Below are 288,358 nucleotides of genomic sequence, written 5' to 3'. Positions count from 1 at the left end.
TGAGTTTCAATCTTGTTGTGTGAAATTATGCTACATGTAATTTATATAGTAATAAATTTTCTTTTATGAAAATCTCCTTTAAGGAATCCATTTTTATACCACTTCGTACTTCTCACCTTCTCTCATATACACTTTCAAAATGTAGCATGTTAGTAAGTTAGGAACATCTTAAACATCTGGACTAGTCTACTTTGACAAGTCTATGTTGTAGAGATGTGCTGGCCAATGCAGGAGTCACTAGCCACATGTGGCCACTTTAAGTTAATTAAAGTTAAAACTCAGTTTCTCGGTTGCATTAGGTACCTTTCAAGTGTTCAATGTGGCTAGTGGCTCCTGATTGGCAGTGCAGATACAGAACGTTGTCATCTTCAAAGAAAGTCCTGTTGACACCACTATTTCACAGAGATATGCTATTAGTCTCATTCTTGGGGCATATTTTTCTTCTTGGGACATGGTTATCTTACGTGACTGGTGAATAGTGGAAATATATATCTGAAATGTGTGTTACAGTTACCACATAGAACAAATCCAGTTTTGCTTCAACATTCTCTACCTTGTCTTAACCTCTCAGTCTCTGTCAGGAAAGTTCATCTGACCACCCAGAGGGTGCAGAACATTGTGCTTTAAGGATGAAACCAAAATAAAACCTTAGAAAATTTAAAATATAAAGTACAAAGATTTGGTTAAAATATCCCTCCCCTAACTCACACACATACACACACACAAATGTAAATATCAATAAAAATTCAAGGTCTCCAAAGTTATTTGTGGATTTTGTTTAAATTTTAATAGCATTTAATCGCAAGCTTTGGATATTTCTCTTCTTGCTGTCTAAAAGTGCCCTCATGGAATTGTTTAGAACTGGCTACTATATTTAGCACAAAAATTTAATTGAATAATTGTATATAATGCCCCAAACAAGTATACTTGGAATGTAATTACCAAGATTAATTTTGGTAATTAGTTGCAGCTATTTCTGCTACGTCAAGGAATCTTTTGCTCAAGTGACAACATAAGATATTCATGTAAAGATGGTGATACTAGATTACTGGCATCAACTGTAGGCCCAGAGTTAGGAAATAACCCCAAATGCAGGAACCTCTCAGGCAGATATCAGTGTGTGACTCACTGTAAAGGTGAAAATCTAAAATCTGGTGAAGATACAGAATCAAATCCAAGAATGCCCTGCATCTGTAAGAGTAAACAGAGAGGTCACATTGACTAGCTTTTCCCATTCAGTGCTGTACCAGTATACCATCGCTAACCGCTAGTATAATGGATTCCTAAGGGCTCCTTTATTTTTGTTTAGGTCAGTGGTTCCCAAGCTTATGAATCAACTAGAGAACTTGTTAAAATGCAGATTCCTGAGTTTATCCTCAGAGATTCTGATTCATTGGGTCAGGGTTGGTGTTTTGAAAAATGCCCCATGTCATTGGATTCAGATATTCCATGAACCACTCTTTGAAAAGCAGTACTCAAAGTCTCCTTTTCTTCATAGTTTCTCTAATCTAAATTTTTAAGTATTTCTTGCAATGGATAAGAACGTGAGTTAGAGAATTAGGCATGGTGGGTAAGAATCTTACGTCTCTATTTAATCTTATTAACCTTGGACAAATTACTTACACTTTTTAATATTGAGTTTATTTATCCTCAATATTGCTATAATTGCTCTTGCCATTCCCACCTATCTTCAGCAGCCATCATCAGTCTAGAAACATGCACACAGTTTCTATTATGAATCCTACTTGTGGCAGAAGAATTTCTTCCAGGCAGCTGTGTAGCATCTGTTGGATTTATAACACAGCAACCACTAGAGTCACAGAAGTATTTTCTTCCTTTATATAGCTTTAGAATTGTTACTGTTTTCTCTTTTGCTCTCTTGTCTCTTTTTTTCTCCTTTCATTCCTTCCTCTATCTCTTCTTTCCTTCTTTCCTTCCTTCCTTCCTGATAGCTCTAATTCTGATGTTTGTTCTTAAGATTATAATTTCTCCCAAATCCCCAAAATATCATAAAAAATGTTTACACAATCTGTTAGATTCAAAGGAAATATTTTATTTCCAGAGTTTCTCAAGGGCCCATATTCTAACTCTGGGTTCATTAAACTAGGGTCATTTTATTAACACACATATTTAAAGATTTCTTAAAGTTGATATTCCCTGTCTTCTACTCATAGTGATGACCTTTCTGATAGTCACTTGAAAAGAAAACTATCCCAAGTTCTAGAATGCAGCTCACAAACATTGTGTCTGCATCACCTGATGTATTTTTTTTTTTTAAAGATTTTATTTTTTCCTTTTTCTCCCCAAAGCCCCCCCGGTACATAGTTGTGTATTCTTCGTTGCGGGTTCTTCTAGTTGTGGCATGTGGGACGCTGCCTCAGCGTGGTCTGATGAGCAGTGCCATGTCCGCGCCCAGGATTCGAACTAACGAAACACTGGGCCGCCTGCAGCAGAGCGCGCGAACTTAACCACTCGGCCGCGGGGCCAGCCCTCACCTGATGTATTTTTAAGCACTACATCTATAACGTTAGTTTTTATTCAAGGTATGTGCTATAAAATTGGTCTGGGTTTTGTTTGTTTGTTTTTCTGAGGAAGATTGGCCCTGAGCTAACATCTGTGCCCATCTTCCTCTATTTTACGTGTGGGATGTCTTCCAATGTATGGCTTGTTAAGTGATGAATAGGACCATGCCCAGGATCTGAACCAGCAAACCCGGGGCCCCCAAAGCAGAGTTCACGAACTTAACTGCTACACCACCAGGCCAGCCCTTGGTCTGTTTTTTATTTATTGAAAAATGTTTTCATGTTATTTTTGCTTTGGTCCAACAGTTAAATCATTTTTTTTTTCCATTTGTGTATGGGTTGATGTGCCAGAATACTGAGTAATTCAGCTAAACCTCATCCCAGGAAATTGATTCACTAGAGAAAATGGAAGAGAGAGGTAATATAAATAGCACTGCATGGTTGATACTCTTGTGGTTCTCTTTCCATTGATATCATCAGCACACAACCACAAAGTTCTACTCTGTCAAAGCTGTGTGCCATGGTGTGTTCTTCCTGCGTGTGCTCACGTGTGTGTGGGTCACATAAATACACTACCAAAATAATAACAGTTCCTCTAATTGGATTCCACCTGAAAGAGTGGTTTTAGGCCAACCAACTCATAATCAGTTATTCTATCTCCTGTAAAAGCAGGGGGAATCACTGGGAAAACTGCTAACCAGAACTGATGTGCAATGTGTTCATCACCAAATTTTTCATATGCTAAATAACTAGCTTGATAAGAAAAAACCCAGAACCCTGTGTCCTGATCTGAAGAAACTAATAACCTCTTAAATCCATGTTGAAACTTATTTTTTTCATGAATTGTGTTGACATTCATTTATTCATTATTTCATTTTTTTATTCAACAAATTTGAATGTTTTAAGTGCCAGTAAAAGATGATTGAAACAAAAGCCCTGCTCTTTGGAGGTTCACAGTCCAGTCCAAGAGACAGACTAGTAGACTTAAAATGCATGTAAGGAGAAACAGCATGAAGCCCAGAGTGTAATGTGGATTTCAGACATCCTGATAATCAATTTCTCATGCGAGGCACTTCTGCACCACTGGGCCTTTGCTCAACCTGAACTCAACCTCTGCAACCACCTTCCTGGTCTTCCTGGACTCATGGAATGGATGAATTTAAACTTGTTCTTTGACAGCTAGTTCAAATATGACACTTTCTCTGTGTCCTTCTTTCATCTTCCTTCCTTTATCAGAGTCTTCACGCTACCCACAACTTTGCCTCCAGACCAAATCGATTGTTTCCTTCTCTGAGTTCCCCAAACACTCAAAGCACACCTATGCATAGCAGTCACTCCATTTTATTATGGTTGTGGCTTATGTTTATTTCTCTGGTTAGAAGATGACCTTCTGGAAAGAAGAAACCAGCCACTCTCTGTCCTTGCAGAGCATCTGGTCCACTGTGCGTCCTCAAAACTATGTCCTGGCTTGTATTGACTCAAACAGGAGGAAAGCCATAGACCATGGGCTGCTATGAACCCTCTACACCAGCCCTGGCACCACCTGCCTTCTTGTCCTCCTAAAGTACTGCACACTGATTTTGCAAGAAGAATAATAACAGATAGCCCTCTTGTGGATAAGCATGAGATGAACCAATTCCTGTTTTTGTGAAAGATTGATCAGTCTTCTTAATCAGACACACATGGCATTTTGCCTGCCACTATCCTGGGACTGTCCTCCTTCGTGTTTCAGCGCTGACCCCTCACAGGAGCACTGGGGCATCACGCCATGAGGCTTGTGTCTATTAGTTTGGTGGGTCTCTGAACTGTCAGGCAAATGGAATGTTTTGACCACATGGACATTTTCTGTGCTTTGGCCAGGAAACTCTCGACAGCTGTGATGCTGCAAAAGCAGGAACTTTGGTGGTGATTAACAACTTCAGTCTGTTAATCAATGCAGTGCACGAAGTCCCATGCATTTTTAAACCCAGCCCAACCAGGGCTTTGTGTTATAAATCATCTGAAATTAAATTGAAGTAAATACCAGATTTAAATAGAGAACCCATCCACTGGACCAAAGTACCCCTAAAGTACAGCATGACTGTGTTCTGACGCCTCACCTCAGGATCATCACTTCCTCTTTCAGGTTATTTATAATGCAATACAAGAAAAAGTATTTTTTCCTTGGCTTTAAGTCCTCTCTTTTCCCTTTGGAATACAGTAGTCCCCCTTATGTGTGAGGAATACGTTTCAAGACCCCCAGTGGATGCCTGAAAGCACAGTTAGTACCCAATTCTATCTGCACTATGTTTTATCCTATACAGACATGCCTATGATAAAGTTCAATTTATAAACTAGGCACAGTAAGAGATTAACGACAATAATAAAATAAAACAATTATAGTGATATACTGTAACAACATACTGATAACTGAGAAGGCTACTAAGAGACATAGGGGCGGGTAGAGGTAGGTAGCTCACACCATGTAGATATACTGGACAACGGGAGGATTCACGTCTCGGTGAGATGGGATGGAACAGTTCGAGATTTCATCATGCTGATTAAAATGGTGCACAGTTTAAAACTTATGAATTGTTTATTTCTGGAATTTTCCATTTAATATTTTCTGACTGGGGTTGATCTTGGGTAACTGCAATCATGGAAAGGGAACTCTTGAATAAGAGGAGACTACTGTATCTCATCTTTTTACACTATGGGGAAAAACATGGTTAAAAGATTAAATTTTAACTTACAAATTCTGGGTATGGTTCAGTGTGAAAAAGAAAATCACTCCCCATTTTGGGCAATAAGATGAATCTGAAGTCTGTCACATGTTTAATTGTCTCCTAGGAGACCCAAGCATAAATCATCACCATGGCAACCACTTGGGTCCTCTTTGCCTGAAATCATTAGCATGGATAATCAGCTTGGGTTTGTTTTGGGAGAGGAAAGACTCTAAATACGTGGCCAAGCCTCACAAACTACAACAGAAATTGTGTACCCGAGGGTGAACTGTGGGATGTAGTGACTCCAAGTCTCACTCTGGCATCACAGGTGGGAAATCTCCTGGGCCGTGCTCTTAAAACACCCTGTGCACCTGAGAACAGATGAGAACAGTCACAGAAATGCAACAGCACCCAGAAGAGACAGTAGGTAACCAGCCATTCCAGGAGAGAGACTCCCCCTCCAAAAGCCAGGCTTTGGGAAGATGCCCACCCAGAGGCAGCTATTCCTTTGTTTGCCTTGTCTGACTTGTCCCCCTCTCTCAGTGCTTCCAAAGGAGGGCAGCCCTGGGAAGGGGAGGGGCCCACCACCATGCAGCAACACTCTAGAGCTGGCTACGAAGAAAAGAACACGCGATGTTCTGTTTTTCAGGTAGATTTGCTGAAACTCATTTGCTACATCATAACAACAAAAATTACCACCCAAACAATTCTAATAATTATGTTAATTGCAGCTACTGTTTACTGAATCCATCTCTCTCTAGAGCTGGGCATATTCTAGGCATTCTAGCTGTTCTCTCACCAGCCTGGGGAGACGGGGAATGGGGCTATGTCCCAGACCTACCCTCCACCCTGTTTCAGTGGCTGCAATGCTTGCAGCACACCCAGCTGTGTGGAGGGAATGGTAATGATGTTGAGGAGATATTCTGAAGATTATTCCTTGTGTGAATAGTGAGACATGCAGTGGCAGTATTGCCTGGTGAACCACTCCTGGGCGCTGGTTTGGTAAAGGCTGGAAGATAAACAGGAAAGGGAAGAAATGGTTTGAAAAGATAAATGTCGGAGTATTGGTCATTGTGTAGCAGGCAGGCACATAATATTCTCTTTAGATTTGGAGCAGTTGTCTTTCAGGTTTTATACATACTACCAGGAAACATGCTTTCTGCATCTGTTTTCATTCATGTGATTTTGGATGCTGTTGGATTTAAACATATTTCTAACCTTTTCATAGCTTATTTATTCAGTAAAGACTTAGTATGTCTTCCATTTTTCTTGGACTCCTAAGAGCACTCTTCTAGATGTACAGGATGATGCTCTTTGAGAATTCAGAAGTAAAGTCATACTAGAGAAAAGATGAAGTGTTTCTTTATTTTGAAGATAACCTAGGGATCACAGTAAACAATAAAGGCAAGATGAAAGGTTCTGCCATTACAGGACCAATTGCCAAGGAGTGCATAGATGTGTGGCCCAGGATTACATCAAATGCTGGCAGCATTGCATGATTCTTCAGTGTCTTTGTAAAACAAACAATCAAAAAAACTCATTAACGAGAGAATTCAGATGTTTCCTTCTCTTCTGTGACGCTTTCCAGACTTCACAGCCATCTCCACTCACCACCAGCCACTGTGTGTCTGTGACGTTCAGTGTGCATGACTTTCACTTACCCAGACCTGACTTCTTGGAAGTTAATTGTGCATGTAACTGCTTTCCCAACTGGCTTGGGAACTCATTGTGGGAAATATCTGTATGTGATTCCTCTTCATGTACTCCTTTCATTCATCCATCCATTTATCCATTCATCCATCAAAAAATGTTTATCAAGCATGTAAGTGCTCAACGCTGAAAGATACTGGTGGGCTCCCTGGGAGAGAGGCAATAAAGTCAAGGAACAAAGGACACAGAGCAGCTGGCTGGGCTGCACGGAGTCCAGCATGTGCTCTGAGGAAGAACCTGGGAGCAGGATGTCTGCTGCAGCCAGAGTGTCAATGAGAGCCACCCTGAGGACAGCAAGTGTTAAGCCCTGCAAAGAGACAAGAGAAAAAAGCAAAGCATCTAGTTTAAGAGAAGAGTGAGTGCAAAGGCCTGGGTGACAAACGGGTGGGATTGTTCTAGAAACTGGGGACAGGTCGACATGGTGGAGGTTAGTGTGAGACAGTGCAGACGGGATCCAGATCATGAGGCTGATAAGGAGCTTTGTCTTCACTCTGGTGAAATGGAGAGCCAGAGAAGGGTGTGGAGCAGGAGGTCACCATAACATTTATATTTAGAATAGGGTCATTCTAACATTTTTGAAGAGGCTAGAGGGAGGCGAGAATAGAACCTATTCCAAAAAGATGGTCATGGTGTAACCGTGGTTGTGCCAGGCTGCCAGAGCTCCTTGCCTCAGAACAGCTATAATAAGTCCTCAGGGACTGGGAGAGAATGGTTAGAACTCAAGAGAAAATGATGGCATTGCACCAACTGCCTCAAGTTTCTGGCTTTGGGGCTATATCCGAAATGAGAAAGAATATGACAGATCAGAGATGTCCAACTGGTGTGCCTGTGCAAACTCGTGCTGCAAATTGGTGGCAAGCGTGCCCGCAACTCCTAAGGAGGCTGGATGGAATCTTGGGCTGCTGGAGCCCCAGCCTGAGCCATCAAGCCACAGGACCCTCCTCTGTCACCCCAGTGTGCTTGACAAATAATATCACCTCCTGCGTCTGTCATGATGTAAAAGGGTCGGGAGATACAGCATGGAGCTGTACCTCCCAAAGAGGGTTCCTTAGAGGTCTGTGCCTGGAAGGTGATCTTAGGGGAGTAAGAGGCTTCTGTGAGCAAATCAGCCCAGGAACATTGGGTAGAATGCTGCACATTGCATCTTACATTCACCTATAATGCACTAGCATCTTAGAGATGCAGGGAACCCTTAATTAAAGGCCTTTTCCCAACTTTCATTAAACCAAACTTTCTCAGACATATTGGACCTTGGGGTCAACTTTATTTATGACATAATAACATAGTAATTTCCATAGTGTGCACATTACAAAATACCATTATAAATTTTCCCAGGGGAACTGAGATGGATAGAGGACTTTTGAAGGAACAGAATAGAGAGCATTGAAAAGCAGAAACAAAATCAGTGCAAAAATAAATGAAACAACTAGAATGAATGTTTATATAAAATACATATAAACAGATCCACAAAATAGTACACATTTATTCTCTTAACCATTGGGAGGTAAGTAGGTCAAGAATTATGATGCACAATTTTTGAGAGGACATGAAAGCTCAGTAAAGAACTGGTTTGCCTGGGGTGAGGTTTCTAGTAAGAGAAGATAAGCCTTGAATCTGATTCCAAACCCAAGGCTCTTCCTCTCCAGCAGACAGCGTCCACAGGCTAGTGAAGTATGTAAGGATATCTTAGAAAACTGGCAGAAAGAACATTGGACAGGTTCCTTGAAGAACTTGGGAAATAACTCCATCAATAAAATGGGATTCAACTCAGCACAGATCATAAGTGCCATCTGCTTGACGAGTGTTTCATTTATTCATTTGAGGTGGTGGTCACCAAGTGAAGTCATAGCGCGTAGATGATTTGATTGAAACAACTAGAAGTAATCATTATTATCCTCAAAGGCAGCTAGAATGGAGATTTTCACTAGCAGGATCTTGATCCATCTCAATTTTGAAGCTATCCTGTCTCTACTATTAAAATGCCAATAGTAGAAAAAATTACTGGCTTTCTTACACATAAACCTCACACATGTAATAGGGATCCACAGGGATGAAGTATCCACAGACACTTCTGGCTGTTGAAGAGCTAGTTAGGAAAACAGCCAGTAATCAGACATAATTTGTTGTTAGGATGGGACATCTCCTAACGAAAATTCACTGAGTGATTTGCCTAGGGTGAAATAACCCAAAATGAACTATCCTTGAAATTCAGAGAGCTCAAAGTTGGAAAAGAACTCATCAAGTACCTAAATAGGTGAAACCAAGTTATTTTGATGTTCGTGTACACAGATTCTAAATGGAAATGTATAAACAGTATATAACAATAAACGCAATAAAATACATGTTCTATTTAACTCAAAGGCTGGATATCATGTTTTAGGAGCCTAGGGTATGAGAGCTACATCTAAGAAGGGGTATTATGACTATAGAAAGCATTTTTTCAGACAAAAATTATATGTCCTTGGTTTCAAACTGCCACATTCCACCTGCCTAGTAGACTCTTGACTTTTTCTCCTCTAAACATACCCAGTGTTCTCCTGTATTATCCTCATAACTATCAATTTAGTGTTTCCCATCCCTTCTAACCTTTCATCACTGATGGAGACCTTTAGTTTAGAAACTGCTATATCAGTTACTCTTAATCTGCATTTCGTCTACTTGCTTTGGAACAACATTTGTCTCATCCAATTCTTGTGTCCTGAACTTTTTCTGCCTATTCGCTTATTCACTCCTGAAATTTCCCTTGTTCTAATCAGAAATTTGGTTCTTCAAAGCATCCTTCCTTCCATGTCACTTCTTCCTCTTGCGTTCATGGGTGACCAACATGGTCCTATATGGGTGTGTTCCTTTTCTGCAAAGTACTCTCAACTCCTGACAAATGGACATGCACAACAACAGATGTTGCTATGTTTGACACACATTCAGATGGGAAAATCTTTCCGTGATACAGAGAAAGCTTTAGGGATATCAGCAGATGCAAGAGTGAAGTCCAACCTGAGGAAAATTGAACACGATGGAAAAAAATACACAATTCTGAACTTACAGATGCTCACTGAGGTGTACAGGGCTCAGTCTGAATGTGCTGACGGGATAGTGTGGCTCAGCTGTGCAGAAGGGAAACATCCCCACCCTCAGTGACAATATTTGGTTGCTGTGTGCCTTACACATCATGGCAAATGTGGAGGAAGAGACGGGGAGAACGCGTTGCTTGAAAGAGTATGTTTTGCTAGTTCTCTGAATTGGTCCTTTCCAGCAGTGCGGAGTGGCAAACAATGGGGTAGGTGGCCGAAGGGGGTAGTTTTCCTAAAGAAGAAGAAAAACCTGATCTTGTTACTCATCTAACTCTCCCTGCTTCGCCATGCCATTCCCTATAGTGGATTGTGTCTGATGAATTCACCATTAAACTGCTAACTACAACCGCTACATTGACTATCAAGTTAACACTTTCCACACCATAAAATCCACATGAAAATCTTTGACCTACAAGTATTTAGCATTTGCTTGGTGGCCAATGTAAATCTCAGCCCAAAAGATAATCTCTCAGAATGTCAGCAGCAAGATGTTGGGGAAGGTTATGATAAAAATGTTGCATCAAATGGAGGTTTCACAATAAAATAGAAAACATTCAGAGATACCGCTTTATACAATGAATGCTAAATAATAATGTTCTAATTTAAATTCATTTATCAGATAATCAAGAAGAATACCCACATCATTTACAAAAGGAATGCATAGAAGTCACTTCCTCAATTATTTCATGTCCGATGCTCTTGTGTTCACCTGTGTATAAACGGTGTCTCATTTATATACCATTATATGGGTACCACTATGTGCCTTGCACATCTCTTACACTGTCATCACCATAGTAACTAATGTACTTTAATGACAGCAAAGCACAGGGAGACTAGAATAAAGTAATAAAAGTAAAAGGGATAAAGTATATTAGGTTGAATAAATACCAAACTAAAACTATTCTTATGTGAAGTGCTATTGATTTTATTAATATAGATTTTTAAAGACATGTCAAATTCATGTTTTAGCTGCCTATCAATAATACCACTATTGAACCATCAAGATATCACTTCTATTTTTTCTTTAGGATCCAAATTTCCAATTTAATAACCATTCTTATTTATTTTCTAAAATGGAGTAACCACAAATTAGGAATATGTCCTTCATTTGGTCCCATTTATTTTCCACACGCAGACTTAAAATGAAGTCAAACACAATTCTAATATTGTTATATAATCAAATTTATCTGTCTGGCAGTTCCAGAGTCTGGGTCAATTTTTAAGTGATGGCATAAAAATGGAGGTAAAACTTAGTTTCAGCAAAGTAAATAACAGAAAGGTATTAAAGCAGTTGAAATGGGCTGCCTGCAGAAGAATGAAATAAGTCAGAATAAAACAAAAGGAGAAAAAGATGTAAGAAGAGAGAGCAATGGAGAGAAGTGTCCAAATGCTTTCCATCATGTTGACTTGAGCCAGCTCAGACATCACTCCCTGAGGACCTGTTGCATGACAGGCACTTTACGAGATGCTCCCAGGAGGCACAGAAGGTAGCAAAGGCAGCCTACAGGTGCCCTGCATTTCATAGATATAATGCCAGGATAAAAGAATCAGGCAGATCTACAAGATTTTCTTAGCACTGAACACTGTATTCAAAGGACTACTAGAGACAAGACTTGTCAGTGTGTTTCAATTTCCACTTTTTAATTCCAGAGTTGATGGCAAAATTCTCAGTTTTGAAAGGATGAAGAAAGAACAAAGGAATAGCTTTCCTTATTCTCCATTCCTCCTGACAGCATCACCAGAGTTTCTAACTACATAACAATAATAACAATGGTTTACTGAACATTTAAAATATGCCAGGAACAATGCCAAGGCTTCATAAGCATTGTCTTATTTTATCTTCAAAATGACCATGAGAAGGAAGTATGATACTTCCTGTTTTCAAATGAGGAAACCAAAAGACCCCAGTCCAACTGGGCTCTAACCACTGTGCCCAATGCAAATATACATCCTAGCTTTTCAGGTTCCAGATACCTCTGCTCTAGAATAATGTGGCACAGTAGAAAGTGCTAGTGAGTAGAAAACATCACTTGCTGTAACCCTGAAAATTTTATTGAATGCCTCTGAACCTATTTTCATGTATAATTGGGAGAAATAATAATGTATACCTAGTTGAGTACATTTCAATAAGACTTAAACAAAATATTGTTTGCGAAAGCACCGAGCCCATATGTGCTCAGCAAAGGCTCCTTTCCTTCTGGTGTAGGACAGTCTCCACTCTGCCTCAGCAAGTGCCTTGTGGTCACTGAACTCTGCCCCACGTCCAAGTAATATAATCTGAAAATCCCTTCTCCGGCCACAGCAATGCTTGTCAACACTTCCTCAAATCCACGCCTCACTCTCCTTGGCAAGAGCCTCCCACCAGCATTGCTGTGACCTGTGCTCCTCTCCCTGACTTCACGGGCTTCACCTCAGCATGGCCCCCTACGAATCAGCTCAACAGCATAGATGCTTCTTTAGGTTTTGCCTCTGTGTCATGGGTTCCCTCTCAAATTAAAATGTTGTAGTGCTTCTCAGAACGCAGGGGCCTTCAGAGTCACCTAGAGTGCTGGTTAAAAACGCAGACCTCCAAGCTCAAGCCCAGATTTCATCAAACCAGGTCTTTGGATATAGGACCGAGAATCTGAATTTTAACAAGGTTCACCAAATGAGTGTTAGATTCGTAAAAGTATAGGAAAAAACAACAATCACCCTAAAATCAAGAAACTTGAATTCATTTTCTAGAGTCAGACGTTAAAGAAGTTAATAGAAATTTCTGGAGATTGTATTGCATTGTTATGCAGATGTTGTACTGTGATATTAAGAATCATAATTATGATGATGTAAACTGTAAAAACAAATAATCGTAGTGATCCTTTTTATTGTACCAGAGATTTATAAAATAAACAGAAAGTAGGTTTAATGTGGAGATTACCAGATAATAGGGTCAGCTGAAAAGAAATTCTATCAAATCTTTCCCAAGCTTCTCCTCTGGAGAGAAAGAGAGAGAACTACTGTAGAATTCTGTCTCCTAAAACGTCTGACAGATCTACAGTGGGTTGTCTCACAAGATACAGAAAATCTGTTTTCAAACAGACATCAATATGAACAGGAGGCCTTCAGACCCATCAAATAAAGGGAATTTCTCTTCACACCAGATGAGATAATTCTACACTCCTGGATTTAGTTGTTATGCCTTTCAAATTTTATTATAAAAATGTTCAAATATACAAATGAGTTGAAAGAAGAATATAATGAACACCAAAGTACTCTTCATCTAGATTCAACACATTAACACCCTACCACATTTGCTTTCTTTCTAAATACATATGCATGTGTTGTGTGTTTTGAATCATTTGAAATTATGTTGTGTGTATTACAGCACTTGAGCTCTAAATATATCTTAGATGTAAGAATGTTATTCTCTAAAATTGTTTAATATACATTCCATGTTCAAATTTTATAAATTGTATTCAACATTTATTTATAATTATTATTTCCCCTAATTCCCAGAAAGGAACCAATGAGAGGCCATGCATTGCATCTATCTGTTAAGCCTCTTTAGCCTTTTTATAACCTAGAGTCTAGAACAGCCCTGACATATATCCTGACCTTGACTTTCCAAAGAGGCCAGGACGATTTTCTTGCGCAATGTTCCACATTCTGGATTTGCCTGACTGATTCTTCATGGTGTCACTTAATATGTCCCTTTCTCCTTTATTTTTCCTGTAAACTCTAAATTATGTCTAGAGATGTGATATTTCTGGATTAAACATTTTGGAAAAAGTACTACACAGGTGACGTGAGGTACTTCCTATGGTGTTAAGTGAAGAAATGCATAATGTCAGCTTCCCACCACAGATTTCGCTAACGGTGCTCATTTAGCTCAGGTGGTGACTGCTTGATCTTTCAACATTAACAATGCGTTTCCCCATTTGAAATCTGTAAGGATTTGGAGAGGTTACAATTTGTCACCATTAGATACCCTGCTCCCCCAAAATCTTTCATGTAACAATTTCAGCATCATTGATAAATCTTGCCAGAACCAGTTATTACGTTTGGATTTCCAGAATGACTACTTTCACATTCTATTATTTTTGCATTTACTGGGTAACGTTCTTTTATGAGGAGCTTTCATTATTTATCTTTCTTTTTTTTGGCATATCATTCTGAATTCATGAATTTTTATTTATTGAGAGTGTGTTTTAGTTGTTATGGCTGTGTAAAATATTATCCCAATGGATAAACAAAATGTGGTATATACATACAATGGAATATTATTCAGCCTTAAAAAGGAAGGGAATTCTTTTTTTATTTTATTTTATTTCAGTAATATGGGATTATAGCATTATATAGGTTTCAGACGTACATCAAAATATATTTCGAATTCTGTGTAGACTACATCATGTTTACCACCCAAAAACTAATTATAGTCCGTCACCTCACATGTGAGCCTAATCACCCCTTTTGCCCTTCCCCCTCCACCTTCCTCTATGGTAATCACCAATCCAATCTCCATTGCTATGTGTTTGTTTGCCGTTGATTTTATCTTCTACTTATGAGTGAGATCATACAGTATTTGACTCTCTCCCTCTGGCTTATTTCACTTAGCACAATACCCTCAAGGTCCATCCATGTTGTCACAAATGGCCGGATTTCATCATTTCTTATGGCTGAGTAGTGTTCCATTGTGTATAAATACCACATCATCTTTATCCATTCAACCCTTCATGGGCACCTAGGTTGCTTCCAAGTCTTGGCTATTGTGAATAAGGCTGCGATGTAGGGGTGCATGTATCTTTGTGCATTTGTGTTTTCAAGTTCTTTGGATAAATACCCAGCAGTGGAATAGCTGGATTATACGGTAGATCTATTCTTAATTTTCTGAGGATACTCCATACTGCTTTCCATAGTGGGTGCACCAGTTTGCACTCCCACCAGCAGTGTACAAGGGTTCCCTTCTCTCCACACCCTCTCCAACACTTGTTGTTTCCTGTCCTGTTAATTATAGCCAGTCTGACCGGAGTGAGGTGACATCTCATTGTAGTTTTTTTTTTTTTTCCAAGTAAGATTAGCCCTGAGCTAACTACTGCCAATCCTCCTCTTTTTACTGAGGAAGCCTGGCCCTGAGTTAACATCCCTGCCTACTTTCCTCTGCTTTATAAGTGGGATGCCTACCACAGCATGGCGTGCCAAGAGGTGCCATGTCCACACCTGGGATCTGAACTGGCGAACCCCAGGCCACCGAGAAGCGGAACGTGGGAACTTAACCACTGTGCCACCGGGCCGGCTCCTCTCATTGTAGCTTTGATTTGTGTTTCCCTGATAGCTAATAATGTTGAGCATCTTTTCATATGCCTATTGGCCATCCATATATCTTTCAATAAATCTCTGTTCAGATATTTTGCACATTTTTTAATTCAGTTTTGGTCTTTTTGTTGTTGAGATGTATGAGCTCTTTATATATTTTGGATATTAACCCCTTATCTGATATATGGTTTGCAAATATCTTCTCCCAGTTGTTAGGTTATCTTTTCATTTTGTCAATGGTTTCCTTTGCTGTGTAGAAGCTTTTTAGTTTGATGTAGTCCCATTTGTTCATTTTTTTTCTTTTGTTTCTCTTGCCTGGTCAGACATGGTACTTGAAAATATGCTGCTCAGACCAATGTAAAAGAGTGTACTGCCTATGTTTTCTTCTAGAAGTTTCATGGTTTCGCATCTTTCATTCAAGTCTTTAATCCATTTTGAGTTGATTTTTGTGCATGGTGTAAGATAATGGTCTATTTTTCATTCTTTTCATGTGGCTGTCCGGTTTTCCCAACACCATTTATTGAAGAGACTCTCCCTTCTCCATTGTATGCTCTTGCCTCCCTTGTGGAAAATTAGCTGTCCGTAATGTGTGGGTTCATTTCTGGGCTCTCGATTCTCTTCCACTGATCTGTGTGTCTGTTTTTGTGCCAGTACCATGCTGTTTTGGTTACTTTGGCTTTGTAGTATATTTTGAAATCGGGGAGTGTGATACCTCCAGCTTTGTTCTTTTTCTCAGGAATCCTTTGGCTATTCAGGGGTTTTTGTTGTTCCATATAAATTTTAAGAATCTTTGTTCTATTTCTGTGAAAAATGTTGTTGGAACTTTGATAGGGATTGTGTTGAATCTATAGATTCCTTTAGGAAGTATAGACATTCTAACAATGTTAATTCTTCCAATCCAAGAGCATGGAGTATCTTTCCATTTCTTTGTGTCTTCTTCGATTTCTTTCAACATTTCATAGTTTTTGTTATAGTTTATCAGTATATCTTTCACCTCTTTGGTTAATTTTATTCCTAAGTCATTTATTCTTTTGTTGAAATTGTAAACGAGATTGTATTCTTCATTTCTCTTTCTGCTCCTTTGTTGTTAGCATATAGAAACACAACCGAATTTTGTATGTTGACTTTGTATCCTGCAACTTGACTGTATTCATTTATTATTTCTAAAAGTTTCTTAGTGCATTCTTTAGGATTTTCTATATATAAAATCATGTCGTCTGCAAACAGTGACAGTTTCATTTCTTCTTTTCCAATATGGATCCCTTTTATTTCTTTTTCTTGCCTGGTTGCTCTGGCTAGGACTTCCCATACTATTTTAAATAAGAGTGGTAAAAGTGGGCATCCTTGTCTGGTTCCTGTTATTAGAGGGATAGTTTTCAGTTTTTCTCCATTTAGAATGATATTTGCCGTGGGTTTGTCATAGATGGCCTTTATTATGTTGAGGTATTTTCCTTCTATACCAATTTTATTCATAGTTTTTATCATAAATGGATGCTGTATCTTGTCAAATGCTTTCTCTGCATCTATTGAGATGATCGTGTGATCTTTATACTTCATTTTGTTAATGTGGTGTATCACGTTGATAGATTTGTGGATGTTGAACCATCCCTGCATCCCTGGAGTGAAACCCACTTGATCATGATGTATGATCTTTTTAATGTATTGTTGTATTTGATTTGCTAGTATTTTGTTGAGGATTTTTGCATCAATGTTTATCAGTGATATTGGCCTGAAATTTTCTTTTTTTGTGTTGTCATTGTCTGGTTTTGGGATCAGGATAATGCTGGCTTCGTAGAATGAGTTAGGAAGCCTCCCCTCCTCTTCAGTTTTTTGGAAGAGTTTGAGAAGGATAGGGATTAAGTCTTCTTTGAATGTTTGGTAGAATTCACCAGGGAAGCCATCTGGTCCTAGACTTATTTTCTGTGAGGTTTTTGATTGCTGTTTCAACCTCCTTACTGGTGATTGGTCTATTCAAATTCTCTTCTTTTTCTTCATCCAGTTTTGGAAGGTTGCATGTTTCTAAGATTTTATTTCTTCTGCATTATCCAATTTGTTGGCATATAGCTTTTCATAGTATTCCCTTATTATATTTTGTATATTTGAGGTGTCCGTTGTAATTTCTTCTCTTCCATTTCTGATTTTATTTATTTCAGTCTTCTTTCTTTTTTTCTTGGTGAGTCTACCTAAGGGTTTGTCAATTTTGTTTATCTTTTCAAAGAACCAGCTCTTGGTTTCATTAATTTTTTGTATTGTGTTTTAGTCTCTATTTCATTTATTTCTGCTCTAATTTTTATTATTTCCTTCCTTCTGCTGATTTGGGGCTTTGTTTGTTCTTCTTTTTCCAGCACCCTTATGCGCGCTGTTAGAGTGTTTATTTGGAATTTTTCTTCTTTGTTGAGGTAGGCCTGAATTTCTATAAACTTCCCTCTTAGAACCGCTTCGCTGTATCCCATAGGTTTTGGCATGTCATATTATCATTTTCATTTGTCTCCAGGAATTTTTTGATTTCTCCTTTCATTTCTTCATTGACCCAATCGTTGTTAAAAAGGAGGGAAATTCTGACACATGCTACAACATGGATGAAACTTGAGCACACTGTATGAAGTCAAATAAAGCAGGCACAAAAGTACAAATACTGTATGAGTCCACTTATATGAAATACCTCAAGCTGTCACATTCGTAGAGACAGAGAGCAGAATGGTGGCTGCCAGGAACTGGGAAGAGTGAGAAATGGGGAGTTATTATTTAATGGGTACAGAGTCTTAGTTTGAAGAGTTTGAAGATGAAAGAGTTCTGGAAATGGATGGCAGAGATGGTTGCACAACAGAGTGAATGTACTTAATGCCCCTGAACTGTGCACTTAAAAATTGTTAAAATGGGAAGTTTTATGTTAGGCCATATTTTACCACAATTTTTAAAAAATAACAAAAATAAACAAATGAAAATTATCTCAAAATATAGTGGCATGCAGCAACCATTGATTGTGCTGAGTGATTCTGTGGGTAAGGAATTGGAACAGAGCACAGCAGGGCTGGTTCGTCTCATTTGAAAAATGGGAACTGAAATGGTCTGAAGGCTCATTTGCTCACATTGATTGTTGATCCTGACTGTTGGCTGGGGCCTCAGTTCCTCTCGGGAAGATCCTCTCCATGTGGTCTCTCTGCACGTGCTAGTTTTGGTTTCCTCACAGTATGCCATCAAGGGCAAACATTAGGAGAGAAAGAGAGAGAGGCAGACAATTCATCCTCTTGATGACTTAGCCTCGGAAGTCACAGAGGATGCTGTGTTTGCCCTTCTTTGCAGGTTGGAATAGTCACAAACACAGATCTGGATTCAAAGGGCAGAAGCATAGACCTTTCATCTCAGTAGGAGGACTTTCATTCACCTTGTAATAAGAGCCTAGAGCACATGGGTCTACATACATACCTTGATTTCCAGTTCTACATGATGTCTCAGACTCATTTTATTCTTTTTCTGCCTCAATCGGGACTCAGCATTTCTCAAAGGAGGACTTGTTCCTTTTGTGTGAGAAATCTAGATACTGTGTATGTTCGTTGTTACTGCAGTGACATTGCTTCTATGCCTTTCAGTGGGTAAAGCTAGGAAATATTTAAAAAACAAACGAATGTGAAGTCATACTGGTATTTCCAATTAAAATTTAATATCATACAACTTTTTTCTTACCTTCTTCATTTTTTTTTTTTGAGGAAGATTAGCGCTGAGCTAACATCTGCTGCCAATCCTCCTCTTTTTGCTGAGGAAGACTGGCCCTGAGCTAACATCTATGCTCATCTTCCTCTACTTTATATGTGGGACACCTACCACAGCATGGCTTGCTGAGCGGTTCCATGTCCGCACCTGGGATCCGAACCAACGAATGCCCGGCCACTGAAGCGGAATGTGTGAACTTAACCACTGAACCACCGGGCTGGCTCCCCTTCTTCATTTTTTTTAAATCTTACATTAAAATATTGATTCCTGGGGCCAGCTCTGTGGCATAGTAGTTAAGTTTGGTGCACTCTGCCTCTGCCACCTGGGTTTGTGGGTTCGGATCCTGAGCACAGACCTACACCACTTGTCAGCCATGCTGAGGCAGCAACCCACATACAAAGTGGAAGAAGATTGGCATGGATGTTAAATCAGGGCTAAACTTCCTCAAGCAAAAAAAAAAAAATAACAACCAAAGAAGAGGATTGGCAACAGATGTTGGTTCAAGACTAATCATCCTCAGCAAAAAAAAAAAAAAAGTTCATAATAATGGTAAAATATTTATTTATATGCTTTATCCTACAATATTCATTAAAAATTTAAACTACAACACCAATATTATTATTGATAATAACATTCCTGAGTGAACTTTAAAATTTATTTTTAGTTTTCATTGTCTTTAGAATATACCTTGTTAAATATATCCAATCAGAGAACTCTATTAAGAACTACTTAAAATAATATTTCTCTATGTCTTTAAGTTATCAATTTGATATAAATTTGGATTTATTTGCTTCTGTTTGTGTTCAATATCAGGGCTTATTTTTTCTTTCTGATTTAAATTATTAGAGATTTTATATATGTAAGATGAGTATATATACACAAACATATGCACACATATACATAGATAAAAAGTCAAAATTATCTTTAAAGGTATTCTCAGAGATGTCTCTCTTCCATCTCTACCTCCCCACTCTATAGTTAATTGTTGTCTTTTGTTTCTTCCTATTTTTCCTATAGTCTCTCTTTTTTCTTATGAAATAACAAGTGCATACAATTTACTAGTTTACACTTTTCCTTGACCTGTAAGAATACACTGAGATGGCAATATCCCCAAATGGAGGAACCCTGCCCCAGGTTCACATTGCCCCTAGCAGCACTGGTCTTTGCAGGAACTTTGCATCCAGCTTGTGGTGTCCCTGCTGTGAGATTTCAGAGCTTGTTACTGCAGCATGCCCCATCTTCTCCTGCCTCCTCTCCATTCCCACTGCCACTGAGGTTACACTATAGGAACATTCATAACATAGTGCTTCTCACGTAGTACCTCCTCTGCTCAAACCCTTTCAGTGACATGGTTAAATTTCTCAATGTTTCTTTTCTGGACTATTGAACTAGCTTCCTAACAAGTCTTGATTCTTATTCTTCTACATATTGGTATAACCTAGACACCACCTTTATTTCCCAAACATAAGTATACTGAAGAACTTTCTTCCTCCCCAATACCATTTTCATAGTGTTATGACTCCACAATTATGTATACATACTCTTCTCTGCTACCAGCTATCTCTCCCAATTCTTGCCATCCACCCATCCCCTTGTTGCTCTCACTTATTCACTGAACGTGTGAGCCTTTGGTCTATCACCTTCCTTTCCATTCACAGTGATGCTATCATCCTGGACACTTTCACCATTCTTATGGATGACCCATCACAAACCTAGCCTCTTTATTCCTTGACCTCCACATCCTAATCACTTTTAATTTTTCCTCCATTACCCAATTCCTTACAAGGAGGCACTAAAAATCATGATCAAAAATTTGAAATAGCATAGCTATTAACCCAAGTATTTCTTGGGGTCTTTTTATACAACCAATAAAATGCATATTGTTTATACGTCCACTCAGTATATGTAATAAATTCCTTATGTTGATTTGAATACATGACAGGTAAAATTTTGTTGTTGTTCTTTATGATGGTCCGCTCACATCTAGGGAGACCTGATCTGGAGAACATGATTGGCTGATTTATTCAGAGCCAATTAAGCATACTTAAGAGTATCAACTAATGGTGGATTTATGCAATCTTGGAGACAGATGCTTCCATAATGCTTTGCATGAAATAGGGAGAGAATTTGAAAAGGAAGGGGACCAATATGGAAAGGAGGAGTCAGGGTGCTTATGGGTTGAGCACTGAAGCAGGAAAGAAAGGCAGAGTAGACATGGTAGCCATGTCAGCAGCATGTATGTAATGTCATGCAATTTTGCAGTGTAATCCTTCTTCTATGTCATGCAACACAGTCTTCATTAATTTTTTCATCTTTCAGTAATGCTCTCATAGGAAAGGAGTTTTGTTTTGGAAGAGCTCCATGAACAGAACTACAGGATAGTTGACATGTGGATTATGAACCTTAACAGAGTTTACAATATCTATTAATAGGAAAAAAAGCCATTAATTAATTAAGGAACCCCAAAGGAGCACCAAATCACCAGTCCTGCCATGGGGCACACACCTGTCTAGATGACCTAGCTGCTTGCCCAATGGCACCTCTGGAACCTCTTTGGTAGAAAACAACTTCCAAATTCAGTAGACATCTTTTGCTTCTTACTTTTATTAGCTCTTGGTGACATGTGATACTGGAGTTCACACCCTCTTTTTGAAATATTATTTCCTCTGGGCTTCCTTAAAGTTACTTTATCAGTCCCAGGTCCAGGTAAGAAAACAGATATTCAAGAAGAAGGAAGAAATTCAAGAATTTCAAGAAGAAAATAAGATTTAAATCCAGGAAATTAGTTGTTTATCAAAAATCACTGGATGAACTAGAAGAGCAGGAATCAGTAGGTTTCCCTTGGGATGTAGAGTTGAGGGAATATCACCAAGGCAATGATCTAGAGGTCAGGAAGGTGCATCTGCCATGCCCGTGTCCGCCACACCTGCACCCTCCACGCCTGCCTCTCAGCACATACAAAGCTGGTGACTTCACACTGGAATGCTGAGTCCAACCACCATAACTGCCCCCAACACTCCTGACTTCACAGCTTGTTCGCCAGCAGCAGGAGGAAGATGGCCTCTGCTCCCTGCAACCATCCACATCCTGCACTGGTGCATCTAACTGGAAGAAACTAATTGTCATCTCCATCCTTAGTTGCATGGGCATCTGGGAAATGTTGTTTTGTTTTGCAGCTTTTGCTTTGCCAACTTCTCACTGAGGTAGGGGTAGAAGTGTCAGTGCATTGCATCTACCCAGCTCCTGTTGGTAGATTTTCTCCTGCCTCCGTGACCACACTGGTCCCTCCGGAGTTGGTTCTTCACAGGTGCCCCAGGCCCTCATCTCATGAACCACATACTTATTTGGAGGATCTTATTCCCTTCTTGTTTTCAACTTCCATTTGTTTGCTAATGAGTCTCAAGCCTATGTTGCCAGCCTTCTCCCTTGAAGGTCTCACTCACATTCTCCTCTAGGATGTTCTGATAGGCTCAGTGTGTTGAGAACTAACAGATCACATGCCCTCAGTGAGATGTACCTTCTCCTTTGTTCCCTAAGTCAGGCCACACCCCTATCACTTATCCAGTTGCAAAGGCAGGAACCTGGATTCAGTCTCTGATTTCTTCTTCCCATTCAGGCTCAGATCCCAATTATGTTCAAGTCCTACCAATTTCACTCCCAGCAATCTATGAAAACCATTCCACCTCACTGAATTGGTCCCTGGATACTTTCCAGACCATAGCCAATGTCTGAAATGCAGAGCTCATACAACATCACTTTTCTGCTTAAAACCAATGCTCCCTAAAATGAAGTGCAAAACTTTTGCTATGGCTTAATTTGCCCTTCAGTATCTGGCTCTTGTTCACCTTCCAAGACACGTTCTCACTTCTCTTCCATCACATTCCACCTTAGTCTTACTATCTTCAGCTCTACAAATGCACCAAGATTTCTCTCACCAACACCTTTTCAAATCATGCCCAGCTTTCCCCACTTCGCCCACCTCTTTCCTGACATCCTTGGGCGTCAGCTTAGTCGTTCTGGAGCTGACAAATCTGAATAGGTGATGCTTTTATATCCTCCAGGAACCTGGCACCTGTGTCTCTATCATCTGGGGACTTGAAACTCATGGAGAGCAGAAACAGTGCTATATTGTTCAGAAAGCCTGATCCACAAGAAACTTCCCCTGAAATGAATGGCAGTTCTCCAAGTCTGTTAATGGCCCATGATTTCTCACAAGTTAAACGCCATATTCCAGGTCCTCCATGCCATAACAACAGCTCAACCTGCAGCCTCATCTCTCTGCTTTGCAGCTTCCCTCTGCTGCTAAGACCTTGCACTTTTCTCTGATGACTGAGCATATACCAGAGCTCTCCATGTCTATGTATTTGCTGATACAAACTTTCTCCTTGGATTTCCTGCCTCCTCCTTTCAGGATACCAGGACCCTTAATACTCAAGAACTGCTCCAAATGAATCTTCTCTGCTTGATCTTCCGTCATCTGCTTAATAGGATTTGGGCCCCCTCTGCATTTGAATCACTCTGCACTTTACCTTCCCTTCCTTGGAAAACACACTGTGCTCTACCCTCTCACCTTCTTTTGGATTGAAAGTCGACAAATTTCTGTGTTTCATGGAGTAAATGGTCAACTGAGCTGCTTAGTGAAAACTAAAAATTATTCCCTTGAAATACCCTAAAAGGAATAAAATCTCGTCTTCTTGTAACTATTATAGACCAATTCATACTGGCTCTGTTGTATCAATAACAAAATATCAATGCTATCTCGCAGGGGCAAAAAGAAAAACTGGCAGTCATGGAGATGGAGCATGCTCAGAAGACGGAAACCCTGTCCTCAGATGATCTCAAGGCACCTAGGAAGCAAAAGTTTCCTAACTACAGAACTCAATGTGATGTGAAAGTGGTGTAGGGAACTTAATAAGAAGCAAAGGGGTCCCTTGATTTGTAGCATACCAGACTTATAAGACCCCTACACTCCCACTATCCAATCAGATTTTGCCAAGCTGGCATTTTGCATAACCACTCCCATTCCCAACTCCTTTAAAGTCTGGCCCCACTTCAGCTCAGGGAGACAGATTTGAGCCCTGCCTCCTGTCTCCTTGCTGGTCAACCTTGCAGTAAAGCTCTTTCTTCTCTCAAAAGCTGGTTCCAGAGTACTGGCTTCTTTGTGCATCAGGTAGTGATTCCTTGATTGGTAACATTCTGAGTATTGAAGAACAAAAGACATATGGATAAAGACACAAAACTCCAACAGCCTCCTTAAAACTAGACTAATTCATGTGATGTCATGGGAGACACATTCCTCTGTACCTACTGATGTGGAGAGAAGCCTCTAGTTTCACCCTAGAGATTGATTTTACCATTTTACAATTAGAGTAACTTCAAAAGAATGCCAAAAAAGTACTGCACAACATTAGACTTTTCCACTGAAAGAAATCTGTACTGATAATCAGAGAAACAAGAAAAGAAAAACCCTGCTATATTTGTATTTATTGAAAGGAGACCAGGTGCAATTAGTGAAAAAGTCAAAATGTGGATTAGTTAAATGCAAGAATACCAACCAGCAGCTTATACTGCAAACTCATTAGAGCCCTGTCAGAGGGATTGACTGTCATTTCTTCCTTACAGCCTTCAGATCAGGGAAGAATATGATTATCCCCATTTTACAGGTAAAGAAACTGAGGCTTGTGGAGGCTAAGCACTTGTCCAAAACTAACAGTCAGGAACCTGAAGAATCTGGATTCCTACCTGGATTTGCCTCAATCTTTACCATTCTGCTGTACTTTAAGACTAGTCCTGTAATTAATATAGAGTGCAAAGGATAGGGAAATTCCTTGGGAGGGTTACCTTAATGAGTAGATGGGAATGATTTGTAATTAACACATCAACAATCTCTAGGTAAATTAGTGCTTCCCTATACAGAAGGAGCTTTAAAAAATGAGTTAGGTAGGGCTCCACCAAGCTGCATGAGGGTGGGAGCCCCTCCTGACACATCTGTTTACACGGATGGGTGCCCTTGATGCATCCTGATATTGGAGAAGTTAACTGGGGAGGCTGTGGATCACCTGCATTGGAAAGTGGGAGTCCAGCCCCCACAACTCAGAAGGGTTACTTATCCTGTCTCCATGGCATTTTTTTTTATCTAAAAAGCAGGGATAATGAGAGTCTTTGCTTCTTGGGGTTGACAGGAACATGAAAGGAGTTAACACTCACATATAGTATAGTTTCCATAAATGCCACTTTTCATCACTACTGCTAGTCATCCTATACAGGTTGTTCAACAGGTTTTGTTCCCTCTCCAAAGCCCCAGTGCATGGTTGTATATCCTAGTTGTAAGTTGTTCTAGTTTTTCCATGTAAGACACTGCCACAGCGTGACAACTGACAGACAGGTGGTGTAACTCTGTGACCAGGAAGCAAACCTGGGCAGCTGAAGTGTTGAGTCCCAAACTTTAACCACTAGTCCATCAGGGCTGGCTCCAGATGTTTTTAATTTAGGGATTGCTATGGGCTGCACGTTTGCGTTCCCCCAAAATTCATATGTTGAAATCTTAATCCCCACTGTGATGATAGTTAGGTCATGAAGGTGAAACCCTCATGATGGGATTATTCCCCTTATAACAAAAGATAGAAAAAGAGTGTGCCTCCTCTCTCTGCTTTCTGCCATGTGAGCTTACAAAAAGAAGATGGCCATCTGCAAACCAAGGAGCGGGCCTTCACCAGACATCAGATCTGCCAACATCTTAATCTTGGACTTCCCAGCCCCCAGGACTATGAGAAATAAATATTTGTTGTTTAAGCCACCAAGTCTATGATGTATTTATTATAACTGTCCAAACTGACTAATATAGGAATTAAGGGGAGGAAGACAAGAAGGGAGAGAAGGAATGAAATGGAAGAACAAAACATATAGAAATCAGTTCTTTCTAGGAAGATTTTAATTTCACTCTGAAAAGTCTATTCTGTAGAACTCAAATGGCTTATTCTGCTGGATCTCCTAAAGGAATCCTTCTCTTTTCAGGACATTATCAGGGCAACTCAGGTTTCCAAGGGCCGTGCCGAGGGGCAGCTCTCCACAATGAGGTCAGTGGGCAGCCACTGGAGAAATCTTGAAAAGGGGCTCGTGCTGACCTTTAATGCATCTCTAAGACCTCCAGCACCACTTCTGGATCATTATCAGACTTTACATTGGCACCAAAGCTGTGTAATCTGGGTAACAATAACCTTAAGACAAAACTCAACATCCTGGGGACAATGCCAGTGATCAGGGCACTGTAATTGCTATAATTAAAAGCAAATCAAACACTGCAGCAAAAGTAGGTCAGTGATCTCCTTGGTGCAGTCTTGATGAGAGTGGAAAGCAAAATTTTTTTAAAAAATTAAAGGTAAACAAGTTTCCATGACACTTGGGGAAGACATTGGTTGAGATTCTGCATGGGTGTGTCTCAGAGCACTGCTGGATATTAAAAGGTAACCTCATCAGTGCAGTGATGGCACAATTTCTGGAACTGTGGAATCCCAGAGCATAGGGGATGTTTCATTCCAGTTCCTACTCGATGCCGTCTTTGTTTAAGTAACAAACACATTGATCCAAAGGCAAGCTCACCCTTTCCTTATATGTGGACAATTCCCTTTGATCAGGAAGAGTGGTGATCTTTTTTCTCTAGTTGTTTCATCTACAAAAGCTCGTACCGGGTATGTGATAGGTCATCATAAAATCCTGACTATGCACATACAAGTTTATATACAACAAATAAATCACCAAGCTGAAGCTGGGGCCACCAGGTCATGAGTTCAAGAGGCCACTGGGGAAATATGCTCTTATTTTAGAGTACTTTTCTGTGACTTCTCTTTTAGGTGGACAGTTTGTGCAATGGTTAGATGTGGGATTTGTAAACAGATGGGGTTGGAATCCCATCTCCACTCCTCTCTACCTAACTGAACTTGGGCAAATTCTTTATTTCCTGAGGTCTTGAGTTCCCTCTTTATAGAATGAGTACAATGATAATATGTTGAATGAGGTAATATACATAAAGTACTTGAGACATTGGCATCCAAGAAATGGAAACTGTTTCAGATATTTACTCACACTTCCTAGGGATGCTTCTTGAGTTCTAATTTTTCCTACCTGTGCAAGCTCAGCTGAGCACAAGTTGCAGGAATAAGAAGAGCCTGCTCTGCTTGAAACAAGAAAATTTTAAAAAATAGCTTCTTTACCATCACTATTGCTGCGAGGTATTAAGGAAAAGAAAACCAGAGTCAAGTTGTTGCCATGCCAGCAAACAACAGACGTGTCACGAGAATACACCCATGTGTTTTCCAAAGGCTCAGACACAACTGGGGCTGGTGGTGAATTCCTCGGCCCTCCGCCTGACTGTGTGGTAAAGATGTTTTTGTTGAAAGTGAATTCCTCCTGGAGGAGTAAGTTACTTTGTAGTGAGAGTCAAATGCCCCTCTTTCCATATCTACTGAAGCTTTTTTGCTTGATTTTCTACCTCATCCTGATAATTTACAATAAAGGGAACCCTTTTTCCTTGGTTGTGGAGGGACAGAGGCTCAGGAGTTTCCGGAGCTCATTTGGTGATAAGAGGGGAGAAAACAATCAAGAGCATGTTAAATATCCCAAAAGGAGATAATTTTGCAAAGATAATTACTAGATGGGTGTTCCTGGTGCTTCACTGAACCTTTGTCTTCAAAGCTCTGATTGCATTCTTCAAGTTTAGGATGTGCTAAGTTTAGAGAGCTCTGGAGAGGGGCCAGGGCCTAGAGTCAGAGCCTTAATCTTGTCCATGGGTGAGGCCTGGGCAGGGAGGAAGGGCCAGCCTCTGTCCCTCAACAGATGATGTGTTGAAACTCTTCAGTGGCTTTTCTCTTGAATATAATACCATCAAAAAGAGTTTCCTTTTATGGACAATACTGTCAGGTTTTCAATTTTACTTCAAGCCTTATCTACTAACATCAAACAATATTTTGAGGAAAGAATTCCCAGAATGTGTCTATTTTGGTAACATTTCTTACCATGGGGACCAATTCCTCAGGGCCAAATCTATATGCTCCCTTTTCATTTCAGGATTGTCTCGGCCTAGGTTCCCCACAAGTAGACCCTAATAATTGGATTCATGAGGTATTGAGGAAGTGTTCCCACAAGAAACCATAAGGAAGTAGGGGAAGCAGAACTGGGGAGGGGAAAGAACGAACAAAAGATGCAAGTTCAGACAAAGCCCCAGCCCAAGGCTGATCCCGCAGCAAGCTTTGGAGCAAGAGTTACACCCAGACTTGTCTCCACATGGCGGAGAGCTGGGCTGTGGTGTTCCCTACACCAGGGATGGTTGGGAAAGACTGCCTAGGGGAGGTAAATTCCCAAGTGTCCCCAGCTCTCTGCACTGAAGTTGAGGGGGCTCCAGAACCCTCTGGCTGGTAACTCGTCTGAGGACCTGCAGGTGCTAGGCCTAGAAGCAGAAAAACAAAGAGCCTTGGAGAGGAGTGCCCTGAACCTTGGGCTGCTACATTGAGCAAGTACAGTTATAGGAGGAATATTCCATGGGATTTATATATATTAAAAAATGACTTGCTTTTGGGGCCGGCCCGGTGGCACAGCGGTTAAGTTCACATGTTCTGATTCAGCAGCCCGGGGTTCACCGATTCGGATCCTGGGTGCAAATATGGAACCACTTGGCAAGCCATGCTGTGGCAGGTGTCACACATATAAAAAGTAGAGGAAGATGGGCACGGATGTTAGCTCAGGGCCAGTCTTCCTCAGCAAAAAGAGAAGGATTGGCAGCAGATGTTACCTCTGCACTAATCTTCCTCAAAAAAAAAAAAAAATGACTTGCTTTGATCTGAAAGTCACATTTAACTGCTTCCTGTGTTATGCCTGGTGGCCCTGATGGAAAGAGTCGAGGGGTCTGGGACGGCTCTCTGTGCTCTGACATCATGTGTTCAGAGCCACACTGTACACCAGGACTGTGGTCCTTCAGGTCATGCTCTTACCCAGTACACGCACATCCTTCTGCACTACAGTCTTCACAAAATGAGATCCCTCTCTTGTTCAAAAACGTGTCACGAAAGGGCATCAAACACTTCTTAAGGCAGCCTGTTTCTTTAGGAACAATTATGGCAGCTAGAAAACTTCCTTACTGGTCTCCATAGTTCTAATTTGGAAAGGCAAGTCTAATCCCCTGTCCACATTATAAACTTCTGTGGTATTTGTGGCTGTTATGTTTTGCTCTGTTTCAGGCTAGAAACCCTGAATTCCATCCAACGTTGTTAAATTACCCTGCTTATCCAAGGTTCCAGACAGCACCTTGGGTGTGAGTATTCCCAAGATCCATGGGAACAGGGACCTTATCTGCCTTGGTCACTGAGGTGTCCCCTCTTGGAGTAGTGAGTAGGTGCTGAGTAAATGTTTTCTGTAGAACCAAAGCAGAGCCCCCCTTTGTTAATGTCCCTCTCTGCAGTCATTGTCCTTACGTAAAACTTACATTGAATTACGTTGACATGAATAATTAAAGAAAGGGAAGCATTAACACTTTTTCTTGAATTGAATTGAGTTTCATTATAAAAGCATGCCCTGGCTTCCTATCTTTGCCCCAATCTCTTTCTCTTTTGGAAGCTTTTGCTCATAAATATAACCTGCCTTTCCACAGAACCACCAAAGATTCCCCGGGATCTTCCATTTAAAATTGAACTTGCCAAGTTCTAAATGACACTCCTTCCAAAACTACAATTTAGGGATGTTGTACCAGAATTAAATAGGAAAGCAGCTATTTGTTCTGTTTTGCCACAAGACACTGAACGTGGTCACTGTACAGCAAAATCACTACAGAGCATCCAGATGAAAAAGGGAAAATATCCTCCAACAATCTGGACTTTTTAATTTAACATTTCATTTTGAAAATAGATTCACAGGAATTTGAAAAATAACAAAGAGAGGTCCTGTATATCTTTCACCCCATTTTTTTCCCTAACTGCATTTTACGTATCAATAATAGAATGTTAACACAGAGAGAGGCAGGAGTGCCTCATTAGTGCTAGGCAGGGATGAGGGGCCAGTCTCTCCACTAGGGAGCTAACCCTGGGGTGGGGTGGGGCTGCAGTTTTCTGTAGTATTTGGATGGAGTTTTTGTCTAGAAATTTTTTGTCCTGCTAGGCTGCCTCTTTCTTGACCCTTTGACCAGAGGGAACAGACTCGGCTTTGAGCTTTTCTTGTCTGTGCTCATTGGCATTTCTGGGTTACTGGCTTCTCCCGAATGCAGTCCAGGATATGGAAGGTAAAAAGAAAACCAAACAACTCAGTGAGGTGGCATTCCACGGTCCCGAGGTCCCTAGTAGGCTGCGTTTTCCGTCCACCTTTCCAAGTCTCATGTTTGCTGTATAGATAATGTCCAGGGATGGAATTTTATCTGCTCTTCATGGGATCCATGGATGAGTGTGTTTACTCCATCCTGTCCTGAAAACAGAAGTCTCCCAGACTGTTTTTTTCTACACTTACATGCTTCATTTCTCCAGGAAGGTAAATCTTTTCTGTCTTTTTCACATGTACTCCATCAAATAGAGTTCAATGTCAAACAAAGCTGAAAAACAAAGGCAGTTTTAAAATAACGAGGTGTTAGCTATTGTAGCCAATAATAACTTTATTATTTTAAATAAGAAAAGATGATGAGGCCATCCCTGCTGAAACACAGGGTCCACAGCATACATCTTGACATGCCACTTCTTCTTCAATTCCCTGGGTATTTGTGTTTAATATGAATATAGTAAGCATCGAGGATATTCCTCTCGATGGAACTAGGAAGACCTAATGAAATGGGAAGGTTCTAGACAGGCTCACTTATGTTGTCATGGTTGATGTGGGCTCAGTGAGCCAAGGAGTCTAAAGAAAGATTTCATGGACTCTCAAGGTCTGGTCATAGTGCTCTTTTATTCAGAGAATAGTGTGCAATAGCATGGGGACAGGACCTGTGGGCAGTCAGAGCTGCTGCAAACATGGGTTGAGGGTAGGGCTAAATTTTAGGCATAGGTATGTGAGTTATCTCTTTACAAGACAAAGAAAGAATATGTAAAAAAGTAGTTAAAATGGTATCAGTGCAGGTGAGTTCTGGTTATTGTGTGGCCATATAACTTTAGATAAGAATCAGACCGGATTAAGTCAGGATGTCCTATGCTTCCCAGAGGACATTGATGGTGGGGGGAGTCAGCCACATGAGGTTACCAGACAAGCACAATAAACAATACTTAAGCCCTTGTCATCCCCATTAAGAGTTTCTAGAGATAAGGTTATCCCCCCTTCCTCCTGTTGCAGAGAAGGAGACACCCCCACAGATGGAGACTTCCTTCACAAATGCAAATGTCTCTCATCAAAGGGCAAGCAAATTCCACTCCTCAGAGCCTCCTTCCCATCTGCAGTTCTTAAAAGTAACCAGCCCAAAATAATCCTCATCATAAACTCCCTGAACCCATTTGGCCCTGAAATCTTTTGGGGATATGAACGATGGTCAGTCTTCTGTAACTACTTCCAGCTGTACAAGGTCATAGAGCTGTCCCTAAATGGGGCCATAAGTACAGGTAGGAAGTTCAGCAGACTGGAAGGCTGTGCCTGTGGAGTCCAAGGCTGACAAGGTATACAGAGCCTCTGGAGACAAGAGAATCATTTGACAACAGGTGGTCTAGGAGGTGAAACTTTGTTGACATGTGGAAGACAAACAATGAAATAGACAACAAATTATAATAAGAAATACAAGCAATATGATTAACCCAATGAATAAGGTTTTGATAGTAGTCCAGAAACCTGGTCCTGACCAAGAGTTCAACAAATCATTTAGAGATAGGGTAAGGTCAGACATGGATTTAATTTGGTGGCTCATATCAGACAGGAAGCCAGAAATATTTTGATGGTAGTCAAGAATATAGACACAACGTTCGGTTTTTCTAATGGCACAAGTGCCCCCCTGTGCTACTGTCAAGATATCCAGTACTGTTCGGTTTTGGAGGACTGACTTACGCATTTGGGATACTTCTAGATCAAGCAGCAAAAGGCTATGTTGTGTATCATTTGATGCATTCATAGTAAATTTTTTTAGGGCTTCCATGTGCCAGATGACACCTTCGATTCCTAATTGGGGAAGGAAAATTGAGGCAAGGTGGTCATACCAGTGGAAGACAGAGCAGGTCCAGCACTTTTGCAGGTTGGATAGGTTAGCAGGAAGAGATATAGTAAATTTAGTTCTACCTTACATCCAGACAAAGCCTAGGGTGCATCATCCAATCCATCCAGGTGGTAGCCAAGGCCATAAATTGGAGCCACATAACCACTGAGTGCCATTAGGGGCTAACCAATGTGTGCTGGGCCGTCTATCCCAGTCAGTCCCAAACCAATCAGTATTTTTTAAGGCTATGATATGAGAACACATATAATGGAGAATTTGTCCCATAGGTAAGATGCTATTAGGCCACATATCACAGGTGTGATTGATTTGTTCCCAACATAGAGTGGCCTTTTGACTGAGTTGACGACTAGCAGGAGTGAGCCAAATATATTTGTCCCAAATTTGATATAGTCCATCCTGTATGTATCGATAGGTTGGGGACTTTACCTTTGGAACTTGTTGTTTATGATCCACCTGTGACAAGGCAAATCTAGTTAGCATTTGGGCAGTAGTGTTGAAGGGAAAGGTTTGATTGTGGCCAGGGAACTCCCAGGTGTCAGAGATGGATGGCCACAAGGAGACATTATGATTAGTAGTAGATGAATCTTGTAAAAGAGAAGAGCTAGAAATGTATTGTGTAGTGAAGAGAAGAATTGCATGCCAATCGGTACACTGGAGGGGAGAGACCCACCAGGGGAGGCCAGAAGCACTAGACAGAAGCAAGAGTCCACAAGCCCAACACGTGGTTTGGTTCTGGAGCTCAGCATAATGTTGAGCCCATTTTAAAAGAGAATTGTCTGTCATTACAAAAGAAGATAAGAGGAAAATAGTCAAGATAGGGTTCATTTTGTTCTAAAAAGTAGTTTTAAATCACCGGTTTGTTCACAAGAGTAGTCCGGTTGAACAGCAGGATCTGGATGAGCTTTGTCCTGAAAAGAAGTCAAGTTTTATTCAGGAAATATGAGTCTAAGAAGTATGATCTTTTAATTTCACAGCCGTGGGGGTACTTAGAATGACTTGATAAGGTCCTTTCCATTTTGAGCTTAACCCATCGGAATGTGTTTTCCAATTTTTTAAATATACCATATCTCCAGGATTCACCTGGCATGGTATATTGGCAGACAATGGTCCTGGCTTAGGTAAATGATTATCAACATAGTCATTTAGTTCCTTTCGTATTAGACCAGCCTCAATGGAATATCGACATAGTTGGTGGTAATGAGTCCAATACTCTATCGGTGGATAGAAAGGGCCTTCCATACAGGATTTCAAAAGGGCTTAACCCTAAACTGTTCTTAGGGGCAGTTCTCATCCGTAAGAGGCCAATAGGTAAGAATGTAATCCAAGTTTCCTGAGTCTCGAGACTTAATTTGCAGAGATGTCATTTTAGAGTATGATTTGCCTTCTCCACTTTCCCAGAGGATTGTGGATGCCAAGCCAAATGCAAATAGTACTTAATTTGTAAAGCTGAAGAGACCTGTTGCGTTATTTGAGCTATGAAAGAGGGATGATTATCACTCTCTGAGGTCTCGGGCAAGCCAAAGTGTGGGATAATCTGCCTTAAAAGGGCCTTTGTTACTTCGATTGCCCATTCACCTCGACAAGGGAAGACCTCAATCCAGCCTGTAAAGGTATCCACAAATACCAAAAGATATTTATAGCCATGACATGGAGGCATTTGGGTAAAATCCAGTTGCCAATCTTCCCCCGGATAAGTACCCCATCGTTGTATAGGCCCTAGCTGTTCCCTCTGGATTTACTTGACCACAAGTGGCACATGAGTGGCAGACCTGTCTAATGGTGGCATGGAAAGTATGGCCATCGAAGGATTTAGAAAGTAGCTGAGTCAATGATTATTTGCCAAAATGGGTAGCCTGATGAATTCCATTAACTAATTTCCATTGAAAGCTTTTAGGTATGAAAATTTTTTCCTGGTCATTAATTAGCAGGGACTGTTTTGTTTCCTGGCTATATCCCTTTTCTTGAGCCAGGATTATTTCTTGATTTGTATAAATAGGACGAATAAGGCCTAAAACAGGGGGAATGGGGAGTAAGCTTAAAAGATTACTTTGTTTAGCTGCCCATTTAGCTTCCCGGTCAGCAAAGTTATTACCCTTGCTCTCAAGGGATAAATCCTTCTGATGTCCCCAGCAATGGACCACAGCCACTTGCTTTGGAAGAAGCACAGAGTTTGAAAGAGCCAAAATCTCTGCTCCATGTTTGATAGGAGAGTTCTTTGTATTGAGTAAATCCCTTTCCTTCCATACTACCCCATGTGCATGTAGGACCGAGAAGGCATATTTTGAGTCAGTGTAAATATTAATAACCATATCCTTCGCCAGGTGAAGGGCTCAGATAAGAGTGATGAGTTCAGCCTTTTGGGCAGATGTATTGGCTGGAAGGGCTTGTGCCTCAATGAGGTGCAAGGCATTTACTATGGCATAGCCTGCCTTGCGTATGCCCTGTTCTATGAAGCTACTGCCATCTATAAACCAGGTGTCTTCCGCATTCTATATGGGGGAATCCAGCAGATCAGGCCTGCTAGAGTACATTTGTTCTATAACTTCAGAGCATGTATGCTCCAAATCCTGGACTGGGTAGTCAGGACTGGGCATAAGGTCTGCTGGATTAATTGTTTGACAAACTTTAAGAATGATATCAGGGGTGTCTAAGAGGATGGCCTGATGTTTAGTTAGACATCCTCCAGTCATCCACTGATGTCCCTTAGTTTGTAACATGGCTTTTACCCGATGAGGAGTCATGACTGTTAAAGGTTGTCCCATGGTTAATTTAGAGGCCTCCTCAACTAACAGAGCTGTAGCTGCTACAGCCCTTAAGGAGGCTGGCCATCCCAAAGCCACCGAATCTAGAGTCTTTGAGAAATATCCATCAATTTGGGTCTCTGGGCCTTGTCTTTGGGTGAGGGTACCAAGGGCCTGGCCCTTCTTTTCAGTAACATAAAGAGTAAAAGGCTTGTTGACATTAGGCAGAGCCAGAGCTGGGGCGGAAGACAATTGCTGTTGAATCGACCGAACGTCCTTGTCTTCCTTTTATGTCCAGTCCAGAGGTTCCGTATCAGATCCTCTGGTTGCTTCATATAAAGGATTACCTATTAATCTGAACTGAGGAAGCCATAAACGACAGAATCCTGCCATACCCAGGAAAGTGCGAAGTTGTTTTTTTGTCTTTGGTGGTCCAAGTTCGAGGATAGCCTTTTTCCTATTTATAGATAGTGCCCGGTGTCCTTGGCTTGAATCATAGCCCAAATAGGACACCTGCTGTTGTGAAATTTGTGTCTTCTGTGGTGACACGCGATATCCCTGTTGGGAAAGAAATTAAGGACAAGGATAGTATTGTGGTGAGAATTCTCCTTTGTGGGACTACAAATAAGAATATCATCAACATATTGTATTAAACCACCGACAGGGAGTTGGACATCCCACAGATCCTTGCCTAGGGCCCTTCCAAACAAATGGGGGCTATCCCAAAAACCTTGAGGGAGGACTGTCCACGTCAACTGGATAGGAAGAGCTTCATCAGGAAACTTCCGTTCAAAGGCGAATAAAGGTTGGGAAGTTTCATCCAGAGGAATACAAAAGAAAGCATCCTTTAAGTCCAGGACTGTAAACCAATTAGAGTTTTCTGGGATCTGGGAATGTATAGTATATGGGTTAGGCACGATGGGGTGTATAGGAAGAATGGCCTCATTAATTACACAGAGGTCCTGGACCAAATGATAATCTCCATTTGGCTTATTTACAGGAAAGATAGGAGTATTATAGGGAGATTGACATCGTTTAAGGAGGCCATGACTGAGGAATTTTCATATAAGGGGTTGTAATCCTTCAACTGCCTCTGGCTTTAAAGGGTATTTCTTCTTATGGGGTAGAAGAGAAGAGTCCTGCAGGTTAATAGAGACTGGCTGTGCTATTATAGCTCTTCCTGGAAGGGAGTAGTCCCAAACCTGGGGATCAACCGCTTCCCATATATGGTTTGGAATATTAGAGGGAATCTGGGAAACAGCAGAGCTTGGAGAGAGAGCAGAAAACAAGCCGTCCTCCTCACATGTTAGAATAAATTGGATTCCTAAATTTTTCATTAAGTCTCCCCCTATAGTGGAGTAGGACAAGTAGGTAGGACTAGGAAAATATGGGAAAACACCTGAGTCCGATATTGGCAAGATAAAGGAAGAGTTTGGTAACAAAACTTAGAGTCGCCCTCTATTCTGACAATTTTTTGATGGGACTTACAAGTTGGGCCAGAGTAGCAAACAAGTACAGAGTAAGTAGCTCCTGTATCAGTAAGAAAATTTATTTGCTTACCTTCCACATCCGGGGTAACCCGGGGCTCAGTCTGTTCGATGGTGATGGGAGCTGAACTGGCCTCTGGGCCCCTTCATGGGGAGTCCTCAGGATCACATCTCCAGGCAGGGCAGTGTGTTCTTGGCCCCTCCTCACCCTGGAGGCAAGGACAATCATGCTTCCAGTGTCCCTCTAGCTTGTGGAGAGGACAAGGCCCAGGAGGAAGATCCTTTCTTGGGCACTTTTTGCTCCAGTGTCCAGATTGACGGCAAACATAACAAAGGGACTTACCCAGACCTCCGGCATTGGTAGTTTGAGACTTGGGCCCGTGGTTAGCCTGTTTCTCTGGCATGTATGCAATGGCAGCTGCTAAAATGTGAGCCTGTGCCTTACCCTGTAATTTTGCCTTTCTGTCCTTATCCTGTTTAAGAGTTAAGTCCTGATCATTAAACACCTGAGTAGCAACCTCCAAAAGTCTCTGTACAGGTGTTTGAGGACCCAAGGCCAATTTAGCCAATTTCTGGCCTATGTCTGGGGCAGATTGACTAACGAAGCGCATGTTTTGAATAGTAATCCCTTCTGGAGAAGTAGGGTCTAGATTAGTGTATTTTTGAATAGCTTCGGCTAATCTCCCTCGAAAAAGGGAAGGATTTTCATCTGTTTCCTGGGTTATTTCACGGAGTTTGTCAAAATTGACTGGCTTTATAAATCCCTTCTTCATTCCCTCTATTAAACAAGTAACCATGTGATTCTGTTGCCCTCATCTTCTTCATCCCTATAATCCCATTTGGGGTCTGTATCTGGCACTGCAGTGCCTCTTACTGCATATTTATGTCTGTCTCTAGTATGTAAATCACCTGCAAATTCACATTCTGCCCCCCAAATACGATTTCTTTCATCTGTAGTGCAGCAATGAGTAAGAATAATATAAATATCCTGCCACATCAATTCAAACATCATTATGAGCTGTTGAAAGCCATCAATAAATTGGGAAGGATTTTCTGAATATCTACCCAGTTGTGTCTTAAGTTGAGCCATATCAGACATTGAAAATGGCACATGGACTCGAATGGTCCCCATTTCCCCGTTTGCTACCTTGCGGAGAGGGAAATGTCCAGGATTATAAGAGGTCCCACTCCTCATATGACCTGCAGGACTTATGGGGATTGAGGACTCAATTTTAAATTCCTTCTCATAGGGAGGGGGTATTCTGGTCTTTGAGTCCTTAGGGGAGGTTAATTTGGCAGGAGCTGCAGGGGCCTTAGGAATAGGTCTAACAAAGCAGTCACCATCTAATATATCAGGTGTAGGTTTTTCTACCTTAGTTGGGGAAGCTAGACACATGTGACAAACTGCTCTGAGTTCAGGATCTTGATATAGGGCCATGAATGCTTGAATACAAGGAATTTCAGACCATTTTCCCAGGTGGCGGCACAATAAGTCTAGTTGAAAAATAGCATTAAAATTTAGGCTGCCATTCATGGCCTATTTTTCCTCATTCAGATTACATTGAGGTCAAACAGTATTACAGTAAAAGATAAGTCTCTTTTTCTTTAGATCTTGTAGATGAAATTTTGCCCAGTTATTTAAAAGGCAACTCAAAGGTGAGTCCTTAGGAATGGAATTAGAAGCTCCCATGGTCCTAAGAAGCAAAAAGACAAAAGAAGAGAGATGAAAGAAAAGAGTCCATTACCTTGAAAAATCCCCCTGAACCTAGGGCAGCATCCTACCCATTGTTCTTCCTCTGGGGTTCCTATAGCAAGGAGTGATGGGGACGTCCCCCGGCATTGCATCCCTTGTATATCTTCCCTATTATGCCTGGCAGTAATAGGTGCCTGGTGAATTGTCCCCGAGATAAAAGGATAGAGAAAAACAGTGAGGAATTTTCCACCGGTCTGGGGGACATTCTACCCAATTGCATCCTGGAGCCATTCTCCCAAGAAGGGCTTCCTATACTCAAACAAATGTTAGAGTTTGGCACTTTCCTTGAACCAGAGTCCCATTTGGGACTTTCCCGCTGTTCAGAGTGTGGTCAGGAGCCATAGGGAGGAATCCCAACCCAGCCTTAGGAAAAGAAACCTGCCATGGGAGTCTTGGAGATTGGTGACCATCCTAATGACTTAAGTGGTCAACCTGCGCCCATGTAAAATTTATATATTAGAGATAGAGTCAGGAAGGAATGGATTAATTCATTCTTCATCACCCTGAGGCTTAAGGTACTGATTCTCTTCAAGCTGAATGCCATGATTTGCCCCATAGAGTAGCCATGGGCAACAAACGTGGATTCATACAGCTGTCTGAGAAGGTTCCTGCTGGAGAAGTGAATTTAGATCCATCCTTGAAAAAGAGAAAGGCACAAGGAAAAGAGGGCACTTATCAGAACTTAAGCTCACAAGCCAATGAAGCAAAATCCCCATATGGGCCACCAGAAGAAATGATGCGAGCTCAGCAAGCCAAGGAGTTGAAAGAAAGGTTCCTTGGGCTTTCAAGGTCTGGCAGCAGTGCTCCTTTATTTAAAGAATACCATGAGGACAGGACCCATGGTCAGTGAAGAGCTGCTGCAAACATGGGTTGAGGGTAGGGCTAAATTTAAGGGATAGGTATGTGAGTTATCTCTTTACAAGACAAAGGAAAGAATATGTAAAAAAAAGTCGTTAAAGTGGTATCAGTGCAGGTGGGGTCTTGTTATTGGATGGCCCTATAACTTTAGATAAGAATCAGACTGGATTAAGTCAGGATGTCCTATGCTTTCCAGAGGACATTGGTGGTGGGGTGAGTCAGGTATGTGAGGTTACCAGACAAGCACAATAAACAAGACTTACATCCTTGCTGTCCCCATTAAGAGTTTCTAGAGATAAGGTCATCCCCCTTCCTCCTGGTGCAGAGAGGGAGACACCCCCACAGATGGAGACTTCCTTCACAAATGCAAATGTCTCTCATCAAAGGGCAAGCAGATTCCACTCTTCAGAGCCTCCTTCCAGTCTGCAGTTCTTAAAAGTAACCAGCCCAAAATAATCCTCATCAATGCTGAGAGTAGAAGGACGGTGAAGAGTGTTTATGAATGCCTTGAATCTTTTACAAAACCAGTCTATGATGCTGGCTTCTCGTTCTCCTGCTTTCTACTACTTGTGAGTCCCTATGCAGATATCCAGAATAGGTAGAGGACAACATCCCACATGAACCTATATTACGAATTTCACTTTCTACCAAGTAGTGATGATTCCTATAAGTTTGTTTGAAATAAGTAAATCCTTTCAACTTATACAGCAATTAAAAAATAAATGATTTTTCAGTGTAATGATTGATTCAGATGAGGATCAATGAATGCCCAAGCCATTAGAGGAATGGTAGTTGAGAAACAGGATTATTTGCAAGGTACCAAAGAGTCCCTGCAGAGTACTTGCTGATGGCAAAAGGACAATGTGTCTTCATGGTGGAGAACACGCTAGCCACCACTAGGACAACTGGGTGTTATATGCTCCCTGATGAGATGAGATGTGAGCACACAGCATCACCCATGAAACATTCTTGCCAAAAGTTTGCCCTGAATCCAAAAAAATCATCTATATCTATCTTTCAGTTGAGAGAAAATGTAAGGAATGGAGGGACATGTTAAATATCCAACAAGGAAAACTAAGCTACAAATCCAGAATGTTGGGCACTGTACAAGGCAACTAACCCAGACTTTTCAAAAATAAAGATCATAGGGGCAAAAAGGCACGGACAATTCTAGATAAGAAAAGATTATAGGTTCATAAAACACTGATGTAATGAGTAAATTTTGAATGAATGCTGATTGGGGGAAAATATTCTAAAAGACATTTTGGGGTCAATGGGCAAAATTCAATATGACCCATCACTTAGATAATACTAAAAAGTTATCATTAATTTTCACAATATCATTACCACTATATCATTGATGGTATTGCAATTAAGTAGGAGAATATCCTTATTAGTAGGAGACATGTGCTGAAATATTTATTGTTGAAGAGATGTCATGTCTTACATTCAAATGGTTTAAATATAAAACATGTCAAAAATATTAACGATTGTTAAATCTGCTTGGAGCAGGGGTTCAGCAAACTATGGCCCAACTGCCTGTTTGTATCCATGATGTAAGAATGGATTTCACCTTTTTCAATGCTTGAGAAAAAGTGGAAAGAAGCATAGCATTTTCTGGTTTGTGAAAATTATGAAATTCAAATTTCAATATCCATAAATAAAGCTTTATTAGAACATAGCCATGCTCATTCATTTATTCATACTGTCTATGGCTGTCTATTGCTCTACAGTAGCTGAGCTGAGTAGTTAAGATGGAGACTGACTCACAAAGTCTGAAATGTTTAATAGTAGCCTTTTACAGAAAACGTTTACCATTGCCAACACCTGACTTGGAAGATATGCTGAGGTTTTTTATATAATTATTTCAACTTTCCTGTACATTTCAAATTTTCCATAATAAAAAAACTCAGCTTTATGATCAACACGTATAGTCGCCAAGGAATATATATATATTATAGATAGGTGTGTATATATATATTTGGTGAGGAAAATTGGCCCTGAGCTAACATCTGTTGCCAATCTTCCTCTTTTTGCTTGAAGAAGATTGGCCGTGAGCTAACATCTGTGCCAATCCTCCTCTATTTTGCATGTGGCATGCTGCCACAGCATGGTTTGATGGGTGGCGTGTAGATCCGCACCCAGGATCCGAACTCATGAACCCCAGGCCATCGGAGTGGAGCACAACCTTAACCACTATATAGCCAATCTAACCCCCCAAAACATATTTTTTTTTACAAACATATTAAAGGTAGAGAAATTGAAGTTCAGAGAAGATGAGTTAAGTGATTTTCCCAATGTCCCCCTACAGTTAATGATGGAGATAAGCCTAGATGTGCAGACCTCTGACTCTCGGCCATTCCTATCAATAGCTCCTGATAAAACAATTTTTAAAGTATGTGTTTTTCTTAGTTAAGGTCTTTTAAAACATATTCTGGCCATAAAAGTGTTTAATAAACTTGCTTCTTCACTGCTCAAAAAAAATGCTTTTCTGCAGGTTTTGTTATTTGTAAGAATCACACACTTCAATTGATAATGCCCTCTACCACAAAGTTATACAGAGATCAATTTAAAAATCAGTTATAATATGTTCACATCTTGCTGCTGGGACTGCATGGTATTGGAATCACTTTGAAAAGCAGCTTAGCATCATGCAATAAAGTCACATAGCCCAAAACACATCAAATTCATTTCTCAAGTAATTCTTAAAAGTCATAGTGAAAAAGCAGAGTACACTCCACTGTCTGCCACTAAAGATATTGATAGGTAAATTGTGGCATATCCACACAGTTAAAATGAATTACTAGATTTAAATGTATAACATAGATAAATCTCAAAAACATAAAGCTGAGTTTTAAAAGACAAGTATCAGAATACAATTTATAGTATGAAACCATTACTATGGGTTACTTATAGATAGGTGTGTATCTATATCTACATATCTGTATCTATGTAAGAAGTATAAATACACAAGAATGCACGATAATGAATACTGCTGGAGACAAAGGGAGGAATTAGACCTGAGGAGGGAAAAGCAGAGACAGGAGGATTATAAATATATCTGTAATGAGATTATTGTTGGATCTGTTTAAATCTTGTCAAAATGTTGACAATTTTTCCTTTTGGGTGGTGAGTCCATGAGTTTCTGACCTTATTCTGTTTACTTTTCTGTAATGTTTTATTGAAAAGAAAAGAAGACTTCGAGACTGCTTCCCTAGGCAATCTTCTCTGTTGAGTACTCCCCAAGGAGTCCTCTCTCTCTCCAAGTCCTATTACTTTGCTTACCTTATGACACTTGGGATCTGGGGGGCAAAGTTTCCCACTCTTACTAACCCAGAGCACTCCATCATCTCTTGGTGTTTTGTCTAATCCCTGCTTACACCTTCAATCATTATTCCTTTGGTTAAATTCTCCTAAAATTGCCCAATTTTGAGACAGAAATACACCAGGGATGTACAAATTCACCACTGTTATTTATTACTTTTTCTGAACGTTCTAATCAAAGCAATTTCATAAGAGAAATAAGTGACATGAAAATATTGAAAGTTTATGAAAAATTATCATTATTTACAGATGATATGATTACATATTTGTAGAACTAAAGAGAATAAGGTACAGCAGTGGAAAAAATAAAACAGTTTACTAAGTGGACTTATTAGGAAGTTATATACAAAATTAATAATTATAGACAAAGACAACCAGTAAAAGTTAATGGAAGGGGAGAGGGAGGGATGAGTAGGCAGAGCACAGGGGATTTTTAGGGCAGTGACACTATTCTGTATGATACTATAATGGTGGACATATATCATCACACATTTGTCCAAACAACACCAACAGTGAGCCCTAAGGTAAACTATGGAATCTGGATGGAAATCACGTATCAACGTAGGTTCATCGATTGTAACAAATGTACTGCTTGTGCAGGATGTCAATAATGGGGGAAGATGTGTATATGTAGGGCAAGGAGTGTATGGGAAATCTCTGTACCTTCCTTTCAATTTTGCTTTGAACCTAAAAGTGCTCTGAAATATAAAGTTTATTAAAATATTTTTAAAAATAAAGAAACTTGCTAGATAAAAATTATACAAACTCTCATGTACTTTTTCATGTAAATTCTTGGAGGATCTGGGGAAAAAACTTTATATTACTGTTCTGTAAATGAAGATATTTTATTTCAAACATCAAAAAAAAGCTGATGGAAAAAAGCGTATAAACAAGGACTTGACTAACAAGAATCACAGAGGACTTCACTCATAATTTTAAAAAATAAATCAAATTACAATGAGTTTTCGGTTCCTACTGAAATGGAATGAGCTCTCTATGGCTTCTTTCTCCCTGTAATTAAACCAATATTTCTGATAAAATACAATAAGTAACTACCTGAGGACTTTGTCACTTACGTAAACAAAGCAGGGGGATTGTGGAAATGAGTTAAAACATGAGTAGCAACCCATATAGGGATGAGGTTCCAATATTGTTTTCTTCTCATGGCTTTGAAGGGAAGTGAGCCCTGGATGTGGAGTCATATGTCAATTAAGGAAGCTAAAACTCTGATAAAAACTCCACCGTTTTGTCCAGAGGAATCATGAAAAGCATTCCTTGTGGTCTGAAGATGATAGAAGTGGCCCGTGTGTGTGTGTGTGTTTAGTTTATTTCTTTTCTTCCATAGCTTTGCCCCAAGAGCAGGTCCCAGTCTTGGAGCAATAGCTGCAGCAATGGTAAGAGTACCTGAAATTTCTCTGGCCAGAAGAACCAGGAACATTTCAGAGCAGAGGGGAAAAATCCTTCAGAGCAGACAGCTGGAGAAGGAGACAGCTTAATTTTGTGTATGAGCCAACATCTCCCTGAGTTCATCCCTAAGCTGCGGAGGTGCAAGGCAGACCCAAACCAGCACAGCAAAGTCTTGGAAACCAAACTAAGATTTAAATCATCACCTATGTCTCCAACAAATCCCTTAGCGACACATGTGCAGAACAGATCCAAAGCCGTGGAACAAAAGGTTTGAAACTAATCTAATATTGAAATCAGCACTCACATAAAGCAGGACAGAACCTGGAGTCTGACCCTGTCCAGGTTGATTGGCTGCTACAAAGAAAATATTAACACTTCCCAGTGGATTTGAACAGGACTAAGAGTCTACAAAACATAATATTCAAAGACTTTAAAGCAGCAAATGTAACTAAGTCAATGAGGCAAAGCTACAACTGAAATAGATGGAAAGAAGTTATCAGCAGAGAAATGAAAACTGAAAGAGAAGGAAATGATAATTTAAGAACTTAAAAATACAATATTTGTAATAAATACAAATAAAATAAAAATATAATAAAATAAAAATATTTGCAATATAAAATTAACTAGATGGGCTCAAAAGCTCAACAGAAGGAACTGAGGAAAGAACCAATGAACTTGCAGAGTGGTCAGGGTAAATTATCAATCTGAAGAAAAGAGAGAAAAAAAGTTGAAAAATAAATAGAACTTTGGCAAAATGCTATTTATGTGGGAAAATATTAACGTTACATTTGTTTAACATTCACATCACTGCAGTTCCAGCAAAAGAAGAGAAAAAAATTGGTGAAGAAAAAAATTGTATTGATAATTTCCAAAAACTTTCTCAAACTAATGAAATTCTTAAACTTACATATTCAGGAGCTTGATGAATCTCAAATAAGGTAAATTTAATGAAAATTATGCCCAAACACATAATAATCAAATTTCTCAAAAGCAAATATAAAGAAAAAAACATGAAAATAGCTAGAGGATAAAGAAGACACACAGGGGAATAATGATACAAATTACCACAGATTTCTCATCAGAAAACATGCAGACCTTATTCACTATAGCCAAGACACAGAGATAACCTAGGTGTCTACTAATGGATGAACAGATAAAGAAAAAACAAACATATATATATACACACACATACGCATATATATGTGTGTGCACATATATATATATGCATCTATTATAATAGAATATTATGCAGCCATAAAAAAGAAGGAAATCCTGCTATTTATGACAATATAGATGGACCTTGAGGGCATTTTGCTAAGTGAAATGAGTCAGACAGAGAAAGACAAATATTATATGATCTCACTTATATGTAGAATCTTAAAAAAAATGAGTTCATAGAAACAGAGAGTAGATTGGTGGTTGCCACGAGAGGGCATGTTGGGGACTGAGTGACGGTGGTCAAAGTACACAAGCTTCCAGTTATAAGATGAATAATTTCTGAAGATGTAACATACAGCATAGTGACTATAGTTAATAATAAGGTATTGTATACTTGAAAGTTGCTAAGAGAGAAGATCTTAAAATTCTCCCCACAAAAAACAAAAAAGGTAAGCATATGAGGTGATGGGTGTGTTAACTAACCATATTATGGTAATTTTTTCTCAATGTATATGTATATCCGATCATCATGTTGTACACCTTGAACTTACACAATGTTATATCTCAATAAAGCTGGTTGTGGGGGGCAATATGCAGGCCAGAAGACAGTGGAACATGATCTTTAAAGTACTGAAAGAAAAGGACTCTTAACCCAGAATTTTATATGCAGAAAAAGTATCCCTCAAGACTGAAGGAAAAGTAAATACATCTTCAGTTGAAGAAATTAAGAGAATTTGTCACCTGCAGAATTTCTTTAAAAGACACACTTCAGGATAAAAGGAAGTTAGAAGGAAATTTGTAATTTAAGGAATGAAGGAAGACCTTCAGAAATGTTAACTACTTGGAAAAATATAAAAGACTGCTTTTGACTTTTAAAATTCTTTAAAATATATAAGACTATTGAAAGCAAAACTTACTACATTGGATGGTGGTATTTCTACGTGTGTTGTTCTACTGCATAGGAAAACCATAACACAAGTGAAGGGAGTATACATGGCAAATATGGTGGTGAGGCTTCTGTTTTTACCTGTTGTGAAAACATGAGCTCTAAAGAAACTAAAAGGTTGTGAATGCATATTATAATCCCTAGAGTCATCATTAAAAAGAATAAAACTAAAAAATATATCCAAAAAATAGACAAAGCAAATGACACACTAAAATATATTGAAATAATCCATAGGAAGGCAGTAAAGCTGGAATGGCAGAACAAAAAGCAGAGAGGCCATATAGGAAACAAATTAAAAAATGGTAGAACAAAGTTTGACAATATCAATAATTCTATTACATGTAAATGATCCAAACATCTTTATTAAAAGAGACAATTATAAGACTATTTAGATTTTTTAAAAATGACAACTATCTACTGTTTATAAGAAACTCACTTTAAATGTAGAAAGAATAAACCATGACCAAGTAAGATTTATAGGAGGAATGTGAGGCTGGTTCAACATTCAGAATGTAATTCACCATATCAGCTGAATACAGAAGAAAAAGACATGATCATCTTAATAGATGAAAAATATCTTTCAACAAAATCCAATATCCATTCATGATAAACCACTCAGCACACTAGGAACAGAAGGGGACTTGTTCAACCTGAGTGAGGGCATCAGTGAAAAACCGATAGCTAACAACATACTTACAGTGAAAGATTGCATGCTTTCCCCTAAGATCAGAAACTACTCAAGGAGACTCACTTACTGAAGGTTCTCGTAAGTGCAATGAGGCAAGAAAAGAAATAAAAAGCACATAGATTGGAAAGGAAGGAATAAAAATGTCACTTTTCACAAATGATATAATTGTCTACATAAAAATTGTCAGAAATCTGTAAAAAAAATGATACTAGAACTAATAAGTTAGTTTAGTATAGTTACAGGAAAATAAGGTCATATACAAAAATCAGTTAGATTCCTACCTACTAGACATGAAGAACTGAAAATTAAAATTTTAAAAGGACCACTTACCTTCGCACTCCAAATACGAAATAGGTATGTAACAAAATATGTGAAGATATGTATGCTGAGAACTATAAAACATTCATTTAATTAAGTTAATTAAGTAATTAATTAAGTAAAAACCAAAGAAGACAAATAAATGAAGATATAGCAGATTCACCTCTTGGAAGATGTTTCTGAAAATGAATCTATACATTCAATGCAGTCTATAGCAATATACAATATTATAACATACCAATATTAAATTTATGTGGAAAGTAAAAAGAACTAGAATATCCAAAACAATTCTGCAAACAAAGAATTTTTGAAGGAGTCTCACTAACTCATCTAAAAACTTGCCTAAAAGCTACATTAATCAAGAATGGTACCAGCAAAATGATAGATATAAAGAACAAGGAAATATAATAATAGAGTCCAGAAATAGATCCACATATAAATATACACTCAATGATTTTTTATAGAAGGGAAGAAGTTAGACTTCTCAAAAACTGGTCCTAAAACAATTGGACGTCTATACGCAAAAACAAAACAACACACACACACACACATATATACACACACACACTTACAAACAACATTCATTCATAATTTACTACTTCGGGTCGCATGCTAAAATTACAGACCAGAGACCTAAAGTTAAAATGTAAACCTATGAAGCATCAAGAAGAAAGCATAGAAAAAAATCTTTGTGACTTTGGGGTAGGCAATGATTCCTTAGCTATAATACCAAAAACATAATCCATTAAAAATAAACTGATAAATTAGAGATTCCAAAATTTAAAAAATTTCTGCTCCACAACACACACCGTTAAGAGAATAAAAATAGGGGCCAGCCCCGTTGCAGAGTGGTTAACTTTGCATGCTCCACTACGGTGGCCCAGGGTTTCTCTGGTTCGGATCCTGGGCGCGGACATGGCACCACTCATCGGGCCACATTGAGGTGGCATCCCATGTACTACAACTAGAAGAACCCACAACTAAAATATACAACTATATATTGTGGGGATTTGGGGAGAAAAAGCAGAAAGAAAAAAAAGAAGAAGATTGGCAACAGTTGTTAGCTCAGGTGCCAATCTTTAAAAAAAAATAGAACTTGAAAAGAAAAGAGAGAATAAAAATATAAAAATACAAACTACAGACTAGGAGACCATATTTGCAAAACACATATGACAAAGAAGTTGTATCCAGAATATACAAACAACTGCCAGGACCAAATAAGAAAACCAACAGCCCAATAACAAACAAGAAAAGGAATTGCACAGCCACTTCACCAAAGAAGATATGTGGATGGCATATAAGAACATGAAAAGATGCTCAGTATCATATTCGGGCAATGCAAATTAAATCACAATGAAATACTACTACTACGTATGTAATAAAATGGCATAAATAAATAAGTAAATAGCTTGTGGATAGGAGAGGTATTTGTGCAATATTTTTGGAGATCAATTTGGTGAAAGCTATCAAAAATTTAATGAACATAATCTTAGATACAATAGTTTTACTTTTGAGAATTAATTTCCGTGGCTCTAAGCAAACATGTATAAGTATGCCCACTTAATATATATACATGCATGAATGTTTTATATCCATTAAAATATGAAAAGAATCCATAAGAGATTGTTAACTATAGCTATCACTAAAGAATATGATGAGAAATTTGGGGTGGAAAAGGAAACACTTTTTAATTTATGCTCTTCTCTAACATGACTTCTTTCAAATTTTTACCATATGTTTGCATTTCTTCTATAACTAAAAACCTAAACAACTGAGGTGGATGCAAATTCATATGCAGTGGAATAGGCAGGATGGGTCATCAGTATTTGGCAAGTTCAAGACATGCTTTTGGAGAACTGTAGTCCAGTAAATTGCATTGCACCATCTGTTTTTGGCTCCCCATCAAATGGAATGTGGCACCTAAAAATAGAGTCTCCGTTTAACAAGTGTAATTTCATCACCTAAAGCTATGTTCTTTATGTCATTGTGTCAGCGTAACATAGTCTCGCCCCCATAGTCTGAAGCTGAGTTCTCCCCAATGAGTATTATAATGACATACTTTATTGTCCACCCCTATTTCAGCTGTTTATAACTTATTGAAGAAAAAAATCTCTGCTGTGTATTCTCTCTTCTTCATTTCTTTGGATATGGTGATTACTGAAGTTTGCTCAGGCAAGATAACAAATATGGTCCTTATCCACCACGTTCTGGGTCTCTACCACATTACTCCAGTTCAGGGCCTCATGAACTGTTGCCTGGATTATTGCAATGGACTTAAAAACTGGTCTCTGAAACTTCAATACTCCAATACATCCCTCAAACCTGTAGTCCATATGGCACCCAGAGGGAGCTTTCTAAAGCATAATTATAGCCATGGTACTCCTGCCTAAACTCCATCAGCACCTCCCTGTTCCCATTAGACAAGATCTTGTCACCTTAGGATGACTCCAGCCTCATAACGCATCATCACATGCCCCATGATATATGTGCCAGTCATGCAGAAATTTCCAGCCACAATACACCCCATGGCAAGAGGCACCTTCCTCTCTCTTTTGCCTCTACCCACTCCCTTCAGCTCCTACTGTTCTTTGTCAGATGCCTTTCTCAACCTAACTACCAGAGCTAAAAGTCCCTCCTAGTGGTTTATCACCCTCTGGTTTTATCTAACCAAGGTACACCTGTATCATCCAATTACATGCCTGACCTCCCAAATACTGTGTAACTTCCATTGCAGGTAGCCTACCTGATTCATCATTCTATCTGCTATGCATAGCACAAAGTCTAGAACAGTCAATATTCTAAAAATGATTGCTTAACTGAATAAGCTAGCAGAGAAAACATCTTCATGTTGATGCTCAGTTGCCTAGAAGTCATTAGGATGATGGCTATATGAATCATCTTATTTCAATCAATAGAAACACAGGTAGCCATTAATCAACTGTTTCTTTTCACACACATTTCACTTTTTTAGAGCAAGAAGCAAATGAAAACAAGTTGGACTTTGGACAAAAGTTTTTACTTCATCAAAAGACAATTCCATGGGTATGTCTCCAGTCAATGTATAATTCAGAGAGATCTTGTCAAGATGATGGCATAGGGAGACTCTGAACTCACTTCCTCCCACAGACATAACCAGGTTACAACTATTCTTGGAAAAATTACCCAGGAGAGAAAACTGAAAGCTGGATAAAAAGAACTCCCACAATAAGGGACAGTCCCGACTGATGAGGAAGAGGCAGAAATTCCTTGTGGAGAGAAAAATGCCACCTTTGCCTGTGGCAGAGCTTCACTCACTCAGATGGCAGCCACCCTAAGGTATATAGCCCTCCCTGGAGAAGTGGGGACCTTAGCAGAGGCACATTACCGCTATAAGCATCCTTCAGACTCAGCAAAACTGAGACAAATGTCCTACTATCTGGCTTCACTGGCTATTAACTGCAATGGGGAATACTCCTAGAAAAGCTACAGTCCAAAAGCTGAAAAAACCTGGTTCTTAAATGGCCCATGCACAAATTCACCTATCTCAGAGAGCAACCTAAAATCACCAAAAAGAAAGATGCACAGTCCTTTAATGAAAAAAGACGCACCTGGTAGGCTCTGGGTGAATCTCAGCGAGAGGCAAGACCTCTTCAGAGACTGAGACGTTGGTGGCAGTCATTGTTGTGACCTAGTACAGGCATGCTGACACAGATGCTGGCAGATGCCATTGAAGTTCTTTCCCTGGCCAGATAGCCCAGGGGTCTGCTACATTCAGTAGAGTGCAGATTTAATCGAGTTTATCCAGAGTACAGCTCACCCTAGGGATTGGCCCCACCCAACAGCAAGCTATCAGGCTACCTGTCGACCTGCATAGACTGGTTGCCTTGATCCTCTAAAGGCAGGCAAGTGTGTCCGCCTCTGTGGGGCAGGGCATGTTGGAGGACTAGGTGAACTGTGAGGGACGTTGGTGGAGAAGTAGGGGCCTCTGCAGTGGGGTGACTGTGTCTGATCCAGGGGGTTGGGAAGTGTGCATGGACTAGGGATCTGCTGACAGTGTGTGTGGGCCTGTAGGGGTGGGGCTTATCAGTAGTGGAAGACCTGTGCTTCACGAACAGACACAGAGAGCATGGGCCCCACCTTCCAAAGCTTGAGACAATTAGGTACTCCCATACCTAGGGCCAGCCCCATTCAGCTGCAATGCTAAGAGAGCTGACAACAGCCTTGCAGGCCTAAGGCCTACAGCAACTGTAAGCCCCTGAGCCTAGCAACCAGCTACATTGAGTACCTACTCAATTAACAGGAAAACTGCAACAGGAGTGTGCTATTGGGCCTTGTAGCCAACAGTGCTGGGGCTCCCCAAACCCGATTTACAAACAACCAGCCAGGGAGGGAAAGACTAGATTCCCTAGGTAACTGCAATAAGAGCAACCTTGCCACAACAGAAGGACAAAAGTAGCCCCCATGGAGGTAACTCCTGGATCATTTGGACTGGTGACTAGAGGGAAGCACACTGCTGGGCCTCAAAAGGCATCTCTTACATAAGGTCACTTCTCCAAGATCAGGAGACATAGCTGACTCATCTAATACATAGAAATAAGCACAGAGAAAGAGGCATAATGAGGAGACAAAGGAATACTTTCCAAGAGAGGGAACAAGACAAAACCCCAGAATAAGAACTAAATGAAACAGAATTAAGCAATCTACCTGACAAAGATTTCAAACAAAAACTCATAAGGACGCTCACTGATATTGGGAGAATGCTGGATGAACACAGTGAGAACATCAACAAAGAACTGGAAAATATAAAAAGAACAAAAATACTGGAAATGAAAAATTCACTAGAGAGCCTCAATAGCAGAGTAGATGATACAGAAGAACATATTAACGAGCTGGAAGAAAGACTATAGGAAATCACCCAAACAGAACAGATGAAAGAAAAAAGAATTAGACAGATTGAGAACAGTCTAAGGGAACTCTGGGACAATATCGAATGCACTACCATTCATATTATAGGTGTCCCAGAAGGAGAAGAGAGATACAAAAGGGCAGAGAATCTATTTGAAGAAATAATAGCTGAAAACTTTCCTAACCTAAGGAAGGAAACAGACATCCAAGTGCAGGAAGCACAGAGAGCACCAAACAAGATGAACACCAAGAGGCCCACACCAAGACAGATTATAATTAAAATGTGCAAAATTAAAGAGAATGAGAGAATCCTAAAAGTGGCAAGAGAAAGGCAACAAGTGACATACAAAGGAAAACCCATAAGGCTAATGGTGGACTTCTCAGCCCAAACCCTTCAGGTTAGAAGAGAATGGCATGATGTATTTAAAGTCCTGAAAGGAAAAAATCCACAGCCAAGAATACTTTATCCAGCAAGGTTATCATTCAGAATGAAAGGAGAGATAAAGAGCTTCCCAGACAAGCACAAATTAAAGGAGTATATCACAAAGAAATCAGTTCTACAAGAAATGCCGAAGGGACTTATTTAAGTGGGAAAGAGAAGACCACAATTAGGGATAATAAAATTATCAAAGAAAGAAACACAACCAGCAGGCAATAAAATCACTAGTAAAGGCAAAAATACAGTAACAGTAGCAGATCAACAACCTATGAAGATAATATGTAGGGTAAAAGGCGAAAGTCCTAAAATTACCTGTTTCAATGATAAGAGGGTAATGGATAGACAAACACAAAGCAAGAGATTAGATATGATTTAAAAAACATAAAATTTTGGAGGAGAGTAAAAGACCAGAGCTTTTAGAAAGAGGTTAGGCTAAAGAGACTATCCACTCAATGTAGATTACTATATACATAGAATATTATATAGGAACCTCATGTTAATCACAAACCATAAACATATAATAAGTAAACAAATAAGAGGAAATAAATCAAACATATTACTAAAGAAAACTATCAAACCACAAGGGAAGAGAGCAAGGGAAGAATAAAGGAACAGAGAAGAACTACTAAAACACTGAGAAATAAAAGTAACAGAATGGCAAGAAATAGAGTTTTATCAATAGCTACTTTAAATGTCAATGGGCTAAATGCTCCAGTCAAAACTCATAGGGTGGCCGATTGGATAAAAAAAAACAAGCCCATATATATGCTGCCTACAAGAAACACATTTCATACCTAAAGACACTCACAATCTGAAAGTGAAAGGATGGAAAAGATACTCCATGCAAATGGCAAGGGAAAGAAAGTGGGGGCAGCAATACTTATATCTGACATAATAAACTTTAAAACAAAATCTGCAACAAGAAGCAAAGAAGGGCACTACATAATGATAAAGGGAAGAATTCAACAAGAAGATATAACACTTGTAAATATCTATGCACCCAACATAGGAGCATCTAAATATATAAAGCAATTATTAACAGACATAAAAGAAGAAATAGACAGTAACACAATAAGAGTAGGGGACTTTAACAATCCACTTAGACCAATCATCCAAACAGAAGATCAATAAGGAAATACTGGCCTTAAACAACACATTTGACCAGATGGACTTAGTGGATATATATGGAACATTCCATTCAAAAACCACAGAATATACATTCTTTTCAAGTGCACATGGAACATTCTCCCAGATTGATCCCATATTAGGCCAAAAAACAAGACTCAATAAATTTAAGAAGATTGAAATAATACCATACATCTTTTCTGACCACAAAGGTATGAAACTAGAAATCAACTACAGGAAGAAAAGCCACAAAAACCAAAAACAGAAAAGGACAACACAGAAAAGAAAATTATAGGCCAATATCACTGATGAACATCAATGCAAAAATCCTCAACAAAATGCTAGCAAATCAAATACAACAATCCAATAAAAAGATCATCCATCATGATTAACTGGGTTTCATTCCAGGGATGCAGGGATGGTTCAACATCCACAAATCTATCAATGTGATACACCACATTAACACTTACATCAATGGATAGATCATCCAAACAGAAGATCAATAACAAAACTTTGGCCTTAAACAACACATTAGAACAGATGGACTTAGCAGACATACATACACCACTCCATCCAAAACCACAGAATATACATTCTTTTCAGATGCACATGGAACATTCTCCAGGATTGATCACATATTAGGTCATAAAACAACCCTCAATAAATTCAAGAACATTGAAATCATACCAAGCATATTTTCTGACCACAAAAGTATGAAATTAGATATCAACTATAGGAAGAAAATCAGAAAAGCCACAAGAATGAGGAGATTAAACAAAATGCTACAGAACAATGATTGGGTCAATGAAGAAATCAAAGAATACCTAGAGACAAGTGAAAATGAACATATGACAGGCCAAAATCTATGGGATACAGCAAAAGTGGTTCTAAGAGGGAAGCTTATAGCAATTCAGGCCTACCACAACAACAACAACAAAATCCCAAATGAATAAATCAATCAGTGCACCTAAAGGAACTGGAAAAAGAAGAAGAAACAAAGCCCCAAATCAGCAGAAGGAAGGAAACAATACAAGTCAGAGCAGAAACAGACAAAATAGAGACTAATTAAACAATGGGAAAAATCAATGAAACAAAGAGCTGGTTCTTTGAAACCTTTAGCTAGACAAAAATTTAGCTAGATTCACCAAGAAGTAAGACAGAAGCCTCAAATCAATAAAACCAGAAACAAAAGAGGAGAAATTACAATGGACACCTCAGAAATACAAAAGATTATAAGAGAATACTATGAAAAGCTATATGCCACAAATTGGATGATCTAGAAGAAATGGATAAATTCTTAGAATCATACAACCTTCCAAAACTGGATCAAGAAAAAGAAGAGAATTTGAATAGACCAGTCACCAGTAAGAAGATTGAAATAGTAATCAAAAACCACCTAAAAAATAAAATTCCACAACCAGATGGCTTTCCTGGTGAATTCTACCAAACATTCAAAGAAGACTTAATCCCTATCCTTCTAAAACTCTTCCAAAAAACTGAAGGGTAGGGGAGACTTCATAATTCATTCTATGAAGCCAACATTATCCTGATACCAAAACCAGACAAGGACAACCCAAAAAAAAGAAAATTACAGGCCAATATCACTTAGGAACATCGATGCAAAAATCCTCAACAAAATACTAGCAAGTCAAATACAACAATACATTAAAAAGATCATACATCATGATCAAGTGGGTGTTATTCCAAGGATGCAGGGATGGTTCCACATCTGCAAATCAATCAAGATGATACACCACATTAACAAAATGAAGAATAAAAATCACATGATCATCTCAATAGATGCAGAGAAAGCATTTGACAGGATACAGCATCCATTTATGATAAAAACTATGAATAAAATGGGTATAGAAGGAAAATACCTCAACATAATAAAGGCCATCTATGACAAACCCACAGCTAATATCATTCTCAATGGAGAAAAACTGAAAGCTATCCCTCTAAGAACAGGAACCAGACAAGGATGCCCACTTTCACCACTCTTATTTAACATAGTATTGGAAGTCCTAGCCAGAGCAACCAGGCAAGAAAAAGAAATAAAAGGGATCCACATTGGAAAAGAAGAAGTGAAACTGTCACTCTTTTCAGACAACATGATTTCATATATAGAAAACCCCAAAGAATCTACTGAAAAACTTTTAGATATGATAAATGTATGCAATTATGTTGCAGGATACAAAATCAACATACAAAAATCAGTTGAGTTTCTATACACTAACAATGAAGTAGCAGAGATAGAAATTACAATAGCATTTACAATAGCAACAAAAAGATTAAAATAGCTAGGAATAAACTTTTAACCAAAGAGGTGAAAGATCTGTACACTGAAAATTATAAAACATTCTTGAAAGAAATTGAGGAAGACATAAAGAAACAGAAAGATATTCCATGCTCTTGGATTGCAAGAATTAACATAGTTAAAATGTCCATACTTCCTAAAGCAATCTATAGATTCAGTGCAACCCCTATCAAAATTCCAACAGCATTTTTCACATAAATAGAAGAAAGAATCCTAAAATTTATATGGAACAACTAAAGACCCTGAATAGCCAAAGAAATCTGAGGAAAAAGCACAAAGCTGGAGGTATCACACTCCCTGATTTCAAAATATACTACAAAGCCATAGTAACCAAAACAGTATGGTACGGGCACAAAAATCGACATACAGATAAATGGAACAGAATCCAGAGTCCAAAAATAAACCCACATATATATGTACAGCTAATTTTCCACAAGGGAGCCAAGAGTATAAAACGGAGAAAGAAGAGTCTCTTCAACAAATGGTGTTGGGAAAACTGGACAGCCACATGGAAAAGAATGAAAGGAGACCATTATCTTACAGCATGCACAAAAATCAACTCAAAATGGATTAAAGACTTGAATGTAAAACCTGAAACCATGAAACTTCTAGAAGAAAACATAGGCAGCACACCTTGGACCTAGGCCTTAGCAGCATATTTTCAAGTACCATGTCTGACCAGGCAAGGGAAAGAAAAGAAAAAATAAACAAATGGGACTACATCAAACTAAGAAGCTTCTCCACAGCAAAGGAAACCATCAACAAAATGAAAAGAGAACCTAACAACTGGGAGAAGATATTTGCAAACCATATATCACATAGGGGTTAATATCCTAAATATGCAAAGAACTCATACATCTCAAGAAGAAAACCAACAACCCAATTGAAAAATGGGCAAAAGATTTGAACAGAGATTTCTCCAAAGAATATATACGGATGGCCAACAGGCACATGAAAAGTGTTCAACATCATTAACTATCAGGGAAATGCAAATCAAAACTACAATGAAATATCACCTCAGTCCAGTCAGAATGCCTATAATTAACAAGACAGGAAACAACGAGTGTTGGAGAGGATGTGGAGAGAAGAGAATCCTTGTACACTGCTGGTAGGAGTGCAAACTGGTGCAGTCACTATGGAAGAGTATGGAGATTCCTCAGAAAATTAAGAATAGATCTACCATATGATTCAGCTGTTCCACTGCTGGGTATTATCCAAAGAACTCAAAAACACTAATGCATAAAGACACATGCACCCCTATGTTCATCGCAGCATTATTCACAATAGCCAAGACTTGGAAGCAACCTAGAGGCCCATCAAGGGACGAATGGATAAAGAAGATGTGGTATTTATACACAATGGCATACTACTCAGCCATTAGAAATGATGAAATCCGGCCATTTGTGACAACATGGATGGACCTTGAGGGTATTATGTGAAGTGAAATAAGTCAGAGGGAGAAAGTCAAATACCATATGATCTCACTCATAAGTAGAAGATAAAAACAACGACAATTAAACACATAGCAACAGAGATTGGATTGGCGGTTACCAGAGGGGAAGTGGGTAGGGAGGTGGGCGAAAGGGGTGATTAGGCACACGTGTGTAGTGATGGATTATAATTAGTCTTTGGGTGGTGAACGTGATGTAATCTACACAGAATTCAAAATATATTATGATGTATGCCTGAAAGTTATATAATGTTATAATCCAATATTACTACAATAAAAAAATAAAAATAAATTTTTAAAAAATGTACAATTCTTCTGCTTCTGGAGCAGTTGTCATAAAAAAATCTCCTAGGTTTTACTCACCTGTCAGTTATGCCTCCTTGCTTTGTTTTATGTCTTTTACTGGTGGCTTTTTAATGTGTAATGTAATTACACAATGTCTCAGATGAAACTTGAAATAGTTGGTGTTAGTGAAGTCTCAACCAGCCACCAAGGTATACTAGTCAATCATGGTGAGGATTGTCAGTCAGTTGCTGAATTGAGGTGTGTGGGGCAGGGGAAAATGATGATCCAGGATGTCTACATGCAGATGGGAATGACAGGGATCCCTGTTGGTCTTTTCAAAAAAAAAAAAAACTAATAACAAAGAAAAAAATCCAAAAGTTCAGAGGGTTGTGAAAGTTGCCAGACTGAGATTATCCCCCTCTTATATCCAGCTGGTGAGATTAGAGAGGTAACCATCCCCCTATATGATGGCCAGATGTCAGGAACATTGAGATGGTCACTTCCTGTGCACTGTCTTTTGGTGTTACTCTCCTGGTTCCACAGAGTAGTGCATTGAAGTGCATTGAACAGAGGGACGTAAGGAGTTTGCTCAAGGAACCCAGATAACCAGTGCAAGAGCCAGCCTCAAGCTCAGCCCTGAGTCGCCCCTGAGAGGCCCCTGTCCCTCATCTGCCCAGTCAGATGATATCAGATGTGAGGGGTGAAGGAGAGTGCCAGCACACCGTAGACATCAGAAGTACAAACTGACTATATGCTGTGCCCTTTCTCTTAGACTAGGATTTAGCCACTTTTCAGAGAGTATGACATCTCATTCTCCTGCCAGGGAAAGGCGGCAGCTATGGCGTGAAGCCCCCACCCACTCTTCACCCACACACTTTCCCACTCCAGCTGTGGGCGACCTTTGTTCACAGGTGGCATCCTGGGATCTACCCTGTGCTGGCTCAGCATCAAGTCTGTTCTGTTGCAAGGTCCACTACAAACTCTCTCCCTTGTTTCTGGGAAGGTTCATGGGAGCTCATGCTCTGAGAGGAGCAGAGTGTACCTTGTTCACTAGTTCGCCCTTAGCTTGTCGCTGGTGGAGAGCCAAGACTCTCCCTCAAGGATCTCACTGGCTGACGTACACAGGAAGCTGCAGCAGCCACAGAGGGAATGGAATACACAGTACTTCTGCTCAGCAGTTTCTATTCCATGTTGCTGAGACTGTCCCTTTGTTTCTCTCTCTTAACTGCAGGACGTTCTACAGAGTCGAGAGGCAACAGAGAAGCAGATGTCAAGGGTCAGTGTTTCCTCGACGCACTGAATGTTTTGAAAACTCATGCACCTTATTTATCATGAAGTATTTCTGGTCTTCTTAAAGTAAAGAGATGCTATTATTAAAACCCCCTTTAGGCCACTGGATTTTCTCCACATCAATTTATAAAGGCTTGTCTATAAAACAATCTGTGGCATATGCTCTGTGCAGTACGGTTCGGCTATCTGAATTTAAGAGCAACGTACCAGAGGTCCCAAACCTTTGTGTGTTCTGACCCATATTCCCTTATATTCAGTGTCACTGTTGGTGACAATTGTTGGATGCTATGAGGCTACCAGTGCTTGTTAACAGCAATTCCAGGCATTTACAAGGCCTCTTCTGTTTTACATGCATAATTTTTATTTAATGGTCATGGGAGCCCAGTAGAGTAGATATTAAGGTGCCCCTTTTAACAGTGGGGAAGGGGAGGTCCCAGGTGTCTGAGAAACCTGGGCAAGCATACAGTCCATAAAAAGAATGAGGTGACGATTATTCCCTCTGCCCTGATGTCACAGGCAGTGAAGTGAGGGCAGCATCTGAGATCCTGATTTCATTCTCCAGGAGGTCAAGGAAGGCTCCAGGTGCCCCACTTCCTGCCAAAGCATGCAGCTCCTTGAGCTTTACTGAGAAGATCTACATGCTGCGCAGTATGCTGTCTAGGAATGTAGGGAGGAAACACTGCAAACTCTTAGGAAGTTCTTCCAGGTTCATGGGAACCCTCCTTCTAACGGCACTCCAGAAAGTCAGCCTTGATGTTCATGTATCTGTGTGTACATATCAACCTTGGTATGTTTACCTATAGAGAAGGGAAGAAAAAAGACTTAAAATGCATTATTAATAATTAAAGTCGAAACATGCCATAACAACCAAGAGCATTACAGTTATGCTGGCCTTAACATCCTGCTGAGCAGGAGAGGGGATTCCATCCTTTAACCACTGACTGCACCGGCTGTCATCATTTCCTGTCACCGCTGTAATTATACCTCTGCATACCGAGGTCGCATATACTGTGTGCATCTGTCTGGAGGAAGAGCAGTGCATGTTGGAGGAGGGCCTTCTCACGTCACCTTGGAGTATCTCTGAGCTCTCTCCTCCTTCCTAAGTACCAATTAAGGGTGTTATTCAGCCCCAAGTCGGGGTGGAGTTGACTTTCTCTGAGTCAGTTTTCTCCTGTCTCATTCTGCTGCTGAAAAGTTAAATACACAGGCCATAGTGTAGCCTTTAAAGATAATGTATCATCTGGTTTTTCTTCTGCTTCTTATCCCCAGAGATTTCATGAGGCATGAGCACACCGGAGGGCGACTAGTGCATTGCAGACCAGCATGTGTTGCCTGAGGTCCCCAGAGGACAAGCCTGTGTGAAAGAACATGACCCTCCTCCCCTGAGAACAAGCATCCTGATAAAAGAAGGAGGACGGAGGGCCCAATGGGGTGCAGTAGGTGGGAGGTGCTGAGCTCCCTACAGGAATGTCTCCGTGTCATCCCTTGGAAAGAAATAGTGTGAATCAGCTTCATCAGGACTCAGAATCAAGGGTTGGCTCTCTTCTCTCCAACTGGGCTGACAGAAGTGTCTCTGTGCCTTTCTGCCAAAGTGCTGTCTCTTGCCTAAGAGCTAAGTTTGGTCATTATAACCTTCTGTTCATGTGCCAAAGGATTCATAAGTGCTTGGAATACAATGAGGGAAACAAGATTTAGACATGACCAAAAAAAATGGTTTTGAGATTGTAGCTGTCAGGAAACTCAGTATGAGTCAGGCATGAAAGTATGTTGCCTTCTCTCCCCTCAGCCCCCCAAATAGCTTAAGAGACTTTAGGTGGCAGTTAAACTTATTTAGAATAACTTTAATGCACGCTGACCAGACAATACCAGGAAAACAGCATCCTGAGTGGGAGGCATGTGCCAGGAAGGAGATGGGCTTCCTGGAACAGCCGCAGGAAACAACCAGGTTTGATAAGCTTGAAGGCAGTGAGACAACTGCCACTTTGTTCAGCCCACTGGCTTTCAAATATGTTTGAACTTACACTTAGAATACAGACTTTATGACAAACCAATCTAGATCCTGTTTTTTTTCATCACAAACAATCAGAAAACCTAATCATACTTGTTCCATTTTCCCATGAGGCAATCCAGAGAGGAGGGAAGCTGCCGCTTTAAATGGGGCATCCACTCCCAGCTGGACTCGGGCCTCCGCACCTGGCCTGTGTCTCTCCAGGACTGAGGCTGCAGTCAGTTATCAATTACCCTCAGATTTAGGCTGACACTTGTCTTCAGGCGGAAAGATATTTCTCTGCCTTCATGTCCATCAAAGCGGCAAAATTAAAGATTTCTAAGAGTAAGGGAAGAATATTTCCATATGTTTAATGCAAACACCTGGCCCACTTCACTCCTTTATTTCACTTGCTTGAATTCTATAAACTAAATGTTTGGCCTCAAAGCCATTTTGCCTGAGAAATGGCTGAAGGATCTAGAAATGATTAACCCAGCAGAGAAAAGACTTGAGCATGCATGATGGTGAGTTTTAATATGTGCAAGATTGTCCCAGAGGAGAAATATTGGACTTGACCTACGGGGCCTTTTGAAACTGACCCTGGTAGATAGAGAAAGGCTTCAGCTCAGTATAAAGAAATTAGCACTACCAGAATTTTCCAGGTATAGAATGGTTGTTGGAGATTGTAGTGAGCCAATACTACAGTTAGGTAGTATTGAGGCATCAGAGGGTAACCCCAGATAGAAAGACCAGGATGCAGATTGAACAACTAAGTGTGCAGTTATACGTGGCCAGAGTTGCTCACCTGGGTCGATGCAGTCTGGACAACTTTGTAGATGGGCTCCAAGGGCCCATGCATCCTATGATTTGTCTGCAAATGGGGAAATATGATTCGAAAAATAAGAAAGTTTATAAACTTGGATCCTTACAAATCGCTGAGAGTCCCAACCTTCTCCATATTCCATAAAGTCCTGATATTTTCCACTGCCTTATGAGGGCTTTCCATAGCATCTCATAAAGCATTCAAACACCTGCTTCACTGCAATTGCATTGACTGACTGTGGCCACACAGCCCAGCTTAGAGCCTCGCAGTAGCTCAGTAATGAGAAGGGTAATGGGGTGTCTGTGTTGGTGTGAGGAGTTTATTTGTGCTTGTTTCACATAGGTCCTTAAGACACATGAAGAGAAACAAAACCAATGTTTCCAGGTGCCTGCCATCCATACAGCTTAATTTGGGCACAAGGCATTAGAGCAGCAAAATGTTCAGAGATGTGAAAACTGTGTGACTCCATACATTGAGGTCTTTTCATTGGAAGGCAATACCATCCTATTATTACATTAGTATTCAAGTGGAATTTTTAACTTATCCATTCTCTTAAAACTCAGAGATTAACCTTGCTATTAGTGATGATGAAATTGGGAGGGAATACCAACTTCCAATAATGACAGGCTACATAACAGGCTTCTCTATCCCCTGTGAGCAACCAGAAGAATGGGACTAAGTATATTATTTTAAATCTATTTCAAGACATAGAGAGCAAACAAGACAATGAAAAAGAATACAACCAAGATCCTACAGAAGAACACAAGCTTGAGAAGGAAGCCCTCTCCCCAGGGACATCTGTCCAGAGCCCACCAAAGTGGGTTATGATAAACCACTTGAAGTTTAGTTTAGAACTCCAAAGAATAACAACTTAGGTCTATTAAAGCAAAAACAATAACATTGTAATATTGGAATTATAATGTATTTGGTAGTAAAAGATATGAAAACAGCACAAAGGATGGGGATGAGGAGAGGTCAATTGATTTAAACTGCTGTGAATGAAGTGGGAAGTGGCATAACATTGACTGTAAACAGATTTTTATAAGTTTATAGTGCATAGTATTAGCCTGAAGGCAACTACTAAAAAATGATAAAAGGAGAAATAATTAAGAGGTAAATTATAATGAAGAGGCTGACTCCATTTTTGATACTTGACTGCCAATGTCTTTTAAGCCTCACTCATCCTTTTCCCTTCCATCCCACAACTGGATAAGCTGATAAAAGAACCAGGGTGCTCCCTCCCATGGTGGTTGGAGGGGTAGTTCAGTCTCCAGAAGCCCCTAGCCATTTTTGGACCACTTTAGGATGCTGCCCTGCTCTCCTAAAAAAGCCTCATTATGAGAGCATTGTCATACCCTCTTGGTGTGTGTGACATCATCAGTCTCAGTATCTAAACCAAATTTGTAGTGGGGGGGCCCAACTCATCTCTAGAGTGACCACTAGCACCGATGAAAAAAATATAATGAAATACAAAAAATGGAGATAAAATAAATATATATGATACAAAAAAAATTGAAGAGCTTTGTTACTGGCATGTTTATCTAAGAAAATAGAAAAAATGGAATGTCAAAAAATACTCAAAAAGGAAGCAGGAAAGAAGAAAAATGAATTAATTTGACAGAAAAATAGTAAACAAGTAATAAAATGGTATATCTAAATACAAATATTTTTTCCTTTTTTTTTTTTTTTGCTTAAGAAGATTAGCCCTGAGCTAACATCTGTGCCAATCTTCCTCCACTGTACATGTGGGTCTCTGTCACAGCATGGTTGAGGTGTGGTATAAGTCTACTCCTAGGACCCGAACCCATGAACCATGGGCCACTGAGGCAGAGCACACCAAACTTAACCACTATGCCATGGGCCAGCCCCGAAGTCTATTTTTAAATTGACTAAATACTTTCATCAAACATAAAAGATTTTTAGACTAGGAAAAATTTAAAAACTATGTACTAGTTGCAAGAATTCTACCTAAGATGTAAAAATAAGGAAGGATGGAAAGTAAAAACAGAGCACCTGAGGTCAAATTTTATATCAGGAAGATGTGTCAATTCTAGATTTAAAGAAACCTTACAGTTTTAAAATGAATAAAAAAAGATTAACAGAATTACAAGAAAAATTATCAACTCCACAGTAGTGGGAGATTCTGACGTGCCACTCTGTAAAGGACAAAAAAAATTGCATTAAGAAAAGTCCAACGACAGTAAGGATATAAAAGATTTGAACAACAATGATTTAATTGACATATATGGAACCCTGTACTCAATAACCAATGACTCAGAGTACATATGCTTTCCATGCACTCATAGAATATTTAGCAAAATTGAATATACACTGTACCATAAAGGAGAGCTCTACTAATTTAAAACTTAAAACATACAGAATAGTTTTCTGACCATAGTGCAACTGAACTAAAAATCAATTACGTATGTAACTAGAAAATCCACATATGGAAGTTAAAAATATGCTTCCAAAAATATGTGAGTCCAAGAAGAAATCCCAGAAAAATCTAGAAAACAATTTGAAATGAATTTTAGGAATAAAACTATATATCAAAACGTGAGATACAGAGCAAAATTTATAGAAAAGAAGAAAGGCTGTAAACTAATGAGCCCATCACAAGAAGTTTAAAAAGAACAGCAAATTTAGCTCAAAAGGAAAAAGGATGGAAGTAATAAAGATAAATGCAAAAATCAACGAATTAAAAAACAAATGTGCAATAGAAAAGACTAAGCAACATAAAATTTAATTCTTGGAAAGACTAAAAAGATTAATAAATCTCAGGTGAGACTTACCAAGAAAAACTGTAGCAGGAGAGATAAAAAAGAGATCATCACAAAGATCATTATGATTTTTAAAATGAGGGCATCACAAGGATATTACAAACATCATAGGAGGAGACTATAATAATACTAATGCCAGTATGTTTGAAAATTTAGATGAAATAGCCAAACAATAGAAAAATACAACTGACAATAGAAAATGTGGAATCCTACAATTATTAGAGAAACTGAAGCTGTAATTACAAATCTTCCCACAAAGAAAACTCCAGGCCCAGCTGATTTTACCAGTGAATTCTGTCACAAATTTAAGGAATAAAACCCACCAATCTTGCTTAATTCTTTCATGGACTAGAAAAAAATAGATTAAGTACTCTGCAACCTGTTTTATATACAGCCAGCCTGACTTTTATTCCAAAATCTGACAAGGGCAAAAGAAAATTAGTAGAAAAGAAAATTATAGGTCCAACTCTCATAAATTTAGCTGCAAAAATTATAAACAAAATAATAGCAGATAGAATCTGACACTACACGTAAAGGGTAATTTCTCACAACTGAGTTTTTTATTCCAGGGGCACAAGATTTATTTAAAACAAGTGACTGATTTAAAATCAATCATTCTAATTTACCACATAACAGAATGAAAGAAAAATTGCATAGCTATTTCAATAGTTGTAGGGAAAAGTATGATAAAATCTAACACCCATTACTATATAATCTCTTAGTCAAGTACGAACAGAAGAAAACTCCTTTAATTTGATGAAGAGCGTTTGAGATTGGGAATAAGACAAGAAATGCCTCTTCTCCTGACTGCCATTCAATACATCTGAGAAGTTCTACCAATTCAACAGGTCAATCAAGGGAAAGAAAGAAAAATTAAAAGAGTTAGAAAAGAAGAGATAAAACAATCATCTCATTTGCAGGTTTGATTATACTTGTAGAAAATCCAAAGAAATTTACAGATAAATTATTGATTAATAAGTGAGTTTAGCAAGTTTGCTAATCTAAGGTTGATAGAAAAAAATCAACTAAAATTCTATATACCACCAACAAACCACTAAAAAGCAAAATTTTACAATATGATACAATTTACAATGATAACAAAAATTTTAAAACCTAGGAATAAATCTAATGTGCAAGATCCCGACAGAAAAAAATAGGAAATATTGTAAAAATAGACCAGAAAAGATCTAAATAATGAGGCTTATGCAGAGTTAGTGGAATGGAAGTCTCAATGTTGTGAAGATGTAAATTCTCCCCAAATTGATTATAAAGTCAATTCCATTCTAATCAAACACCATCAAGCTTTTTTGTTGGGGAGGACTTGACAAAATTTCTTTATATATGGAAATACAAAGGGCTCAGATTAGCCAAGACTCTATTAAAGAACAAGGACAAGTTGAAGATTTTATTCCATGAATATCAAGACTTACAATAAACCTACAGTAATTACAATAGTATTATTGACATAAGAATTATGAAGAGACTAACAGAAGAGGAAGTTGAGAAATAGAGTCACATGTATGTGTATAATTAATTTCTGATTAATTTGGTACCAAAATAATAAAAAAACATTATTTTCAATGAATGCCTGAGGTCAGTTGAACATACATAAGAAAAAAAATTTGACCCTAAATTGTGGGCTGAACTGTGTCCCTCCAAATTTATACGTTGAAGTCTTGACCCTCAGTATCTCCAAATGTGAGTATATTTGAAGATAAGGTCTTTAAAGAGGTGATTAAGTTAAAATGAGGACTTTAGGCTGGGCATAAATTCAATATGACTGCTGTCCTTATAAGAAGAGGAAATTTAGACACAGACACACGCAGAGGGAAGCCCATGGGAAGACATAGGGAAAAGAAGGCCATCTATAAACTAAGGAGAGAGTCCGCAGAAGAAACCAACTCTGCTGACACACGTGATCTTGGACTTCCAGACTCCAGAACTGTGAGAAAATAATTGTCTATTGTTTACGTCACCCACTCTGTGGTACTTCGTTATGGCAGCCCTAGAAAATTAGTACACTCTATATCTTTCACAAAAATCAACTCTGGGTGGATTGCTGATCTAAAACCAAAAAACAAAGCTTCTAGAAGACACTATGGATAATATTTTTATGACATCAGAGTATTAAATGTTTTACGTCACAGAAAGCACTAACCATAAAGGAAAAATTGATAAGTTGGACTTTATTACAATATGAAGTTCAGTTCAACAAAAGATGTCAGTAAGAGTGCTAAACAGCAAGACACAGAATGGGAGAACATCTTAGCAAAACACATAACAAACAAAAAAGGCTTGTATACAGTATGAATAAAGAATGCTTACAAATCATTAAGAAAAACACAGCTTAATAGAAAAATTAGCAAAAAAAACCTCAGGCACTTTGTAAGAGAATATCCAAGGGTATTAAGCTGCTATACCAAAATACCATAGATTGGGTGGCTTAAAAATCAGACATTTATTTCTCACAGTTATAGAGGCTGGGAAGGTCAGGATCAAGGTGCCAGCTAATTCAGTTTCCTGTTAGAGCCCTCTTACTCACTTGCAGACAGCTGCTCTCTCAATGGGTCCTCACACGACAGAGAGAGAGAGAGCTCTAGTCTCTCCTCCTTTTCTTATAAGGGCACTAATCTAACTATTGGCGACTGCCTCTCATGACCTGATCTAAATGTAATTACCTCTCAAAGGCTCACTTCCAAATGCCATCACATTGAGGATTACGGTTTCAACTTATGAATTTTAGCGGGACACAAGCATCCAGTCCATAACACTAAGGGTTGATAAACATGTGAATGGGTGCTCACCTTCATTAACTATAAGGAAATGCAAATTAAAACCACCATGTGATACCACCACCAGCCCACCAGAATGGCTGACGTTTACAAGACTGACAGTATCAAGTGTTGGTTAGGAGGTGAAACAATGGAATTCTTGTATGCTGCTGGTGAGAGTGTATCTTGTACAACTGCTTGGGTAAACAGTTTCATATATTACCTATTTTGGTTGGAAAATGCATATCCTATGACCAAGCAATGCTAGTCCTATGTATATGCTCACTAGGAGTGGGCTTATGCACAGGAAAAAATGAGTATACAGGAACATCCATAGCAGCACGTTCATGATAACCCCAAACTGTGAACAACCTATAAGTCCTTCAACATAAGATCGGCTCAATCAATGGTGGAATATATATACAGGAGAATACATAGCAATGAAAATGAATGAAATGTAGTGACACTCGACATGGATGAATATCACAAGCATAATATTGTTGAGTGAAAGAAGTAAGACACAAAATAATACGTACTGTATGACTCGTTCTATAAAGTTCAAAAACAGGAAAAAGTTAATTCTAATGTTAGAATTCAGGATAGAGGTCACCTTTGGTGGGAAGAGGGCACAAGAGAGGCTTCTGGTGTGCTGACAACATTCTTTTTCTTAATCTTAATGGCTCATTTTTAAATGATTTATTGAACTCTTCACTTATGTCTTTACACACATCACTTAAAATTGAGGGGGGTCAGGCTGGCATTTGATTAAGCGTCTACTATAGGCTTACGTTTTGTTAGATGCTTTCCTTGAAACTCCTTTGATCCTTTCAGCATTGTCATTCCTATTTTGCAAAGGAGAACACTGAGTTTCAGGGTGGTTAAGTATATTATGTGCTATCTATGAAAATTAGAAGTAGAGCAAAATTGGATTTCTTTTCCAGTGTATACTGCTACAACTCAGTAATGAATATAACCTTATTCTCACCCCATCTACCTGAGCTTTGCTTTTTTTGAGGAAGACTATTTAAATAATTAAGTACACATCATAATATTTTGTAGGTCACATCAACATAGACCTAGACATCTACATTTATACATACATGTATATTTATACACGTATATATGTATATTTATACACATTGACATATATGTGAAAAACAAGGTCCAGTTATTTGAAAAGGTGACCTAATATTAAACATTTGGATATTGATATTGAGAACACAAATTATTATAAAAGTGCAAATTACTTTTCCCTTTTTCACCAGATGGTAAGTTGATGGAATCATTGGGAGAAATGGATTATTCTTTCTCTGTCCATGGTTTATCAGATGGATTTAGGAAAATCTCTTTGGCTCCCTGTACTTTAATGTCTTTATTTCAAAAAGACACACTCACAACAATGTGTGCACTGTTGTGAGAAGAACATTGGAGTGTGGGTACAAGAAGACTTTATTAAAGCATTGAACTCTACAGAAATGGAAACACCCAATAGAAGTCATGGCATGCCTTTTATAAGGACCCACACATCGCGTATGTTCTATACAAAAGCAATCTTCAACAAACTGAAATTTGTAACAGTTTGAAAGATAAATGAGTTCTCAGAAAGGAAAGAGAAATGAAACTGTCTTCCTTCACTCCATCTTCTAAATGAGAACATGTACATCTGTGTCTTCATCTACTCAGTCCAGAGTTTGAGTATGTCATGTAGGTCTTAGGGAGGAGAAAGGGGTAAGAACCTAAAACATTCTGTTTCTGAGTTCAAGTTCCTAAATGGAACTGAGTTACAGACACTGCAGCTGGAGAAGAGTTGACAAGGCCTATAACGTTAAGCACCTGTTAGGCACTTGGGGGTCGTGTGGTTCATTTAATTCTCCCCAAAATGGGAAGGAGGGTATTGTTGACTTCATTTCAGAGAGGAGGAAACTGGGATTCAGAGATTAAGTAATTCGTCCATGAGTAGATAGCAGTGAATGACACACTTGGCATTTGAACTCAGTTCTTCTGATTCCTATTTCTGATGTTTTCATAAAGAACTTTAGAAAAATCATTTATAATGTTCAGAAATAGATCCAGAGAAGACAAACTGCTTTTACAAGGTCATTCTGGAAATGCATTCACATCAAACAACTCAGAAAGTCTTCCTGAGTTCTGCATGTGCAAAATTCTGTACTCAATAATCACAGAATACAGATCAAAAATAATAATAATAATAGGGGCTGGCCCCGTGGCCAAGTGGTTAAGTTCGCGTGCTCCGCTACAGGCAGCCCAGTGTTCCATTGGTTCGAATCCTGGGCGCAGACATGGCACTGCTCATCAAACCACACTGAGGACCCACAATGAAGAATATACAACTATGTACCAGGGGCTTTGGGGAGAAAAAGGAAAAAAAAATTTTTAAATCTTAAAAAAATAATAATTAATAATTATAATAAGGGGTTGCCTGGAGTGTCTGTATCTCTCTCCACAACCTAGTGCCCCAGGACCCTTCCTGCTCATGACATCTAATTTATGGAAGCCTGGGCACATTTGTGGATTTGTACTCAGCAATTCTTCCTCAAACCAAAGATACAATTTAAATTCTGGGCCTGGTTTAAGCCATCTGATATTGGAGGATTGCATGAGATTTGGAGAAATCAGTAAAAGTAGTTATTGCCCCAAATCTCAGAAATATTAATTAAATTACCAAACATCTTAAAACAAATTCCTGTCCTATAAGAAAAGGAGACTGGCTCACCATTGACCCTCTGAGACAATCCACAGATTTAACTTAATGAATTTACATTCTTCCCATGTCCAGGCCAAGTTTCCACTTGAAAATTATTCTGTGAGTTAAGATCTTACTTAGCTCCAAAAAGGTCCCTAAAAATAGCTTCACACATTTATTATAGACTTCCTTTTCAAGAAAATGTTAAAAACTCATTCTAACAGAATCTTCAAAAAATCACTTAACTTTGTTAAAATTTTTCTGGATTAATCTTGAAAAATACTTAGATGTAATTAACAAATATAATAGATGTAATACTTTATTTAGGAGAAATAAAACCATATTTCCCTATGTGCAGTAAACAATTTTCCCCTCCAATCATTAGTTAATATGGATTTCCTCAGTAGAACTGCTTTTTCTTCGTTTTCTTAGTTCAACGTTAGCAACTAACGGGGGATGCACATTTAATCCTCCAAGTACATTGGAGGTTAGAGACTGATATTAGGCCAAATTAATTATGTTTTTCACTGACATTTGTTAAGTGTCATGTGCGAAACATGACTTTCAGAATGCATGGATGTTTGAGTTAGAGTAATGAACATTGCAGAGTCTCATGTGTAGTCTGACAAGGTGATGGCTTTGATTCCACTAACAGTATTCATAACAAGTATAGTAGATTCCAGTTAAAATAGGAGATGTGTCTGGTAAACCATGAGGCTATAATCTTGATGTTCCTGCTGTTTTCTTAACTATAGAATCCAACTAATTGGTATCCCATGGGCCAGCCATAAGCCCAATTAACAGAGTGAGATAAATTAATGCTTGCATTAAGCTGACGAGGTCCCTATGAGACTTGGGAAATACCAGCCCTTCAAGGAAGAGAGCAAATGACTTCTTTGTAGATATCTGAAAGGGGATTTCATAAGCCTTTACTAGTTGACCTGTGGGAATTTACTAGCATTTGTATACATGGGGGTACTTGCTCCTGTAATTTGTGTTGGAAAATTCCACCAACTTTCCAGAAAACACCTCCAAGGACACTTTTTTGGCTAAGATAAGTCCCCAACCACCTTTTCTTTCTCACTGCAGGGCACTGTTTAACTTGCTTTTTTCTTCTCTGCACCTGTGACTACCCACTCTATTCCTGGGGATAGTTTTTTCTTTAAAGACTTGAGCCCATCTGGAATATAATCTTCCCATTACTGTTTTCCTTCTCTTCTAAAAACAAGCATATTTTTACTTGAACTAAGTCTTAAAGTGAATCAAGGAGAGGAAAATAAAATAACAGAAACTTTGAAAAGTTAGAAAGGATACCCAAATCTATAGAATCCTTAGATCCTCCATCTCCAAACTACAGTCCTGACTCTGTTCTTAGGTGGTAATTGGATTTCTTTTCTCCCCTTTTCCCTCCTTACCCGTTTCTCTCCTTCTCTTCTAATGCCCCTTTCTGCCACATTCCATCAATATGTTGGAGGGTTAGATTGAGGTAATTCTGTTTATGTCAACATAACCATCATGTATTTATCAGAGTCAGCTTCAAAAGGCTTCATTGTCCTCCAAATGCAAAACTTTCAAAAATAGAAACATTTCCGTCAACAATTCTGATGCAAGTCCAGTCCAGCTACTTAAATAGGAGAACCCATGTGCTCTGATTTCAGAATGATTCTCACAGAGCCTGTGCCCCAAACTATCATGCAGCAAGACTGTCACTTTATTTCTTGGGTTCTTAAAAGCTTTTTTGAACTTGAAATATAAATTACCCCAGGAGAGTTTATGCCATATGCTTTTAGAGGGAAGCGAGGAAAATGGAAACCTATAAGTGCTCTGTACATTCCACCCCTAGTCCCAAAATGTTCCTCCCCAAACTCAGATTTTCACATGAGTATGCCATCTGTCAACCATTCTGATTAATTTGGCCAGCAGATTCTGGGACCAAAGCCATTTGATTTGTTTCATACAGTATTTAATTAAGGCTACTACTAATAGGCTCCAAGTAGCAGGTTGAGGCCAACCTCAATTATTCCCTCTGCCCCAAAGTCCCAGATTCAGCCAACTTCGAATTAGTCCTAGAGTCATAGTATTTTTAAAATAGTCACGATTTAGTCTAAGGTCAGACTATTACCTATTACAATCCACTCAAGGAAGTTTAGATTGACTTTCTGATCTTTGGTGTCATTGTCAATAATTACCTGAGCAATAGATGGATCACAAAAAAGCCCCCATTTCCAGTGAGGCAACATTCCATAATCCACATACAAACACAGAAGCCAAAGGAGCACAGGCCCTTCCAGTTTGGGATTCATTACCACCATTATGTTAATGTGGTTAAGTCACATGGGCTGTGTCCCTGAGTAGCTGCAGCCTTCATCGCCACACATGGCATATATCAAGGCCACTTGGACATCCAGAGAAGCATATACATCTGTATCAGTCAGATTGAAGTAGCGTTGTTGGGTCTATGGATCTTTACATGTTCACAGCCAAGAGCTGTAGTTGATGGCATTAGACATAGCAGGATCAGGACCAGCCATGTCCAAAAGAGTTTATATGTTTTCATAGTACATGGATGGGATCACAAACCCAGCAGCCGGTCAGATTGTCAGCTGCAGCTGCTGTTTGACTCAGCCATTGCTGCTGGATCTAGGGCACAAAGAGAGCATTAATTGCCGTCACCACCCTCCTTGTAACTTCCAGGGTCTAAGATGTTCTCTCCCCATGTGACAGGGCCCTTTCTTTTCCTATACCACCGCAACATTGGAGTGTCGCATCCAATTCCTATTTTATCTTTTTTCCAGTCATACCCTGCTTGGCTAGACCTTTTGTCTAGAAAGATGAGAACAGAATCCTCACATTTCAAAATATCTCACTATAACTTTGTATAGTATGTAAATTCCACTTGTTTTGTTCTGGTCATCACCAAGGAAGCAATTGAGAGGAAATGATCCTTTTCTGGGGACAGCTGCATCCAATAACCGAACTGCCTTACTAAAGTGTGGAGACCTGGAGGAGGTGAGGGAGCTAGAGTCAGGAATCTTTCTGAGTCTATTTTTTAGGAAGCCATTCTAGTGCTCCTCAGGATCAGATGTGTGTGGATGGTAGGAAGCATCGAATATCTATTAAACATTTTGACCATTGGCCCACTGCTGGGTGGCCTTTGTGACAAAAGATACATCATTGTCAGACTGGAAAAAGTCCAGAAAGCTGAAAGCGTGACAGCTTAGTTTCAAGAGCCACAGTGAGGTAGCCGGAGTTGGCTGACTGGATGGGAACAACACTGTTAGCCAGAGTTTCTCAAGCTCATTACTACTGCCTTTCCAGGCCAGACTTATTTGTGGGAGTGAGGGTGGGGAGCAGGGGCAGGCACTGCGCCTGTGTTACAGTGTGTTCACACTGCCTATGCGTTGTAGGGTGTTGACATTGACTGTGTGTTATAGGGTGTTTATCAGCATCTTTGGCCTCTATTCACCAGATGCCAGCTGTACCTCTCCTTGATTTGTAAGAACCCAAAATGGCTCCAGACAGTGCCAAATGTTTTCTGAGGGACAAAATCACCCCCGTTGAGAACTACTTCTATAATCTGAAAGCCTGTCACAATGGAGAGTTATCACTGATAGCCCTGAAGAATGGTCACCAAGGCAACAAAGTCAGTCAGTCAGGAGTGGGCCTGACTGACAAGACCAGAAGACCAAATCTTGGCTGGAGCTGCAGGCATAGCATGCAGTGGTAGCTTCTGCATCAGAAACTATCTTTTACTTGGTGCCCTACCTGTGACAATGGCGACTTGGGCGGAGTGGGCTTGACCAGAAGCTTGGATTCAATCGGTCTCATCAGAAAAAGGGCATGTATCATCAACATGAGTGACTCAGATCATCTGGTCGGCAGCCCTGATTCATTTCCACAGTTCAAGACCCTCACAAAGAGGTGTCTTTCATCTACAACCTGTAGTTTTCTAAGTAGCAGACCAAACCACTAGGCCATTGACAACAGTCCAAGTGTCTGTAAAAACATAACAGACTTCATCAAGGGAGTGCTGGCCACAGCTATGAGAATAGCCTTGACCTCTACCCACTGGACAGAGTGACCAGGTCCACTTTCGGTCCTGCAGAGCTGGTACTGTGATGCAGCCACCACAGCAGCCACATCACCAGCTTAGCCAAAGAAGCATCAGTGAACCAACTCAGGCACTTAGAGGACTCTGCATCGAGGGCCCCGCTGAGCTAGTGCCTTTGCTTCAGGCAGCAGAGTGGGGGACAGTTTCTCCAAAAATGGACAGCTGCCACTCCAATATGGAAAATGATGTGATGCCATGGTCAGGCCAGCTGCTCTTGCACACACCATTTCCACTCAGCCAGCTGGACCCTCTAGTGCTGCAAATACTGTCTGCGTACCATAGGAGGCCAATAAGATGCTGGGCCTCCTCTGTGGTGTGCAGGGATGAAGGACAGTTTTTTCCTTGATCTTCAGAGAAACTGAACTTTGTGAATCTGCTCATATAGTCCCAAGAAGTTTTATTTGGCAAGCAGACCCCTGACTTCTGTTGGGGTTTATCAGCCAGCCCAGCTGGCAGACGTGTGATTGTACTGTGGTCAGGACCTGGGGGACTTGTCACTTGACATTGGGACAGGGCTTCTGAGTTTTCAACCAGCAGGACATCAGCTACGGAGTGAACACTTGGCACTTCAGTGGGTAGGACCCTCACTGATGGCGAAGGGGGCATTTGTTCCACTAGCACATTCTCTACTTGCTGCTCTGCCCCCAGTGAGAGGAAGGGGGAACCTCCTGCACTGAGTGGAAATCTCACTTAAAATTCACTTCCTCAATGTTATTTAGGAAAAATTCTCTGGACACAATCACCGAGTTTCAAGACTTTGTATACCTAGCCCTTTCCTACTGTTTCTATTGTCATTCAAAATAGGAAAATGTTTTGTTCCATTTTCTCACTTTCTTAGATTTGTCCATAATATGCTCCACCACTAGTCTCCCCCGTCAGTCTCCATGTGTCTCAAGACATTGGGGCTGGTAATTTGCATCTCAGTCTTTTTTATTTAGCTAGTCTTACTAAAACACACAAGTGGTGAAGCTGGTGTCTTCAGCACACGCCTTCTTAGGAACTGCTGTGATAAGGGCAGCAGAGAGAAGAGCATGTTACAGGCACTAAAAGGCTTCTAAGTGCTTCTTATGCTCTCTCTCAATTCCATCATCCTCTGTTTGATGGAGGAAACCTCTTTCCTTTAAGCAGAAATTTCCCTTCTCCTAACACGAATTATTAGCAACTAACCATGGCTGCACAATTTTATTCTTCTCACTGAGATGGCCTGCAGCAATCAGGTCACAGAGATTCAGTTAAAACATATTTAATTAAAATATTCCCGTAATGGATTTCAAAGTGAACTTGTGTTATTAAATGAACAAAATATTGTAAACTTGGCATTAGGCAAGAAGGTATAAAAGAGACTTCCTGACAGAGCATTCTAGGATACCGGGTCGCATCTTCAGCAGATCAAACACCATCCCTGCCTTCCCCTGGAGTCTATGGAGAAGTGTTCCAATGACCATTTTTAAATTTTCTTTAGATACTAGGAGCCTACTAATATATTTCACCTGCTTTTGGAAATCCTGGTCTTAAAGGACTACTGTTATAACAACAGTTATGTAATTAAAACAACATGATATAAAGACTGTCAATTACAGGTTCTTGTTGCTTGTTGAGAAAAGCTGAGATATTTTTCAAACATTGGAAAATTGGACTGGAAAATATCTTGAACTTACATCCCTTACTGCTTTATGTCATCCTGCAGAGAAGGCAAACCTCAATTCTTGTGCTCCACGGGTGGGTAGGAGAGGGAAAGGGCAAAAGGTAGCAATGTGGTTTTGAATGCTAGTTCTGATCTTTCAAAAATTACAGTGGAAATTGCTCACAGGCTAACTTCAGTTTCCTTATATGAATAATGCTTTTGATGCATTTGGCGTAGTATGGGAATGTTGGTTACTCCGTGTTCGTTGTTATATTGATTCATTCATTCTTCTATTCATTGGACGAATGTTAGACAATTTGACACAGCACTATGCTACAGGTACCAAGCTAACCACACAATCTCCTATTACTATCCTTGAGGAAATCATGGTCATTTTGAGGAAGGAAATTACCAATGAGCTGTCTGTAATATTACTGGAATTTTTGGGATATAACTAAGATCCAAACACCATTAGTATACAGGAGGTCACAGCATCTCCCTAGGAGACACCCAGGCCCGTACTACCATTGGGCCAACTTAACAAGGCAGCCAACATAAGGGCCTGTGCTACGGGCACTTGCCCACTTCACTTTACAAGGCTCTGAGAGCCTCAAACAGGATGACAATTCCTGTGAATTCATAATATTATTTTGAGCTCTTAATATTTATATATCACTAATCAAAATCCGAATCATTATTCAAATGACACAATAAAGATAACATAAATAGATTGAATTGGGGGTTTCTTAATAAATGGAGGGAATTTAGTTGGATAAAAATCTTTCAAAACAGGTGTCTAAGAAGGAGGGAAGGAAAGATATTTTTAAAGGACTCTAGCTTAGCTACACCGACATCGGGCATTACTGGTTGCAGTTCTTTTTTGAATGCAAACACGTAGTATGTGTGATGCTATTTCTGGAGGTTGTTACCGATGGTTGTAAAATTCAGTCTGATGAAGACTCAGTAGATAGCAGACTTGCACAGTCCTTATCTTGGTTGTCCCAAGATGGAAAGGTAGGCTGAGTTGCAGCATTTACTGTCCCTCCTCTGGCATCTGACATCCCAAATGGCTCAGGTTTCCTTTCACATTTGTTAGTTTACTACTTGAGCAGATGTTTTCTGAGCATATTCTCTGTGTCAGGATTGTCACTAGCACTGAGGACACAGATATAAAAGATGCAGGAGTACCTGAACCGACAATGGATCATTTGAGTGCAGAGTGGTGAGGAGGTTAAGGCTTTTAGATGAGCCAGACACAGGAAGGACCAGAAGGACCCCCCTGGACCAGAGGGGATGAGGTAACTGCTGAGAAAGGAGAGGAAAGTGTTCTCTGCAAGAGATGGCACAAATTCCTTCAGGAAATTGCCAGAAAAGACAGCAAGGCAAAAGGAAAAGTTCATAGGCCTGGGGTTTGATCCCAGGTTAGAATTCTGCCTCCACTACACCAGGGCAAGCGTGTGACTTTGGACAAATTACTTAGGCCTTCTGAAGTTCAGTTTCCTTCTCTGAAATGCCCAGATCATAGTAGTAGCTCCAAGGGTATTTGTAAGGGTTGTTACATGATAGAATATGGTGAATTGGTAACTGGTAGCTATCATCACTCTTTCAGTCCTGCTGGAACAAAGTGTGAGCAAAGTGGAGTAGAAGACAAGGCTGAAACGGAGAGAACAAGGGCCTTTCTATGGGTTTTATTTTGCTGCAATGGCAGGGCCACTGCAGAAATTCAAGCATAAAAGAGATGCCATCTGTGTTTTAGGAAATTAATCTGACATTAACGTGGAGAACAATTTTAAGAGCAAGACTAAGTCAGAGACTTAAGTTAGAAATCTATCCCCGTGTTGGCGGGAAGTCACCTATGTCTGAATGGAAGCAATAGGATGGTGGTGGAAAGAGAGGGATGGAGTGATCCTCTTGAGGAAGAGATTGTCAGAGTTCCATGAAACACTTGATGTAGAATATTAGGGCAGAGCAAAGTGTGGAGAGAGAGATGGGAGGGAAAGATGGAGAGAGAGTGGAGGAGGAAAAGAGATCAGTAAGGTAGAACGTGAAAGGCACCCATTAGATTTAGAAGTAAGGGGTCAGATAGTGAACTTGGATAAAGCAGTTTCATGTGCCTGTTAAGTGATCACAACTTCTCTCAAATAGCGTATACAGTACTATATGGCTAACTATATTTTACTTCTCTCTCCAGTTAACTCTAACAATGTAGAGTCAATATTCAAGCAAATTCAAACCCTCCACAGACCACAAATATGCCCTGGACACCCATATGTTTCACCCTCAGTTCTTACTGAATAAATTGTCCAAAATGTAAAGTGAATGTTTTTTAGTTGCTCATAGTATTTAATTGCCCACAATTAATGATCATAGAAATGAAATTTTTCAAATTTATCAACTAAATCAGCAAACATTTTGAACTGTTTTATTATTTAGGTTCTCACTAAATTACATTCCTGGTGATGGGATTCAGAACATGCTATGCCAAAATATGGTGCACTGGCATTTAAATACTGTAAGCTAAAGGAGTGGTAGGACTCTCTGACCTCCCCCTTCTCCACTGAAGAAGGTCATAAGACCCTCATGTGAGAGGTGCCCTCCTCATACATGGAAAAAAAGAGCATCCTTGTCTGAAAGGCATCCTAACAAACAGGACTTCCTTAGCGTCCCCCAGCTGACTACCATCAGCTCATACACTTTTGTCTCATCATGGTTTTTCCATGACTTTCCACTCTTTGTCAAACCTAGTATAAAAACGCTCAGGCTTATGGGCCAGTCTGGTGGCATAGTGGTTTAAGTTAGCACTAGCCTCTGCTTCCTTGGCCTGGGGTTCAAAGGCCCAGATCCCAGATGCGGACATATGCACTGCTCATCAAGCCATGCTGTGGCAGCATCCCACATACAAAATAGAGGGCGATTGCCACAGACGTTAGCTCAGCCAGAATCTTCCTCAAATGAAAAGAAGAGGATTGGCAACAGACGTTAGCTCAGGGACAGTTTTGCTCCCACACACACACACAAAATGCTCAGGCTTAATCCTTTGTTCAGGTCTTCATTTTCTTATGAAGACTCTCATGTCATGTAAAACTTAAATAAATTTATGCACTTTTCTCCTGTTAATCTGTCCTTGTCAGTTTAATTTTCAAACCCAGCCAGGGATCCTATAGGGTCAAGGAAAAGGTTTTCCTCCCCTAGAATAGTAAAGATCAGATTTTTTTTTAAATGGGAATATTTTCTTGCTCAATAATTCATCAATGCTTCTATCTAGAACAATGTGGCAAAAATGGCAGCAATTATTTAGAGAGGTTAAAAATAATTGAAAAGTATTTTCAGGGCCAATCCCATGGCATGGTAGTTAAGTTTGGTACACTTGGCTTCGGATCCCAGCTGCGGACCTACACCACTCATCAGCCATGCTGTGGCAGTGACCCACATACAGAATGGAGGAAGATGGGCACAGATGTCAGCACAGGCCTAATCTTCCTCATGCAAAAAAAGAGGAAGATTGACAACAGATGTTAAATCAGGGCTATTCTTCCTCAGCAAAAAATATATAATATATATTTTTATATATATTTTTATATATATTTTATATACATATAAATGTTTTATATATATTTTTATATAGATATATATTTGCAGCCTAGGGTTTGGTTGTGCCTAATATCATTGGAGCAAGAAGAAAAGGGGGCATTAATAGATGTTTACTGTGATCATGTGTTAAAAATGTAATTAAATCAGTACTATGATAGAAAAAAGAAATTCCAAAGCTGCTTCTCTGTAAGTTATGTGGAGATAATCATTTACTAGTTTAACAACTTCTTCGTATGTCCAAAGCAATGAAATTAATATATTTTGAACAAAATTTAAATAATTTCTAAAAATCACTTTCAAATTCCTTTCTTTTAGACTTGAAATAATGTTTACACAAAATTTATTCAATCAGCATATTCAGAAGTAACTTATTCCCTTTAGTTTCTTGTTGAAATGTCATTAAAATATGCATACTAGCAGTTTATAAGTTTACTATGGAATATAATTTTTTTTCATATTTCAATATTACTACTATAATAGTAAAAGGAAGCATAAGTCATTATCCTAAAGGAATAAATGGCAAACATTAATGTAACGTCTAGGAAGAAAGTACTATCTTTTCAAATCTAAAAGAAATTAGTATCATGTGCTATTTACTAATTATATGCTGTAAGCAGCAAGTATTTTCTGATCTGCATATGCAAAACAGTGATACATTTATTTTGTGTTATTTGCTGTGTCAATGTATTTATAAAGAGAATTTAAGGACTATAAGATGAATTATTTTATTTAACTTTTGAAAAGGAAACACTGTAACATAAATTAAGACTATGCAACAGGGTTGATCTACTTAGAGTAATCATCTCTCTATTCCTCTGTACTTTCTTGGCACAGGCCCTTTGCATATGCTCTTCCTGTTGTCTAGAACACTGTTCCTACATTCCTGCCTTCATACTAAACCCAACCCTGTTCCCTTTTCTGAATGTGTATATATACCCAAGAAGTAGAAGGATATACACAGTTGTGCCCACTATATCATTGCTAGCGCCGCAGGGGGCGTCTGTGTGCTCTCCACAATCATGATCTTCTCTCTCCTTCCACAGGTCACCGTTACCCTGATTTTGTGATAAGTGCTTCTCTGTGCTTCTGCTTGTAACTTTACCAACTATGTTTGCATCCCTATACCCATCATCCAGTTCTGCCTGTTTGGGGAACTTTGTATGGATTGCGAGGATAAAAGTGCTATTTTGCACCTAGCTTCTCTCCCTGAATACTGAAATCCGTCCTTGTTATTGTGCTTAGCTGCATTTTATTCATTTCTGTTGATGTATAATATTTCATTACATGGATATATCACAATTCATTTATTTATTTTTACTTGTGAAAGATATTCAGGCCTCTTGTCTTGTTTCTGGTTTGGGGTTACTTCGAGCACACTGCTGTGAAGGTTCTTGTACACGTATGCTGGTGTATGCATGCAATTTCTCTGAGACACACCCCTAAAAGAGGGACTGCTTGGCATGGGGGTGCCCATCTTAACCTGATAGATGATGCTAAGCTACCTTCCCAAGCCACAGTCCTAGTTTGCATTCTCACAAGCACTGCAAGAATTCCAATTGATCCACTTTCTCACCAACTCGTGGTATTTTCAGATTTTTTGAACTTTTGCCAATGGGCTTATATATGCAATGGTACTGTACCATGGTTTGAATTTGAATTTTTTTCTTAGTAATAAAAATAAGAGTCCCTTTCCTTATGTTTATTGGTCACTTGGATTTCCTCATTGGTAGAGTATCTCTTCTTGCCTTTTGCTCATTTTTTCCAGCTGGTCTTTTTCCTATTGATACGTAGGCGGCCTTTAGTCCTTTGTTGCTAATATCTTCTTCCCCTCAGTGCCTTGTCTTTCATTCTTCTAATGGTATTTATTTTTTTAAATAGGAGTTTATTGTAATGTAGTCAAAGTTTTCAATGTTTTATTTTATGTTTACTACTGTTTGTGTTCTGATAAGATATGTTTTGTATAATAAAAGGGAAAAAAGAGGTTCTCCTGTATTGTCTTCTAAGCCTTTATAGCTTAGTTTGTAAATGTACATTTAAGTGTACATTATTTCTTGAATTGATTTTCTTACATGGTGTGAGATAAGAGATAGTTAATATTTTTTTTCCGCATAGATACTAAACGCCCCAACATCACCAATTTGTTGGTGTCAGCTCTGTTATATATCAAGCATCAATATACACACATTAAGTAGCAATCTATGCAGTTTCTGCACTCTCTATCCTGTGCCTGTGGTCTATATGTCTATCCCTGACCTTAAGCCAAGCTATTGCATTTACCATAGCTTTATTATCCATGCTGATAGCGGGAAACGCAAGTCCTCTCCCCTTGTTTGTCATTTGTTATTCTAGGGCTTCTGCATTTTGATATGAATTTTAAAAACAATTTATCAAATTCTACAAGACACCTGCTCAGATTTTGACTGAGATTCGTATTGACATCTTTACCCTGTGGAATCTTCCAATCAATATGCCTGCTGTATAACTCCATGTATCTAGATCTCTCTAATGTGTCAAAACAAAGTTACTTTCCTTTTTCTGTAGAAGTCTTGCATATCTTTAGTTAGATTCATTACTAGGTATATGATTTTTTAATGCTACTGAAGTGTGACAGACTATGCCACCCCAAAACATGCCACTTAGGGATAAGGCACTTGAAAACAACCAGTGCAAGAGGGGCCCCTTGGTCTCCCCTTCCTTCCTGAAAGCAGGAGACAAACCCCCTGTGAAAGACACCCTCCCTGTACTGGCAGGAAAGAAACTTTCTCATCACCAGAGCTGAGGAGTCCAGGCCGACAGAACTTTGTGCCTTGTTGAAATAACTCTTGCCTTCCTTTAGCCTCCCCGTATAATTTAGTTACTTTTCCATAATTGCTTCTCTTTGTTCAACCTGTTGTATATGCACTTAGAGTTTTTGGCTTTTTCAGGACTTCATTTCTGATGGGATCTCCTGTATCACCTAAAACTTAGATAAATTTGTGTGCCTTTCTCTTGTTAATTTGTCTTTTGTTTACAGAGTCCCAGCTGAAAACCCAAGACAGGTAGGAGAAAAATCTTTCTTCCCCTATACTGTATTAAACAGCAAAATTTTAATTCTGTTTTCTAAAAATGTTTTTGTGATAGATGAGGTTACAACTGATTTTTTTGTATTGATTTTCTGTTTAACAACATTCTTAAACTCTCATTAATTCTAATTCATGATCTAACTCTCATCATAACCTCCCCACATCTTGTGTTTGTTATTTAGTATGGCTGTGACCAGGAAGAGGACACCACTTTCAAAGCTTCTGACCAAAATCCATAGCACCCTGTGATAGAGCTAGGCATCATCCATTCTCTGATGCATTCTCCACTTACCAGGATCTGCTGGTGGCAGTATGAGGGCTGCACACTTGGCAGTAGCCCAACGTGTGTGGTGGACAGATCTCAGGGAGCAGGACCAAAGGCAGAGGTGGGTTTCACAAGACTTTTACAAAATCTGGGTGAGGAAAGGGCTGTGTGATGAATTTAAATTTCTTGATATTGCATGCCCTTTTAGAACCATGATCTTCCTACTCTCTGAAATGTCCTTCCCCCTTTCTTTCCTATTTTTTCTTATAAAACCAATTTAAATGTCTCTCTTACAAGGAAAATAACTCTACACCTCCAGAGTTAGTTGCTCTGTCCTCCAAGCACCCTCACTAACTTTATTCTTATCCCCTAATGGCACACACCACGGGATAGCATGGTGTAACTGTCTGCGCCTCTGTTTCACCCCCCAGACTGTTAGTCTTCTAAGGGCAGGCCTGTGATTCCTCTACCGACACTGCACCAGGCAGGAAATAAGTTCACATAAATCTTAAATGTGTTGAATACAAAGGTATATGCACTGGTTTTATTTTGACTGTATCTCACGGACATTAAATCTTGTAAGTTGTTTTTCAGGGGACGGGAAAATCGGAACCCTTTACTTCCATTTAGGACATGAACCCTGTGTCTGTTAAAGCCTTACAAGTGGATAGGTCTCTCTGTCTCTTTCTCTCTCTCATACACACATGCACACACAAAAAGTAGCAATATTTTTCTAAAAGATAATTTGAGACAGAGAATACACCACATATGTATTAGATGATGAAAGAGATGTAGATATTTTATGATTAATTTAGGATACAGTGTACGTATTAAAATAAAGCTATTAAAAGCTCACATTTTGAGAAAAAGAAATGCTATATTCTTGGTAAAGACTCTGAATATTATTTCAAATCACCAAGTCACATTTTTTGTTTCATTTTTAATAAGATTGGACATAGGTTAGGGAGAGATCTTAAAGAGAAAAGAAGAAGGCTGTGATTTCACAATAATCTTGGTTCACCAAGAGTCTTTCTTGTCTGAAATAATTTCCTTGCACATAAAACGAGGACTGGAGTTGAACCACATGATCCTAAAATCTGTCCCAGCTCTAATGTTAGAGAAATCTAATAGGAAACCACGTAAGTATTTAAGTGGAAAGAAAGAATGAAAGAGAAAGAGCCAGAGTTATATTTTATAAATGACTTGCTAAACTATGACATTTCTCAACTATGCTGCAAGGCAATTAAAAATATCACTAAGTTCATGCTTGTTGGAAAGACTCCAGTATCAAAAGTCCACTTGACATTTCTTGGGTTTCGTGGTTTGTGAAAAAGTCTAGTTCTAATTTTAGAGCCATGTAAAGAATTTTCTATCTGGAATTATATAAAAACATGATCTTGATCTCAGAGGTAATGTTTTTCATAATCATCTTCAAGAGGATTGATAAAACCCTATCATCAAATTGACTGTTCAATGAGAACAAATAATTCCATGATTTCAAAGACTCATTTTCATACAAGTAGAACCAAATAATTATTTGGTCTGAAGTTTGATTCAAATGCTTTTGTCCACATCAGTAGACCAGGTTTCAGAACGCTTAGTGACTTGTAGCAAAGGAATAGCACACAGCTTTCTGATGATGATCAGAAGAGAACATGTGCAGAAAACATAAATTGCTGCCAACAGAAAACAAATTGGCCACATTTTAGTAGTTGGCAGAAAAACTACTTACTGCTCCTGGCTTCAGACTTCCCCTCCACATAATAAGTGAATAATCTGAAGGAGATTTTCCTGAAGGAAGTTTCACAGAATAACAGTTTCAATAGATGTAATAGTGTTTGTGTGACTGTCAAATGCCTTTGGAGAATACTGCAATAACCGAAGGTGTTTTAGTGCAGTTACTCATGTGCTGATGTGTATGGTCTCACATGATTGGGAAACCCTGCATACAACATTCCTCATTCCTCTCTGGAAAATGATGTGAAATATTTCCCAAACTCTCCACATAATATTATTTTGAAAACCCCTCCTGACACTGATGTTGCACAGATGAATCATTCCAAACTTTTCTATGATGTAGGGAGCCCAAGGACCAGCCCTGAGCTAGGGGGCTTCCACACCTTAGGGTAAAGCTCACATGGTCTCTACTAGGTACTCTCATGCCTTCTTCTCACAGACAAGGAAGCTCCAGGATTCCCCTCCTGGTCTAAATGACTTCGAGGCTGGTTCTCTGAATCTGACAGAGGCCAATGCCAAGAGGAGTGTCCCTCAGATTAGTACGAAGCCCGATGTAAACCAAGCCTTGGTCTGTAAGGGATGTGAAGAATTATTAAGCTGTCTACCTGTCCTGCAGGTAATCCCCTTTGTTCACAATCTTGAGGAATGACTTAACCTTTGTTTCAGTTCCCTCCTCCAGAGTGTCACCTGTTTGCTGATTCCGGGAAAAGTGGTGCTGCCTGTTTGTGCATCATGCAGGTACCACGATGTGGGAACAATGTTTTCTTACTTGAAAATTAAGTACTCCCAAGAAAATACATGCATGAGCATATTGTACACAAATATAAGACAATGTAGGAATGAGTACACATATTGACATAGCATAAGAAATCTCTGACTCGGTAGACCCGGTCATATGAGGCAATGTCTAGTGCTCTACAGCCGCTCCTGCATTCAGTTATTAGGAAGTCCAGTCTTGCGGCTTCTCTTGAACTTTCTTCTTTCTTTTCTACCAATAAACTAGTTCTTAACCTGATTACATTTTAGAAATACTAGGGAGATTTTAAAACTGACCCTGGGGATTCTGACTTAATTGGTTGGGTGTAGAGGTGTGAACCAGGAGACAGGAATTGGTATTCATTAAGAGCTCCCCCTCCCCTGGGATGATTCTATTGTGCAGTCAGGAGTGATATTCATGGCCCATGATCAATGTCTGTCTGAGGAAACCATCTTGTAAAGGTGATTGAGAGCACTCATTCTTTTCCAGAGGGAAAAATGTCACTGCCAGAACCACTGGTTCAATAATTCTTTATAAAAGTCATTGTATTAGCCATTATTATCCAGAGAAACAAAACAAATAAGATACACTCACACACACAAATATATTTTTGGAGATTTATTATGAGGAATTGGCTCATGCAATTAAGTAGGCAGAGATGTCTCTCTATCTGCCATCTGCAAGCCAAAGACTCAGGAAAACCAGTGGTATAATTCAGTCTGAGCCCAAAGGACTGAGAACCAGGGGAGCTAACAGTGGAAATCCCAGTCCAAGAGCAGGGGAAGATGAGATGAGATATCCCAACTCCAGCAGTGAGGCAGGAAAAAAGGGGAAAATTCTTCCTTTCTTTGCCTTGTGTTCTATTCAGGCCCTCAACATACTGGAGGATGCCCATTCACTTTGGGGAGGGCAATTTACTTTTTACTGAGTCCACTGATTCAAATGCTCATCTCAGCTGGAAATACCCTCACAGAAACATCCAGAAATAAAATTTAATCTGGGCACCCCAAGGCCCAGTAAAATTGACACATCAAATGAACCATCACAAGCATCCTACTTTGAAACAAACCTTCATAAAGAAGAATAAGACTAACCTATCTACCTCATAACTAGCAGCAATTTTATTGTTCGAATATATTTCCCATTTAGATAATGTTAGCTCAAGCATTACAAATTTGCACATTTTTTAAAATGGGTTTCTATTTCCATTCCCATTCTTCCAGGCCTGTTCTCTTTGAAGGTTGTAGAGGGATTTTGTATCTCTGATGATAGAGAACCCTGGATTTAGAGCCAGACACCTGGCATCAACATTTTCCCCTGCCAGCCGGATAATCTTGAACAAATCACAAAACTTCAAAAAGCCTCACCTTCTCTCTCCATAGAATAGGTCACTAATAAATGTCCTAACTAACATGTGAGGGTGGTGTGAGAATTGAGCTGACGTTTTTGTAAGTACTTTGTACACTGTAAATTGCTATGGAAAAGAAAAGTCAGCACCAATTATCATTTTTACTTGGCTCTATAATCTTTAAATGAGAATTACTTTCTTAGCTTTGTCTACTCATGTGCAAACATCATTTCTATTTTTGCAGCATTGTGATAGGTGCTTCACTATCCCATAGATGCAGATTTGGCTCCTGACCTTTAGGACATTCCCCAATTGGTGCCAAATACTCATGCTTTTCCCCAAGTCTTGGAATAATGTGTCTCCGATATATCTGAGTTTTCAAAGACACACATTTACTTGCCTCACAGTGCATGAAACTCTCATCCTCAAAATTACTTCTTCCCGTGAATATAGTGTCCTCAACTACGTATGTGTCTTCAGGTCAGAGATTCTAAAATGTTGGCCTGTATCAGGGACACCCAAAGGCCTTGTTAACTCGGAGGGCTGGTTCCCATCCCCAGAGTTTCTGATCCAGTAGATCTGGAATGAGACCCAACAATTTACATTTCTAACAAGTTCCCGGGTGATGCTGATGGCACTGGTCTGGGCACCATACTATGAGAACCATAAAATAGGAAAATAACCGTAAAAATAAATGAATTAAAATAAAACTCTGCATATCTACAAACATCCAGATGTTTGCATCGTATTGATGCCTGCTTTTCCCACTCTCAACCGAAGTTCCTTGGACTTGAGGTTTTGGAGTTGAGGGCAAATATAGTATTGATCGTTGCTTTTGCTCTTTATAGGGAAAAATAGTTTGATCTTCAAAATAAAGCAAAAACTATTAAGGTGAAACATTGGGTCTTGAGTTGATAATAAATAAGTTATTTGACAGCTTTATAATATGTATTACTTCTCAAATCTTAAAGATGAGATTAGCATTAGATTTGTATCACAGTTTCTTATTTATTATAGACTCAGTCAAAAGTGACAAAGTCAATCCAGGAGTGTAAAATAAGCTGTTAGGATGCATTTGATGGATCTCCTGCGGCCAAATTTGAATGTTAATTTCAAAGTAAAAAGAAAACATTGCCATTCCTTCTTTAGAAAAATGTGAATAAAATAGCATGGGATATTAAATGTAACATTATTTACATAAATTGGTGAACTCAGGAGGGCTTTCCAACCTTGAACTTAAAAGAAAATGTGACAGGTTCCCTCCACATTCTGAAAGAAGAGATTCTTGGTTTTGAACAGCATTTGCTAAACAATGACTGTCAATCCCTATAGAAAGAAAATCAAGTTAATCTTTTTAAAAATGCAGGCGTTCGCCAGTGGAGGCCATGCATTATTATGGCTGTTGATATGATGTTTAAAGACAAGCCATATCGATCTGCTCTCCTATCTCACATTGTCATGCTTCTCTCTCAGCCCTTTGCATGATGTCATTATAAGGGATATTTTTTTAAAAACCAGCCACAGCCGGATCTTTTGAAAGTGAGGATAAAGTTAAAAAATCTTCCCTAGAGCAAAACCTTTAAGATAAGCTTTACTAACTGCAGCTGTGCATATTCAGCCTAATAAACTGCTATTCAAAACTACCCAGGTCTTTCTGTCCCTTGTTAGTATATGAGTGAGCTACCTTTCCCAGGAAGTCAAGGTCCAGATGTCAAGATTCAGCCTCACAAGGCTAAATGCAAGCTAAACATGAAAACTAACCAGAAAAGTCCAGACAGTCAAGGGAAATGAAACTCAGTCTTCAAGGCCAAATGCAGGCTGGTTGGAAGGTGCCAGCCAATGAAGTCACATGCTCCCCTTCCCCTACCTAAAACCCCAGCACATGCCTCCCTCCCCTTCCTAACCCCCAGATAGAAACCCCTATCTTTTTCCCTTTGAGGAAGTGGACCTGAATTCTAACTCCCATTTCCTCATCTGGCTGGCTTTTGATAGTAAACCTCTTTCCTTGCCACAAGCCTGACATTTCAGGTTTTTTCTTTATTGGCCTTCCTGTGTGGTGGGTAAACGAACTTGTGTTTGTGTCCAGTAACATTCTGAGACCCTGTATTTCAGATCTCCTGATTATCTCTGTAATTTAGCACTCATGTGGTTGGAGCCCTTAACGTTTGTTGAGCCCCAGGGAGGGACTGGCTGAAGGACCTGCACAAGAATCCAAATATCGTAGGACTCAGAATTGACGCCTTTGTGACAAGATAAGAAATTTCCTTCCTGGTCTGTAGTGTATTTTACCATCTACTTACCAAGGTCCTGCTATTTGCTAAATGATGATGGTGACGGTCAGGAACATCGTACTATTTGGGTCTTTGTGGGCAAACTGCCCAGCACTTGATGTAAATTCTCATCCCCAAATGGCAACCAAATCCCTCCAATGGGGCTCCACTTTCATGGTCTTCATCTGCTGCCTTGCCTGACATGACTGACATGTGTTTAAAGTCAATAATTGTCTCTTTAGAATCTTACCTTACTTCTTTAAGGGTTCCTTTTTAAAAAATTCTTTTTATAATTGTGCTAAAGTAATTTTACTTATCTCAGCACAGAATAGGAGTGGATTTAAATTTTCAGTAAGAATAATTTCCCATTTTCAGATGAGCTGGGCCCAAGATGCACAATGTCAAGGTTTCCCAGTCTCTATCTATGTGTCCATATTTTCATCTTGTATTGTGGTTGATATATATTTCTGCATAACCAAGTATCTCAAAACTTAGTGGCTTACATCAACAACCTAAAATTTTACTATCTCGCATAATTTGTATTTCAGTAAATTGGACAAGGACCAGAAGGATGAGTCTTCTGCTCCAGGTGACATTCAGTGGGTTTCTTTGTGATGCTCCACTAGCAGCTGGACTGATTTTGAGGGTCTATAGTGATTTCAGTTACATGCCTGGTGTCTGAGCTATGATGGCTGCAACAGCTGGGGATTGGCTACCATTGTTCTCTCTCCATGTAGCCTCTCCATATGGCCAGCTTGGCTTCCTCACTGCAAGGTGTCTTAGGGTAGCTGGATGTCTTAGATGGCAGCTCAGAGCCCCAGGAGCAAGTTCTCCAAGACACTAAGGCAGGAGTTGTAAGCTTTTAAAATCTAGTCTCAGAAATCACATAGCATCACTTCCACTGCAATCTATTGCTCAAGCAAGTTACAAAGTTCATCCCTGAAGACAAAGGAAATTGGACTCCACCTCTCAAAGGAAAGAGTAACAAAGAATTTGCAGCTGTTTTTAATTGAACACACACACCTTCCCAGAAACTGATCTAGTTTTCTTTTATTCTTTTTTCTCTTTATTGATTTGAACGTATCTGCTCTGTGGTTCTTCCCTGAATCAACCAGCCCTTTTGTGGTTAGGCAAGGCCAGGTGACTAGTTCTGGCCAATATGAGCTCTCCACTTTGTGTGTGAATTGGACAATGTGTGCTGAGTTGAAGGATCCACAGAAGCCAAACAGCCTAGGCAGGTGAGTTGAGTCACTGCTTAAACTATAGCTGTCCTCCTAAAGTAGAATTTACAGGACCAAGAAATCCTGACCTCTGGGCTGAACATAGTATCTCAAAAGGACTTCTGAGTTATCACCCTGTGGGAACAAAGGGGATTTGGTGACTGTAAGGGTGGACTGTAAGAGTGACAGTACTTCTCATCAAATATCATTTATACACTCTTAAAGTGTACAACGAGTCCACCTGCAGTGAGGTTGTCCATGATGGATGTTACTTCCCAGGCCAAGTGTAGAAGGGTGACTGTGAGCTCCCTACGTACTGCTTTCATTTTTGCTGTAGTGTGGAAGTCATACAATGACATGGCAGGAGAACACAATTAAAGCCACTAAGATCACTGAGGTGCACACGGACAGTGGCTACCTTGAAGAATTGCCCAACTTACAGCAGAATTTGTAAGAAATAAATTGCCTGTGTAGGTGAGTGAGGTTTTGTATTTGGATATCACCGTAGCTAAACCTAACCTAGCCTCTCCCATACACTATTCCATTTTTATTGTGTGAGAAGCTACCCTTAAAACTGAAGCGCAAGGTTGCTGTCAAGATGGCAGTGTAGGTAGACTCTGAACTCAACTCTTTTCACACACACAACCAAGTTACAACTTTTCTTGGAAAAGTTACCCCTGAAAGAGAACTGAAAACTGGATAAAAAAGAACCCCTGCAACAAGGGACAGTCCTGACTGAGGCTGAAGAGACAGAAATTCCTGTCTTGATAGAAAAAAGCCAACTTTGTGAGCCACAAGCTTCACAGCTGGGCAGGAGCCACCCTAAGGTACGCAGCCTTCCTTGGAGGAGTGGAGGACCTGAGTAGGGGAGCATTACCACTATAAGCATCCTTCAGACTCAGCACAACTAAGATGAGTCTCATAATATCTGGCTTTGCTGGCTATTAACTACAATGGGAAATCCCCCTAGAAAAGCTATCAGACACAAGCAGAATAAAGCCTCCTCTTAAAGGGCCCATGCACAAATTCACCGCTTTTGGAGAGAAACCTAAAATCACCAGAAATAAAGGAGCACAGTCCTTTGGTGAAAAGAGACTCACTGATAGGCTCTGGGTGTATCTCAGTGAGAGGTGAGGCCTCTCCAGGGATTCAGACATTAGTGGAAGCCATTATTGTGACCTAGTACAGGTGGGCATACACAGACACTGGAAGACACCACTGGAGTTCTTCCCCTGACCTGTTAGTGCAAGGGTCTGCCCCACCCACTAGAGCACCAATTTAATCCAGCTCAGCCATGGCAGGCAGCAGCCCTAGGGACGGGCCCCACCCAACAGCAAGCCCTTGTGCAACTCTTAGCCTACGTAGTCTGGGTGTCTGGATTCTCTGCAGGCAGGTGAGTGGGTCCACCCCTCAGAGGCAGGGTGGAGTGTGTGACGTATTGGTGGAGGGTGCAGGGGCCTCTGCAGTGGGGCAACTGGGTATGCTCCAGGTGGTTGGGATGTGGGCATGGGCCAAACTACATTGATAGTCTGTGTGGACCTGTAGGCCAAGGGGTTTATCATCAGAAGAAGACCTATGCTTCCCAAACAGCCATGGCAGGGGTCAGTCCCATCTTCCAATGCCCAAAACAATTGGATACTACCATGCCTGGGGACAGCCCCACCTAGCCGCAGTCCTGAGAGAGTTGACAACAGCCTGGCAGGCCAGAGCTACAGCAATTGTAAGTCCCTGAGCTTAGCAACAAGCCACACTGGTGACCTACACATTTAACAAGAAAAAAAACTGCAATAGGAATATGCTATTAGACCTTGCAGCCAACTGTGTTAGGGCTCCCCAAACCCAATAAAGTGATTGGAGGGTCCACAGCAGCCCCCCATAGCTGAGCATTACAACCAGCTAGCCAGGAGGACAGCCTAGACTCCCTGGGCACTTGCAGCAAGAGCAAGCTTGCTACAACAGAAGGGCACATGTAGCCCACACAGGAGTCACTCCTGGAACATTTGGAACTGGTAACGGGAAGGAAGCACACTGCTGGGCCTCAAAATGCATCTCTTAAATAAGGCCACTTCTCCAAGACTGGGAGATGTAGCTGACTCACCTAATACACATATATAAGCACAGAGAAATAGGCACAATGAAGAGGGATAAGAATACATTCCAAGCAAGGAAACAGGACAAAACCCCAGAATTAGAACTAAATAAAATTGAAACAAGCAATCTACCTAACAAACAGTTCAAACAAAAAGTCATAATGATTCTCACTGATCTTGGGAAAAGAATGGATCAACTAAGCTAGTACATCAAAAATGAATTGGAAAATATAAAAAAGAACCAGTCAGAAATGAAGAATACAACCTGGAAATGAAAAACTCACTAGAGGAACTCAATAGCAGAGTAGATGATACAGAAGAACAGATCAGCAAGCTGGACAAAAGACTAGAGGAAATCACCCAAGCTGAACAGGTAAAAGGAGAAAGACTTAAAAAGAATGAAAACAGTCTAAGGGAATTCTGGGACAACATCAAGCACAATAACATTCGAATTATAGGTGTCCCAGAAGGAGAAGAGACAAATGGGCAGAGAATCTATTTGAAGAAATAATAGCTGAAAACTTTCCTAACCTAAGGAAGGAAACGTACATCCTGGTACAGGAAGCACAGAGAGCACCAAACAAGATAACCCCAAAGAGGCCCACACCAAGACACATTATAATTAAAATGTCCAAAATTAAAGATAAACAGAGAATCCTAAAAGCTGCAAGAAAAAGACGATAGGTGACATACAAAGGAAACCCCATAAGGCTATCAGCTCACTTCTCAGCCAAACCCTACAGGCTAGAAGTGATAGTCATGATATATTTAAAGTACTGAAAGGAAAAACCTGCAGCCAAGAATACTCTACCTGACAAGGTTATCATTTAGAATGGAAGGAGAGAGAAAGAGTTTCCCAGACAAGAAAAATTAAAGGAGTTGATCACCTGGAAACCAGTTTTACAAGAATTGCTAAAGGGACTTATTTAAGTGGGAAAGAGAAGGCCACAAATAGGGATAAGAAAATTATCAAAAAAAGAGGTAAAGGCAAAAATACATTAAAGGTAGCAGATCAACCACCTATGAAGATAATGTGAAGTTCAAAAGACAGAAGTACTAAAATTACCTATTTCAATGATAATAGGGTAATGGATACACACATACAAAATAAGAGGTTAGATATGATATCAAAATCACAAAATGTGAGAGGAAGGAAGTAAAAGACTAGAGGTTTTAGAAAGAGGTCAAACTAAAGAGGTCATCAACTCAATGCAGATTGCTATATACGTAGATTATTATATATAAACCGCATGGTAATCACAAAGCAAAAACCTAAAAAAAAAGTAAGAGAAAGGAACCCAAGCATAATACAAAAGAAAGCCATCAAACCACAAGGGAAGAGAGTAAGAGAAGAAGAAAGGAACAGAGAAGAACTACTAAAACACCCAGAAAAAAGTAACAAAATAGCAAAAGTACATATTTATCAATAGCTACTTTAAAGGTCAATGGACTAAACTATCCGATCAAAAGGAATAGGGTGGCCAATTGGATAAAAAAACAAGACCCATATATATGCTGCACAGAAGAGACACACTTCAGACCTAAAGACACTCACAAACTGAGTGAACTGATAGAAAAAGGTAATCCATGCAAATGGCAAAGAAAAGAAAGATGCAGTAGCAATGCTTATATCAGACAAAATAGACTTTGAAACAAAAACTTTAATAAGAGACAAAGAAGGGCACTACATAATGATAAAGGGAACAATCCAACAAAAGGATACAACACTTGTAAATATCTATGCACCCAACATAGGAGGACCTCAATATATAAAGCAATTATTAACAGGCATAAGAGGAGAAATAGACGGTAACACAATAATAGTAGGGCACTTTAACACTCCACTTACACCAAAGGGTAGATTATCCAACCAGAATAACAATAAGGAAACATTGGCTTTAAATAACACATTAGAACAGGTGGACTTAGTAGATATACATAGAACATTCCTTTCAAACGCCACAGAATACACATTCTTTTCAAATGCACAAGGAACATGCTCCAGGATAGATCACACATTAAGCAACAAAACAAGTCTCAATAAATTTAAGAAGATTGAAATAATACCAAGCATCTTTTCTGACCACAAATGTATGAAACTAGAGATCAACTACAGGAAGAAAATCAGAAAAGACACTAATATATGGAGCTTAAACAAAATGCTACTGAACAACAATTGGGTCAATGAAGAAATCAAAGGAGAAATCAAAAAATACCTGGAGACAAACGAAAATGAAAATACAACATTCTAAAATCTATAGGATACAGCAAAAGCAGCTCTAAGAGGGAAGTTTATAGCAGATCAAACCTACCTCAACAAACAAGAAAAATCCCAAATAAACAATCTAACAGTGCACTAAAAGGAACTGGAAAAAGAAGAAGAAACAAAGCCCAAAATCAGTAGAAGTAAGGAAATAATAAAAATCAGAGCAGAAATAAATGAAATAGAGACTCAAAGAGCAATAGAAAAAATCAACAAAACCAAAAGATGGTTCTTTCAAAACATGAGCAAAATTGATAAACCTTTAGCTAGACCAACCAAGCAAAACAAAGAGAAGTCTCAAATAATAAAATCAGAAAGAAAAGAGGAGCAAGTATGATGGACATCTCAGAAATATAAAAGATTGTAAGAGAATACTGTGAAAAGCTATATGCCAACAAATTGGATAATCTAGATGAGATGGATGAATTCTTAGAATCATAAAACCTGCCAAAACAGAATCAAGAAGAAATAGAGAATTTGAATAGACCAATCACCAGTAAGGAGACTGAAACAGTAATCAAAAACCTTCCATAAAGTCAAAGTCTGGGACCAGATGGCTTCACTGGTGAATTCTACCAAACCTTCAAAGAAGACTTAATATCCACCCTTCTCAAACTCTTCCAAATTTTGAAGAGGAAGGGAAGCTTTCTAATTCATTCTATGAAGCCAAAATTACCCTGATACCAAAACCAGGCAAGGACAGCACAAAAAAAGGAAATAACAGGCCAATATCATTCATGAATGTAGATGCCCGGTGGCACAACAGGTGCAAAAATCCTCAACAAAATGCTAGCAAATTGAATACAACAATACATTAAAAATATCATACATCATGATAGTTTTATCACCTGACATTTTTGAGGGTCTAATCCTACAGTTTATTGCTTGTATTGACTTTCTTTCATGGTGAATTATTTCCTCCTGTGCTTCCTGATTGTAGATTGTGAATTCATCAGCAGCAGCACTTTATCTATGGGTATTAAGTGAGCACATGTTCCTCCAAATAAGGCTTGCATATACTTCTGCCAGAATTCCCATGAAAAAGTGCCCTAAAACTGTTTTGTATGTTAATTTCTAAGCTTAGGAATTGCTGTACTACTCTAGTAAAACAAATGTGAACCCCAAATCCATGTCAATTGCAAACAGAATATTGTGAATTCTAAGACAGGCATTTTCTCCATTCAGAGTTCAGACTAAGGTAGACAGGTCTCCCTGAGGGTGTAGTTCTTAACATTTCTGGTTTGACGTGTGAAGCCAAGTTTCAGATATGCACCTGTCTAGGGTCCCAAAACACAGCTATTCTGCTTCCCTGGTATCAACATTAAAGCCAATCCCTTGACTACCAACAGCAACAGCAGTGTCCCCAGGGTGAGCAGCACAGTCACACGTCACACCCACCGTTTGTCATTTCCTTCTTCTCTTCAGTCCCCTGTACAGTTCTCTCACAGTTTTGCTTTGTTTCTGTTTTTCTTTTTTTTCTAAAAGAAACCATGCAATTTAAAGGATGTTTGTTAGTCTTTGTCCAGCCCCCTCTATGTAGTGGGAAGAGAGTATTTTCAAGATATATATTCTGCATTCCTGTCAGAAGAGGAACTTCTGCTTCTCTAATATTTATTGGTTGAGTCTTGCTTTGGTTGCCTTCTAAAGGTACAGTGTAAATGTGTTCTCTTCAGAGAAAACAAGCCTGGATTTAAACCCATTCTCTGACACTAGTTCACAGTTTGTTCTTAACCTTACTGAGCCCCAGTTGCCTCCTTTATGAATGAAAATAATAAATCTTATCTTTATCAGTCAGTTCAGTTGCGGGGAAAAAAATATTTTAACGATCTAAAGAAGTAAGGAATTCCATCCAGAGAATTAGATGCTTATGAAAGTGTTGTCAGAGCCAGAGTGGATGGCCCTAGACTTAGCCTCTGGGATTGACGCCCAGAACTGGAGAAGTGGTCCCTCGGTGGAGATACTGCCTTGGGAAGCAAGGTGTTCCCTGTGATGGAGGATCAGGAGGCCATTGCACTCTGACACAGCCATGCTACACAAGCTAGTCCATGTAAGCAAAATACAACCCTGATATACACCCTCAACCTTGCCTCTGGACACTCACTAGTGACCAGGCACTGGAAGCTGGATGATGATAAAGCCAGCAGGTCACCCAGAAGGGCAGCACCCATACCATCTCTGCCCTCCAAATCTGTGAAAGGACTTCAGATTGGAATAATAAATCTCATTCAGAACTCTATCTGCAGTGTAATGTGGCAAAGGTAGGATCTAGCTTTCCAGCCTCTGCAGGACAGGATGCTGAGAGTGCCAATTCATGACATGCCCACAAGGCTGAGTGAGGAAACAATGAAACACAAGTGTGAAGTAATGGCACTGTGATTGGCATACAGCAAATGCCCTTTTAGCTTCCAGTGTTCTGAATGCCTCAAGGCCATTGCCCAGTGAGGCAGGATTTGTACCATCTCAGAGGTTCCTCTGGCATGAACTCATGGGGTTCACTCTCTTGTGTGAGTGTTAATTTCACCTAAACCTGATTGCTTTTCTTAAAGTAGACTTGAGATGGTGATTTAGAAGCTAAACCCATGGTTGTCCTCCACAGGGTCTCATTACCTGGCCAGTCAGACAGGGATTAATGTACCAAACATAGCAGCCACCATGTCAACTCTGAGGGCTGTTGTTGCATCCAAAATATGGAAAGCAGGGCTGTTCCAGACGGTGACCCACACAGCGCCTTCATTACTGAGGCTCAGGCCCCCACAGCCACCGTGGTGATCCACATTCAGGGCTGGCCAGGACAAGGCCATATTCCTCAGCGGGAGCCATCTCTCCCTCCTGTTGGTATGAAATGCTGCCCCAAATACCTCACTCTGCTAACAACATATTCTGCATCAGGTATAACGTGCAATTCTGCATGAAGGGGAAAAAGGAGCTTAAACACTCTAGTTGAAAGTATTTGATGTAAAAGAAATAAACCAAAATAGTATAAAATTTAAAATAGAATAAAATAAAACTTCCCCAAGTTACCCTTCTCCTAACATTGTGAAGTATATGTTTGGAAATTAAGTAGGGCAGTTAGATAATTATGTATATGCATAATTATGCAATTATACTCTGAAGTGTTTCAATGTAGGAGAATATTAAGTGGACATGAGGGACAAAGAGCAGAAGAGGCTTCTATGCTTCATGACTCAGTGTGGCATCGCCCATCTCATCTGTGACCCACATCAATGGCTGTCCAAATCACGCTGTCACAGAGCATCCTCCAGTTCAATATTTCCATGTTCATCTCACTTAATTCCCATCGAGACTTCTGAGTCAGACACAGGCCACTCACCCAAAAATTTAATTTGTTCCTGGAGAGAGCTCCAAATCTGGACATTTTAAGGTAGATTTTGTCTCACATGGGTGTTAGAGATCTGGCCCAGAAATCAATTTCGCCCTTATAAAATTGATTACAAAAAAGGAATGAAAAAAATAAGGTTAGGGCATATGTTTTGCAAAGATTTATAAAGGCTTTATGGACAAACATTCACTATGTGTAACATCACCATCTTTTGGGGCACATTGGTTCCCAACTGTACTACACTGGCTGGAGCTTCTTATAATAAACCTGGTGAAACAGGCCTCAAGATAACATCTCCTCTTCCTGGTAAATCGCCTGTATTCAGCCTCCACTCAAAATCAGGATCATTGTACAAACCTTTTCTTGGCCAGCTGGATGTTCTCCCATGCCTCCAGAGTCAGGGAACAAATGGCAAATGCTGGGCCAGAGATATTTTTATCCAGCTCCTCCTAAAATATTTGACTCTGAATACATTTGCATCTTTTCCGGGGATCTTTGCAGTATTTCCATTGACTCTAGCATTAGCATTGTAGGCCATACTTGTCACCATTACAAAGATTCTAGCAATGGCCTGTGCAAGCAAAGCTCTCCCATGTCAAAGGCCGCCTGCTTCAGAATCCCCATTGAACAGGTGGTGTGCTAAATCAAGAGGAATTTAAAAACTTGTCTGAACTCTTGAGCATAAACATCTCTCCGTACTTGATTTCAAGTCTGTCTAACTAAAAATTAATCTTATTTTTTCCTCATTGAGGAAACTTTCTAGTAATAATAATATATATTTGTTGAACATAAAAAGTACCAGATGTGACTAGACATTTCTCCAAAGAAGATATACAAATGGCCTACAAGCACATGAAAAGATGCTCAGCATTACTAATCATTAGGGAAATGCAAATCAGTGAGATACTATCTCATACCCATTAGGATGACTATTATGAAAAAACAACAACAATTGAAAATAAGCTTTGGTGAGGATGTGGAGAAATTGGAATCTTTATGCCTTGGTGGTAAGAATGTAAAATTGTACAGCCACTGTGGAAAACAATATAGTAGTTCGTCAAAAAATTAAACATAGAATTACCATATGATCTGGCAATTCCTCTTCTGAGCATATATCCAAAAGAAGTGAAAGCTGTGACTTGAACAGATATGTGTACACCCATTTCATTGCAGCATAATTCGCAATGGCCAAAAGGTGGGAACAATCCAAATGTCCTTCAAAGAATGAACAGATAAACAAAATATGGTCTATCCGGGGCTGGCCCCGTGACCGAGTGGTTAAGTTCGCGAACTCTGCTGCAGGCAGCCCAGTGTTTCGTCAGTTCGAATCCTGGGCGTGGACATGGCACTGCTCATTAAGCCACACTGAGGCAGTATCCCACATGCCACAACTAGAAGGACCCACAGCTAAGAATATACAACTATGTACCGGGGGGCTTTGGGGAGAAAAAGGAAAAAAATAAAAATAAAAAAATATGGTCTAGCCGTACAATGGAATATCCTTCCAGTCTTAAAATGGAAGGAAATTCTGACACACGCTACAACATAGATGAACTTTGAAGACATTACGCTAAGGGAAATAAGCCAGCCACAAAAAGACAAATACTACATGACTCCACTTACCTGACGTACCTAAAGTTGTAAAATTCATGGAGATAGAAACTAGCATGGTGGGTGCCAGGGTCTTAGAAGGGCAGAGAATAGAGAATTCTTATTTAATAGGTGCAGAGTTTGGGAAGATGAAAAAGTTCTCGAGATGGATGGTGGTATTGATTGTACAACAGTGTGACTGTACCTAATCCCCCTGGTCTTTAAACCTAAAAATGGTTAAGATGGTAAATTTTATGTTATGTATATTTTGTGACAATTAAAAAAAAAGAATGGTACCAGCTATTATGCTTAGGGACTCTTATATCCCTTCACCTTATTTGAAATTTTCCCAGCAGCCCCTCCTGACAGATATCGACAGACTCATGTGGCAGATGATGGCCCCAGCAACCACAGCAGGTCAAGTCCCTGGACTCCAGCACATCTGCTCATTCAATCATGGGGAAAAGCCAGCTGGCCAACAGCGATCCTGCAACTCCAACTGGTGGCCTCCATGTGCGATTTGGGACACAGGCCTCAGCCACTTGTGTCTTCAGGCCAGTGACCCAAGCAGCTCTTCAGACATGTCAGGAAGCCATTTAGAAACTACTCATTGAAGTCGGTGTTTCAGAGCATCTCAGTTCTGCCGTGAAATATCTCCACAAGAAGGAAACAAGTCTGCAAGGTAAACGCTTGTGGAAGAAACGTAGCTTTTTAGGTATGTAGCTTTTACTCAGTTAAAGTGATATTCAACACCCTCTTTGGGATTTTCCTAAAAGTCTTAATACACTAATTAAATGATGTAATTTTATTCACTCTAGAGTTACTAGCTGATTAACTATTACATGCAAGAAAAGTCTAAAAGGCAAATCTTTATATCCTATTTTCAAGAAATCTACATCCTCCTAGATTTAAATTCCCATCTTCTCTCCTCACTCTGTACTAAATAGTTCAGAAAGAAGAGACCCATGAAAGATGGCGTCTGAAAGCCAAACCAGAAAACCAGGTTCTGCCCAGCCAACAATCCACTGCCTAGTACTTAGAGTTTAAAACATGAAATTATTCTCTTCTTTTTGAGATTATTTCCAGCCATTTTAGATCTTCTTAATGAAAAGAGTTTCCCTTTTGAAGTCAATAATAGCAACAGCAGTAACATATCTAACATTTCCAGCCATGTAGGTGTAGTTAATGTCAACACATTAAAACAATTTCCTCAATGGTTCTGTCAAAACCAATGAAATTAGACACTGCAAGACCTCGGATCATCAAAAGTATTAGAGTGAGTGCCACACTCATAATATGGGAACACTACGGCTGTGAGACAACTTCTCTGGAAAGCCTTGCCTTCTGCAAATAGAATTAGTGGGGGTACAATGTGAAATCGGTGAAGAAGTAGGCAATTTGCAACCTTTTGGAAGTCTTTAACTGCAGGCCAAATTCTGAGTAATGATAGTCTGTTGCCCTACCATTCCTTGGATAATTTTAACCATGAACTTATTTTTCCCACTTTTTTTTAGTCATTTCAATGGGAGGAAGTCATCTTTTGCAACCTCTTGTTATTTTTGGCAAAATATTTTGGAGAAAATAGCTCAAATGTATTTCACATCTATAATTTTATTGCTTGGAAAGGACCCCAGGCTGTGGCAGGCCTGAGTGATGTCCTTGAGCTTGGGGACCCCCAGGAGCCTCATTCTGTAGCCCGACTGAAGTGGAAGCTTCACTGTATCCACATTTCTCCCTCAGGGAAACACTGGATTTTTACCCTATTTTGGGTTCATGGAGATCTCCCAGGTGGTTGGTGTCGCACAGCACACACCTGTGGATCTGGAGTCTGTCGACGAAAATAATCCATAACCAATCTATAAATGAAAATTTGGGTGAGTTTATTCTGAGCTTAAATTTTAGGATTATAACCCAGGAGAGTCTTTCCACAAAGGAACAGAGCACTCCAAAGAAGTGGGGGTATAAGGGTGGTTATATACCCTCAAAGAGGGTGTTTCACATATGATTGAAATGTCCCTCCCACAATAGTCACAAGACTGCTCTGTGGGCACAGCGATTGATGGAAATAGCAGGTAGGTCTTCTGTCTCAGTGAACACAGCAGGGTGGCAGCCTGTTGTCTCCAGCTGAGTGGTCACAGGTGAGCTGGGTGGTCAAAGGTGAGTGCAGCAATCAGTTCCTAGCCTAAGGAAAAATGCTTATCCCTAAGGAAATGCTAATGTGGGGGGAAGTTGCACCTTTATCTCAAGGGCCTTTGTTCTGGCCATAGGAAGTGTCTAAGCAGATATGCAATGCGTGCTCAATAGCCACAGTCAGGCCCTTTTGAAAAAAAAAAGTCAGGCCGAATTAGGTTTATACCAAATGGCTTCCTCATATACTCCAATATATCCTATTGCTTGCCATTTTTATTTGTCAAGTCCCTCCTCTACTTTCTGCCTGCCTTATCATACTATCCATTTTTATGTCCACTCCATGACCCATTCTTATTTATCAAAAGTGCATTAGCCTCATCTTTTCTAGAATTCCATTTTTTTCAGCTCAATTTAGCACCTCTACTACCTCTGTCACCTTCCAACTGTAGATTGATTTGGGTATTTCCAACTTCACTCATATACCTGTGATATAATAGGAAATATGCATTGGTCATTGTCCCTGGGTCCCAGTACGGAGCTCCTAAAACCCTTGGAATTTCCCGAATGATAGGAGTATCTATTGGTATTATAAGGAGCCTCTTGATCATACTTGAGCTTAAGTTAATGAGGTGACTTTATATGGGACCCCCAGATAGCCTCAGGATGCGACTGGTCACCAGAAAGACCAAGTGACCAGAGGGTTGGAACTTTCAGCCCTACTCACCAACCTCTGGGGTAGGGGATTTTGCATATTAAGCCCCATAAAACCTCTTCAAGAAGGAGATTTGGTGAGCTTCCATGTTGGTGAACACATCCATACATAGGAGGGTGAAGTACCCCAGTTCCATGGGGATAGAAGCTCCAGTGCTCAAGACCCTTCCAGACCCTTCCAGACCTCACCCTATATACCTCCTCATCTGTCTGTTCATCTGTATCCTTTATAATAAACTGGTAAATGTAAGTTAATGTATCTCTGAGTTCCTTGAGCCAATCTAGCAAATTAATCAAATCTAAGGAAGGGGTCATGGGAACCTCTGACTTATAGCCAGTCAGTAGACGTACGGGTCCAAGACAACCTGCACTTGGGATTGGCATCTAAAGTGGGGGCAGTCTTGTGGGACTGAACCCCTAACTTGTGGGATCTGACGCCATCTCCAAGCAGATAGTGTCAGGATTGAGTTAAATTTTGGGGCTACCCAGTAAGTGTCTGTTGAGAACTGGAGAATTGCTTTGGGATGTTGGAAAAAACATACACATTGGAATCCCTCCTCTCATTTCCCTAGATGGAGGTTGGCTATTAGTCTTGAAGCCAGCTTGGCAAGCCGAGGAATCAAAAGAAAGATTTCTTGGACTCTCAAGGTCTGGTAGTAGTGCTCTTTTATTCAGAGAATAGCAGGGGACAGGACCCATGGGCAGTGAAGAGCTGCAATGGGTTGAGGGTAGGGCTAATTTTATAAGGCATAGGTATGTGAGTTATTTCTTTACAAGACAAAGGAAAGATCATGTAAAAAAGTCATTAAAATGATATCAGTGCAGGTGAGGTCTGGTTATTGGGTGGTCCTATAACTTTGGATATGAATCAGATCAAATCAGGTTAGGACGTCCTATACTTTCCGGAGGATGATATAGATCGGTATGTAGGCCAGGACACCTCGGGCTTCTCTCCACAGGGCAGCCTTGATCCACATCAGTCTCTGTTTCATTAATAAGGACGTATTTGTGAATACTTCTATCCTTTATTTGATTCATAATTTCATACTAGTAGTAGTTATTAAGCACCTATCAGTTTCTATTGTTAAAAAGAAAATCACAGGGCCAAAATGGTGTCACTTGCCAAAAGCCCATGATACAAAATCTAGCCTTAATATTTGATCCAACTGCAGTTTCAGCCTCTCCCAGAAATGTCATCTTCATCAACCAGTCTGTAATTTTCTGCTGGGCACCAGTTAAGTAATCTGTCAGAAGAACCCTCTCCTTCCACCAGAGGAAGAAGAGAGAATCTGGTGATAAAACCCCTGCCACCTCCCACTCCCTTCACAAAGAGGTGCTGGTCCAAAATAGCCCTTTTGTTTCTTTTGCTAATGACTTTCTTGCCCCATCCTTCTTCCTATAAAAGACTTCCATTTTGTACAATCCCTCCGAGTGCCCTTCTAGTTGCTAGAGGGGATGCTACCAATTTATGAATCGCCCCATAAGGCTAACTAGATCTTCACCTTTACTTGGTGAATTTTTTTTTAACACTATCATTATGAAAAGCACTGAGATTCAAAGAAGGAAAATAGCCCTGGGCTCTGCCTTGGAGGAGCTCACATTCAACCTTTTCATTCAGTCCTGCTTCCTCGGGTGAAAAACAGGGTGTCTCTGCAGGAGAAGCATCTGAGGACTTCCCTGCTCCCATACAGAATGGCCCTGCAGGTGATAGCTGCTAGGATGAGTATTGCTTAACTGGAGGGGGCAGGAAGGCGTTGTGGCCTCTAAGATCCTTGCAAAGTTCATTTCCTATGTCCTCAGGTCATCATTTCTATCACACTCTAGAGCCACTTCCCTTCACCGTCACCCTGAACATTATCATGGCCCCAACTGTCCCCCCTCTAATAACTGCCAGCATCCCAATGACTAACAGACTTCCTTCTCCTGTTTCCCACATCTCCCATTCTCTGCAACCCCACCAGGAACTCTGCTTTCTAATCCCTTTCTTCACCTTCCAAGTCATGGGCCCTCAGTTCCAGTATACTCTTTCAATCATGCTATTGCCACTACCTTCAACTCTAGCTTTTGGTCTTCCTGTAGTCCCAGCAGACAAACCCCGACCTGAGCAAACCCTGTTGTTCCTTTCTCAGAACTTGCATGACCTAGCAGTTCCAAAGAAAACCACATAATTAGGCTAATTGTTTTCACTAGAAATTCACAATGACTAAAGGGCCCTCAAGACTGCCCACAAGCTCTGCTCACACTCTATTCAAGCCACTCAAGGCAATGACTGCTTCAGACCTCCTCCTTCTCCTCATATCCCCACCCATCCGACTTCCCTTCGCTGCCCCCACATCTCCTACTTGGTACAGGAAATAGAAACAACTAGAGGTGAAATTCTTCCATTTTCCCCTCACCAAATTGTCAAACCCGCTGGGACTGCACCATTTTCCCCAATCCCCCACCCTGGTAGGAGCTTCCCTTCTCTTGGGCAAAGCCTAATCCTCCACCCTCCCTCTCAGTAAAATCACAGTGTAGACTCCCTTTCTTTCCTGTCTGAAGTATTTAAAGCAAATCTCAAACGTCAGATCAAAGCATACATAATACTTCAGTATATAGCTCTAAAACACAAGGATTTCTGAAAAATATAACCAAAACATCTACCTAAAGGACTTGACAAAAACTCCTCAGTACCATCAAATTTCTAGTCAGTGTTCAAATTTCCCAATTGTCTCATAATTTTCCCCATAGTTGGTTTGTTTGAATCAAACTCCAATATTTGATTAATATACCTGAGGTGAGCTGAACAATAGCCCTCCAAGTTGTCCACATCATAAGCCCTGAAACCAGGGAACGTTACCTCATATGGCAAACAGACTTGGCAGGGGCAAATAAGTTAAGGCTCTTGGGTGGAGGTTTTGGGGAGGGTAAAATCCCTTTTCTACCCTTCTTGTGTTCTTATGGCTGGACTAATAATAAAATTGACACAAGACAAGATTAACAGGAGAAAGTCCAATTTAATTGTATGCACACAGGAAAATCATGAAAATGATGCTCAGAGAGTGGACAATGCAGGCAGTATATCTAGCTTTTACAGAAAGAAACAATAAATTTGTGGAGAATTGATAGGGCAAAGTAACTTAGGTTTGGGGTATGTAATTAGTGAGGAATTTAAACAGAGTTTATGTTTGAGATAGTGAATTAACGAGGTTTGTTTATTCAGACTTCTTGACTATGAGTCCCCCAGCTCTGGGGATGAGGATGCAGGGAGAGTACCTTTCACATGGGACATTTCCTGCTTTCAAGGGGAACAGAGACAGGAGGTGTCACTAGTACATTCCCTAAGCAGCTGGAAGGAAGTTTAAAGGTGCTTTACACTCCCGCGAGGTTGTTTTTCAGAGCTTTGTCGGGAAGAGATACCAGTGTCAACTGGCCTGAGTCAGATCGAGCCCCACTGCAAGTGCATCACCTGTGCAAATGACCCGAAGATGACCAGAAAGTGCCCTTTTCTCTCATCTTAATACTATAATTTCCATCCTAAGAGGAGCTTAGGCCTTAGTAGGATAACCTGTGATGTTTGTGAGAGCTTGTCTTCAGACCATGCCCACACCAGCTAATACCCACCTCTACACTTGATGACAAACTTCCCTTTTAAATATTCATTCCCCACCTGAAATAAAAGGACCGGCTTCCTTTTGCTTAGAGAGCGCTATGACTTGGAAATGATTCTGAATTGTCTCCTATTTGCTGCAAATAGGCTTTACTTTACGTGACAGCTACTTCTGGTGGACGTCTGATTTTAACTCACCAGGGAGCGAACTCATTTTGGTTCAGTAGCAGGGGTTCAGAATGCCCATTTTGCTTCTCAAGTAACTATAATTCAAAATAATCAGTAGGACATAGTGGACAATTTGGGGGTCGCCTGCCCTAGGCCCAACAGAAGACATTATCCTGAATTATCCAGGTAGGCATGAAGTAAACACAAGAGTCCTTACAAAAGGGAGACAGGAGTTTCAGAGTCAGAGGAGACATGACAATGGGAGCAGAGACTGGAGTGATATGATACCAAGAGATGAAGAATGCAGGCGACCTTGAGAAGCTGGAAAGGCAAGGAAATGGATTCTCCCCAAGAACCTCCAGAAGGAACACAGCCGTACTGACTCATAAAAGACTTCCCACCTCCAGAACTGTAAGGGAGTAAATTTACGTTGCTTTAAGTCAACAGATTTGTGGTAATTTGTGACAGTAGCAGTAGGAAACTAACACAATGCCTCTTCAGTCTATTTTAGTCTACGACATTGCCCTGGTTATTTTTGCTTTGTTTTTGCATTTTATTTGTTGAAGAAACTGTACCCTTCGTCCTGTAAAATTTCCCATGTTTTGGATTTGGCTGACTGCATTCCGGTGGTTGTGTCTAATTCTTCTATTTTTTAATTTCCTGTAAACTGGTAATTTGACCTAGAGGCTGGGTCAGATATAAGTTTAAATTTGAGGGAGGAAGGCCTCATAGATGGGGCCATACATGTCCTATGGTATCAGCTCAGGAGGCACATCGTGTCTGACTGTCTCTCTTTCTGTGAGTAAAGATTAATCACTCGATTCAGGCATCAGTTTGATCAATGCCTCGTGATGTTCCCATCAGCCTTTCAACTAATGGTTTTAGTGACATTCCCGTAAAGGAAGAAAAATGGTCATATTCTCATCCTATCATTTCTTCTGCAGTTATCGGCTTGGTTTATTCCATACAAAGAACCTTTTCTAATCAAATGTTTACACAACCTCAGGTACAGTTTGAACAGGACAGGTAGAGGTATTTGTTTTTCGCTATCAGTTTTCAGAAGAACTAATTAATTTTTTGCATCCATCAAAGGTAATCAATGAATTGGGTTTTTGTTTGAGTTTTGTGATAATCTCATGCACTCTACCATATTTGATGCATCTCAATCCATTGCAATTATTATTGTTTTGCACTGAATTGTCTCCTCTGGCCAGTAGCTGGCCCTGGGTGTGGATGTTGACAGGTGTAATTGGTTCTCTCACGCGTCCTCTGGCAGCCCAGATCTTTTCTGAGTCTTAGGGCACTGACCCAGTTGGTGATTTTCTTTTCCAGTGAAAGGTAGTTGTCAGAGACTGTCACTTTTACATGGGGTCTCATGCTCAGGTCCCTGTGCCAGGGTGGGTCAAAGTGAAAGGGGATATTAGCACATGGGTGTGAGGGGCTCGGTGCACGTCCCTGGGGTGGGTCTCCATCTGGTCTAAAACCAGTGGAGTGTAGGAGCTAGCTTATACAGACTCAGGTGAATACTTTCTTCCCAACTCTGTATTCAGTGATGTCATGTTGACAGGTTGAAGTAAAACACAGTGGGAGTACTTACACCACGGAAATTAGCAAACATGACAAATCAGAGCTTTTTGTCACTGGAGATCTGCTATTAAACATTTACCACACACCTCTGTATACCTTCGCAGGCCACTCAGCTCCTCATCTGGCTCTAATCTTTCTTCCTATTTTTTGGCTCCTGGGAATTTCCAATTACTTGCTGCATTTACATTTAATGCTATATCTGATTCAAAATGTGTTTGTGTTTGTAGCACGAAAGAAGGCCAAGGGCCAAGTTGCCAGGCCAAAAGGGCCAGTAGCAGGAAAGAAGGCCAGTGTGCCAAGTTGTTAGAAACATCTATAAGTAGTAACTATGACAGGATGTGAGTACTGATTGATTATGGGGTAGGGAGGGGGTAAGAGAAAGGGTGGAAAATACTAAGAACTTGCCCACTGCACCCCCCTCACAGCTTTCCCATGATGCCCAGGCTCCAGTGGCCCACATGCAGATATTTTTAAAGTTTTGCAAGGCAATACTAATTACAACAGCAAAGGGGAAAAGCGCAGTGACCAGGGAGTGCAGTCAGACTCAGGTTACAAGAGAAACTCCTACATAGGGCAGGCTGCCTTTCAAATCATTGAGGAAAAGACAGGTTAGCCTCAAATTAAAATTAATCATATTAAAAGAATTTTTAAAACAGAATCTTTAACTCACTCCTTGTAACAAATAAGCTCCAAATAAAATACATTTCAGTTTTTCAAAGGAAATTATAAAAGCAAAATAATACGAAAAAATGTAGGTGAATATTTTAATATTGTTTTCATGACCAATCCCAAAGTCTAAAAATCGATATGTCCTCAAAGCCAGAAGTTAGGAGGAAAAATATTGATAGGGTTTATCCTTATAATATAAAACCTGTCAACTTTTTTCATGAACAAATAAGACAAATGACTGAGTTTACAATATCTGCAATATGTATCGAGTTTTTGAACTTGATATGATTCTAAAGTTCACCAGACAAGACTTGGAAATAAAAATTTGAACAAGAAAAATGACACAGAACCTGCCTCAATGGACATGAAAGTTTATCTAGCGCTACAAAGCTTATAAGAATATTACTCCAGCACAGGAATAGACTGGGGCATGTTGAGTAACCACACTGTAGATAAGAATTTATAAGTAAACATTTTAATTAGGGGAGAAAGGAAGGGTGATTCAATAGATAATGCTGAGCCAAGTGGTTATTTCTAGGGAGAAAAATAAAGCTAGATTTCACTGTTACAAAACACACTAAAATATATTCCAGGTAGCTTTCAGGGTAATGCTTTAGTAATTAATTCTTGGTCAATTTTAAAGTATAAGAAAAATCAGTTAAACAACTAAAGGCAATATAGCACTTTTCTGGAAAATCTCTCTTTTATAAATTTGATAAGACTTGATAAGAAAATTGAAACACAGGAATTCACTCTCTGACTGGTGGAAACTTGTGTTATCCTGGGTACTTGGGAGTGTTTCCATCAAGGCTGAAAATCTGCACAGCTGTCAGTCTAATGGCTCCACTCCCAAGGCATCTCCCTTGAGAAACAGGAGACATGTACAGTGGGAGACATGTGCAAGATGTTCATGGTAGCATTACTTCAATTAAGGACAGAATGGAACCAATCTAAGCACCCCCCAACAAGGGAATAGAAAGCCTGTAAACTGATGAACAAGATCTACAACTACATCTATCAATTCAGAGAAATCTCCCAAAATATTAAGTGAATAAAATGAAATTAAATAATCATAATTTTATATAAATATCTCAACATACAGATATATAATGCAAATGGATATTATATATATTCTATGGACAAATACACACTGAGAAAGAAAGCACAATGAAAAACATGCATGCTAAAGAAGACCCACCAAATTTGAGGTGGTAGTGAGCAAATCCAGGGGGGTGATGGGCTTTAACTGTATCTTTAATGTTTCATTTTTTTAAAAATTAATCTAAAGCAAACAGTATAAGCCAATAATGTTTGTTAACCACAATTAGTGTGTATATGGATGTTTGGTACGTTTTTTCTTAATTTTTCTGAACTGCTTTATAATTAACAATTTAAAAGTGATTAGAGAGAAGGAAATGTAGATTAAAATTTAAGTACCTTCAGATGAGAGATATCTTTCTAGATCAAACAAATAGGATAAAATAGAAAATAAAAATTAGAATACCCCAGAAAACACTTTCAGAAAAGTTAAAATGCAATTTAAAAGCTGGAAAAAAGTATTTACAAATTTATAAAGAGGCACAAAAAAATCAATAAAAAGAGTAAATACCATTTTAGAAAAATGGGCAAAGATAATGAAGAACAAATAAATACAGAAAATAAGAAATTTTAGGCACTCATTATCATCTTAGGCAAGGGATATGTTTTTGGAGAAGCAAAAGCAACCTAAAAACACATATTTCAAAAGGAAATAACCTCAAAGGATTATCAGGAAAGCAGGGAGTTGGAAGATTTAGTTTCAAGGAGAAGACGTTGTGGGGAAGCAGAATTTGCTACCCCAAAATGTTTCTCTTTGGCTTTATTATTTTTAAGAACAAAAGACTCAGGAGGAGACTTTGAACTTCCCCCCAATCACCTAACAGAATTTAAGATAGGAGACCTGTTCCAGGAAGGAGCTGTCACCATAGACAACTATGGTATAATACGAACCAGGTGTGGTAGACAGAAAAGTAGCTGGCAAGGCCCATTTGATCAAAGTCTTCTCCATGTCTTATTGTTTCTTCAAGGCATGGCAAATATTTGTTTACCAAACACTTGTTTTTCCATCTCCATGTGAATTGCCTTCCTCCCCTTTGAAGTCCCAAAGCCCAAATATCCTTCTTTGTCTTTAACTAAAGACTGTATTTAAGGGGGTTGCTTCAGCCATTTTGGAGAGTTCATCAGTTTTCCCGGTTTCCCCCAAGTATACGTGTTATTAAACTTTTGGCAGCCAGCCCGGTGGCGTAGCAGTTAAGTTCGCACGTTCTGCTTCCTGGCGGCCTGGGTTTTGCCAGTTCGGATCCCAGGTGCGGGCAGACAAGGCACCGCTTGGCACGTCACGCTGTGGTAGGCATCTCATATAAAATAGAGGAAGATGGGCACTGATGTCAGCTCAGGGTCAGGCTTTCTCAGCAAAAAGAAGAGGATTGGAAGAGTAGTTAGTTCAGGGCTGATCCTCCTCAAAAAAGAAAAAAAGAAAATTAAAAAAATAAAATAAACTATTTTTATTTTCTCCTGTTATTCTATCTCATGTCACCTCAATTCTTAGACCAGCCAGAAGAACATAGAAGGGTAGAGGAATATTTTTTCCTCCCTTACAGCAATCTGTGTTTCAGTCTAGACTTTAGCCTTATTTAGACATGGAGTAGGAGAGATACATGTGGAGGACAAGGAGGAGTAGGATGGGGAGGAATGAAGGGGGGTGAGGAGTGCCAAGGGAGTGACAAGACCTCTGCATTCTTTGCTAGCAGTTGGAGCTTCCTGCTCCTTAATTTTAAGAAATGGAAAAAAGTTCATTCCTTTGTGATGCTCTTTCCATGTAGATATGCTCAGGTTAAGAGTTGCTAAATCCCAACCAGAGCAATCCTCACAAGGCAAACTCACAAGGAGTGAGGGCCCATGTGTGCCAGGCACAGCTTTTTTTGTGTGTTTAAAAATCTGTATGTGCAGAGAAAAAGGGACAGAAAGGCATATGTCAAAAGTTTTAATTAATAGTTTTTTTGTTTAAAAATCTGGATATGCAGAGAAAAAAATGCATGGCAGTGTATATATATACATGACACCAGGCATTGTTTTTTGGTGCTGGGTTATTTGTGATTTTAATTCCTTCTTCTTATTTTTCTGTTTCCCAAAACTCCTTGAAGATACTTATTTGGCTTTTTAAAATTAAACAAAAATTAAGAGTTAATTGACTTTCTTTTATGACGGTATGGTGAAGTAAGTACACTAAGAAACCCTCCTGCTGAAAAAAATTTAAAAAGGTAAAACAGTTTTAAAAGATGTTTTAAGTGAGTGGGCAACATAATAAGGAAGTCTCAGAGAGTGTGACAGCAGGGACCAGAAAGACAAGTGGCTTTGCAGCTCACTGTCCCTCAGGGACATGTACCACATGGTGGGTGGAGGTCAGGACCGACTGGATGCAGGGACTCCAAGGGCACAGCCAGAGTGACATGGGGACCACAGAGGCTGCATGAGAGGGACAGAGAGGAAATGGGCCTGCCTCCAGCTTCAGTGAGGACAGCAACCATAGACTGGCCCTATGTCACTGGTGCACCCAATTCATACTTCTCGTGGTTTCTCCAAAATTTCAAATAGAGAATTTATCCTACACAGGTCCCAGATTGATAGTGGGTCCCTACCTGATCAATATGAATTAATCTCAGAAATATAATGACGAGCAAAATAAGCAAGTCACACAGGAATAAATATTGGATGAAAGTAGTCAAAAGGCACAAATTTCCAGCTATAAGATAAATAAGTACTGAAGGGGTAACATACAATATGATGACTATGGTTAACACTGCTGTATGGTATATATGAAAGTTAAGAGAGTAGATCTTCACAGTTCTCATCACAAGAAAAAAAATGTTTTTTTCTTTTTAGTGTGTATGAGGTAATGGATGTTAACTAAACTTACTGTGGTAATCATTTCACAATATATGTAAGTCAGGTTATCATGCTGTACACCTTAAACTTATACAGTGTGTATGTTAGCTACATCTCAATAAAACTGGAAGAAAACAAAGAGTAAACACTAGATGCTTCCATTTTGACGATTTCCAAAAATATAAAAAGTTTCACTATGTATTGTTTAGGGATGTGTGTGGTAAGATTTTAAAGAAAAGCACCATAGCTTCAAAATACAGAACTCCAAATTCTACTTGGGGTTAGACTTAACCATACCTCTCTCAGAAAAGGGCAGATTGAATAGAGCAAATAATTAACAATAGAGAAGCTTTAAATCTGCAGTTCCTGAAGTTGCATTCATTCATGAAAGAATATGCTCTCTTTTCAAATACATACATAATTTCAAAATAAATTAACCATATCCTGAACCACAAAGGCAATTGTCATAAATTTCAAGAAGTTAGTATCATTCGAATCACATTTATTTTCACAAAGCAATAAAATTAGAAAACAATTTTAAAAAGCCAAATGTTTACATAAGTTTAAATTAAAAATCAAATCAAAGTAGAAACTGCAAACCAATCATACCTGAATAACAAATGAGAGCACCATATTTCCAATCCCATGGATCAAGGAAGGCAAAAGAGACATTTAGGAAAACAGATACTCTTAAATGCATTGATTAGATTCAAAGATAGATTAAAAATAAATTAAACTTTCCACTCAAGAATCTAGGTAAAAGAAGAACCAATAAATCCAAAGAAATTAGAATAAAAAACATTAATAAAGAGAAAAACAATTTAATTCAGTAAAATAAACCCACACACAAAACTTTCAGATGATCAGCAGCACCAAAAGAAATTCTATGAAATCAAAATAAAACAAACTTTTGACAAATAAAATAAATAATAGGGAAGACACAAATAACTAATACAGGGAACAAAGGGCACACATGAGTGCCAATACAGGGAGGAGTAATATGTTATAAAAGACTTATGTGCAACTTTAGTTCAATAGAAATAAAGATTGGCTTGAGAACCATGCCATGTGTTGGCAACTACTCCCTATCCTATTTTACTCCTGCAAGAGGGATTCCTAACAGATAACTGATACACAAATGGCAAACAATATGATATACTGGAGAACACAAGGAAGACATTTGGTGTAAACATAATTCGGCCTGACCTTGTTTTTCCAAAAGGGCCCAACGTGGCCATTGAGCATGCACTGTATATCCACTTTAAGCATTTGTTATATCCCTAACATAAGAAGAAACGGCCGTAAGATAAAGATGAAACTTTGCCCACATTGGCGTTTCCTTAAGGATAAGCCTCTCTCCCTAGGCTAGGGATTGATTACCTGCTCACTCTGTGACCACCCAGCTCCAGACCACAGACCCGCCACCGTGCTGTGTCCATCAAGACAACAGATCTGTTACCCACTGTGTGAACAGCTGTGCTGTGCCAGCTAGGCAATCTCATGACTGTGTAAAAGGCACATTCCGGTCATATGTTATGTATGCTCTTTGTCCCAAGATGATACATAACCACTTTGTTCTAAGCTGGTATATAACTCGACTTCTTTGCTGCCCTTCCTTCCTTGGGGAAGGAAGGTCCTGGGCTAAGCTAGTCCTCAGATCTGGCTCATAATAAACTCATCTCAATTTTTATTTATAGATTGGTTATGGATTATTTTCTTCAGCATAACCACTAAACGTGTATCTCCTATCTCTTTCATGGTAACGCACCCTAAAAAGTAGATATTTTAAATGAAGAATAGTTTTGTTGGTTGACAAATAGAAATGGCAAGCAATAGGATATATTGGAGTATACGAGGAAGCCATTTGGTGTAAACCTAATTCGGCCTGACTTTGTTTTTCCAAAAGGGGCTGACATGGCCATTGAGCATGCATTGTATATCTGCTTTGAACATTTCCTATGGCAAGAACAAATGCCTTTAAGATAAAGGTGCAACTTCCCCCGACATTGGCATTTCCTTAAGGATAAGCATCTCTCCCTAGGCTAGAAACTGATTGCTGTGCTCCCTTGTGACCACCCAGCTCACCTGTGACCACCCAGCTCGAGACAACAGACCTGCTGCCCTTCTGTGTCCACCAAGACAGCAGACATACCTGCTGTGTCCATCAATCGCTGTGCCGACAGAGAAGTCTCGTGACTATTGTAAAAGGGACATTTGAATCCTATGTGAAACATCCTCTTTGGGGGTATACAACCACTCTGTACTCCCCACTTCTTTGGTGCCCTTTCTTCCTTCAGGAAGAAAGTGCCCAGGCCATGGTCTTCACATATTAACTCAGAATAAACTCACCCAAATTTTCATTTATAGATTGGTTATGGATTATTTTCATCGACATTGTCATGATTCAGCAGACATTCACATTTTACAGCCTTAGGAGTGCCCACTTCCCTGAGACACATCCCATGGTGCACCCTCACTTCCTTGCCAAGCCTCTTGGCCTCCTTCTCAAGTACCTGGTGGGACTCTGCATGTAATTTCTCTGAAGAGGGAAAATGCAGTGCTAAAAGTAGCTCTCAAAAAGGACCACCTTAACAAGAGTTTGTTCCAGCAACGAGCATTTCCAGGGCACAGGTTGGGTTTAAACTTCCCGGGAATTTAGAAACTAAATTCCAGAAGAAAGATTCACAGCTGTCTCCCTTGCTCTTTCTCAGGAATTTAGCAAGCATTGTGACTGCCGTCTGATTTATAGAACAGCATGCCCTGTTCAGGCCAGGTAACCTCCACGGAGCAGGCCATGAAGGCTTCCCCAGAGGAGCAGTGTTTGGCTCTCCAGCTTGTTCTGCCCACTCCCTGAGGAGCTATTCCCCACAGGTAATGCCCCCAACTAGGGCACTCCAGCCTTCTGTTTCATATGGAAGAGTAACGAGTGTAAATCTCTGAAGATGTGTGATAGACAGAAGGAAAGACTATATTTTCTATACAAAAAAAAAAAAACAACTCTAGAGCAACTCTAAATGAATAATTTCAGAATTATTTTGCCAAGAAGAAATTTTTATTGAAAATAATCATTGTTTGGGGGGTTTTTCACCTGCTGTGTTTCTCCTCCAGGAGCAGACTGCATGATGAACTGAGGGATCCCAAGCTTTCTTGACTTGTCCCACATCTTCCCAACCACCACCTGATTATTCTACTATGACAGTCCTCAGGTACCCCCACTCCCAGAACTGACGGCAGGCTCTCACTGTGCCAGTTGATGGGGTTCAGGACATGCTACCCAAAATATGGCACATTGGCATAATGAATATCTAAAACTGAGGGAATTTGAGAAAATGGCAGAAGCAAGAGAGTCACTCTGACCTCCTCCATCCCTCTTCTTCCCTGAAACAGATCATAAGTCCCAGGTGAAAGGTGCCCTCCCTGTACCAGGGGGAGAGAAGACATTCTTCTCACCAAAGATGGGGATTTGGGGGCCAAGAAATCTGCACAAACAAACCTTGTTAAAATAACCTTATCTTCCTAGTTACTCCTTTACCATTTACTCTCTTAGCCCAATTCCCTTTGTCCTGTCAATTCTTCACATATTTATTGTTTCTTTGTCTAAAAGACATAGAAGCTTCCTGCTCTGCTCACTTCTTTGGTTCTTCATTCTCTTGTGAAGCCTCCCACATACATGTAAAAATTCAATAAGATACGTATGCTTTTCTCCTGTTAATCTATCTTTGTCAGTTTAATTTTCAGACCCAGCCAGGGACCCAGAGGATCGTGGAAAACTTTTTCTTCCCTACACCATAATAACCAGAGCACCCGCACCTCTTCTCTCTCACAGTCTCTCAGTGTTCACAAGCTCAGGTTGATGTTTACAGGTGGCCTTTAGTCCTCTGGAGCACCTAGATTTAATTTCGGTATGCAAGATCAGAAAGCCACCTCTGTGTTTCTACTTCTCAAATAGCTTAAATACCAAAAGCTTTTTTTTTAAGATTGGCCCCTGAGCTAACAACTGTTGCCAATCTTTCTTTCTTTTTTATTTTTTTTGCCTCTTCTCCCCAAATCCCCCCAGTACATAGTTGCATATTTTAGTTGTGGGTCCTTCTAGTTGTGGCATGTGGGATGCCACCTAAACATGGCCTGATGAGCAGTGCCATGTCTGTGCCCAGGTTCCGAACTGCCGAAACCCTGGGCCACCGAAGCAGATCACGCAAACTTAACCACTCAGCCACAGGGGCGGCCCCCCAAAACATTTTACTGATAAAAAAGTGTCAATCTTCCCATTGTCATTTTTAAAGTCAGTAAAGGAGTTCATTCTAAGTTATAAAAATATGTCATTTAAAACCTTAGGACTCAAATACATGTATATAAAAATAAAATATTTCATAAAATGTCTCCTCCAAAAATCACAGTGTCAACAAAAATAATCCATAACCAATCTATAAATGAAAATTGGAGTGAGTTTATTATGAGCCAGATCTGAGGACTAGCTTAGCCTGGGGCCTTCCTTCCCCAAGGAAGGAAGGGCACCAAAGAAGTAGGGATGTACAGCATGATTATATACTGTCAAAGGGCATGTATCACATATGATTGAAATGTCCCTTTAACAATAGTCACAAGGTTGCTCTGTGGGCACAGCGATTGATGGACACAACAGGTAGTAAGTCTGCTGTGTCGGTGGACACAGTGCATATCCCATCTGTTGTCCCGAGCTGGGTGGTCACAGGGTGGGTGCAGCAATCAGTTCCTAGCTCAGGGAGAGATGCTTATCCTTAAGGAAATGCAAATGCAGAGAAGGTGCATCTTTATCTTAAGACCATTTGTTCTTGTCTTTGGGACATAGCAAATGCTTAAAGCAGATATCCAATGCATGTTCAACAGCCACGTCAGGCCCTTTTGAAAGAGCAAAGTCAGGCCAAATTAGGTTTACACCAAGTGGCTTTCTCATATACTCCAATATATCCTATTGCTTGCCATTTTTTTATCAACAGTATAAGATATGTAGTATATCCTGTAAACCATTATAGAGACCTACAGAGAACATGATCATGAGCTTTCCACTCCCCTTCTTTTTACCTCTGATCCCTCCATCAGAGAGCTAGCTTTAATCTGGTGAGTGTCATCCTAAAACTATGTGCATTATACCTTATAAAAATTATGAATACACATATACACGTAAACAAATGCCATCATATATTCACACTTATAAATGGCGATTTGTGTTATTGATAGTTTTAAATTATCTAATTTATTTATTTTGAATACATAATAAAGATACAGAGTACAAATTTCAAAAGATCCATGAGAGTATACAAAGGTATACTGAGGTGAGCAGTGCCCCTCAAAAATTCACGTCCACCCAGAAGCACCCAGTGTGACCTTATTTGGAAATAGGATCTTTGCAGATCTAATTAGTTTAGAATTTTGAGATAAAATCATCTTGGAATTAGGGTCAGCCCCAAATCCAATGACTAGCATCCTTATAAGAAGAGGAGAAGACACCCTGAATGACAGAGGGAAGGAGGTCAGGTGAAGACAGAGGCAGTGATTGGATTATGATGCCAAAAACCAAGGAACACCAGGCCCACCAGAAGATGGAAGAGGCCAGGAGGACCCTCCCCTAGAGCCTCCAACGATCACATAGTCCTGCCCACAGCTGGATTCCAAGATTGTTGATTTCAGAGTCTAGCCTCTAGAACTATGAAGGAATAAATTTCTGTTGTTTTAAGCCACTAAGTTAGTGGCAATTTGTTATGGCACCACAGGAAAGTAATATAAAAGGAAAGTAGGTAACCCACCCATCCTTTTCCTGTGTTCCCAATTTCCTTTCCTGTGCACTTACTGTCACTAGTCTCTTGTATATAGTTCCAGAAACAATCGATGCTTAACAAGCACGTTCACCTGTATGTGCTCTTTCAGTGAACAGCAGGATCAGTGCACTCCCTTCTGCACCTCATTTTCCCGCTAGTGATAACTCTTGGAGTTCCTTTTACATTAGCTCCTATACTGCTGGCTCATTCTTTTTAGCAGCTGCACATCTTCACTTAATTATCTTTTCCCAGTCTTGCTACTACAAACAATGCTGCAGTGAATGCTCCCACACATTTTTTTCATTTGCACACATGGGAGCATGTCTCTAGGCTACAATTCTAACAATGCAACTGTTAGGACAAAGGCTATATGCCTTTTAAGTTTTAGTAGTTATGGCCAAATTTGCTCTCAAGGCATGCTGCCAACAGAGTGTGCTATCAACCATCTTGATCTTTGGCAATCTGATAAGGGAAAATGGCATTATGATTTCACTTGGCTATCTACTCATATGTCTAGAAGCAATTTTTATTTCCTTTCTTGTATAAAGTTAAAATCTTTTTCTATTTTTCTGTTGGTTTGTTGAGGATTTTATTGATTTACAGAAGCTCATTATAGGTTAAGAAAATTTTTCCTGTGCTATAAATTGTATATAACTTTCACGGATTGTTATTTTCCTCTGACTTGGCTTATGGTGATGGTTGGGTGCTACTGATTTTTTAATTACCTATAATTTATTCTTTCAAACTTTCTGTTTTTGTTGCTTTTTTCTAACGTGGTAAAATATACACAACATAAAACATTTTTTAACTATTTTTAAGTGTACAGTTCAGTGGCATTAAGTACTTTCACACTGTCATGCAACTGTCACCACCATCCATCCCAAGAAGTTTTTTTATCTTCCCAAACTGAAACTCGACCTACTGCACACTCACTACTTTCCCCTCCCCCAGCCCGGACACCCGCCATTCTTACGCTGTATCATACTTTAAAAGGCATTCCCTACTAGCTATCAACATTCTCTGATATCTTATTGAGGTATTTGTTTTGTTTGGGTTTTTAGATTTAAATTTTTGATGTATCTGTAATTATTTTGGTGAAGATATAAAGGATGCATATAAATTTACTTGGATATGCAGTTTCCCAACTCCATTTATGAATGCATTTCCAACCGATTTTTATTCCAACTTGGTTGTGTGAATGTAGGTCTATTTTGGCATTTGCAGTATTTTTCATTTATCCTTCTTTTTAAGAGCCGGCATCATATTCTTTTAATTATGAAATCTTAAAATATGTTTTAAATTCTGGTAAAATGTTCCTCTCCTATCATTCTTAGCTATAATTATCCTAGCAATTATTTATTTATTTTTAATACAAACTTTATAACCAGCTTACCTAGTTCCTGCAAATATATTCTGTTAGCATTTTATTGAGATTACATTACATGTATACATTACTATAGTTGCAATCAGTATCATCATGATGTTAATTCTTCCCCGAGAAGTTATGTCTTTCCAGTTGTTCGTGCCTTCTTTTGTATTACTCAGCACTATTTTAAATGTTTCTTCATATAGGCTTTACACATTTCTTATTGTTTAGTCCTAAATATTTATTCTTTGTTATTATTTAAAAATAACAGTTTTTCAGGCTGGCCCAGTGGTGCAGCGGTTAAGTTCGCATGTTCCGCTTCTCCTTGGCCCAGAGTTCGCCAGTTGGGATCCTAGGTGAGTACATGGCACCTCTTGGCACGCCATGCTGTGGCAGGCATCTCACATATGAAGTAGAGGAAGATGGGCACAGATGTTAGCTCAGAGCCAGTCTTGCTCAGCGAAAAGAGGAGGATTGACAGCAAATGTTAGCTCAGGGCTAATCTTCCTCAATAAAAAAAAAAATTATTTAAAAATAACAGTTTTTCGGGGGCTGGCCCCGTGGCCAAGTGGTTAAGTTCGCGTGCTCCGCTGCAGGCGGCCCAGTGTTTCGTTGGTTCGAATCCTGGGCGCGGACATGGCACTGCTCATCAAACCACGCTGAGGCAGTGTCCCACATGCCACAACTAGAAGGACCCACAACGAAGAATATACAACTATGTACTGGGGGGCTTTGGGGAGAAAAAGGAAAAAAAATAAAATAAAATCTTTAAAAATAAAAAAATAAGAAATAGTTTTTCTGCCATTAAATTAACTAGTTGTAGTGTGTATTTTATAAAGTCAACTCATTTCTGCGTATTAATTTTGTAGTTAATCAGCTGTTAGCATCCTCTATTTGCTTGTAATATCTTCATCCTCCAATTTTCTCTGATATTCCAAATATTTAAATATATCACCTGCAAATAATGACCATTTTATCTCCTCTTTTACATATGTTTTCATCTTTTTGCATTAGCTAGTAATTCTGAAACAATGTTAAATACTAGTAGTAATGTTTTGTATCCTTGCCTTTTACCTAATTTTAATGGAAGATATTCTTGTGTTCTCATTAAACATGACACTGGGCTTTAATTTGAGATTACACACTCACACATACACCCACATACATACACACAGAAGAGTTCATCATGTGAAGGAACTATCTCATTTTTTGGGAGGTTTGATAAAAAATAAATGTCAAATTCTTAAAAAATATCTTTTCAGCATCTACAGATATAATCACATTTTATATATAAATGTACAATTATATTAATAGAAATACATACATTGTATTCGGAAAACTGTATTAAGAGATTTCCCAGTGTTGAACTATACTTTCATTTTAAAAAATAAATCAGAAATTGGTCAATTATTTTAATATTGTCTGATGGAATATTTCATTGATATTTAATTTAGGTTGATGCATCAATATTTATGTCAAGTCAGTACGTAGTTTTCTTATTTTGTCCTTTTTATTGTTGTTCTATGTTTTATAAATTTTATTTAAGTAATTTAAAAGATTTTCTGGGTTTTCTATGTTCTTCCATAGTTTACAGAGTTATCTCTTCTTTAAAGATATTAGAGTTACCTATTCTTTAAAGTTTGGGTTGAATTTCTGTCAGTGAATTCTGTTTTTGTAATTTCCTTTATAGTTATTTCTTTAATTTATGACATTCGCTTTGTTTAGAGTTTCTTTGTGCATTTTTTTGCCAACCTGGAGGATTTTATTTAATATTTGTTCCAGCAATGAACTTTATAGCTCTAACACTATTACAAACTCAGTCCTCGGGGTCTTTAAAGAGTCTCCACTGTTTTCTTGCTGCAATAACAATCCTGGCGTATTCCCCATGCTAAGCACCTCTCCTCTCTCGCTTCAACCACTGTATTTTAGTTGGTTATTATTTTAGTGTTTACCTTTAAATTTAAAAATATTTATCCCTCTATTATCTTACTATCTGTTTTGAAATGGTTATCTTGAAGCCAGCCATGAAAGACAAAGGCATCAGAACACTCAAATCACCTTTCATCCTTTCTCCTACTGCCACGGAGTTACAGCCAGCCAGGTGTTCTCTATAGCATTAAAGTCTGAAACATTCGCAGCACATTCTCTGTTCATCATTCCCACCTTGGCTTTAGTCTTTTCATTGAACAGATTTAATCCCAATTGCCTGTATTCTTTCCATAGTATATCCATTCATCTGTTGGCTCTCTGAAATTTGTCTTTAGCACTTTCTTCAGGACCAACTAAAAGGACATATACAATTTAAAAATATTTGTTCTGCTGTCTTTGTAATTAAAAGAATCTTTGCCTTGCAGCGGAATTTTGGCCATAATTCCATCCCATAAGAATTTAGAAAATACTGTTTTACTGTCTTTTAATATTGAATGTTTATATGGAGAGGTCTAAGGCCTGAAGGTAGTCTTATGTTTTGTTTTGGTTTTTTCCTTCTTCATTAAATGAGAGGTAATCATATTAAATGGATGCAAAGGGATTGTTTCTCTAGTCTTGAAGTTTAGTAATTTTGTTAGGATACATTTAAAATGTAATTTTCTGTGTCAGTTTTTCCTGGACAATCAGTTTGTAGATTCAAATTTGTTTTTCTTTATGGAATGTGTTCTTTAACTATTTCCATAGCTTTTCCCTTATATTACATCCCCTCCATTTCAGCAATCTTTAATTAACACATATGGTTCAAGTTCTCCATCAAACTCTAATTACTCTCTAGATTTTAGATATTACAGGATTATTCAGGGATCGGCAATCTTCCCATCTGTCTTGAGATTTCCTTTTTGGTTGAAGTCCTATCTGTTTCAGAAACTTTTGCAAGTATTTTCTTCACTTATAATTGTCAGGTGATACATTCTAAATCAATGCATATGCAAAAATATCATCTTTAACCATGACAAATGAATGGTATCTTAGTTGGGAATGTGTTCTGGGATCAAATTCTTTAACGCTTAGTATTTTGTAGCTATGATCTCACTGTCTCTGAGGTCCAGTGCCACAGAAGAAAGTTCTAACACTATGCTTATTTCTGTTGTGTCTGTTTTCTCAGTTTGGAAGTTAAATCAATTCTCTCTTTATATTGACAATATTAGAATTGCAAAGCCTAAGCATCTCTTTCTTTTTTTAATTAAATGTCTCTCTATGCAGAAAATTTTTCAATCCACAGACTCAAGATTTTATTTTTTATTTTATTTTATTGTAGAAAGAAGACTTAATATGAGATTCACCCTGTTAAAACAATTTTCAGCGTACCATACAGTATTGTGGACTCTAGTTACACTGCTGTCCAGCAAACCTCTAAAGCTCACTCATCTTGCTTGACTGAAACTCCGTGCCTGTTGATTAGTAATGCCGCATTTCTCCCACCCACCAGCCCCTGGCAACCACCAGTTCACTCTTTGAGTCCATGAATTTGACTATTTTAGATACCTCACATGAGCGGAATTCAGCAGTATTTGTCTTTTTATGGCTGGTTTATTTCACTTAATATAATGTCCTCAAGGCTCATCCATGTTGTCACATGTTGCATAATTTCCTTCCTTTTTAAGGTTGAATAACATTTCACTGTATGTGTATATCACATTTCTTTATCCACTCATCTGTTTGTGCAGATCTACGTTGCTTTTGTATTTTGGCTATTGTGAATAACGTTGCAATGAACATGGGAATATAAATATCTCTTTGAGATCCTGATTTCAATTCTTTGGATAAATATCCAAAAGTGAGACTGCTGCATTATATAGTAGTTCTATTTTTAATTTTTTGTGGAACCTTCGAACAGCTTTCCACAGTGGCTGTACCATTTTGCATTCCCACCAATAGTGTCCAAGAGTTCCATATCCTCACCAACACTTGCCTTTTGTATTTTTGAAAATAGTCATCCTATTAGGTGTGAAGTGATATTTCATTGTGGTTTTGATTTGCATTCTCTAATGATTAGTGATGTTGAGCAACTCTGCATATACGAGTTGGTCATTTGCATATCTTCCTTGAAGAAATGTCTGTTCAGGCCCTTTGCCCTTTTTGTTCCTTTTCTTAAGGAAGATTAGCCCTGAGCTAACATCTGCCACCAATTCTCCTCTTTTTGCTGAGGAAGACTGGCCCTGAGCTAACATCTGTGCCCATCTTCTTCTGTTTTATGTGGGATGCCTGCAATAGCACTGTCGAACAGTGGTGCACAGGTCCACACTGGGGATCCGAACCAGCGAACCCTGGGCTACTGTAGCAGAAGGTGTGAACTTAACTAGGCAGGTGCCCCTTTCCCCATTTTTTAATTGGGTTATTAGTATTTTAACTATTGAGTTACAGGAGCTCCTTATATATTTTGGATATTAACCCTTTATCAAATATATGGCTTGCAAATATTTTCTCCCATTCTATAGGTTGCATTTTCATTTTGTTGATAGTTTCCTTTGCTGTACAGAAGCTTTTTAGTTGGATCTAGTCTCACTTGTTTATTTTTGTTTTTGTTGCCTTTATTTTTGTGTCAAATCTCTGAAATCATTGCCAAGACCAATGCAATGGTCATAAAGCTTTTTTCCTATGTTTTTTTCTAGGAGTTTTACAGTTTCAGGTTTTATGGCAAAGTCATTAATCCATTTTAAGTTAATTTTTTTGTGTATGGTATAAGGTAAGGGTCCAATTTCATTCTTTTGCATATAGATGTTCAGTTTTTCACTCAAGACCTTACCCTCATGAAATTTTCCTTTATTATTTAATTATTGTCTCTCTTTGAGCTGTTTATTTTTACCTTTTTGGACAGTTGAATTATTTGCTTGTTATACTTCCTAAAACTACTCTCAGTTTCTAACATCTTTTCTTTCATTATTTCCTTTGGACCTTTTGTTTTAAATTGTGAAATATTTTTCCAGTTTGCCTATAAAATTTAAATTTGGGAAAGTCACTTTTTGTGCTTTAATGAATCTCTTCTTTAGTCCTATTTTTTGTTAAAAATTGTCAGTTGGTTTTTCTGCCAGTTCTGCTTCATTGATGTTGACCTGTAGCTCGTAATTCCCCTTAAGTGTGTTGTTGTTCTTCACCAGCTGTTCATGATCCTGCACACACCCTCAGCTGCTGGGTCACTGAGAGTCTGTCGAGAAGTAGTGAACCAGTAATGTGGGTAGATCTACTTCCCTTCATGCCCACTGGCACTGAACAGGCTTACAAACTACTAAGCCTCTCTTGAGGCAGAAGGACAAAGCATTTTATATATATAGTCTGTAAATGCTGTTCCTCAAAATTGGTCCTTCAACAAAGAAAAAGGAATTATCTACCCAGATATATTCCACTGCCTGAACCCTATGCCAAGATTTCCCTCATATAGCCTTCACTAAGGTCAGCTCCATCTCCTGCATGTGACGTGCCTTCTATAAATAGTAAATTCCTTGTTCACAGCATGGATAGATTCACACAACAGCTAAATCCTCAAGCAATCCTGGGCAAAGAGCCTGAAAGAAGGAAGGCCTGTCACACGTATTATCTCATGTCATCCTTACAAACATCCTGTGAAGCATAGGCGATGCCACTGGTTCACAAATGAGGAAAGAGAGACCCAGAGAATTAGCCATTATCTCATGTCAAAACTGTAGCACATGGATGAAAAACTATATGCCAACAAATTGAACAACCTGGAAGAAATGGACAAATTCCTAGACTCCTACAATCTCCCCAAACTGAATCAGGAAGAAATGGAGAATCTGAATAGGCCAATCACAAGTAAGGAAATAGAAACGGTAATCAAAAACCTCCCCAAAAATAAGAGTCCAGGACCAGACGGCTTCTCTGGAGAATTCTACCAAACATTCAAAGAAGACTTAATACCTATTCTCCTCAAACTGTTCCAGAAAATTGAGAAAGATGGAGAACTCCCTAACACATTCTATGAAGCCAACATCACCCTGATCCCCAAACCTGACAAGGACAACACAAAGAAGGAGAACTACAGGCCAATATCACTGATGAACATAGATGCAAAAATCCTCAACAAAATTTTGGCAAACCGATTACAGCAATACATCAAAAAGATTATACACCATGATCAAGTGGGATTTATACCAGGGACACAGGGATGGCTCAACATCCGCAAGTCAATCAACATGATACACTACATCAACAAAATGAAAAACAAAAACCACATGATCATCTCAATAGATGCAGAGAAAGCATTTGACAAGATCCAACACCCATTTATGATAAAAAACCTCAGTAAAATGGGTATAGAAGGAAAGTACCTCAACATAATAAAGGCCATATATGATAGACCCACAGCCAACATCATACTCAATGGACAAAAACTGAAAGCCATCCCTCTGAGGACAGGAACAAGACAAGGGTGCCCACTTTCACCACTCCTATTCAACATAGTACTGGAGGTGCTGGCCAGAGCAATTCGGCAGGAAAAAGAAATAAAAGGAATCCAAATAGGTAACGAAGAAGTAAAACTCTCGTTGTTTGCAGACGACATGATCTTATATATAGAAAACCCCAAAGAATCCACAGAAAAACTATTAGAAATAATCAACAACTACAGCAAAGTAGCAGGGTATAAAATTAACGTGCATAAATCAGCAGCATTTCTATACACTAACAATGAACTAACAGAAAAAGAACTCAAGAACTCAATCCCATTCACAATTGCAACGAAAAGAATAAAATACCTTGGGATAAACTTAACCAAGGAAGTGAAGGATCTATACAATGAAAACTACAAGACTTTCTTGAAAGAAATTGACGATGACATAAAGAGATGGAAAGACATTCCTTGCACATGGATTGGAAGAATAAACATAGTTAAAATGTCCATACTACCTAAAGCAATATACAGATTCAATGCTATCCCAATCAGAATCCCAAGAACATTCTTCACAGAAATTGAACAAACAATCCTAAAATTCATATGGGGCAACAAAAGACCGCGAATTGCTAAAGCAATCCTGAGCAAGAAAAACAAAGCCGGCGGAATCACAATCCCCGATTTCAAAACATACTACGAAGCTACAGTGATCAAAACAGCATGGTACTGGTACAAAAACAGGTCCACAGATCAATGGAACAGAATTGAAAGCCCAGAGATAAAACCACACATCTATGGACAGCTAATCTTCGATAAAGGAGCAGAGGACCTACAATGGAGAAAAGAAAGTCTCTTCAACAAATGGTGCTGGGAAAACTGGACAGCCACATGCAAAAGATTGAAAATTGACCAGTCTTTTTCACCACACACCAAAATAAACTCAAAATGGATCAAAGACCTAAAGATTAGGCCTGAGACAATAAGTCTTTTGGAAGAGAATATAGGCAGTACACTCTTTGACATCAGTTTCAAAAGAATCTTTTCGGACACTGTAACTCCTCAGTTGAGGGAAACAATAGAAAGAATAAACAAATGGGACTTCATCAGACTAAAGAGCTTCTTCAAGGCAAGGGAAAACAGGATTGAAACAAAAAAACAGCTCACTAATTGGGAAAAAATATTTACAAGCCACTTATCCGACAAAGGGTTAATCTCCATAATATACAAAGAACTCACACTGCTTAACAACAAAAAAACAAACAACCTGATCAAAAAATGGGCAGAGGACATGAACAGACATTTCTCAAAAGAAGATATGAATATGGCCAATAGACACATGAAAAGATGTTCATCATCGCTAATCATCAGGGAAATGCAAATCAAAACTACACTAAGATATCACCTTACACCCGTTAGATTGGCAAAAACATCCAAAACCAAGAGTGACAAATGTTGGAGAGGTTGTGGAGAAAAAGGAACCCTCATACACTGTTGGTGGGAATGCAAACTGGTACAGCCACTATGGAAAACAGTATGGAGACTTCTCAAAAAGTTAAAAATAGAAATACCCTATGACCCAGCCATCCCATTACTGGGTATCTATCCTAAGAGCCTGATATCAGAAATCTCAAGAGTCCGTTGCACCCCTATGTTCATCGCAGCATTATTTACAATAGCCAAGACGTGGAACCAGCCTACATGCCCAGAAACTGATGATTGGATAAAGAAGATGTGGTATATATACACAATGGAATACTACTCAGCCATAAAAAAAGACAAAATTGGCCCATTCACAACAACGTGGATGGACCTCGAGGGTATTATGTTAAGCGAAATAAGCCAGTCAGAGAAAGACGAAATCTATATGACTCCACTCATAGGTGGAAATTAGTATATTGATAAGGAGATCTGATCGGTGGTTACCAGGGAAAAGGGGGGGTGGGGGGAGGGCACAGAGGGGGAAGTGGTGTACCCACAACATGACTAACAAAAATGTACAACTGAAATCTCACAAGGTTGTAATCTATCATAACATTAATAATAAAAAAAAAAAAAACTGTAGCACATGGAGACCTGTGGTGTTGACCTAGCTTTGCCTGAGGTTTAAACTGGGCTCTGTACTCCACACCATCCCCTGGTCTTGTTTCCTGATTAAGGACATGTTTCCAAGACAGCTAGAGAAGCAGTTTGTGGCTGTGACTCAGATTGAAGTGAATCGTCACTGAGATCACAAATGAGTCTTTTTACAAAACTATCATAGGAAATTAATTTCAAGTGTAATAGAGAATGTTCAAACTTACTAGTAAATTAAATGCATCTGAATTAACACAAGATACCATGTTGGGCTGACAGCCTGACAAAGATGAAAACCTCTGACTTTACTCAGTGCTGGTGGAATGTAATGATGAAAATCCTCAGTCCCTGTCAGTGGAAATAAAATGTTAGTAATTTTGTGGAAAATATACTTGAATGTATGTATAAAAAAACCCTTTAAAGGGTTGTTAAAGTTTTACATGGAAATTCTAAGTCTGGGGTTTTATCGGAAATGAGGATAAAGATTTATGAAGCATATGGTTTGTTTCAGCATGATTTAAAATTGGAAAAAGTTGAAAATAAATGTCTAACATAAAGAAAAAATATGTGAAGGAAAATAATCCCACAGAAGAAAAAAGGCTGGAAGGAATTGTGACAAATTGATTGAGTTGACTATTCCTGGATGAAAGTGTCAGTAGGTATATATTTTGATAATTACATATTTTCGAAATTTGCTACTGTGTGTCATTTGATTGTCAGATTAAATGCAGCAGGCTCTGGCCTGGTCTGCTGGAGGCTGTAGCAGAGTAAGAAATGGCACCTAGAATCACGTTACGTGTAGCAAGGCAAGAGTGTCTACCTGCTGTAGTAGAGAGATCATCGAGCGCTGACAGGGCAAAAGATCAGAAGAGAACCACAGAACCTACACAGATTGCAAATAAGCATAGGAAAAGGTACATAACATAATTTGTCATTAAGGAAATGCCAATTAAGACAACCATGAGATACCACTACACATGTATTAGAATGACTAAAATCCAAGAATTTGACAAAATGAGTGGCTGGCAAGGATATGGAGCAAAAGGAACTCTCACTCATTGCTAGTGGGAACGCAAAATGGTACAGCCACTTTGGAAGATGTTTTGGCAGGGTCTTACAAAACTAAACATACTCTTACCATGTGATCTATCAATGGCACTCCTAGGTAAACACGTAACTGATTTGAAAATCTATGCCCACACAAAAACCTGCCTGTAAATGTCTGTTGCTGTTTTATTCATAATTGCCAAAAACTGAAAGCAACCAAGATGTCCTTCAATAGGTGAATGGATAAACAAACTCTGGATACAATACAATGTAATACTATTCAGTGATAAACAGAAATGAGCTGTCAAACTACACAAAAACATGTGAATCTTCAATGCACATTGCTAAGTGAAAGAAGCCAGTCTGAAAAGATCACATACTGTGTGATTCCATTTATCTGACATTCTGGAAACAGCAAAACTATAGCGACAATAAAGAACAGTTGCCAGAGATTTGGAGAGGGAAGATGGTTGAATCAAAGGGAACTTTCAGGGTAGTGAAACTGTTCTGAGCGATACTGTAATGGGGAATACATGCAACCATGCTTTTGTCAAAATGCATAGAACTTATGGCACAAAGAGGAACCCTACATATGTAGACGTTTAAAAATCATTTGTCAGGGGTTCCCAGGATGGAGTGCAGACTGTGAAAAAAGAATCTAACTGCATTGCAAATGATGACACAACCTCACTGAAAAGAGTGGGAAGAAAAAGTGCTGATCTAAGTACTTTTAGAAATGAGTACTTATTATAAGACTAAAGGCAAAAGGAACTATGCATCTGCACTGTGTTCTAGATGGAAACGCTGTTTTCTTTCAGGATATGGGTTAACACATCTGAAACTATTATACATAAGTATGGAACTGAAAAGGAAGTGGATGAAGGATGGTGGATGGTGGGTGTCAGGTTTCTCATTGTTAAAGCAGGATGTTACATATAAGCAAGGGTAGAAGACTAGAATGATCTATAGATAATGGATTAGAGTTGGAGACTTCAGTATGAACTCATGTTTAGTTGCATATAGATAGGTACATATAGGAATATAGATCTCTTAGTATCTATAAATATAGACACATATTTAGTGTGTGTACACACATAAATTTCCTTGCTCTTTCTGCCAAGAAGGCCTAGAAGCAATAACACCCAGTAGCAATGAGGACACCTAGCACCCAGATCTTCGTTTCTAATACCAGTCTCTAATAAAAAGAACAAGGACTTGTGGGAGATCAGAATTTGCCACCCCAAAATGTGTCTCTTCGGCTTGATTATTTTGAACAACAAAAGACTCAGAAAGAAACTTTGACCTTCCCCTGACTGTCTAAAAGAATTTAAGACAGAAGTCCTGTCCCAGGAAGGAGCTATCACCACCGGTAACTCTAGGTATGGTAGACAGGAAGGTACCTGGAAAGGCCCATTTCTATCAAAGTTAGATAGCCCAGGAAACATCTGTTTACCAAACATTGCTTTTCCATCTCCATGTGAATTGCCTTTCTCCCTTTTCAAGTCCTAAACCTCTATCCCCAACATCCTCCTTTGTCTTTAGCTGAAGATGGTATTTAAGGTAGTGTCTTTGGCCATTTTGGTGAGTTGCTCACTTTTCCTGGGTTTCTCCCACGCGTACATGTTGTTAAACTTTGTTTGATTTTCTCCTGTTATTCTATCTTATGTCCATTTAATTCTTAGGTCACTCAGAAGAACCTAGACGGTGGAGGAATGGTTCTTCCTCCCGTTCATATTCCTTGGAGAAATGGCTTATTCTTGAGGAAAGGAATATACAAAATGAGCATCTTATTCTGCCAAAAAACAAGGAAGTGATAAAACACACTCACATATACACACACAAAATGACTGAATAAATAAATAGATGTGAAATAATAGGCTAATTTTCTTTGCAGAATTTCAAGTAATTTATGCAGCTACTTCACACTGAAGAAGGTTGAACGTAACTGCCCCTCCTTAAGTCAGAAGTGTGCATAATGACTTCCTTCCAAAAAGTACAATATGCAAAGGAGGGAAAAATACTTTTATAGTAGAGAAACCTGGAAGAACTACCTCAGCCAGGTGAACAAGGTTAAGATCAACAGTTATAAGTCATGTTGACAATAGTACCCTTGAAATGATGTGATGAGAATGGCAATTTACCTCTGCGTTCTTCCTCCTAAAAGCCCATATGTTCAGTTTAATCATAAGAAAAAATCAGTCAAATCCCAACTGGGGGACATTCTACAAAATGTTTGAAGAGTACTCCTCAAAACTTTCAAGGTCCTCAAAAACAAGGAAAGTCTGAGAAATTGTCACAACCCAGGGAACCTAAGGAGATGCAATGACTCTATATAATGTGATGTCCTAGATAGAATCCTGGAACAGAAAAAGGACATTATGTAAAAACTAAGGCAAACTGAATATAGTAAGAACATTAGTTGATAATAATGTACCAATGTTGGTTCATTACTTGTAACAAATATACCTTACTAATACAAGATGTTAATAATTAAGGGCTATGCACTCTTTTCACAATTTTTCTGTATACCTGACACTATTCTAAAATAAAACATTATTAATAAAAAAGACTTCAACATTATCACTGTATTTAATTAAGTACAAGTTTATAAACAAAATTTTTAATGAATAAAAAATGGAAATAGTGGAAACTCACTAACTCATAAAACCAGTATAGAAGGTTTGAATCACAAGAAATTTAACCTTGGTCTTGAACAATTCAAAATATTGTACTAACATTTTTTATGGTGAACTAATTGTTCAAGACTCTAAATCATGTCAAGGTTTTCTTCTATTTTGAAATTGAATCCTTTTCTTATTATAGCTATAGTCACAAAGAGTATTATGTGGATATATTTTTCAGTGTCTACAAAGAGAAACATGGTTTGATAATCTTTCTCTCTTTTTTAGAGAATTTTTACTGTTTATCTGAACTAAATATTCATAGGGTATGCACAGAACGACTGAATGATTTTTCTTATCAGTTAATCTATAAAGTTTCTCAAGAAAGGGGGAAAGATGGGACAAAAAGATGTGGGGAAGCAATCTGCAGACAACTAGCTAATTATCTCCTTTTGCAGGGAGAGAAGAAAGTTTCGAGGTATTTAAACAAAGGTTTTGACATATACACACATGAAAGAGAGTGTCATGCAGCTGGTTTTGACATAATATGGATGCTTGAGAATTTTATTAAGTCATATGATCAAAAAGCCCACACTTAGTGATCCTCAAGGACGAAAACAAAGGAGATCCTCCCCTTTAAACAAAATGATCTCTCTTTCGGACAAATAAGGTAATTTCCTTGTGAGGGTTTTTTAAATTTTCTAAAGTCCCTAGAAAATGTTCACTCAAATGTTGAAGTTAGTGCGATGGGGTGACTTGCCAGCCACTTTCTTTCTTTAGGATCATATCTGCAATTTCTGGCTTCAAACCATTGAGAACAAAGTGGGAAGGTCTTTGGAAATGTCAGCAGTAGCTAATCTTGAACACTGTTAAACTGAACACTGTTCAGGGTTAGGGTTAGGGTTAAATGGGTTTAATATGTGTTTGGGTTAGGGTTAAGCAGTGTTAAATCCTGAACACTGTTAAAGATACTGCTTAGAGAGATGGTTTTGCACATTTTCCATTAGCTTTAGCTAAAGAATATTTTAAGGAGGCAAATTTGGGGCCTAAATTGCATTTAGAATCCTCCTCGTACCAATTAAAGACAACAGACAACTGGACAGTTGGAATTTTGTTTCTTTCTTGTTCTAAAGCACTGATAAATGAACAATTTTGCCCATATTAGAAATTCTCTATGGTTTCAAATTGTCTTGGTGTTCATTGTGCCAGTTAGAAAGAGATGCACCAGAATCAGTCACAGTGATAAAACATAAGGAAAGCAGGAGGTCAACCTGGAGGAGGTGCAGTTTATATTGAAGAGACTCATGACAAATGCAAAGTGTCTATAAGGATGGCTCTGGTGTTATTCTGTGTCTCTATAGCTTGGCAAAGACCAACCATCACCTACAGAGCCAGAAAAACTCCCCTGGTTTCAAGCAGACTAAATTAAATAAAAGCAGTTTTCAGGGACACAAAAACAAGACTGAGGAAGAAATTCTTATCAGATTTTGAAATGGTGACCTGGGCAAAAGTTGCCCAAGGAACACTAGTCTGAGAAGAAACCTCAATTTCTCAGCCCCTGAGATTGACTTTGATGATGGATTTCTCAGGTCTAGATCCATTCTCTTCAAAGATACTTTTGCCCTCACAGGCAAACAACTTTTAAGACAAAAGAGAAGCAGACAGACAGAAAGGGCATTAGACAAGCAGGCATTTGGTGCTAGAAAATAATTTTGCCGAAGAACAATACAAATCCGGTCTAATAACTAAAAATCCCAAGGGCCTAATTCCTAAGAAAACAAAATAAACCCAATGCTGAAAGGCTTTAACTGAATAGCAGAGTTTAATTCAGCATGAACTTACCTTCCCACTAGGGCAGGTGGCACCTGGTGCAGGTAGAGGCACAGGGTCTCAGATGTACGCACCGTCACTGAGTCAAGTGTGCCAGGCCAAAGCAGGAAGCTCCAAGTGCAACTGAGTGGAGCCTCTGTTTCTTTCAATGCCCTTCAGCCAAAGACCACCAGAGGCACACCTGTAGTTAAACAAGTTGGTTTTATTACTCTTTGAAGCGAGAGACAACATGCACCATAGGGAACCACAGCATCTCCACAAGAGACCATTAGAAAGAATCTGCCATATGATTTGGATTCTGGTTGGGTGAGTTGAGAGAGGGTCAGAGGAAGTGGGAGTTTGCTCTATTTGGGATGCTGACAGAAAGTGGAGGCAATTCTATAATTGGGTATCCCAATTCATCTTCTCTAGGGGGAAGGCAGCTCAGACTAGAGGATAAAGGTTGTAATTGATCGGGAAGTGCAGTCACTCATTTTAGCCAAGAGAGGGGGTTTTTTGGTATCTTGTGGGTGGCACAGGGATCTTTTTTGGTCTGTGCTTAGAGACAATGATGAAGAAGGCTTGCTTTGTTTCACTTTACTGTGGCCTCAGAGGGATCTCGTGTTCTGTGAGATTGCTTCTATCCAAAAGGAGAACAACACGGCCTAGCTATGAGTGCTAGGCCAGCTCCCTGATATCTGGGGCTGTTTTATTTTGCTTTGTCAGAACTAAAGTTTTGGGAGAGGGGAGGAAATAGACACAAGCACACAATTAGAATTAATCATAATATAGAGTGAGAAATGAGTTACAAAGATGTGTACAAAGTAGCGTGGTGGCATAATGGAAGGAATCATCCATTTGGCGTGGATGGAGGGCACCATGGGGACAGAGCTTGGTTCCAGGAAAACGTCCATAATGAGGTGATATTCAAGGAGGCTGTATGAGTGCATGAGTCAGATGCTAATGACCTCTCTGTATTGCTAAGGGATTTGATCTTATATAATTAATAAACATTGAAAGGTTTTGGGTAGTGTACTAATGTAATTATATTAGATAGGAGACAACCCCAAAGTATAGAGAAAGAAGATAGGAAACTTTTGCAGTAGTTCAGGAGTGACCAATGAATGCCTGGCCTGGGGTATTGTTGATGGGACAGAGGGAGAAAGATGACAGAGACCTTCAGTTTATTCCTTATAGCCAGGAGTGAATTTTCCGTGAAGTGAACGGGAAAGCTGAAGCTTCAGGGAGCCTCACTTTGCACTGGCCCTTTCAAGTCCCTGGGAGTAGCCCCTGATGTGTCATCTTATAGTCGTGTTTTTGTAAAGTGTTCAAAATAAGGTATTTTAACCCCAATCAGTTAGATGCTTCTTTCTCCCCAGAATTCTACTCCTTCACAGCTCCCCTCACTTTGGGTGGAACTGGGTGGCTGTGAGAATTCCGGGTCCGGTTAAGGGAAGGCTCAGTCAGGGATACGTTGAATTTGACTTTAAGAGACAAAATCTAGGGGTTCACAGTCACTTTCATGTCAGGTGTTACCAGCCATCCCACGTAAAAACCACTTTCAGGAATACCTCCACTGCTCACCATGCTAATCACCCAACATTGTGACACAAACTGCTAGAGGTGTTATCTTGGTAAGAATATTCCCTATGGCTCTAGCATTGGAAGATGTCTGCAATGGAAGGAAAACAGCATGGACATGTACAGAGCCAGAAGCTAGCCTGTGGAAAATTCTTCCAATCACCAGACATGTAAAATTTTAAGTACAGGATGTCATTATCACAGGTCTCCTCTTAGGAATATATTTGACAACACAACATTCAAACACCCCAAATAGTTTTCTGGATAGAAATCACATGGAATATAATTTAAAAGAATTCCTGTTATTGTTAAGTTGTAAACTCACAACCATCCTACAGGCTGTGAATGTCCATCTGCGTGCTAAGTTGCATCTTTTATGCATTCCAACCCAATGGATCACATCTTGAGGTATGTGACAAATCTTGGACACATGGTATGAAATGGCACATAAATCATACCAAAGCCATATATCATTAAGAGGAAGATATAAATTTCAAAAGTATTTGTGTTTCCCTGAGAGCTAATGATGTTGAGCATCTTTTCATATGCCTGTTGGCCATCCGTATACCCTCTTTGGAGAAATCTCTGTTCATATCTTTTGCCCATTTTTTAATTGGGTTGTTGGCTTTTTTGTTGTTGAGCTATATGAGTTCTTTATATATTTTGGATATTAACCCCTTACCTGATATATGGTTTGCAAATATCTTCTCCCAATTGTTAGGTTGTCTTTTCATTTTATTGATGGTTTCCTTTGCTGTGCAGAAGCTTTTTAGTTTGATGTAGTCCCATTTGTTCATTTTTTTCTTTTGGTTCCCTTGCCTGATCAGACATGGGACTTGAAAATATGCTGCTAAGACCAACGTCAAAAAGCGTACCGCCTATGGTGTCACCTTACTCCGGTAAGAATGGCTATACTTAACAAGACAGGAAACAACAAATGCTGGAGAGGATGTGGAGAGAAGGGAACCCTTGTACACTGCTGGTGGGAGTGAAAACTGGTGCCACCACTATGGAAAGCAGTATGGAGTATCCTCAGAAAATTAAGAATAGATCTATCATATGATCCAGCTATCCCACTGCTGGGTATTTATCCGAAGAACTTGAAAACACAAAGGCATAAAGATACATGCACCCCTATGTTCATTGCAGCATTATACACAATAGTCAAGACTTGGAAGCAACCTAGGTGCCCATCAAGGGACGAATGGATAAAGAAGGTTTGGTATATATACATAACGGAATACTACTCACCCATAAGAAATGATGAAATCTGGCCATTTGTGACAACATGGATAGACCCTGAGGGTATTACGCTAAGTGGAATAAGTCAGAGGGAGAAAGTCAAATACCATATGATCTCACTCATAATCAGAAGATAAGAACAGCAACAAAGAAACACACAGCAATGGAGATTGGATTGGGGGTTACCATAGGGGAAGCAGGGGAGGGCAAAATGGGTGATTAGGCTCACATGTGAGGGGATGGACTATAATTAGTTTTTGGGTGGTGAACATGATGTAATCTACACAGAATTCGAAATATAGCACGATGTACATCCGAAAGCTATATAATGTTATAATCCAATGTTACTGCAATTAAAAAAAAAAAAGATCATGTAGTACAATGATTAGCACAAGGATTTAAGACCACAAGTTGAAAATCAAGAAGTATTGTTTGGTTTTTCATCAGTATTTTTAAAATAAATTTTGATGAGACAAAAAAAATTTTCAGAAGGAAGTGATAAATAGGCTCTCGGATTATTTGATAATCCAGTTAATGAAAAGAAGCAAATCACACAAATTCATTGGAAAACTACTTAAATTTCCCACTGATTTGACACAAAATACTGATATCAACAGAGACTGAAACAACAATGAAACCTCCTAAGATGCCACTGCAATCAGACAGCAACAAAAACTGGTGAATAGTGTCATCAACGTAAAGAACATTTGAAATACCGAGAAATTTTATGGTTCATACATGAAAGAATCTTGAGAGAGGTTTCCTTAATTTGACAGCAATGCTAAAAATTTAAATTACATTGCCAATAATGAGTTATGAAACTGAAGGTAACTTTCCTAAACTATCAATAACAAAAGGACAAATTTCAAAAAACATGTTAAAATAAAGGCTGCATTATCTTTTTATTCTCTCCATAGGAAATATTACAATCTCTGTCATGTGACCATCCCTTCATCCCTTGATCAAACAGTGTGCAGCCAAAAAGAGGCAGGGGAAAAAAAGTCATGCAGGAGGCCTTAGATAGGTAATATGTAAAAACACTCTTTTCTAGATTTTTTTATATGTGTGATTTTTTATTTTTAAATATTTAATTTGTTGTGATTTCTTCTTCTAAATAAATATCCACTTTCACACACTATTTTGTATTCGTGATTTTATATTGCTTTCCTTTAAATGGATCCCAACATTTGTATAAACTCTAAGTCCCACAGACTCAAATAGGCTCCCATTGAACCAGGGCAAACTCTGAACCTGGACTTTCTTCCTGCTGACTTCACTCTTAGAATCAAGCGCAGCTTCACTATTCTGTCATAACTTTTTTAACGGTTCTGCAATCTCTTTAGCGACTTGCTAATTTTCCTAAATGATTACTGTTTTTTTTAATGTGCTTTGAAATGTAATTTATTTTAAAAGTCTCCATTTTAAAGATGAATCCATAAATGCTTTTTATATACGGAAATGAATATTTTCTGCCCCTAATAACATGGGAATTCTGATCAACTTAAATAAAGCTGAAGTTGTGAATCACATTTTAGCTCTGCTCTTACAAATCCAGAACAGATTTGTTAAATAATTACTCTGTGACTGCTCTTTTCCCCACGCCACAGCCCTTCTAGAATAACTATTACCCACTACACTTTCATCTTTGCACTATTATTTTAAAAGCAAAGCATCTATATTCTGGAAGCAAGTGTAGTTTTTCTTGCTGTTGATGTTGGAAAAACTCAGATTTTAATTAAATAGCATGCTTTCTATTAATAGTTTCTCTTATGAATGTAATAGGTGAATCCAGATGCTCAGAGTTAGGGAAAGCATCGGGTTAAAACACCAAATTTCCATTGTAGTAATCAAAACCAGTGGGTCACCGGCAATTTCATGTGGTTAACCCAATATAATGAACAATTACTTTTTAAATAGAAGTTTGGTTTGGCTTAGAGAATAACCAAACATGTTGTCTGGAAGCAAGGCCAATTTTTTTGTTTTGTTTTATGTGTTCATTAGAGCAAGATTAAGGGTGGTCATAATCTCCCTTCCCAAATGGACACATTTTTTGAAACATGACTTAAGAAACTTCGACTTGCCAAAAAATTATTTCCATAATCTTACTATCATTGAAAAGGAAAAAAAGAAAATCAATTAAACACTTGCACATCTAGCCCATACTTGGCACCGATAGGGCAGAAAAACAGTTCAGACATGGTCTTACCCCAGGGTGCTTGCATTCTACTTAAGATTTTTTCATATATACATATCAAAAGATGATTAAAACTTCAAGGCCTTAAACAATTGCCAAATAAATAATAAAGAGAAGAAGCATTGTCAGATTCTAGCAAAAAATAAAAAACAAAAACAAAAAAACAGAGAAGACAAAGAGCATGCTTCCAAATGGAGAGAGAACACGAGAAATCTTCCCTCTAGTGCGGCCAAATATTGGCTGTGTGCACTCACGCAAGTCACCACAGCTTTCTTCACAGAGGCGCAGGCAGCCTGTGTAATGGTGAAATGCAGGCAACTTCCTCAATCAGACCCAAAATCAAGCTGGAGAAGCCATCATCTACAAAATCTATCAGTGGAGGAAGTGTGGGTCCATTCCATCCATTGTTGGGTAGCTGAGTGAAGGTGGCCAGGTCAAAGCCTTCTGCCAGAGCCTCTGGGGGTGACAGCGACCACTGACAACGCACAAAAGCAGCACCTTCAATTCAGGCAGGATGCTAAGAACTTGCCCTCACAATGACTCACTGAGCTATATATTACTATGGGGAAACTCATATTCAGAGATTCAATAGTATTTCCAGAAATTAACAGCTAGTCAGCTTTTAAATTTAGGATTCATGCCAGGAATATCTGCCTTCAAAAGGCAGGAGACATTTATGCGCACGAATACATACACTCGCTATCTGTAGTGTTCTATTTTAACCATCAAGTTACCCGAGTTAATAAACAATTTATTACCAGTAGATTATGCCACCCAAATTACAACTCATAGAAAGACACTGGAATTTAATAACTTTTTATTTAGCATGTATGTTGTCATTGGAACTTTCTATTCCTTTCTGCAGAAACTGCTTTTGAGTTTCTTATTCATTTCAGCATATTCCAATCTTATCCTCATCATGGGATCAATACAAGATGATCTCCTAGAAAGATTTCACTAAGTGTATTAGTTGGGTGAGTTTGGGCAAATCATTTTAATCTCCTGGATATTTTTGAGATTCTGGCCTTGAAAATCCCCAAGGCTATCTTTCAGATCTAAAAGTTTCAACTCTAAATTCTAATTTATTAAACTACATCAAATACACAATAAAAGATAGACATGTGAGACATTAATTCCTAATTTTTTTTTAATTGCTTCAGTTAATACTACCAAACAGAAGATAAGGATCCTGGTGCACTGCTCCGTAAAGCAAAGCAAAATATTCAAGCTTGCCTATTGGACTTCACTTTTTACCAAAAAACAGAAACAATAAAACAACCAGTGTCTGAGGCACTTAATCATCCACTAGAAAATTCTTTTCCATAGCGCTTGCTCTTATAATTTCAAGAACCTAATGCATTACTTAGGGTAGTACTAACAAGCCCTAAAAGGCTGTGCCCATTTCTGTTGTGTGAGTTTGTGTCCTCACTTCCTCCCCTGGATATTGTAGCATTGTTTTAAACTGTGTCGCCATGGTTACAAGTGAGGCTGAGCTCCCCTACCCCTTGAATTTATTGACTTATCAGAACTCCTCACCTCTAGATCCCCTAGTCATATCTTTGGCCCCTTTCCCTGTGAGATTTTTCGAGGTGCTTAGGTTCAGCTATATGGTAAGGACAGTCACTTTTTCCTACCAAACATATTTCAAATATTTTCTTCCAGTCTGTGGCTTGCCTGTTTACATTATTTATGGCGCCTTTCACCCCACAAATGCTTCAAATTCTTGAGTTTTTATTTTTTTATAGTACAGACATTAGAAATTCTTAGAGATTAAGAATCTCTTACTCCCTCCACTCTTTAATTTTTGCCTAGGGTGATCCTGGCCCTCAGTTGCGGTAATGTTAGCCTGCCTCATGGTGTGTCTGTTACTTTCAGATCAGTATTTCTTCGCATCCAGTGCGTGAGAGGCAATTCTAGAACCATACCGGTTTTACGAACATTAAAAAAAAAAACAATTGCTTGCTCATAGGCACCTTTAGGAGATCCTGACAACCTGCCTCCCCGATCAAGTTTTAGGAGTTTCTAAGTTTCCTTTTTCCCACACACTTGCTAACACTTGACATTTTCACACTTCGGCTTTTTAGCCAAAAAATTCTCACTTTTGCTTTTTAGCCAACTGGGAGTCACTGAGGTTGATATTTTTTTCAAATGCTTTTTAGCCACTGAGCTCCTCTCTAATGGCCTGTTCACAACAAGGTCTCTCTTTTATAGTGAAGTGTTCGTTTCATTATAATTAGATACCAATCTTTTACACAGGTTGTGCAGGTTTACCTCTCAGTCTGTGGCTTGTTTTTTACTTTTTCTTTTCCAAAATATGAATTGTTAACCTACTGCAAGGTGTGGACTTTTCCTTTACTATTTTTGGTGTTTCGCTTTTGTTTTAATAACGTAAGGTCATCCCTAAACAAGTTCTTAATGACAGTCGTCTATGAAGGCCCTTTGCCCCAAAATATTCTCTATGGGCTACTCAGGGGTTCATTCATTCAGCCTTCTAAATGCAAAAACTCAAAGTGTCCTATGACCTAAAACATGACGATTGGAAAATCTAGTCTAATAAAGGTTACCCTCAGCGTCAGACCGGTGCACAGGGACCTGGGGAGCCCAGCTCATAACTTGCTCTGAGCCATCAAACCATTCTTCTCTCAGATCTCACCACGGAATCTTTTAACAGAGATTTTTGGACACGTAGGCCCAGAAGCGGCCTCCGAGACCGGCCGTGTGGCTCCCGGGAGAGGCTGCGGGTCGCGTGGTCCAACGTTGCCCCGGGAACGCGCCGCAGTCTGCAGCTGGAGGAGCACAGCGCTGACTGCAATGCTGGGTGCCGAAAAGCCGCGCAGCCGCAGAAAGCTGGCCGGGTCGGGAGGCGGAGCTGAGCATGAAAGGCGGAAGTAGACCCGAATGATTCAAATGACTTACATTTCAGAACGCCCTTGTCGTCTCCCACATGGTCTAGCGGTTAGGATTCCTGGTTTTCACCCAGGCGGCCCGGGTTCGACTCCCGGTGTGGGAAGACACGAGCTGTTTTTGGAAAATCTAAGTGAAGAAATTCATCAGATAAATTTAGATCCTTCTTAGCAATAGTAAGAAAATCAGATTTAATTGGTGAAAGCTGTAATTCCCTAGGGCGAATGTTGAGGCCTGAAGACCCACCCTGTGACTCGCAATGTGGAAAAGTCCTGCTTGTGTAATAAGTATTGTTCTTTTGCCCATCATACAGATTATTTAAAATGTCACAATAAATTATCTTAATTTATATTTAGTGGTCAAACTCTATTAGACAAAGAAATTCTCTTTTTTTCACAGCTTTATTGAGATATAATTGACATACAACCTCCTGTAAGTTTAAGGTGTATAACGTGATGATTTGATACAAGTATGTTGTGAAATGATTACCACAGTAGTGTTCGCTAATGCTTCCATCACCTCATATAATTACCATTTCTTTTAGACAAATGCATTCTTATGTTCTGCCCAGTTCACTGGTTTCTGCCCCCACTAAGTGTTTCTGGCCCTAGAATAGAGAGATGGCACTTAATGACTGCTCTGTGTTCTGAGAAACGAGTCATTAGGTGATTTCGTTGTTGTGGAAACATCATAGAATGTACTACACAAACCTAAATGGTATAGCCTACTACACACCTAGGCTCTATGGCAATAATCTTATGGGACCACCATATATATGTGGTCTGTCACTGACAGAAAAACATTGTTATGTGGAGTGTGACTATACTGTGTTTCTGATCAAGGGGAGCCTTTACAGGGACTCAAAAGTTATCTAAGTTTCCATTTGTTGATGCAGCACCCCAGGCACGGAAGGCTCCATCTTGGGCCCAGAAATTTATTTCAACAACTTCTACATAGAAAACATATAGTATCCAATGCTTCAATCTGGTTTTGGTTGAGAAAACAGAGCCACTACAAAAAATTAAGGGAATAACAAGTTGTAATATAGGAATTTGGGCTTGCTTAAATGTTGAAGAGTTGAAGGTCTGAGGAACTGCCACCAGAAAATGGGCACAACAGTCACTAACAACTTTGGTGTCAGGCCTGGAGAAGCTGAGAAGCTGGACTTCACAGGGAAGTTGCCCCACAGAGCTAGCTGTCATGACCAGCCAAGGATAATATTCACTCTTCCTCCACCATCCATACCTCACCACTTCTCATGCTAGGAAACTCTAACCCAGAACCACTCAGCAAAAGGGAAGCTGCAAGTGTCAAATGACAAAAATAATACAATTCAGTAAAGAGTTAGATGTCCCTTATTCAAGGGAAAACAGTCTATGGACTGGGGGAGTGCAGTGCCTCACAAGCAGTGGAGTGCTCTTCCCTAGGGATTCTGGGGCGAGAGCGAGTTTTACAGAACCTTAGAAGAGGCAATGTGTAAACAGGGCAGGATTGGCCAGGAGATCAGGATTTCCTTACAAGGCCAGCGGGTCCTGTTTTCTAGGGAAAGGTGAGCTAGCTAGAGCTGAGTTGGAGGATTGTGACGGGTGTTTGTCAGGTTTCGTTGACAGTGAGGCATTTCACATAAGTGCAGGGTGACTTAGGTTTAGATTTGTGACTGGGCCAGGCCACTGGGGCGCCTCCATTTTGTGGGTCCTGGTGTACAAATTACCTTTATCACTGGCTTCTCTCTCACAATCCCTTTCTCTATGCCCAATACAGAGGAGACGTTAGAAATGCAAAGTTATCAAAACAAGACAAAACACCCAGTTCACCTAAAAAAATACAACCAAGCAAAATCAGTAAGACCTCTGACTTCTGGGCCATATCAGAAAACAAATAGGAAAGGTTTACAAAGTTGGAGTTTACAAACACCCCACCCACAGGCTACTGTGAAACATTCTCAAACCAAACAAAGGTCAGTCACAATTAAGAACCAAAAATAGTTTGGATCTTAAACTTCAGCAATTAGCTAAATACCTTAGCTGTGGATTCTGCAACTGTGATATTCTGATTTATAATAAGAACCATATATTTGGTTTTCATCCATGGTTCCTGGCATATAGCTCCTAAAACCCTTGCAATTTCCTATATAAGAGTCAAAGGAGCATCTTTTTTCCTAATATTTGATTTTTGTCCTCTGTTCCTAAAATAGTTCCAGAGTGTTAAAGGTGAAATGGGTGCCTTTTGTTACTCACAACAAACATCTTTCAACCACACCTGAGTTTATGTTAATGAAGTGATTTTTGGAAACCCCTAGATAACTCTAGGATGGGGGCTGGTTGCCACAGGAGCGGCTGGAGGTTAAACCAATCACCAAAGGCCAGTGATTTAATGAATCAGGCATATGTAATGAAGGCTCCATAAAAATCCAAGATGATGGAGTTTGGAGAGTTTGCAGGTTGGTGGACAAGAATTCATCGACATGCTGGGAGGGTGGTGTGTCCCAGACTTCCCAGGGACAGAAGTTCCTATGCTCAGGACCCTAAGGGACCTCACCCTATGTGTCTCATCATCTGGTTGTTCATTCACATCCTTTAATATCTTTTGTAACAAACTGGTCATCTAGTGGGTAAACTGGTTTCCTAAGTCCCGTGAGCCACTCTAGCAAATTAATCAAACTCTAGGAGGGGGAACCTCCTATTTACAACTAGTTGGTCAGAAGCACAGGTGGCAACCTAGACTTGTGGTTGCTGTCTGAAAGTAGGGGCAGTCCTGTGGCACTGAGCCCTTTACCTCTGGGACCTTATGCCATTTCTAGATAGACGTGTTGAAATTGAGTTAAATTGTAGGATGCCCAACTGGTGTCTCAGAATTGCTCAGTGTGGGGAAAACCTCCACACATTTGGTATCAGAGGGACCAGAAATGAAGCAGAGAACTGAGAGGAAAGGAATGCTTTTCCTTTACAGCAACCTTAAGGTAAATCTTGGCACTGAATTAGTTCTCTCCATTTATTGCTTTCGTATCTTACCCTTATGAAACTGGGGGCCAACTTGCTTTAATTATACTCAGTTGTCTGTTTGCAAAAATAGTTAGATAATGCATCGCTAAAACCCACCCTATAAGATAACATCTCTGGCACCTGGGTCACCATGATAACAGGTGCTGAAGTTTTTCAGGAACCGAGATTTGACTCCTTCTCCTGTTCAGGCTGGTTAAGATGACCTGCTCATCAACTGGGCGTGCATGGATGACCAATAGATAGCATTTTCTTTCTTTTCCTTTTCTTTTTAAGATTGGCACTTGAGCTAACATCTGTTGCCAATCTTTTTTTGTTTTTCCCTTCCTTTTTCTCCCCAAAGTCCCCTAGTACATAGTGGTATATTCTAGTTGTAGGTCCTTTTGGTTCTCCTATGTGGGATGCCACCTCAGCATGGCTTGATAAGCAGTGCATAGGTCTACGCCCAGGATCCAAACCCACGAAACCTGGGGCTACCGAAGCAGAGAATGCAAACTTAACCACTTGGCCCGAGGCCACCCCTGATAGGTGACATTTTGACTTCACCTCAGATCTTGCTAACACCACCATTTTGTGAACATGCATCCTATGAAGAGCTGTAAAGTTTGACTACGCTTGTGCAGATCATCAATTACCTCACTTCTCCTTACATCCAATCATCTATTCCCACTTCAGACTGCCCCTCCCTTTCCCACAAATAGCCCTAATCCCCATTTTTCAGGGAGGCCGATTTGAGATTCGTTGTCCCATCTCCTTGCTTGGTTGTCCTGTGACTAAATCCTTCCTCTTCGAAAACTTGTTATTTTGGTGATTGGCATAATTTTTCAGTGGGCAAAACTAACTTGGTTTGGTACACTTATTCAGTACCAGAAAATATGCTTCTTCCATCTTATCCTTTCTCTACAGTTCAAATGTGATTTCTCACCATGTTTCATAAGGAATTAAAATTATTAGTGGTGTTCTGTTTTAGCATTTGCCCTCATTATATCAACTACTATCTTGAACAAGTTGGAATTTTTCTGTTGGTTTTGTTTTTAAAACTGTACAGATTATGTTATCAACTATTTTTAAATGTTCTTAGGAAAAGGACAAAATGGAAAGCAAAAAATGTTAAAGGAAATCTCTGAACAGTAGAATTGTGGATGATTTTTAATATCTTCTCTATACTTTTCTGTATATTCTAAATGCTCTTCAATGAGCAAGCATTATTTTTCATGGCCAGAAAAAGCTATGCTAATAAATCAGTGTAGAGCTCTTCCTCTTCTCTTTCCTGTCCCCATCCCTTCCTATGGGATCTCAGAGCATGAGTGGGATAAGAATGGCATCCACACAGATTGGTGGACCATCACAGTGTATTGGGGTGTAAATATGGTGAGGAGAGCTTCGTTCTGGAAGAGTGGTCCAGCATGGGGTGTCAGAGAGCAAGCAGGGTTAGGAAGACAATCATTGCATGGAAGGGAGAGTTTGGGGGCAGGGATGTGAGATTGATTAATATAGAGGCACTGATGATATAAGTAAATATATAAAGGATAATGGGAGATAGGTTTCTAACTATTGGGGAAGAGAGTCACAAATACAGAAGAGGGCAAAAACTTTAATGAACTCTGGTGTTGGATTAGTATTGGAGGTATTAGTGTGAATTCATGGTTTTCAATATAGATAGATGATAGATTAGATGGGTAGGTAGGTAGATAGACATACAGTAGACAGATAGAGAAATTAATTAAGATGTAAGTTTGTGTGTGTGTATACATACATTTGTTCCCTAGCTCTCTCTCCTGAAAGAGCCTGGAAGCATTAGCATCCTAGTACCAATGATCACAACTAGCCCAGATATAATGAAGAATTTGACCTTATCTAAAGAAAATATCTGGCCTTGGCCCTGCAGCTTCAGGGAGGTAATCTCTGGATCCTTGGAATATTATGCCTGATAGGATTGCCTTTGTTTGCCTGGGGGCCTCTGGTCATACTGGATAGTCTAAAATGTGAGTTAGGGTAGTGGCTGGCTAGATCCATGTAATGGGTGGGATGGGGGCTGGCCATGTCAGAAAGATCAACAATGTGAGAGGTTTGGGTCACATGGTATCAGTCTATCTGGAGACTGAGATTAACCACATGGGCAATCAACCAATCGATCATGCCTACCTGATGAAGCCCCAGCAAAACTCTGGACACCAAAGTTCTGATGGGCTTCCTTTGCTGGCAGTACTTATGCGTATCGTCATACCTAGATGCCAGGACAGTAAAAATCCTGATTCCGTGGGGAGAGGACAATGGAAACTCTGCATCTGATACTTCTCCTAGACTCTGCTTCTTCCCTAGGCTGATTCTAATCTGTATCCTTTCCCTGTAATCAGCTCTAATCATGAGTATAACAGCTTTTAGTGAGTTCGGTAAGTCCTAGGAAATTATCAAAACTGAGGGTGATTTTGGATACCCCCTGAACTTGTAGTTGATATTAGAAGTGAGGACAGTTTTTCAGGGACTGTGCCCTCTAACTTTGTGGTTGTGTGTGTGATAGCTTCTAAATACCATAGTCCACTAAATGGAACCAGAGCTCCTTAGAGAAAGGGCTGACTCGAGAGTGGGGGCAGGAAAAGTACAAGATGAGCTAAAAGATCTGTTTTCGTGCCAGAAATGAAGTAAGAGCTCAAAGAAGGATGGGAATGTGTCAAAAAGACAGAAATTGACTTGAAGGGGTTCCTATTGGCCAAATCAGGGGATTTGATCTGTACATAAAAGAAAGAACACTATAGAAGTGGATTATAACCTTTTGTAAAAATAAAAAGCCATGTGCCCATACAGATATAAATAAATAAGTAAATGTAAAATTTGGTAAGGATGGGCTGTTTATGTAGTTTCAAAGTTCTCAAGAGCTCTGAGGTTTTGCCCTTGCAATCTAACGAGCTAGCTGCTGAGAGTTTCATGGAGGCTTGAAGAAAACCAAGGACTTTATTACTTGCTACACAACAGGCAACGTGAGCTTCATGTTTCTCTTGGTTCTTCTGTCCTCCAAATCCCATAGGTACAACACGAGGTGGCCCAGGTGGATGCTGCACATACAGTGGGTTCACCTCGCAGTGGAGAAGCCCTGAGCTTAGAAAACTCCAAACTTTTATAATAGCCTCCAAGCAATTTGCCCAGCATTTGCCCCTGAGTGAAACATTATCTTCATTACTCTAGATAGCAAACAAAGCTGCCCTGTGCTCCAGAGACAGACATTAACTCTAACAAGGTTGCTTGCCATAAAAATATCCTTGAAAATGTTACCGAACCTGAAGTGAGTTCGCCCACCCATTGCGCAGCAAGCCAATCTCTGACACCAGGTGTGGTGGAAGAAAGTAGGAATTTCACTTTTGCACAGCGCTGAGCAAGGAGAGAGGGCAGCTAACACTGAAATCCCAAACTCCCCGAAAAGCTAAAAGGAAGGGTTTTTATTTGGGGTTTTAGGTAGGGGAGGGGGAGCATATGGCCTTGCTGGTCGGAGCTTTCCCACCAGCCTGTCTTTGGCCTTCAGACACTTGCAGAGAGGAGAAAGCCTGTGACCTTGCTGGTCAGCAGCTTTCCCACCAGTCTGTATCTCTTTGTGGGGAGGAGATAATCCAGGTGCTTGTCCTTGAAGGTGTCTGTCTCCATGGAGGATAGTGGATTCTGGAGCCAGGAAACCAGAGAGTAAGCAGGGAATGAGTGTTTTGGTTTTAACCTCATATATGCTGGGGTTAATGTGGGGAAACTGATATCAGGGTCGGTATCAAAAAGACAGGCCAAAACAAAAGCTAGTCAGTGCCTCTGAGTTGCAGAAATGCAAGAGAGTTGTCTTCCAACAAGAGTATTTTCACAGAAAATACTTATCAATTACAAAGGATTAAAGGAGTCACTTTTCAGTGGAGAATCCCAGCTGACAACTTAATCAAACGATTCCTATGCACATCATCAGCAATGGTACAAATCAAAATTATGCATCCATCTGATAGGATGGAATGGGAAAAACACACATTCTTTCTGTGTTATCCCTGCCAAACATCCATAATCAGATTCTAATCATGAAGAAACTTCAGACAAACCCAGACTGAGGGACATTCTATCGCAGAACTTCCCTGAAATCTTCAGAAGTACAAGTCACCAGAGTCCCAGACAACCTGAAGAACTGTTCCAGGCTGAAGGTGACAATAGACATGACAGGGGCCGGCCCTGTGGCAAGTGGTTAAGTTCATGCGCTCCACTTGGGCGGCACAGGGTTTCACCAGTTGGAATCCTGGGCGCGGACATGGCACCACTCATCAGGTCATGCTGAGGCGGCATCCCATGTACCACAACTAGAAGGACCCACAACTAAAATATATATACAACTATGTACTGGGGGGCTTTGGGAGGAAAAAGGGAAAACAAAAAAATCTTTAAAAAAAAAACGGGGCAGGCCTGGTGGTGCAGTGGTTAAGTGTGCATGTTCTGCTTTGGCGGCCTGGGGTTCACTGGTTCGGATCGTGGGTGCGGACATGGCACCGCATGGCAAAGCCATGCTGTGGCAGGCGTCCCACATATAAAGTAGAGGAAGATGGGCATGGATGTTAGCTCAGGGCCAGTCTTCTTCAGCAAAAAGAGGAGGACTGGCAGCAGTTAGCTCAGGGCTAATCTTCCTCAAAAAAAAAAAAAGACATGACAGCCAAATGCCACATGTGATTCTGAACCTGATCCTTTTTCTTAAAAGGATATTTGGGGACAATTGGAAAAAAAATTGAAATCTGAGGATTGTACTAACATTAATTTCATGACTTTCTCTCTTGACCTGTTCAGTTGAGATCGAGTAAGGGAACGTTCTCGTTGGTGGGGACTCGGGTGGGAGGTGGGGAGATGGCTGCATCCAGTGGGTAACTTACCTGCAGTTGGTTCAGGGAAAAGAATTCTTTTTATTGTACTTTCAACTTTTCCTTAAGTTTGTGATGGTTTTAAAATTTTTTAAAAATTCAGTATCATGGTTTATCATTTTTATAAGTATATTTAATACATATTTTATACTTTTTTAGTATACATATGCCTACATGACTGTGAAAAAAAAACATTAAAATCTGTTAACACTGGGTATTTCTTGTGGTAAGACAATTGGTACTTTCCCCTGCCTCTACTAGTCATATTTTCCAAATTTTCACGATGAGCTGGTATTAATTTCATAATATGAAACATACATGTAAAAGGCCAGAGGTTTGCCATTAGCTTTAGAGTCAGGTGCTCCAGTCTCGGCTCGATGAGCAGACCTTCCACAAACTGCATGCTCACGGCCTCTCCAGCCTCCTCGCCCACTCCTCCACACACACCTGCGTTGCAACCACGCTTCATTTCCAGCAGGTTCAACAAATATCCTGTGCTGGTTTGTGCCTCTTTGATCTAGAATAATCTCTCTTTTCTGCCTACCTAACTCTTTCTTCTTAAGCCTCTCTTCAAGTTTTGTTTTCTCACAGAAGATTTTCCGAAAGCCTCCAATTCTGAGAATCCTCTTTCCGGCCGCATTCAACTGTGCATATGCTTCTACTGTAGAGATTACCCTGCTGTCTTAATCATTGCTTTGATTGTTCGTGCTGCCCTCTAGATGCTAAGACAAAAGCAGGCACTCTCTCTCATTGTCTTAACCACACTCGCTCAGTTATTGAAACAAGGTCTGTCCCTAAAAGTGTTTGACGGATGAACGAACTAAGATAGTTTTAATTATAAAACTCTGCTGAGGCCACCTAGACATACTAGTTTTGTTTCATTTATTCATTCCTTCATTTAAAAAAAATGTATTGAGCCCCTTTCATGTGCCAAGAAATGAGCTAGGAGGAAAGACATTTCCCTCACCTCAAGGAGCTCACAGTCTGAGAGGTCAGATGAGCTGTTAACAGACAATTACCAGAGACTGTGGAAAGCGTGTAGAGATGCAGCAACATGGGGCTGTCCTCAGGGTGGGAGACTGAACAAAACAAAACAAGTGCTAAGGATTTGAAAACACTACCAGCTCAACACACTATAGCTTGAAGTGCATAAAAGAAAAGAGCTACCGCTCGTGCCATTTGGATATTTTTCTGTCTTCCTTTGAGCATATTTTCCTTCGTGTCTATGTCCTTATGGAGTTGCTTTGAGGCACTAATAAATTAATAAAAACACCAGGAATGCCCTTGGCCCAGGTCAGGGAGCCCAACAGTGGCCAGGCCTGGAGCAGATGGCTGGGATGCAGGATATTAGGAGCGTGAAGACCCGGGTTCATCTCAGCTTCACGTCCTGTGAACATGTTATCTCACCTCTGTTTTCCTCAATTTCCAAAACTATAGGAAGAGTCTGTATATCTCCTCTTCCATGTGTATCATAAAACTGATTGTCCTATTTAGACAATGCCTGTGCATTTTAATATCTATAAATACTTTAGCAGGTGCCTACTCAGCCTCCTATGTGGGGCACACTATTAGCTAGGAATTGACAATATTAGAGGATCTCCATTCTGCTCAAAGAAATAGGTTACCAAAGGAGACTATATATGTATACTTTTTTCATTTTACATAGCAGACATTAAAACACTTACCAAAAAGCACCAACAATATAAATGGTGTATTAAAATTTTTTTAAGCTAGTGATTTTTTATGTTACACAGCTGCTCTCCTTTGTGGTGGTCATTGTATTTTTAGCTTCACTTTGATTACTGCTGCTGGAAACAGCTGTTTCCACAATCCACAAGAGCATATGGTGCATACAGTTATCACGTGATGAAGAATAACCACCATCAGGCATCTCTCTCACACTGGAGTTTCACTCTTCAGTTGTTCTCTGCATTCTCTCATTAGTTATCCCAGTGCTGGAAAAACAAATCTTCAAGCCAGGTTCCTGATTTCTACACTAATCTATTATTCAATAATAACATTCCTTACAGAGCTGGGTTAATTAAAAGCAAGTACCACAAGAAACCTGTCACTTCAAGTGTCATTTGTCAAAGCAACCTGATGTTCTTTTCTGTCATTTTTGGAACTTTGGTTACCATGACAACCCATAGTCCCTTTTATATATAGCATCACTTATATTCAGTTGGTTTATTTATTTATTTTTTACCATCAGGAATACAAACTGTTTTTTCTTCTTTTAATAACGCTCATAATGTGGTGGAATAATCAGGCATAATGATAGGTTAATCCACAAAGGAGTACTACATGTTAAATGAAAAATTATTATCTTACATCTGTATATTAAAATACTCTGTTTAAAAAATAAAATATCTTAGAAAAATGAGTCCAGGTTTTATCTCCCAGGTACCGGCTCATTAGAAGTCGGTAGCCCTAGGATGTAATTAGTATCCCATAAAATAGCAGACAAAACAATGATGTGTTCAAGGAAAATTCAGGTGTGCATAGCAAGCAATATTCAGCTTTAAGCTGGCTCCATCCATTCAGGGCTCATGGAGCTCGCTGACCTAGCTCAGGTCTCTTCTGGAGTTCTCTGTGCTTCTCCACACACTTCCCTAGAACTAACACCAGTATGCTCTGAGGACAAAGCCTTCCTAAGACAGACAGGAAAAGTAGCCTTCTGCAGTGTACAGATGACATTCCAGAAGATTCCAAACTACCTGCCAAATAAAGAGAGACTGGGGAGGAAACACCACAGGTGGAGACTATGTCTGGACACCATGTTGAGCACGCCAACCTCCACAGCCAGCCCACCCTACATCCACAAGGCAGTTCTCAATTCTCCCCAAGTCTTTCACATTCCAATCCATCCAGTCTCATTATTTTCAAGATAATATATGTCTCTTCTCATTTTGCTTCACTTTCTAATTGTAAGCCCCTGGCCTGAACTGATCTTGTCTTCTTTCTCCCATCCAAGTCCTACTTGCCTGAAACAATCCATGTCCTGTTTCCTTGGTGACTCCTCCTAACACTTCAGCTCTTGGCAAGCTCTTAACTTCTTCTTTAATCTATTACTCTTAATGCCTCCATACTACTTAGCAACTAAAGCTATGGCTTCCTTTCATTCAGTTCAATAAGTCCTTATTGGGTATCTACTATGTGCCAAGTCTTTTTAAGAGGCACTGTGGTGAAAAACATGAACAAATTCAGGTTTCAGACTTAAGAACTTTCAGCCTAGTGGGGGAAAACCAGTACAAAAACAGTTGATTTCAGTATAATTCAATAAAAAAGAGACATTCACAGCTCAGGCAGAAGTACAAACTATACATAAGAATATCTGGAGTTTCCTGAAAAAAATAATGCCTGAAATGAAACATTAAAGGTGAGGAATATTTTACCAAGCAAAGAAAGAGGACCAGCACTCCAGGCAGGGGAACAGCATGGACAAGAGTCCAGAGGCATGGGATATTGGAGGCTGTGCAGGACCACACAACAGGTATGGCTAGACAATAGAAAGAGGGCAGGCAAGTTGGAGACATGAGGAGGAATCATGTGCTAAAGATCCTTGCTTGTCTTGAATAAGAACTTGGGCCTTATTTGGAAAAGAGGAAGGAGCCTTTAAGGGGTTTGGGGCTCAGGAGTGACATGTTTCAATTTGTTTTTAGATTAGAATGTTTTATATTCCTGAGTCCTTCAGTGTTTCTTAGTATGTTGATATATTAAGTATATTTCTTTTATTTTGTAGTATTTGAAAATAGAATTTGCTTTTTAATTTCTTTTATATATATCACACTTTAGAATATATAAAGATAAGAACTCTAGAAATACGAACCTTCTAAAAACCACTCTTCCTGATTTTCTAGGACTTATTGAGATAGCCACAAAAGTAGTGTGCACAAAAGTCGTAGATACTAAGGCAGGATGAACTAAAACAGCCTGTCATCAAAAACGTCTAATATGGATTAGCCAATACTTTGGTGATTTAGTAAAAGCAGTGCTAATAGGGAAATTTATAGTTGTAAATGCCTACATTAAAAAAGAAGAAAGATCTCAAATCAATGGCCTAAATTTACATCTTAAGGAAATTGAAAAAGAGGAACAAACTAAACCCAAAGCCAACAGAAAGAAGGAAATAATGAGGATTATAGCAGATAAAATTGAAATAGAAAATAGATAAAATCAATAAAACCTAAAGTTGGTTCTTTGAAAACAATCAACAAAATTGGCAAAACACCATGATCATCTCAATAGACACAGAGAAAGCATTTGACAAGAACCAACATCCATTTATGATAAAAACTCTCAAGAAAATGGGTATAGAAAGGAAGTTCTTCAACATAATAAAGGCCATATATGACAAACTCAAGGAAACATCATATTCAATAGGGAAAAAGTGAAAGTTATCCCTCTAAGAACAGGAACAGGACAAGGGTGCCCACTCTTGCCACTCTTATTCAACATAGTACTGGGGGTTTTGACCAGAGCAATTAGGCAAGAAAAAGAAATAAAAACTATCCAAATTGCAATGAAGAAGTGAACATCTTGCTGTTTGCAGATGACATGATTTTATATAAAGAAAACCCTAAAGAATGCATCAGAAAACTGTTAGACATAATCAACAACTATAGCAAAGTTGCAGGGTACAAAATCAACTTACAAAAATCAGCTGCATTTCTATACTGTAATAACAAACTAACGGAAAGAGAACTCAAGAATACAATCCCATTTACAATCACAACAAAAAGAATAAAATATCTAGGAATAAATTTAACAAAGGAGATGAAAGATCTATACAATGAAAGCTGTAAGACACTCTTGAAAGAAATTGATGATTATATAAAGAAATGGAAAGATATTCTGTGCACATGGATTGGAAGAATAAACTTAGCTAAAATGTCCATACTACCTAAAGCAATCTACAGATTCAATGCAATCCCAATCACAATCCCAATAACATCCTTAACAGAAATAGAACGAAGAATCCTAAAATTCATATGGGGCAACAAAAGACCCCGAATAGCTAAATCTTATGAAAAAAGAACAAAGCTGGAGGCATCATAATCCCTGACTTCAAAATATGCTACAAAGCTATCATAATCAAAACAACATGGTACTGGCACAAAAACAGACAAACAGATCAAAGGACAGAATTGACAGCCCAGACATAAAACCACACATCTATGGACAGCTAATCTTCAACAAAGGAGCTAAGAACATACAACAGAGAAAGGAAAGTCTCTTCAATAAATGGTGCTAAGAAAACTGGACAGGCGCATGCAAAAGAATGAAAGTGGACTATTATCTTACACCATACACAAAATTAACTCAAAATGGATTAAAGACCTGATAATACATGAAACCACAAAAACCCTAGAAGAAAATATAGGCAGTATGCTCTTTGACATTGGTCTTAGAAGGATCTTTTCAAATACCATGTCTACTTGGGAAAGGGAGACAAAAGAAAATAAACAAATGGGACTTCATCAGACTGAAGAGCTTCTGGAAGGCAAAGGAAACCAGGAACAAAATGAAACAACAGCCCACCAACATGGAGAAAATATTTGCAAATCATATATCTGACAAGTGGTTAATCTCCAATATCTATAAAGAACTCATATAACTCAACAACAAAACAATGAACAACCTGAGCAAAAGATGGATGGAGGATCTGAACAGACATTTTTCAAAAGAAGATATACAGCTGGCCAACAGGCACATGAAAAGATGTTCAGCAACACTAATCATTAGGGAAATGCAAATCAAAACTACACCGTATATCTATCAGAATGACTATAATTACCAAGACAAAAACCAGCATAGGTTGGAGAGGCTGTGTAGAAAAGGGAACCCCCCTACACTGCTGGTGGGAATGCAAACTGGTACAGCCACTGTGGAAAATAGTATGGAGATTTCTCAAAAAATTAAACACAGAAATACCATCCAACCCAGCTATCCCACTACTGAGTGTTTATCCAAACAACATGAAATCAACAATTCAAAGAGACTTATGCACCCCTATGTTCATTGCAGCATTATTCACAATAGCCAAGATGTGGAAGCAACCCAAGTGCCCACCAACTTATGAATGGATAAAGAAGATGTGGTATATCTATACAATGGAATACTACTCAGGCATAAAAGAAAAATCCAGAATCGTCCCATTTGCAACAACACGGATGGACCTTGAGGGTATTATGTTAAGTGAAATAAGCCAGACGGAGGGACAAACACTGCATAATTTCACTCATGTGGAAGATAAACAAACACAGGGACAAAGATAATAGATTAGTGGTTACCAGAGGGGAAGGGGGTTGGCAGGTGGGCATAAAGGTTAAAGGGGCACATATATATGGTGACTCACAAATAATAATGTACAACTGAAATTTCACAATGTTATAAACTATTATGGCCTCAATAAAAAAAGAAAAAGATGCTTCAAATTAAAAAAAAACGGGCAAAGGACTTGAATAGACATTTCTCCAAAGAAGATTTACAAATGGCCAACTGACACATGAAAAGATGCTCAAAATCTTTCGTCATTAGGGAAATGCAAATTAAAACCACAGTCAAGTACCACTCCAAACTCAGTAGGATGGCGAGAATAATTTTTTTTATAAAAGGAAAATAATAAATCTGGCAAGGATATGGAGAAATTGGGATGCTTATACATTGCCAGTGGTAATATAAAATGTTCAGCCACTGTGGAAAACAATTTGGCAGTTCCTCAAAACGTTCAGCATAGAATTACCATATGACTCAGCAATTCCACTTTTAGATATATACCCAGAACAACTGAAAATAGGTTCTTGAACAAATACATGTGTACGCATGTTTATAGAAGCTCTACACGCAATAGCCAAAAGTTGGTAACAGCCCAAATGTTCATCAGTGCACGAATGAATAAATAATTGTAGTAGGGGCTGGCTGAGTGGTTAAGTTCACACACTCTGCTTCAGCGGCCCAGAGTTTCACAGATTGGAGTCCTGGGTGCAGACATGGCACTGCTCATCAGGCCATGCTGAGGCAGCGTCCCACATAGCACAACCAGAAGGACCTACAACTAGAATATACAACTATATACTGGGGGCTTTGGGGAGAAGAAGGAAAAAAAAAAAGACTGGCAATAGATGTTAGCTCAGGTGCCAATTTTCAAAAGATAAATAATTCCGTGATTCCATTTATATGAAGTATCCAGAATAGATAAATCCATAGAAATGGAACACAGATTAGTGTTTACCAGAAGCTAAGGAAAAGGAGGAATGGGGAGTGAGTGCTAATTGGTATAGTATGTTATCTTTTGTGGTGATGGATATATTTGAAACTTGATAGAGGTGATAGTTGCACAACATTGTTAGTGTACTAAATGCCATTGAATTGTAGACTTTAAAATGGTTGATTTTAATGTTAGGTGAATTTTTCTTCAACAAAAAAGGAAGAAAAAATTTGAAAGAAATTTCTAATGTGATAAAGGAATTGTAAAATTTTAGAATTAAAGGCAACTTCAGAAGCCTCTGGTCCAAGCCCCTTGCAGTGGGCATCTTTAGAGTAGTTGGTTAGCTATCTTCACACTTTTCTGGGCATTTGCTTCCTCTCCTACCTTCCTTCCATCAGATCCCCATTCCCGTGGTTCACTGGGAGCATCTGAGCTTACACAACTGACGACAACACCATTCATCCTCACCATCAAAAGTGAATAATTTGGGGGTAAGCCCCTGATCGAGACAGGTCAGCCAGAGGCCATGTCCATCTTCAAATTTGAAATCTGAACTAGGAGATATCAGGTTCAGTCTGACTGGCTTCTTTAATGGAAGAAATGTAGACCCAAATGCAGATGGTCATGTTCCACTATGTTTTATCATGGAACCTAGAGTGAAAAAGCCTGGGAGGAAAGAAAAACAAAGTAGTTTTACAAGGTGGAGCAAAGAGGAATAAAAGGGAAAAATTACTGACTACAGATCATTCTTTGGAGCAATTCTTTCCTGAGACTTGATTGATTCTCAGAGCTTGGGTCCTATGAGAGACTCTGTAACTCTAATTAATTCCAATTTTTTCATGTCAATAACTTGAATGGATTTCTATATCTTGCAACCATTACGTTTCTCTTATGCAGTTGAGAAACCAATGATCATATATGATTTAACTATAAATATTAGTTTTCTAATCAGAATTTGTTAAGCATTCATGAGAAGCATTAATTCTAAGAGGTTTAATCAGATAGATTGATACCAAGAAATTATTATGTTGATACTATTATATTTTGTTGATTACTATTGCCAGAAACATAAAGTGTGCTTAAATACAACAGCAAAAATTCTTTGTCCCTGCACGTAGGCCCTAATAAGCTAGGTAGAAGGCAGAAGGTGACTGCAAGATGTCTCATGGTTGAGTCATGGGGAAAAATGATAAAATATTGACAAAAATGAAGAATAATTTTACCTTAAAAAAGGATTATGTAAAGAAAACTGCAGATTGTAAAATCTGGATTTTAATTTACCCAATTATTTAAATATATATTTACCTGCCTATAAAGCACCAAAGTGTAAACCAGTGAGTGAATGAATGGAAGTAACTGACACCTGATATTGTCACTCTATTTTGTCATTGAAAATAGGTGAAATATGAAGATACAGTTGAAGTTAAGTCTGTATAGAGGCTGTTTTTAGCCATGGAAGTGATTCTACTGTGTATATGTCTAAGTCTGCTTCAAGATGAAGGTACTTGTTTATGATGGTTAAGTGTTCCCTCCATGATCACTACTTTCTAAGGCAACACAAAGATATCTGTAACAGCATCTAGGCTTTCTCGTTACCCTTTATCCAGTTTTAATGAGGAACATAGAGACTAAAGTAAACATGGAAGTTGAGAGACTAAGTACCATAATTTATTTCTGTGTGTGTGTTTATGGAAGTATGTATGGAAGAATTAAAGGTGAATAGAGATAGAGGATTCCAGAAAATCAGAGATTTGTAAGAGATTGAATTTGGAAAACCCAAAAGAGTTTCCCTTGAAAGTCTAGAACTCTAATGCTACCTATTCAAGTGCCCCATGTAGTAAGGGACTGGTTTGACTCTATTCACATGCTCTTTTAGTCATGTAGCCAGTGTCCAGTGACACAAAGCAGAAACCTGAGCTCTGAACAAATTTACTTGCAGATACACGCATCTAGTATCATGCAAGCTCATCTTCCAGATGTAGCTCAAGACTCTGTGAAGCACAAGACTGAAAGAGGAGAAATTCCATTTCCCCCAACTTTGCATCCCCTCTGGTGAGAAACATTGTTTTCACCTACCAGGTACTATTTAACTGTGGTAAGTTTAACTGCTTACCAGAGTAAAATATCTTCAGGAATTGAAATAAGATCATTTGGCATGAAATACATAAAGTTGATCCCTTGCTTTGTCAGCCCAAGACTGTTAGCCTATCTTATTTCATTCTTACAATCAGAGTTTCAGGTATAGGGTAGCACATTTCTCTTCCAGCTATCAGCATGCACCACGTAAAGTGACAACATAGAGCTCACTCTTTTCTACTACAGTTCAGCATGTATTAATTACATCAGTTTCCGTAGTGTAGGATGGATAGATATAATAAGTTGGGAGGAGGTTGAATAAAGTACCTTTGTTTCTGTTTCTGCCACATCCTTGAAAGGTTTACCTTCTCAGTGCCTTATTTATGCCCCTGTAAAGTAGGGATGGTATTTGTAAAATCAAGCTGGAGAGTTGACAAGTCTCAAAAGCAAATGAGACTATTTTTTTCTACCCACAAAATAAGCAGAAATGTCCCATAAATAGTTCTTCTCCAAGCAAGCTCATAGCCAATGTTATGTTTTTCTATAAGAAAGATATTCTTGTCCAAATAGCCTGAAAACCTGAACCCTCCTGTAGCTGGGCAGATGTGTGCAGCATAGGAAGGTTCCCTGTGGCAAAATCCCCTTCCCAAGGAGTTTACTTTTCATTTCATGCTCAGACCAGGAGGCAAATGTCAATATAGTTCCATCACCCCAGAGCTTTCATGGCAGAGCACCCCATGGCTTTCATGGACTGCTGTCTCCACTCCTGTTTAAAAAGTTTCTAAGACTTCATTTAGAAATCAGCCTCATTTATTTTCAGATGTCATTCAAGGCCAAATTATAATGTGTAGTTCGATATTTCTTTCACATGATATTTTAGGTCCTCTTGTTTGAAACAAGGATTTATTTTATTTTGTTTCAATGCCTTCTAGCTCTTGCTCTTCAAGTCCTTCTCGAACTTAAGCTATTTGCATTCTATATGTTAGTGTAACAATGAGGAAATGAGCTTGTTGTCACAAATGGAAAATTATGGAGATGAGTCTCTCTTTGGGGATGGATTTAGAAGGATTAGGGGTAGGGGAAATCTTAAACAAGAAAATAATGGACAGCAAACATTGACACAAACATTAATAGTAAATTAATAATAAATAAGGTATAAAGGAGACAAATAGAGACAATAGATGAAGGGGGAGCTATTTCAGAATAATCCTTGCAAGGTTTTAAAGGAGGAATCTGCAAATTATTAAAGTAAATGTGAATATGAAGGCAAGTGCAGGTTTGAGAAAATGCTAAAGCTCTGGAGACATTCTCTGAAGGCTTCTGGATGGCCCTCTGATGGCCATGAAAAGCTGGAGGAATCAGACGTATCTGCTGAACTGGTAGCCAAGACTTCTGGAGCCCCTACTGCCTGACGTGGCAGATGCCTCCATCAGGGTCAGCATTTGGTTGATTAATTTTTAAAACTCATGTAAAGCAATAAGTTAACAAAAGTAGTGAAACATACTTTGAAAAAAATTTAGATTTAAACACATAAGTATGTATTTATCAACAAATCTTCTTCTGTAGACCAAGACCTTTCCTTTGACTAAGGTTATAGCTCTGTTTTCCTTACATTAACCACACTCATATTATATCAACTCTGATTATTAGTCAGTGAAGTGAACAATTTAAAAACACTTGCAAAGCAGTTTGAGTGTAGAATGTTTCCAGATTTTTGTTTTCCCTGCCTTTGACACTTGCCTATTCAAGAGCAGCCTTATAAAGTCTTTCAAAAGCTTTCAACTAAATTTTCTAGAAACAATTCTCTTTTAAGATTGTTTTTCCTGGGGTTGTGTAATATTTCATTGTATTATTACATGAATATACATGTTATTGTAATTGTGCGATATAATGAAATAGTATATACAAGGCTCAGAGCTTGGACACAGTCTAGTGGCCTTCAGCATTCCATGACTGTGAAGTCCCTGGCTTTAGGAGGTAATGAAGAGGATCTATTACTTGCAGACTTTAGCACACAAAGTTGGGTTGGGGTACATCCACTGCACCACAAAAGCAGAGCTGGGGCACTTACCCTTTTCAGCCATGTACTCTAGTGAATAAACAAGAAGCGTGGTATGCAGGAAAAATGAAGAAAAGACCAGCAGATTATAGAACAAAAGAGGGCACACAGAAAAGTGAGAAAAATGTCACAAAGTATACAAAAATATCCGGGAATTCTAGCAATGGAATTTTTAAAATTTGGGGTTAATACAGTTTTAGAAATTATTTAGGTTTGAAACAAGGAGAATTACATTTCTGTGCTTTGAATTAGTGCGATGGTTCAACAGATGAAAAGCACAGTTGCTTTAAATTAATTCTCTCTGATTTGTCATGCTTGTTTCTCATTGAAAAACACCTCGTTGAGTAAATACCACTTACAACATACTCATTACGTAACATAACCAAGCTGAGGTGACAAAGGAGATGATGATAGTCCAGCTCAACTCCCCATCAGCTCTAAGAACCTGCATCTCACTCATAGGCTCTTTAAGAGGATCACATGAAGCGATACGTATAAAGACATTCTGTTCTTCTCCCCTACCACGTCAACTTTGTGTTAGAGGGAGTTAGTAGACCAAGATCCAGCTAATACATTAGACCATACGCTTCTGGAAGAGGGGGGCTGTCTGACTCGTTTGAGGTATCACCAAGTATACCGAGTGTTTGCTTTTTCCATTGTGGATACTCAACAAATGCTTGTCGAATTAAATTTAGAGATTTTTTTGAGGCTAAGACTATACCTCTTATATCCTAACATTTGCTCCACACATTTTTATGTTTCTAATGTTTTTCAATTATTGTATGATGATGGTAGGTGTGAAGTAAGGAATTGTTAGGAATCAAAGACATTTTAATAAGCTTATATTTAAGCGTCATTTTCTCACAAAAGAGGTAAAGAGCCCAGAAGCATAAAGTTAGGAAAGAAGGAGGGTCCTTTGGCATCACATAAGTCTCTGTAGGGTAAATTATTCTTATCTTGGATGTAATATATAACAATTTAAATAATACTGGTACTTTTTAAAGTTTCATTCATACTCAAAAGAAAATTTGGGACAACAAATAAATATTGAGGATTCTGGTCTCATTTAAAGTAAATGTATATAAAGCTTTCTACTTTCAGATTGGTTTAAGCAACCTGCATGAAACAATGCCTGCAAATGGGAGCTTAAAAACCAGTGTCTGGGGGCAATCAAGACTTTTGTGTTATCATTCATCATTCCTTAACCTGCCCTGCAAGTTTGGGTAATTCAAGCAATGTGTTTCTTTTTCCCTATTTTATTTTACTTCAGCTCCTATTTTTAAAAATGATGTATAAGGTATAGCTATTAACCTAATTAAATTTTCTTATATATGAGAAAGTTTTTTGAGTTCTTGAGAAGGCAAAGAAATTATAACAATTAAAAGGATAATGAAATTTACTGTAATGATAACTTCTGGATGTATAATCACTAAAGTACATTATAAATAACGGTTTCTTCCTTGTGCTAATATCTTCCTGATATTTCCAATATATCTCTGTCTCCTCTATCCTTCAATAATGGATAGTGGATGATGGTTCTAATACCTGATTCTGGATTCAAAAGGCCGGGTTTCCAATGAGGCTGGAGCAGTGAAGTTTTAATCTTTTCATAGCCAACATTTCCATTTAGTTCACTACTGTTTTGGGGTGTGGGTTGTTTTGGGGTTTTTTTGGTACTGATTGTTTAACTCATAGATTCTTAATAAACTTAATCTATCCTCTTTATTCATTGTTTATTTTCATTTATTCATTAGCATCCCAAACAGAAGAAACAGAGGAAACAAACTGAAAATCACGCCCAAGGCCATCTGTTTTCTCCTTGTCAATGTAGATAAAGGTTTCTAAACCCAGGCTTCCTCTCATCTGAAATCGTGTCCAAATCTCAGCCATTCCCAAGGCTCCAACTATGTTTTCTTTTTGTGTGATTGCAAGTCAATACATTCATTCCTTATCTCCCTCATGCCTTCTGAACATCTCATCATGGTGCCTTGTAGGCAATTCAAGTTCAGTGTTTCAAAAGCTATGCTATTTACACACACACGTGCACACACACACACAAGTCTGTACTTCTTTTTGGCTCCTTTCTTGGTTAATGATATCACTATTAACCCAGTGGCCTGAGCTGACAACTTGAGAGGAGACTTTGGGGATGACTGGGGTAGCTAGCAGGAGAGAGTTGGTTGGAATGAAGTGAAGACCAAGTTCTGTCCATTCAGCTGCTATCTTCTACTCTGGGTCTCCACCCTCACCTCAGAAGACTGAGGCCTCATCCACCTTTTTCCAGTTCCTTGTGACAACTTCACGGTCACTTTCTCAGCCTACAAGCTCTCCCCTATAACTTACCCTCTATACTGTGGCCAGATTTATCATCCCAAAACACAGATCTGATGGAGTGGTTCCTCTTCCTACAAGCCTTTAGCTAACCCCTCACTGTGCCCAGGATAAGGGCTGCAGTCTGACCCTCCCCTCTCTCCTAGCACCTTCTTCCTCATTCCATCCCCCCGTTATCCTCCCTCTAACCACTTACCTCTCTCCCTCTGCTCAACCTTCCTTGTCCAGCTCAAATGTCACCCATGTCACCTCTTCTTTGAAGAATTTATGGACTCTCTAAGGAAAAATTAACAGCTTTCTTCTCTAGGCTTCCATAGCTTTCTTTCCATACTGGCAGCAGAACCTTTGTCACATGGAATGGGGAGTCTCAGTCCTCTCATCTGAGTGAACTCATCTCTACACTCATAGGGAACATGGTGGTGATTAGTAAATGCTTATTAAGTGAATCAATAGAATTAAGGGAGAAACGAATAAATGAATGCATGGCACCATCTGTGGACAAGAGTTGTATGGGGAAAGCCAATTTGGGGACTCTTTGCAGATGTGACTAACTCCCAGCCTCTCTCCCTTGTGCACCCTGTGTTCCCAGTGGCATGCCTTTGCCATGGTGGGTGAACCATGGACCCCACTCTGAAGCAGCTTACATACCTTAGCTGGATAGATGACAGTTAACACATGAAAAGTTAAACATAAGTGAGATTGAAAGTAATTATCAAATGTCTCCACATACTACACATTACCATCCAGTGGGTAGGTTTGTAAAAAATAAAATTCCTAGCCCTCATAGCAGACCCACAGACACTATATTGTGAACAAGTTCTCAGGTATATTTATCTACCAGCTCAGCTGCATTCCACAGACTAATATCTGGGAGCCAATGGACTACCTGCTCCAAAATATTTCGGAGTTGATTGGTGGTTGGAGCATTGATAAAAATATTCATGGAAGAAAGAAGACCTAAAGAGATTTCTGAGGAATAAGTGGGATTTGGTTGATGGAGCAGAGAAAGCAGGAAAAGCACTTCATAGAAGATGGACTTCTTTGTGAAGACATGGTGGTAGGAATAAGCACTGCATATGTAGGGGCCAGAGAGAGTTTACCAATTTGGCTGAAATAGAGGTAGCTGATGAAGATGTGGTTGGAATTATGAGTTGAAGCTGTAGAGGAGGAAGAAATTTTCCTCCACTCTTCTAAGTTCTTCTGGCTGGCCTAAGAGGTACATTGACAGGAGACAGATGAACCAGAGAAAATCAAAGTTTAGTAACATGTTTCTATGGGAGAGATCCAGGAAAACTCAGTAATTCACCGAAGTGGTTGAAGCCATCACCTTAAATACCATCTTCAGCTAAAGACAAAGGAAGATGTTGGAGTACTGGTTTGGGACTTCAACGGGGAGGAAGGCAATTCACACAGAGATGGAAAAGCAAATGTTTGGTAAAAAAAAAATGTGTGCCATGCCATGCAGAGACAAGGGGACATGGGGAAGACGCTGATCTCTTGGCCGTTGCCAAGTCTCTCCCACCACACTTAGCCCATATTCTTTGCAGATAGTCCTTGTGATAGCTCTGTTCTTGTTACAGGCAATTTATCTAAATTCTTTCAGGCAGTTAAGGGGGAGGTAACAAGAAAAACTTTCTGAGTCTTTTGTTTCTTAAATGTAATTAGCCTTAAATAATCCTCATGATAAAGAGACACATTTTGGGTGGCAAATTTTGTTCCCCTTCAGGGCCAGATTTCCTAGAGCCTGCAATGTTAAGCAAGGTAATAAGCAGTGTTTAAGCATGGGGGATATGCATGATGCAGGTGTTATTTTGGGAGTTTAACGGTGTGAATTGGATAATACAGTGTGTAGAAAGGGCTAAAAGCAGAAATATCAACCAAAAGTTTATTGCAATAAAGTCTTGAAGTAACGATAGCCCTGATTAGTGTAGTGACACCAAATGGACAGGAAGAAGCAAAAGCAGCAAGAGGAGTGAGCAAGGGAAGATAAACTAGTAGAACACATGATCTTGGAGGAATAAAACAAGCCTCCAGAGAAAAGGGATGACTCAACTCTCAGCAACAGAAATCTGGAGAGGAAGCCAGGCCAAAGTGGAAAGGGGAAGTTTGTTTTGTGGTTATTTTCAGTCTAACGCAAAAGCACAACAGAGGAAGGACTGGTGCTTTAGAGAGAAGATATGCTAGAAATAGCATTTTGGAATCACATTCATAGAAATAATTGCTAGAGCTGTGAGACTGTTTGAGGTTTCCAAGGGAGGGCACACTGACAGAGAGGATAGAACCACCCAAGAGAGTGGCTAAGAATGCCCATAGTCAGGAAGGGGAAGGATAAGAAGGGACAAAGAAGAAGCTCAAAATGCTAGCAAGGACGGCAAGGGCAACATAATTTTAAGTCAAGGGTGGAAAACATTTCAAAGATCAGATTAAGTGCTGAATAAAAATGAGAAAAACATAACGTGGAAAAACTCATAGAATTTGATAAGGGGTGTCGTAGAAGATCTGCGTGTGTAGTTTCTGTAGGTGTGGGGTCAGATCAGAGTATGGCCAATACAGAGGCTAGTCATTGGAGAATTCTCCCTGGGAAAAGAAAGAGATGAACAAACCGAGCTGGAGGGTGGACCAAGGTTTATCAGGAAAGTGAAGACTCTATAGTTTGATGGCAGAGAGCAGGAAAACTGTGCTGGAGAAAGTGACAAGCTCGAAATGACAGGAGCGATAAGGACTCAGTAGAAGTAGAGAATCACTTGGAAGCAGGGAAAGAAGAGAGACCTCTGTCCCTAAGATAGAAGGAGGTAAGATGATGCAAGTATAGCTGAATCACTGTGGGATGGAGATACTGTGAGCAGGTCTGTGCTGAAGATCTGTCTAGAAACATGGGGCTTAGAACCTCCTTGGTGTGTGGCCTGTGGCTGTAGGAAGTGGCAGTCCTTTTACTCTTGGTCCTCAGTGTGGTGATAACAACCCCTGCCCAGCTCTTGAGCCCAGAGCTTCTTGGTTATTTTTACCAGATGTCGCTACAGGCAAATGTAGTCCAATGACTTGACCAGGAAAAGACATTCATGTGGGGAAGTTTCATCAATTCTCTCAATGCCTTGAGTCTCCATGTTACATCTCCAGCCCCTTCCACTGCCTGCAAAAGAGGACTTCACAAGGATAAGGAAACAGAGTGATTTACCACACTTTGAGGGTATTTTATCTACTTATCAAGCACAAGCTCTTTGCTGTAAACAGTATTTTACTGTAGCAGGCACACACATCTCAAATTCCTCTGGGGTGGGGATGTGGCACACAGCACAGACACAGTCAGAGGCCAGGAAAGAAACTTGAGGAGAACCTGAAGAGAGAAGGGAGAAGGATGCAACTGCATCCAGCACCGGCTCTGGTCTTCAGCCCTGAGTAGGGGCACCCTGAGCAGGACACTCTACAGCTCTGTAGCTCAGTTTCCTCATCGGGTAAGGGATAAAACAGCATGAACTTCATGGTGTTATTATGGGATCAAGTAAATCACCATATATGAAGTCTTTAGTAGAGGGAGGCCCTCTAGAGGCATTATGTAAGGGCAGCCTTCAGCAGCAGTGGGAGCGATAGCTACTTTGAAGGCAGAAGGATGCAGCATGTTCTCAGAGCTACAAGTAGTTCTGATTGGCTGGAGCCCAATGTTCCTAGAACTTTACATTCAGTGCTGCAAGTCCCTGCACAGGAGGCACAGCCTGCACTTGTCAGGAAGAACTCTACTTGTTTGGTCACGTGACTGTGCCCGTTTGAAACTGTAAACTCCAAGAGGAACATGGACCACAACGTTCTGACAAACTACTGTATCCCGACTTCCTAGTCCTGGAACGTCATAGACAATGAAAAGATATGCTAGTGGGTAGAAGGATGGATGGATGAAGAAATGGATAGAAGGAAGGAGGGAGAGAGAGAGTTATATAAAGTTATATAAATAAATGGATGGAAGGAGGAACAGAAAGGAAGAAACAGAAAGAGGAAAGGAGGGGTGGAGGGAGGAATGTGGTAAGTTTCTCTATTTCTTAAAACGTGGCAGATGTCGCTGGGGTTGATTGCTTTTTAGTGTAAAATGTGTTTTGCAGAAGGAAAAAAGAAGGAAATGTTTTATAATTGAGTTTGCCCTGTTCTTTGTCCTAATTTTCAGGTGAAATCTACCTGCTCTTTGCTCAGGAGCCAGGACATTCTCTCCCCTTCAGCTTTTAGATTCAGCACACAATGCAACCGGAGGCCCGAGGCATCTCTCCTCCCATTTGCCTTCAGACAGAACACATTTGTTCCTCTGGCCTTCAATTCCTCACATGATAAGCTATTTGATTGGCCGACTTTGCATTTCAACTTGATTTTTCATTGGCAGCTGGCCGTTTCTAGGAAACGCTGAACAGCGTAGGATATGGGGACAGCTTGTCTCTCATCTTCCTATAAATTCTTGCTTAATGGTTTCCAAAAGCATTTTGCCTCCTGATTATTCTGTTACTTTCATGAATGCAGTTTTCCACAATTGAATTCAAATCATTTGCCTTTCAATTGACAAATTATAGCAGATAAATGCTACCAATTTCTACATAAAACAATTAAGATCCTAGAAGGATTTGCCCAACTGCATTTTTGTTGCATTTTTGGTTGATGTGGAATTTTTTGGATGTGATTTGTATACTGCCATAACAGAACCACTTTCACTGTGTGTTTGAGAAGTCAGGTTTTCCTCCTCTCCTGGCTTTCTTTCTCACCATTTGCAAAAGCTAAGGCCAGCCTTGTGTCTCAGGATTCTACAAAAAAAATATCATAAGGAGCAGCTGAACAGAGCTAGTCAGAAGACAGTATTGCCAGCCTTGACCTTGAGAAGTTCCCTGACCTCTCCCAGTCTCAGCTTCCACACGTGAAAAATGCGGGCAATAAATCCCACCACCAGGGTGCCATGAGGACTGATGGAATCCTGCATTTTGGGGAAAGCGCTCATGAAGCAGGGAGAGTTGAATCTGAAACTGAGCCACTCTACTTGCTCCTGCTCACTCTGGAATTATTCACAAAAAACTCCACTTTGATAAAAGAACCAGCAGAAAAAGAAAATGTAAAGCAAGCATTCATTAACTAAATCATTCATCAACCACTGCCCAGACCTACAGTGATTAATTTTAAAAACACAAAAAGGTTCAGAGAAACCAGCACTTGCCTCAGAAAAAAGAGAGCTAGGAGGTGAACATGAGCCTTGAGCTCCTGTGTGACGTCCAGGTGCAAATGCTGTGAGTATGCCCTGAACTGGGCCCCTTGCTGTGCTCTGGTTCCGCTGAGGGCAGCGAGTCACTGCGTCAATCAAATACCCTCCTCGGTGCAGTCTCTGTCTATACCTCCCAGGAATTACCAACTTAAAAAATTTGAAATCCAATGAAAGCACTTAGTAAAACTACACTGAAACAATTGCTTTTATTCAGAAAGCATTTCAGCATCTTGCAGTGTCTTCTTTGTTCATTTATCAAGGAGCATTAGACTTGTCGCTGTGAAAATCAATCTTCTCTGCACTAAAGATGCTGTCATCACCATCAATAAACACGAATTAGGTATTGACTGGGTCCATGAGGCTCCTGATAGCAAACCATTATATGTTGATGGAAAGGAGATTTTAAAAAGTCCTGATAATATAATGCCAAATAACATAACATTAACTACAAATGACTACAGAACATCCTGTGATATCATATGTGATTCCTTAAACATTTTCATCATATATTTGACATCAAGCCTCTTAATCTCAAGTTCGTGTGCCTGATGCACAGGAGGCCAAACGTAAGACATCGGTGCTTAAAAATGGAGAAAGATTTATTTCAATTGGCCAAAACGAGTAGGTGGGAGCCTAGGTTCGCTCAAATCCGCCTCCCCAAGAGCAGAAAGCAGGCGGGTTTTATGGAGCCAAGGCATGTGGCAGGAAGAGCTTTGGGGAAACAAAGGAGTCACTACTGATAAATCCCCGGGCAATCTGACTTCTGTGCTTCAACAGCTGCAGAGCGCCAGCCACTCGGAGATCAGAACCTCCTCAAAGGGATTCTCTTTCTTCTGCAAAACAAGCTCACAAATCCTTGAGACCCCTGAGATACCCCTCAAGTTCAATGGGAAAAGAGCAAATTGGTTTAATATCTACAGTAATCCTCAGGTACCCAGCTTCATATTTATCTCACTGGTACAATTCATTTAGACAAAGGACTTATGAGCAACCAAGATATGCCAAGCTGGACATTTATTGTGGGTCTACTTGACACCAAGCACAAATGATTCAGTTGTGAGCAAAGACAGATGTGTCCCCTGCCCTCAAAGAGGCTTCGTGCTAGTGGAGGAGGAGCAGCCAACTCAGGTGACATTATCACTATCACAATGGTTGGTTGGACATTATCCAAACAGTCCATGGCGCTTGGGAGAATGAGTGATGGGGGATCTGACCTGGCCTGCTTGGTCATGATTGAGTTAAGATAACCAATAAGAGTTAACTACCTGGAAGGGGATTTTGGTCCATAGGGAACAACAGGGCCCGAGAGGGAACATGGTACACCAAAGCAGCAAAGAAGGCCAGGTTGGCTGGAGATCCGAATGAGGGAAAGAGTACTGGATGGGATGTCAGCAGGTGCAGAGGCAGGAGAGGGGACAGGGTCAGATTTTCTTTTGCTTTTGAAAGGCCCTCTGACAGTTCTTGGAGATAATGGACTGGCGGGGGAAGGAGTGGGTACTGGAGCACTGCCATAGACTCTATCAATGCCAAGACAGGACTGGCAATCTAGGGCCTACAACCCAGGCAGAAGCTAGCTGACTGCAGAGTATGCAAGCTTTTATAAAGCAGACTGAAGGACAAAAGAACATATGGGAAAAAGAAGCAATGGCAACACGACACTGTGAAGCCCAACTTGAGAGGTGGATCTTGTGTGCCAAGCATTGAGCCACAGTGGCTTCTTCCCAAGCAGCAGGGAGAGGTGCTCTCTGTCTAAAACCTCCGAGAGCAGGACAACTCGTTGTAAATAACTAGAGCCCAACTCTACAGCAGTGCCCCTCCCTCATTGCCTAAGGTGCAAACCCATGACGAGAGGCCAAGGATGACGGGTGGGAAGAGCTGCAGTTCAGCATTAGATTTCCAAATCACGTTCTCAAGACGAGAGTGACACCAATAGCCACATCTTTTCAAAGAGGAAGCATGATTATATGTGGCACATCTGTAGAATCTTAAGGACAGAAAATAACCTAGAGAACACAGTCATCCGTTCTTCCAGGACAAAACCAAACCCCTAAGGGATAAAGCCTGTGTAAAGGTACCCTAGCTTTGTGGAGGTACAGAGAGCTTAGTAAACCACTCCAAGATGACACCATTCTCTAAGGGGAAGAAATGGACCCTCTTTTGCTCCAAGACTCCTCACTAGGTCCCTCTGCAACTTTGCTTTGAAAAACAGCCATGCTTTCCAAATCTAGAATTGGCACAAATCTATGGGCATTCTAAGTGGTTCCAACAGGAGTCTAGTTTTCAATTCTTCCTTCAAATGTTCACATACCTGCATACAGATTGAAGTGCCACTAAGATTGCACAGAAAATGATACCCTTTTTCAAGACAGTTGTGGGATAAGATCAGTAATATTTCCGTAAATTAAAAATTATTTTACTTTGTCTAGGCTAATAACTAATTCTACCTGACTTGGGCTATCAAAGTGGGACCAGAGATCATCCACAAAACGTCTAGTGTTTCTAAAGCTCAAGATCTGTGAGAGTCTCACAACCAAAGAGTGTCAAGAAAACAATCATATACTGGCTTCCACACCTAAGCGAATCTCACCTTAAATGTCATGTGCAGCCATTTCCAGAAGGCTTGCTGTTTCAGGAGAGTGAAAAATGCCCAGAGAACTTAATGTTCCTTAGAATGATCTCTGGGAGAAAACCTTTTCAGGTGAATCTCCAGCTCATATTGATATCGACCCTGATATCATTTTCCCCACATTAAACCCAGTATATATGGGGTTAAAACCAAAACACTCTTTCCCTGCTTACTCTCTGGCTTTCTGGCTCCAGAATCCACTATCCTCCATGGTGACAGACACTGCCAAGGACAAGCACCTGGATTATCTCCTCCCCGCAAGGAGATACAGGCTGGTGGGATAAGTCTGACCAGCAAGGCCATGTGCTCCCTCTCCCCTACCTCAAACCCCAAATAGAAACCCTTCCTTTCAGCTTTTCGGGGAGTTTGGGATTTCAGCGTTAACTTCCCTCTCTCCTTCCTCAGCACTGTGCAAAAATAAAATTCCTACCTTCTTCCACCACACCTGGTGTCAGAGATTGGCTTGCTGTGCAACTGGTAAGTGAACTCACTTCAGGTTTGGTATCAATTTGCTGACCCAGATGGGACAGTGTCCCAGGTGGACATCTTGCCTGTGGCACACTGGACTCTGGCTAGAGGCCTCTCTTGGAAGCTGTCCTGCAGCTGCCTAAGCCCCTTGTCTCAGGGACAGCCCCAAGTGACTGGTTGCTAGCCAGACATCATTGGCCCATGGCACTTTTGCTTTGGTGGTGGAAGAAACTAGGTTTAGGACTTAGGAAGATGTCTCTTGTAAGTAGCTGGTAGTTTTTGTTTTTGTCTTTGTGTTAACCTTTTCCAACAGGACCAGCTGAAAATAATGGGTACCTTGGCAGCCCTCTGGGCTCCGTTTGTTTTGAAGTCGCTGCGACGCCCCAGCCAAATTTTGGTTAAGTCCCCCAGTGTGCACAACCGAGGTCCCTTGTCCTTGCTCATTTGGGAAGATCCGCATAGCGGATCTTCATTTTGTCGATGAAAATAATCCATAACCAATCTATAAATGAAAATTTGGGTGAGTTTATTCTGAGCTTAAATTTTAGGATTATAACCCAGGAGAGTCTTTCCACAAAGGAACAGAGCACTCCAAAGAAGTGGGGGTATAAGGGTGGTTATATACCCTCAAAGAGGGTGTTTCACATATGATTGAAATGTCCCTCCCACAATAGTCACAAGACTGCTCTGTGGGCACAGCGATTGATGGAAATAGCAGGTAGGTCTTCTGTCTCAGTGAACACAGCAGGGTGGCAGCCTGTTGTCTCCAGCTGAGTGGTCACAGGTGAGCTGGGTGGTCAAAGGTGAGTGCAGCAATCAGTTCCTAGCCTAAGGAAAAATGCTTATCCCTAAGGAAATGCTAATGTGGGGGGAAGTTGCACCTTTATCTCAAGGGCCTTTGTTCTGGCCATAGGAAGTGTCTAAGCAGATATGCAATGCGTGCTCAATAGCCACAGTCAGGCCCTTTTGAAAAAAAAAAGTCAGGCCGAATTAGGTTTATACCAAATGGCTTCCTCATATACTCCAATATATCCTATTGCTTGCCATTTTTATTTGTCAATTTGTTGGGTGCCCACCGAGTGTAGGACATGCACTAAGCTGGGACTGGAAGCACTTTGGGTTTTGATTTTGGTCTTTGTTTTGGCTTCCCTTTGTGGTTGAGGGTTTTTGGGAATGCGCACTTGTTTGGTATTTGTTGTTGTTCGTCTGTTTGTCCTTTTAAAAGTGTTAACATGGGAGGTGCTGCATTTATTCCACCTAAGAGAAACCCTTGGGAAAAACTTGGCTGATGGTTGACCTACAGCTATAAGCCAGTGTCTAAAGAGGGATGATTTTCTTTTGTAACACCACATAGCCACAATATTCTTTAGACTCCGGAGAGAGAAAAAATGACCAAATGATGGATCCTCAATTTGGGGAACTTTTTAAAGAACTCTTATGATAAACAACTGTTTTATTGGTACCTATGAAAAGGCCAACTTAAGAGGAAACTATAATGACTAGTCTTAAGAACTTAATCAAACTTGGGGTCTCAGCTTCTCATAGTCTTACAGATGCTAATGAAAATGTTAAGTTAACAAAGAGAAATCAGAAAGGGAAGAGTCAGAGGACTCATCCCAATGGGATAAATGGAACAGATATAAATGAAGTTAAAACAAAGGTTTTAATAAAACACTGCCTAAGGTTGGATGGACTAAAGGGACCCCCCTTATTGGCTCCCCAACATTAAAGGACGTCAGACAAATCTGTTCTATTTACCCCAGTTTGAAAAATTTAAAAGGTCAGGATGCAAAAATCAAAGTGAGAAACCTGACCAACAATTGTTTGGGGCAACAGTCAGGCTACTAAGATTAATAAGACTATAAAAATTAAAATGTTTAAGCTAATATTATATGAAGAGGTTATGTCAGCTTTGCCTGGATGTTTTCTTTGGGAATAAATGTTATGTCTAACTGGGAATGCTTCCCCTGAACAATATTGTAATACCAAAACTTGTTAATAGAATTCTAATGTAAGTTATAATTAAAAGTATAAGGGGTAGTAAAACTAAGATAAAGTTTTGTAAAAATTGATATACATAAATGGGCCAATTTCAGTTCACCCAAACTGATGTATACAATTGGAAAAGCCAGCTGCAACAACAGGGAGCCTGTTTTAATCTTTTGAGGCTTCTAAATAAAATTTAAAAAACTTTACTGCCTCTTTAAGAGAAAATAATTAAATAACTAACATGCCAGCAGCCAACCCAAATCTGCTGCTTTTGTGTACTCTCTTGCTGAGCTTCCCAGCAAGCTGAGCTTCACTTCAACTCCCCCAAAATTCCTGATCTAAAATTGAACAAGTAAAAATAAGTAAACTTTTGAGATAATTTGGAATTGTAATGACCATTCTGAAAATCTGTTTCAGAAAAGGATTCAAAATCTCTCATAATGGAATGCAGTCTTTAATGAATATGCAAATACTTCTGAGAGACAAAGTTATTTAACATGATATAAAATGATCTTTGATGAATGAAAGCCTGTTTAAGTTTGCTGGTTTCATTTAAAATAGACATGTCCTCAAAGTTATCAGCATTGGCTATAATGCAGACATACAGCCTGGATTTACTGGTCAAATGAGCTCATGTCATCTCCGTTCCAAAATTTATCAGCACAACTCATAACCCAGTATAATAGCTAATTTTGTTTAATGTCTCATGGAGTTTTTGTAGACGATCTAAATATAATTTTTAAGAGCAGGTAAAATAAATAAATGTAAAAAAATAAAAGTTTTTGGAAAAATTTTTTAACAATAATTATATGTATAACTATATGCATAATAATTATATTATAATATATGTACTTAAAACAACTGAGGATGATAGTTAACTGCTGTAATGTCACATGAAGTTTTTAAGAGTAATTGTTAAAACTGGGTAAGAGTTTTTTTTTTTTTTTTTTGAGGAAGATTAGCCCTGAGCTAACTACTGCCAGTCCTCCTCTTTTTGCTGAGGAAGACCGGCCCTGAGCTAACATCCGTGCCCATCTTCCTCCTCTTTATATGTGGGATGCCTACCACAGCATGGCATGCCAAGCGGTGCCATGTCTGCACCCAGGATCCAAACCGGCAAACCCCAGGCCACTGAGAAGTGAATGTGCGAACTTAACCACTGCACCACCGGGCCAGCCCCTGGGTAAGAATCTTAAGTACAATAATTATGTTTTGTAGTCTGCATACTTAAAAAACAGCTTCCAAACTCTTTTTGGAACTTAAATTTTATACCTGTACTAAGTTAAGTTAAATAATAACAGTTTATTGGGTATCTAGGTCATTTCCACATGAGATAAAATATTGAAGGTTACCTACTAAGCATACATTTGTCTGCCTTTGGTTTCTTATATCAAAGAGACTAAAAAGTGCCTAGGTTTATTGATAAACATGTTATATGTATGCTGAGAAATTTTCTATGAGAAAACATATATTTCCAAAAGGTCTGTATACAAAGAAAGTAAAATATATGTTCTCAATAAAAAGATATAAAGAATGGAAATATTTTTGTTTCTTGAGTTGAGAAAGATAAATTTGTCCTAAAGTGCTGGGACAAATTCTGAATGTAAAAAAGTAACCAAAGGTTTGTAAAAGTAAAGCCCCAAAGAGATTTATGTATGGTCAAGTTGGCCAGGATAAAAGTAAATTCAATTAAGTAAATAAACTTCTATGTCAAAAGTAAACCGGTACAAAATTAAAACTTCGTTTCCTCTTTCTTAAAAGGATAATTTTCCTAAATTTTAATCTGCTCTTGATAAAACGATTATAAAAAGGCTTTTTTTTTGACTATTTTAACTCTGTTTCCCCTTGACTGTTTCTGTTGTCACTTTGAATAGATACCTGAACATGGTTTTACAGTGAACTTTGTGGTTTTACAGTGAACTTTGTTTCCTATCTAAATAAATGTTTGAAAGCTTTTAATATTTTTGACAAACTTCCCCCCACACGCAAATATTCAAGTCTTGAATAAAAGCTTTCTTTTGACCTGGAAGAGGAGGGAGAGGTTCTCTGGGGATTTTCAAAGGGCCCCTAGGACTTCTCGGAGAAATTTTCTCTCTTCCTATAAAAAAGAATGCTAAACTAATAAGGCTTATTTTTTATGTTAAATTACGTAAGAAGCGTTGTCAAATAAGTTATGATAAACTTTCTTAAATGGTATTATGTAAATGAGTGTTATTGATATAAGTATTTTAAAAACGATCTGATCTGTTCTGATTGTCAGCTATAATCCTGGTTATTATCTCAAAATGTTGTATATTGCAGACATGGTCAAATGCCTTTGTCAATTCCCATTTTTGAATGTTTTGTTATTTATACACAGTGGCTGTTTTACTTTGATGTTTTTGCAAATATATTTCATCTTCAGAGAAATTCATGGAAAGGACTCTGACACTCTAGAATATAGGTCTCCAATAAACATTCAGATTGTAAAACCAAACTGGGTAAAAATTACAGAACCTCAACAGAGAAACTGATGACCTCACAAACTGCTGACAGAAGATTAAGATCAAGAACCAATTACACAGGAAAGAATAAATTGAAAGGGATGATTATAACTTTTACGACTTTTTGATTGAGATATTGCTGATTTTTGATGTTTTGCTTTTTTTCAGAGTTAAGAAAACCTTTTTCTCTATTCTCTTAAAGAACTATGACTTACAGCAATTTATAAACAAAATTGAAACATTCGTCTTTTCTTCACTACCTGAGCCCTCCAAAACGTAAAAACCCCTGATGAGTAAGTATTCTTATTCTTATGGCAACATAGTTGTTTGCATGAGTCCAGTAAGAATCTGTGCTTCTTTTAACAGGACACAATTGGAAACACTGCTTATATTACCAAGGCTTTGACTGGAACATCATATTTAAAAAAACATACGGGCTTGGATATAACAAGACAGCTTTTGAGGAACGAAGGTTGACATTCTGGAATAAAGCCACTTGGAAATATTGGGCTGGTACTGTGCTTATGGGTTCTGTAGCCTGGTAAGTTTGAGCAAAGAATGTCTCTCCCTCTAGCAGGTACAAGGAACCTCAATATTTTGGGGAACATCACAAAGAGAGGGATTCACCCAAATCTGTAGGTACTGCAGGTAGAATGTGATAACAGGTCCTTTGCCTGGTTTTCCTTGAGAGGCTTTTAAAGTTCAACCTGAGATTCCTGATAAGGTTCTAGCAAAGCAGATTTAAAAGAGCCTATATGATCAATTACTATTCTTGCTGTACTTATGTAAATAATTATGCCAAGTTTATCAAAACTAGACTTATTTTTCAAACCAGTTAGTCTTAATTTGACTATATCTGGTGAAATTGAGGGTGATTTTAGGGAGGGAGATTATGTTTCAATAAAAACTATATTACACATTTATAGATATTGGATTTTAGTTTTTTCAATTGTCTTTGAAATTTTATTTTACTTCTGTTAACTGAACTGGATCTTAAATTCTTTTAGTCTCCTAAAATATCTGGCTAAAAACCTCCAAACTAACATTTTCAGGGTTTTTTTCCCATTATTTTCATTTGGAGTCATTGAAAACTAAATCTGCCCTTTTTCCTAAAGCCTTACAAACTGAAGCTGGAAGACCTAATATAAACATAAGAGAGATTCATGTCTACTGCTGTGTACGCCACTCAAAAATGTACCTGAGTGCCCAATGACACCATCAGAGACATTTCAAACTGCAAAAGATGCTTCGACCCTGACTTCTAGGAATCTTGATTGGCTGCCCCCTGGGCCCAAAAACTGGTTTATAATTTACTCCAAACATTAACCTTGTTTTTCTCTTTTTGTTTCTCTAGAAAAACTTCTTATTAAACACCTGGTTACTTACCTATATGACACAGGCCTAACTTCAGGAGCCCACCAGCATCACTGCCTTATTAAAAGACTAGTTCAATGAGATGAAACAACCTATGCCCCATTTCAACAGGAAGTAGCTATATCGGTCACCGTCCCAAATCCCTCAAGATTGAGGTATGGACATAAAATAGGGGAGAGTTGATATCAACCCTGATATCAGTTTCCCCACGTTAAACCCAGCATATATGGGGTTAAAAACAAAACACTCATTCCTTGCTTACTCTCTGGTTTCCTGGCTCCAGAATCCACTATCCTCCATGGAGACAGACACCACCAAGGAGAGGCACCTGGATTATCTCCTCCCCACAGAGATACAGGCTGGTGGGAAAGTTGCTGACCATCAAGGTCATGGGCTCCCTCCTCTCTGCAAGTGGTCTCAAGGCCAAAGACAGGCTAGGTGGGAAAGCTCTGACCAGCAAGGCCTTATGCTCTCTCTTCCCTACCTAAAACCCCAAATAAAAACCCTTCCTTTTAGCTTTTTGGGGAGTTTGGGATTTCAGCATTAGCTGCCCTCTCTCCTTGCTCAGTGCTGTGCAAAAATGAGATTCCTACTTTCTTCCACCACACCTGGTGTCAGAGATTGGCTTGCTGCACAATGGGTAAATGAACTCACTTCAGGTTTGGTATCAATAAGAAACTCTGAGTGAATCATCTTTTATTTCAAATCCAAATTTATTTCAATTGAGTTGGAAACATTCCAATAACCCCTTTTCTTTGCCCAAGCTACATAAGTCAACTCACTGTAGATTTTACCATGATTTTCTGAAACTGCTTTTCAAAATTTGATCAATACAAATCATCATAAAACGGTTTACTGAAAATCTTGTGGGAGAGATGTATTTACATGCTACACTGACCTGGCTGTGAAATCTTAGAATGCCATCATAATTTCAGTTATTTATACTGCACTTGTTTTGTGAAAATGAGTGAGTCACCTGATTGCATACCCCTGAATTGTAGCTTACAATGATTAACTGACATGCCCCACCCCATCGTTTCATTGTGTTAGTTGGCTATAGGCTGAGGTCTCTCCCCATAGCCCAGGCAGCTGGACATGAGGCTGCCAAGGCCCTAGGGGAACCAGCTTAGCCAGATCAGGACATAAAGATGTCAAATTCTTGGGTTTTAAGTTTTAGAAATAATAAGTAACCTCAAAGGCATATAAAGACAGGAAGGTTTTAGGAAAATACTTGCTAAAGATCCTGTAAGCTGAAAAGAGAGATGGAGAGGATGTAGGAGAAAGCAGGAGAGCCGGGTACTGATGGAGCGCTGAGGAGGGGATTTCTGCATCAAGATCCCCAGAGTTCTCCTACCCCCACCAGCACCACACTCTTGGCCTATGGAGTCTCTCAGCTCTCTGTGAGGGTGTGGAAAGATGGCAAACATTTTTCCTGTGTTGCCTGGAGACACACAAGTCTGAGGCTGAGGGATAAGGTCCTGGAAAGCCTTCTAGTCAAGAGTAGGGGACACGTCCCAGACAGTGGCCTTGAACATGCCCTGCAGAAGATATGCTCCATAAATGCCCAGGTGGAGGTGGACGAGTTCTCATGGTGAGGAGCACACATGATGGCACCTGAAGCAGACACTGTGTGGAAAAGAGCCATCCCTCCCCTTTAAGCCACAGGAAGCCCTTACCAATTAAATATATTCTCCAAATGAGGAGGGGGAGGGGAAATCTTGAATAACAGAAAACCCAGAATTCACAGATTACTTTTTTGGGTGGCAGGAGGGAACTTCATAAAATATAATGGGGTCTTGAAATAGGGATTAAACTGAGTTGTGGTAAGATAAGTCAGTTTTCTTTTTTACACCAAAGTTTGTGACATGAAACCTTGTGCCCCACAAAGGGAATTCTACAGCAAGTAAATAAGCCCTGCACGCAGCATGGGATGAAAAAGCCTTGTGTGCAGTCCTTGCTGGTTGTGGGATTTCTATATCAACATAACGCAAACCAAAAGAGATGGTGGGAAGAGGGTCTGGAGAGATATGACACATTTCTTGACATACTCTAACAGTATTCCAAATTTTATTGGTAGTCAGAAAAATACATATTCCATCATTATTGTGGTAAAACCAGATAAAAATTACTGTGTTCTACTTTTACTAAACAAATAATATGTAAATCTCAAGTCAGTCATGGCTTTTGTTTTATTTCTTTTTTAAGCAATTTTCAGAGTAAGAATAAGGTTAATGGGAATTCAGGCCAGTGGGCCACAACTTTGGTGTCCACAGCTCTGTCCAGCTAGCAGGGAGGACCTTACATGTCTTTCAAATTACTGAACACATTAAGTGCAGGGTAGTTGGTGGGGTGAGAGAACTTCGTGTCTTCTCATTCCTGACACCGGTGATCCATGAATGATGTAGAAGGCAGCCCTTCTGAGGCCAGAATAATCCAGTACTAGTTACTAATAACCCTAGTAACCCCATGAGCAAATGGTACTACCATTTTTACAGCCTCTGCTGAGATCAAATACATAAGTTTCAAATGCACAGATAACTAAACATGATAAAAATTCATTACATGCTATTTGCATATGATATGGGTCTATCTCTACACCATCCAATATGATGGTCACTCACCAGAATGTGACTCTTGAATGTGACCACTTGAAATTGAGATGCGCTGTAAGTACAAAATACACACCACATTTCAAAGGGTTAGTCCAAAAAAAAAAAGAGCTTAAAATATCACATTGATAATGTTTTATATTGATTACATGCTGAAGTAATGTTTTGGATATATTAGGTTAAATTAAATCTTTTATTTTAATTAATTTTACCTGTTTCCTTTTGCTTTTTCTAATATGGCACTGGAAAATTTTAAATTACATATGTGGCTTGCATTATATTTCAATTGGATAGTGCTGGTCTGTATGATCGATTTCCTTAGAAAAGGTATAAAAGAAACATGATTCCCATATATATTATGACTATCTCTGAGTTTTGTGACATCGGGAGAAGAAATGTTCATACCACTAAATTTATAATAGTTGGCAATGGCTTATGAAGGAATTCAACATTTTTTAGTGTCTACTATGTGCCAAACACTGCTGGATGTGTCACATAAATTATCTCAAACTTTCCATATCAGTCAAGGGTCTGCACCCAATCAGAGAAGTAAAACCATTAGGAAATATACATGTATTATGCAAAATAAAGGGATTATTCTAGGCATTTAACTTTATGTAATTGTGAGAGTTGGTTAAACAGTCTCAGAAAGGCTTGTGTCTTTGAGTCTAAATTTGCAACTTAAAGTTTGCAGAGCAGGCAGTTGGGAAGGGAAGATGGCTGTAAAGAGGGGAAGGGCCAGGACAAGCTGGAACTTAAAAGCATGTGTTGTAACTGATAAAAATGTACTGGACCCATGTCAGCAGTGGTGTGCTGGAGCCCTCTCATTCCAGTTCACAAGAGTCTATTGTATGTGTCTCCTCCCCAACTTCACATTCAGGGACCCTACATTGGTAACTTGAAATCAGCCAAGAGAGTAGTGTTTACACCACGTGAATTGGCAAATCCTGCAAATTAGGGCTTTTGTTTTTTTCTGGAGAGTTAATTTTAAAACATTTATCAACACCACTCTGTGCATCCGTCTCTCAGTGCCTCCACTTTTTATGATATAGGTCATCTGCAGGAGAAGCTGACACCCTTCATTGTGGAGTTAAACATACACCTGACCCAGGATTTGGAAGAGCTGACTGAGAACCAACTGCAGATTTGGCTTCTGCTGCACACCAGTAAAGTAAGCCAGCAAGTAAGTGACATCCTGTGTGCCCCTGCTCCAAACTTCCAAGCGTAGGGGAAGAAGACATTTCCTCTACCTGCTCTGGGTCCTTCTGCCCAGAGAACAAATTAAGTTCACATAAGACAGAATAACAGGAGAAAATTAAACAAAGCTTTATAACATGGATACAATGGGAGAGGCTCAGGCAAACTGAGCAACTCAAAACTCACCAAAATGGTGGAAGTTCTCTTCTTAAATACCACCCTCAGGTAAAGATAAAGGAGGATGTTGGGGATGGGGGGAGTCAATCATGGGAGGTTACCAAAAAGTACAGTAAACAAGGGTAAGGTTATTATGTAGATTTGAGTCCTTGCCTTCCAAATTGATAAGAATTTCTAGAGATAAGGTCATCCCCCATTTTTCTTGGTACAGAGAGGGAGACACCTTTACAGATGGAGATTTCCTTTACAAATGTAAATGTCTCCTAACAAAGGGTAAGTAAATTGTATTTTTCAGACTTTCTTTCCTGTCTGCAGCTTTTAAAAGCAACCAGCCCAAAATAATCCTCATGCCAAAGAGACATACCTTGGTGTGGCGAGTTCCAGTCCCCGACACAAGCATAATAGCAACACAGCTGCTGCTTCTCTTCTACCCTCCAAATCTGTGAAAAATGTCCCTTGAGGCCTACCCCAACTGGAAACATAGGGAAGAGAATTCTGGGGAACATAGTTCAGCTTAGCCAACTTGAACTATTACAAAGTCACCAAAGTCTACAACCAGCAGAGATAAGGATTTTTACACTCATTTTAAAGGTGAGAATATCAAGACCCAGAAAGCTTAAATTACATTTGTAGAGTCACAGAGTCAGTGAGGCAGGATTTGGATAGATCTGTGTGATTCCAATTCTTATGTTCTTTCTACCACCACACATTGGACTCCAAAATAAAGACTTCCTTTGGAACAGGTGTATCTCCTCCATGAGAAATCTCCTGCTGAAGGAAGGAAACTCACCTCACTGAGTGAGTACTCTGTGGCTGTCCCCATGAAGAATGCTTCACATTCAAGATCAACACATTGGATTCTCCTAAATCCTGTGAGATGAAAAGGTGTTATTTACAGGTGAAGAAAGTAAGGTGCTGGGGAGTTATCAAACCCGTCAGAAGACTTAGAAGGTGGTAATGCAATAAACAACGCACAGAATGACAGAGGTTCAGGGCACGTCCCAGCCCCAGCCAAGTGACCAAAGGGAAAAATAATTGAAGTGTGATAATAGCTATTGAAAATGCTTTAAATCTGCTATGAAAGTTGTGAGACATATGAAGTTATTTTTATTTCAATACAGTATATAAGAACCAGCACATTTCTCCTAAAGATAGGAAATTAAAACTTACTACCAGATCTACCCAAGGTATCAGGGTCCCTTCTGACCCTACCACATGGAAGCCTGCAGGAGCTGAATTTTAAACAGCTATTTGCCTCAGATCTGATGGGTCTGGGTAGAGGATTGTCTTTGTTTGCCAGGCCACCTCCCCACAAACCCTGTTCTCTCAGTCCTGCTCTAAGACCTGGCAAGTTCCTTCCCTCTGCAGGCTTCTCCACTTCTTCCCATTTGAGGCCAGGCACAGCCCGATCTCTGAGGAGGGCAGGTGGCAGAGGTGTGAAGTAAGGGCAGGACACCAGATGGGAGGGGGCTACAGTGCAGGAAAGTGGCCCAGCTGACCCTGGGTGGGGCTTTTCCATTCCAAAGATAGGGCAGCAATTGCCTCTTTCTTCTACCTTATTATTGATCCTATTGTAAACATGTGAGTTTTGGGGGGAAGCAGGACAGAAATGTGAAGCAAAAATATAGCGCAACCAGATTCATCTTGCTGTCACGGACACATGTTTCAGTCATGTCCTTAACTTTGCTTCTTGGTTCAGCCTTTCTTTATTATTTTTCTCGCTTTTATTGGTAGTCCATAAAGTTAAACTTTGTTGGTCCAGAAGGATAAAAAATTAAAAAGAAATATAACAGCTCCAATGGCCCAGAGGGAAGGCATTTGTCCAAAATGGGCAGTCTTATTTCCCAGGAATATGACATTTTGTCTCAATGTTCTAACTTGCTTTTATTATGAAAATCTTATTTATTTCTGAAGGATATTTGATTATTTCCTTTGTAAATATTTTTTGGGAAATAATTAATTTTACTTATGTAAATTTATTTTGATAAATGTACATGTACACACTCAGACTTATATCCAAGATGGTTCTTACTATCAAGCATACAACATGTGTCCATAGCAACATACTTCTTCTGAGTAACAGAGAGAATGTAAGCCTTCCTCCCTAAAAGAGCTTCCACCTCTATAAAAATGTTGTTGTACTCAATTATTTTCATAGATATTAGTAATAATATCAGTTATCCACTCTGGATGTGTGAATAAAAAGTAATTTTAGTCTCACCAATATTTGCTTTCAAGCAGCCATGAGAACATGTTTGTAATAGTAACTCAAAAAAGGAACTGAGCCCTTTCAGAGAGTAAAGCCATTTACTCACTTCTCAGGCACAATGGCACTTAAGAAGTTCTCTTTATTCCATTTTCAATATTGATCAGGGTTACTGAGTGTTAGCAATAAAGAACAAACTAGTTTTCCGAAGAAATGTGTAATATTCTAGAAACTGGAATTCTACACCCCTCTGCTGGACCTTCTGGTTTATAAGATTATTTTTTAACAACGAGGAAGAAAAACTGAGATGTTGTATGGATTGGAAATGTTGTCAGTTGTCATAGTATTGTTGTAATAGAGTCATCTGCTCTCCAACTCAAGTTGCAGTAAATGAACATAAGGATTCATCATGGAAACTAGCATTTTGAAGTCAGCATACCTAAATGTGCAATTTCTGAAGGCATTTTTGTCCCAAGAACATGTATTACCATGGTATTTAGAAAGTGACTATTTTAAAGTGACAAAGAAGGTGGTGAAATAAATAATAAAGAAATATCTTTTTGTGACTCTCTTTAAAAACCTGATATATTGCACGTTAGCCTGAATTACTTCTCTTGAGTCCTTCCTAAAATAGACTAATCTGATAGAAACTCAACTGGTTGTACTACAATTCAATTCCAGCACTAACCACCCAGAGTTAGCACAGATCCCACAAATTAAAGGGCATGGTCCCAAATAAGAATGCCTTACTTCAGATACTTAGGGTATCTCCGGGCCACTCATACTTCTGGCTGACTGGCTATAAATTCAAGGGTTTTTATGACCCCCTCAGATTTCATAATTTACTAGAACAACTCACAGAATTCAAGATAATGCTATACTTATGATTACAGTTTTATTATAAAGAATACAAATCAGGAGGACCAGGTAAATGCAGAGATGCACGGGGTGAGATGAGGGAGGTATGCAGAGGTTCCATGCCTTCTTATCAAATCAGGGCACATCACTCTCTCATTACATCAGTGTGTTCACCAACAAGGAAGCTCTACTGTGCCTTTGTGTTCAAAGTTTTTATTGGAGTTTCATTACGGAGGCATGATTAATTTAATCATTGACTACATGATTAAACTCAATCTCCAGTCCCCCTCCACTCCCTGGAGGTTGGGTTTGCTAAAAGTCCCAACCCTCTAACCACATGATTAATCTTCCTGGTGACCAGCCCCCATCCTGAAGTTACCTAGGGGGCCACCTTGAGTTACCTCATTAGCATACAGTGGTATTGATAGTGATCGCATAGTGATTCAATGTGTCATGATTAACAAAGACTCTTATATCACTTGTGAAATGCCAAGGGTTTTAGAAGCCCTGTACCAGGAACTGGGACAAAATTAATTCTTTATAATACAACAAAGACAAGACAAATTTGGGGTTGTTTCCTCTTCTCCTTTTCTTCATTACTCCTCCTTTTTTCTCATTTCATTTTTTCTTTTTATCATTTTTTTCCTTTATACTTAGAGCTTTAAATCACACTGAAGTTGCATTAAGTGGAAAAATTAATAGAAAATCACATATTACAATGATGCATGTTGCAACTGTTTCTAAACTCACACACACAAAAGAGAGCTAGAAGGGAATATGCTAAAATTTTAAATGGTGAGATTCAGGGAAATTTCCCTTTTCCTATTTCTAAACTTTTCTGTTCTTTCTAAATTTGCCAGGATGAGTACATATGACCTTTTATACAAGGTCAGTTTATAACAGAAAGTTAAAAAAGCAAAGAAAAGGAAAGAAAATGTAAATCTGGGCATTCAGGTGGAGCAATGCTGTGCAGAGGTTGTGGCTCTCAGTTCTGCATTCTTTGATTACCCAGGGGGCTGAGCTGCCTCTAGTGAAGCTGGACCACCACATGACTTCTTCTCAGAGTGGCCCACTGACCTCCAATTCATTTCTCTGTGAACTCTAGAAACATCATTGAATTCTGAGTCCCAGTTATTTTCACTTGAAAGTTCTATAAAAACTATCTTATTATCTGGCTCCACATGTGCATTTCTTGCATACCCTTAGCCAACATCATCACCCACAAATTTCCCAGGTTCAAAATTCTAGAGTCTTCTTTTTAATTCCTTCTCATACCTAACCAAAGACACTGAACAATGGACAATGGTCAGGTACCATTAACTCTGTGACGTTTCTTTCCTATGCATCTCCTCCTCTCTTGCCTGTTTCCGCTGAAGCAGACCTTCTTTCCCTTCACCAAGGCAATCACAACAACCTTCTGACTTGACCCCACTGTCCAGTCTCTGCCCTGACACTCTCTGTTTCCTGTTGCAGACAGACTATCCATCTTCAGTCAGAGCTCTGACTAAGACAACCCTTAGTTGGGACACCAGTGGTGCTTGTTCTGTAAAGAGCTGAGGCTTGCTGTGGTCTGAAGCTGATTTTCACTTCTGCATTAATGCCTCTCCCCTCCATTCCCTGGCTGACACATCCCACATCAAAGAATTGTCTCTTCTCTGCCAGCACGGCTCTGTTGTCCAGTTCTGCGGCTTGTTCTTATTGTTCATTCTGTTTGCTGCCTAATCACTTCACAACCAACTAATGTTACATCTTAATTTTTATTTCAAGTGTATATTATTTCATGTGAAGAAAATGTAGAAAAACATAAAGAATATTAAAATTGCCCATAATCCCACTATTTAGAGATAACCACTGTTAATATTGTGGTGTGTTTTCTTTATATTACTATTGAAAATATGATTTCTGAGAACTATGTAGTATTTTTTCTTTATGACTGTGCTTTAATTTACATGTATTTTCCTCCAATCTAATTGCTTCCAGTTCTAATTTTTAAAAATAATTTCACAAGAGCATGATTTTTCTTAAACATTGCCTATACTTGTAGCTACTCCTTTAAATAGATTCTTAAAAGTGGGAAACCTGCATCAAAGGATATGGGGTCCTTCAAGACTTATAAAACATTACGCAATGTTGCTTTCCAGAGAGTCTTATACCAAATATCATCATTTTTTTCTAATCATTGTCAACTTATTAAGTCAAACAGTGCTGTCTCATTTTATTTTACGTTTAGTTATCAATGAGGTTGCACATTTTTGCATCAAGCCTTGCCATTTTGATTGCTATGCTCTGGCACTTGGCCATTTCTTATTATAACATATGCTGGTGTTCAAGAGCCCACAGTGTATCACGAGGCAGCAAACCAAGACCTATGCACCAAATTGGCCACCTGTCTGTTTTTGCACAATCCATTAGCTTAACATTCTTTTTACACTTTTAAATAGTTGAAACTTTAAAAAAAGGATATTTTATGACATGTAAAATCTTATAAGACTCAAATTTCAGTGTCCATAAAAAGTTTTGTTGGAACACAGCCATGATCATTCATTTGCCTATTGTTTATGGCTGCTTTTGTGTGAAAACAGTAGAGTTGAGTAGCTGAGACCCTCTGGTTTGTAAAGCCTCAAAGTATGAGATCCTTTGCAGAATGAGTTTGCCAACCCCTGGTATACATGAAAGAGAAAAACATGAACCATTTCCCTACTGTGTCCTCCCCCTCCACTTTTTCCCTTTGTTTTTTAGCCTCAGAAATGTTACCTTTTTTATATTACAAAATAGTTCTTTTGTCTTTCTTTAGAAATTTGTCCAATGTTTTCAGGTTTAAGAAGCACTTGTTTAATAAAAAAATTGGTTAACTATTAAGCAATGTTGCTTTCTATATTTTTGACATGGTTTGCTTCTTTTAGTATTTCACTCTAGTTCATCTGTATTTGTATATCTCTAAGAAAGAAAGTTCTAATTTCATTTTCATTTTTGTTCCAAAGAGTCAATTTGCCCAATACTATTTTTTTATTTAAACAATCCTTTCCATATTGGTTTCTTTTCTTTTTTGTTTTCTGAGGAAAATTCACCCTGAGCAAACATCCATTGCCAATCTTCCTCTTTTTTTTTCCTTTTTTCTTGGAGAAAATTAGCTCTGAGCTGACATCTATGTCAATATTCCTCTAATTTGTATGTGGATGTTTCCACAGCAATGGATGATGAGTGGAGTATGTCCACACCTGGACCTGAACCCATTAACCTAGGCTGCTGAAGCAGAGAGCATAGAACTTTAACCACTTGGCCACAAGGCCGGCCCCCATACTGGTTTCTGAAACTTCTCAGACAAGACTTAATGCAGTATTCAGGACTACAGATTCTGTTCGACTGATTTATCCATTGGTTTCTGAGTCATTAAAACCCTCCTTTTTATAGGCTTAAATTTGGGGGAGAACATATGATTTCTATAATTACATTTTGTGTGTGTGCGTACAATGAATTTCTCATTCTTCTAATTTCAGATCTTTTCTTCCTCTAAAGAGTCTTTCGAGCTTTTCCTGTTGTCTTGCCAGATCATCATTTCTTCACTCAAATGCTTACTGACTGACTAATGTGGGCGTGGAGCTACAGATGGAAATGTAGGGAAGACACAGTTTCTGCACCAAGGGAACATATAGTTTAGTGAGGGGTGCTAACAAGTACATAAATTAGAGGGCATCTACCCAGAATATGGAAATCAAAGCAGATATTAAGGGTGAATAGTAGTCAGTTGGGCAAGGAAGGAGGGAGATGCTTCCCAGGCAGGGAGACTGGACGTGCTGGTGCTATGGTATATTAGGGAACTGCAAGAAGTTCATGCTACTTACTTTTTACCTTAGTCTCTTCTATTTTTTTTATCACTTTCTGTTCTTGTTTAATAGGGAAAATAATTTCTTGAATACAATTAAAGATACCAAATACTGTCCCAAAACTTTGTCTGGGTCTTGATGCCCAGTTGATATATTCTTTTATTTTTCTGAAATATTAATATAAATTTCATAGCTTTTTTGATTTTTGCTTTGCTTCCTTTTTCTTTCTGCAAATTCAGATAAGAATATTGCTTTCCACTTAGGTAATGAAGGTTCCTCTTAGCTCCATTTAATGTGTTTTGGATTCTGATCCAACAATATAGATGGGAAAAATTGCTTCCAGGCTGATTTCCAATGTCTAGTAAGCTCGGATCTAGTGTCACACTTCTAAAAGAAGACAAAATAGCATATTCTTTGGGCTATGTGAAAAAATATAATCCTCAGAATACACTGCCGCCCAGCTGTGATAGCTTCCCTCCACCACCAGCCAGAGCAATCCGTCTGCTTCTGAGAATTACACTTCTCTAATATCATCTACTACATGGAGCTTGCTTTCAGTTAGGAGGGAGAAAGTTACAGAAAACATTACCTTCACACTAACGAAGAGGAAAATCCAGATAAGCTGTAAGATTATGGTTCCAGTTGTTTTTCAGCCTTTCAGAGAGCTGAGAACACAAAGAAATCTAAATAAATTAAATTCTAGAAAGGAATGTGCTCTTCTCAGCTGAGAAGAGAACAATGACTGCTTTCATCTTTGGGGACAAGGTGACAAGAGAAACAAACTTGCAATAGATAGGAATAAGGATAAATAAGCCAAAATTTTAGCAAACATTTAATATACATGCATAATTTGCCATAATGAATTAGAAATCCAAGTAATATTAGCATAAGCGTGGACACATATATCAATGAAATGAAATGGAGAGCCCGTAAATAGGTCCACACATATAAGGTCAAGTGATATGCAAAAAAGTTACCAATGAGGGAAGGAGATTATTTTCTACAAATGGTGCTAGAACATTTGGATATTCACATAAAAAATGATTTATGGTGGGTTATAGACCTAAATAAAAGATAAAACTATAAAATCTTAAGGAAACAGAGTATGTATATAATGTTGGGGAAGATTTCTAACTCAGGGCACAAAGTGCACTGACCATTTGAATAAATAATAAATTGAACATCATCACAATTAAAATTTTCTATTCATCCAAAGACACCATTAAATAAATTAGAAGACAAGCCATATATTGGGAGAAAATATTTTCAATAGATACATCTGACAAAGAACTAGTGTGTACATGTGTACACATATATACATATTTTTGCATATCAACAATAAAGATCAAACTACCCACTTTATAAATACAGACAAAAGACTTGATCAGAAAGTGCACAAAAGAAGATATACAAATGACCAGAAATGCATGAAAAGGGGTTCAGTATCTTCAGTCATCAGAGTAATGAAAATTAAAACCATATGAAGTATTATTTCATACCCACTAGAATGGTTGAAATCAAGAAGACTGAGAATAAAATTTTTTTTTAATTATTTTATTGGTCATATTGGCTTATAACATTCTATAAATTTCAGGTGTACATTACTATATATCAATTTCTGTATAGACTGCATTGTGTTCACAACCAATAGTCTAGTTTTTATCCATCACCATACATATGTGTCCCTTTACTCCTTTCACCCTCCCCCCACCCCATTCCCCTCTCGTAACTCCTTATCCCTGTGTTTATCTTCCACATATAAATGAAATCATACAGTGTTTGTCTTTCTCTGTCTGGCTTATTTTGCTTAGCATAATACTCTCAAAGTCCATTCAAGTTGTTGCAAATAGCACAATTTTGTCTTTTGATGGCTTAGTAGAATTCCACTGTGTATAGATACCACTACTTCTTTATCCATTTGTCTGTTGATGGGCACCAGTGTTGCTTCCACATCTTGGCAATTGTGAATAATTATGCAATGAACATAAGGATGCATAAATCTCTTTGAATTGTTCATTTTATGTTCTTTGGACAAATACCCACTAGTGGGATAGCTGCATCATGTATTTCTAATATTAATTTTTTAAAGAATCTCCATACTGTTTTCCATAGTGGCTGCACCAGGTTGCATTCCCATTAGCAGTGAGGGGACCCTTTTCTCCACATCCTCTCCAAATTCGTTATTTCTTGTCTTGTTAATTATAGCCATTCTGACAGGTATAAGGTGATATCTCATTGCAATTTTGATTTTCATTTCCGTAATAATTGGTGATGTTGAACATCTTTTCATCTGCCTGCTGGCCTTATGTATATCTTCTTTGGAAAAATATCTGTTTGTATCTTCTGCCCATTTATTTTTTAAAGATTTTATTTTTTTCCTTTTTCTCCCCAAAGCCCCCCGGTACATAGTTGTATATTCTTTGTTGTGGGTCCTTCTAGTTGTCGCATGTGGGACGCTGCCTCAGCATGGTCTGATGAGCAGTGCCATGTCCGTGCCCAGGATTCGAACCAACGAAACACTGGGCCACCTGTAGCGGAGCGCGCGAATTTAACCACTCGGCCACGGGGCCAGCCCCCTTCTGCCCATTTTTTTAATCAGATTGTTCATTTGGTTTTTGTTGAGTTGTATGAGTCCTTTATATATTTTGGAAATTAATCCTTGTCAGATATGTGATTTGCAAATATTTTCTCCAAGTTGGTGGGTTGTCTTTTAGTTTTGTTCATGGTTTCCTTTGTCTTGTAGAAGTGCCTAAGAGAAATGTGGGACACTATTAAGCACACCAACATAAGTGTAATGGAGTAAATGAAGGAGAGAGAGAAAGGAGTAGATAAAAATATTTGAAGATATAATAGATGAAAACTTCCCAAATTTCATATAAAAAACATTAATCTACTCATCCAAGAAGTTTGAAGAACTCCAAGTAGCATAACCTCCAAGAGATCCACACACAGAGTAAAAATCTGGAAGCCAAAGACAAAGAGAAAATCTTGAAAGCAGCAAGAGAAAAAAAATGACTCATCACATACAAAGGAACCCCAATAAGATTAACAGCTGATTTCTCATCAGAAACAATGGAAGCCAGAAGGCAGTAGGATGACATATTCAAAGTGGGAAAAAAAAGAGCCCTCAGCTGAAAATCTTGTATCCAGCAAAACAGTCTTGACAAAATAAGAAATTTCTAGATAAATAAAAACAGATAATTAGTTAAGTTGTTGCTAACAGACCCACCCTACAAGAAATGCTGAAGAAAATGCTTCAGGCTAATGGCAAGCAACTTCAAAATGTTAAACTAGTTATCATGTGACCCAACAATTCCACTCCTAGTTTAGTTTCCTAGGGCTTCTGTAGCAAAGGACCAAAAACTGGGTGGATTAAACTGACAGAAATTTGTTATCTTACAGTTCTGGACACTAAAAGTCTGAAATCAAGGTGTCAGCAGGGTTGGTTGCTTCTGAAGCTTCTGAAGAAGGATCTATTCCATGCCTCTCTTCCAGCTTCTAGTGGTTGCCAGAAATCTTTGGGATTCTTTGGTTTGTAGCTGCATTGCTTCATTCTCTGCCTCCATCTTCACATAGCATTCTCCTCTCCTGTGTCTATATCTTCTGTGTCTCAGTATCTATGTCTTCACATAGCCTTATTAAAGGACACCAATCATTGGATTTAAGATCCACCCTAATCCATTATGACCTCATCTAATTACTAATTAGAACTAATTACTTCTGCAAAGAGCTTATGTCCAAATAAGATCACATTCTGAGATTCTGGAAGGGTATAAATTTTGAGAGAAAGTATTCAAGCCAATATAGTATATAAATAAGAGAAATGAAAACATGTCTGCACAACATTTTGTACATGAATGTTTATAGAAGCATCATTTATAATAGCCAAAGAGGTGAAAACAATTCAAATGTCCATCAACTGATGAAAGTTTTTTTTAAAATGTGGTATATCTATACAACGGAATATTTTTCAGTAATAAAGAGGAATAAATTACCACATGGATGAACCTTGAAAACATTATGCCAAGTCGAATATGCCATTCACAAAAGACCACATATTGTATGATTCCATTTATATGAAATGGCCAAATTAGGCAAATATATAGAGACAGAACATAGATTAGTGGTTGCCAGGGGCTGGCAGTAGGGAGGTTGTAGTGCCTGACTACTGCTGAACATGATGTTTCTTTCTGATATGATGAATATATTCTAAAATTGATTGTGATGATGGTTGCACAACTCTAAACATACTAAAAGACATTGAATTGTAGAGTTTAAACAGGTAAATTATGTCATATATGATTTCTATCTCAATAAATATGGCATAAAAAATACTCACATGTGACACAGACTCCAGGCTGTGCATCAGAATCCATCCATGCTTTCTCTCATAATATGATTGTAGCTGAGTGTTTGGTCATCCAGCTAGGGGGCATATCCCCCAGCCAATGCCTCTGAAGCCACAGCTTAAGCTAAAGGTTAAGTTCTTGCTAGTGGAATGGAAGTGGTAGTGATCATGTACACCTCACAGACCAGTCTTAAAACTCTGTAGCATTCTCCTGCATGTTGTGTCCCCTTCCCAAGAGATGGAACATAGGGACATCTGAAATCCTGCTTCAACCAAACAAAAAAGGATAAAGTTCTAGGTGGCATGAAAACAAGATAGAAGGAACCTTACTCCTTGAATGCCCACATGGAGCCAAGAGTTTTTATATATTTCCTGGTGTTTTATGTGAGAAAAAAATGAACATCTTTGTACTTATGGTACTAAACTATTATTGATTCTCTTGCAGCCACTTTGCCTTGTCCCTACCTAATACAATATCGTCCCTTATTGTTTGATGCCTTTTCTTGTCATGATCTACTGCCAACATGGGGACTAGGAAAATAAGCAACCATGACACTCTCTATAGACGATCATATTAATTCCTCAAAGGGCACTGGGACTTGCTTGCTGAGCAAAAGCCCCCAGGCCCATTGCAACCATGTGTCCTTCTGGCTTCCTTCTGGGCAGGCAGCCCAGATACCAGGGTTTGTAAGGATCTGGGCCTGGCCAGCCTGGATCCTCCCTTATCCCATGAGACGTACATCCTGTCTTACAGGGACACAGAGCCTCTCCATGTGAGCCACTGTTCCTGGGAATGCTGGTCGTACCAAGGACAGCCTTGGCAAGCATGCGGCCTTTGTTCCTCTGCCCACTTAAGCAAGCTTCTCTTGGGGGGCAATTGCAGGTGCACACTTCTGTCCAGCTGGCCGCCACTGGACACTCTCCTGTAAGTAGGACCCAATAAACCTATATGTCTCATTCATGGTCTCCAGGTCATTTCTTCGCTCTCTCGGCAGGATATCCTGCCACCCTAGCCCAGCTGGGCTTGCGGCCTTATACACGGTGAGCCAGCCAGGAGGCCAAGGAAAGCCCCTGTGAGCGCCAAGACAATGAGTGATGGAGAAGGGAGCTCCATGGGGAAATCCTGAGTTGGCTGGTGTCCTCCCTGTGGGGGCCAGTCATCACCATCCCTTATGGATGGGGCCCACTGTGTGAGTAAGGGGATGCCCCAAAAATGCCAAAGGGCCTAGGGGAAGTCCTGGGCATGGCTGATGTGGGAAAATGGAAAGTAGAAGCCCAGGGGGTAGCTGCTGCGGAGGGGTGGCCCCTCCTTGCCGCTGTGCACTTAGCAACAGAGGCTGAAACGGAAGCTAGAGAGAAGGTGAGCCAGCTGCAAGAGGAGTTAAAATTAGAAAGGGAAGCACGCTGGTTTGTGTCAAAACTACCAGGGCTCTGTCCACACACCCAGGGGAGTCTGAGAAGAGGACAGAGCTCTGACCAGCCCTGACTGGCAGGGGCAGGTCCCACCATCTGCCTCTGCCTGTTCCGCATGCGCATTCCCCCAGGTGGGGTTATACTGCCACAGAGCTGGTGGAGCCAGGGAACGAGTGAAGTAAATAGATCTGAAAAGGAAGACAATTTGAGGGCAGGGGAATTTTTAACAATAGTTATGTTTTATGGTGTAAACCCTTGAGAGATAGCTTCCAAATCTTTTCGGTAACTTGAAACTTTAGAGTTTTGCTAAAGTAAGTTAAATGGTAAAAATTCAGTGAATATCTAGGTTATTTTCCAAACAAGATAAAATATTAGATATTGTTTACTAAACAGATTTGTTTGCCTTTGTTTACTTCTCTCAAAGAGACTAAAAGATGCTTGGGGTAATTGATAAACATGTTTTGTACATGCTGAGGAATTTTCTATGAGAAAACACCTATTTCTAGAAAGTCTCTATAGGAGGAAAGTAAAATGTATGTTTCCAATAATGAAGGTATAAAGAATAGAGATATTTTTCTTTGTCTTGTTAAAAAAGATAAATTTGTCCTAAAGTACTAGGAAGGGAAAGAACAAAAGAAGACATGGGATAAATTCTAAAGGTAAAAAGTAAGTGACAGAAGGTTTGTGAAAGTAAAACCATGAGGAGTTTTGTGTATGGTCAAGTTGGCTGACATAAAAATAAATGTTTCAATATGAAAAGTAAGGCAGTCACAGAAACAGCTACTGGCTCCAGTGCCTGCACAGGAGCAAGGACGGGCCAGGAGTGCGTCCTGCCAGGACAGAAAGAGCCTGTGAGGGCAGGGAGAACACAGTGGATACCTGGTCCAGCCACCCTGCACCAGCACAAACAAAAGGCAGCAGCAAGTCCCCGCCCCTCCCTTCTCTCCAGTGGCATGACTGAGGATGAGCAAGGCTCAAAGAAAGCAGTCTGCCCAGCCACTGACTGCTGTAGGCCAGGGAAGCAACAAGCACCCCTTTGGGGAAAAAAAAGTGATAAACAACCAAATGCTGTTCTTGCAGCTTTAACAGCGCCTCCGGTGACAGCCTGGGAACAGCCTAGCCCCCTCAACTAGGGGGAGGGCCAGAGGACCTTGACCCATCCCTGCAGCGCCATGCAGGTGGCTCAGGTATTGGGGACTAAAAGCCATGCATGGAAATAATGTATTGGTCTACAGGAGCAAGAAGCATTTTGCTGTGGGGGGTGGAAATGAACAAAATGACTTCTATCACTTCCCACCCCACCCTATGGCAATGCTGCTATTACACCATCCATGGACAAAACCCCTGATGTTACTTTGTTTCATTATATTGATAATATCATGTTAAACTCGGAGTCTTTTCCAGACCTTCAAGAAGCCTCCTGCTCCCTCATCACCCACCCATGCCAACGAGGATGGGTAGTAAAGGACAGCAAAGTGCAAGGGTCTGGGTTGTCTGTCAAGTATTTGGGTGTTATCTGGTTGGGTAAGACAAAAGCGGTTCCTGCTACTGTTATAAATAAGATAGAGGCTGCCTGGCCTCTTTAAAAGTTGGTGCCAAAGGGTATTATCTGGGACTGGGGGACCACCAAGCAGGAGGCCTTCACCTAAGCCAAAATAGCAGTAAAACAAATTCAGTCCTTGGGTGTTTTAACACAAATACAACCATGTGAATTGGTTGTTTCCAGTTACCCAGAGGGGTTCGAATGGGTCTCTGGCAGAGACAAGGCAATAAACTGAGTGCCCCTTGGCTTCTAGTCTCAATTGTGGAAAGGAGCTGAAAACTGGTACAGTGCCCTGGAACAACAATTGTGTGCTGCTTACCTGACCCTTCAGCAGGTGGAGCCCATGACCCGCTCTCTGCCAGTCACGGTCTGGACTTATTTGCCCATTACGAGGTAGCTACGGGATGCTTTCCAAAAGCCCCACTGGAACAGCCCAAACACAGACACTAGCAAAATGGCATACATATTTACAACAATGAGGGACCTTCACCAGCAGTCCCCTAACTGCAGAATTGCATGCCATCCTAGGACCAGTAACATAGACCACAGAAGAACCAACCCTGTTAGATGAGGTGCCCGTGCCTGAAACCTTGCCAAACATATGAGAGGGAGAAGGACCAATCCGGGTGGAGGCCTGATATAGGAATGGCTCTGCAAGAGGAAACCTCCCCCGGTAGACAGCAGTGGCCATGCAACCTTCAACTGACAGCATGTGGTTGGACTCTGGCTCTGGGTATAGCAGTCAATGGGCCAAATTGCGGGCTGCCTGGATGGTGTTGACTCGAGAGCCCCATCCAATATGTCTATGTATGGACAGTTGGGCAGTCTATAAAGAGCTCACCATGTGGATGGCCTAATGGGCATGACAAGAGTGGACTATTAATGGTTGCCCTTTGTGGGGGGCAGAACTCTGGGATGATATGTAGCAATGGGTCCGGGGAATGACAATAACAGTATACCATGCGTCTGCACATCAGGCAGCAACACCGCCAGGAAACCAGCAGGCAGATGAGTTAGCTCGAATTCGCCTCCTGGAAGAAGCACCAGCCGAGAGAGTGGCAGAATGGCTACACAAGAAGACTGGACATAAAGGACAAAGAACCCTCTGGGCCATTCCCTGGGACACAGGCCCAAATAGCCAGAGGCCACCAGGCTGCCCAATGCTGGCAAGTGGACTACCTCAGCCCCTTGCCTCTCTCTGATGGCTGTCAATATGCTCTTACTTATGTGGACACACATGCAAGACTGCCGCAGGCATATTCTAGCAAGAGGGCCACACAGAAGACCACCACAAGAGGCCTGGAACACCTCTGTGCTGCATACGGTGTTCCCAAGGACATTGACAGTGACCAAGGTATGCATATTACTGGCCACCAGGTACAGATGTGGGCTGATCAAATGGACATACATTGGCATTTTCACCTGCCATACAATCCCATGGCCACAGGAGTGGTGGAACTAATGAACAGCCTGCTGAAACAACAACTAAAGACAGATGACAGGACTCTGGCCCATTGGACAACACACCTGACAATGGTAATATGCCAACTAAATTAACATGAGAGACGCACTCAACCCAGTGCCTATTGGATGTTGACACAAGGACCTGATCCGACAGTCTGTCTACAGACAAGAGCTAATCAAAGAGAGAAATTGTAACCACAGCTGTGCACTCAGAACAACTTGCATTTGCCTCTGTCACAAGAGCTCCCTACTGGAACCCACGTGGTCACTTGCCCCTGGGACTGGCAGGTGGGGCCCCGCTGGTGTGTTCTCTTAGCTCCTTGGGGAAGAGGTTTGGAGCAGGCTGTCACAGTGACGCCTTTTATCATCAGGGGAGGGGGGCCACGCCAAAACTTCCAAACTTACTAATGCAGGGCCTCCAATTCCTCAAGGTACCTTTATCGTTTCCCTCTGGTGTGTTGTTGTTCCTCCCTTATCCTACAGTACTGCCCCTCTGGTGCTCACACCAACTGGACAGTATGCTATTGCTGGCCTGGCTTAAAACCACAAGCTGGTACCATGCTGACTCAAGGCACTGGAACTGCATGAGTCTTGCTGGACGGTCATGACCTCCCGTTTCTGGTCCCCTCTAAACATCTTACTTTTTGTCCTTAGGACAACATCTGCTAACCTTTTTGCTGCCTGGGCACACCCCATTACTGATGTACAAAATCGCTCCAATTGCTAGGAAGGTGAACCTCCTCTCCCTTCAACCACGGGCTTACCATGACGTCTCCAAGCTGCCAATGCCTCTGACTGAAGAGCCCTGTGAGAGTGGAAAAGTGTCCCCCACTTTCCCATTCCTACCCCCTCCCATCAAGTAGCCTGTCTTTACCTCTTATGCTGCCATGCGAAAGTATATCTTTCAGCTTGTGCGTGAGCAGGCTAGTGTAACTCTGAGAGTGGGGTACTCTGTTTTTGATGGGGTAGGATGGTTGACTGCTGTACAAATAGAATTGAAGGGTTTTCTTCCCTGGTGCATTGAACGTCATAATAACTCTGCACCATCAAATGAAAGTATTGCAAAAAATATGGGGTGGATACCTAAAGCAATGTGTAACCAAACGGTTATCATTACCACTGATATGTGGCTGGGAAAACAAAACAACACCATGAAAGAGGCCTATGCCTCTCCTCAGGGGTGGTTGTGGGCTTGTGGAGCCCACGACTCCCTATAATTGGACTGGCAGATGCACACGGGGGCCCCCCCTACATTCCTGCATGCATCCTGTCTTCTCTTCAAAGGCTTCCTTCTAATTGGGAGGCAGTCCGTGCATGACATACTGCTGGATGGTTTTACCCCCTCGCCATCTTTTCTCCACAGGCTGCAATTATGGTTGTAGAATGGCAAGTGTCTGCCTTAGCTCAACATATGGCAACAACCTTCAATAATACCGGACATGCAATAACTCTACTAAATGAAGAAACCACCCAGATGAGACAAGTAGTGTTACAAAATAGAATGGCCTTGGACAGGCTTACTACAGCCCAACGAGGGACCTGTGCCCTAACCAAAGTAGAATGCTGTGTGTATATCCCTGATTATGCTCACAAAGTTTCCTCTGCAATGGCCTCCTTACGTGCTCACATACAGGCCATTGACAACCTGTCCACCGATCCATATCTGCTTGGATACAATCCTTCCCCTCCACCTGGTGACATGTTTTCTTTGGTATCATTGCCTTTTTATTGTTTGTTTTATTCTCATGTTGCGCTCTCTATTGCTGTTGTGGTATCTAGTTACAATGCTCCTCCTTGTGTCTGGCTCAAGGGACTCCGTGGAAGAATGACGTGATAAGATTGTGAGGGCCATTAGGACACATGGTGGGTGGAGTATAGGGCCTGGGCTTTGCTTGTTCAGCAAAAGCCCCCAGGCCCATTGCAACCATGTGTCCTTCTGGCTCCCTTCTGGGCAGACAGCCCAGATACCAGGATTTGTAACAATCCCGGCCTGGCCAGCCTGGCACCCCCTTATTTCAAGAGAAGAGCATCGCATCTTACAGGGACACAGAGCCCCTCCATGTGAGCCACTGTTCCTGGGAACCCTGGTCGTACCAAGGACAGCCCTTTGGCAAGCATGCAGCCTTTGTTCCTCTGCCTACTTAAGCAAGCTTCTCTTGGGGGGTGGTTGCAGGTGCACACTTCCGTCCAGCCGGCTGCCACTGGACACTCTCCCATAAGTAGGGCCCAATAAACCTAGATGTCTCATTCGCAGTCTCCGGGTCATTTCTTCGGTCTCTCGGCAGGATATCCTGCCACCCTAGCCCAACTGGGCTTGTGGCCTTACAGGCACTTAATTAGAAGTCTTAGTTGATGACACCTGGGAGCAACTTTGCTTGTTTTGAAAATCACCAGAAAAAAATAAAGCTATAGGAAAAGACATAATCAAGGGAAGTGAGTAAGGATAACAAAGATAATTAGAGAGAGTTAAGGGAGTTAGAAATAGGAGGGAAAAAGTCTGAAAAACAGAGAAAGAAAGATAGATCAATGATGTTGTAAAACATTATTTTCACTAATTCCATTCCATTAATTAAAATTCATTTAATTTCATTTCATTAAATCCTATATGACAGGATTTTTTGGGTGTGGGGGACAAAAATCCTATTTGCCAAGGCTAGACTTTGGACACGGAGTATCCCGTAATAAATCTCTGCTCCAAACATGTCGTTCCCTCCTGTTGTCAGAAGAACTGTAAGATGGCTCCCAGGAACTTTGCTCCCTGGTGATACTCCTGAGATTATCATATATTATATTGCAAAAAGGGAGATTATGTGGGTGGGTCTAATCTAGTCAAATACACCCTTTAAAAGCAGAATTTTCTTCAGCTGGTGATAAAAGAAGTTAGCTTTGAAGTATGAGAAGGACTCAACGTGCCGTTGCAGGTTTAAAGATGGAGGGAGCCACAAGAGAAGGAATGAGGGCAGCCTTAAAAATCTGAGAGAGGCCTCAGCTGAAAGCTGACAAGGAAACAGGGACCTCAGTCCTATAATCGCAAGGAAAGGAAGTCTTCCAACCACTTGAATGAGCTGGAAATAGGATTCATCCCCAGTGCCTCCAGATAAGAACCCAGTAGAGCCAATATCTTTCTTTGGCCTTGTGAGATCTTAAGCAGAGGACTCAGCCGTGCCTGCCCAGACTTCTGACCTGCACAACTAGGAGACAAAAATTTGCATTATTTTGTGCTGCTAAATTTGTGGCAATTTGTTATCGGCAATAGAAAACTAGTACAACTCCCCAAGTCATGGAGGTAGGTGCAAATGCTTAAAGGTGTGGTGGTCAAAGGAAGGAAGGTGGGGCTGAGCCCAGTGAGTGGAAGCTAGAAGGCAGAATTGTTGAAGGGGAAAGGATGTAAGCCAGGTGATGAGGAAACTGTGGAGCTGATCTCCGTTATGAAGAAGCCCTGATGATGTCCGAGACTCAAAAGGTTATGGTTATCTCAGGAACTGATGTCCATAGGGTGCCCCCTGTGTGTGAGAGATCACACTGAGCGGCCCACTCACTCGGCGTTCACCTTTCATGCACTCTCCTGGTTGATTACAGCCAGTCACTAGCCAGAAAATGAGAAGAGAGGGAGATGGATCGAGGGAGTTAACTAAAGATAGACAGGTATGAGGATGTTCACAGAACAGTCTGGGGGAAAGAGATGGTATTTATGTGAGGGATGGAGGTGTTAGCTAATGCACCACAGTGCACTTGTCTCCGTTCACTTATTCATTTACTAAGTACACATTTATTTAACACTTATTATAGGCTGATCATATTGTAAAACAAAACAGACATGGTTCCTAAGCTCATGGACCTTACAGTCTGGTGAGGAGTCAGAATATAAAAGTAAATAGGAATAAACATAAAACAATAATGGTAAAATTTAGAAAAAAAGAAAAAGTCTGAGGGTTTTCAAAGGACGGAGTTCTTTTAATAGTGAAAAGTTAGACAACCTGGAAATATCACAGGCAACCCGACTGAGCCACAATCCTGGGGAGGGAAGGATGAGAGTAATTGGACTGGGAGGAGGGACTAAGGGAGGTCGGAGCTCTGCGTCTTATAGCAATGCAGGACTAACCCCAAATCTCACCAATTCAGGAGCAAGGATGCTTATCGATCTGTTTATCCTCAGGATCCATGTAAAAGCTGGAAATAGAACACATCAAAGCATTCATTTCAGTTTTAAGGAGCTGTTAAAGGATGACGGGAGTGTCCATGAAGTGTTTGTTCTGTGTGATTAAATAACTTCCATATAATATTATCATTAGTTCAGATGAGGGTACAAAGTGGGCTAGGTGTCAGGGGAGGGGGGAGGGTGTCTACGACTGTGGGCAACTTGCTTGGTGGCTCATGTCAACATTAAAAACAGGCAAAAATATCAGTGTCTTATTTTTCTCACTCTCCAAATAAGTAGGAATTGACTTGCAATACCAAATGCAGCAATCACTGGAGGGTTTTCAGGCAGCCACCCATGTGGAATTTAAGGCATTATGCAGGATTAATTACCTAATAATTCAAGAAGGTTGTGTTTGTAAAGAGAGCATTTAAAGCATTCCTGGTGGCAGATTGTGCTGCTAGCAAGAAAAAAGATGCTTTGATATTGCTCAGTTTCTAAATGCATTTCCTTTAAGAAAAACTTGTGCTGGCATGTAAATAACTGCTGTCTTCCTCTGGGATTCTAATTACAGCCATCCTAAAGCAATGGTCCTTCCCATTTTGCCAAGGAAGGAGGTACATTAAGATGCACATGAAATGGCATAGCTGCCCATGAGCATTAGGCACAGCAGCCCCCTTTTCATCTTTCCTTCTCAGCAGTTGTCTATGCACATATTAAAAAATCTACCTCTGCCTTGATGTATTCAAATTCTTTCAGAGTTCATAGGTTTATTATGAGGTAGATTTTGTTTTAGAAAGAGCTTCAATTCTAGAAATGCAATCACCTCAGTATCACTTTAGAGGGAAATGTTTTTTGTAGCCAGTGTTATAGGTAAACTCTAACTATGAAGAAAGCAGAAGAACTGCAGGAGCACTGATGGGGTTTCAACGGGGGTACTTTGTGAAGTGTCATCATTAGTTGAGGTGATCCTATACCTGCTCTCCAAGTCATTGTGTAAAGATACTAAGTGAATCTGGGGTCCTCCTATAATATGCAAGAAAGTGACTGAAAACCTTTCTTACTCTACAGATAGTGACGACTCTAAAGGGTAAGGTATAAAATGCAAGTGATCATAATTGCAATTCCATCACTGGAATGTCATTCAACCATTCATGTTAAGGTATGAAACTAGAATGGGAAAATGTGATGGAATGTGAAGTAATCAAATTAAGAAATAAAACTGTACCAATAGTATCTTTCTCTCTATTTTAATCTTTTTTTAAAACATTAAAACCGAAAAGAAATAGACCAGATGATTCTTTTTTACTTTTTCTCTATTTACCAAATGCCTTTACTGAGTATGCAGTACTTTCCTAGTGATAAAGGAAAAGAAAGAAAACAAGAAGGGGTAAAAGCGAGCCCTGGGCAGGCCTGGACTCCTGGAGTGAGGGCAAGGTTGTGCTACTGAAGGGCATGAGCCTGAGCTCAGCTCCTCCCATGGCTTCCTTTTCCATTTTGGAGTAAGGAGCAAACAATAAGACAATTTCCAACGATAGGCAGGAAGGATATTTCTAGACATACCTACATATCTCATCTCCTCTAACTAGGCAAAATCGCTTGAGGCCAGAAACTTAAATTGCCTTGTACATTATTCTTGGTTGGGGCCATGAATGAGGGCAGATTTATTTGCATAACAGGTACATTTTTTAAGCAGGCTTTGATCATTCTCTTTGATCATGTGGTGTAGGAAATAGGACACAATGTAGGTGGCTCTGGTTTTCCCAACTGCAGTGACCAGTCTTTCATGCCAGTAAGTATTCCATGGCCAGCTTTCACAACTTCCAGTCTCACAACATGGCTGGAGGATGCTTCTGTTTGTAGAAGGAAGCTGGCCTGTGATGGCGCATTGGGGGAGGGAATCCCACAAAATCAAAGTTCAGGGGAATTTAGGACTGTGTCCAGCCACTATCTCCAGCCTTCTAGCTGCAGGAACCCCCTTGATCACCACCCCAGCCAGCTCTCCCTCCAGCCCCCTGCTCTGTCTGCTCTCTATCTGAGGCTTCCTCTCATCTCAACACTTGCTGCTGGCCTTGTCCCTCTTCAGGGAAACCTTCTCACCCTCTGTAAGCCTCTCACAAATGCCTAGTGCTTGTCTTTCCCGTGCTTCTAACTAACATTCAATTATCTGTCCTCACTTCTGTAATGCCTGTCTTCCCTGTAATTCTGTTGGACCACAGAGAGAAATAATGTACAGCCATGCAACACTATATCCTCAGCCCTTGGTACTATGCCTGGAACACAGTAGGTGCTTCATAAATGTTTCTGGCTGGCTCTTGGACTGACTGACTGTACATGAATGCTGTGTCCTTGCAAACATGCTGGTAAAGTGTGCTGCCCAGCCCTAGGTTAGAGAGCACGAGTGTGTAAACCTGACTGGTGTAAGTGTGTGTGTGTGTGCGTGTGTGTGTACTCTATTGCTGCTCTTGGTTGTTTGAGCATAACAGCAAGGCTTTCAAAGCCAGCAAGAACCAACTAATGTTGATACTATTCAGATGCCTCCAAGTTCACGTCTTTCTATATTAAGCTATATTCCAACTCTGTTCCTTGTGTTTTCCAAATATGTATTTATTCAAATCTAAATTAAGATTTACATTTGGCTTTGTAAACAGCAGGGAACCTCCAGTCTAAGCCTCGGAATATCTCTGTCCATAACTGTTCTGATTGCTGCTCTTGTTTGGCTCTGACAAATCTGCATTTCACACCATCTTTCTCCAAATCATTCACTGTTCCTGTAAACCTTCCAGGCTAGATACTCACTGCTTTGTTGAATCTGCATGGTCTGATTCATTCCCTTACTGAAGATTCATTCGCTTACTGAAGATAAGAAGCCAATGTTCTTGGCTTCTCTCCACTCTGCACTTTCATTCAGTTCAAGCTGCATTAACAAGTGTTTCCTGTGCAAAGCCTTGCATTTGGAGTGTGTGGGCACAAAAGGACACAGAGTCCAGGTGAACTCTAGAAACCCCTGAACTACAGGTTCTGAGTGCAGGCCTTATTTTCCAGTAAGTATTCAGAAGCCTATGTGTTCATGGTCTGAAGAGTCCAACAGTGCAGTCAAGTCAATAATTGCAACCTCAGCAGGGGTAGACAGGTGTCTTGTGGTTGGGATAGCAGTCCTTTGAAAGGCAGGACTCTTCTCTCCCAAGTCCCCAGACAAAGCTTCCTCCCTGGGTGTATGTTTCAACCCAGGCTCTTCTAGGCCCCCTATCTTCTTCCTCTAGAAATTGGTGGGCTCCTGCCAGTCTCCCCGTGAGACAGACATCTCAGTCACAGGAGTCCCACCCTCTTCCCCACCCTGCTAAGATTCTCAGTAGGCAGCTCATGTTCCAAATAAACTCCTTTCTCTTACGTTCCATTATTTGAATTTGTCCCCATCATACTGAATATCGAGCCTCTTAAAAATTGCTTCTGACAATAATAACTATGTTTTAGTTCTGGGAACTTTATTCACCAGTTTTTGTGTTACTTTTCCTAGCTTTGCTTGATCAGAGTTGTTCTCCTTCCTTATCCTTCTATGTGATGCAAGTGACCCTGTAACAGACAGTCCTGGGGATGACATACCCTGGGCTTCCCTCTCCACTGCTGGAAAGTTGTCAGACAGCCTGGACCCTGCTCAGAGGCAATCTCTTTAAGGATGGTGGGCACACCTGTTGTGTGCAGAGGAGGGGAAAGGATCCAGGCAGTGTGTCCTGGAATATTAGGTTCCTCATGGTTAGTTAGCCATGTGCCCCTGGGCTGAACTATCCACATCAAGATGGCAGAGGGGGCCAAGAGGGGCCAGGTGACTGCATGAGGTGACGATCCTTGAGAATGACAGGAGGCTTGGGTGTTAACTAGAAAGGAGTGCCAGATCTCTGTTGTCAGAGACTGAGACCCAGTAAACTAAGGCATGTTTGGATAACTGAGTAGAGCAACATCAGCCCTGTGACAAGGCAACAGGGCCTCCCATGGGAGATGACAGAGCTCTAGGAGGAGAATGCTGGGGACCACAGGGGAGCCAGGAGCCATTGGCAATAAGGGGAAGAAGGAGAGCAGCCTGAGGAACCAGAGGGTGGTAGGCTGTTCTCAGGGCCAGAAATTCGCAGAAGCTGACTTATAGACATTGATATGATTAATTTCCAAGTAGCTTTTGGGCCAAAATGGCAAAAAACAAGGTTGGGTGGATGAATTTGTTACTTCTAAACAGCTTGTGGCAATAAACTGTCATACCTTTTATTATGTTTATAGCTCATTTTATTATCAGCACTATTCAAAATAGCCAAGACATGGACACAACCTAAGTGTCCATCAATGGATGAATGTATGAAGAAGATGTGGTATATATACACAATGCAATATTATTCAGCCATGAAAAAGAAGGAAATCTTGCATTTGCAACAACAGAGATGGACCTTGAGAGAGTTATGCTAAGTGAGATAATTCAGACAGAAAAAGAAAAATACTGTCTATTATACTTAGCATATTCAGTATTCAAACAGAACCAGAATAGTAATAAAAAGAAGTGTGCTCCTTTTGATGAAGAAATCAGTTATTTTTAGTTGTGAGATAAATTTCAGTCAATTCAACTTTTCTTTGTACAACTCTGGCAATTGATGGGTTTTTTCCCCCATAATCCCAGTTTTTAAAAAACCCAAACATTTATTCCAAGTGCAATTATCAAAATCCTTTTTAGACATAAGATAGAAAATTCCAGCTAATTACAAATGTGATCCACTAAAGGACATTTAACAAGACAAATTTATAAACTCAGAGTTTGTAAGAATCATCTACCAGTCAAACTTTTCTAGCAAACAGTGCAATATTCATGCATTGTCACATGGTCAGATACAAAGCAGACTCTCTAAGAGGTTATGCATTTAAATGATCAATACTCAGACTTGTCTTTCTTGTTTGCAAATTGTAGTTGCTACTGTCATAGGCCATTATGAATGGAAAGGCTGACAGTAGAAAACACTGTGTTATTATCTATTAAAGTTACACTTTTAAATTTCTTTCTCATAAGAAATTAATGTATACTGACTTTTTTCTTGTAACTTCAAAATTTACAATTATGCAATAGAGCAATCTAGATACCATGACAGATCTTTCTGCTGAACTAAAACTGGAAAAAATATGACAGGAAATATTTTTATATGCAGCAATAACTTGGCAAGTGAAAGCAGAATTTTCTGCAGCCAAACTCTAAGTGAAAGTTGAAACCCAGGGAGGTAAGCTGGTTTTGCTTTGAAGGCATCTGACAAACACAGTGAACCTCAGCCTTGGGTTCTAAGGCCTGATGGAGGAGGGAGAAGAAGCTCAGACCCTGCCCAAACTGGGGGCACAGTAGACAGCCTTCCCACCTCAGGTAGTCACTGTGGTATAAGATAGACTCAAAATAAACTCATCATCCCTCAGGACTATGTAGGGGAGGAAGACATTTCCTCTACCTGCTCTGGGTTCTTCCAGCCGGAGAGCAGATTAAATTCACATGAGACAGAATAACAGGAGAAAATTAAACAAAGCTTTATAACTTGTACACATGGGAGAGGCTCTGGCAACCTGAGTAACTCCCCAAAATGGCTGAAGCTACCACCTTAAATATCATCTTCCGTTAAAGACAAAGGAGGATGTTGGGGGAGGTTACCAGACAAGTACAGTAAACAAGAGTAAGATTATTATGCAGATTTAGATCCTTGCCTTCCACATTGATTAAGAGTTTCTAGAGATAAGGTCATCCCCCCTTCTTCATGGTACACAGAGGGAGACACCTTTACAGATGGAGATTTCCCTTACAAATGTAAATGTCTCTTAACAAAGCATAAGTAAATTCTACTTTTCAAAGTTTCTTTCCTGTCTGCAGTTTTTCAAATTAACAAGCCAAAAATATTCCTCATGCCAAAGAGGCATATCTTGGGGTGGCCAATTCCAGTCCCCCACAGCTACAAAGATAGTTGTCTGGTTGTGTCAAACCTTAGCACTGAGTGCAATGGAAAAACATTCCTGCTGAGAATCCATGATCATCAGCCAGCCCTCAGGAGTTTTCAGCCCAAATTCAGATTTCTCAGGTGGTCAGAAAATCCACAAGTTGAGAATTCAGTTTAGACTAAACTCTGGCTGATACTCATGCTCAGTGGAAGAAGGATGTTTGACTCTTTCCTGAAGGACCCATTGCAGCCAGGCCTCAAAGAATTAGCACAGAAAAGATCCAAGGTAAAATAATCACAAAATTCCCAAGGAGGGAGACAACAAAGACAGACCTGCAGAGATGTTACATATTGGAAAAATCAGACATGGAATTAAAAATAGAGGAGTTTATTATTTTTAAAGAACTAAAAGGAAAGAATGAAAATATGAATAAAGAATAAGAGATATTATATATCTATTAAATAAGTAGCTTTGAAAAAGAACCAAATAGCACTTCAGAAATGAAAACTATATAAACTAAAAATAAGCAGTTTAACATTAGGCTAGAGAATTAGTGACCTGAGAGTCTGATTTGAAGAAATTACTCAAAATGTAGCACAAACCCACAAAGAAATGGGAAATGTAAAAGAGAGGTCAGGATGTATAGTGCAAACTATGGGAAGTTTTCATATACGTAATCAGAGTTGAGGAAGCAAAGGAGAGAGAAAATGGGATAGAGGCAATACTTGAAAAGATAAAGCCCGAGAATTTTCCAGGACTGATTAAAGATCATAATCCATAGAATTATAAAGACTAATGAAGCTCACACAGAATAAATAAAAAGAAATCTACTCCTAGACAGTGAAATAATATCATCCATATGCAGAGGGAATTCTATGCGACATGAAACTATATCTTTTAAAATAAGGGGGAAATAAAGATATTTTCAGTTAAACAACAACTGAGCAACTTTGCCACCTACAAACCACAACTGAAGGAATTTCTAATAGATGGTCCAAGATATACATATTAAGGAGAAAAAGAGGTCCTATGTCATTAAATCTAAATAAATATCGATTTGTGAAACAATAATAGTGTCTTGTAAGATTTAAAAGCTATAAGATAAAAGGTAAAGTTAAACTAAGTGACGAAACAATCAGGGCATTAAGTCAGAAAGTGAGTTGTTACACTCTGTTCTTCGTAACAAGGCCTGCCCTCAGGAGAAGTTAGTCAACCAGAGCCTAAGCTGCTAGAGTTTTATCAGAGCCTAACTGATATGGGTAAGAGAAATACCCACCTCCAGCCCATTTTAGTCATCCTGTACCCACTCAGGTGGGGAGACTGAGAAGCATATATGAAGCTCACTGTCCAGAGGCACAAGCTCACTAAAAGATTGAGACTTAATCATAGGACTATAGAACACTTGCCCTCCCTCCACATTTCACCATCACATTACTAAAGGCCTCTTTACAGCAGTTCCTTTAACCAAGATCACGTCCAGCTACCAAGAAAAAATTACAAGACATAATAAAAGAAAAAAATACAGTTTGAAGCAACAAAGAAAGCATCATAATCAAACTCACCTATGGCGGGAATGTTGGAATTATTAGAACAAGAATTTAAAGCAATTATGGTTAACTTGCTAATGGCTGTATGGATAAAGTAAATACCATGCAAGAATAGATAGGCAATGTAAGCAGAGAGAGATGGAAATTCTAAGAATCAAAAAGAAATGCTAGAAATCAAAAACACTGTAACAGAAATAAAGAATGCCTTTGAGGGACTTATTAGTAATCCAGACATGGCAGAGAAAAGAACCTCTGAACTTGAGGATGTCTCAATAGAAACCTCCGAAACTGAAATCAAAGACAAGTAATAAAGAAAAAAACAACAAAACAGAATATCCAAGAACTGTGGGACTACCACGAAAAGTACACCTTATATGTAATGTGAACTCCAGAGGGAGAAGACAGAGAGAAAGAAACAGAAAAAATATTTGAAACAATAATGTCAGAGAATTTCTGAATTTCCCCAAATTAATGTCAGACACCAAACCGTAGAACCAGGAGTTTCAGAGAACACCAAGCAGGATAAATACAAGAAAAAAACAACCCACAAAAAACACTACATGCAAGTGTATAATTCTCAAATGATAGAAAATCAAAGATAAAGCAAAAATCCTGAAAGAAGCCATTCCAGAAGAAAATACATATTCCCTATAGAGGAATATAGATAAGAATTACATCTCACTCCTCCTCAGTGCAAACAAGAAGACAATGGAGAGAAATGTTTAGAGTGAGAGAAAAAAATCCCCACTAACCTAGAATTTTGTACCTTGTGAAATTATCCTTCAAAAGTGAAAGAGAAATAAAAACTTTCTCAGACAAACAAAAGTTGAGGGAATTTGTTGCCAGTAGACGTGCCTTGCAAGAAATGTTAAACAAAGTTCTTCAGAAAGGAGGAAAATGATACAGATCAGGAACTAAGATCTACATAAAGAAAGGAAGACCACTGGGGAAGGAATAAGTGAAGATAAAATAAAAATTTTTATCATTCTTATCCTTAATTGGTCTAGCAGATAACAGTCTGTTGAAAATAATAACAGCAACAATGTTTTTGATTATGTATGCTTATGTATACAGCATATATGTATACACATATAAATGTGCCTATGTGTGCTTATGTATGTGCATATGTAGATGACAGCAATGATACAAAGGATGAAAGGTAGGAATTAGGAGTATTTTGTTGTTACAAGATAACGTGCATCATCCATGATATAGTATAGTGTCATTTGAAAGAGGGCTAGGGTTAGATGTCAATGTATATTGCAAACTCTAGGGCAACCACTAAAAAAAGTAAAAAGCAAAGTATAAGTGATATGCTAAGAAAGGAGAGAAAATGAAATCAAATAAAATGCACAATTAAAACCACAAAAGGCAGAAAAATAGTGGAAAGCAAAAATAGGAACAAAGAATAAGAACAATAAATATAAAACAGTAACAAACATGTTAGATATTAATCCAAGTACATATCAATAATCCCTTTGAACATCAATGGTCTAAATGCACTAATAAAAACACAGAGATTGTCAGAGTGGATCAAGAAACAAGACCCAACTATGTGTTACCTACAAGAAACCCACTTTAAACATAAAGCTACATATAGATTAACAGTAAATGGATAGAGAAAGATATACCATGCTAACATAAATCAAAAGAAAGAGGAAGTAGCCCCATTAATTTTGATCAGAACAGACTTCAAAGCACAGAAAGTTATCAAGGATAAGGAGAAGCATTTCATAATGATAAACAACTCAATTCTCCAGGAAAACACAATAATCCCTAACATGTATGTGCCTAACAACAGAACATCAAAATACAAGAGGCAAAAACTGGTAGAACTGCAAGGAGAAATAGATGAATTCATTGTCATAGATGGAGATTCAACACTCCACTGTCAGAAATGGACAGATCCAGCAGGAAGAAAATCAGTAAGGAAATACTTGAACCCAACATCCACAATAAACTGAAAATAAAAGATCACATGAAAACTTCCTTATGTAAAAGGATGATAAAATGGAAATTTCTATAGACACCAAGTCGTGATACATGCTATATTCCAAAATCAAATTACCACATGGACAATTTACAAAGAAAATGTCCCAAAACTTCTTCAAGGTCTTTTGAACTCCTCACCAAATTTAAGATTATAAAAAGAGTCAAAAGAGGAGAGAGAGAGAGAGATCAGGGAAAAAAAATAGAATATTAAAAATAAAGCCAAATATATTTCTAATAAGAATAAATGGAAATAGAATAAATACCAAGTAAAATATAAATAATAAAGAATATCAGACTGGATAAATAAACAAATCCAGCAATATGCTGTTTAAGCGACATATCCAAAACACAAGGACACCCACATATTAAGAGGAAAAACTGGAAAAAAAATAATAGTAATAATAATATAAGTAACAGTGAGTGCTCACTGTGTGCCAGGTATATTATAAACAGGTTACATATATTAACTCATTTAATTCTAAAAATAACCCATGCTAAAATCTAAGTTCCAGAAGGAGAGGAACTTTTGATTGTAGCTATTTCTCTCAAGCATAGAATAAGCCCTGACACATAGTAGGTGTTTAATAAATACGCATTGAATGAATGAAGACATTAATGAGTAAACAACCTCGTGAGGTTGGTCTCATTGTTCTACCCACTTTAGAGATAAAGAAATTGAAGTATACAGATGATAATTAACTAGCACAAGGTCCCACGACTAGGGTGTAACAAGGCCATTCATACGAGCTCATACAGGTATATTAATATCAGACTAAATATATTTTAATGGCAAAAACATACAAGAAATAAAGAGTCTTGAAATAACATGATGACATTCATTAGACCAGGGAGCTATAACAGCTCTACGCTTGTATATAACTAATAACTTAGTCTCAAAGTATATTAAGCCATATTGACAGAATTACAGGGAGAAAGGGATAAATCCACCATATTAATAGAAGCTGTCAACATGCTTCTTTCAGTAATTATAGATTAAAAAGACAAAAATAAATAAGTAGGCAACAGAAAATTTGAATAGATTTTATAAGTTTGACTTACAGGACATATATAGAACATCTAATTTCTATAAAGCACACATACTTTTCAAACACAAAAGAACATTTATTGACCAGATAATGAGCGGCAAGTGAATCTCAACAAATTCTAAAAGATTGGCATCATGCAGACTATGTTCTCTGCCACAAAATGCACCATGATCAAATGGGATTTATTCCTAGGATGCAAGAATGGTTCAACACATGCAAACAAATAAATGTGATACATCTCATTCATAGAATAAAAGATTTAAATTATACAATCATTGCTATAGATGCAGAAAAATCATTTGGCAAAATATTGCATCCTTTCATGATAAAATTCTCAACAAATTGGATACAGAAGGAACATATCTCAACATAATAAAAACCACATACTCAACAGTTAAAGATTGAGAGCTTTCCCTCTAAAATCAGGAACAAGACAGGGGTTCCCACTATCACCACTCCTATTCAACATAGTACTAGAAGTCCTAGCCAGAACAATCAGGCAAGAAAAAGAAGTAAAAGGCATTCAAATCAGAAAGGAAGAAAGAAAATTGTCTTTTTTTGCAGACGATATGATCTTATGTATAGAAAATCCTAAAGACTCCACGAAAAAACTGTTAGAAGTAATCAGCAAATTCAGTAAAGTTGAAGGATACAAAATCAACATAAAGAAATCAGTTGCGTTTCTATATGCTAACAACAAAACACCTGAAAAAGAAATAAAGAAAACAATCCCATTCACAATAGCACCCAAACCAATAAAATAAGAAAAATTTAACAAAGAAGGTGAAAGATCTGTGCATTGCATACTATAAGATTTTGATGAAAAAAATTGAGGAAGACACAAATAAATGGAAAGATACTAATGTTCATGGATCAGAAGAACTCATATTGTTAAAATGTCCATACTACTCAAAGTCATCTATAGATTGAATGCAATCCTTATCAAAATTCCAATAGTATTTTTCACAGAAATAGAAAAAGCTATCCTAAAATTCAAACAGAATTACAAAAGACTTTAAATATACAAAGTAATTCTGAGAAAGAGCAAAGCCGCAGGAATCATACTTCCTCATTTCAAACTATATTACAAAGCTATAGTAAGCAAAACAATATGATACTGGCATGAAAATAAACACACAGACTGATGGAACAGAATCAAAATCCCAGAAATAAACCCTCACATATATGATCAAGTAGTATGTTTTTAGAAGGGAGCTGAGAATACTCAATGGGGAAAAGGTAGTCTCTTCAATAAGTGGTGTTGAGAAAACTGGATATCGTCACATGAAGAAGAATGAAATTGGACTCCTATCTTATGCTACTCACAAAAATTAATCAAACTAGATTAAAGACTTAAACATAAGACTTGAAACTATAATACTCCTGGAAGAAAACATAGGAAAAGACTTTTTGACATTAGTCTTAGCAATGATCTTTTGGATGTGACACCAAAAGCAAAAGTAAACAAGTGGGGCTACATCAAACTAAAAGGCTTCTGCGCAGCAAAGGAAATCATCAACAAAATGAAAAGGCAACATACTGAATGGGAGAAACTATTTGCAAACCATCTACTTGTTAAGGTATTAATGCTCAAAATATAGAAAGAACTCATACAATTCAGCAGCAAATAAGCCAAACAGTCCAATTAAAAAACGAGCAAAGGAACTGAAAAGATATTTTTTCAACAAAGACATACAGGTGGCCAACAAGTACATGAAGAGATGCTCAACATCACTAATCATTAGGGGAAATGCATATCAAAACCATGATGAGATATCATTTCACACCTGTTAGAATAGCTAATATCAACAAGACAAGAGATAACAAGTGTTGGTGAAGATTTAGAGAAAAGGGAGCCCTTGTGCACTGTTGGTGGGAATGTAAATTTGTGCAGCCACTATGGAAAACAGTATGGAGATTCCTCAAAAAATTAAAAATTGAACTATCATATGATCCTGCAATCCCACTTCTGGATATTTATCCAAGGAAAATGAAACCAGGATCTCAAAGAGATACCTGCACGCCCATGTTCATTTCAGCGTTATTCACAATAGCCAAAATATGGGAACAACCTAAGTGTCCTTCTACACATAATTGGATAAAGAATATGGGGTATATATATATACAATGGAATATTATTCAGCCATGAGAAAGAAGGAAATCCTTCCATTTGCAACAATGTGGATGGACCTTGAGGGCATTCATGCTAAGTGAAATAAATCAGACAGGGAAAGACAAATACTATATGATGTCACTTATATGTGGAATCCAAAAGAGTCAAACGTATAGAAAGAGAGAGTAGAATCATGGTTGTTAGGTGCTGGGGGGGTAGATGAAATACGGAGATGTTGGTAAAAGGTTATAAATTATAACTTATTCCAGTTATAAAACAAATAATTTCTAGGATCTAATGTATGGTATGGTGACTATATTTGACAATAATGTATTATATACTTGAAAGTTACTGAGAGAATAGATTTTAAATGTTTTCACCACAAAAAAAATGTGGTAATTATGTGAGATGATGGAGGTGTTCCCTAACCCTACATGGTAATCATTTTGCCACATATAAGTATATCAAATTATCATGTTTTACACCTTAAAGTTATACAATGTTATATGTCAATTATATCTCAATAAAGCTAAAAAAAAACCCACGCAAAGTAAGTAATGCACTATCTGGGGATACAAATATATGTGCTAATATTATAAAGAAAACTAAGAGAATGGGAATCACAGAATCCAACACGGTGGCTGCCCCTGACTCTGGCAGCAGAGATAGGAATGAGTTGCAAGCAAGGAGAACACCTTAGGAGATTTTACGGATAAGCATCACATCCTTTTTCTTAAACTAAGTTGTCTGCACACAAATTTTTATTATATATAATTTTTTAATCTTATGTAGATTTTATAATACTATTTTGTGTTTATTTCATATTCAATTTAGAGACAACAAAAAACTTTTATAGAATAGTCAGGATTTGCCCAGATATACGCTAAGACCTCTAATTCTCAATAACTAGACATATATAATCCTGGTTCAAATATATCTCCTGATTAGACCAACTAGGTGGGGAATAAAGTGAACCAGAGGATGTTGGTTTTAAATTTTTAGTTTTAAATGGGAAATAGCAAGAAAGCAATTTAGTACTGATGCTGCAGATCGAATAATGTCCACTTAAATATTGTACAGCTAAAAATAATAGTCCACCTCTGATTATTTCCAGATAACATTAGATTAGAGCAAAGGTGACTTTTATACAGAGGAAGTCCAAACCCAGCATGAAGAAGCAAATCTGTTCTAAGTTCATCTCTGAAGGAATCCTTAGGCTTTGTTTGTAGAGTGAAGTTGAAAATGAAATTTGTAAAAAGTTTGTATCTCTGGGCAATATTATCGCTTTCCTGGTCAGTGAATCGATCAGCATTTTGAGAGATGGTTATGGAGCTGACTTGGTTAAGCATATGGTAGTTTGCCTTCCACGTAGCAGCGTCCACTTCTGAGCAACAATTTCTGGGTTCACTGCCTCTACTACAAGCACAACCTGGGGTGATGCCAAGAACCTGCATGGTGATAATTGTCCTCAACACTAGGGCAAACTATACGGCTGCTAGAGAACATGGCCACAATGGTGTCACATTGTTGAGCAGCCATCCATCTCCCATGGGGCATATGGGACCATGTCACTGTTAATTGCTTTTCCTGGAGTTAGAGAGTGTGTCTAGGTATTTCTCTAGAAGTTCATTTATGGAATCAATCATTCTTTCGATCACATCTTATGTATCTCATTCAGATGAAATATAACCAAAACGAACAGTGTATCCTGTGTTTTAGTGGAGAAAAGATTACAAAAGAGTTCACATACAGCTTGAATGATGTATGGAAAAGGGGGAAAAGGAACAGCCAACCTTAGCCCTGTATCATTATTACTTGTGCAATAAGAATTATGATTTATTGAGCACTTCCTATATTTCTAGGCACAATACAAAATTATTTTGACAGCCTGTCTCATCTTCAAAAGCATCCTATGAGGAAAGTGCTTCATAATTGGGTAAACTACTGCTTAGAGAGACACACTAAATGAATACAGACTGTGGATTAGATAACAGTTCAATGTTATATTTTTTTGTTTTGATCATTGCACAGAGGTAGTGTAAGAGAATTCCTTGTTCTTTGGTCTTAGGAAATGTACTCTGAGTATTTTCAAGTAGAAGAGTTCAGTGTCTACCGACCTCTAGTGAAATGATTTAAAAGAGGGGTGGGGAGGGAGGGCAAAGGGAGAAAGCAATGATAAAGCAAACGGGGCAAAATGGAAACAACTGGGTAAAATTTTTTATGTCATTCTTGCATTTTTTTCTGTAAATCTGAAATTATAACAAAATTAAGTTATAAAAAGTACAAATATTACAGTATATAAATAGTTCATTTATTATTTATTTAATTTCCCTATACATTTAATGTTTCAATAAAATTGTTCCAACAAATGCTAATGTTTAACTAAAATGTTAATGTTAATATTTGACTTACATCAAAAAATTTCAAATACATTAAAATTTTTAATTACATCAAAATTAAATTTTAAATTATATTAAAAATGCTAATGTTAATGTTTAACACTTACACATTTAATTAATGTTTCAATGTTTAATGTTTCAACAAATTTTAATGTTTTAACAAAATTTTTTAAAGGTCCCAGGACAATTCTTTTGATTATCCCACTTTGTATAGTTTCAGCTTGCACGGTCATTTTTATGATCCTGCACCATGATGCAAAATGAAGACAGCCTGTATTGTGTTCACTGTAAATGACTTTTACATCTACACTTACTTCCTGACCATGAGAGGAAGGTTGTGAAGATGAGTCTCTGAAAACTTGCAGACTTTTGTCCATATGCAATTTCTTCCCATAAAATCTGCAGGAGCCACAATAAGCAGGTTGCCCCCATGGAACCAGGTTGAACTCAATCTAAAACTGGAGATGTAAGAACATTCTAGCATCCAATGAGGCCATTTGAGCTACACTGGAAGATGGGGGAATTTCCCTTCAACAATGCCTGACTCTTGTACAGAAATATAGCTGTTGTGCTATTTAGGCCATTGGAATAACAGAAAAGAAAAGTATTTTCAGTCTGCTTCCAGTGATGGGCCTGATAGTAAAGATAAATGTGGAAATAAAGCAGATGAAAATCTCATAGGAACTCAGGAACAGTGTGTAGATGGGCCTTACCAGAAAATTAAGAATAGTAATTGTGCCAGAAATCTTAGCTATAGGCCTCTGGGACAGAGGCAGCAGTAGGACTTGGCTACCTTAGGTCTTTGTGATCACTCAGCTTCCACATCTCTGTTTATAACACTCCTATTTCCCAATTGCACGCCTCATCTGATTCCCTAAATGGCTTTTCTTTTTCGTGTGGTTTCTGCTGGCTCAAAATTCCAACTCTCTCTTGGTCTTCCATGGCCGCTCTTACTGCTTCATTTCAACATCTTCTTCTGAAACTGACTGGACTCTCTCTCCATATTTCCCTGTCTGATTCAAAGAGGGAAAATCTGATTGGCTTTGCTGGTTCCACCTCTACTGTTTATAAAGAGCTTTCCCTCCTGGACAGGCTGTGACAGCGACATTGGTGAGGGAATGACAGAGGCATGGATCCAGGACAGAGCAGGAGTGTGTAGGCAGAGACCTTGGTGAGGCTGTGGCTAGTGCTCCGGTGACGCTAAGCCTTGGAGGTATAGTGCAGTTGGACCAAGTGTGATGGTCACAGCACCTCGATGGGATTCAAACATTCTTTAGAAAGAAAGGATGTTCTGCTAAATTAATAAACAGAAACCTCATTAAATTGGAGTCATGAGGCCAAAAGGGGCAGCTCTCATGCCCTATATTGATAGTAGAGCCCAAGAGGAAGAAGAAAGACTTCCTCTTCTTGACAAGCAAGATCCTCAGCCAATGAGAGACTGTCACAACTCAGCCAGTGAAAAGCCACCACACTTCAAACTTCTTGTTTACAATTGCCCTCCCTACTTTCTCTTCCTCTCTATAAAAGAGTTTCTCCTCCCTTGCTGCTGGGGGACCTGCAGGTGGTTCACCATGGTTACAGACCCCGAATTGCAATTCTTTGCTGATCCCAAATAAACCTAATTTTGCTGAAGAAATAGCTGGCTCTTTATTTGTTCAAGGTCAACAGGTCCTTGCATCAGATGGATGAATGCTTGCCTTGCACATAGTAAATAATGAAGAATTAAAAACATGTTTTGACACATTTTTGGAAATAAATTAAACCTAATGTATGCTATTATAGTCACTAGCAATTATCTTATTATTAATAAAAGAATATCATTCTGCCCCTTGTCATATTTCCTTGGTTTATTATGGTACCTAAATGGGAGGGGAAAAATACTCAAGTACCTTTCCTTGCCCACACAATTATACTTGAATTGTCTTTTAGTTCAATTAAGAGTCAGAAGGCTCAGCAGGGACAAATCTTATTTGTCCATAGTAGCATAGCTTAGCACTGAGATATAAAACCATAAATATTTTGAAAATATTATCTTAACCACCATCTTTTAAAATAAATATAGAAGAGACTTACCTACAGCTGAATAAACTGTCTCTAATTTTGGCCTCTTTGCTCACCCCCTGTAAAGCTGAATAAAATCTTAAAGCAGCTTATGTAAATAATTAGTCCAGAAGTTTAAGAGATGCTAGAGATAAAAAAAATCTGAGCTGTAGCAGAAAATCAAATTTTACAGTCTTACAGAGAATTTCTTACCCGCCTTCCCAGAAATGTCATAATTTATGCAAAAAAAAGAGAAGAGTCAGGGCTCTCCATAACAGTACTTTAAGAGGAGAAATGTGACATAATAATTATTATTATTTTTTGTCCAGGTCTCATAGTAAGCATGTTACTTGCATTCTGTATCTTTAATCTTTACAACAATCCTGTGCAACACACATTATTTTTAGCTTTATTTTACAGATGAACAAACAGGATTTATAGATGAATGTGACTTACCCACAACCACACAGGAAACAAATGCCTGAGGCAGAGGTTGACACAGAGCCTGCACTCTTGAGCAGACGCTATCAAGGAACAAGGCCAGGCTGTCCTGCATCTGTTAGAAGTCAGACCTGACCCCACAAAGAGCTTGCACGAAGAGAGCTGGGTTTCAAGCCCAGGTCTCTTGGTGCCTAATCTAATTCCTCTTCTACGAAATGCAATTCCCTGAAGTGGAAAATGCACCGAAGAATTCTGCTTTTCCCCAACTCAGCCAGTTCATGATATAAGGTGTTGTTAATGCCAGGATGTCATTTCCTGACTTCTGTAGTTTTAATTGATTTACTTAGTAGGACTTTAATGTATATCTGCAAATTTAATTCTTCATAATAGAAAGTCTATTGTAAGTTAATTAAGAGTGTTATTATGTCTTAAAATTGTCAGTAGAGTTTAGCAGATTTTAATGGACTGCTGGTCACAGAGGATGTATTTCCTTATAATGACATCTTTGCTTTGTTCTTTAATCGTAAGTAATTTGTATAATCAACTACCACTGTTGCCAACTTAATGACAAAAGGAAATAAAGGGAGCAATATTGCAAGTACTAAAATTACAATTCACAGGTAAAAGCAAGAATAAGATAATGATGCCTTGGATTTTTAAAATAATTATGATAAACAGTTGAACCAATGACATCTCTGTGAAGTAAAGAAAACCCTACATCACTGATGGGTAAATTGTAATTAAAAGGAAGATTGGAATTATTCTCCCCAAGGAAGCCAAGGTGATGATTTTGAAGAGATAGAGTTAAGGTTTTTGCCTCCAGGGATAATGGCATGTGAGTTTCTGGGTTTTTTTTTTTTCTTCTTATGAAACAGTAACAAAAATTAAAATAAAATTTATGAGTTTCAAGAGATAAAGTTTCTCTGAATCTTTTCCAAGGGAAATAAGAGACCTAAATAAATGGAGAGACGTGTCTTATTTACGTGTTAGACTATTCAATATTGTTAAGATGCTTATTCTGCACAAATTAATCTCTAGATCCAATGCACTTCCAATCAAAATCCCCACAGTTTTTTCTCATAGAAACTGACAAACTGATTCTAAAATGCACATGGAAATGCGGAGGACCTGGAACTGCCAAATCTACTTTGAAAGAGAGCCCAATTGGAGGACTAAGAAGACCTGATTTCAAGATTTTTTATAAAACTAAATTCATCAAGATAATGTAGTACTAACATAAAAAGAGACAGTTAAATCAAAGGAATAGCATAAAAAGTCCCAATATAAACCCACACATATACAGACAATTGAGTTTTGGCAGAGTTGCAAGGCATATCAGTGAAGTAAGGACAGCTTTTTTATAAACGACATGAGAACAACTGCAGATATATGTATACATATGAGTATTGCTTCAAATGTTCACACTATGGGAGGTCTGTGGGAAAAATAAAGACAAAATTTTCTCAGTAACTTTACACAAAGCATCGCACAACAATGTTCTTCAACATGCATGAAATAATACAGGAAGGTTCAGAATCCTCAGTGAGGAAATTAACTGTACAATATTCATAGTTCTTCATTTTAAAACAAAATTGTTCTCATAAATATTTCCTAGGTTCTTATCACATATGAACATTCATATTTCAATCAGTAGGTTGAATTGTGTTTATATTATTATTTAAATAAAAACTGATAATTAACAGAAGTGATTTTTCTGTTACCTCCTAGACCAGCAAGTTTCCCTCCAATTTTGTTGACATCACATAAAACTAAAGGGAGGGAACTACAATAAAAATCAATGCGGCTCTCAGTTAAGCCCTCTATGGAAAAGAGGAAACTGCTTCATTTCTGTTATTACACAGACATTTCTTGGGTGGTGTATTCGTGCAGCCTCAGAGTTGGCCAGCTTTCAGTTGATCGAAATGAGTTCTCAAGTCAGGACAGCTCTGTGAGCAGCGGTTCCACCAGCACATATAACAGATGCTTATTGTCGCTTGTTTCCTGCAGTGCATTGGATATTTTTATTATAGTATCACGAGCACTTTGCTGTCTAATGAGGCTCTGAAAGATGTCTGGTATGTGTTGAAGAGCATGAGATCTTACTGCTGTGCTTCTTGCCCTCCTTCTGTTGGAGAAGCAGGGGCAATGTGCATCCTTCCTACCCCAAATCCAGGGAACTGGCCCATGAACTTCAGGGCTCCTCTTTCCAAAAGCCTTGGCACCCAACAGACCCTGGGGCTATGGGGAGTTCAGGAGGTGTGGATAGGGGAAGCTGTACAAATTAAGGCAGCTCCAGCCTGCAGTCTGGTGGGTTGCAAATAAACCTGAACCATAGAAAGGACGCATAGCAGACCTGACTTTGTTGCCCTCTACCTGCTCCTCACACACACTCAGGTTATAGTTTTGTGGCAGTGGTACTAACCAATGGCAGCACAGCTATGCAAAATGACAATCGTGACCAACGTGGTGACTCTTTGTGCTGGTCACAAACTCCTGTCTGTCTGTCCTTTGGTCTTCCCTCCTTACTGAATAACAAAGGCATCATCACCTGGGCTAGCCCATGTCTGATGTTGTCCTAAATCTCAAGCCCACAACACTGACTCTACACTCTTTGGCCCAAGAATTTTCCAAGCAGCTGTATTACTTGAAAACACAGTTGAAAAGGTGTTAAGAAAAAGATATCAGGGTAGAAACTGAATCCAGTGACCTACAAACAAGAAGTCCTGAAAAAAATATGATTTGCTTTCCCTCCCAATTTTTTTTTCCTGAAGAAGATTCACCCCCAAGCTAACATCCATTACCAATCCTCCTCTCTTCCTACTTGAGGAAGATTAGCCCTGAACTAACATCTGTGCCAATCCTCCTCCATTTTTTCGTATGTGGGACACCACCACAGCATGGCTGGCAAGTGGAGTAAATCTGTGCCTAGGATCCAAACCTGCGACCCAGAGCTGCCGAAGTGGAGCATGCAGAATTTTAACCACTCGAACACAGGGCCAGGCCCACCCACTTTTTCTACCATTAGAGATGGAGCATGCCACAGTCCAGGAGCTATACCAAGAGGCTTTGTGTGCATTCCACTGACTTGAAGAACCTGGAGGGCAGGCACTGCTCTGCTAGTACCTACTGTCAAGTGATGAGAAAGGAAAGAGAGAAAGAAAGAAAGAGGGGAAGGAAGGAAGAAAGGACGGAAGGAAGGAAGGAAGTGAGTGAGAAAGAAAGAAAAAATGGAGAAGAAGGGAGGGAGGAGAGAAAGAGCAAACGAAGGAATAGGAAAATGTCCAAATAGGTAGAAAATCATAGGACAAGCCTGTCCCTATACAATGATAAAAGAGGAAGAGGATGGGAGTGAGGCAGCATTAATGTTGAGAGAATAACATGTAGACTAAAAATATAGAAAATAGAAAAAAATAAAAGGAAAGTTGGCATTAAAACTCTTCAAAATATACTGAATGGAATACGAAAAAAATCCCTTTAAGTCTGCTCTTAAATATGATTGAATAAGCCTGTGATTACGCAGTGTGATCAATGAGATGAGGCCTCCCATACCTAAGCTTTATGGTAGTTAGTGATACCACGGAAGGTTCTTTTATAATGTCTCAGAAGGATTCTTTAAATGAATTCAGAGTCAGTTTCAAATATAACAAACAATACTGTCCTCCTAGATTTAGTTTCTGTTCAGATTCCTGATTCTAGGGGAGCAGATGCCATGAGAAGAAGCTAAATCTTGTTAATGATCCTACATGCGAAAAAAAATGTTCCCTGGAAGGTACTAAGTTGCCACAAAAATGGCTGTAGACGGGGAAAAGTTACTTCATCTGTGCCTTTTGGTTCTTCTCTTTCCTAGTAGAACTAGTGTCATTGATTTTTATTTTTAAGCATGAAGCTGGTTTCATGTTTTTTCCTTGACTGAATAAATGTGTCAGCTAAAACTTTTCTCCTAGAAAGTGCCAGCCTCTGGCTGTGAGAGCTGGCTCTTCTGAACTAGCTGTGCCATCGAACAAGTTACTTCATCTCTCTGAGCATCTTCACGTGGAAAAGAGAAGCAATCATTTTTTGAGAATTGTTAGATAATGAACGTGAAAGTGCAGTAGTAAACGTAAAGTATTAAAGAAGAGAAGCTATTATTACTATTCAATTTGTATTCTTGTAACTAATTCACATGATTAAGCTGACAGAAGGAAACTGAACAGCTTCTTGGCTCACCCACTGCATTTCTGTAAAAACAGATCCCGACAGGTCTCTGTTATAGAATGTCCAAGATAGAAATTACAACCTTCAGATATATGCAGTGTCTACATGCGAAGCTTCCTTAAAGTTCCAAGAAGGCCTGACTTAGGTACTATTCATTAACTCTGTACATGTTGAGTATAAACCTGAGTATATCAGGATTTCTCGGCAAACAAGAGTATTGAGACAGAGATTGTAGATGAACAAGGGGACTTTCACGACAATAACGACTGGGAGACAGTTCTCCATGGTTTTTCTGCACCTCTTAAATCAGCTTTTGTTCCAGACTATCATTTCAAGGATATTTGTATAGCAAACAGCTTTGGAAGATAGAATGTCTCCCTCTGAGGCAGAGGGTAGGTTTATTTCCTGACCAGGATAATAAAGATAATGTCTCCTTCTGTGGCATCGATTGGGTTTCCTAAGCTTGGAGTTCCTCAGTTACGATACAAACTCACTGTCCACACTGTCCGCATGGGTCCTTCCTCCATGTCACCTCCAGGGAACGTGGAGGGCAAGGGGGACCACTATGCACCCGGAGCTCAAGCTGCCTACTGTGCGGTCACCATCCTTTGTTTCTGACCGCCCAGGAGTCTCATGTCTTCTGCCAGCAGGCTAACTCAGCTTGAAAATAGTGTAAAATCTCTGGCCCTTCAGAGTTCTTGACAGTAATTTTCTTAGGGTGGCTAACGATGATTTCTTAAGCATTTGGACATTTTTGAAACATCCTTTTAATAATAATTTCAACAATCTCATCATCGCCATTAAGGGACTGCAGTAGCCCATAAGACCACGTGGACGCAATCCTGCCTAAGCAGAGATTCTCAAACTTGAATGAGAATTCAAATTCTCATTCAGTCAGTCTGGAGTAGGGCTAAGATCCTGAATTTCTCACAGCTTCCAGGTGATGCTTCACATGCTTGTCTGTAGACCACACTCTGAATAGTTAGTCTAAATCATTGTTCTTCCAGGTGTGGTCACAGAATAATCTGATTGCATACTAGTGTTTGAGGGTCATCATTCCAACTTCCAGTGTCAGGGAGTGCAGGCTTTTGTAGCTGGTGCCAAACTGGAAGAAGTCCAGGTCTTTTCCTTTATCACTTCAAAGCCCTTGGAGGGTGGGGTTGGGTAAGGAGGCCCCAAGGATCACCTTCACCAGATCACAGTCAGCAGGATTTGGGGGATGACGTTGCAAAGTTTGAAGAAGCACATGCTATGTAGGACCATTGATCCACATGGAATCATGCCTCCTGTCATTGTTCTGAGGGCACTACAGGATCACTCACTCACAAAAGCACTTGTCACACCAAGCCTGTATCAGAAGGCAGAGCAACATTATCTTGCACTGATATCTTGTCCTTCTGGAGAGTTCCAAACAGTCTAAAGCAAGGTCTAGCAGAGCTGGGAGAGGATGCCTGTAGAGCTCCTGCTCACCCCATCCCATCAGGTAGGCTGCACTGAGTCACTGCCCTGGGTCCCAGTGTCCTGTCTGTGAAATCAGGCTTGGAGGCCAACTTCTAAGGAAAATTTCCTCCGGCTCTCATGTGCTAGCTTCTAAATCTTGTTCTTCAGATGGAATGTGTTATGCACTGAATTGTGTTCCCCCAAAACTCACTTACAGAAGAAGTCGTAACCTTCAGTACCTCAGAATGTGATCGTGTGTGGAGATTGGAACTTTAAAGGAGCAATTAAATTAAAATGAGCTGTTTCAGTGGCCCTAATCCAATTTGACTGGTGTCAAATTCGTACACAACATGAGCACGCACAGAAGTGAGACCATGGGAAGACACCCTGAGAAGGAGAGCTGAGGAGAGAGGAGAAACCAAGCATACCGACACCTTGATCTTGGATTTCCAGCCTCCAAAACTGGGAATAAATAAATTTCTGTTGTTTAAGCACCCAGTCTGTGGTAATTTTGTTATGGCAGCCCTGGGAAGCTAATACAGTATTCTACAATTAAAGGAGCTCCCAGAAGCAACACTCTCAGTCATCCCGACAATCCTGATATAGTATTTTACAACCATATCAATTGGGAAGTTCTTCCTTAAAGCTGATCTACATCTCTCCTACAAGGATGAAGTTTCCTTTTCTTATCTGTCTTTAGTAATAATGAGGAAGTGGCCACCATTCTCCATATAATAGCTTTTCACAAAGATAAGCACTCTAAATTAATCATCCTTTTCTAAACTGAATAAACAGAACTCCTAGAACCTCACCAAGAAAAAAAATGAAAAAACCACTCTGATCTAAAAGTGCACACACTAAAAGAGATGCAAGAGAGGCGATAATGAGAAACATGACGCTAATGAAAACCAGGCAGCAGGTCTAATTTCTATTTCCTTTCCTTTCTGTTGCATTTCGCATTTGGTCTCCATGGAAACCCACATCCGTGGGTGACTTCTTCTCACAGGAGCTACAGGCAGATTTTTCAATTTGCACAACGCAGTGATTAATGGAGCAGATGTAAAGCTGGCAAGAAGGATGGAGGAAGGAGGGTGGAGAGAGAACTGGTGTGGCGGGTCTGGCTGACCTGTTGCCTCTGCTCTGCGAAAGAGTGCTCCAAGCCTCAGGAGAACCACTGTGCAGGGCCCCAAGTCAGGAGCCAGGGAAATCTCTGTGGAGTGAAAAGACCTAACTCTCCTTTTTCTCATGGAAATTACATTTGCAAAATCCAGAGTATCATGGAATCTGGAGAATGGTATCCAACACCCAGTAATCACATTTCTGTTTGTAATGGTCCACACTGTCACAGCCCTGGAAGCTCCCAGGTCGCCATCCCCTTGCCTGATTCAGGCCTCTCGTTCTGAACTGGCTCCAGGCCTTGGGGTCCTGATACCCTTGATTCCTCTCTCAACGCTAACTTCACATTAGAAGACCCGGTAGCTTTTTAAACTCCCTGGCCCCCTCCTCCAAACCAAAAATCATCAGCTTCCCTGGGGACAGGCACAGTGAGAGCTTGGGACCTAGAATCTTCAGAGGAGCTGGTCTCCAGGCTGAGTGTGCTCCCCAGGCTGTAGTGGGGCTTGTGGGAGAGCGGGCAGGGCTGAAGTATCATTAATGCCGATTCCCGCTGTCCCCCTTCCCCTCCTAATTCGGCAATTTCACTGACATTGCTACCAGCTGGCCTCGCTGCCTGTCAGGCTCCACTCCTCTTTTAGGTTTTTTCCCCTCTGCGCTCTTGTACCGGCAGGCTCCCACTCGTACCCCATCCCCACCCAAGAGGGCTAAGCATAGGCTTTGGAGTGTAGTCACAGGTTCCAAGTCCAGCTTTACTACCTAGGCCTCCCTGCACCGTGCCTCTCCCACCAATGAGATGGGAGTCCTCACATCCCTCCCTGAAGGGTTCTTTCAAGGATGCAACATGAAGGGTTTAGAACCACACACATGGCTTCGCATTAAACTGCTCTAATCGATCAGACGATACACAGGAGTCCAAGCTTAGCAGACACAAGGAGAAGTAACAAGTCCCTCTGCCACTCACTTCTCCTCCTGGGTTCCCTATGGCAGTAAACAGTCCACCTTTATAAGCTGGAGACTCCTCTGCTCTCCTCTGCTCCTCACCATTCCACTGGACCCAGCCCTGTGCTCCCTAACTCCCGAACATCTCTCAAATCCAGCTCCCTCTATCTCCATTGTCCTAGCCCTTGTTCTAGAACTCCCTCCTGCTGAATCAAGGGCATCCTGGGGAGACTCAGACTGTGGGCTTCTGATAAGACTGCACCTTCTCCACCCACTTACCGTTTGCAGGAGCTACTCTCACCCCCTGGTGATGACTCTGAGATCATCAGGACTCATCTCTTCATTTGTGCACATCTGTTCCCAGAGACCAGAACTCCCAGGTTACCTCCACAGAGCCCGATGGCTATTGAGGCAACCGTTCCTACCCACACCTCTCCACCCTGCCGTTGCCTCCTCTGTCCTTCACAGATGTTACGACCACCCTCTGAGATTATGTCAGCACTTCTTTGCTTTACCATCCCCCTCTCTAGAATGCAAACTCCTCAAAGGCAGTGCATTCTGGCTGTTTGTTGCAGAATCCCTAGAGCCTGGAACTTTACTAGCACCCTAAAAAAATGTTAGTTGAACGACCGAATGAATGAGGAGCAAAGAAATGAATGAACTGCAAACAAACTAGGGAAGGAACAGCCTCCCCAGTTAGGCTGCCTTCCTTTCCTCCCCTCTACAAACAACCTTGTTTCTAAACAGCAATCAGAAGGACCTTTTTGGAATTCAAAATGGACTGTGTCACCTACCAGAGGAAGTTGCCTGAAATTGCTTAAATAATAACTCCTCATGTTTCCTGGGTAACAGTCCAAGTTCAGAATTCCTCAGAGGTTTTGTCTGGCCTACTCCCACCTTCCAGGCTGGCCTCTTTCTGACTGTTCTTGTGGCCAGAAGGCGGCACAGGTGTTTCAGGCTCTCCCATGCCCAGTGTGCCTGCTCTTCGAAGACTCAGCTCAGGAGCGACTTTCTCCAGATTTGGACACTTTTCTCTGGCCTGATGACGTAATCAGCTTTCTCCTATCCTAGTGTTTGTCACACTGCCCAGCACATATTTCCCCAGAGAGAGTGTACACTCCTTGGAAACAGATATCATGGACTGGGTCTTTACTCCCCCTGCACCAAGTACAGTACCAGCCACAAAATAAACACTTGATTTATTTTGGAATCTATTGTTCATTAATTTTAATCACATACCAGTTCTACTTCATTAATTATCGAAAGACTCAATCAAGAGGGTCCTTTTATTATTTAAAAAAAAGGTTTTTAGGGGCCAGCCTAGTGGCATAGTGGTTAAGTTCACACGTTCCACTTTGGCTGCCTAGGGTTCGCAAGTTCAGATCCCGGGCATGGACCTGGCACCGCTCATCAAGCCATGCTGTGGCAGGCATGCCACATATAAAATGGAGGAAGATGGGCATAGATGTTGACTCAGGGACAATATTCCTCAGCAAGAAGAGGAGGATTGGTGGCAGATGTTAGTTCAGAGCTAATCTTCCTCACCAAAGGAAAAAAAAAAAGTTTTTAAAACAAAATCCTACTGTACTGATAAGCATTATGGGTATAGAGTCGATCCTCAATATTCACAGATCCCATATTTATAAATTCATCTGCTCACTAATATTTATCACGACAAAATCAATACTTGACATACTTTTAGACCATTTGCAGACATGTGAAGAGCAGAGCAGTGAAAAATTAGAGTCACCTGATGAACACAGTCCCAGCTGAGGGTGAACAAGGTGACACTCTCCTTCTCGTTCCAGCTCTCACACTGAACAAATGTCTTTTCTTAGGTCTACTTAGTGCCACTTTTTTCACATTTTTGTTGGTATTTTCACTGTTTGAAATGGCCCCCAAGCATAGTGCTGAAGTGTTGTCTCTTGCAGCTAAGCACAGGGAGCTGCAACGTGTCTTATGCAGAAAAATCTACATGCTTGATTCAGGCATGAGTTACTGTGCTGTTGGCCATGAGTTCAAAGTTATTGAATCAACAATACAAATTTACTGTTCTGCACCCAACTCCAATGTGTGGGGAGTTCTCCCCACACCACCAAGCAATTCTTGGACACCAGCTGTGTGTACTACAATTCAGCTGAAGTCTGACACTATCTATGTGGAAATTGCATCAGATTCCACAGGTTAAGGGCTCAGTCCCAGAAGACTGCCTGCACTTCAGATGTCAACTGCAAGTCCAGGTTGTCACCTGTGCTTCTGCCCAACTGGCTATAAAACAGAGGTTCCTGTATCCGCCTCTTTCAATTCAATTAATTTGCTAGAGCTGCACATAGGACTCAGGAAACCAGTTTACTCACTAGATTACCTGTTTAATAACCTGTCATGAATCAACAGCCAGATGAAGAGATACATAGGGCAAGATCCCAAGCAAAGGAGCTTCTGTCCTCATGGAGTTGAGGGTCCTGAATGGTGGCATGTGGTAGTGTTCTGGTTCCTCAACCTGGAAGTTCTCTGAATCCCATCCTTTTGGGTTTTTATGGAGGCTTCATTACATAGGCATGACTGATTAAATCCTTGGCCATTGATGATTGACTGGATCTCTAGCCCCTCTCCCCTCCCAGGAGGTCACGAAAGTAAGACTGAAATTTCCAACCCTCTAATCAGTGGTTGGTCCCCCTGGCAACCAGCCCCCATCCTTAGGTGCTTTCCAAAAGTTACTCGGTAACATAACAGAAGACACCTTTATCACTCTCATCACATAGGAAATTCCAAGGGTTTTAGGAGCTCTGTGCCAGAAGTGGAGATAAAGACTAAATATATATTCTTATTATGTCACAATATCACAATATTAAATAAGGTCTCTTTAAAAAGAAACACACATAAAACAAGGTTATGTGATGATAACTCGATGAAAATATTGTGGCTAGAATCTAACCCTGTATATCCCCTGGGAGCAATGATGTTCAGTCTTCAGAGAGACTTTATAGAACGTAGCTACTGTGAATAATGAAAATTAACTTACATCCTTTAAACAACTCGCACTTACAGACCTTATAAAGGGCAGAACTGAAACATGCTTGAAAACTCAAGGAAGTTTATGCTACACTGTGGTCCTTGGACATGGATACAAGGTGGGCCAACAGACTAGTTCATGTGGCCACTGCACATGCTGCCACCTAGCCTAGCTTTCACAATCATACACTGTTAGAAACGGCACTTTGTTATGTACCCATATACTGAAAGCTAACTGTGCAACTACAGATCCGTCCATTAACTTTTCTCATACTGTGAACTTAACTGCAAAATTACAAAGTTTGTCTAGATGATTTTGAATGCCACTCCTAGCTTGCAAAAGTTATGTTTCTTTGATTATAACACAAAATGTCTCTTTCTTTTCACTCACGGGGCCACGTCTCAGCCAGGTCCTCAAGCATTGCACTTCACTTCACTGAGTAGGGGGAACATATTTCTCACTGGGATGTTTCAAGGATATTTGAACAGTGCATTGTGCAAATTCCCACTCCTGAGCAACCAAAACTTAGGCAGAGACCTGAGGCGCACTCAGCCTCAGGCAAGGAACTGGCAGGAGTGGGTGGGAGGAGGGGAATCTATGCGCCTGACTTTTCAGTCTGGTTGTGAAGACAAAATAAAGGCAAATGAAACAAATGGTGGGAGTTCATTGGCTAAGTGGACGGTCCTGAGCTTCACTGATAGAGATTCTGGAAGTAGAATTTCCCCAGGGGCTCACTGTTGGCTTCTTTTTATGGTAAGTGGTGGCTCCACAGCCCCTGTACACCTGCCCAGTGACTCAGATGTTACCAGGCCAAGACATTCTAAGGTCCAGTGGAAAAAGAGAGCTGAAATGATTGATGCATTCTTGATTCCATGCTTCCAAACTGACCTTGTGTCTCTGACTTTCCATCAATCTCCAAGAGTCTAAGGAGCTGGAAGAAGATGCTTAGACTTTGCAGCCAACAATAACTTCTTTGGCAGCCATGCACTGTGAATGCATGACTACATTTTATTACTACGAGGTGATCCTTCCAGTCCTTCTGATAATCTGGGTGTCAAAGTTCAAGACAGACTTTGATTACCCCATTGTCTTATGTGACATGCTAACAAAGAAGCATTCACCCTACCTGGAAATTACAGAAGCTGGAATAGGGCCTCTTGGGATTCAGTGCCCTTGAACACATTTTTCATGCTATGCATTCTCTCCTGACATCTGCAAAAGAGTGTTTCAAAGTATAGTAATGATGGGGGAGGTAGCATATCTCAGGGGCGAGCATCAGTTTAGGGAAAGGGATCAGTCTTCCTGAGCAGTCACTTTCTGAATCGCCTCTACTAGGTTCCCCAACCTTCATTGCCTCATCTATTCATCAGGGATAATTACATTTGCCTGAGGGCTGTCTCAGGGTTTTTGTAAGGATTAAGTGAGGCACAGCCTGGGTAAAGCACTTAGGACACTGCCTAGAACCCAGTGTCCCCGATGGTCATCATTACTACTTAAGCAGAAAACATTTATTGTTGACCACAAAAGTATATGGCTGAGAAATTTAGTTCCAATTTAAGCACATCCATGTGATATTAAAACAAGGCTTCCTTCTTCCCTCAGGATGCAAAAGCAGAATGCAGCCCTCCCGAATGACAGGTTGCAGCACCCATGTGGCACACCCATCAGCTTGAACAACTTGGAATGAACCAGCACTGTCACCTTTCCTCAGAAGTCCCTCCTCAGCCACCAGTCAGACCTGAAATTGTCTTCCTAAGCAGCCACTGTTACTCTTAGAAACCCATCATGAAATTATAATGACTGGAATTATAATTTAGAGACAGAAGCTCAAATTTCAAAAAATACTTAAAAATCGGAGTAGAATATGATTGAAGTTCAAGAGATGTTTCCACTTCAGCTTATTCCCATTCCTCCCTCAGAGTAAATTGAAGTTTGAGGAAAAGCAAGGAAAGAAAAGGAAGGAACTTTTGTTTTCCTGCAATAATCTACTTGCAGCTTTTGTTCATCAGCTCCTCCTGGGAAGGACGGTGTGTTTAGATGGGAGAGCTCAGTCACCATGGAAACGTGTCATAAAAGGTTCAGTTATGAAAGAGCAGGGTATTCTGGTTGCCATGGGCAATGTATCCCTAATGGTGTTTCAAGGCTAGGGATGTGTTTATGTCTGTGTGACTATTTATTTGTATCAAAGATTAAAGTGTGTCTTGTGTGATCTTTAACACCAGCCATCAGTTAGATTTTCCTTCCCTTTGTCTGACTTCCACTTTGTGAAAACAAATTAATCTCCTGGAACATGATAAACACCACACACCATCTTCAATAAGGAATGTTGTTTGTTTAATTAAAAAATGGTAGAAAACTAGAGCATTGCTTCTTCGTGTTCTGTAAGTATAGGAAGACCCTCTTTTTAGATCCCTTTCAATGTGGGATGTTTAAATCTCAGCCCAACCCCTGAGAGTTAGAACCCCTGAGGCCATGGATGGGTGGACATCCTGGGGGCTTATTTGCCTCCTGAATCTGAGTTACAGTTTCTGGGCAGACAAGGAGGGCCCTCACTTTCTCTAAACCTCTGTCTTCACGGTGACTGGCAGGGTGTGGGCACTTATTTATTCATTCATTCATTCACTCATTAATTCCTTCGAAAGCATTTATTGAGCATCCTAGATGTGTAAAGCCTGTATAGACCCTGAAATGGAAACAAGGATTAACTCAACGTTGTGTCACTTGTCACAGTGTTCCTGCAGAAAGAGTAGTGCAAACCCAGGGACAAAGGTTTGGGTAAATAAAGTGTTTTAAAATGATTTACGATGCAGAACATTTTCCTAAAGATAGCAAAGAAGCAAATGCATTAACTCAGGAAGAATGAAAGAAAAGGTCCATCTCTGGCCATATTGAAGGTCTCCCTAACTTAGCGGCTACAGAAGCATGAAGGATCCTTTTATATGGCCATGTAACATTTAGAGCTGCCTAAACACTACCACATCCCTTCAGTCACATTTCAGTAAGATGTTGTATTTGTTGTGGAATTTTTTTGGACTGATTTTTTTGTTGTTTTGCTATCATCACACACTTTATGTTGTGTTAGGCTCCATAGGAGTCCGGTAAGGGGTGGGATTCAAAGACCTTGCCATCCATTCATCTATTCAGTAGTACTGAATGAGGCCTCCAAGGAGCCAAAAGGACTTTGAGGTCTGTCTCTGCAGAGTGTTTCTCTGGAGGAGTTTAAGGCTCATTTTGTGAGAACGTGTCGGCCAACCCCAGGGGAACCTTTAGAAGATGTGTTTGATTCCCACCATCATCACCTTCCCAGCGCCAAGATAGGTAAGACTCACCTTCATGAACCTTACAGGAGCGTTCATGGCAAATAACAATAACTACTGATCCGAGCAATGGGCTTGTTCTGCTCGCCATGGTCTGAGCCAATCAATCACAACAAGTTAGGGACTGAAGAGGGAAGTTTTAGTTCAATTAGGCGGCGTAATTGGGAAGATGGCAGACTAATGTCACAAAAAAAAATCTTCAAAAATTGAAGAATCTTAAGGTAGTTATACAGGGAAAATGGAGAGTAAGGTGGGGGTTTCCTTCAGGCGTGATGGACTCCAGGGTCTTTTATTGTTCCATTCTTTCTCTCAGCTGTGATGAATAGCTTGTAGGTGTGTTTCCCACCTGTGGTCAGCCTGTTCCTGGAGAGAAACTCACAGAACAAACTTTTAATCTATCAAGCTATCGGAGAGTACATACATAAGTAGAGGTCATAAATCAGGAGAGCATGTGAATTTTTTTAGAGTACATGGAGAGCGGGGTGTAATCACACAGAAGAGGGACTGGAGCCATTTAGCATAACAAGATGGCCTCACTTATGCTCACTTACACTACCACTAGCAACACTGTCTTAAAGGTCAACACAGAGCACGAGGGGTAAATGATTCTGTTTGGGGAGATCTGAGAAAACCTCAACATACTGTTTGAATGATCTGTTTTAGATCACTCTGAAGGCAATTGTCCCTAACAGTCTGAGTAGAAGCCCACAGCATGGTGCACAACATGCACATGTGTTTGTGTTCTTTAAAGTGTGTGGCTGGCATGACAAATGATTGGGCATGTCCCACACATGCTGTACTATGGAGCAGTGATGGTCTCTTGGGCTAGAGCACTGAGGAAGGGTGAGGGACAGATGGTGGGCATCTGGAGAGCCATCCCTGGTATGTGGTCAATGTCCCACAGCAAATGGGTGGTGACTGGAGGTGTCCAAGTTGAAGAGTCACAATGAAATACATCATGGGGCTCTGTGACAGGAAACCAGCTGATGACGAAGACTCTTAGATAACTTCATAGTTCAATCTCTAGAGAGGGAGCTCTGAGACCAGTTTTCCACAAATTACTCTAAAACATTCTCACAAAATATGTTAGGTGAAAAAAGCAAGTTGTAGAACAGTGTATGCTCAATGCAGCCATTTTGTTTAAATAAGAAAGAGAGAGAAAAAAGAATATGTGGCAAGTGCAAAAACAAACACAAACACAGAAAACAAAGAAACAAGTGCCTCTGGAAGGCTAACAAATAGGGGAGTAGGGAAACAGGACCTGGGCAGATGGGGACAAGTAAGGGAAGACATCCAGGACCACCTTTTCATATTTTTGATACATGAACCATGTTCATGTACTACTATTAAAAATTAAGTAAAGAATTTCAAAACTCTTGATTGATATTGTGTGAGGATTTACAGATGATGAAGTTAAAGACCCAGGAAGTTAAGTCACTCTCTGAGGCCACTCAGCTCATTGACAGTCACAATGGGCTACTCCACCTCAGCCGGCCTATCCTACAAACACTTACAGACCCTACAGACACTGCACACTGCCTCACTCCTTCCATCCCTCCTCTGTCCCATGAAGCACATGCTCAGAGGTCTTCACCTGGAGAATCACTGCTACCCTCACTCCCATTGTTACGCCTACAAACATAGGTCCTTTACCCGCCATACAAGAGGGGCCAAATAAAAACTGAAGCACCAGGCTTATGGCAAGGAAAGTGTTTTTATTTTGGACAATATCAACCAGGAGATGAGAGTGAGCCCTCAAATTTGTCTTGCTTCATCTTGTCTCCCCGAAAGAGGGGAGGAGAGGGGTTTTAAAGATTTTTAAGGAATGTGGCTACTTGTAGATAGTGGGGAGAGTCAGTGGCCTTTCTGGTCAGAGCTTTCCCACCAGCCTGTGTTCGGCCTTGGAAGGCTGTTTGCAGGGAAGACCAGATGATAAGGAAATTTGCAAGTGGGCGACCTTGGCTGTTTGTCTTCATGGCAGATAGTGGATTCTGTATCCAGGGAGCCAAGGAGTAAGCAGGGAAAGAGTGCTTTGGTTTTAGCCCTACATATGCTGGGTTTAATGTAGGGGAACTGATATCAGGGCTGGCATCACCATTACACCTATGTCACTGTCATTTAGTACATGGCATTGTGGCTTCCTGAGTATGTAACACATGTCTTCTTACTAAGCATTCCCTTAGAAAGGATGCAGTGTTTATTATTGAATTTAATTTCCATCAAATATAATAAGGTAGTTCTTATTTTTCCCACTACAAACTTGAAGTTAAGAATGTGTCCTTCTAAAATCCATATGTTGAAACCCTAATCCCCAATATGATGATATTTGGAGGTTGGGCCTTTGGGAGGTCTTGAGGGTGGAGCTTCCATGATAGGATTAGTACAAACATAAGAAGAGGAAGAGACTAGGGTTCTTTCTCACTCAGCCATGTTAGGATACATTGTGAAGGATACACCATCTTCAAGAGAGCCTTCACCAGGTACTGAATTGGACAGCACCTTGATCTCGGACCTCTCAACCTCCAGAACTAAGAAATAAATGTTGTTTAACTCACGCAGTCTGTGGCATTCTGTTATAGCAGCCCAAGCCAACTAAGAGATAATTAACCAAAACAAGATCACAGCTCTTGAGCCACAGAATTGGATTTGAACTTGGATAACTCAGATTCTAAATCCCTCATTTCCCTCTACATCATGCTCTTTTTTTGTGAGGCTGGAAACATGTCAATCTTAGTTTAACCAACACCCTCTAATTCCATGGCAGAAGTCACTGGCTGCATTTATTGTCTGCAGGGGCCCTGAGCACAGACATAAACTGGGTTCCAGCCTATTGGTGGAAGACTGTCTTGACAGTATGTGACCACTTTCCATGATTTTCCCAGCAAGATGACTGTGATGATCTCAACATTAGCTGGCAGAGTTAACTCCTTCCTGGCAATCCCATTTTAGGACCCTGAAGTGAAGAGACAGATCTATAATCTTGACTAAAGTCACCAACTCTAAGAACACTCTTGAAAGAAAACCATTGTCTCCCTCCTGGCACTCCAGGAGGCAGAGCCAAAGAAATATTTAATGGTGCTACATCTTGCCACAATCAGTTCTGGAGTGGCTGCTTTTAGGAGTGCTGCTGTCTACAGTAAAACAGTGTGCTTTACTAACAGGCCTTAACTTTGCACTTCCAGCTTTTGTGTTTCAAATGATAAACCAGCCTGAAGGGAGCATAATGAAGTCTTGTTCTTTTCTTTCCCTTAAGGGAACTCAGTGTGTCAAGTGACGAATAAAAATGGCAAGCAATAGGATATATTGGAGTATATGAGGAAGCCATTTGGTATAAACCTAATTCGGCCTGACTTTGTTTTTTCCAAAAGGGCCTGACTGTGGCCATTGAGAATGCATTGTATATACATTTTCTATGGAAATAAGAAAGGCCCTTGAGATAAAGGTGCAACTTCCCTCCCCCTCCCAACATTGGCATTTCCTTAAAGATTAAGCACCTTTCCTTAGGATAGGAACTGATTGCAGCGCCCACCTGTGACCACCCAGCTTTGAGACAACAGATTGCCACCCTGCTGTGTTCACTGAGAGAGAAGACCTACCTGCTGTTTCCATCAATTGCTGTGCCGCAGAGCAGTCTCACGACTATTGTAAAAGGCACATTTCAATCCTATGTGAAACATCCTCTCTGGGGGTATATAACCACTCCGTGCACCCCACTTCTTTGGTGCCCTTTCTTCCTTCGGGAAGAAAGGCCCTGGACCATGGTCCTCACATTTCAGCTCAGAATAAACTCACCCAAATTTTCATTATAGATTGGTTATGGATTATTTTCGTTGACACAAGTCACTGGGAACTTTCCCACTTTTTGTTTTACACCCAGTCTGACATTTTACACAACATCTAGTATATTTCATATATCACCGTTATAAATAGGGATACCAATCTTGTCCCCCATGACAGAAAACACACATCTCTGAAAGGCATCAAAACGTTTAGATTCTAATCTAAACAAACTACCAATTTTTACCCTGATCTCTCTCTCTGTCTATATCATACTTGGAAAATCTGGAAAATCATAGTGCTAGTCCAATGGCTGGCTGAAGTCCTTGAGTACAACCCATTTTACAGCACTTAGCTCCTAATTGAAATTTCGCAGTACAATATTTAAAACACAACTCCAAATTGCATTGCCATTTAAGCAAATGTGTTTTCCTAGCCATTTAACTGTGTACGATTTCCTCTCGGCTATATGCTTCTTATGATTTACTGTTGGTGGCCATTGCAATTAAGTCCTTCAGTATTTATTTAAGGATATTCTAGAGTGTCCTATTTCTCTGTGAATTGAATTTAACTCAGTAATGTAATTAATAGTCTCACCATAGTGTGTGCCTTTGGAAGGAAAGAAAATATTTCCAATCTCAGAGGAGATACTATTTCCTGGATCTCCCTATCTCAGCCTTTTCCAAACTGTCAGTCCATTTTGGTTTCCTTGTTCTCAGGCCTGATCCTAACATGAGATTGTGTAGGAACTCAATTCCACAGATAAGAAACACTTACAAACAGTATTTAAATAATAATTCATTTGAAAACATTAAAGTCTGTTAATAAGACAGATCACAGTAACTATTGTCAACAAAAATAACCCATAACCAACCTATAAATGGAAATTGGGGTGAGTTTATCATGAGCCAAATGTGAGGACCATATAGACTGGGGCCTTCCTTTCTCAGGGAAGGAAGGGCACCAAAGAAATGAGGTGTACAGAGTGGTTATATACCCTCAAAGAGCATATTTCACATATGATTGAAGTGTCCCTTTTACAATAGTCACGTGATTGCTGTCGGCATAGCGATTGGTGGATACAGCAGGTAGTAGGTCTGTTGTCTCCAGCTGGGTGCTCACAGGGTGGGTGCAGCAATCAGTTCCTAGCCCAGGGAGAGATTCTTATCCTTAAGGAAATGCCAATGCGGGAGAAGTTGCATCTTTATCTTAAGACCATTTTTTCTTGTCTTTGGGACATAGCAAATGCTTAAAGCAGATATACAATGCATGCTCAACAGTCTTGTCAGGCCCTTTTGGAAAAAACAAAGTTGGGCTAAATTAGCTTTTACACCAAATGGCTTCCTCATATACTCCAATGTATCCCATTGCTTGCCATTTTTGTCACAATCCTTTTCTTTCTCCTTCTAAATCAATTTTTAAAAATTTACTATAGAGGGGCCAGCCCCATGGTCAAGTGGTTATATTCACGAACTCTATTTTGGCTGCCCAGGGTTTTGTTGGTTCAGATCCTGGGCGCAGACATGGCACCACTCATAAGGCCATGCTGAGGCAGCGTCCCACCTGCCACAACTAGAAGGATTCACAACTAAAATATACAACTAGGTACTGGGGAGATGTGGGGAGAAAAAGCAGAAAAGAAAATAAAAGATTAGCAACAGTTGTTAGCTCAGGTGCCTATCTTTAAAAAAAAAAAAAAAAAAGCCTAAACTTAAAAAAAAAACTTTCTATAGACGTTTCAAATAAGCAAAAGGATAGAATAGTGTAATGAATCTCCCATGTACCCATGTTTCAGCTTCAATAATTATCAATATTTTGCTAATCTTTTTCCATCTACCATACTCACTCCCATTTTTATTTGTTTGATTGTGTGCTAAATTGCTTTCTAGAGAATTTTAAAGATAGGCCATAAACCATTCAATATGTGTCTCTAACTGATAATGACTTTTTTTTACTATTATCACCATGACATAATTACATCTGACAGAATTAATAGTAGATGCTTAACTTCAACTAATGTCCAGTACATATTTAAAATTTCCCAGTTGTCTCAAAATATGTCATTTCACGGTTGGTTTATTTTTGAATCAGGACCCAAATATTGCTTTCAATTTTTGTACCTTATGTGTTTTTTATCCAAAGAGTCCTCCATCTCTTTTCCTCCAGCATTGGATCTGTGGGTGAACCTGGTCTCTGGAATTCCCTCTCCCCACCCTTGTTCTGCATTGGGGAGATGGCTTCCTGGTAGGATCATTTAATTGTTCCATCTGTGTCTCTCTCTTATATTCCCTGCAAATTGGTGGTAGGTCTGAAGACTTTCTCCTTGCAGGTAGCATGTGAAGAAGAGCAGAATAGACCACCCAAAATATGCCACTTTGGAATATTGCTTATTTTGAATTAAAGCTATTTGAGAAATAGCTGGTATAAGAAGGATACTTTGCTCCTCCTTTGTCCCCCAGGAATACGAGGAAATACATTTCCTTTTTGAAAGTTACCCTCTCTGTACCGGGAAGGTAGAAGACATCCTTATCACAAAAAAGGGGGACTTTAGGGCCAAGAAGGCTATATAAACAAACCTTGTCATTTCTTCACTAGTTTACTACTCCAAGCCCAAACCCCTTTGTCTTGTCAATTCTTCACAAATTTATTGTTTCTTTGTCTAAAAGTTCACTTCTTTGAGTCTCATATTTTCATGGGGCTCCCCTACTTGCAAAATTAATTTTTTTTTCTCCTGTTAATCTGTCTTATATCAATTTAATTGTTAGGCCAGCCAAAGAATCCAGAAGGAAAGAAGAGAAATTTTCCCTACCCCTACACTTGTTTATACAAATAGAGATCTAGACTCATTGAATCCCAGGGCTTAAAGACCACTGCGTTATCTGCTATCTGCTACCTGAATCCTTTTCACAATGTGGCTTCCCAGGTGCTTGCCCAGACAGGGAGATTGTCTAAATCATCCCTTACAGGGGTAGGGAGACTTTGTGCCCTGAAACATAGTTAAGAAACAGGAGTGGGAAAGAAAGAAACACTCAAAATAACCCTGTGAAAACCCAGATGCAATACAACTCACCTCCTAAAACATCACCTTGAAGGGTCTCAGCCAGGAAGCAGAACCAGGGATTGAAAAGGGGTCCTCGGACAGATGAAGTGTGTTTGAAATGGAAACATTTTGGGAATCTGGACAGAGCCCCTCCAGAGTTCAGGTGGCACAACTGGTAGCTTTTCCAGTTTTCCCATTGAGATACTGAGGCAGTTTGGAATCACTGACAAGAGGAGACAAAGCATCCACTCCCTTTACAATTACATTTCTCCTCCAAAATAAGGAAATTGATGTTGAACATTTTGCATCCGTTTCTGGAGAGTTTATGGGTGTGATTAGATGACTCTGGCCCCAGCCAGGACAGCCCTTCTCTACAGGGTTCGCTCTGAGGAGGCTGAGGCGGGGCACTCATGTGGGGGATTCATGAAAGAAGCAGCTTTGGGGATCTTTTGTCAGCCGGCAGCTGACTTGTTCTTAAATACTCTGTCCTTAAACAATCAATTTTTTTTTTAACTTTATTGTCATTTATTTTTTAAGCCCTGCTAACACAGAGTCATTCCTCCCTCCATCAGCGCCTATATTTCACTTATGGGCATCCCTGTCCCATCCTGGTTAGCCCGCAATCTGACCTGCTGAAACAGAAAGAAGAACCTTTTTTTTCCCCAAGTTCTTTCTTACAGTCCACAAATTTGAGGCAGTTAATGCAGGTGTCTCTAAATCATTCATAGGAATGTTGACCAGGACAGGGCCAAGGACTCCTAAGCCCATCGATGAGATCCCCCAAAGCAGAAACCCATCCAGTGACCAGGACCCTGGCTACCATCATCTGACTGGTGGTCAACATATGTCCATTAGCCAAGCTTCCAACTACCCATGATCTCTATCTCTTCTGTGGGATACCTGGAAATACTTTACAAAAGGCTTAGTTGTGAGCCCATACACTCTGGGAATCACTGGTCCAGGACAATTTTTTGTTAAAAAAAAAAAATCTAAGTTCCCTTGTGGAGGTCAGTACTTGATACTCCAATTTCTTTAGGTGTCTATTTTTCTCCCCACTGTTGAATCAGAATTAAAGCATGGGCAGCTTCCCTCTCTTTGGGAAGCTTCTTGTCGTGGAATTGTGTCCCTCTTTTCTCTGAAACACGTCCTCCTAGAATATCAGGCACGTGAATGGTTTGCTTACATCTGTCCTTGCTGAGGCACTGACCATATACCCATCACAAAAGTCATCTTAAAATGGATTACATACAGAAATATTAAATGGAAAACTATAAAACTCCTAGAAGATAACGTAAGAGAAAACCTAGATGACCTTGGGTTTGGTGACAACCTTTTAGATACAACACCAAAGATACAATCCATGAAAAAAAATTCATAAGTTGAACTTCATGAAAATTGGAAACTTCTGCTCTATGAAAGACACTGCTAAGAGAATGACAGGAAAAACCACAGACTGGGATAAAATATTTTCAAAAGACTTATCTGATAAAGGACTGTTATACAAAATGTACTAAGAAAACTTAAAACTCAACAGTAAGAAAATGTACAGCCTGATTAAAAAGTGGGCAAAATACCTGAATAGACACCTCACCAAAGAATATATACAAATGGCAAATAAGCACATGAAAAGATGCTCAACATCATATGTCATTAAGGAATTACAAATTAAAACAAGATATTATTACACACTAATTAAAATGGATAAAATCCAAAACACTGACAACACCAAATGCTAGCAAAGATGTGGAGCACAGAAATTCATCCATTGCTGGTGGGAATGCAGCATGGTATAACCACTTTGGAAGTTAGTTTGGCAGTTTCTTACAAAACTAAACATATTCTTCCCATATGATCAGGCAATCATACTCCTTGGTATTTACCCAAATGAGTTGAAAACTTATGTTCACAAAAATCCTACACATGAGTGTTTGTAATAACTTTATTCATAACTTTCAAAACTTGAAAGCAATATGTTCTTTAGTAGGTGAAGAGATAAACTGTGGTACATCCAAACAGTGGAATATTATTCAGTGCTAAAAATAAATTAGCTATGAAGCCACAAAAAGACATAGAGAAAACACAAATGCATAGTACTAAGTAAAACAAGCCAATCTGAAGAGGCTACACAGTATATGCTTTCACCTACATGAACTTCTGAAAAAGAAGATCCGTATGGAGAAAGTAAGAAGATCGGTGGTCCCCGGGCTTGCAGGGAGGGAGGACGAACAGGCAGAGCACGAGGGAGTCTTAGGGCAGTGAAATTATTCTGTATGCTATAATGGTGGATACATGTCGTTTTACATCTGTCAAAATCCATAGAATGTGCACCACCAATCCTAATGCAAACTATGGACTTAGGGTGACAATGCTGTGTCAATATAGATTCATTGATTGTAACAAATGTACCACTAGTGGGGATGTTGATGGTGAGGGAGGCTGTGCATGTGCAGCGGGAAGAGATATATGGGAACTCTTTTTACTTTCCACTCAGTTTTTCTGGGAACATATAAATGCTCTAAACAATAAAGTCTATGTTTACAAAAGAAAAACTAATAGGCTAGATGTTATGGGGGAAATATTTCATATGCAGAAAGCATTCTTGGTCATCAAGAATGTTTGCTTCCTCCATATAACTTCAAAAAAGTTGGTCTATCGCAGCATCCTCCCTAAAGGAAGCAAGCCTCAAAACACACTGAATGGTAAAAAATGTAATATTCATACTACATAGTCAGGATATAATAATTTGTGTGACAAATTTTGTGATTTCCTAAGCTTGCTAGAGAAAGTAAATTGTTGCTATATTTGGCCCCAAAATGCTCCAATATAAATATTTTAAAATTAATAGACTATTTTTAGAGCAGTTTTAGATATGCAGAGAAATTGAACAGCTCGTATAGAGTTCTCACATGCTTTGTATCACATGGATACACGGTTTCTCCTAATCTTAATATCTTGCATTAGTTGGTACGTTTGATACAATTAATGAACCAGTATCCATGCATTATTACTAACTAAAGTCCATAGTTTACATTAAGCTTCACTCTTTGTACTGTAAAGTTTTATGGGTTTTGACAAATGCATAATGTCGTATATCCACCATTGCAGTGTTATGCGAATAGTTCCACCACACCAAAAATCCTCTGTAATTCACCTCTTCATCTCCACCCCTCCCACTCCCTGGCAATCACTGATCTTTGGTTTTACCTTCTCTTGAAAGTCAAATAGTTGGAATAATCTAGCTGGCTTCTATCTAGGTTGGCTTCTTTCATTTAGCAATATGCATTTAATATTCCTCCTTGTCTTTTTGTGGCTTGATAGCTCATTTCGTCTTAGTGTTGAATAATATGCCATTGTATGGATGTACTTCAGTTTGCTTATCCATTCATCTATTGAAAGACATTTACATACAATGAAACATTATTCAGCCATGAGCAATAAAGAAATCCTGCCATTTTTGACAGCATGGGTAAAACTTGAGGGCATCGTGCTAAATGAAATAAGTCAGAGAGAGAAAGACAAATACTGCATGATGTCACTTACATGTGGAATCTAAAAAACCAAATTCATAGAAACAGAGAGTATGGTGGTGGTTACCAGGAACTGGGGAGGTGGGGAAAACGGGGAGATATTGGTCAAAGGGTACAAACTTTCAGCTATACGTTCTGAGAATCTAACATGCAGCATGGGGACTATAGTTAACAATACTGTATCATATACTTGAAAGTTTCTAAGAGAGTAGATCTTAAGTGTTCTCTCTACAAAAAGAAATGGGCATTACGTGATGTGATGGAGGTGTTAGCTAACTCTATGGTGGTAATCATTTTGCAACATATGTGTGTATCAAATCAACACATTGGACCCCTTAAACTTACACAATGTTGTATGTCAATTACATCTCAATAAGAAAATTATAAAATAAAGTAAAAATAAATTTAAAAAAGAAAGACATTTTGCTTGATTCCAGTTTTTGGCGATTACAAATAAAGCTGCTGTAAACATTTGTGTGCAGGTTTTTATGTGGACATCAGTTTTCAACTTAATTGAGTAGACACCTAAGAGCATGATTACTGAATCATATGATAAGATTTACATTTGTGAGAAACTGCCAAACTGTCTCCCTAAGTGGTTGAACCCCTTTCCATTCCCACTAGCAGTGGAGTGTTCCTGTTTCTCTGCATCCTCACCAACATTAATCATTATCAGTGTTTTGGATTTTATCTTTCTAATGGATATGTAGTGGCACCTTTTAACTTTTAATGTTTAATTTTATCTTTTAATATTTTAATCGGCAATTCCCTGATGACATATAATGTTGAGCACTTTTTCATATGCCTATTTGCCATCTGTATATTATTGCATTCTTGTTATTTTGGATTATTTTGCCAGGGCCGCCATAGCAAAATACCACTGACTGGGTGGCTTAAAAAATAAACATTTATTTTCTCACAGTTCTGGAGGTTACAACTCCAAGATCAAAGTGTTGGCAGTTTGGTTTCTTCTGAGGTCTCTCTCCTTGCCTTGAAGATGGCCACCTTCTCTCTGTGTCCTCTCATATTCTTTCCTCTGTGCATGCATCTTATGTCCAAATCTCCTCTTCTTTCTTTTGGTGAGGAAGATTTGCCCTGAGCTAACATCTATTGCCAATCTTCCTCTTTTTTCCTGCTTAAGGAACATTAGCCCTGAGCTAATATCTGTGAAAATCTTCCTCTGTTTTGTCTGTGGGATGCTGCCACAGCATGGCTGATGAGTGGTGTAGGTCTGCACCTGGGATCCAAACCCGTGAACCCCAGCTGCTGAAGCAGAGTGTGTGGAACCTTAACAACTCAGCCACAGGGCCAGACCACCAAATCTCCTCTTCTTATAAGTGCACCAGTGACCTTGGATTAGGGCCCACCCTAAAGACTTTATCTCAACTTAATTACCTTTTTAAAGACCTTATTTCCAAATCAGGTTACATTCTGAGATACTAGGGGTAAGGTCTTCAACATATAAATTTGGGGGAACATAATTCAGCTCATAACACATATCTTGTTCAGTGAGGTATCTGTTCAAATTTGTTGCCCATTTTTATATGATTGTTTGGATTTTGTTTTTGTTGTTGAGTGTTAAGTGTTCTTGTGTATTTTGGACACAAGTCCTTTATCAGATATATACTTTGCAAATATTTTCCCCAACTCTGTGTCTTTATCTTGTTATTCTCTTAACAGGACTTTTCACAGAGCAGAAGATTTTAATTTTAATGCTGCTTAACTTTTCTATTTTTTTCATAGATTGCGGTTTTTGTCTTGTATCTAAAAACCCATTACTAAACCCAAGATCATCTACAGTTTCTATGTTAACTTCTAGAACTTTTATAATTTTGCATTTGTATAGTTATATTTATGATCTACTTAAGTTTATTTTTGTGGAAAATGTAAGATCTTTGTCTAAATGAATTTTTTTGGCATATGGATGTCGAATTATTCCAGCATCATTTGGTGAAAAAACTATCCATTCTCCATTGAATTATCTCTGTTCCTTTGTCAAAGATTAGTTGCCTAGATTTATGTGGGTCTATATTCAAGGGATCAGTATTGATAAATTCTCCTTTATTTCTGATATGAGTAACTTGCGTCTTCTCTATTTTTTTCTTAGCTATCATGGCTAGAGGTTTATCAATGTTATTGACTTTTTTCAAAGAATCAGGTTTTACATAATAAAGGCCATATATGACAAACCCACAGCAAATATCATTCTCAATGGAGAAAAACTGGAAGCTATCCCTCCAAGAGCAGTAACCAGACAAGGATGCCCACAGTCACCACTTGTATTTAACATAGTATTGGAAGTCCTAGACAGAGCAATCAGGCAAGAAAAAGAAATAAAAGGGATCCATATTGGAAAAGAAGAAGTGAAACTGTCACTCTTTGCAAATGACATGATTTTATATATAGAAAACCCTAAAGAATCCACTAAAAACCTTTTAGAAACAATAAGTGAATACAGTCAAGTCGCAGAATACAAATCAACATACAAAAATCAGTTGAGTTTCTATATATACAAACAACGAAGTAGCAGAAAGAGAAATGAATAATACAATCTCATTTACAATTGCAACAAAAAGAATAAAATACCTAGGAGTAAATTTAATCAAAGAGGTGAAAGATCTGTACACCAAAAACTACAAAATATTGTTTAAAGAAATTGAAGGAGACACAAAGAAATGGAAAGATATTCCATGCTCTTGGATTGGAAGAATTCCATAGTTAAAACGTCCATACTTTCTAAAGCAATCTATAGATTCAATGCAATCCCTATCAAAGTTCCAACAACATTTTTCACATAAATAGAACAAAGAATCCTAAAATTTATATGGAACAACAAAAGACTGTGAATAGCCAAAGAAATCTGGGGAAAAAGAACAAAGCTGGAGGTATCACACTCCCTGATTTCAAAATATACTACAAAGCCATAGTAACTGAAACAGCATGGGACTGGCACAAAAACAGACACACAGATCAAAGGAACAGAATCGAGAGCCCAGAAAGAAACCCACACGTTTATGAACAGCTAATCTTCGACAAGGAAGCCAAGAGCATACGATGGAGAAAGCAGAGTCTCTTCAATAAATGGTGTAGGGAAAACTGGACAGCCACATGCAAAAGAATGAAAGTACACCATTCCCTTACAACAGGCACAAAAATCAACTCAAAATGGATTAAAGACTTGAATGTAAGACCCAAAACTATGAAGCTTCTAGAAAAAAACATAGGCAGTATGCTCTTTGACATCGGTCTTAGCAGGATATTTTCAAGTACCATGTCTGACCAGGCAAGGGAAACAAAAGGAAAAATGAACAAATGGGACTACATCAAACTAAAAAGCTTCTGCACAGCAAAGGAAACCATCAACAAAATGAAATATCAACCTAACAACTGGGAGAAGATATTTGCAAACCATATATCAGATAAGGGGTTAATATCCAAGTTATACAAAGAACTCATACATCTCAACAACAAAACACCCAACAACCCAATTAAAAAATGAGCAAAAGATATGAACAGACTTTTCTCCAAAGAAGATATATGGATGGCCAACAGGCGTATGAAAAGATGCTTAACATCATTAGCTATCAGGGAAATACAAATCAAAACTACAATGAGGTATCACCTCACTCCAGTCAGAATGGCTATAATTAACAAGACAGGAAACAACAAGTGTTGGGGAGGATGTGGAGAGAAGGGAACCCTCGTACTCTGCTGATGGGAGTGCAAACTGGTGTAGCCACTATGGAAAGAAGTATGGGGTATCCTCAGAAAATTAAGAATAGATCTACATATGATCCAGTTATCCCACTCCTGGGTATTTATCCAATGAACTTAAAAACACAAATGCATAAAGATACATGCGCCCCTATGTTCATTGCAGCATTATTCACAATAGCCAAGACTTGGAATCAACCTAGGTGTCCAGCAAGGGACGAACGGATAAAGAAGATGTGGTATATGTACACAATGGAATACTACTCAGCCATAAGAAATGATGAAATCTGGCCATTTTTGACAACATGGATAGACCTTGAGGGTATTATATGAAGTGGAATAAGTCAGAGGGAGAAAGTCAAATACCATATGATCTCACTCATAAGCAGAAGATAAAAACAATGACAAACAAACACATAGCAGTGGAGATTGGATTGGTGGTTACCATAGGGGAAGGGAGGAGGGGGGAGGGTAAAAGGGGTGATTAGGCTCACATCTGAGGGGATGGACTGTTAGTTTCTGGGTGGTGAACATGATGTAATCTACACAGAATTCGACATATATTACAACGTACATCTGAAAACTATATAGTGTTATAATCCAATGTTACTGCAATAAAATAAAAAAATAAAAGAATCAGGTTTTACTTTTGTTGACTTTTTCTATTGGTTTTCTATTTTCAGTTTCATTTATTTCTGCTCTCACTTTTATGATTTCTATTCTTCTACTTGATTTAGGTTTATATTGCTCTTATTCCTCTAGTTTCCTAACGTGGAGTCTTAGATTATTGAATCTAAGATCTTTAGATTTTTCTTCTTTTCTAATACACACAGTCAGTGCTGTAAATTTCTCTCTACATTGCTTTTGCTGCATTCCACAAATTTTGATGTTTTATTTTTGTTTTCATTTAGTTCAAAATATTTAAAAAATTTCTCTTCAGACTTCTTCTCTGACCCATGTGTTATTTAGGTAAGTGTTGTTTAATCTCCAAATGTTATGGAATTTTTCAGCTATCCTTTTGTTATGGATTTTTAGTTTAATTTCATTATGGTCTGAGAGCATACTTTGTACGATTTCTATTCTTGGAAATTTAAGGTGTGTTTCATGACCCAGAATGTGGTCTATCTTGGTTAACATTCCACGTGAACTTGAAGAGAATGTGTGTTCTTCTGTTGTTCATAGAGGATTACATAAATATCAACTAAATCCAGTTGAATGATGGTGCTGTTCATTTCAACTATATGCTTGTTGATTTTCTGCCTACTGATTCTGTCAATCCCTAAGAGAGGAGTGTCGATGGTTCCAACTATCGTAATGGATTTGTCTATTTCTCCTTGCAGTTCTATCAGTTTTTGTTTCAAGTATTTTGGTGTTCTGTTTTTATGTGGATTTGTGTTAAGGATTGTCATGTCTTCTTGAAGATTGCTCCCTTAACCATTATGTGATGCCTCTCTCTATCTTCAACATTTTGTCTCGTTCTCAAGTCTGCTTTGTCTGAACTTAACATGGCTACTCAGCCTTCTTTTGATTGATGTTATCATCATATGTCTTTCTCCATCCCTTTACTTTTAAACTATCTGTATTTTTATATTTAAAGTTGATTTCTTATAGACAAATTGGGTTGGGTGTTTTTTTTTAATCCACTCTAACAATTTCTGGGTGTTAATTTGTATACTTAGCCCATTCACAAAGTGATTATTTATATATTTGGATTAATATCTATCCTGTTTATAACTGTCTTCTATTCATTGTACTTTTTCTTTTCTTTTTTTAACTGTCTCCTCTTTTTCTGACTTCTCCGGTTTTGACTGAGCATTTTGTATGACTCCATTTTATCTCTTCTCTTAAAATATCAATTATACATCTTTTAAAAAAATTTAGTGGTTGCCTTTGAATTTGCAATACATATTTACTACTTATCTAAATTCACTTTCAAATACCACTACACTGTTTCCCAGTTAGTGCAGATGCCTAATCATAGAGTGTTTCCAATTCTTTCCTCCCACTTCATGCAACATTGCTGCCACTCATTTCACTTATCCACAAGCTATAATTACCCAATATACTGTTGTTATTATTACTTTGAATAGTTCTTTATTAGGTCAATTGAGTAATAAAAATAAGGTATTCTATTTTAACTCCATTTATTCCATCTTTGATGTTCTTTCTTTCTTTATGTAGATCCAAGTTTCTGACCTATAAGATTTTCCTTCTCTCTGATGGGATTCTTTTATATTTCTTGAAAGGCAGGTCTACTGGAAACAAATTCCCTCAGTTTTTCTTTGTCTGGAAAAGTTTTCTTTTCTCCTTCACTTTTGAAGGATAGTTTTACTGTGTATAGAATTCTAGGTTGGTGGGGGTTTTCTTTCAATATTAAATATTTCACTCCCCTCTTCTCTTGCTTGCAAGGTTTCTGATAAGAATTTTAATGTAATTCTTATTCTTGTTCATCTATATGTAAGGGTTTTTTTCCCCTCTGGATTCTTTCAAAATTCCCTCTTTGCCTTTGGTTTTCTGCAGTTTGAATATAATATACCTAGTTGTAGATTTTTTTTGATATTTATCTTGCTTGGAGTTCTCTGAGCTTCCTGGATCTGTGGTTTTGCTTCTGTCATTAATTTTGGAAAATTCTCAGGTTTTATTACTTCAAGTATTTTTTCTGCTCCTTTCTTTCTTTCTTCTCCTTCTGGTATTACCAATACATGTATGTTACATCTTTTACAATTTTCCCACAGTTCTTCAATATTGTTTTATATTTTTTTTAATTTTTTTGTCTTTTAATTTCAGCTTGGGAAGTTTCTATCAAGATATCGTCAAGATCACTGATATTTTCCCCAGCTGTGTCTAATATACTGACAAGTACATCAAAGGCATTATTCATTTTTTCACAGTATTTTTTATTTCAAATATTTCCTTTATGAATCTTCCTTAGAGTTTCCATCTCTCTACTTATCTTACCCACCTGTTCTTAGATGTCATTTACTTTTTCAATTAATGTTCTTAATATATTAATCACATTTGTTTTAACTTCCTTATTTGATAATCCCCAAATTGCTATCATATAAGATCTGGTTCTAATGCATGTTTTACATACTCAGATTGTGTTTTCTCTTGCCTTTTAGCATATTTTGTAATTTTTCTTTTTTTAGAAGCTGGACATGCTGGACATGCTGTGTCTGGTATTAGGATCTGAGGTACTCAGAATTTCATTGTGAAGTTTTATGTTAATTGAATCAAGTTCTGGGCTGCTTAATATTTGCTGTAATTGCAGGCACCCAAGGTTTCAGTTTCCTCTAGTTTTCTTGGTGTGTTTTTTTTTTCTTCCCATTTTATCTTTGGCTTCCCTAAGAACCCTTTCTTAAATAGTTTTATCTTTCAGTTCTCACATTCAGTCCGCTGTTCTTATCCTGGAGCCCTGCTGATGTGGTGGTAAGGCATTGGTGAGGGGAAGCATCTTGCAATCTTACAATTAAATTTCATGTTTTTAGTGGCCCTGAGTCTCTGGGCTCTGACCTTCAGAAACATTTCTTAGTCTTTTCTTTTTCTTCCCTTAGGTGAAACAAGAAGGCTATAAGCTTCTTGAATTATCTAATTCCTCTTCTCCTATGTCAGATAAGGCTCTCTCAATTAGTTTCCCTTGAGAGTAGTCCTTTGCTATGGAGAATGTTCCTGGCTTATTTCAAATGGCTACTTTTTGCCTCCCTTTGCCTGAAGCATGAGGAGATTTTTCTCTGATTTTCATTGGAAGAATATGGTGAGGCTTCTGTAAGTAAAACTGATAAAACTGTGGGGGCCCCAAAGACAACTGCCCCCAAAAGTTTTTAACTATCAAGATGTTCTACACTCATCCTCCAATGATTTGTCAATTCCTACCAGTTATTGGCTCCAGTGGCTTCTGCTCAAGGTTAGCTGAACTCAGCTGCAATACTCTGTCTCTCCTTGTCTTTCTAGTTTTGAGGGTGGCAGCTTGCCCTGTGACTTCCATTCTCTGATGGGTCTAAAAAGAGTCACTGATTTCAGTTTGTTCACCTTTTTTCTTTTTGTAAGGATGGGAGTGATGACTTCCAGGCTCTTTACATGTTACTTATAAATAATTTTAAACATAAACAATCTATAAAATATAAACCTGGATAGCAGGATAACACATAATCAAATAAGTCTCTTGGTAGATATGGAGTCTTAGGCCTCTGCCACCACTTCCCCAGGGCATCCAGGGATTTTTGTCACTTGCTCTATTTTCTGATGTTTTAGCACAATTTCCAGAACTTACAATATGGCCTGTGGATAATCCTCAAAGTAGGTCACTGTTTCCAGTCCACCTCCCAGGAAACTTCAGGGCACACAGCAGACACCCTCATGCGAGGACCCTGCCAGACTCAGGAGGTTTTTTTTAGTTTAACTTAGATTATCTAGATATGGTAAGGCCAACACATCAGGAGACAACTGCCGTTGAAAAGATAGTTTTTATACTCAAGATCCCAAGAGACACATCATGCCATGGGGGCCACACTGAGAAGCACCATCATCAGGCTCAAGGTAGAGGGAGTGTGGGGGAAACATGGACAAGAGCCTCTACTGTGGTTTCCGGGGTAAGAAATGGGTGAGGCAGGGTAAGCAGGATTATGATGGGCTAGTCTGAATAATTTCTGTGAGCTCTGGGACATAGGGCCTGTCCCGAGTTGACTGGTACCTGATCTTGGGTGATTAGGCAAGAGGATAGTGGCTGGGAGTCTGAAAGCCCTGTAGAGGAGATGGTTGGGGTATGGACTCTGGATTGGTTGGTTTGCACTTGAAAAGTGAACCCCTAGGAAGAAGACTCCCCCCTAGGGGGGGTGAGTAATGATGAGGGTGGCAGGAGGCCAAGGCAAGGGGACTCAGGCATGTCGTGGGGTTTTCCAGAACAAGGATTGTCTGACATACGCATATAGGGAAGACATTAAAGCATCAAGTTTACAGAAGCTAGAAACATGGTTAATACAGCTAATACATTTTTCCACACCCAAATGTGGCTGATGGTGGCAGAAGAGATGAGGAATCATTTTACTTTTGTCTTACCCAGCATTACCAAATTTTAAAAACAAAACTCCATCCTATCTTGTTTAGCCATTGAACCTACTTATCTAAAACTTCTTGGGCTCTCATCACAGCTCATCTCTGCTGTTGCTCTTGGGACAAGTTTGTATCGTAGAATTGAGTGGAAAATGCTTCTCTCTGACTGACTTGTTCATGGGGGAGATGACTATTGTAGACATTTATAATTTGTGAGCAATCAGTTTCTTCCTCAGGGAGAGAATCTCAGTAATTAAATAATATGATTATTAGTGAAAGAATAATGGAATGGTAATCCTGCTATTTCCTAACAGCATTAAAATGTCTTTAACCATGAAAGATTTGTAGGAAGGAAAGTGAATTGACAGCCTAAGATAGAAACTAATTTGGAATACAATTAATTTTGGTGCTCTTGAAAAGTAATGTATTTTACATTATGGCAAGTGGTTGCAACTAATTATTCTCTGAGGAATACTTGTAAATTGGTTATTTGTTCTTTATTTAATATAGTTTCTGTGACTGCTTGAACTCTTATTTATGGGAAGGACTAGTTTTCAATTTAAAATAACTACCAGAAAAAGAAAAGAATGACACAGTTTTGCCATGAAGCAGTGGCATATACAAACAGCCAACCTTGGGTAGCATCAATGGTTAGGCAGTTTATCTTTGCTGCCCCCTGCCTTCCCTACCCCTCTCATCAGAACATGCTTTCCGCCCATGTACACTGTATGCAGTGCTTCTGTCAGTTAGACTTCCTGCTCAGAGGGCCTACAGGCTTCCCTCCTCCCTGCCTCCAAACCAAGTCAACAAAACAACAACACAGACAACTAAGTAATGTAAGTCTTGCTTATTATGTACCTCACCTATGTTAAATGCTCTATTATTATTACTGCACTAATTTCCAACTAATCTTATAAGGCAGAATCTATTTTTTTTTAAATGAAAGATAAGGAAACTAAGGCACAGAGAGATTAGGTAACTTGGCCAAAGTTTCTCCAGGTAGCAAATATTAGAGCCAGAATTCAGAGCAGGCATTCTGACTTCAGAAGAGATTTTAAAGGCCCATTATCCTGGCTCCCAATGTGCCTGTTCCACGTTTTACGCTTGCCCAGCCAAGCGGTGACCTGTGCCGAGCAATGGCCCTGCTTCTCAGTGCACATGTGTCCCCTTGAACACTGTTTCAGGGGCTGTTTCAGGGGAATCCATTGGTTTTCTGCAGGTCTGCCTTAATCAGGCTCATTCAGAGAGCCTGAGGGGCCCAGGCCACTTTCAGGTATTGAGACCACTAACCATAATACAAATGTGAAAACAAACAAACAAACAAGCAGCAAACAAAAACTGCCACTGTGGACTTTTTGCCTTTCAAATGCAAAACTTATTGCAGAAAACCTATCCTTGAGTGGTCTATACTTTACCCAATATCACAATTGATATGAATCAATGAGGAGACCGTTCTAACACAAATAATTAACATGGGTCATTTTGGAAGCCCACTTTGAGTTTGAGGCCCTAGAAAATGGCCTTCCCTCTCTCCACTGCCAACTTGCCCCTTCCACTGCCTCACGTTGAACTACCCTCAGATCACAGCCTGACCCTAACTCTTTAATTAAGAGGTTGGATAAATTCATTGCACTAATGACTCAATTCTTCACTCCCTTTTTTATTCACGCTCTATCATGTGAATTTGCAGCTCCTTTCCCTAAAGAAGCAAGGTCTATTCCCTATCCTTTGAATCTCTGCTAGCCTTGAGAAGTGTTTAGTCAATAGAGTAGAAATGGTGATGTGCCAGTTTTGATCCTAGGCCTGAAGAATTCTTGCATGTCTCCACTTCATCTTTCTTACCAATAGCATTACCATGAAAACATGCCTAGCCCAGCCTGACAGAGGATGAGAGTCCTGTAGAACAAGCCCAGTCACCTCAGTCAACCAGCCAAGGCCAGCATAGATCTACCAATTGCTAGCAGACTCCTGGATGGTTAGTAAGTTGAGCCAAGACAACAAAGTTCCCTAACCAACACTCAAAGCTAGTCCCAGACATAGGAGGTACAGACACATATTATTATATACTACTGAGATTTTTGTTGTTATTTGTTAAATGACAATACACTTTGATGCAGAGTCCCTGGTTTTGGTATAAGGAAACAGAGTCTTAAATACTGTATGCACTTCATAAGAGACAGGGGCCATTTGAAATTAAATAAATTTAAACTTGATCAGCCCTAAATAAAGAACTATTCTTCCTCTTACCTTCATCCCTAGCTTTGGATTTTATTTTAATTTTGAGTTTAAAAAAAAACCCTTAAATCTATACATAGATGAAATCACAGACAAGCCTAACTTTGTATCAAAGATCTATGAGAACTCCCCAATATAAACTGAAATTAAGTTTGGAAACTTAAATAGATTAAATTATGTGGCAGAACTGGCATGTAGTGTTCCCAAACGATTCTCAAAGCTTGATAAAGGTAATTTATCTAAATTGGAATAAAAACCTGAAACTGGGTAATTTCTATTTTTTCTCACAACGCTTGTCTTTTCTTTCTCTTTCTTTGAATTTGAATAAGTTAGTCTATCAGATACTGCTTTAGAGGTCGAGAAATAACCAGACAGATTTCTAGTTTCCTTGGTGTCCTTAACAAGCACTTCCTTATTTCTTTGTTTAAAAAAGGGATTAGTAGTTTTGCAAATCATAAACCAATGCTCTCAGTGATAAGCTTAATTACTTTGAATCTTTCTGTGAGAGCCATTTAAAACACAAAAACAGGACTGAGACTCCCTGCAGGATACCCTTGCACAGGAAAAGTAATCAACTAACTTATTTTTGTGCATTGAAAGCAGAAAAATCTGAGTAAATGCTACCAAAAGTTCATTCACTAATTGAGACAGACTTAATCCGATCTTTAACCTCCAAGACTATCCGCATCAGGAGACCTTCCCAAGTGGATTATATCTGCTGAGCGCAAACAACCAACACCACTCTGGGATTGCTTGCATTGGTATCGGGCACCCAAAGAAGGTTGTTCCAACAGATATGACTTTGAACTCTTAGTCTCACTCATGCAAAGAAATCAGGCTAGACATGTCCTAATAAAATATTTTATGTGGTTTCAAGTGGGTTGTTGAAGGGGGTAGGTCTTTTTTGGATGTCAGTGCTTCCATTTCACTCCAACAGAAATTCAGGGATGCAAGACAGTGAAAAGCGATTAAAAGTAAACACATTGCTCAAGATATTTACAAATGTCTGGGAAAGATGTGTTTTATATGAACTTAATTCTTAATTTACTTTCTTTGGTAGTTTTCTTATGAAATCTCCCTAACCAGCACTGGCTCCAGTCACAGCCCTTGCCATGACCTCTTGGCATCTGTGTGCATCTTCCCCTAGAGTTAAATGTGGATGTGAGTTTGGTGTCACTGGAGGAATCTTTATGGAGTTTAGCATGGCAGCTGGTACACTAATCATGGGCAAAAGAAAAACACAATAAAATAATAATACAACAGGTATGGAAGGCAAGCAAGAAGGAAGTTCTCCCCCTAAACTAAAAGTTCCTTCAGGGTACTATCTGTGTTTTCTATTTTTTTTAATCTCCACATGGCATTTTAGCATAGAAGATACTCAGAAAATACTGACTGACTGAACTCATGGATGTCTTGGGTTGGGTTGTGGTGAAATGGTGTTTATAAGCCCTTTCACCTGTTCAAGCAAAATGTGTCTACCTACAACAGATAGATGCTCAAGAAGTAATTGCTGGATGAGTAAACAGAAGTGGAGGAGGGAGGGAGGAAGAGAAGACTGTTCATCATCAAACAGGTTGGGTCCTCAAACTCACCCCCTTCCAGGCAGATGACAATTCAGTCCAGTATTTGGACATTTACATTCCTGGTCCTTGGCCTCAGCTTCTCTCTCAAATGTTTCCTAATAGTTACCTGTGACTAATCTGAAGGAGATGGGGGAAAGGAGAGAAGAGAGAAAGAGAAAGAAGCAGAGGGAGGGGGAAGAGTGGAGAAGGAGGAGGAGAGGGACAGGGAGGAGGGAGGAGGAGGAAGGGGAGGATAAGAGGAGAGAATAGTTTAAAAAATTTCAAACAATTTTTAAAAAGAAAACTAGGCACGGCCAACCTTGTGGCCTTCTTCTGGAAGAAGGTGGACGGCCCGAGGGGGGAGGCGGGGCCGCCGGGACCCGACCTCGTGGAAGGTGACAGCAAGTTGAAAACCGTCCACGGCGTTGTCACAAGGTACTGCAGTGACTGCGGCACGATGGATGATTCGATCTGCTTCTCCAATGAGGCTGTGACTAGCAAAGTGCTTTTGAATGTTGGACAGGAAGTTATTGCAGTTGTGGAAGAAAATCAAGTGTTGAATGGACTGAAAGCCATCAGGGTGGAAGCTGTCTCTGGTAAATGGGAAGATGACAGCAGAAACCCCAGCCAAGGGCCGTCAGGCTCCAGTCCGCGAGTGCTGATTTGCTGAGAGACCTCCTCGATGGAAGGGGCTGGCTACACCAGTCAGACAACATACTTCTCTCTGGAGAGCATTTGTGAAACTTACTGTCTCCCGGTTTTGTGTCAGGACAGCTCAGCCGCTTCATGTTACTGAACCAACAATTTCCCGACCAGTGGAGGCCCGGCAGCACCTTGCATCCTACAGCAGCACAGGCGACAGCGCAGCTACCTGGCACACCAAGAGTCTGGCAGGGGCACTGAGTGCTCCGCCACCTAAGCTGTCGAGCCCTCAGATGGGATCCTGAGACTCTGCAAACCAGCTGCATGACCGCCGTGGCTGCAGGTTCCCTGCCCTTGCCCCGTAAGGCTACGGAAGGAAGGTTTCCAGCCCTGCAAGGGAGACTGGATGGAGGCTGAGTATTGGACACTGGCCGGGCACGTGGAGTAGCGAGGCCATCTCAGTGAAGCCACTGAGGTACAAGCGTGTGGACAGGGTCTGCATTTCTAGCCTCGGTGGAAGGAATGGGATGATAGACGACAGTATATTTTTCACCTTGGATCTCTGAAACTTCCAGAAGGATATATCCCTCGAAGATACGACGTGGTCAGTGCGGTGGTGGTAGAGAGCAGCCAGTCGCGCTATGTCTGGAGAGCACTCTGCATGATCCCAGTGAAAAGGCGAGATTCCCCTGCTGGTGAAGAGGCTGCTGATGAGTCCTGTGGAGCCCTTTTATTGAAGAACAAAGATGATATTGAAGTCACGAGGATGACAAGTTTTGGAACTCTAAAAGAAGGAAGAAGCAAAAATATGGTGATCTGGATAGCACAAAGGAGACGTTCCTCAAAACTTAGATGCGAACTGGCTGGCTGGGATAAAGCAAAACAATTCAGATTTCAAATGCTGAATAAGCCCAAACGTGCCCTGTGGTGTCTCGTGTTTCTGTTCCTGAGAAGAAGAATTTTTCAGATGAAAATATTAACTCGTTAGATAGCTACAGCAAAAACAAAACCTATCAGACGGAGAGCAGTCTGGTGAACAGCAGAGAAGTCTCCCCAAATAACTGTGCCTGTAAAGGAGAGAATGGAGAAGAAAAGAGTGTATCAAGGAAGCAGGTGACAGAAGCTGGCAGGCTCATCCCTCCAGGTGGCGGAACCCTGGTTCTGATTGTATGTGATGCAAAAGATTCCGGCTGCTGCAAGGAGCTCCTTCTGCTCTGCTTCCCTAATTTCATAATCGGGCGAGTCCTTGAAGTGAATGTCATAAGTGGAGAGAAGTCACTGATAGCTGTCCAAGAACCATTTTCGTGGACAAAAGTCTAAAAGTTCCCAAGTGTTACCTTCCACCAAAACTATAGTGGTGGTGACCACACAGAGAAGGAACTCAAGACGACAACTTTCAAGTTTTCTTCCACACTATCCAACACCAGATAGACTTAAAAAACGTGTAAAACAAAAAATCAACATACTGACCTGTCAGCCATTACTCACAGAGCTTTTGAAGATGTCAAACTACAAGGAGAAATTTAAACTTTGATTTGGCTTGAGGAGATTCATGCAGAAATGGAACTGAAAGAGTATAATATGAATGGGGTCACCTTGAAAAGAAATGGGGATTTTCTGATTCTGAAGGTTCCAGGATTAGCTGAAAGTAGGCCTTCTCTGTATGCAGGTGATAAACTTATTTTAAACACTCAAGAGTATGATGGACATGTCATTGAATACATCAGCTACGTGATTGAGATTCATGAAGAAGATGTAACTCTTAAACTTAATACAGAATTTGAATAAGCATATAACTTTGAACCTATGGATGTGGAATTTACATATAGTAGGACCACAAGCAGACAGTGTCACTTTGCACTTGAACAAGTCATCCGCTTAGTTGTGAAAGTGTTGTTTCCAGAAGAAATCATTTTACAGTCTCCCCAAGTGACTGGGAATTGGAACCACACACAAGACACCACAAATGATGGACAGTCCACCACCAAGTGCAAGCCAGAAGACAGCGGAAGGACACCGTTAAAGTGCTGAAAGGAAAAACTCACCCAGAATTCTGTGCCCAGTAAACTCTTTCAAAATGAAGATGAAATAAAAAACAACTTCAGACACAGCAAAGCTTAGAGATAGAAGAACTAGTCAGCAGCAGACCCACACTGCTACACCTAGTGGTCCTGTAGGCATAAGGAAATGATGCCAGACAGAAATGAGAGTCCACCCAAAGTCATGGAAAGGACCAGAAATGATAAAAATGTGGATAAAGAGTTTCTTCTTATTTTTTAAAAAAATCTCTTTAAAAGATAATTGACTTTTAAAACATGGATGAACCTGGAGGACATTACACTGAGTAATAAACCATCAAAGAAGACAAGTGCTGCATGCTTTCTCTCAGAGGAGAGACCTAGAACTGCCAGACTCGTAGCATCAGTGTGGACTGCCGGTTGCAGGGGCTGGGGGGGAATGGAGAGCTGCCAATCAGTGGGCATCATGTCTCAGTTATGCAGGATAAGTAAATTCTAGAGATCAGCTGTACCACATTGTTTCTGTAATTAATACTGTAACACAGAGATTTAGGAGGGCAGATCTCATGTTGTGTCCTTATCACAATAAAATTTTGCTGTTGTTGAGGTCATATTGGCTTACAATATTGTATAAATTTTGAGTGTACATCACTATATTTCAGTATGGACTACATCATATCCACCAATAGTCTAGTTTTTATCTGTCACCATACATATGTGTCCCTTTACCCTTTTTGCCTTGCCTCCACCCCTTCCTCCTCTGATAACTACTAGTCTGTTCTCCTTATCTGTGTTTATCTGCCACATATGAGTGAAATCATGTGGTATTTGACTTTCCCCATCTGACTGTTTCACTTAGCGTAATATCCTCAAGGTCCATCCATGTTTTCACAAATGGCATGATTTTGTCTTTTTTATGGCTGAGTAGTATTCCATTGTGTATGTATACCACATCTTTATCTATTTGTTTGCTGATGGGCACTTGGGTTGCTTCCACATCTTGGCTATTGGGAATAATGCTGCAGTGTATATAGAGGTTCATAAATTTCTTTGGATTGTTGATTTCATGATCTTTGAATCAATACCCAGTAGTGGGATAGCTGTATCGTATGGTATTTCTCTCTTTAGTTTTTGAGAAATCTCCATACTGTTTTCCATAGTGGCTACACCAGTTTTCATTCCCATCAGCCATGTATGAGTGTTCCCTTTTCTCCACATCCTCTCCAATACTTTTTATTTCTCGTCTTGTTTATTTATAGCCATTCTGACAGGTGTAAGATGATATCTGATTATAGTTTTGATTTGCATTTCCGTAATAATTAGTAATGTTGAACATCTTTTCATGTGCCTATTGACCATCTATATATCTTCTTTGGAAAAATGTCTGTTCATATCCTCTGCCCATTTTTTGATTGGGTGGTTCATTTTTTGGCTATTGAGTTGTATGAGTTCTTTATATATTTTGGAAATTAACCCCTTGTTTGATATGTTTGATATTTGCAAATATTTTTTCCCAGTTAGTCAGTTGTCTTTTCATTCTGTTGATGCTTTCCTTTGCTGTGCAGAAGTTTTGTAATCTGATGTCATCCCATTTGTTTATTTTTTCTTTTGTTTCCCTTGCCTGAGTAGACTTGGGATTGGAAAAGATACTGCTGAGACTGATGTCAAAGAGCATGCTGTCTGTGTTTTCTTCTAAGAGTTTTATAGTTTCAGGTCTTACTTTCAAGTCTTTAATCCATTTTGAATTAATTTTTGTGTTTGATGTAAGATAATGGTCTACTTTCATTCTTTTGCATGTGGCTGTCACAATAAAATTTTTAAAATTTTTAACAACAAAAAAAGAAAACTAAAGGGCCTGGCCTGGAGGCCAAGTGGTTAAAGTTCTGTGCTCCACTTCAGTGGCCTGAGTTCGCCTATTCAGATTCCAGGCGTGAACCTACTCCACTCACCAGCCACGCTGTGGAGGTGTTCCACATACAGAAAAATACAGGAAGATTAGCACAGATGTTATCTCAAAAAAAAATTGAAAACTAAAAAATTTTTTAAAAAACATCCATTCAATCCTTGATAGTCCTTGATAGATTTTCTGTCTTTTTACTGTTTTCACACGTACTCTAATCTATTTGTTCTTAAGGTGTTCTGTGGCATCTGTCTCTGTGTCCTGCTCCAGTCCTTGTGGAAAGTCCTGGAGTTCCATTATGGTCCTGGAGAAGTTGCAGCTGAGGCCGAGGGTACTGCCTGGTTCTGCACAGAGGAGGGGCACGTTGGGGGAAGCCCGAGACCCCTCACTGCCTCCTACAAACACACTGAATTTTGACTACCTTTGGTATTTTTAGGTGACTTTTTTGACCTCCAAGAACTCTTCTCAGATCCACATGCTGGCTGCATGGCTCACCATTTGAGCATGCCTCTCACACAAGAAATGCCTTCTCTCCAAGATGGTCATACCCCTCTCCCCCACTTTGGAGAGGAGGAAAAAGCAGGGAGCAGGTAGAGGAGGCTATTTTCTAAGCACCTCGGCTTTTAGGCGTATAAGATCCTGATGGACATCAAAGCTTAACAACCTCTGAGAGCCTGAAAGACACTCCATGAAAGCAAGAGGGGGCTTCTGTAGCCCAGAGGTATGCCCCTGCCCAGGCCCCCGTCCCTACCTGCACTGCCCTCTGCGATCTCACTCACAGCTACTTAGTGGGCCTACCTCCAGAGGGCATGCCTTCATGGGTTACAAAGAAGCGACTCCTCTACCTGCGGCAAGTTGAGAAGAGCAAAGCTCAGCTCACTGTGAAGATCCATCCTCTCCTAGGAAGGCATTTTGTTGGATACCCTGTATTTCTTCCATTCTAGTGGTATGGAGAGTTTATGTTCCTCTTCCAACCTCCTTGGCCTTTCTAACCATTGAGCATGTAGTATTCTACTCTTGTAATATTACATTTGACAAGAGGTATAAACAAAATTACAGACCATAAGCTACAAAAGAAAAATAAAAACACTGTTTGAGCAATATCAGATGCTGACTGTGGTCTGTCGATTTAGAAGCCTGTGAATTTCATATGCTGCCCTCTGAATCTGCACCATAAATTTCAGTTCTGCTCAGGGAATCTGCTGTAATTCACTTCCTGTAATTATACAGCCCCAGCAAAAAGGGAACGGGGCCTTTGTTATAACCTCTCAGCATTAACAAGAGGCTTCCTGCAAAAGCTAAGCTCCCATTTTTCTTTCAGATTTACATCGACAGTTGCGTCCTTGTATTAAATAGCCTATTTCCACCTTCATAGAGTAAATAGTGGGGCTGGCAAAATCCACACATTCTTTCCATTTCAGCTGCTGGCCTTTTCCAATAAGTGATGTCCACCCAAGAATATATATCTTTGTAGGAAAAAAAGCAAAACTTGGAGTACAAACCACTTCAGTTTATGTCTTAGAAAGGAATTCTGACCTTTGAAATCAACTCTGACCTGGAAAGGAGACAGATATTCTTGGGGTCACAAGAAGTTGTTTCCTGGTCCTCGCTTTCCTCCCATCATATCTCTAGTTGAAGGAAAATGCCTAAAATATCTCAAAAGACATGTATCGTTTATCCACAACTATACATTAGTCTAAAAATGGATATTCCCAGGAGAGGCTACAAGGCAACTGATACTAAAACCTTCATAATTAAGCCTTCATCAAAAAGACAAAAACAGAGGAAAAGCGGAGCATCACAGGACACCTGAAGGCAGGGAAGTGAAGTGAAAGATGAGCACTGAGGATGGGTACCTGGGCTACCAGGCAGCACCTACATGCCTCTAAACTGGCTCTTCTAAGATGTCTGGTTGGAAGGCTGTATTCTAAATGGAGCTTACGCAAGGTTGCTGCAACGAGTGATCTTGTGTGTGCATCAGCCAGGCTGCCTGAGCTTCATTAGCAAAACTTTTCTGTAAGACCTGATTTAAGTAAAATGATCAGTCTACCTTTAGTATAGTGCATATATTTATAGTATTTATATATATTATTTATATTATGTAAAATGCAAATATATGTATTGTATACATATATTTATATATATAGTTTTTATATATTATATAAAATTCATATATATGTATAAATGCTCATATAGTTTCTAAGACACTTCAGTGGATGTTACATGATTTTCTCTTGAGGATTTGTAGAAACATGTATTAGTTAAAATAGTCTAAAGGTCTCATTTATTTCAAAAGAAAATGTCCCTTTTATGTCCGTTTTGTGTGGATAGCAAGCACCCTCACTCACCATGCCCCTTCTCTCGGCTAATTCTTGAGATAAGCAGGCTATAAGCTGTTCCTGAAGCCAAGTGGGAGGAGGAAAAAAGGGGGAGAAGAATGCCTGAAAGCCGGGGCCTTTGGAAAATTCCAAGTAAGAGATCAGTGACGGTCATTTTATGAATAGCTACATATACGTCTCACACTGTTTAGTCTATTTCTTGCCCTGCATGAAACAGCTGAGTAAAAACCTCATAGCACCACAGAGAGCTTTATGCATATACTATAATTAGCAGTAAATGGCTTCCCCAGAAAATCCCTTCTATGTTATTGACTTTCATCAGTAAAATGCATCCTGGGTTGTTTTTTTTTTCCCTAACACTGCAAATTGAAGGGAAGCACCAGCCAACTGCATCCTCCCCCAGCCAGGCAGCCCTCACAGTCCCCACATGAAAGGAAAGCCATCGCTTTATCGAATAGCCATTAGCTCAATGATCTTGTCTAATCAGATGTTTTAAGATTAAAATATTGACTCCTTAAATAGTCATGTACCCAATGGGTTATGTGGAGCACCCATTACCACTGACCAATTGATTTATTGTTTTTAATTAAATCCAGTAACCGTTATTGCCCCTTTTGCACTAATCTTGAATACTGCAGTGTTTTTGGAAATGATAAATCTAACTTCAACAAAGCAATGTGCAAAGTTCCTTTTTTATTAAATTTAAATCAATTGGAGAGTTTAAATAAATCATCACTGAAAAGAAGAGTGAGAAATTATTATCAGTTCAATAAATCTATCCCTGCACGTTGCAGAAGACAAGTTTCTATTAACTGCTAGGCTGCATATGAGAGTTACAGACTTACCTTTACTGGGAGGACAGGGAGAAATAAGTCAAAAGTGAAACACCAGATACAGAGGGAAGTCCCTTTTATGCTTTATCTTCAAGGGTTCTATTCTAATTGCACTGCTTCTGTTTCTGGCTCTGACCTCACTTATAGCACTTCTAAACTTTCATGATCTACCACTCATGTGGCAAAGGTGACCCAGCATTATGGCAGAAAAAAAAAAAAAAAAGACAAAAAGAAGTAAGATGACTGCAAGGGTTTTAACTGTATTTTTTTGGTTTTGCTGATGAAGATTAGCCCCGAATTAAAATCTATTGCCAATCTTTCTCTCTTTTTTTTTTTTCTTGAGGAAGATTAGCCCTGAGATAACATCTGGGCCAATCTTCCTTCGCTTTATATGTGGGTTGCTGCCACAGCATGGCTGACAGGTGGTATGGGTCTGAGCCTGGGATCCAGACCCACGAACCCAGGCTGACAAAGGAGAGTACACTGAACTTAACCACTAAGTCATGGGGCTGGCTCCTTAAGTGTGTTTTCAAACCTGATGCACTACTGTATGCATATTCCCATAGTAACCTAAAGTTTTAAAAATGTATTTCTTCCCTGAAAACAGGAAGGGAAAATACACCAAGGCATAGTTTTAATAAGTAGACACTTTAGAAAATTGCATGGGTTTTAAATGGGAAAATAACACAACCTCTCTTGGTTATGATGATTTACTATCCTAATAGTTTCTTTAAACATTACATCTTGTCAGCTTTCTTACACACATCCCAAACTACCCTTAAAAATTCCATAATTCTGCTTATACTCTATCCTTGTTCTCCCCAACACACACACACACACACACACACACATAGACACATACACACACCAGAGAGGAATAATTCTCCCATAATTACAGCTGCTTACATATTCAATCACTGATATAAAACCCAATCCTGATTTTCTTCAACTTTGGTTACCTTCCTCACAGAGATAAAGATATGCCATGTTGCAATATTCTATTGGATGTTGCAACTGGTAAGAACGTTAAAAATGATATAACCCAGCTCCTTATTTTAGAAGTGAGGAAACTGAGATTCAGAGCAGTAAACCAATCACTTGTCACATCTTGGAACCATTAGTGATTGCATTAAGAGTAGAATCCATATCCTTACCTTCTCAGCCAAAATTCTTTCCATGACAGCAAATTATCTCCTCGTTACTGGAAGTTTATTGAACCAAACTAAAAATGAACAGAGGGGAGACACCAGGTTTTTCCATAACATATTATGCAGAGGGCAGTTGTGAGTAGGGAGTGGGAGAGTTTCAGAGGTCCAGGGTTTGAGGATGGTAAATTGAGAAAGGGGGACAGATGAGAAAGAAATCTGACTTCAAGACTCAACTTTGAGATTAACTATCTGTGTGGCCCTAGACAAGTCATATGCCCTCAGTGGGTCTCAATTTCTTCATTTAAAGAAGTTTGGATGATCAGATGACCCAGTCATCTTGCAGTGACAAGCATTTGATAAGTAGCTGAAATCCAAAGCAGAAACATTATCTTTGAATTAGAAGAAAAGTGCTCACTCATTTTAAATCCAACTTAACCAAGAGTAGGGTAAAACAGGAGACACTGAGGGCATGTATCGCTCTTTCTGTGCACTGAAAGATACAGAAATAACTGGAGAGGCAACCAGCCAATGACATATGGCTCTTTTCTATTCTTTGGGGAAAACAATTTACATGGAAAAAAATTGGAAGAAGGTAATAATGAAAAAGTTATTTCCACTCAGCTGCACCAATTTCTTAATCTTGGAACCAAACCAAGAAAAAGAAAATATTGAGAGACCACTCTGCTGTTCTCCAGAGCAAGCTGCATAATTTATACAGATGTCTGCCTTGAAATTAGATAAGGCCACAAAGTGCCTTTTCCTTCTTGGAAGGTCAAAAGATACATTTCTTTCTTTATGTATGGGAATAAGCTTGTATTAAATTTGCTAGTAGCCACACCTCAATGTATACAAAGTGTTCTTTATAAACAGACTCCTGACATGAGTTGTTCATGAGTGCTTCCTTTGGTTCTCATTTTAGAAGGTTATATGCACTCAAAAAGAATGTGATCACATGTGCTTACAATGACTGACATCTTAGTTCAGTAAATTATATGCTAAAGTTCAAGAAATACAATACTCCTGTCTTTAAATTATCATTTGGCATATTTTTGTCATCCTACCTTTCATTTTTTTGAAGAGATCTTGCTTGAGAGTTTGGAATAAATAGGTCTTTCTTGAGACTGTCTTCTATTCTCTGAGGTTGTTACAAATGTCCTATTCTGCCGAGCCCTATGACTCACCCCTAATTCCAGTGCTCACAAGTGACAGAAGTCTGACACAGCCTAATTCAGGCATACACTTCTTTGTGTCCTTCTTTCTACCAGTGACAAGGATGCACATGCACACACACACGTAAACATGCACACCCACATGTGCACACACATGCGTGAACACACACAGGCACACATATAGACATATACATGTACACATTCACACAGACCTGAATTAAAGATACCACAAAAGTGGACTTGGGTTACATGCTAGAATTTCCTTGAAGTAAAGGAGTTCTTTAAGAGAGGTAGGATCTAATCCTTCCTAGGGCGTTTCAGATATGCTTTGACTACAGTAATGCATTGAGTAAATAAGCACTAAAGGTCCCATTTGACTCGATGATTCTATGCTGTATCTGATACTGAAATAGCAGCCAATTATTTGCCATTTATTTTATTGACAGATAAAATACTGGACACCCAGTTAAATTTGAAATATTTGGGACACACTATACTAAAACATTATTGGTCATTTATTTGAAATTCAAATGTAATGGGATATCCTATATTTTTATTGCTAAATCTGGCAGGCAGCCCTATAGTCAATGTACTGAGCAGCAAGAAAGCTCCTAAGTCCCAGTTCATCCGTGTTGTTCTTGATTTTCATCATCCTGAGTTTTTACCTGACTTGGCTGCATTGGGCTCAGCCGCTGCTTTCCCCAAGATGGAGTAATGGAGAGAATCCCAGGACAGTAAGCAAGGACCACGTGGCTCAGGGACCACAGGACCACAATAGCTATGGCTATCACCACAGCTAGGGGCTGAGCTCATGTCGCTCAGCAAGCTAACCCCTGAAAGGCCTGGAGATGCTATCACTCCTCTTGGGCCTGGCCATCTGCTTGCTTAGTGCTCTCTGTTCCTCCATAGACTGAAAGCCCTGCCATGCCTACTGGAGCTCTCTGTGCCCTGAGTGCTTCCCAGAAGGAATCTCCAAATCCCAGCCCTCAACCTTTTATCCTTACTTGTTTGCTTCTCAAGAAAGATTCATCACCGAAAACCTTGGGGCCAAACCCAGGGGCTTTTTATACATCCTCTTGGATATTCTTTTTAAAAAATTTGTATTGTGGTCTAAACAATTTATAACATTGTGAAATTTCAGTTGTACACAAATATTTGTCAAACACCATATAAATGTGCCCCTGCACCCCTTGTGCCCACTCTTCCCCCACCGCCCCCTAGTAAGGACTAAATTGTTCTCTTTGTCCATAAGTTGTTTTTATTCCACATATGAGTGAAATCATATGGTTTTTGTCTTTCTCTGGCTTATTTTGCTTAATATGATGCCCTCAAGGTCCATCCATGTGGCTGCGAATGGGACAATTATGTCTTTTTTTATAGCTGAGTAGTATTGCATTGTATGTATGTATACCACATCTTCTTTATCCAATCATCAGTCGCTGGGCACTTGGGTTGCTTCCACGTCTTGGCTATTGTAAATGATGTCACAGTGAACATAGGGGTGCATAAATCTCTTTGAATTGTTGATTTCAACGTCTTTGGATAAATACCCAGTAGTGGGATAGCTGGGTCATATGGTAGTTCTATTTTTAATTTTTTGAGAAATCTCCATACTGTTTCCCAAAGTGGCTGCACCAGCTTGCATTCCCACCAACAGTGGATGAGGGTTCCCTTTTCTTCACAACCTCTCCACCATTTACTATTTTTTGTCTTGGTGATTATAGCCATGCTAATGGGCGTAAGATGATATCTAAGTGTAGTTTTGATTTGCATCTCCCTGATTAGTGATGCTGAGCATCTTGTCATGTGCCTGTTGGCCATCTGTATATCTTTTTTGGTAAAATATCTGTTCATGTCTTCTGCCCACTTTTTGATTGGGTTCTTTAATTTTTGGAGCTTGGTTGTGTTAGTTCTTTATATATTATGGAGATTAACACCTTATTGGATATATGATTTGAAAATATTTTCTCCCAGTTGGTGGGTTGTTTTTTCATTTTGATCTTGGTTTCCATTGCCTTCCAGAAGCTCTTTAGTCTGATGATGTCCCACTTGTTTATTTTTTTCTTTTGTTTTCCTTGTCTAAGCGGACCTCATATTTGTAAAGATCCTTTTAAGCTGATGTAGAAGAACGTACCGCCTATATTTTCTTCCAGAAGTTTTATGGTTTCAGGTCTTACCTTCAAGTCTTTGATCCATTTTGAGTCTCTCTTTCTGTATGGAGAAAGATAATGGTCCATTTTCATTCTTTCACATGTGGCTATCTAGTTTTCCCAGCACCTTTTATTGAAGAGGCTTTCCTTTCTCCATTGTATGTTCTTGGCTCCTTTGTCGATGATTAGCTGCCCATTAGATGTGTGATTTTATTTCTGGTCTTTCAATTCTGTTCCATTGATCTGTGTGCCTGTTTTTGTACCAGTACCATGCTGTTTTGATTACTGTAACTTTGTAATACATTTTGAACTTAGGGATTGCGATGCCACCAGCTTTATTCTTATTTCTCAGGATTGCTTTGACTATTCAAGGTCTTTTGTTGCCCCATATGAATTTTAAGATTCTTTGTTCTATTTCTGTGAGAAATCTCATCCAGATCCTGATTGGGATTGCATTGAATCTGTGGATGCTTTAGGTAAAATAGACATTTTAACTACACTTATTCTTTCAATCCATCTACATGGAATATTTTCCATTTCTTTATGTCATTCTCGATTTCTTTCAGTAATGTCCTATAGTTTTCCTTGCATAGGTCTTTCACCTCCTTGGTTAAATTTATTGCTAGACATTTTATTCTTTTTGTTGTGATTGTAAATGTGGTTATATTCTTGTGTTCTTCTTCTGTTAGTTCATTATTAGAGTATAGAACTACAACTGATTTTTGTAAGTTGACTTTGTATCCTGCAATTTTGCTATAGTTGTTGATTATTTCTAATAGTTTTCCAATGGATTCTTTAGGGTTTTTTATATATAACATTATGTCGTCTGCCAATAGTGAGAGTTTCACTTCTTCAGTGCCTATTTGGATTCCTTTTATTTCTTTTTCCTGCCTAATTGGTCTGGCCAAAACCTACAGTACTATGTTGAATAAGAGTGGTGAGAGTGGGCACCTTTGTCTTGTTCCTGTTCTCAGTGAGATGGCTTTCAGTTTATCCCCATTGAGTATGATGTTGGCAGTGGGTTTGTCATATATGGCCTTTATTATTCTGCAGTAATTTCCTTCTATCCCCATTTTACTGAGAGTTTTTATCAGGAATGGGTGTTGGATCTTGTCAAATGCTTCCTCTGCATCTATGGACATGATCATGTGGTTTTTGTTCCTTTTCTTAATATGGTGTATCACATTGATTGATTTGTGGATGTTGAGCCATCCCTGTGTCCCTGGTATGAATCCCACTTGATCATGGTGTATGATCTTTTTAATGTATTGCTGTATTTGGGTTGCCAATATTTTGTCAAGGATTTTTGCATGTATGTTCATCAGCATTATTGGCTTGTAATTTTCCTTCTTTGTGTTGTCCTTGTCTGGTTTTGGGATCAGGGTAAAGTTGGCCTCGTAGAATGTGTTAGGAATATTTCCATCTTCCTCAATCTTTTGGAATACTTTGAGAATAATAGGCAATAGACTGTCTTTGAATGTTTGGTATAATTCTCCAGAGAAGCTGTCTGGTGCTGGGCTTTTATTCTTTGGGATGCTTTTGATTACTGTTCCAATCTGTTTACTTGTGATCAGTCTATTCATATTCTTTCTGTCTTCTTGACCCAGTTTTGGGAGGTTCTAAGAGTCTAAAAATTTATCCATTTCTTCCAGATTGTCCAATTTGTTGGTGTATAGTTTTTCATAATATTCTCTTATACTCTCTTGTATTTCTGTGGTATCCATTGTAATTTCTCCTCTTTCACTTCTAATTTTATTTATTTGAGGCTTCTCTCTTTTTTTCTTCATAAGTCTGGGTAAGGGGTTGTCAATTTTGTTTATCCTCTCAAAGAACCAGCTCCTTGTTTCATTGATCCTTTTTACAGTCTTTTTGTTTCACTTTTATTTATTTCAGCTCTATTTTGTATTGTTTTCCTCCTGCTAAGCTTGGGCTTTGTTTGTTCTTCTTATTCTAATTCTGTTAGGTGTATTTTAAGATTGTTTATTTGAGCTTTTTCTTGTTTGTTAATGCAGGCCTGTATTGCTATAAATTTCCCTTTTTGGACCACTTTTGTTGCATCCCATAAGAGTTGGTATGGTGTGTTTTCATTCTCGTTTGTCTCCAAATATTTTTTGATTTCTCCCTTTATTTCTTCGATGATCCTTGGTTGTTCAGTATCGTGTTGTTTAGTCTCCACATTTTTGTTGCTTTTCCAGCTTTTTTCTTGTAGTTGATTTCTAATTTCACAGCATTATGGTCAGAAAAGTTAGTAGATATGATTTCAATCTTCTTAAATTTATTGAGGCTTTCCTTGTTTCCCAATATATTATCTATCCTTGAGAATGTTCCATGTGCTCTTGAGAAAAAGGTATATTCTGCTGTTTTGGGATGGAGTGCTCTCTATATATCTATTAAGTTCATCTGGTCTAGTTTTTCATTTAATTGCACTATCTCCTTGTTGACTTTTTGTCTGGATGCTCTATCCATTGATGTAAGTGGAATGTTGAGATCCCCTACTATTACTGTGTTGTCATTGATAGCTCCTTTTAGATTTGTTAATAGTTGCTTTATGTACTTTGGTGCTCCTGTGTTGAGTGCATACATGTTTATAAGTGTTATGTCTTCTTGGTGGAGAGTCCCTTTTATCATTATATACTGCCCCTCTATGTCTCTGTTTACCAATTTTATCTTGAAGTCTACTTTGTCTGATATAAGTATGGCAACCCCTGCTTTCTTTTGTTTGCCATTAACTTGCAGTATTTTCTTCTATCACTTCACTCTGAGCCTATGTTTCTCTCTAGGGCTGAGTTTCCTGGAGGCAGCATATTGTTTGGTCTTGTTCTTTAATCCATCTTGCCACTCTGTATCTTTTGATTAGAGAATTCAACCCGTTTACATTTAGAGTGAGTATTGATGTATGAGGGCTTAATATTGCCATCTTATCACACGTTTCCAAGTTCTTCTGCATTTCTTTTCTTTCTCATCCCATATATTTTGGACTACCAATTTGATTAGGTAGTTTTCTCTGTTGGTTTTCTTCATTTTCTCCTTGTTTATCATAAATGTCTCTATTCTAATGATTTATTTAGTGGTTACCCTTAGGTGAAGTATAGAAAATCTCATAGTCGAGATAGTCCATTTTATGATAGCCTCTCATTTCCTTAGACTATACTGATTCCATCCCTTTCCTCTTCCCCATCTAAGCTATTTTTGTTATATCTTTTTCCATCTTGTGTTGTGAGTTTGTGGTTAAAATGATGAGATCATTTTTGTTTTGGTGTTTTCTTTTTCTTTATCTTTGATGTTAAAGTTAAGTGTTTACCAACCTGATCTGATAGAGAGCTGACTTTTTCTGATTATTGCCTACCTATTCATCTCCTTGCTCAGGGCTTTGTAGCCCCTTTCCTATTTTTTTTTTTCAGGTATGAGGGCCTTCTTGAGGGTTCTTTTTGGGGGGGGCATCTTTGGGCAATGAGCAGCCTTAGCTTTGTTTACCTTGGAAAGTTTTTATTTCTCTGTCATATCTAAAGGAAACTTTCACTGGATATAGTATTCTTGGCTGAAAGTTTTTGTCTTTCAGGATTTTGACTATACCATTCCACTGTCTCCTAGCTTGTAAGGTTTCTGCTGAGATATGCACTGAAAGCCTGACAGGGGTTCCTTTGTAAGTTGTTTTCTTCTGCCTTGCTGCCGTTAGTATATTTTCTTTGTCCTTGACTTTTGCCGGTTTCACTACTATATGCCTTGGAGTGGGTCTTTTTACATTGACAAAGTTAGGAGATCTGGAAGTTTCTTTCATGTGGATTTCCAGTTCTCTCCCCAGATTCTGGAAGTTCTCATGTATTATTTCTTTGAACAAGCTTTCTGCTCCAGTCTCCTTCTCTTCCTCCTCTTGAATACCTATAATCCTTATGTTGCAGTTCCTGATTGAGTCAGATATTTCTCTGAGAGCTTCTTCATTCCTTTTTAGTCTTAGTTCTCTCTTCTCTGCCCTCTGAAGTATTTCTATAGTACTATCCTCTAACTGTCTGATTTTGTCCTCAATATTGTCAGCTCTGTTTTTAGGGAATCCACATTTTTCTTTATTTCATCCATTGTGGTTTTAATCTCCAACAATTCTGCTGGTTCTTTTTTCTGATTTCAATCTCCTTTGTGAAGAAGCTCCTGAATTTGTTCATTTGTCTTTCTGTGTTGTCTTGTAACTCATTGAGTTTTTTTTATGATAGCTGTTTTGAATTCTTTGTCATTTAGGTTATGATTTCTGTGCCTTCAGGGTTGGTTTCTGGGTACTTGTCATTTTACTTCTGGTCTGGAGATTTAATATACCTACTCATACTGCTTTATGGAGTGGATTTTCACTTCCTCATGGTGCTCTTATCTGGTCACAGCTTCCATGTACTGATTGAGGATCAGGCACTATATATTCTGGGCCTGGCATGAACATGGACTCCCCAGCTCCAGTCATGACTGGTTTTCTCTCTGAGTGACTGCTTGACGGCAGATCTGGAGCATTGAGCAGGGGGAGGGGTACACTCCTTCCCCAGTGCTTCCCCCAGCCCCTGCTTGTCTCTCTGTATAGAGCTCTGGGGATTGTAGGACTGTGCACTTTCCCTTTTCCCAGCCACCATTCCCTTGCAGGCAATAGTGGAGCTGGAGTGCTGGTTGGAGACGGGGTACCTATCCTCACCTGCACACTTTCCGCATCGGCACTGCTGTGCTCTCCGCACCATGCTCTGCATGATTCTGGGGCTGTGCACTTTCCCTGCCACCACCACCAAGCTCTCTGTACCTTGCTCTGGGTGATCCTGGGTCTGCAAACTTTCTCTGCTGCCACTACCACACTCACCACAGTATGCTCCAGGCGATTCTGGGGCGGGAGTACCAGGGGAGATGGGGCACTCTTTTTACCCACACACTTCCCACCACCGTGGCCCATCTCTCTCCACAATGCTCCCGCAAATCAGCTTCCACTTCCTCCAGAGTATCCAGCCCTGTCACCACCCTCAAGAGCATGGCTGCATGGGTCTCCCAGACGTCTTTTGTGATGTGTATATGTCCTCTGTTGGTGTATGAATGTCTTTTTTCTATCTTAGAGGGCAGAAGCCAAAACAAGAGCTCACTCTACCATGATGCTGACATCACCTCTTGGATATTCTTATTTAAATTCATCCACATTGTTGATTGTTGTGAGAGAGATAACCATCATCCAGAATTTACAATGAAGAAACCAAGACCATATCATAAATATATTCCATACATTCTAGGACTCCAAGCAGAAGACACAGAAGACATGACCCCTGTCCACTGGACATGTGTTATCTAATAGGAGAGTAGGACATTTATATATGATATGCACATAGGTACACACACACAGTAGGCCAAAGGCAATTTTATGATGTAGTTTGACCTATGAGCACTTTTAACAAACAGAAATGACCCATGGCCTCCTTTGAGTTATCTGGGACATCTAAATGAATACTGTGACTGAAAACAAATGAAAGCAATGATAAATTGAAATTTGATTTTTCAAACAACATATTCTCCTTTCCATATTTCTCCTCTGCTATGTTGGGAACCACGGAGGATAATGCTTTTCCTCTTTCCCAACATGTGTACACAACTACAATGCTGGCATTTGGCATTTGTCTTGTGAATCCTGGCTTTAAGGAATATGTACCAGCAATATTTCTAAAATTGTTATTCTTGCTTTGGTTTCTCAATATGTTCTCACAAATAATATCTTGAAACATGTAGGTATCATTGGATATATGATATCGACTTGAAATCCTACAGCCATAAGTTGGATGCCCTTTTCTTCACTTTGCAGAGCTATGAATTTGGTGGGAAGGATGATCTAGGTCAGGGCCAATGTAGGTGGAAAGTCCTTGAGAAACCCAAGGAGAAAGACAAAGAGAGATGTGGGATTACGTAAAAGGTCTCATCTTGTCTAGAATATGAAGATTACAGATACTGGCTATTTCTTTTCTTTAAATAATAACTTTATTGAGATGTAATTCATATATCATAAAGTACACCCTTTTAAAGTATACAATTCGGTGGTTTTTAATATATTTATAGAGTTATGTAACTATCATCACTATCTAATATTCAGAGCATTTTCATTACCACATAAAGGAATGCCATACAGATTTGCAGTCCCTCTCTATACTCACCTCTCCCCCACCCCATTGAAACCACTAATCTACTTTCTGTCTCCATGGATTTGCATATTCTGAACATCTAATATAAATGGAATCATAAAATACATGGTCATTAGGTCTAGTTATTTCAGTTAACGTTCTTTATTTCTGGTTAACATTTTGAAGTTCAGCATATTGTAGCATATATCAGTATTTCATTCCTTTTTAAGGCTAAATAATAGTCCGTTGTATGGATATACGACATCTGTTTATTCTTCCGTCACTTAATGGACATTTAGGTTGTTTCCACTTTTTGGCAATTATGAATAATGTTGCCTTAAACATTTGTATACAAGTTTTTGTGCGGACAGATGTATTCAAATCTCTCAGCCAAATACCTAGGAGTGGAATTGCTGGGTCATGTGGTAACTCCAAGTTTATCATTTTGAGAAACTGCCAAAATATCTTCTAAAGTAGCTGAACATTCTCTCCAGCAATGTATGATAGCTCTTATTACTTCTCAATGTTGACAGAAAAATATATTTAAATATGTTTGCTAAAAGGTCAATGGCAAAGCAAGACAAACTAGAAATAGGATAAATAAGTTCCAAAACATAATTTAAAGTGAACAAAGAATAATCTAACAATTCAAAGATCTTTCAAAAAGAAAATACATAAATCACTAAATTGACTCAGAATAAGTTGAACACTTGAATAAATTCATAATCATAGAAACTACTGCATAGGGAGCCAAAGAGATGCCTCACAAAAAATCACTAGTTCAAAAGCAAATTCTTGCATATCAACAAGGATCACTGAACTGTGCCATGGAGATCATGAGTCAGTGCATCAAATATTCCCCATTCTAGAGATAGGACCATAGTCACACCTCCTTGTGATGAGATATGGCCATGTAGCATGCTCTGCCCACCATAGTGAGAGAAAAAGTCATATGTTCCATTGCTGTGAAGAAGCTTTAAGGGCTCAGGTGGGATTTACAATGGGCTCTTGCCCCAAGCACAGAAACCATCCACACTCCAGATCGCATACCCCTGTCAGCCTGGGAATTAAAGTGACAATAACATGAAGTAGTGACCCAACAAACAGTAGACATGTGGAGGGAGGAAGACATAAATTTCTGCTTGTTTAAGCCATGACATTTTGGAGTTATTACCACAGCAAAACCTAGCCTATCGTGCCATGCAAAAAAGTTAACCAGGATTGGGGCATTGTGACGAGTTTGTAATATGTGACATTGACTTAGATGACATCTAGCACTCTTGTGAAGAAATTGTCACTGGAGGCCAAAAGGACCACAATCTATAAAATGTAATGGCAAAATATTTATTAAAACTGTTTCCTACAATAACTTAGAAGTCAAATTATAAGCCTAATGAATTTATAACTCAAGGGGAAGAAGTTGGAAAACAGAACATCAGTAGTCTATGCTAGCTGTTTTGGTTGCATTTAGTATATTTTTATGAGAAAAAAATATGAGCTCAGAAAGGAATTGGCCAGTTTGCAATCAGGAATAAAAGAAAATAGAATCTAAAAAATCATGGATTTATGGAGTTGGAAGAGGTGCCTTCTTCTCAATCCCAAATGGTAAAAAATAAAAGTGAGGTGGCCTCTGAGTGATGGGCTCTGCTTTAGGTTCAGGAAGTCTTCAAAGATGAAGTGACTTCCAAACTCCGTTTTGAAATATAATCAATGATCGACAAAGTTGTAAAAACAGTGAAGATAGTTCCAGACAGATCCATGTACAAGAGGAAATATTTGTGAAGCAACTTGGAGTGTTTTGGGGGAATAGCAGCAGTTAGTATTGCATCACAATAGTTTCCAAACTCTCCAGTGAAAGATACCTTTCTTCAAGCTCAGGATCTAAGACAGATGAAAGAAGTCTTGTTCTGGGCTCTGGGGATCACATTTTGAAAATCAGCTGGATGAGTAGCCAGTAATGAGGATCCATGACACCACTCAATGCCAAACCAAGGGAAAATATAGTCAGATCTGTTTTCTAAAAAGAATATCCTAGCGGAGGAGTGACAGATAGATTGGAAGGAAGATACTAGAGATTAATTGACTGAATAAGAGAATCTTTCAATAGTCAAAGCAGGAGAAAATGAGGCCCTGAAATCTACAATGACTCTGAAGATAGCACAGAGGAGATGGATTTTAGAGATGTTTGGGAAAGAGAGTCAATAGGACTGGAAACCTGATTAGTGGAGGTTGACAGAAGGATGGGGAGAGATGGGATCAAGAATAATCTCCAGATTTCTGACTTGGGGGTTGAGCACAGGTACTAAAAACCAAGGCAGACACTGTATACAAGACAAGGAAGGATGGCAGTCAGGAGCAAAGGGATTGAGTTTATTTGGGAACATGTTGAGTTTGAAATATCAGTGTGATAGCCATTTTTAAGTATCCAATAGAAATTTAACACACAAGAGAGAAGTTGAGAACTCTAGGCAGATGCTAACTCTTGGATGTTGCTTACATACCTAAAGAAAATATTTAGCACCACCACCCCACCCCTGACCTTTGAAAAGGCCACACGCCCCACTACCAAGAACACAGCCCCACTCTGTTCTTCCTTCCCAAGGAAGGGGACATAATGTGTCTTTTTCCAGTGGACAGATGTTTAGTTCAAGTAGCCTAAAACTGTCTACCCTCATCTGTTTTCACTATTCTTCCCTCTATTCCTGCTCCAGATCTCCCTTTATAGATTGAGCAAAACAGTAGTAAATAAATTTCACAAAGCAAAAGATGTGTTTGCAGCTCCTGTTAGCCAGATTCTCTCTTGAGTTTGGTTAGATACTGATCATGAGGAAATCAGTAGCATGGCAGGATGTTTGATGATTTTAGCTCATCACAGCAATCTATCTCTACAAGGACTCTTTTGAATCAACAATGTAATAAACAAATATCCTCAAACAATTCCATTCACAATTAACTGTTACTGACAAAATTAAATTACAACTGCAATTTTAATTGATCCAAGTGAGAGTCACTTACTACATAGATAGTGATATAGTGACATGCTCCTAATGGTCAGTTTCCCTGGGAAACAGCCTCTACAGGCTGTGCACAGTAGATTTACTGGGAGTGCTTTCAGGAATCACACTGGGAGAGGGAGGAGAGCAAGATGACTCAGAGGGAGTGATTGCACTGTGATCCCTCAGTCAAGCTTTCAGGCAACTCTGAAGCTGGGCTACCCCTTCACAGTTGTCCACCTTTGAGGCAGGAGGCCTTGGACTTGTAGTCTTCTATGGACCAGTCACTGGGTGCATGTGGCCCCAGGGAGGAGGTACAAAGTGGACATGTCAATTCCCCAGTGGATGGCTACCCAAGTAAATGGCCATAGGTCCCTTTGGGGAAGGACTGGGTGTGTCATTAACACAAACACTTGCCATGATGTCATAGGGTCTTTCCTCATGTAGTCTCCTTCCTCATGGGGATCCAGCCTTTATCCCAGTCAATGGAGCCCAGATTTAACATTCTAGAATCACCAGCTGAAATATGTAGCCAAAGTTAAGTTTTTTACTGGGTATTTTGCCCCAGAAACTAGATAAACTATTCTTAAAGATTTTACAATTTTTTTTCAGAGCACTCTCAACATAGAAAATGAAAAATGATGATCTTCTATGTAGTACAAGAACTCTTTGCATATGTCATAAGCCAAGAAAAATAAGTCTATGTATTACATGCACCTGCCCTCCAAAGTGTATATACACATCTCCTCTGAAGAATCTGCTCCATGTGTGGAAAATACTCTTGCCCCCAAGAAAGAGTTCTTATTGCTCAACTGCAAATATGAAAAGTCAAGAACCTTAATTGAAGATACCACCTCAGCCCACCAGTGCATAGCAGAGCTGTTGAAATATTTTCCTTTGGAAAGGGGCCCAGTTCAAGTTCAATGACATCTTCTTCTCTTCCCTTCCTCCCACATATCACATATCATAAAAGAGGAATATGTTCCTGAATATTGAATCTACAAGGTTGCAGAAATTTGGAGGGGGGCAGAAATTGGGGATGAGCTTGAAAGAGGCATGAAAAAACATGGGAGGAGGGTGCACATGTGTGCTCGTGCATTCATATGGGTAAGTGAGTGAGTTTTGCCCTGATGAGAAAAAAAGAGTCTTCCTTTTCAGAACCCCTGTTCAGTTCTGGCCTATTTATTACACGACACAGCTTCATTTCCTTCTCACTCACCTCTTCTCCTTCATCATCATTCTAGACCTCAGTTTCTGTTTGAATGAACTCACACCAATGGGCATGTTCACAATGGATCACTCAGCAGATATCATTTGTTCTGGGGTAGCTGGTATTATGCTAGTGCTATCCATGGGAGTTAAGACAAGAATACAAGGAAAACTGGAGATCATAGATGATGAATTACAGTGTGATTTAGACTGTGTAACAGGATTACTACGTAAAGTACAGGAGGCCCAGTTGAATTTGAATTTCAGATAAACAAAAAGTATATATACATGCTTTTGTGTAAGAAGGCCCTGTGCAATATTTGCAACATAGTTATACTAAAAGTTATGTTTTTTAGCAATATAAATTCAAATTTACTGGGCATCCTGTATTTTAATTTACTCACTCTGGCAGGTCTTCTATATATAATCAGTAGAAACTCTGTTCTTCCACTCTTCTCACTTACTTCTTCCCTTCAATCTTATCTGCTGCAGAAATTCACATTGCCTTCCTTTCTTGCAGAGAAATATTAGAATCATTGAAAATACTGCAGATAACAGACAAGTGAGCAGATCTGGCTCTCCAAGTCACATCATGGAAAAGTTGGAACCAAACTGGCTTCCCATCTTAAGAAACATTCAGAGTGACATCAGCATCATGGCAGAGTAAGCTTTCCCAGTAATCTCTCCCCTCCAAAATACAATGTAAAGGTCATTCATACTCCAACAGAGGACATCCAAACACAACACAGAAAACATTGGAGAGACCCACGCAGCCATACGATGGAGGGTGAAGAGGCTGGAGCCCCCATCAGAGGAGGTGGAATGGGATAAGAGAAATCTTCACTCTCCCCCGAAAGACTGGGACCTGGGACCATGGGAGGCCTCTGAGAGAGAAGGAATGGGGGAGGGGAAGTTAGTTCATGGGAATGTCATGGATCCCCCAGAGCCCTTGCAGACTAGAGGGAAGTCCTCTACTGGGGCAAAAGCTTTCACAGGGGGTTACTTTGTCAAGCCAACACCCCAGGAGAGCAGATAGTGAGAGCAGAGGGAGAAAAGCCTGAGAACACACAGGAGAAATCACCCCTCCCCCACCCACCCAGCAACAGCTCCAGCACCTGGGATCTCCATGGAAGGCAGAGGGCTCAGAGCCCCACCCAGTGGTGATAGGTGTTAACTGTGACCAAATAAGACCAGGATGTGAAAAAACAGAGCCACTCCCTCTACCAATATCAAACATTGTGTTAGATCTCCAGACCAGAGAGAAAATGACAAATACCCAGAAACCAGTCCTGAGGACACAGAAATGCATAATCTAAAGGACAAAGAATTCAAAATAGCTATAATAAAAAACCTCAATGAGTTAAAAGAAAATGTACAGAAACAATTCAATGAGTTCAGGAGCAACTTCACAAAAGAGATTGGAACTATAAAGAAGAATCAATCTGAAATATTAGAGATGAAAAATACATGGAAGAAATAAAACAAGGTATGGATTCCCTGAACACTTGAGGGGACTCCATAGAGGAGCGTATCAGAATGGTTGAAGATAGACAAGTTGAAATGCTCCAGATAGTGGAGGAGAGAGAACTAAGACTAGAAAGAAATGAAGAAAGTCTCCAAGAAACATCTGACTCAATTAGGAAATGCAACATAAGACTTATAGGTATTCCATAAGATGAGAAGAAGAATAGAGCAGAAAACATTTTCAAAGAAATAATAGCAGAGAACTTCCCAAATCTGGTGAAGGAGATGTAAATTAACATGGAAGAGGCTATCAGATCTCCTAAATCTGTCAATGAAAAAAGACCTACTGCAAGGCATATAGTAGTGAAGCTGGCAAAAGTGAATAACAAAGGAAGAATACTAAGGGCAGCAAAGTGGAAGAAAATAATCTACAAAGGAACTCCTGTCAGGCTTTCAGTGGAGTTCTCTTCAGAAACCTTATTGGCTAGGAGAGACTGAAATGGCATATTCAAATCTTTGAAGTACAAAAACTTTCAGCCAAGAATACTCTATCCAGTGAAAATATCCTTCAGATATGATGGAGAAATAAAAACTTTCCCAGACAAACATAAGCTAAGGGAATTCATAGCCATGAAACCCCCACTACAGGAAACCCTCACGAAGGCCCTCATACCTGAGAACAAAAAGGAAGAAAGGGGTTGAAAAGCACAGAGTAAGGAGATAAATAGGTAGACAGAATCAGAGCAGGATAGCAAATACTCAAGTATAGCATTAAAGACAAAGAGATGGAAAAACATCAAAAACAGAGATAATCTTGTCGCTTTAACCACAAACTCATAACACAAGATGGAACAAGATGTGAGAAAAACAACTTAGCAGGGTAAAAGGAAAGGGACTGAATTGGTTTAGTCTAAGGAAACTAGAGACTATCAAAAAAGACATTATCTTATCCATGAGATTTTGAATACAAACTTCATGGCAATCACTAAACAAAAAAGCAGAACAGAACACAAATAATGAATAAGGAGAAGGAACAGAAACACAACATAAATACTACATAACTCAAAGTACACAGGGCCAGAAAGAAAAGAAATGCAGGAGAACTGGGAAATAAGTGATAAAATTGCAGCATTAAGCCCTCATATATCAATAATCACCCTAAATGTAAGTGGATTGAATTCTCCAATAAAAAGACACAGAGTGGTGAGATGGATTAAAAAACAAGATCCAATAATGTGCTGCCTGTAGGAAACACATCTTAGCTCCAATGACAAACACAGCCTCAGAGAGAAGGGATGTAAGATGATATCCAAGATAATGGGAAACAAAATAAAGCAGGGGTTCCCATACTTATATCAAAGTCGACTTCAAGATAAGACAAGTAAAGAGAGACAAAGAGGGTCAGTATATAATGATCAAAGGGACATTCCATCAAGGAGAAATAACACTTATAAATATCTATGCACCCAACATAGGAGCACCAAAGTACATAAAGCAACTATTAACAAACCTAAGAAAAGATATTAACAATAACACAATAATAGTAGGGGCCTCAACACTCCACTCATATCAAAGGATAGATCGTCCAGACAGAAAAATTAACAAGGAAATGGTTAAATTAAATGAAAAGCTATACCAGTTGGACTTACTAGACATATATAGAACACTCCATCGAAAAACAGTAAGAATACACATTCTTCTCAAGTGCACACGGAACAGTCTCAAGGATAGACAATATGTTGGGAAACAAGGCAAATCTCAATAAAATTAAGAAGACTGAAATAACAATAAGAATCTTTTCCAATCACAATGCTATAAATTAATTACAAGAGAAAAGCAGAGAAAGGGATAAAGATGTAGACACTAAACAACACGCTATTGAACAAGCAATGGATCATTGAAGAAATTAAAGGAGAAATCAAAAAATATCTGGACACAAATTAAAATGAAAACACACCATATCAACTCATATGGGATGCAGCAAAAGATGTATTAAGAAGGAAATTCATTGCAATACAGGTTCACCTTAACAAACAAGAAAAATACCAAATAAGCAATCTCAAATGACACCTAACTGAATTAGAAAAAGAAGAACAAACAAAGCCCAAAGTTAGCAGAAGGAGAAAAATAATAATAATCAGAGCAGAAATAAATGCTATTGAAATAAAAAAGGCAGTAAAAAGGATCCATGAAACAAACAGCTGGTTCTTTGAGAAGATAAATAAAATAGACAAACCCCTAGCCAGACTTACAAAGAAGGGAGAAAGCTCAAACAAATAAAATTAGAAATGAAAGAGGAGAAATAACAATGGATACCACGAAAACACAATAGGTTATAAGATACTATTGAAAACTATATGCTAACAAAATGGACAATCTAGAGGAAACGGATAAATTCTTAGATTCTTACAACCTCCCAAAGCTGAATCAAGAAGAAATAGATAATCTGAGTAGACAAATCACAAGTAGAGATTGAAACAGTAATCAAAAGCATCCCAAAGAATAAAAGCCCAGGACCAGACAGCTTCCCTAGGGAATTCTACCAAACTTTCAGAGAAGGTTTAATACCTATCCATCTCAAGGTATTCCAAAAAACTAGGGAAGATGAAATGCTTCCTAGCACATTCAACAAGGTCAACATCACTCTGATACAAAAGCCTGACAAGGACAACACAAAAAAGGAAAACTTCAGGCCAATATTGCTGATGAACATAGATGCAAAACTCCTCAACAAAATATTGGCAACCTGAATATAGAAATACACCAAAAAGATCATACATCATGATCAAGTGGGATTTATACCAGGGACACAGCAATGGTTCAACATCCTCAAATCAATCAATGTGATACACCACATTAACAAAATGAGGAATAAAAACCACAAGGTCATCTCAATAGACATAGAGAAAGCATTTGACAAGATCCAACAGCCACTTATGATAAAAACTCTTAACAAAATGGGGATAGAAGGGAATTACCTCAACATAATAAAGGCAATATATGACAAACCCACAGGCAACACCATACTAAATGGGGAAAAACTGAACGTCATTGTTCTGAGAACAGGAACAAGACAAGGATGCCCACTGTCACAACTCTTATTCAACATAGTACTAGAGGTTTTAGCCAGAGCAATCAGGTAAGAGAAAGGAATAAAAGGAATCCACATAGGGAGTGAAGAAGTGAAACTCTCACTCTTTGCAGATGACATGATCTTATATATAGAAAACCCTAAAGAATCCATTGGAAAACTATTAGAAATAATTAACAACTACAGTAAAGTTGTAGGGTACAAAATCAACTTACAAAAGTCATTTGCATTTCCATACCCTAATAACAAACTTAGAGAAAGAGAACTAAAGAATACAATTGTAATTACAATCGCAAAAAAAGAATAAACTAGGAATAAATTTAACTAAGAAGGTGAAGGACTTATACAAGGAAACTATAACAGATTATTGAAAGAAATAGATAATGACATAAAGAGATGGAAAGAGATTCCATGCACATGGATTGGAAGAATAAGCATAGTTAAAATGTCCATACTACCCAAAGCAATCTGCAGATTCAATGCAATCGCAATCAGAATCCCAATGACCTTCTCACGGAAATAGCACAAAGATCCTAAGATTCATATGGGGCAACCAAAGACCCCAAATTGCTAAAGCAATTCTGAGAAAAAAGGACAAAGCTGGAGGCATCACAATCCCTGACTTCAAAATGTACTACAAAGCCATAGTAATCAAAACAGCATGGTACTGGTACAAAAACAGGCACACAGATCAATGGAATAGAACTGAAAGCCCAGAAATAAAACCACACATATACAGACGCTAATCTTTGACAAAGGTGCCAATAAGGAGAAAAGACCGCCTCTTCAATAAATGGTGTTGTGAAAACTGGACAGCCACATGGAAAAGAATGAAAGTAGACCATTATCTCACACCATACACAAAAATAAAGTCAAAATGGATCAAAGACTTGAGGATAAGTCCTGAAACCATAAAACTCCTGGGAGATTATATAGGTAGTACACACTTTGACATTGAGCTTAAAAGGATTTTTGTGAATATCATGTCCTCTCAGACAAGGGAAACAAAAGAAAAAAGTAAACAATGGAACTTCATCAGACTAAAGAGCTTCTGCAAGGCAAAAGAAACTGGGATCAGAACAAAAAGACAACCCCAAATTGGGAGAAAATATTTGCAAATCATATATTTTACAAGTGGTCAATCTCCATAATATATAAGGAACTCAAACAACTGAGCAACAAAAAAACAAACAGCCTGATCAAAAAATTGGCAGAGAATTTGAACAAACATTTTTCCAAAGAAGATATACAGATGGTCAATAAACACATGAAAAGGTATTCAACATCACTAATCATCAGGGAAATGCAAATCAAAACTACACTGATACCACCTTATGCCTGTTAAAATGGCTATAATCGCTAAGACTAAAAATAGCAAATGTTGGAGAAGGTGTGGAGAAAAATGAACCCTCACCCACTGCTGGTGGGAATGCAAACTAGTGTAGCCACTTTGGAAAACAGTATGGAGATTCCTCAAAAAACTAAAAATGGAAATACCATATGACCTAGCTATCCCACTACTGGCTATCTACCCAGACAACTTGAAATCAATAATCCAAAGTAACATATGTACCTCTATGTTCATGACAGCACTATTCACAATATCCAAGATGTGGAAGCAACCCAAGTGCCCAATGAATGACGATTGGGTAAAGAAGATGTGGTGTATATATACAATGGAATACTACTCAGCCAGAAAAAAGTCAAAATCATCCCATTTCCAACAACAGGGATGGACCTAGAAGGAATTATGCTAAGCAAAATAAGCCAGACTGAGAAAGACAAACACCAGATGATTTCACTCATATGTGGAATATAAACAAACACATAGACAAAGAAATCAGTTCAGTGGTTACTAGAGGAAGAGGGGTGGGGGTAAGGCACAGGGGGTCAAGGGGAACACTAATATGGTAACAGGCAAGAAATAATGTACAACTGAAATTTCACAATAATGTACACTATTATGAACTCAAAAACAGAAACATGAAAAATTTATTCTGAAATTTAAAAATTCTTGGCAGAACTTTCCTCCTCAATAACCATCACACATCCACATGCAATACCAGTTTTTTGTGATCAGCTTTCATGTTATCAAATCATAAAAAGAATCCTCTTGAGTGTAACATCTCAATCTTTACATAATTTACAATTTTTACTACACTACCCCAAAATATAAGGGCTTATAACAACTGTTGGTGATCGCTCTTGAGTCTTCTGAATTTGACATCTAGGCCAGACTCAGTCCAAATTGGCTGGTTGTTCAGTGAGAACCAGCTATACTAGGGGGTGTCACTTGTCTGGGAGTGGGTGGGCTGATGGCACAGTGGAGGTAAAGGAGACCTGTGTCTTCCGTCACTAATCAGACTAGCCCAGGGTTGACAGAGGTCCAAGAGAGAAGCATGCAAAGCCCCTTGAATTCTAGAGTCAAAACACAGCTTCACCTCCCCTGCATTCTAACAGCCAATACATAATGAAAGGCCAAACTAGATTCATGGAGAGGGGAAATGGACTCCATTTCATGGTGGAAGGAGCTGCAAAGGGCATGCTTACAGGAAGGAGTAGAGAATTGGGTCCATTTCTCTTTATCAATTTCCCTGTCTTTTAATATATTACTTAAGTCTGCTGACATTTTGAGGGGAAGAGAGCAAAACTTCCTTAGTGAAAAATGCTGTGGCACAAGCTCCTTCATCTGGGTAACTGTTCAGAATGGTTTCCCGTCATTGCAGGTTCACCATCAGAACATCCTCTTATGCAAAACTAAAAACCTCCAAACCACCTTTGTTGACTAGGTAATCCTTTTTGGTTTCATACAGTTCAGAACTTGTTGGGCTTATAAATAATGAAGCCAAAAAACAAAATTCTTCCTTCACACTACTACCGTGTTCAGTTGGACATTTACCAAAACACTGCCATGTTTGCATTATTTGAACCTTCATCAAGAAGCAATTCAGGGGCCTGCCCCATGGCATAGTGGTTAAGTTTGGCACACTCCACTTAGGTGGCCCAGGTTTGTGGGCCTGGATCCCAGGCACAGACCTACACCACTCTCATCAGCCATGCTGTGGTAGCAACCCAAATATAAGTGGAGGAGGATTGGCATGGATGTTAGCTCAGGGCTAATCTTCCTTAAGCAAAAAAAAAGAAAGAGAGGAAGATTGCCAACAGATATTAGCTTAGGGCTAATCTTCCTCAGTAAAAAAATGAAAAAGAAGCAATGTGAAGCATGTAACTGGCTATATTTGTCATATTGGTGGATTTCCCATGATATTTGCCAGTTTTTGAATACTTTGAACTTGTATGTCAATGGAAAGTGGTACTTCAGTGCATTCTTTGCCTCATATTCATCCAATATTTCCAAGGAACCATATGGATGCTATTTTTCACTAGTGTCACCTTTCAGTGCTAGCCTCCTGAAGTTCAACTTTATTAGAAGCCAGCAAAGCACTAGTGTTTAAATGTGTAATTTTAATATCTGATTCTATCGTCTTTCAATTCCATATTTTTCTCTAATTTTTGTTGTTTTAATTCAATTCTTTATTTTCTATGTGAATGCCACTTAAATTTTGATTGCCCTCTGGCATCCCTAGCCAGTGCATCTCTGCAAACATCACACTGTGATTTCGGCCTCTCGCCTTCACTCATGGCCTTGAAACCAGATGCAGGTTACACAACATTACGAATGCACTAAATATAATTGGATTGCACTCTTTGGTTACTTCTATGTTATGTGGATTTCACCTCAATTTTTCAATCTTTTATGTTTTATTTATTTATCTATTTTTAATTGTATTAACATTGGATTATAACATTATATAGCTTTCAGATGTACATTGTAATATATTTCAAATTCTGTGTAGATTACATCATGTTCACCACCCAAAAACTAATTATAGTCCATCCCCTCACATGTGAGCCAAATCTACCATTTTGCCCTCCCCCTCCCCCTTTCTTCTATGGTAACCACCAATCCAATCTGTGTTGCTATGTATTTGTTTGTTGCTGTTTTTATCTTCTACTTAAGAATGAAATCATATGGTATTTGACTTTCTCTCTCTGATTTATTTCACTTAGCATAATACCCTCAAGGTCCATCCATGTTGTCACAAATGGTCAGATGTCACCATTTCTTATGGCTGAATAGTATTCCATTATGTATATATACCACATCTTCTTTATCCATTCGTCCCTTGATGGGCACCTAGGTTGATTCCAAGTCATGGCTATTGTGAATAATGATGCAATGAACATAGGGGTGCGTGTATCTTTATGCCTTTGTGTTTTTAAGTTCTTTGGATAAATATCCAGCAGTGGGATAGCTGGATCATATGGTAGATCTATTCTTAATTTTCTGAGGATACTCCATACTGATTCTATAGTGGCTGCACCAGTTTTCACTCCCACCAGGAGTGTCTGAGGGTTCCCTTCTCTCCACATCCTCTCCAATACTTGTTGTTTCCTGTCTTGTTAATTATAGCCATTCTGACGGGACTGAGGTGATATCTCATTATAGTTTTGATTTGCATTTTGCTGATAGCTAATGATGTTGAGCATCTTTTCATGTGCCTGTTGGCCATCCATGTATCTTCTTTGGAGAAATGTCTGTTCAGATCTTTTGCTCATTTTTTAATTGGGTTGTTGGGTTTTCTGTTGTTGAGATGTATGCGTTCTTTGCATATTCTGGATATTAACCCCTTATCTGATATATGGTTTGCAAATATCTTCTCCCAATTGTTAGGTTGTCATTTCATTTTGATGATGGTTTCCTTTGCTGTGAAGAAGGTTTCTGGTTTGATGTAGTCCCATTTATTTATTTTTTCTATTGTTTCCCTTGCCCTGTCCAGACATGGTATTTGAAAATATGCTGCTAAGACTGATGTCAAAGAGCGTACTGCCTATGTTTTCTTCTATAAGATTCATGGTTTCAGGTCCTGCATTCAAGTCTTTAAGCATTTTGAGTTGACTTTTGTGCATGGTGTAAAATAATGGTCTGCTTTCGTTCTTTTGCATGTGGCTGTCCAGTTTTCCCAACACTATTTATTGAGGAGACTCTCCTTTCTCCATTGTATCTTCTTGGCTCCCTTGTCAAAAATTAGCTGTCCTTATATGTGTGGGTTTATTCCTGGGCTCTGAATTCTGTTCCATTGATCTGTGTGTCTGTTTTTGTGCCAGAACTGTGCTGTTTTGGTTACTATGGCTTTGTAATATATTTTGAAATCCAGGAGTATGATACCTCCAGCTTTGTTCTTTTTCCTCAGGATTCCTTTGGCTAATCAGGGTCTTTGTTGTTCCATATAAATTTTAGAATTCTTTGTTCTGTTTCTATGAAAACTGTTGTTGGAACTTTGATAGAGATTGCACAGAATATCTAGAGCACTTAAGGAAGTATGGACATTTTAACTAGGTTAATTCTTTAAATCCAAGAGTATGGAATATCTGTCCATTTCTTTGTGTCTTCTTCAATTTGTTTCAATGTTTTATAGTTTTTGGTGTACAGATCTTTCACCTCTTTGGCTAAGTTTATTCCTAGGTATTTTATTCTTTTTGTTGCAATTATAAATGGGATTGCATTCTTCATTTCTCTTTCTGCTACTTTACTCTTAGTGTATAGAAACACAACTGATTTTTGTATGTTGATTTTGTATCCTGAGGCTTGACTGTATTCATTTATTTCTAAAAGTTTTTTTAGTGTATTCGTTAGGGTTTTCTATATATAAAAACATGTTGTCTGCAACTAGTGAGTTTCACTTCTTTTTTTTTTCCTGTTTTGATCCCTTTTATTTCTTTTTCTTGCCTGATTGCTCTGGCTAGGACTTCCAATACTATGTTAAATAAGAGTGGTGACATTGGGTATCCTTGTCCAGTTCCTGTTGTTAGAGGGATAGCTTTCAGTTTTTCTCCATTGAGACTGATATGTGCTGTGGGTTTGTCATATATGCATTTTGTTATGTTGAGGTATTTTCCTTCTATACCCATTTTATTTACAGTTTTTATCATAAATGGATTCTGTATCTTGTCAAATGCTTTCTCTGCACCTATTGAGATGATCATGTAATTTTTATTCTTCATTTTGTTAATGTGGTGTATCACATTGATTGATTTGCAGATGGTGAACCATCCCTGCACCCTTGGAATAAATCCCACTTTATCATGGTGTATTATCTTTTTAATGTGCTCTTGTATTTGATTTATTAGTATTCTGTTGAGGATTTTTGCATCAATGTTCATCAGTAATTTCACCTGTAGTTTTATTTTTTTGTGTTGTCCTTGTCTGGTTTTGCTATCAGGGTAATGTTGACCTTGTAGAATGAGTTAGGAAGCCTCCCTTCCTCTTCAAGTTTTCGGAAGAGTTTGAGAAGGACAAATATTAAGTCTTCTTTGAATGTTTGGTAGAATTCACCAGAGAAGCCATCTGGTCCTGGACTTTTATTTTTGGGGAGGTTTTTGATTACTGTTTCACTCTCTTTCCTGGTGATTGGTCTATTCAAGTTCTCTATTTCTTCGGGATTCAGTTTTGGAAGGTTGTATGTTTCTCAGAATTTATCCTTTTCTTCTAGATTATCCAATTTGTTGGCATATAGCTTTTCAGTGTTCTCTCATAACATTTTTATTTCTGAGGTGTCCATTGTAATTTCTCCTTT

General features: G+C 39.4%; 1 non-coding gene and 1 pseudogene across 1 annotated transcript; both read left to right on the top strand.

Annotated features, from left to right (window-relative positions):
- Window positions 1-139,285: 139,285 nt before the first annotated feature.
- On the top strand, window positions 139,286-257,318 carry LOC106833247 (RNA helicase Mov10l1-like; annotated as a pseudogene).
- On the top strand, window positions 140,752-140,823 carry TRNAE-UUC (transfer RNA glutamic acid (anticodon UUC)). The gene has a single exon. It is a non-coding gene; the product is annotated as a tRNA-Glu (tRNA).
- Window positions 257,319-288,358: the final 31,040 nt, after the last annotated feature.

The sequence above is a fragment of the Equus asinus genome, chromosome 2, assembly GCF_041296235.1.
Source record: "Equus asinus isolate D_3611 breed Donkey chromosome 2, EquAss-T2T_v2, whole genome shotgun sequence".
In the NCBI taxonomy this organism is placed as follows: Eukaryota; Metazoa; Chordata; class Mammalia; order Perissodactyla; family Equidae; genus Equus; species Equus asinus.
The sequence above is the reverse complement of the archived record's forward strand: the minus strand, read 5'-3'. Positions and strand labels throughout refer to the sequence as shown.